Consider the following 209366-nt stretch of genomic DNA (forward strand, 5'->3'; position numbering starts at 1 on the left):
TTTGCCATTCTACCGCGGCTGATTCTTAATCAATAGCAGGGCTGGCAGCAGCTCTTGTGCAATACCACTTTCTGCAGAGCCCTGCTCTTCCCCTGCAATGCTCCCAACCCCTGCTGGTCTCAGAAGAATTGAGCCCAAAGCTCCACATAGCAATTCAAATGCATCACCAGACATTGGGCCACCGGGTTAACCGCTGTTTAATTTCGTCACATTTGTTTGTGAGTTATGTACGTGCCTTTCTTTTGTCAACATCTCCTTTTAAAAAGGATATTGATTTTGTTTTCAAAGGCCCTCGAAAATAAAATGAATGGCTACATTCTAAGGAAGAGTCATTTTCTCAACAGCTGTAAATAATTTATTGTTCGCAACCCACCCAGATCAAAAGATACTTCATCAACTGATGTGGCAAAATCTGGTGCAAGCTGCATTTCTATTATCTCAGATCCAATTAACCATTTGGAGCAGACTAAAACATAACTAGATCAATCCAGAATCAGATTAATAACCAATCCATAATCACATTAATCACAATCTGTCCATAATTAGCCATCAGATAATCCCACCGGACAGGAGGTGACACGCAGTATCCCATTATCTCATTAATTACCTATTTTCAGTATCAGACATTGTCCCCGAATCTGAGGAAATGTTTTGAAAGGAAGAACACGCGGGGAATGTTTTGGCACGTCCTCCCCACCAAAGACCCATAGAGTTCAATGAGTTTGACCACCTTTGCTTCTGCATATCCTGCCAGAGCCAAGGCTGGGGCTGAGAGACGTCGTGTTGTTCAATAAAATATGATCATTATCTGAGGGAGGCGGATAAATAAAACATTGGTTTCGTGCGGACAAGTTTCCAAAAGAAAAGAAAACCCTTCTTCAAAGGTTTGAATGGTAACACGATAACAATAGCCCTGCAACGCTAAATCTTATTGCAGATGGTTCCTGTCCTTTTTTGTAATGTAAGTGAAATTGCGTTCCATCTGTTTTAATTTTATAATGGACTTAATCCACGGCTGGCTCGCAAAGAATCGGCATTCACTGCCACTGCAATCTGCTGCAAACAAAACAGAACTGTCACCGTTTCCCCTTTCTAGAGGCAACTCGTGGTTATATGCAGGAGCACAACCCGGAGAGCCGCCCCGCAGAGGACAGATGTGATGCCAACCCCCAGCACCACGGCCGGCCCCAGCTGCCCCCGGAGCAGCAAAGGGGCACCGGGGAGCGTCAGCCCGAGGGAGGGCATCGGGTTTCCACTCGCAGCTCCCCAGCAATTCCAGCCAACCTGAAGGCGGTTTTCCAGGCAATCAGCCCCGTTTGGGGCCGTGAGGTGTTAGTTTTGTGCCTCTAGGCGTTACCTGGCGGAACTTCAAACTTGACACACACCTCTGCGGGAGGTTCGAGGCTTTCGGGGTTTTGGTGTTTCCACGGCAATTGAATTCTTGGGGTTTTCCAGCCTGCTGCCCCCACCTGCCCAAATCCCATCTGCCCTCCTGGGCTCTGCGTGCTGCACGCTGGCACGGGTGAGCCTGCAGCGCTGCTGGGCTGGCCCTGCTGTAACCCTTCCTGCCCTCCAGACAGAGGGAGGTTTGGGTGAACACGGAGAACCTTGCCATCGAGTGGGAAAGCAGTGATGCAACACGCAACGTGCCTGCCGAGCCGCCGGATCCTTAGGAGTGCCTCGTTCTGCTATTACCCTGACATTCCATTTCTGCACTTTGCTAATAACACTCAGGCTCCCGACACCTGCCCCTCGGGTAATGCCGCCGTGAAAAGCCGGCAGCGCGCTGACAGAGCCCTCCGCACCATCCGGCTCCGCGGGGGACGCGCGGACACCGGCGCAGCGCTCCGGGTGTCGGGCAGGGATGCCCAAATGCCCCGGCTGGACGGTCAGCCCGAACGCCGCTGCACCGCCCTCCGCTGCCCCCGCACAAACGCACGCGGGTGTTTGCAGCATCTCAAAGCGGCAGCGGGGGCTCAAACAGACGGTCTGGGTTAGCCAAGTCCTCCTCTCCCCCGTCCTCTGCGGTGTCACACCCGCGGGTTGCCGGACGGAGCACCGACTGCCCGCTGCTCTCAGAGCGCAGCCCGTCCTCTCTAAGCGCAGCCGCAGCCACCGCATCCTTCCGCACCGCGCAGGTGGACCCGCGCCCGTCACACGGCCCGCAATGCGCGGAGCGGCGGGGAGCAGACCGCACGGCGGGGCTGGCGGGCGCGGAGCCGCAGGGAGGCAGCGATTCCGCCCCGCCGGGGCTACCATGGAGCCGCTGAGCCGCTCCTGCTGCCGTGCCGTCAAGTCTGGGGGCATTTAAAACCGCCGGAGCGCAATGCCTGCCGCTCCGGTAATGCACGGGATGGCGTGGGGATGGGGGAGGGGGGTGAGGAGAGCGGAGAAAGGAAAGAAGCGAGGTGGGATCAGGTGCACGGAGCCGCCGCAACGCGCGGCCGTTCCCGCCGATCCCGGCCGGCCGCTGTCGGGAACGGCCGCCCCGACGGGTCCGACGGTCCCGAACGCCCCGAACGTCGGGTGTCCGCCGGTGTCCGCCTCCCCTCCGCGCTCCGTGCCGGGCTGGCGCTGCCGGAACCCGTCGGAGCTCCGGGGGCACCGGGGGGATCCGCGCCGCTCCGCGCCCCGCCGCGCGCCCATTGTTCGGCGCGGCCAATCCGGGCCCTCCCTCCCCGCGGCCGCCAATCGCCTCCGGGGGCCGCGCGGTGAGGTCAGCGCCGCCCCCCCCTCCTCCTCCTCCACCGCCGCCCCCCCCCGCCCGGTGCGCGCTGACATCACGGCGCTGCCCGGCGGGGCGGGCCCGGGGGGGCGGGCGCGGCCCCCGCCCCGCGCGGCGCGGGTAGTGGTGGAGCGGCGGTGCCGCGTCCCGCATCGCGCATCGCCGCCGGTGCGCACGGGGCCGCCCGCATGGTGGACATCCTCCTGCCGCGGCCGCTCCCGAGCGCCATGGGGGAGCCCGCCAAGAGTAAGTGCCGGGCCGGGAGGGCCGCGGGGCGCCGCGCTGCCGTCGGGCGGGCGCGGAGCTGACGGAGCCGGGAAGGGCCCCGCGGGCGGCTGCGGGCTCGGCGCGGGGTAACGGCTCTGCGGCGTCTCCCCGCCGCCCCTCCGGCCGCGTCGCCGCCGCGACTCCCCGCTGTCCCCGCGCCCGCTCCGTCCTTCCCTCCCTCCCGCATCGCTCTTTCGTTCCCTCCTTCTCTTTCCGCCTTTCGGTTTTCGTTTTTTGTTTCTCTTTCCGTTTTCCGTCCTTTCTTTCTCTTTCTGTTCCTCCGTTTTGGTTTGCGGTTCTTCTCTCTCTTTTTCTGCCCGATGTTTCTTTCCGTTTTCGTTTGTCCGCTTTCCTGCCTTCATTCTCGCTTTCCGTCTTTTTTCCCCCTTTGCGCTTCTTTCTCTTCCCTCGTTCCGCCGTCCTTTCCCGTTCCTTCTTTCATTCCTTCCCGTCTTTCCGTGTCGATCTTTCTGCGTTTCTGCTTTGATTTCCACTTCCGAGATGCCAATTTTCTGCCTCTTTCTGGGTTGATTACCTCTATTTTCCCCCCATCAACTTTCTCTTCGGAATCGCTGCCGCTCCTTCCTCTCCCGTCGTGGCTCTTTTCTTTCCTTCTTCCTTTCTCCGTCCCTGCCCGTATTTCCCTCTTTCAATTTTGCTTGAAAAAATCAAACCCAACAAAAAAACCCCAACCGAAAACCCCAACCCCCAAAGAACACAAAGAACCCAAAGCCCCGCAGCCCGCAGCCTCCCCCCGCCGCCCGCTGACGCCGCTGGTCCCGCAGGACGGCCGGGGCTGGCGCTGTGCGCGGGCTGCGGGGGCCGCATCCAGGACCCGTTCCTGCTGCGGGTGTCTCCGGACCTGGAGTGGCACGTCGCCTGCCTCAAGTGCGCCGAGTGCGGGCAGCCGCTGGACGAGACCTGCACGTGTTTCCTCCGCGACGGCAAGGCCTACTGCAAGCGGGACTACGGCAGGTGACCCGCTCGTTCTAAAACGAAACGAAACGAACCCGAACCGGGCTCGGAGCCCTTCGCGGCCCCGCGCTCTCCGGGCGCTGACGGCGCGCCGCCGCCCCGCAGGCTCTTCGGCATCAAGTGCGCGCAGTGCCGGGCGGCCTTCAGCAGCAGCGACCTGGTGATGCGCGCCCGCGACCACGTCTACCACCTGGAGTGCTTCCGCTGCGCCGCCTGCGGCCGCCAGCTGCTGCCCGGGGATCAGTTCTGCCTGCGAGAACGCGACCTGCTCTGCCGCGCCGACCACGGGCCGCCCCCCGACGGCACCGCCGCCCGCGGGCCCCGCAGCCCCGCGCCGCCGCCCGCGCACCTCGCAGGTACCGGCGCACACACCCCGGGCCCCGCCGCTGCCGCTCCTCGGGGCGGCCGGGCCGGCTGAGGGCCGCGGGCGGCCGGCGGCGGCGCTGACGGCGAGCGCCTTCCTTCCCTCCCTCCTTCCCTCTCTCCGCCGCGCAGAGCCGGTGCCCGGACGGCCGCCCGGCCCGCGGCCGCAGTCGCACAAAGCGGCCGAGAAAACCACCCGCGTGCGGACGGTGCTGAACGAGAAGCAGCTGCACACGCTGCGGACCTGCTACGCCGCCAACCCGAGACCCGACGCCCTGATGAAGGAGCAGCTGGTGGAGATGACGGGGCTCAGCCCGCGCGTCATCCGCGTCTGGTTCCAGAACAAGCGCTGCAAGGACAAGAAGAAGTCCATCCTCATGAAGCAGCTCCAGCAGCAGCAGCACAGCGACAAGACGGTGAGCGGCCGGGCGGGGGGTCGGGATGGGACCGGCGGGGGGGGCGGGATGGTCGGGGCGCCGCGCTGAAGCGCCGCGTGCCCGCAGAGCCTGCAGGGCCTCACCGGGACGCCGCTGGTGGCCGGCAGCCCCGTCCGACACGAGAGCGCCGTGCAGGGCAGCGCGGTGGAGGTGCAGACCTACCAGCCGCCCTGGAAGGCGCTCAGCGACTTCGCGCTGCAGAGCGACCTGGAGCCGCCCGCCGCCTTCCAGCAGCTGGTGAGCCCCGGGAGCGGCGGGGATGGGGGGAGGACGGGACGGGACGGGCCGACGCGGGGCTCATCGCCGCTGCTCCCCCAGGTTTCCTTCTCCGAGTCCGGCTCTTTGGGCACGTCCTCCGGCAGCGACGTGACCTCGCTGTCCTCCCAGCTCCCCGACACCCCCAACAGCATGGTGCCCAGCCCGGCCGACACGTGAGGCCGCCCGGCCCCCGCCGCCGCGGGACCTCCGCATGCCGCGCTCCCTGCATGAGACACCCGGCCCCGCGCCGCGCCCAGCGCGCCGGACGAGCGCCTTTGTCTTTTAATTATTCCTATTTAAAACCAAACCGAACGTACCTTGCCGACGGCCGAAAAGCGCCGGGATTCTCGCTGCCTTCACCGGACCGGAGAGAGAAAGAAAGAGACGTTCCCCGCCCCGCTTATTTCGTTGCGCGGAGGTTCGGCGCTGCGGGTTTCGATGTTTCTTTTCCCCGATGAAGGCGCACTGCCCGGCGCCGCGCCGGATCTTCTTCCTCGCCTGGAACAGAAACGAAAACTCGAATCGGACCGAACTGGGGACGGAGCCCCGCGGCCGTCGGGGCCGCCTCACGCCGGTGCGTTCCGCAGCACCGGGGCGCGGAGACGGGGCGGTGCGACGGGACAATGAGACGGGCGGCGTTACGACGGCCGGAGGACGGATTGTTTGAGCCTTTAAACGAACAAAAGTAAGTTATTGCTATTTATTGTCAGATCAGCGGTCGGACGGTGGGATGGAGGATGTGGGACTTAATAAAAACGAACGAACGAAAAAAAAGGAAAAGGAAAGAAAACGCGGCCACGGAACGGAGCGCCGGGCGGGGCGGGCTCAGCCCGCAGCGCGGCTCTGCGGCACCGCCACCCGCACCGCTAATCGGCTCCCACCGCCGCCCTTTATTTATAGCCGGGAGGCGGAGCGCCGCTTTCCCTTTCGGGCCGCTCCTTTGGCCGTCCCGCACCTGCCGCGATGCGGGGTTTTACCGCGGCTTTTCCCCTCGCACGCGGCCGTTCCGCGCTCCCCGTCCGGCCGCGGATGGCGGCTCCTCGCCTTCCTCCTCCCGCGCGCTCCAGCTCCCGCCGCTCCCTCCCCTCTCTGGGCTGCCGGCCGCGGCCCCGAGCCTCCGTGTTCCCGGAGCCGATGCGGTGCGGAGATGCGGTGCGGTCGCTCCGGCCGTGCGGGGACAGCCGCGGGTCGGGCGCTGCGGGGCCGTCGGGCTCACGGGGCGGCCCGGACTGCGGGGGGAAGCGAGGAGCCGCAATAAGGCCGCCGCCGGCCCGGTGCGGGTTGGAGGGATCCCCGGTGAACCGCGGGGGGGCTCGGAGTTACCTGCGGGGCGGTTCGGCTGCCCGCAGCCCAGAAGGAAAAGCCGGGCGGCCTGAACGCCGTCGTTCCCCGGTTGTGCCGCCGGGCAGCGCCGCTGAGGGCACCGAGCGGGCACGAGGGCGGCTCGCGCCGGGCAGCGCGCGGAAGAAGAAAGCTCGAGGAGACGGCGGCAATGAACGGGCTTTAATTGCGGTTCGTGGAGACTTCGCCCCGTTAAGAGAACAGCACGAGCTCGAGAGGAGCGGTATTAAAGTCTTACCCAAACGCTGGCGATGTGCGTGGTTTACAAAGTCTGCCTCGCGCCGTGACTTGTCTCAGCTGCAGCCGGAGGTTCCCCACAGCCCGTTCTGACGCTGTGCTCAGCCTGCAGCTCTCCCCCTTTTCCCTCCCCCCTCCCCGAAGCCTTTTGCAATTCAGAGCCCAGCACACCGCAGACAGAATAAGTTACTTTATTACAGATGTACAGAAGGCAGTTCTGCTCGCAGTCTCCCCTCAGCAGCTCCGCAGCACCAACACCAGACACCGCAGGGCAGGAAGGCCCCGGGATGTTGGGACGCACGACTGAAATTAAGTCCCGTTATCAAAATTACAAAACACAACTTGAAAGTATCTACAGAACATGGGGATAGAAATAGTGCAAATTACACCCATCTACAGCCGCAGTGCTGCCGTGTCGGCGCGGCCCTCAGCGCCGCAGGAAGAACTGCCGGGCCTCCTCCCAGCACTGGCGGGGGAAGCGGTTGCACAGCTCCAGGTAGTCCTGAGCGCCGACACGCTTCTCTGTGGGAGACAGAAGGTAAAATTACACACTCGTTCCCTCTTGGGCAAGATGGCAATAAAACAACCATCAACAGGCGGCACAACTCTGGACACGTCATGTCCTCGCAGGGAGGTGAGCACGGGGCTCTGAGCCCACAGTGTCAGTGCCTCCTGCTCAGCAGCTGCTCCCCAGCCCCCAGACCCACAGCTTTCTGAGGACAGCAGGCCGCACACACACCCCCACCCATGGAACGGAGAACTCCCAAGTTCCCTTTTAATCACAGAATGGCCTGGGTTGAAAAGGACTCATCCAGCTCCAACCCCCTGCTGTGTGCAACCAACCAGCAGCCCGGGCTGCCCAGAGCCACATCCAGCCTGGCCTTGAACGCCTGCAGGGATGGGGCACCCACAGCCTCCTTGGGCAACCTGTTCAGTGCATCACCACCCTCTGTGAGAAAAACCTCTTAAGATCCAACCTAAACCTCCCCTGTCTCAGTTTAAAACCATTCCCCTTGTCCTATCACTGCCCACCCTTACACAGAGCCGTTCCCCCTCCTGTTTATAAGCAGCATTGTTGCTTCCATTTGCATTTTGGGGGTAAGCTGCCCTTCACGCTGTCATGACAAAATAGATAAAAATAATCCTGGCTGTGCTGCTATAATTATCTCTGCTTTTTGCATCTGGGGAACGTTCGGAAATCACACTCTCATGTCACCACGTAGTCATCTTAGTTTAGAAGCTCATTCCGTTTGAATAATGAAAATAAAAAGCAGTTCCCGCCTGGGCTGTAGCTGTTTCTCCAGCAGATTCTCATGCAAATGCAGTCATTCTGCAAAGTTCGTTTCGCAGCCGTTGCAGGAGGAGCAGAAGGGAGAATGCTGACAGTAGAATCATCCCATACCTACCCGTGATCTGCGTTTTGCAATGTATTTTTACAAAGTTTATGACTTAGAGCTAGAACTGCTCAGGCCTCCGTTTGGCCTGAGCTCCCCCTCTGTTCAACAAGCAAGAGCTGCCTTAGCTGAGCGCCTTCCAACCGGCCAGCGTAGGTGGGGTTTGCTGTGTTTTATGCAGTAATTACAACTGAGAAAATAATGCAACTCTCGCGCAGACCGAGGAACTTTGTGCAACAATTACAGGACGGTATTTTACTCACTTCTGGCTCCTCGGGTGCATTGGGATGGCTGCACGGCTGCTGTAACCTAAGACTTTTGAAAGCAGCCTTTGTGACAGCTAATTAAATACGCGCACGTACAGTATCACGTTTTAGGACAGAACACCACAAAGTGTTTAATAAAGATTAACAGCCCGGATTCCTGATACTGGGAGCAAAGACTGGAAGTCTGTAACTTTCAGGTCCCGAGACTGGGAAAATCATTTTGCCATTTACTGCGTTGCTTTTTATGGTGATGCAGATGGAGAAAATACCTAAATCACAGCAAAACATAACGCGCGGATACTTGGTTACCCAGTTGTCCTCTGTTACATTCAATGCAGACATACCCCTCTGCTGAGATAACAGACTATCCGTTTGGCCTGAGCTCTGGGCAAAGTCCTGTGGGAAAGAAAAAGAGCATCAGATTTTCAGATCTCGCATCTGAGGAATTAAAACCATTTTGCCAAGTCTGAGAATACCCCTGCCTTATGAATCTGCACACTAACAGCGCGCTTGGTGTGCTGTGCCTTGTAACACAACACTGCCGGCACTCACATTCTGTGACACGGGGCGGATTTTACCCCATTTTAAATATATATTTTAATTTACAACAGAGAAAAAGCAGCTTTATTACCTTCCTCAGAAATCATTATTTCTCACTGTTTCCCATTTGAGACAACGACTACGGCCGTATTTCTTTACGACAGCGCCTTCTGGATGTATTCTGTGGATTCCAAACACGCTCTCCCTCCATTGCTGACCGACCCAGTTCCACCCCGCAGCCCGACATCCCCATCCCTCCCTTAGAGCAGGCAAAGTTCTCCCCTGGCTGTGATCGGCTCTGGGGAGCACGGTCAGCTTTGCTCCCACGGGCTGCTCCAGGACGGAGCGCTCCGAGCAGCGCCTTTTGTTCGTGCTCTCCCTAAGCAGGGCTGGGGCTGTTTGACACGAGACACAACTGAACAGATCTTGGCTATTTCTGACTATTTTTTTCCAGCGTATCCAGAGGCAGAAGCAAGAGAAAGGATGATGCAACCTTCAGGGGATGCAAACAGATCTGCCGGCAGGGAGGTGCAACGCCGATAGCTGTAAAATCCAGCAATCATTTTCCTTTGATGGATGCTGCACACATTTAACACACTATATTTAAGTGTTATATTTGTACACACCACCAAACTCTTACATAAACAGGGCTGCTTTTTGCATTCCCTGGCACAGGAAGAATCTCATTTTCTGGTCCCAGGGAAATATTTTGCAGACTTTACCAAAACTTCCACGGAAGGGAGTGAGGGATTTGCCTGACAACGCAGCAGCGGGCTGAGACCAAAGCAGATGGGCAGGGCTCTGCTGCGTGCGCGGCTATCAGCGCTCCGTGCACATCAAAACTGCTCTCTGTGCACGTTCAACATCTGGGGTTTGATTTTCAAAGGGGTGTAACAGTGAAGTAGCAGGGAGGTCAGCAATAACACGGCACTAAGATGGCACACACACAGACAGATCTTTTATATATTAATGCAACTCCTCTTCTGAAAGCCTGAGGACTTGGCATCCGAGGTAGAAGTACAGTCCTAATTAGAAATGACCTTGGAAGTATGCTTTGCTGCAGCTAGTATAGATTTAAATGCCACAGTTTCTATTAGAGAAAAGAAATCAAGGTAAATAAACTTAATTCTTCAATTGGGGGGGGACTCTTCCCTCACTCTTCTTTATGTTTTTAAGTTGGAGCACAAATCCAGCTTGCTGCCTTTACTCATACTGCTGAAGCTACTTTTTTGCCACCGCAGCTTCTACCGTGCAATCTGTAGCTCCCATATTAAAATGTGTCCATATAAAAAGTCAAGGTGCGGCATGAATTATGGCTTCGTATTTCAACAGAAGCTCCATAAGCTCTGAAGTTTCTTTCTTCCTTAAGCTGCTGCTATTTGAGTGTTCAAAGAATGGAAAGCAGCCGCGCTCAGAAGCTCCGTAACTCAGGAGTTACGCTGAGACTTGCAGTAAATATTTAGTTCTCATGTCCTTTCACCTCAATTGGTGCAGCCTGCCTCAGGACTGGCTGTAAGGCATTAGGAGAGAGCTGCAGGACCGTTTCTGTACCAACAACAGGAACTTCCAGGTGACCAAAGCGCGTCATTTTGTGGTAGCGTTGATGAAAACAGCATTTACTTGTTTAAAGACAGACAGTAAAATATATAGAAAGCATGAAATAAACTTGTTAAGTACGGCACAGCACATAGGCTGACACAAAGGGAAGAAAGCTGCTGTAAAGCCTTATTCAAAGCAGTATTTGTAACAACCTCAGTGGCTTACTGTCAGAAATAAAGACTGCACGATTAGACCGGTAACATATGTTGTGTGCCTTCTGCATCGAATATATACATGGCAGTTCTGCTCTCTGTAAATCTGCTGTGTGCAGCGTACAGCCGTACATTTAGACGTAAACAGATTAATATACAGATTTCAAATACACTGCACATGCAGTAGTTTAAAAAGAAGTGAAGTATCTTAAGGATTGCCTTGTAATGGCATGATCCACATCGCACCTTTCAGGCACACCAATAACTTCAGTGAAAGCAGGATTCTGCACGCGACAGCGAGAACCTGAACTGCTCGGGTAACCTTTCAGTGTTATAAGATATCTCAAGTACAGGCATAATCTGTGGTTTGAAAAGAGCTGCACAGAATGTTAAAGTACTTCAGTGCTGTTTACTTGCTTTATGTAAGGCAAATAATTTCCATGCACACAGCAAAGGTGAGAAAAAGGGCCGCAGTCATCCTGCGAGCGCTGCTGCACAGCACTGCTACCTGAATGAACGTGGCGAGGAGCACACAGCTCATCTCCTGCTCCAGAATGAGCTTGTTCTGAGGGTTATTGTAACAAGCAGCTATTAGCGAAGGGAAGAGCACTTTGATTAACCGAGGATCGCTGAAATACTGGAAAGGCAGCTGGCACAGCTTCTGCAGCACGGTGGGGTGACGGCCAGACTGTACGATGATCTGAAAGACAAACGTAACAGAGTGAGGACGTGTGCTCGAGCTGGTCTTCATGTGGATCAACCAGAGTGCTCAAGTCATGCTGGAAATATGAGCACGGATGAGAAGAAAACATTTTAGTAAATACTAATAATAAATCTTAGAACATTTAGCCCAAATAGCTCCTGTTTTAGTGTGCGAGTATTGTATCTACTGCAGAGGGACACTGAGAATTAAGGCTGTAAACTGCTTTTGCCTCTATTACCAGAAAAAGATGATAAAAAAAACTCTAGAAACAGATTAATCTGAGGATTACGATGCTTTCACTTAAGACAAAGAATGAAAGCAAAGGGACTGCTATAAGTTAGAAGTGCAAAACAACTCTCCCAACTGCAGCCATTTAAACACAGTAAGCGTGTCTTTATTTCAATTAAAAAGGAAAAAAAAAGGCAAGAGCAAGATCCGAGATCACCGGGACTGTAAAAACCCACATGCAGCTCGCTCATCCTTTACCCAAGTGCTCTCTGGCAGCCAGAGAGGACTCTGTTTCATCGCGGATGTCTGCTATGCATTCTCAGGCACTGAAAAGAAAAGGTGATTGTAAGCTGCACAGCAACCGAGTTTCAGTGGAGACTCTGAAAGACCCTCCCATCTGTATTTCTTATCTCAGTTTCTATCAGTGCCATTGACTCTAAAAGGAGAATTGTTTAGATAAATGGGACTGTTGTCATGAAGCAGGCTAAGTTTACAACTGTGTACATCTGAAGAAATCAGGCTATGCTATACTGCTCTCTCGCAAAGGAGCCTTTCCCATTTACTTGATATTCTCATACAGCCTTTGTGATACGCTACAAAATGTCAGAATCGGATCTGTTCCAAGGAACCTCGATTAGACAATTATAATATGAAAGAGCTGCCTGACCCAAAGTTGGCTTTTCAGCATAGGAGGAAGCTCCTATAGGGCTGAACACTGTAAAACTTAGGGTCACGACTGTAAATTGTACTTGGAAAAACACAATTTTACAGGTACACACCCAGACAAGACTGCGTTCAAATTAAAACCAGAAGGACAGAAAGCAGCAGTCGAGACCACAGGGACATAAATTACAGGGATTTACAAGTTTTCAAAGCACTTTTAACAATACCTTAAGAACACACTGAGTCGATAATGCAGTTCAGTTTAAAAACAAGATCAACAAAGTCATCGTTTGCGTTCTTGCAGTTCACCAGCCTAAAATACACTGAGAACCTTTCAAAATACTGGTAGAAATGTCTTAATGACCTTAAAGCCGGGAGGAATTTTTAAGAGGCAGACAAATATGTGACGATTAAGCATTGCTCTTTTGAGGAAAGCATCTAGCAGCCCACCACCGAAGCATTTGGATGATGCTACACTTAACTGCTGGCTACCATTCCTGGTGATTACTGCTGGGATCCTATATTTACTGCTATAATACATTTATTATTATTATTAATTATTCACTCTAGGTTTCTCTACAGCAAATCCTCCAATCAGAAAAGCCCTTTTAATCACTCACAGTTTTACTCCAATAGCTACAAGTTGTGAAGGAGGACAGAGTAAGGGAAACCCGTTTCTTTGTTGCTGCCCGCTGGACTTGCTGAACAGGACAAGCAGTTCTGAGCTCTTTTCCTTTCTCACTTCACCCCCCTCACCCACTCTAAAAACGCCACAGGTAATTTGTGTATATGGACACAACATCACCACTTCTGTGTTGTTTTCCCCAGCTTCTTAACTACAACGTTGTTGATACTGAAGATAGGAAAGTTCTATTTGGGAACTGCTCCTTGTTTTAATCACATCTGGAATCAATTTAATGAGTTCAGCTCATTGTATTAATGCAGTTACTAAACCTGATACACTACAGTACGGACAGTCATGAAACAACTCCTGTCTGGAAACAAACCTGCAGACACACAAGCCTCCAACAGAGCAGAAATTGCAGCCCAGAACTCCACTTAGCAGATGACCAATAAAGAAAACAAGTCAACTCCTCATCTATGACTTCTTTACAGTTGAAAAAGACTCCTCTCTATTTTTAAACAGTGACTTCTGTCTCCTTGCTGAATGATCGCAGGGAGTTTTGCAGGCCTGGAATACTCATAAAGTGCTCCAATACGAGATACAAACTGCTTACTGAAAGGCGGCACAGGAACACACGCCACGTGCTGGAATCCTAGAATTAGCTTTTCTTGGTGCTCCCTCTCCAGCCTGAAAGTCAGATATGCCTGTCAGGCGTAACAAGATCCTAATTAAATCTCTGCGTTTCTGTACAGCCAAGCATTTCAGCACCTGCCCAACTTCAGATAGGTGCCCGGATCCCATTAATATTTGCTTGCCATTTTGCTTTTCTGAATCGAGACCTCTCTATCAAATTGCTAATAGCTATGTGCTTTTTATTGTTCCTCAGAGCAGGCAACTCCGTGATGCTGTGTTCTGTATTTAAAATGTTGCCTCTTGTTAAAATTAAGATGTGCATACCACAGTATTGCTTTTGCCTGAGCTTTGCTTAAGTAGCACACCCTACTTTCAACGTAGAAGCCTGATGAAAATGAGGAGCTCTCCTGGGCAGAACTCAAACAGCTTCTCCACTGCATAAGCTGCTAGGAAGGCTGCACAATGTATACCACTCTAACATCCAACTTTGTTAGCAGGTGCTCACCCTTTCCCTAGCAGGCAGCCCCCCTGCTCCCATTTGCCCCTCAAGTGCAATGACTTCCCTGATCCATGGAAGCTAATATCTCTGGAAAGAATGATTCCTGATGCCTACACAAAATCCACCTTTCTTTCCCTCAAGTTTATTTAGACCAATATTGACTATGCAGTACATTGCTTACCCATTAGCTGCGATTCTTCTAGCTGTGAAAGTTTGAGGCAGTATAAAAGTCAGTCTTTCAAAACAGGCTACAGTGACAAAAGCCAGCAATATGCCACACAGCACTCGAGCAATAAAAAAGGACAATCCATCAAAAAATTAAAAGCTCCTTGTAGCACTGGGGACGCAATAAAGTTGTGAAGGGAACTCATCATTCTGCTGGGAAATCAGGCTTACCCTGCCACTGCAATAAGGCTTCTGGCTACACACCCAAGGTGACTGCTACAAGGCTGACCCATCCTGGATCCTACTGTCCTTCTTTGTATGCACACCAGAACAGGTCCAGCCGCCTCCCCTTGCTTCCTGGCACCTTGCAAAGCAGACCTTCACAGCACTGACAAGTTTGCTACAGAACTAATAAACCACAAGGGCCTAAATAACTTCGATTTGACTTTCCCCAGGTAGTGGAAGGAATGTGCAGCTCTCTCTTTTTCTGGGAAGCTCCAGAGACCCAAAATGAACTTCCCACAGATCCCAGAGAATGAGAGTCTGAATTCTGCTGCTCCCTTCCTTGCTCACAAGGACAGGAGATAACTGTTTGCACGCACTGCAACAACGCTTGCACAACTGCTACCAAGAGAAAGGCATTTTAGTGGACACCTCACAACCCTGTGTACCACACACAGCACATAAAACACGCATCTGAATCAACCTTTCCCTTCATTCCTTTTGCTCTGAGCAAAAGACACAGCTACTTACACGCATACGTATGAACACTGTTCAAAGCTGTGCTGTAAACCTTCCTAACTACCAGGATTCTGCTTTACTGATTGTTAGGCGCCAGCAGCTACACGTCAAATTAGTCAAACCTTACCACATCAATGGCTAATTGTACAACAACGTTAAAATAAGAGCCCTCTGCTCTTTGGAACCATACTTTGGTAATTAAGTTCATAAACACCTGGTAGGTAACAATCAACGTTTTCTCAGAGGAATCTCAAACGTCACTTAGAAAGTTGCAAGAATGACTGCATGTAAAAAATACTGAGCAAACGTCACCCAAATCAAGGCAAACCGCTGATTCACGTGCTCCTTCAGACCTCTAACAGCCTGATTGGACATGTAAGTTTAGACACACGTGACTCATTTTTCAAGAGCCAGTCATTCAATCAACTTGCCCTGTGAAGTTTGGGTTTTTGGGGTTTTTTCTTTGCTCCCCAAGGTCAGCCCAGGATTACCGCAGAGCAGAGGTGTGAAGTTTGGAGCAGTATTTTGTTGAGTTCTACTGATGGTTTCAGGTTTGATTTACTGAGAACTGCCCATACCTTTGAAAAGCCATGAGGCATCATCAGCTGATCTGCAGAGCACGTCTAAAATCTGCAGGAGCATTTCCCATCTATCCAATTTCCTCTGAGGTTGCTGACGTTGTTTAGTAATTGGACCAAGCGCTAAAGGTTGCAGTTCTTACTTCAAATGGAAAGTGAGACAAAATTGTCACACCAACACATGAACTGGAAACAGGAAAACGTGCTTGGATCTCAGCTTTGTCAAGCTTCAAACTTCCTGAAGTGAAACCTTTCTCAGCTCTCAGAAAGAAAAACTGCTCGTGAAAAGGTGTATTCCGTAGCTGCTGAGTAACAAATACAGCCATTGTAACTGAAAGCTGAATTACACTTCTAGAAATAGATCCTTCTCAATAAAACGTCGGGGTTTTATGAAGCAAAGCACTAACACGTGTGCTTCCGCTTGACTGCTGTACTCTGCTGCAACCTATTTCATCTTCAGATGCAATTTTCTGAGAGCAATGTGGACGTCAGAGCTAACAGCTCTCTGAGGGGCACTCCTGGTGTTTCCCCAGTCCTTTACCATCCACCTCTCCAAACTTGGACACGGCCATTGTAAACATTTGACTCTTCAAACTCTACTGTTGGTATGGGAACTACTAATGTTTCTTCCCTATTTATCATTTATATCAAAGTCAATTCTAATTCGTACAAACAACTAAATGTTATTGAACTGGAACTGAAACGCCGTGCGTCTATTCTTTGTAACTACACAGAATACATCAAACGGTTAAAGGCTTTTGTTTGATGTAAGGTTATTTATAACTTGGTAAAAGAAATAAATCCTTATATTAGTAGTCCGGAGTTTCTCTTCAAAGTTAGATCTGCATTATTTCTTTGCTCCTATATAAACAGATCCCATACTGCCAGCATTCAATCAGTGGAATATGTCACCACTTAGACTCTTCTTCTGTTTTAAGGTCAAGCTCTTTTCTTTCCATTTTGCAAACTCCACTATTGGCCGGGCTCTGCGCAACGAATGTTCTAAATTCCTTCTGACATCTTTTATCAGGAGACTGAGCACCATTTCTACGCAAAAATAACGTGCCGAAATGTTACGCTCAGATTTTAAAATAAGAATTTGGTCTATCTGAAAAATGTCAATGTTTATTTTCTTAGCATCACACAAAAGCTTTCAGAGAGAAGTTCAGCAGATAACGGAGGTCAGAATTAATGCTTTTCTCCCTACAAACCATACTAGGAGCAGTGTCCTTCCATTGGTTTTCACGTAATCACCCAAAACCACGTAAGCATTTCAGCTCGGACAATGGCAAATATAGGCACAATTATGCATTTAAAAATGCAATAAAATTTATCAGCAGCATTGCTTGGGGGAAAAAGTGAAAAGGTGTAAAATTCCTGAAAAAATGCCACTCAAAATAACAATAGGGCACCTTAGATAAAAGATAGCAAAGTACACAGCTATTAAATTCAGCAAGAAGCAAATGATATTAAACTGATCTTGTAAAAGATCAGCTCCATTACAATGTGCTGAGAGGAGAATGGAAACAATTCTAATGTGCATTGAGGCTGCTTGGTCATTTAGCACATGCTCAGGCTGCAGGATGAACAAGTAACCAAACACCTGAACCAGAAAGAGGAGTAAGGAAAAGCTTAACTCTAAAAACAACAGCATTTTAGCATTTAACATACTGACATAAAAACATTTACCCATGAGGGTGCAATCATGCTTAGTGTTAAACATGTATTAAGTACCTTGCTAAATTCCAGGGTATCATTACTTTCCAGAAAATGGATCATGGTTTCTAAATTACCCTAACAGTAGATTTACATGTTTAAGTGTTGGACTAATCTTTTTATTTTATTTTATTAGACGAGCTTATTATTATGCATCAAATCTACTAAGCAAGACATTTATTATGTAAGCTTAAAGTTACCATGACGTGTTTAGCTTAGATAGATATAAGGGGGAAGTTTTTCACCCAGAGGGTGGTGATGCACTATAGAATAGGTTGCCCAAGGAGGCTGTGGATGCCCCATCCCTGCAGGCATTCAAGGCCAGGCTGGATGTGGCTCTGGGCAGCCTGGGCTGCTGGTTGGTGACCCTGCACACAGCAGGGGGTTGGAACTGGATGAGCACTGTGGGTCTTTTCAACTCAGGCCATTCTGTGACTCTGTGTCTCAGATCCTGAAACATGATTCTGAACATTGAAATGGTCAGAACTGGCCCTTGCAATCCTGCTTAATTTACTCATTTAGAATCATACAACTGTTTCAGTTGGAAGGGACCTTTAAAGGCCATTTGGTCCAACTCACCTGCAATGAACAGGGACACCCACAGCTCCATCAGGTGCTCAGAGCCTGGTCCACCCTTACAGCTGGAACTCCACTGATGTGAATGAAGAATTCTTGATTTAAAGCCTAGAGAGAACTGGACTTCCGCTGAAAGAAGTTCAACATGAATACTCAAAGAGCTTTCTGCCATCATCCTTGAAAGCAGAACTAGCTGGGTAAGAATCGCCAGGAGGAGTAAATAAAATATTACAGCTTAAAACACTCTCTCTGAGCATTCTCTCTGTTCAAAAGCAACAAGCCTCTTCTGTCACGCTCCAAAAGCCTACTTGCAAATGCAGTCTTTAGATTTTTATTACCAGTACATCTTGCTTTTTGGCTTTCACGATAAATGCAGAGGCTTTGTATAAATACCCAATCGACATTAAGGACTGTGAAACGCATCGTGCCATTCGACATGCTGAGCTGGCTGAGAAAAAGCTTCAAAGAGCAAGAAAACGTTCTCATCTGTCACAAAAAATGTGCTACAATTTACCCATAACTAAGAGCAGAGGAAGACAGGCCAGATTTTCCATAGCATACACTTACGCAAGACTTAATGCATTTTTTTTCTTTAAATTTCAGCATCACTTCAATCAAGTGATACTCAATTGAACTAAATACGATGACATAGGTTTCTGAAACTTCTCTGGGTCTCTTGCAGGCTCCCCCCTCCCTTAAAGCAGCAATTGTCAGCTGCTGGAGCCCAAAGCTGTGAATAGAGAGCAGGCCTATGTCCTCTGCGTGGGGCACAGTCACTGGGGGTCTGCAGAGACTTAGAAAGCTTACAGTCAATGGGAGAAGAACAGGGAGTTCCTTCACACATGGAGCAAAAAAGACAATAGTTTGCAAGGCCTGATTAAAGATCTGCAGACTTCAGACTTTGTGTTAAGTTTTGGTGTGAAATTTAATTTCCATGGAAAGGAGAGACAGGCACGCTTGGTTAGAAAGAGGCAGAGCAAAGGGCAAGCATTGTGCAAGCCCGTGCAGCCATCGCTGCCAGTGTATCTCCACCGGCCAAAGCCAAAATATACCAGGCCTAGGTCTCTGCTGAGAAGAAACTGCTTATTACACAGAGCTGTGCCAAACTCTGCGGTGTGTTTCTGACGTGGACAAAAGTCCACTGGGGAGTAAGCTGAGATCACCAAGCTCTTTCTCTTCCTGACCCAAGATTGGCACGTAGGTCGTCAGAGGCTGTGACATGGGACAGTCGCTCGCTCCAGGCCTCTCCATCTTGAAGCTTTAGTTATGGGCTGTGCTTTAAGGCTGTGGGAGTACTCCTGTTAATGATGCTGTTTATTCTTTGCTTTTTTGCAGTTTAAAATGAGAGAGTAAGATGGGTCCAACTGCTTTCGTTTCTCCCACCAACTCCCGTACGCGCTCTCCCGCTCCTACTGGAATCAGCCATTACAAACTGAAACTAAATACGACCGATTTCATTTTAAGCATTTGCTCATATTTCATTTCCTTCCCTACGGCCTCTCAAAACACAAAACCAAAAAAGAAGTACGAGATGCACTTTGGAGCAATAGAAATACAGTTAAAACACCAAGTGTGAAATATTCAGCCCCCTGTGCTCGTCTCGTGTTTTATTTGCGTTGCCATCGATTGCTCTGAAAAAGATTGTTGTTTATCAGGAAGCTCAAATAACAGCGGAGGTGTCTGACAAATCACCCAAGAGGCATTTCCACTTCTCTCTGCCTCGTGAGGAATGCCAGCTTTTCTGAAAACATCACTTAAGTGAATTGATGTGGGCTGACTGCGTAAGATTGATAGGAAAAAAAGCACATGTTACTGAGTTGTTTAATTTACTGCATTTTAAGATGCTGAGTTTAATCCTCAGGGTTTTTATTGCTCACAAGCTGCAGTGCTCCTACCTAAATGACAGTCCAGGCTACAACTTCACATGAATTTCTCACTGAAATCAGCTATTCCACAAAGTATCATTATTATTATTATTATTATTTTTAATCCAAACTCAAAGTTTTCAAGAGCTTATTTTTTCTTTTTGGAAAGACTCGTCTTCAACATGAGTTCCATACCTCTAAAAATACTTCCTTACAATTCACTTTCAAGTACGGCCATTTACTACACAGTAACTACCAATTCCTGCACCTTCTCTCCTGCTCTACTTTTAGAAACCCCATGTACCAGATTAAAATCATTCCAGTCCCAGCACAGCCCCCAAAGAACACAAATAATGGAAGTTAAATGATGGCAGCCAGTAAACAGCTCCCGTGGAATCTCTGAACAGTATTTTTATAAACTGTTCTAAGTTTCCCAGTTTTTTGCCAGTTCCCAAGTTTGTGATCTCTGCGTTTTAAAACTACTCCTTCATGCTAACACTCGAGCAAACCGGCCACACACTGAAACTCAGTGAAAGCAAACACTGTCAGTTGCACAGAGTAATTTCCCTAAAGATGGCAGTTTGTAAACTGAAGGCATTCTGTAAGCGTCCCTTACAACCTGGCAGCACTTGTAGCCACACTTACAGCATATCTCATATATATATGTGATGTGTTAATTAGCTTTGAGTCCATACACACCCTCCTTAACAAGGAATAAAACGCTGCTGTTTTAGGACGGAAATAATATTTGTAACAGAAAAGAAATGCTAAAAAGTTAGAAAATGTAACGATAAATCAGTCATTTAAAATAAAAAAGAATTAAGACTCCCTGTAAGAAGCACTTTTGGGGACCTCTTATTGGGTTTTCTTTGTGATGCAAATGAGCAATAAACTCCATGAATGTTTCCAAACTGCGCCTTCCATACAACTCTGTTCCTTTGAACATTATATATATACCTGTGACATTACTTTGTGGCATTACATGTATTTAAGACAGGAGAAATTCCTTTCCCCAGATACCCCATAACCTCATTGTTCCTTATGCCTCTAAGTGAAGCAAGATGGCATGGCTGAAATAGGCTCTACACCACACTCTCCGTGGCTGTACAATACGGATAAATTCCCCTTGAGTGAACAACTACTGAATTCAATCTGTGTGTACCTTCTGCTTTCCAAGCTTATTCAATATTAACATTTCAATTATTCCCAAATTCACAATAAGAGTCATGTACTGTTCCTATGGGCACAGCTGTCTAGAGATAAAAGGTTTGGAAGGACAGACAAATAAATTAGTTAAACTAATGCAATTGCAAGACAAACTTTCCGGGATGAAATCCCTTCCTCAAAGACATATGGTTTGCATATCTTCTCTTTTTTTTGCCCTCTCCAATTGCATTGGTTATCAGTAGAAGCTCTTAACCGTATCTACGAATAACATAAAAACAGTAAAGCTGCAGACACCTCGGCTGAGCTCTCTGACACAAGAGTTGCATTCGGCAATGTACTAAAAACACCTATTTTCAGTTCAGCAGTTCCTAAGCATGAAGTCCTGTTCCACACGGGTGCCAGAAGCCAGTGAGATTCTGCCGGAGCACTCTACAAATGCATCGTCTGCCAAACAGGAAAAGAAAAATAAAGAAGAAAAAATGCTCTTCTTATTTAAATATTTAAATCAGTTGCACCATCGAGCGTTGCAAACAATGCAACTTCCTTCAGAGCCTGCCAGACGAGGTCCCGAGTCAGAGGATCTGATTTGCGATGACTTTTCAAATGAAAAATATTTGCTAAGTGCAACGCATATGGAAAGATTTCTATTCCCAGTACAGCGATGTAAAAGCAGCCAAATCATCTGTCATTCATGTTAATTTAATTACGGGACCACATTCAATTATCCAATATAATATGTAAATGAAATGAGCTGACAGCGCATGCTAATTATAGTCATTGCAATAATTAAACCGAAGAAAGGGAATAAAAGTGTAATGGGATAGGATATTTTTAATTAACAAGAACATTTTAATTAGCAGCTGTAGTCCTGCAGCGCGGTGCGATGGGTTTATCCTGAGATTGGACATTACTCTTATGACAGTTGGGTTGTCCAGCCCTACCCTCAGCACCAGGGGACCCGTTTCGGATGCTAATAGATGAAGGGGTGGCCACCAAAGTGAACCCAAGTCGTGGCTCGCTCTGCAGGCGCCTACCAGAGCCGAGCTCCCCGTCCTGCAAAACAAGGGCTGTCTATTGCTATCGTAAACAGAAGTTCACGTGCCGAGACAAAACAGACAGCGCCGTTTAGGCATGACTAATGATGCAGAAGCATTTAAAATATTAAAGGAACACTTTGCTTTCTGAAATTTTCAGTTTCATAACTGATTTATTTCCCCAGTGATGGCAGCTGTCTCAAAAAGGCTCTTTGGACATTAAAACAAAATACAAAACAAAACAGGGAAGGAGTATCGCCGATATATTATATGTGGGCAGTCAGCAAAATCAAAGTCTTGCTAAAATAAACAGAGCGAGCACTACCAAAACACTTCGGAATGCATTCCTTAGCAACACACTGTCCTCGTCGCTCCTCAACAGAACCATTTGGACCCAGGCTGATGGTACAACATGGAAGCCCAGACACAGACCAGCACACATGCACAGGACCCACTGCGGGGCTCCTGCCAGCTGCATGGAGTGCTGAGGAAAGAATCCTCTCCACTAACTGTAAAGAGCTGCACAGCCCCTATACTGCTCACTGAACGCACAACACTCTCAGAGGATTTCACATGAAATATTTAGGAAATTGTCCTTTAGTTTGACTCCACAGTAGCAATTAATTAACTTAAAACCACAGCACTACTTCAGAAAGTCCAAGTTCAGGTTGGCAGACTGGAAAACCTCTTAATTTATTATTATTTTTTAAAGAAATCTATTCTCTCAATTGCACACTTCTGAATCATGAGTGTCCTTTTTTCCCTGCATCTCAGTGTGCCTTTTGGAGTACTTTATCTCTTCGTGTGGTTGGACAGAGGCACAGCAGAAGCTGTAAGTAAGTTTTCTTGTGAGTTCACAAGAATGAAAACTTCGGCAGCTTTGTAATAGGGGATATAGGAATTTAGAGAGGAACAGACCTATTTAAACGGCAAACGATTCAAACAAAAAAGCATTTGACTTCCAGAATAACGCAGGTTTGCTGTGAAATGCATTAGTTATCGACTTTTTACAAAGCCTGTTCCAGTAGTAAATAAAAAGAGCTACCAGGCGCTATGAAGGTTTGGCTTCATCGCTCAAGTCCCACGGATCTATTTTTACGAGGCAGTTCTTTCCAGGATTTCAAGTCTGCTACGTGAACAGCTTTCACTGCGAGGCCTATTTTTTATTTTTAGTAGCACTCTGCGAATGGTTCACAATGAAAGGGGAAAAAAAAATGGGAAGCTCAAAATGTAGTAAAAAAAATTAAACCATGAGGGAATTAATAGGAAGCACTTCCCATTTCAGTCAGGGCATCCTATCTCTATTGGAAGTCACAACACTAGCAGCACCTGAATGATGGCCTGCTCAGCAGTGAAAGTAAAAAATACTGTTGTATAAGCTTCCCTGCATTTTATGAGTATCTGACTAAGATTCTGCCTTTGGAATGTTAGCCATGCTGTCAGGAACAGCACAATCCAATAGGAATAATAAGGAATCACTCCAATAGGGAAATATGGAGAGTCTATGGTGGGCAGGACAGTCCTCCAGCACTGTTCAGCCTGTTAATTTGCATCAAGTACTGTCATGGGCAGCATTCTGATGAACAAAAATGCTGCTTTCTCATTGACAAGCTAGGAAACAGGAATATCACATCGCAGAATCTCTGCAGATAGCACTGCCAAAGCAAACCACCATCAGCATTCAACATACGAGCAGTACCACCCTACCGCGCTCGTTTAACCAGAGACCTAAAGCTGCCTCACAGAGCTGCCAAAGCTGCCTTTTAGTCTTGAAAACTAACTCCGTTCAGGGGCAGATTACTGACAGCACATGACCCCAACCACAGGCACACACACGGAAGGCTCCAAGACACTGAGATTACCAGCGGGAAGGAGGCCCACAGAACGGCACACGATGCACACACTTTGTCTCTTGACTGCAGCCACACGGGCAGCTGCTGCCATGGCACTGTGCCGGGCTCCTGCTGCTGGACCTCTGCCCCAGGTCAGCATGCAGAGCAGCGACAGGCACTGCAGTGTGCTCCACAAGCACTGCTGGTAGGAAATCCCGCTGCTGCGCTACTCCTGGCACATTTATAGCTGCATGTCCTCTTGGCAATAAATCACAGCTGTTTATACTTGTGTGCCAGAAATTTTGAAGCTGCGGAGGAAAACCAAGACTGTGTGCTGGCACCCCTGGATGGCAGCGCGACTGCTGGTACAGCAGCGAGGATGAGAAATCTGCAGTGCTGTCACGTGGATTTTCAGAATGACCGTACTGAGGAGTACTGCCCACAGGCGGCCCCTGCTCCTGAGAGGCTCCAGGCTGTACTTTGAGCTTTGGGGCCCTGATGGTCTGTGTGCTGGTAGCAGTGCCTCTGTACCCTGAGTGGGGATTTGGCTCCACCAGGAAGGAAGGCTGCAGGATCCTCCCTCAGGTTCTGTGGCCAAAACCACAGAAACGTTACTATATATTATGTGATTACAGAATATTTTTGACAGTGTTTTCAACTTTAGGATATTAGAATGCTCCAATTACAGTCAAAAACTGTGGACAGCTTTTCTCTAACCTTTGCTGACAAGCTGAGCCACTTCTTTCTTCTGCTGTTCCATTTAACTGGTGGAACTAAGCTGCTTGTCCTGCACACCCACCCAAAGGCTGAACAAAAATGGGAACCAACTATTACAAGTACGGTGAGAGAAATAAAAAAAACAACAAATAACTTCACAAAATTGAATCATACCAAAGACGGAGGTACCACACCACAACTTCCATATATCCCGAGTCATGGACATAGAAGTCAAGAAGTACCCCTGAGCTGAGACTAGCTTTGCTGTCTTTACAGGGTTGTACGTGGGCACCACAGCTGCCCAGTCAAGCCAGCAAGAAGTTAACTTGGAATTAAAAATATCATTTGCTGAGTATGTCTTGGCAGAGAGCGAGTTTAATTATGATCAACACGAGGTCACCATTGTTGTCTGTGTAAGGACACAGAATTTGCTCATGGCCACAGAAAACTGCAGTATTTTTCCTAAGATGTAACTTCAGCTATTATTTTGTAAGTGCACACATTTGTGTTCGTAGTAATCCCAAGCTCTTCCAAATAGTGTTGAGGGGGTTTGCTTTTTTGAGGGATCCGTGAGTAAACGTACACTTGATAACTTCTGATCCCATTTTCCATTTGCCTTACCTGGTTATCTGTGTTGTTTACAGTAAAATACCCCACACAAATAATGACTTCGTGTAGCAATCCTTCACAGGTATGCTGGGAACAGTACCACAGCAACGAGCTGATGATATGGCGAAAGGCAAGGGACAGTCCTTCAGCACCAACAATAGACTGAAAAAGAGGTAAAGAAACAGAAGTTAGAGCCTTACAGAAATTCCATGCATCACAATGCATCAGTGACACACATCTGGGGGGAAGCACTGACTACATTCTTGGCTGCAATGAGATCTTTTCGGAGGAGGATAGAATGAGGTCTCTCATTTCATTCAGTAGCTTGCACTTACAACTGGGCTGTAACATTAAAAGCCAGACAAATGAGAGTAAATTCAAACTCTGAAGGGACACAGGAAAACTGGATTCTGCTTAGCTGACATGCAGCGTAGCATTAAGTTGACTGTTCCATTTGACTTACGTTATACGTTCCAGGAAAACTGAATGCTAATGATATTTCCTAGTAAGCAGCAAAAGAAAGCACATCATTTTTGCAGAAGAGCAAAATGCATTTTGCATTAATAACTCCTGCTCTGAATGGAATACAAAGATTAATAAGTAATCGCTTTGCAAACATGGGAAAAAAAAAAAGTCAGAAACCTCCATAAGGAGAGAACACTCAGCTGGATGGCTTCTTGGGATACTTTGAAAAAGTAGTCAAATGGCTGAAACGTGGAGATTCTGAATTAGATTTTATCTGCACAGCCTACAGCCTCTATTTAATAAACATGTCAAACAGACAGAACGACACAAGGTCAAAGGGGAAAACTAAAGCACAAAGAATGAACATGACAGTCTACTAACTCTAATGAAATAGCAGCGCAGGCCTGTGAGAAAATTTCTTTCATTTGGGTGTTTTCTTCTTTCCGTATCTTGCAGTCTGCATTAACTACATCTCCATAAATCCCAGCCTGCAGAACAGTTTAGTTTCAGTGCACCGGAAATCTCTACCCAGGAAAGGCAGAATCCTTGAGAATTAAACCAGACTCCATCTTGAATCTCAAGCATCTCACTAAACCAGCGTATTTCCAAACCCTACCACACAAGTGTGACCGTTTACCACCACCATGTAAATGCCATGTTCATACGCCACCCTTCTTTAATTAGGGCAGTCCGTGCATGCTGTGACCTGGCACTCTGTGCTAAACCCTCCCCGATAACAACAGGTCAAAGGGCACCTGAGTTTGTGTATAGAAGTTAAACTAATTTTTCAAGGAAACTATGCTTCCTTTTTAGCTAGAATTAATATCAGCTCAGGATCCTGTGTTGTTTCTCACTACCATCTTTCAATTGTTTAGACTGTCAAATTAAATTAAATATATACCCGTGAGCCATCTGTGCTAATACAAACTCCAGAATACCAGAGCTCTTCTGTTCATCAGAAAACCCCACTCTACTATTACACGATAAAACTATTCCTTCAAGATAACAATCTGACTGCATAAACTGCGCTCCTTCCCTCCGCTGTCTGCTCCTGCCCACAGGGTCAGGACGGGCACTAATTGGCCTCAGGTGTACACTGAGATTTAATGCTACAGGAACAAACCCCATTACTGCAGAGGAATGGATGGCAGCTGGGATTACACGTGTGCCCACCGTGCCATAAGACAGCTAAGCATGTGCTTCTCTGGGTGCACCTCTGTATCAATGCACTGAAGGAAATCACTCGCACCGGTTTGTTTCCTATGACATGCTATGCACCAGCAAACAAACCTTCCATCCCAAACCAAGAGCTACCGGGCCTGATGTAAAAAAAAGCTGCTTTGATTTACAGAAAGAAATGGGAGTTAATGGTGCATGTAAGAGTTGTTTCACGTGGAACTCCAATAAACAGTTTGTGTCCCATAAAAGAAAAACTACTGACTGCACAGATCCCCCAGCTGCATCTATACGGATGTATGCAGTTAGATGCAAGCTTGCTGCTCAATGGACAAAAAACTAGAAATACAAACTGAAGGAGACATGAAATCCCATTTTTTGTCAATAAAACTTTGAGAAGGAGTTTAGATACTAAGTGATTTTCAGCCTGAGCTGTGCAGTGCAAGCAGCTGCTGAAAGCACTCAGAAATGAGAATTACAGTTATAATACAAGCCCCTTCTCATCAGAAGGATTTACTTTTTGCTTTCTAACAAAAAATTAGTAAGTATATATAGTCATATATTTAATGAAGCTCCCCAAAGCAAAATATTATGCTTTAAAATCAGGTTTCTTTTTTATGAATACAAGAAGTAATGGATTGGATTCAGCATTTCACGTACTGCAAACTTTCATGCTTTGGTTACACCCGTCAGCCATAGGGTAGAAACAGCAACTAGTAATTTTATGCACAACAAAACAGACAATTCACAAAGTAACTAAGACCCTGGAGATGGAAGTCAGCCCAAAAACACACGTAATCATTAATACGTTCACACAAAGCAAAAGCTGTGAAACATCTGTTACCTGGAAAGCAGGCAGATCAAGAACCGCAAAGCTGTTGAAGAAACGTAAACTCTGAATGGCAACCTGGATTGTGTTCTCTGCATAGCTGTCTTTAGGACTGGCTGTGTTTGGATCTGAAATTGTGCCGTGGAAAAGAACACAATACAGCATATGCAGGACTCCAACCAGATCCGTAGCCTGAAGAACCGCTGTTAGTCCTGTGGGATCCTGACGTGTACTGTCAAATATGTTCCAAGATCTGTCAAAGAAACATTAAACTGTCTGAAAAGAGGAGCAGCACACACTTGCCCAGGGTGAAACAGTTACAAGGGAAACGTTAGAGCACAAGCAAACTGCTAAATAGGAAAACAGCCCGATGTCTAATATGTCAAGAATCCACAATATTTCCACAAAATTATTTCAATAATCTGGGCACTGTCTCTTGCTCTCCTTAATTACAGCGCTGCTATGCTCTTTAAATATCTCTTTCTCCACATCCTGGTGCCTTTGTTTCCAAACTGGGTTGATGATGCCAACACAAGACCATGCAGAATTCGGCCAGCTCTCAGGTCAGAGAGCTGGGGGCACTTCTGGGGGATCCACGCAGGCCACCGCTGTGGCCAGCAGCCCACTGCCATCCTTGCACTCCCCACAGAGAGGTGGGAGCACAGCCTGTGCCTCTCCTGCCTCGGGGATGGGCGGTGGGCACAGCAGCTGACATGCTGCTGATGAAGCAAAAGTAGTTATCCAAACCAGACAATCTTAATCAAATCGTTCTGCAGGAATCTGAGAATGAAGTGGTTGAGCAGTTAGCAAAACACTACTGCTTATTTCCATCAGATGCTATTAGGGAAGACTGTACGGGAGCAAGACAGAAGTCTGAACTGCTTGATGCAAGGAAGTCACAAGTAGTGAAACCTAAGACTATTGCTACTTTGGAGGTTAAATGCAAATACAAAAAGCACACAAAATAATCCAACAAGGTTTCAACAGAACTGCAGGGGTCAGAAGGGACCTCTACACATCATCAAGTGCAGCCCCTACTAATGCAGGTTCCCTACAGCAGGTCACACAGGTAGGCCATCCAGACGGGTCTTGAATCTCTTAGAGAAGGAGATACGTATTTCAAGTCTTAATCTGAACTATCACGTAAACCTGCTGAACTTTACTGTGGAAGCACAGTAGGTCTGTGTAAGTAATCACAGGAAACACTGGGATACAAGTGATGATGCTGAATATATGGTGCATCGACCTTCTATTTCTACCTCATATACTGTATTTGCATCTTAAAAAAAAGAAAAAAAGGGAAGGGGAAAAGAAAGAAATGTCAATATCAGAAGCAACTATTTTCTTTCTTTTCTGTTGTTAAAGGAAAATACCATAGGCAATATGATACATCTAAAAGATTAAGAAGCAAACTAGATCAGGGTATCTTGCCCCTTTATGTAAACCAAAAGGAAAGTAAATGGGAAAACAGAATAAGAGACCAGCTGGAAACAAGATCTGCCTAACACCATCTGTACCTCTGAAGACCTTGGGTTACTACAGGAAGGACTGGACACTCAGAGGCCTGAGAGCACTCCTGCTGACCAGGATCAGCAGCAAGCTTTCCTTGTCCAGAAGAGCATAATGCAGCCTTTCCAGTACTCGTCTCAGAAGCAGCTCATATCTGTCTTTGCACCAGCCTGAGTGAACAGTCTGGCCGTGCACAGCTCACTCTGTTGACACACATCTGCTTTCATCACTGCTGTCTCACATGTCCACATTTAGAAAGCAGTTACCTCAGATGAATGCTATCACTTTGTATCAGTTGGGTCACCTGCACAGGGAATGATTTTATCAGAAATAAGCATGTAGGGGTACCATTTCATCTAAACCACTTTCTATTTACGGTCTGTGTGCATAACTGATGTTACTAAAAAGCTTCACATGCAGCATCCTCTGCTGGTGTGCCAAGATTTCCATGTCCCAGTCCTACTTCAGTGCTGTACAAGCATCCCAAACCACCTCCTCACAATGTCTGAAAGAAGCAACCAGATCTTCAGGTAAGACAGAGGAAGAACACAAGGAGGTACCACATCTACTCTCCCATCAACACCTGGGTGCTGCATGGGTGCCCCACCTGTCAGCAGCAGCCAACCACTGTGAGCACTGCAGGGCAGCTCCATGCAGCTGAGTTCATGCCAGTTTCCAGAACTCGTATGACTAATGCTGGATGCCTTTAACAACCAAGTTAGACTCTCACAAGGATCCCTAAAAAGGCTCTGCCACAAACCCAGCCGCAGCGGTGCTTCAGAAGGCCCCAGTGCAGGATTTGCTCACAATACACACGGTAACATTTGAAACACAGCATAAAGTACAATCAAATGATGATTAAAATAATGATATAATGTCACTTACCTCCTGCAAAAGAAGCAGCACAAACAGCTTGTGGTTTGTAACGCTCAACAGTCCTAGCACCTATGTCGCAAAGAATTTAAAAAGAAAAAAAGGAAGAAGTCCTGGAGCTCTAAGTTTGCTTTGGTGGAGCCACGCAGCACAGCAGTTTACAAGGTGAAGCTCCTTTTCCCATGCATGGAAGCTGCAGGGTCCTCAGGTGAGAGCATTGGACTGCAGCAAGCAGCTGGGAGCAGGCAGCAGGCCCATTGCATGAGGAAGGCAGTCAGCAGCTCAGGGCCACCTCCACGCACTCCCAGGATGTGTGCTGTGTCTGAGCTGCTCAGCACTGCCCACCAAGAGGCACTGCTGGCTGCCCAACTATGCGCTCGGCAGCCAGAGCGTGCCAACCGCCCCACACTGCAACAGGCAGGCTGTTTGTTTCCACAGCATCACATGAGCACGGCTCCCTTTGCAACCAGTATTTTATTTCCATCTTAGCTTCGACCACGGTCGCAAACAGAAAAACTACCAGCTGAAAAACAGTCGCGTTCAAACAACAGCCCCAAATTCACTGCTGTACGTGACACCTCCTGCAGCTTCTTGTGACACTGTGCAACGAGAAGGTTGTCTGATTTTACCCAAGGTTAAAGTTAGCTTGCTTTCAGCTCTCACTCCATCAGAAGGTTTAAACAACTCCATATGAGAAAGCTTATAGAGCTGGATGAAATCCTTTTGCCATTTTGAGCAGTGAATGAATCAAAATATACATAAAAAAGTCAATTGTAAAAATGACTCAAAATGAACGCTCTCTTTTCTTCTCCTAACCCCCAACCTCCCCCCAAAAGAGACCAAGAATTTTACAGTCCCACCACAAGACAAAGCTGTTGAAAAAAGCCGTTTTCACGGCGAGGTTTGGTGGGCTGAAGGAACTGTTGGAAATGTTTATTTTCGATTTTGCCTGTATTACAGTTAATTTGTGTATGAACTGGCTACCGGCTCCTGTTGGTTTTAACTGTCAGTTATAATCACTTTAAGCCCAAATGTTTACAATATAAAGGTAAAAGACGTTATTCATACTGGTTTGCGGGCTTTAAAGCAGAAAAAAGCACATGTGAGATGTGGGAAAATGGAAGGCGAAGCTTTTTGTGTGCGCTGCTTTGAGCCGTTCTGGTCAAGCCCATAAAACAGCGGATTCCACACGTTTAACAGATTTTAAAAACCCTTTTAGTCCACCTCAAACGTAAGCCCATGGAAAGCTCTGATAACTGGCAGCTTACAGGCTGAAAGGAAGGGAAACAAACAAAACCCACAGCAGTGAGAGGGGACTCTGTCACACGCGAAACTTAGTCCGTAGGTAACTAAAGCTAAGAGACCTACAGAGGCATCTCCTTTTAATTATCCCGTTTAAAGAAGCCTGCATGTTAACCGTGCTGCTAAGAGCTGCCAAAGTAAAGCAGAATGGACAAACCCTCCCAGTTGCTCACCAAAGGGAAGACTTGCAGGACTTTTTTTTGTTACACTGGCTATTCTAGGCTGGGGAAAGGGAAAGGAAAGGCTTCTGAACTTCACCAAGTCTCTATATTTAGCACAGAAAAACAGGCAAATATTTATATTAGGGTCAAACAACCTGCGGGAATAAAATAAAGTAAAAAAAAACACAACAAAAAATAAGTGCAGGGCATTTTAGGATGGGCTGCCATTAACGATGATCAGATTCTGCCATAAAGGACTGTTCCTCCACTGGCAGAGCATTTATGATTTACAAAAAGGGTTTAAGAATTAAAAAGCAGGGATAGACGCATCCCAGCAAAGAAAGATATTAAGCAGTGGTACTCTATTGCTTAAAGTACACCACTATTTATTAAAAACAGGAATTTAATGCAGCTTGATGAGAAACAGCCGACTCTGCAGAACGAGCATAAAACTACAACTTCTCCAAACTTCAATATGAGCAAACTGTTTATATCTGAAAATATATTGTTTTAAAAACAGACTGAGCTAACAAGCAGACAAGATCCTCTACGGGTATACATTATAATGTTTGTATATTTGAAATATATACTCCTGATTAAAAACAGGGAGCCAAATGGAAACATGAGTTTTCAAGAGGCTTAGAATATGTTTGTTTTCTTTAATATTAGGATTTAAAAACCATCATCTGTACTTTTTCTTTCTACATTCTATTACCGAGAAAGAAATGTCAAAAAAAAATAGAGGCAAAACAACAATAAAATAGGTATAAGGAGTACTTAGCAGCTGCCAAGCCCTATTTTAAATCCCATTATCAAGCTACAAATCACTGTGTTGTGCAATAGGTGGTCTGAAAGTCTGTAGTAATTTCGAGAACAAATTTCAATTAGTTTGCAGTCCTTGCTGCATTTGCTGTCTGCTGCAAGCAGTGGGAAGCACACCCAGCATTCAGACTTGCATATGATTTGCTATCCAGCAGCCAAAACAAGCATTATCTTAATTGCTGTAATAAAACAAAAAAAAACAGCCTACTTCCTTGTATGTCTGTGATGTGACAGTCGCTACGTTCCTGGACCAAACCTGATAGATCTGCAGCTTCCTGCTACTGCACCTCATAGACCAGTTCCATCAGCTGCTGCTGTGGATTTAGATGCACCTTACAACAGTAACAACTTTGCTACTGTATTGCTAAGACATGCCATTTTCCTGCACCATTTAGGGAGCTTGTGAGTCATGAAAATGGCAAAACTTTGTCCAAGCTGATGTCCCAGGAAGCTTTATGATTTGAGGATCTCTCCATGCACAACTCAATGCCCTTGTGGTACCAGTTACTGTTAGTCTGCTGTGCTGCTCTTAGGGAGAACATTCCCTCTCAGTGGTTATTATTGTTAACCCTTACACTGAGCCACTGCTGCTATGTTTTGTGATCTCTGTCCTTACCAGTGTGAAGCATTGCATACCACAGCAATATAATGCCCCTGGGTGGAAGTGTCAGCACATATTACTAATGGTCACAGGTGAAAGGAGACATTGGCAATAGTCCTCCTTAGAGTAAAAACTGAACAGCTGGGACACAACTCTTGCTTCCAGTCATTTGCAGGAGAAGGAGGGGGTAAAAATCAGATGAAGATTGGGAGCACAGGAAGAGACGGGAACATAAGATCCTGACTATGAGGGGAACGACCTACAACATACTCTGTTGCTCAGTTTTCACGCCAGGCCACTGTTCTCTGTCTAATGCTGACAAGCCAAGCATGCTACCACATGTGTGTATGCAGGACTCAGAGCCCACATATAAACCTAGTAGTGCAAAGTGATGAACTCCTTTAGCAAACCAGGCCATCATCCTGACCACTGCTACTGTTCATCTGGAATTGAACACAAACCGCAAGGCAGATCTGTAAGTCAACACATACCACTCCTACTGTGCATACAGTCAACTTAATGTTTTGCTCAGCTTCATCTTCATAAAAACATCTCTCTTTATTCTTAAAGGTAAGCAGAAAAGAGCTAAGCATTATCACGACCTCAACTTATAAATCTTAGTGTCAAATGTAACCATCATCTTTTGCTCAGCAAACAGATACTGCTAACCAGACATGCTGCATTTTCACTATACTAAGAGATGATGCCTTACTTTCATCTCTCATACATCTACAATAGTTACCAACGCGAGGTTCACATGGGGTTACAAGTTACTAACATTTTCAACAAACTATACTACATACTTCTATATACTTCTATACTACATAATTCTATATACTTCTATACTACAGTGTTTAGAAAACACTTTCAAACTCACTGCAGAACTGCAGTTGAAAGAATCAATGTAACATTTATTATTCTGTACCAAAAATTCCTATTTGAGAAGGTCAACATAAAGGTTACATCTTTTTAAAGACCTTGACCACAAATGAAAAGAAAATCCTCCCCTTATTATGAGTTTATAACTTATGTTCAGAATGGACTCCCCTCATTTCAATAACTTTTTATGATGCTTAAATTGAGAATCCTTCACTTTATGTTTCTGTATTACCAAGATTTTCCTTTACTGTATCTCACAGCATGATTTTGAATTTATTTTTCTTTTAAGTCTACCAGGGGAATAAAAATGTATTGTAGTTTATGTCTCGGAATTCTATCTTTTACTTTATATAACATTTCATGCTGACATACGTATCTGACGTGATTTGAAGATATTCTCTAATCATCATTATTAATGTGATGTTGCCTAAAACCAATCCAACCTGGAACTAATGGAAACAGAACAGTGAAGGTCCTAATTCCTTTGAAACAAGGAGGACCACCTGTTACAAGGGTCCTGATCAAGACCTGCAGGTGGGTACTGATGAAAAACTCCCATGAAGCCAGTATCCAAGCAAACACTGGCTCTCAATTTAGAGTTTGGTTTAGAAACATATATATTTTAATCTTTTGAGGTAAGTCCTGTAAAGAAGACAGGAAAGTCTGCACTGACAGTACTTCCTACATCTGAGCTCCAGCAATGTGCACTCTGTATCCTGAGTACAGACTCTCTTAACTGTTTAGAATGTGTGTTACAGCGTTCAACTTCTGGCCCTCTGGAAATAAACCTGATGAGAGCAGCCAGTGAGGACCCTTCCAGCAGCCTGGTGCTTTCTGAACCCAGCAAGGAGGGCTACCCAGCATTCGGCCAGTTCCAGTTCATGAAGGATTTAATTGCTGCAGGCACTATGGAAGACCTGACAGCCTGGTGATCCTGGTTCAAGCACCTTCCTTGTGACCAAGCCCTGTCAGCTTCCCAGTCTAATGCATTTAGCGTGGAATCACGACATTTTATATAAGCAGCAACAGCCTGAGTTGGTTCTATCAGAGAAACAAAACAAATGATGTGCCTCCATCATCACAGGGTACCATCAAGTTCCCTACCTCAAGACATCACAAGAGCATCAAATTGCTCTTGAAACAATGGGGAAAGCCACTGTGATATTACCTACTGGATTTTTGCTCCCCTCTGGATAAGAACTCCAAATGCATTAACAGCAGAGTGGTTAGTTTGGTGCTCAGGCATGGAGAATCAGAAATACTGGGCTCTGACAGAACAGGATACCCTGCTTCCTACTGCTAGTTAACACAAATGAAAGAGCCATCTGTATTTCTCACAAGGAGAGGCAGCCTTTACAAAACGTATTACAGCATTGTGACACATTTAAGAATTCAATAAATTTGAACTCTGTTTCTGCCATCTCGATGTGTGTTTGGCAGCAGCCTTTTCCACTTCAATCACCTTGAATACTAAGGAACTCCTTGTGTGCGTTATGTAACGTGGCAGAATCACACTGTATTCAGTTCTTCAGTATGAGCATGCCGAGGTGATTAAAGGCATTTAAACTGCCAGTCAAACCAGTTACAGCATAGCTTCTATCTAAAAGTGAAAGACAACAGTAGTTTCAGTATCCGCAAGTTCATTTCTCTCATTTCTTTTCATGCTCCACAATCTAACATGGAAACCGAGAACAATCAGCACCTTTGGACAAACTCACCAGCACTGCTACTTCGCACAAGTTATAAGACCAGATACTTCTTGGTGTGACTGAAGGAAAACACTCAACTCTCCCAAATTCATATTTTGCTACAGAACAGATATTCTCAAAAGAAGTACCTGCATAGCACAGTGCTGTATTATTTCGGAGAGCAAAAATCTTTAATATCTTAGGTGAGACATGCGCCCACTTCAGAAATGGCAAATATTATATTACTCAAACCTGTAGCTAGAATTATTATTCCACTAAGAGAAAGGTGAATTTTTTCAGTACACGTTTGACTTTTGGCAGCGCTGTCCTGGAATGTAAAATGCCAAGTTGGCAGCTTCCATACAGGGAAATTTCAGTAAGTTGGGATGGTCTCTTTGGGCTCATATTTCTTACAGTTCTTTTTCCATGTGCCCGTGTCCCGGAGTTACCAGCGACAGCTCTAACCTGCAGCCTTGTTTAATTTATGTTTTCTTAACTCTTGCTCCTCAACACTAGCATCCCTTCAGGCATTCACTGTCAAGTTCCGTCAGCATTTCCTCACCCTGAAACGCACAGTATTCTAATGGCAGCTGTTTTTAGCACGTGGCCCCCAAAGCTCTGAAATTTTGACACTTAGGCCATCCGAGGCTGCAGACAGAGCAGTCCAGATTTGCCAGCAGAAATATGCCACATGCTCATCCTCCACAGCCCCCGTTCGGTTACAGAAATGAGCATTTTGCATAGAAAAATTCCCTGACAAACCCAGTAATACTTTACATAAATATAATTCCCTTACTGATAACAGTATCTTAAAGAACTGAATCTGACTATTTATAAGACAAAAATCAACTAAGAGTTGATTTCAGTAAAATGCTTCTCTGTGTCCTTAGTACTGGACACTTACATCTAGCAGTGATAAAACCCTCTCTGTAATGATGAGTGAAGGAGATGCACAGCTTGCAGTTCTGATAAATGACTTAAAAGAACTGAAACTCAGTGCAGGCAACTAATTATGGTTCAGTGGTGAAAGGGTGAGCAGAGCTTCTCTACTAGTTTTCACTGTGTCACTAAAGGACTGGTGCTACTTAACTTCACCTCAGTGCTCACTTACTACCACCGATGCAGTGTTGGTGACAAGTTCTGCTGGCTGCTGCTGGTGAACACAATAGAGAAGACAGACCAATTGCACCTACCTTCCACTGACCGCAAAGCAGAGCTGACATATTCCATGCAACAGTGCTGTGGCATTTTGAAGAAAAGTTGCTATTTTTGGATTCTCATCAACAGGGCCTTGAACGGAGAGGAAACAGCAACACAACTTGTCTATCAATCCTATGTTCACCACGTAACTGGAAACAGATGAAAAACTGTATTAAAAAATAGACCCGTGACAGTTTTGATGACTTTACAAAGAACGGAATTTCTGCTTCTCTGCTATCAAACCATATAAAATACAGTCTGTGGTTTCTTAAAGGGTTCAATAAAGCAGTTCAAATTACAACAACTTCAGGTCTGGAGCTCTGTAACCATCAGTAGTTCTTGTTAAGATAACTGTCTATTGCATGATAATTTGTATTATACTGTACAAAGAAAGATGAATTAACTGTTTATTTTACCATACTGCTAGAGGACAATGGAATTTTGCCATAGTTAAATGATTTATAACAGTCTTGATAGCTCTGCAGCAGCACAATTTCTCTTCAGCATGAAGAGACAAACTTGGTAGAACACACAAGTTCAAGAAGACAATGATGTTACCCAGATAACCTTTTATTGCAATATATATATCATACCAACCACTGCACAGCGGTTTGCTTTTTTTTTGTAGTCTCAATTAAGAGACTACAAGAACATGCAGGTCACAACTGTCTGCTATCAGGAAGCCTCATCAGGAACTCAACCAGGCTTCAGTGCAGAGAGAACCATGCTAATGACTTTATTTTCAAGCCAAAAGGCTATTTTCTTTTTATCAAACATGAATAGATCACATCACCATCCTCCCTATTGCTGAGGTTTCTTAGAACTTCTAAGAGCTTGGAAACTCCTGCCAAAACACCTTACTGTTTGGCCCAGCACATTAACACCAACCTCTCTCAGTCTGCACCAGTTTCTCTCACACTTCAGTCATTATCAATTCCACTCCAACTGTGCAGACAGGTCTTCTTTTCCCATGTCATTTTACTGATATCACCTAACCACAAACGCACAGTTTCTCAGGAGAAACACAGAGATCAAGTCTATGTCAGATCAGCTTTGATTGTGGAGACAAACTTTGAGAGCTTCAATCATACCCCTGTTCTTTTCCCTCAGTTTTCTTTGCATGTTCCCCCACTCTGCCCACACCGACTGGAAGAAACCTCTTGTCAAAATCAGAAGAATTGTTATTGCATTCTGTGACGCAACCTGACTTAGGAAATGAAACTGCTTTCAGACACCATCACCTCATTCACTGTTTTTACACTGATAGCCATACAGTTTTTACTAGTCTGCCTACCTGCTTGTCAAGCTCCCATCTTAAAGATCATGCTTTAGAGTGAGGCTCATGATGGGAACAGCACTACGTATGTTTCTACAACACCAAGAGCATCCTGACTTGAAGTGTAGAACATTATTAAATAACGATGACTGTAGTAAAAAAAAAAAACAACCCTGTTTCTAGTAAATAATTAATATTTATTAGACAATGACTAGGTCAGGAGCTGTACAAATATCTATTAAAAGTAATTTCCTCCCATACCTCACAGTCTGATTTTGAAAAATTAGGGACTATTAAGACTGAGGAGGAAAGTCTCTGTGTTTCAGACAGCCTTCCTGCCCAAAGACTAACTTCTCCTCTGGGTCAGAAGCTAGACTTTCTGCCAAAGCTTAACCTGCTGACACAAACCTTTTGGAAACAATGAAAGTAATTAAGAATAAAAATACGTTGTGTATAGAGCAAGATGTCAGGCTGCAATATGAAAGACTGCAATCTGCTGAAATATAGCAGCAAAAAACACCTAGGGATGCATAAAGGTTATTAGTTGCTAACTAATTGCTCAGCTAAGTTTGATTTGTCTTCTCTGTTTAGCAACATGAGAGGCTACCAGCATGTTTTCCTGCAGATTTTGATCTAAGCAACCCACTCGATCACACAAGTGATAAACAAGCTCTCCAGTATTAGCACAGTCATTCCAGGAACAGAGCTGGGTGTTAGATACATCACAGTCGCAGAGAAATGCTGAGTGCTGAAAATCTCACCATGATATAGGAAGGAAGAGGAAGAAGGAGAAAATAAAGCACAGCTAATACTTATAGATGATTACTCACTAAAAGACAGAAGTATTCTGGGCAATGCTCATTTTGTCTTTTTCCCATAGGAGGAATGTCTGACTGACATCTACAAGACGTGTTGCCACCTTCCTTTACACCCACACATGGATACCAAAGGGTATCAGAGGCTGCTTGTTTCAGCAGAGAAGAAATGAGTTTTCAGTCTATTGGAACTATTTTTATGGTCATCTGGAGACAATGAAAGGACTCAAGAAACATTCCCTTCCTTGAAGCTGAGCGTACAGACAAGCGAATATAAAAGCTGTAATCTAATGTCTCCATCTCTCTCTCTTCTCACCCATGGGAATACAGCTCCAATAACCTGGTTACCCTTCTGGCAGTGTGCAAACACCTGTTGCTTATGCATCAGGTCTGCTGTTCCCAAACAGGAAAAAAAAAAGTAAAAATAAGTTATTCCCTCTTTCTTTCCAAATCTTCCTGAAACTCTCATTTAAGTCAACGCCATGAAGACACATGATAGAATGACCTGAAGGTGAAAGGTTCTCATTAATAATATAATTTGTCTGGTTTTGACTAGTTTGAAAATGCCCACTCTCTTTTTTCCTAATTGCACCATTACCTTGTCATCGTGCCTTTCTTTCACCATTTATAACCAGATCCCTTAAAGTGCCTCAGGTGAGGGACCTAGCTGGATTCTCATGTATCTTCTTAGCTTAAGGGTATATCTGCACTCGACCCAGCCAGTGTCAGATGTCTGCTCAGCACAAATATCAATAAGCAGACCTCCCACCCTCCCATTCCTAAACGAGAAGAATACAACATCCTGAAATTTCACACTCTTTCAAAACCTGTTTGGGGAGAAGGTGGGTTACATGAGAACAATTAACTTTTAGAGGTCACTGGAACCTATGGCAACTATTTGTTTTGCTTTCCTCCTCCAGCTACCTGGCTTTGTGTCCATCAGCATCGTATCTGACTTGGAGAAGTGGGAAGATGTGCAGATGCTCACTGTGCCAGTTTCAGTAGCATACCATCAGCATTTCATTTCTCACCGGATGTACTGATGACAATTTACTAGTGAAACTACACACCATTAGCAAGCAATATAGTTTTGGATAATTTGTTTCTTATTTGATTTAAAAGACATTGATGGCAAGTAGAAGGATTCTTCTCTAGCTTTACAGTGCCTATACTGCTTAATAAGATAAAAACAAAGCCTGAAACACACAACCACAAACTTGATCGAAACAGAAAAAGAATGACTTGTTGGGTTAACTGTGACACACACACACACGCTGCATGTGCAGTGAATGGGAACTTGGGAACTTCAGATGAAGTTGCTGTGAGCGCTTGAGCCTTCATGAGGCTGGATATAACCACAGGACTTTAAAGCTTTACACCGATTATCAGGAGAGAGAATAGAGGCAGCCTCAGAAATGCATTCTGAGTATCTGCTAGCAAGTACAGGCTATTTTAAGAGTTATCAGAACAACTATTAGCACTGAGAATTTAAGGGAATTTAAGATACATTAAATGCCACAACAACAACAAAAATCCAAGTCTGTAAAAAAGTATTTCATCAAAATATACATACTTTTTTTTTTTTTTTTCCCAAAAAATGGTATGAAGGAATCTACAAAAGGTTACAGGAGGGTACAGTCTGTTGGTGGAATACCTTGGGGTATCTAAGTCATGCTTGCCAATCAACACGTTAAGGCAGCATATCAGACTGCAGAAATGAAATGTAACTCATTGGTGTAAGATCAAGTGTAACTATCAGAACCGCTGCACCTGAAACCTTCCCAGACACGAAGGAGCTCATTGTTATAACATCCCTGTATCCCAAGGAGCTGGTATGAACTGCATTTTCCTTGACAGAAACAGAAGCATGGACACATAAATCCACGTACGTCTTATTTTGTGTATTCAATCTGAGAGATCTACGATTCTGTTTTAACAGTATTTGGCGTTACACAGCACATTATATACTCTAAAGTAAAGCTCCCACTGACTTGCTGTTCAATGCGCTCAGCGCTGTTGTAAATCAAACCCAGCTTTCAAGCTAGGACTTCAATTAATGACCACCTATAAGAAGTTCAAGTGATGCTGTGTAGCACTGCCTAGGAATGCTACGTCACAGCAAAGACCACAATCCTGTTCTTAAGCTCAGGTAGTCAAGATGGTCAAACAGAAGTCTATGCTCTTCCTTTCTACCACTGTTTTCCTGTCTGCTAGGTACCTTCCTATCATTGCAACAAAAAAATGCAGCGATTCTAAAATCTATCTCCTTAATTACGTGCAAGTCCTCTCCTCCTCAGGAGCACAGAACAAAAACAGAAGGAAAAGCCCTGTTCAAAGAACTACTTGAGAAGTAGCACCTAAAATCTAGTCTCAGATGCACTGTTGATCTAATAAGCAATACTTCCCTCCTCTACCTGCAAAGCCTGGGGGAAATTCCTTTTCAAATCAGGCAGACCATGATTGAAACACTTTGGAATCCTCTGGAAAGTAATCTGTTACTAATCTGTTACATTCTATAAGAAACTTAAAAAAAGATGCAGAAACTCAGAATTATGAGGATGCTATATAAGGCATACAGCAATTAAAAATGTTAGGATTAAAAAGGTCTGTGGGGATCAATGAGGAGTGCAGACAGTGTGGAAGACTAACATTAGGACTCATTACAACTGTCTAATGGTTTAGATGGAAGTATGTGATTAAGGCAGTATTTGCTAAAAGGATTAACTGACACCATCGTAGGGACAAACCATACAGATGGATGCACAAAGCCACCATAAATAAGAATCAATCTATAAAAGAACCTTTCTGATTGAAAATATATCACTAGAGTAGTCTTTTGACTAGACATACCCACTACTTTTACTATGTTAAAACAGTTGGAGATGTTTCTCTCATTCTCAAGTCAAAGTAATTTTCTTCTTTCTCTGTAACAAAGGCAGATTAGAGACATTTCAAGATTCTATTTTTTTTTAACCTGATCAAGTCTTGGATTCTGCTGTTGAAGGCTTCCACTTGTGAGGATTTGCTTTTCACTTCCTGTATTATCTTCAGTGCTGTAGAGTGGTTGTTTCCATCTGGGAAGCTGGAGATTAGGCACCTGAAAATCACGGCTGTTATCCTCAGAAGCCCTGTTGTTAGGCCTTCAAACACCTGCTTATTTGCACTTCTTCCTGAAGTAGCATTATGGTCATCTGGAACATTAACCTAAGTAAAGGGGGGAAAAAAACCCAACATCTATAATTCAGTAAGAACTGTAGAGAAACACTTAGAAAGCCACATGAGTACAGCAAAATACAACAGTGGAGTCCAGCAGTACTGAGAGACATTTAAATATTTCAGGTATAAGAAAGGGTCTATGTTCTCCCATACAGACATCATCACCTAAAACTGAATAAATCAAGTCAAAACTGAATTTAGTGCTTAAGAACTAAAGGAAGCTTACAGCAGCAGAGCATGTCATCAATAGGGCTCTTGTGTAATGCATACACTGCATTTTTGATGAGTCACAAGCAAAAAAAGAACTTTTCCTTAAAAACAACAACAACAACACAACCCACTTAACTGAATAAATTAATGTGGACTTTGATTTCGACCCTGTGTCATTACAAAGACGTAGTACACATTTAGGATGCACCAAGCACTGAGTAACAAAGAACAACAACAGCTCATTCCTGTGAAAGGAATAGCCTTTACTGTTGTACAGTAATCTTCTACTTGAGTTTGGACAAATGCAATGTATGTGCATCTAAAACAGGATGAGGCTGTTCTCAGAAAACAGTATACTGAAATACCTGACAGTAGGTACAGATACCCATGGGAAGGCCACAGGAGGTATCAGTGGGTAGCAGTAACAAGGTACAGGGAGGAATGCAGGTTTTTTTTAACCCAGTCTGCAAGGAGGTGGCTTTTACATGGCTGAATTCAAGGACAAACTACAGTAACTGTGGAGGCAAACTAAGAGAGTAATGCACAGCTGCTTGCAGGTAGTAAAGATGGCGACCTCAACTGCATCCAAGCAGATGAATTACAGTGGATCCACATCACAACTGAACAGAAGTCCTGCCAAATTTCTTCTAGCAAGCATCAAAACTTCTAGCAGTTTGCTACTACAGTTAATACCTAAGTATTAGGTAAGTATCTCAAAGAATACTTAAGTCTTCAAAGGCAAGACAACCCCCCAGAAAAAACTGAAAGAGAAAAAAGAAAGAAAACTAAGGAAGTATCCTGGGGAGACAGAAAGCTGCACAAACTCCAGGCACAACCAAGACATAACAGGAACATCAGAATGGACAACGCGGAGTAATGCAGTTCTAAAAGATGCAACAGGCCACAGGAAGTTTTATTCTCATTCCAGGTTAAAATCGTTTACAGCTGGTATAAGCAAGTGAGGTCACAGTAAATTGCTTCTCCCTGTATAGGTATCAGGAGGGATCTGGTAACACTTGGTGACAAAGAACAACATGCACATTTTTTCATTATTCATGAGCTCCGAGCCTTGTGCCGGTACTTAAAACTCACTGCAATAGCCGGCTTCTGGTGGTGAGCCAAGAGAGCAAGTGAGAAGCCTTTAGCAGCTTACTCAAGTTCAATAGGAAAAATAATATTATGTAGCTTCAGTAACTTCTGCTGACTAAAACAATTCAGGCCTAATGATTCTAATTGCCTGCTGAATAGATGGATTAAGCTTTGTAATGTATAAATTAATTCAAATGTGTCAACTTCGTACTAGGAACATCAGGCTTTAAAACATGGCTAACAAATGCAACTCAGTGCTTTTTTCACCTAAGATGAGAAAAAAGATATATAATCTCTCTTGAAAGATTTAACAATACATTGGAGCAAAGCCTTCCAGCTGCTGTGATGAAAGGTATTATAAACAGATGTCTACTTTTTTCTTCTAGTTAAATATATTTACATAGAACGTACAGTTCTCGTATATACAACTATGGAGTCCTTAGTTACACAATTCATTCCTCGATATAAAACCATTCTTATTAATTTGAAGAATAAATACACCCAACACTCTTAATATAATCTAACATTTCTCACAGAGCCAATTTTTTAACTTTTCAGTTTTTGGAGGAAAACATACAGGTAGATTACCACAAAGTGAGAACATGTGGCTCTTACCCGGTCTGTGACAGAAAGGAGATAAAGGGAAATACTGTTTTAAAGAAAATGGGTAACTCTAAACTTTGTTCCTACCTTATTTTCCTTCGGTATGAACTCACTGAGAGACAAATGATCAACTCTTATCGTAGAAGTAATTAACAGAACAGTGTGAAAGGGTGTTAAGATTTACGTACAGCATTAACTGGGATGCTTGCAAAAGTGATGTACTGCTGCGTGTTGATCATTACATTAAATAAGAGGGTAGGAAATCTTAAGATTTAATAGTATAATTGTGAAACCTTTCAAGCTCTGCCTTCTGTGTTTGATTACAACAGAAATTAATGATGTTCATAAAAGCCATTGTTCCTTGAGCATAGGCTTTGGATAAGCAAGTATTACAGAACTTCCTACTTTTATCTGTGAGGTCTAAGAGGCCTAATAGTTTAACTGCCAAAAATCTACAAGTAACGTTACCTACCTGAAGCGACCTGTCAAGTGCTTGGAATCACACGTTTCAAAAGGAAAAACAGGAAAAACGCACTCAGTTATCTGACAGATCCAATGCCTCATCACCATTTTAACGTTCATGTTGACTGTCGATGCCAGACAAAATCAAAAGTCTTACTTGCTTTAAAGCAGTTCTTGAACCAAGATGGTCTAATGACCAGATTTTCAGCTCTGGCAGTCTCCATAAAAGCAATCCAGTAGAGAATTCCCCTTGTATAAGGGAATCCCTTGCTTGTGTAGAGCTGCTGTAAGCTCTTCAGATGTGCCCAGCATCTAGGATTGAATCCTGCAAGATGCTGAACAACATGGCCCCAATCCAGTAAAGCACTTAGGCACACATTCAATATAGCTGAAAGTGCTACTTGGTTCTGACTCATGCCACTGCAAGTACCCCTGTATATCAATGCGCATTTCTTTGTGCTAACAAAAATATACAGTTTCCAGTTAGCAGAGTAGAGCTACCATTGAGAACTCATTTGTGTTTTTATTTTTCTCATAAAAAGTATAATCCTTCACAGCCATGAGTCGCTTCAGATATCGAGCTGTTAAACCTAAATGGAAAGATCTCCCAGCCTTTGAAAATGCACCATTTCCAGTCATCACTAGGCTTGCTTCTGGAAAGCACGTACTTTCAAAACAGTGTAGAATGTTGGATTTTCAATGGAACAACCAGTGAACTGAAGAAATGGAATCTGCCCAGGAAGAATTAGTATTTTTTAAATGTATGTAATTACTTCTTCTACCCTAGCCCCATTTCCAACATGTGCTATGGGACTCATGTACTTGCTTCCCAACTGAAGCAGATGAATAGAAACCAATTTTTGGTCTTTCCAAAGTTACATTATTAAAAGGACAGGCAGTTTTTGTTCTGTTTTACACTGCCAGCATTGTCTGGATTGCTTTAGAAACACCCCAACACATAGAGCTGACATCCAGCTGAGGCACTTTTCTAATGACCTCGATACTGCCAGGTGCCGGTCCTTGGATCTCCAACAGAGGGACAAGAGGGTTTCTCAAGCTCCTTGTGATCTGGCAGCTAAAACCCCTCCACACAGACAAAGAGAACTGTCAGTTCCAAGTGCTATGGAAACAGAATGCAATTTCAGGATGGACCAGAAGGGTGGAGCAGCACATCACAGTGCCTGGGAGTTCACAATTCTGGTCACAGCACAAACGAGCATGAAGCCAACTTATTCACTGCAAGAGGGAAACGTGCAAATGAAGACATATAATAGAACAATAAAACATATATATGTAACAGCACAATGATAACAATTAAAAACATCTCAGTTTCCTCATTAGTATAGATTTGTATTACAGCTTAACTGACAACAATATGATGATAAGATGGGAAAGATCTGAATGAGCCAACAAAAACTTCTAAGCACTTTTACTGGTCAAAACACTCTCAAAAGCTCCAGCACATTTCCCTTTGATCTGAGAGCACAGCTAACAAACAAACCATCACGCCTTTCATGGATCATCAGGAAACCACGAAAGTGCAGGTATCTGGAACAGACAAAGCCCCAAACTGTTTACTAAACCATTATTTGCATATGTATGTACATAAATGGATGGCTTATACGCATGGCTTTTCCAGATAGCTGTGTGGAAAAGAACCCGACTAGTAAAAAACCCAACCAAAATAAGAAGCCAACCATACACGTCTACAGTTCTGTGTGACTATTTGTCTCTGACGCAGTACAATCTCCCAAAATACACAATTAGAAAAGGTTTTCATTATCTGGCAGCTATCATCTACGTTCAGGAGACAAGGAAGAGCAAAGATAGCAAGTCTGTAGAGAAATGAACTTACTTCCTGACCATCAGCCTCCCTCAAAATGCAGACAGGAGGGTTTGATGCAGTGGCCTTTCAAAGCTGGAGTCTGGCTGCTACTGGCCTCAGCAGGCACTGACTTACACATTATCTGAGCTGATAAGAAGGCTCGGAAAGGCAAAATGATAAGTCATGTCTATAGAAGGTTTAGGAATGAGGTAAATTGCAGGAAGAAAGGTCTAAAAGCTTTTAATAACTAGCTTGAACAGGCTGGAGGTCACAGAAAAAAAAACCATAAAAACCCACCTCAAACCCACTAATCTCTACAGCTGATTTCCTATCTGTTTCCTTTTGGTTGCCCAGCTCACGATGGGAGGAAAAACAAAAACGAAACAAAAGCAAAAACCCCAACTTCTCCAGTGGATAAATATTATAAATACCACCTTTGTAAAGGAAAGGCACATTTTTGTGATCATCTTAAATTTGATTCTTTGAAACGGATAGCTTTGAGTTTTAGGCAAAACCAAGCTGACACTGCATTAGATTTTGAGGTTGAAAAACAAAACTAAAATCTAACTGTATTACATCAAAGCGAGGTCGATATCTGCTGCATTTACGAATATTTTTAAAGCTTTTCCAAAACTCAAACCTTTCTGTACCCAGCAAATATTAACACGTGTTCAATAGTTTGTTAAAATCTTGCAATAATATGTTCTCTGATTTTCTACAGAGTATTTCTTGGGGTTTGTTATGGGAATATTCACAACACAGGCACCATCACACTGCTCACTAAAGTAGGAATACTGCTGGCAGTTAAACCCTTTGGAGGGCTGGCCTTTAATATCCTGGCATTCAGAACCTGATCCAATTAAAAGAAGTGCTTTTCATGCAGCCTTTTTCTTAAGAAAGGAAAACTGAAATTTGATCTGACTTGGTGCATGTTTGAGAGAAGAATCAGGGTTAGGGAGGTAGAGCTGTACTTATTTTTACTTAAATACGTATTTCATGGGATGATGAAGATTTCTCAGTTCAAGGGCCAATTTTGCCTGAAGAGAACATAATGAGACTTTATGCACAGGAAAGAAAAGTCCACTGTGGGTCAAGGGGAATTTTCTGCTTTAGTTCCAGTTTTGCTGTAATCCAATGGCAGTATTTGGCAGCAGGCTGAGAGCACCTCTACGCATTGTAAATTTCTTTTATGCACTACTTCTGATCTCTAGGTGGCCCACATAGTCTAAGAAATTCCCTCTGTATTTATTCAGAAGAGGTTGAGGCCATTCGCACAGAGCTGTGCTGATAAAAGGGAAGGTGTCTGGCATCAGAATGAATCTTGTCACTTGCAAAGTGCTGAAGGATTTCATCTCTCTGTAATTAAGCAGGGAGCCTGTGTTCTGGCTCGATCTGCAGACAGCAAGCAGTGTTGTGACTGGCCCAGCACAATACATGCACCTTTCACTAAGTATATGTGAAATCTAATACCTGGAATCCTCTTGGAAAGATTTGGTGGAGAACAATGAGCTGGCAGCTACTTAGAGGACAACACACAGGTTGCATTCCTGTTTTCTTTGTTTGTGCCAAAGACCTTTGGACCATCTTTTTTTAAGTGTTCATCAACAGTCCTATGGCTTGTTGAGTCTAACAGCGTCATTTAAATTATTTAAAGTACGTACATAACTTTTCAATTAACAAACTGCTTGGCTCATGAAAATACATACGCACCATTTATAAGTAGAAAACCGGGACTAAATATCTTATGATGAGCAGGTCACTATGAATTAAAAATGAGTTTTCAAATAAAATATTTAATGACATTTCAAATTAAATGAAACATTGGGAAATTAAAACCTCCACTGTCAGGGAGTCTTGCTATTTAAACGCCTCCGCAAACACAGTTAACAAGATATCGAACTGCGCTGTGTTTTCCATATTGAAACACATAAGAACACAGCACACATGAACAACTCATAGCATTCTATACTTTAACTATTGCCACAGGCTGCATTAAAGAAGGGCCCAGAATGGGTTAAGATTGACACACTGTCCACTCACCAGAGTTCCTAACATATATGCTTCTGCAGAATCGATTAGCAGCAGAGAGAATATCCATTTGTATAGAAGTATCGTACATGTATTTTACCAAATGCACACAACAGGAGAACCTTACTCTTCTAATTGGAGCTTTATGATCATTACGGTCCTTTTCAACCCATGCCATTCTATGACCTCTTGGTGGTTTTACACTGCAAATACTCTAATATGCTTGTGAAAGAGGAGAAATTAAATGTATTTTACATACCGTAAACTGGTGCATCAACAAGTCCATCAAAAAGGTAATCTTGTTACTAAAAAGAATATAGGTGCAGTTTTCTGGGCAGTTATTGCAGGTGAGTCCATAAGCATTTACTGTGCTGCACAGAGACCTGAAAGACCAGGAGGAAAGAAAGAAGAATGAACAGAAGAACACAACAAAACAGTATTTCAGTAATTCACAATCGTTCTTCTAAAGTCAGATTAAGAACAGAACTGAAAATTTAAATGAAATAAGGGAAAAAATAACACCTTAAAACGTTACGAAGCTGTATTTAGCAGAACTCCCCCAGTGTGTGGCTACTGGACTCGTCTGTATTCATGGTTTACATCTTAATAATGCACCCTGGAACAGTTTGAAAAGCTTGAACTTTCTCATGCTGTTAACTTTTTAGTAAGCATACTTACACACGTGCATTCATAGTACAAATTTAACACAAATTATGGCCATACTGCAAAGGCATGGCAAAGCTAAAGAAATTAGCCGATATGCTGTGTAATTGGGATAAGCAATATTCTTTTCTTCTGGCTTGTTGGGAATTGGGGAACAAGGGCCCTCTCCTAGCACAACCTTGAGGAGAAAAGGCCCATCTGGAGCAATTCATGGTATCCTGGGACCAGCTTTACAGAGAAGCTTTTCTGCAGTGCCTATCAACAATGCAAGGAACAAGTAGCTCAAACCAAGCAAGCAAAACTGAGCTAGTGTCTGTCCAAAAACTTCTACTGACATACCGTGGACTGCACAAGCCTTAAGCATCAGTGTGCAACCACAGCAGCACCATCTGATCTACACCTGTGGCTGCAGGAGGAGGTAACAGGTTTGGCATGGAAAAAACAAAGTGTGAAACACAACAAGCCATTGCAAGCTCCAGGTGCACCAGATGTGTCCTGTTGTTCTCCCCATATGCAGGGAGAATAACGTGTGCTATTTACATCAGCACAGGCCCAGCATTCCCAGAATAGGATGTGTAGGGAAGCTGAGACCGGTCCTACAAAATACACTTAGAGAGAAGAGGAATGTGACCAAAGATAACATTGTTCCAGAATAAACACAGAATCAATCTGTAGAACTCTGCTTACCACAGAAGCAATCACTGTTCTTATACAAATACGCACATGGACACACCACACGAAGCATCGTAAATATATACAATAATAAATAAAGATGGTTAGCAACTCAAGATGTTTGTCTAAAGGAAACTGAAAAGTATCATCAGTATTTTGGCATCTTTTCTTCAGCTTCAGAAACAATTCTGGACTTGCATACGCATTAGCCCACTTGGTTTGATCTGCATAAGTGCAAGGAACACCAACACCTTTCCAGTCTCAATGTGCCAATTATCACCACGTTACCAACTCTGTATGTTTTACTATACTGGTAATTAATTTTCCTGTTCTGTCTAATTAAATCAGTTACAACCTGCAGTTCACACGATAGCAGCGCAACATCAAACCATTATTTATTGATAAGAGTGGTTAATTTTTGCCTATCTCACCTGATTTTTACCCTACAACGATAACACATAAAAATTCAATTAGCATGCTTCGTACGTATTCTTTTTAAACCCATCTTATCCTAAGTACATAAAGATATTTATTTCACCTTTCTCAACAATACCGAAGAAGCATTAATCAACTCATAGACTTCTTATTTATGGATGATTATTCCCTGGGTGGGTGTTTGCATGGAGAGATGGAACTGAATCAGCAGTTGGGGTTTTTTCCAGTTTAAATGAAAGGTGTTGATTTTCTTTTCATCAGCTGTTCTGATTGAAAGTAATGATTAATTCAATTTAAATACAAACACTGAAGAATCAGGTAGGGCCAGGGTAGGTTAATGCATCTTTCTGGCAGTGCTGCAGGGTTCGTGACGCGATGCAGTTAATTCACAACAACATTTCTTTGTTATATGGGATTCTCAGAACTGCACAGACGAGCACTTATTTTCCATTTGAGCACAGAATCTTCCCAGTTGCAGAACAAAATCAACAGCGATAATGCATCATGCTTTTGTATTTCCCAAATGAATCCTGTGTCAGGAAAAGCATTTGAATTTTCAGAGGCTTAAATAATGGTTCTGAAAAGGTGCTTTAAGCAAATGGATGTCAAATTAATTTTTCACAACAATAAAGAAGGTCCTTTTAATTGGAAACATAAGCTTGCTAACTGCGTTTCGTTTAAATGCATTCTGCTCGTGGCACGTTCTGAACTATGACTCAGTTCCACCATTTTCTCCAAATTGAAAATGGGAAGTGTCAGCACAGAAGCCGTCCCCAGGTGGTTTGCAGTGTTAAATGGCAGATTACAGACAGCACAACTAATTTCTTTACTTTAATCTTATTAAGGGCACAACAGCTGTCAACTGTCACCATTTCTGCACAAGGCCTCCGAGACGAGAGCTGAGTGCTGCGAATGTCAAGCAAGAACTTTATTTAACCACCAGCTCAGCTCTCTGGGACGGACAACTAAAAGCAGCTCGGCTGGTTTTGCTTTCTTTCCTTCTCCTGTCTGAAGCTCTGATTGCTCCTCATATCTCAAGTGATGGAAGAGTGTGAGCCTCACGCACAATGCCTCTGTCTATTGATCACTGATGTTGCACTAAACTTTGTACCTCACCCGCAAATCAGCTTTACAGCCGTGTCAGACAGCATGCATGCTCCAACCGCATAATAAGTCTCCCTCCCTCCCATGCAGGGCTTTCCTCCTGAGCAAATCCAATTATAGAAACACTCCTCCTTCTGGTACACTAACTTTGATCCAATAGAGAAATCTGTCTTAAAACTGGACAAAAAAAAAACATGCATCCGCGTACTATATTCACTTCACATGAATACAAAGAGGACTCATTTTACCCAGTATCCTCAAGCTAGATCCCAACAGTTTACCTACGTGGACCTTCACTTTCCCAAACGCACCCCATTATAAACAAGCCAACAAAGGGCACCTGTCATTCCAAAACCTGAGGCAGCAGCAGTACCCAGCCACACAGAACTGAGCCACCCTCCTCCCCCACTAGATAGGGGCGAGGAGTCACAACTTCTGCTTTAGAGAAATATCAGCACTCTGACTCTTTCCTTAACAAAGTAATCTGTTGAAAACCAGTGAGCAGAATGGCCGCATGGTGCCCAGGGTAAGAGTTTGGGTTGAAACACAAATATAAGTAAAAACTGAAGACAAAAATCCCCACTTCAGGTTTGTATTTAACTCTTGGGGCCTATGATATCAACAGGAACCCTCAAAGGAATTGGAGGTTCATAATCAATAACTATTTTGTCTATGTTTTACATTATTCAGGGCTTCAGCTGCAATGTCTCATCACAATTAACAGAGAAGTCACAGCTCAGCACCAATTCTCCTTCAAAACACTTCCAAAAACTCATTAGATTTGTTCTGAAATGGTACTGTATGAAAACCAAAACCAACACCCCAAACAACTACAACTACCACAGAACAAGCAATAGTCAAGCCATTCCTTTCCCCACATATTTTACAAGCGTAACAATCTGAAAGGCCTCCACAGAAATTATCCTGTCCTGGTTTATCAGTTACTTCATTGCAAGATTTGGATCTTGAGCCAAAAATCCACCTGATGGTTCCCTACTTTTGGCAACAAAGCTTGTTCCTGTATTGTGTGGTAGGGCAATAATATCTTGATTTTGAGTGCTGTGAGAGTGAGACATCCAGCCCTGAGGCAGACAGCAACGATACACCACAAAGAGCCAGATGCTGCAGGTTTCAGATGCTGATCTTGCAGAGAGGTCCCTCTTCTGACTGTATGTCCCTACACTATCAGTCTTCAGTGACTGCTTAGAGGGAATAACTGCAGAAGATGAAGAAGTATGTTTTCCAGTTTGTGTTGAAAGATTTGCAAACAATGCAAAAGAAAAGCAGGAACAGTAAAACCAGCACAGGTTGGCTCCTGTAGTGAGTGTTCATAAAAGCATTACAAAGAACAAACCAGAAACAGTTCTCAGCTCAGGGTCATTTTTTTTCTTGAAAAAACCCAACAAAACAACAACTGCTTGAGTCAATGCCATCTATAGCATTATGCAGGTACTGTTTCAAACCTTCTACACATAATTACACCTTCTACTGCAACAGCATACCCTTTAAACAAATATGTTATCTATACATACAGCTTCTCTTAAAGACAATTTCCACCATGCCTTAAATAGTAAATAGTCCCTCCCCCTGTGTTTATTACAACAGCAACTAATTTGTATGTAAAGTTCTGGCTACCCAAGGAACTCAAAACTCCTTGCAAGTGTGAATGAAACAAATCCAACAGACCTTGTTTGTTGGCAGATTTGTTACAATTACCAAGGGCAGCAAGGAGGCACAGCACAAAGGGGATAAGTGAGTTGCCCACAGTAAACAGGAAAGGCAACTTAGGGATGTGAATCGTGTTCTGGTTTTGATCGTAAGTCATGAAATTGCTTTATGGAGTTCCTTCTTGCTTTCCCATACAAGCATAAGAAAAATACCATAAAACTCTGAAACCACTTGAAATTCTGCTGAGTGTGCTGAACGTGAGCAAATTCAGGAAGATTATGAAATGCTTCTTTAAGAAATAAGGCAGCCGAGCACTAATTTGTACGTTAACATCAGTAATAAAATCAACTGTAATCCATTGCTTTCCCTTTTCTTTCTTCAGTGCTTTATTTGAAGGGAAGAATACTGTTGGGACGCTGCATGTATTATCTGTCTCATAAATGTCACATCTTTTCACAGCATTTGCTGCCCTGCTAAGTCTAACTACCAATCTGGCCAACGGTACAAAACAACAGGCGTATTGTTAAATCGTTGATAATAAAGCTTTATCCTGTAGACATGGGATTAAAGTTCTGAGCTGCACCATACTGCCAGGATTTTGGAGAAAGAGAGATGTAGATAATAGCCCATGTAATCTCCTCACCTACTTGTAAATAGCTTAACCTCGGCACAAAAAAACCCAGAGACATTCCCAATTTGAGTACCAATAGTTAAATGTGCGCGAGCACACAATCGTAAGGCCAGCAGAGCATAGGTGGCCAAGGGAAGACAGGAAGGCAATTAATGAAAGGTCTTAATTTAACTCGCCTCCACAGGGCTTTGTTTCACCTCTACGCAGAGAAAACTGCTGCTGCTTCAGTAGATTCAAGATCTACTACATGAGAAAGAACATCACTAAGTCAACCACAGAAGGTCTGCACTATATGCAGCAAACCCAAATTCACTGTGATGCCTCCAGCACACATCATGCTTTCCATCTAAGTTTTTAATGTACGTAAAAGAAGTTTTTGCTAAAATAGTTTATCCTTAGAAACTACGTGGGGTATTTTACTGCTATTTTGCAGCACGTCATCTTGAGAAGTGGCAACAATAAAATGCAGCAGAATTCTAGCAAATATGATCAGCAATTGCATAGAATATATATGAGAGTGGGAAACTTCACTAGCAGCAATCAGATCCGCAAAAAGCATGAATCATAGATTGCATGATAACTGAGAAAAGGTTTTATGGAGGAATTAAGATGACCTGAAATCCTACTACTAAGTTTGTAAACTTTGATTTCCTTATCATTTAAACATTTTCACCCTCCGGTTAAAGCAGCACAAGGAGATGAATAGCAACATACCTTTGCATTTAATAGTAAGTCCTACAATACACGTTAGGTACAACATTAAAATCCTTCACATGGGGAATTGTATGGACTGACTTCAGCAACTGTTTCTTAGAAGAAAGGTGACCCATGGAAACTTCATAATCGTACCTGAAGGTGTGCTGCACTGCACATGGGTTAGCTGTCTTAAAGCTACATACATACCTCCATATATTTGTTAGTATAGAAACAGCTGAAGTTTGTCACTTTAGCTTAGTTTTCTGTTGTGAAAACTGTATTCAGAAAGTCTGCTCCTGTCAAAGACCCAAGCAGCAAGTTCCAGGTGCCATTTATCTAATGGCCTGAATAAAACCTGCCACATGTCTAGCTATTTCATCTACAGCCCTGCCAACAGAGAACACAAACTTCTGAGCTATAGAAACAAAAAGTAATAATAACTAGCAATACTCATTCACAGCCAACCCTGTGGGCTTAATGACCCTGCTGGTGAGCAGGCTATATGCTTATGGCCTCAGCAGCACTGACTTAGCAGAACATGGATGGAGAAGGGCACGAGGCTGCTAACGGGTTTTGCAGCTACAACTCCGAGAGCTGGAAGCTCTCTTTGAGCACCAGCATAACATGTGAAGATGACCTAGAAATGGAAGCTGGCTCCTTGTATCATAAGAGATAGTTCAAGTTTTAAGAGGCCACCAGAGAGGTCTCTGCAATTTCTGCAGTTTTTGTTTTTTAAAGAAAAATTTGTTATGTGTTCTTGGAACCTTGAAAAACAGCAGACGTTGTGCTTAAGGAAAAAATAAAATCGTTCTTAATTTTTCCCAATTGCAATAGTCATTCACACTAACCAACAGGGCATTAAACTGGAAGGATGCTGTCTGAACATTTAACTTACTCCCAGCAGCACCTGGAACTTTGAAAGAGTTTTCCAATAGTTTATAAAAAGGCAGGCTTTGTGTCTGAGTTATGAATGGAGCAAAGCAAAGGTGCTCCACAGCCCTAAGAAAGCAGGAAATGGAATATAACAGCATTAGCTCTACTGCTTTCCTTCTTTGGGAAACGGATGTCAATTTAACCTCACGTTGTACTTGTTCCCATATAATATCTGTCAGGAACTTACAGCTATTTTTTTTGCATGCTCTTGTAGCAGGAACGAATGAAACCACATCAACTGCATCCCCTGAATGCAAGCAGATCTGCTTAAAGCAGTTTTATTTCTGTTTGAATTAAACATCACACAGTGCTTAACAGAATACGTTGTTAATTGAAAATACGGTATGTCCCGCTATAAGTAAACCGTGATCTTAATTTGAGGTCTAAGCTCTGGCACAAAATCATCATTTGGTAGTCTTCCAAGTCACAAACACTTTGGTCAACAGGTCAGTATAATTACATATTTAAAATGCTTCCTTACAGACTGAGTAGTATTTTTCATTCTCCCAGCTGCTGCTGAGCACTGTAACGCCAACTCAGCATCAGGGGAACTGGGTGGACTTGCAGGAAGTATATTCTGCACGAACTACAGGGAATGTAGGGATTTTATTCTTTTTGAAGAGCAAAGTAAGGATATTAAAAGCACATTTATTTCCTAGGTGCTCTTTCCTAGCACTTCGTATCTGGCCCATAATACATCAAGGGTCATTGAAGATCCAAAAGCACACAATGCAGTGCTTACATTCAAATTATTCAAATATCAGCATAAAACTACTGAGAAATTACAATAATGGTACACAACAGAACATACCGGGCTTGGCCGCTCTTGTGCAAAAAGCATCCTTAACTCTCTTATAGCACAAATGGAATTTTTAGGGATTAGACATTTCAACCCTTCTACTTGTATGTGCTACAAAGAGTAATTCCTCTAATCCACAAGAATTTGGATTTACTTGTTTGCAGAAGCCCTTTCAGCTAGCGCTATCTTAGAACAACTGCTTCACTTTAAAAGTCTCAGAGTACAGTGAATGAGAAGCCCTAGTCTGAAAACCAGAGGTTGAGTGGAAATGCCTTCCACCTTGCATGGCAGCACAAAATAGGGTGTAACTTTTTTCTTTGAGCACTGTAAGGAGGAAGCAGAAGCAGTGAAGCAGATGTTAAATGAATATTCCAGCAATACAAAGTGACAATGGAAGGACCAATCGCACTTACTTAAAAGGAATCCGTGAAGCTGCGTTCAGGTTGGCGGGAGCAGTCATTGCTTGAAGAACGTGCTCAAGGGCAGTCAGTCCTCCTGCAGCCCGAAATGCTATCTGGTCTGCTGTGTTCTACAAGATCACAATCAGAGAAGAGAACCAACAGAAGCTTTTAGAAAATTCATGCATAAGCCAGGTGCCTAGAAGACAACTGCCCTGAGTTTGTGTGTCAACACAGGAAATCCTGAATACAAGCATTTATCATGATGAACAGCTCTGAAAAGGAGCAGTGAAATGCCAGTACACAGGAAAGAACATTCTTCAGAAGGCACAGGAGCAGAAATACTTATGTTATGGTCTCAAAGGCAATGCGTATATACCACACACTATATTTAGCTAACACCTATAGATTAATACCATAAATCTTTTCCATAAGAACAGACTTATCTCAGCAGCTATACTGCAATGTTTTTAATATGATTAAGCAAATACAAACCAACTCTGTTTCCTCTTTCTTACATACTTTCCCAAAAGGAAACTACCTCCAGGCTTGTTTCCTGACGTGATCTGTGTATGCACAAAAACGCTTATGCAGATCACTTTAAAACACGAGTGCCATCGTTATGTTGATGAAATCCAGTGACGTATTTCAAAGCACGGGAACCCCGCAAATTCAGTTCCTTGTCTGGAAGAAAGCCTGGCAGCATCAGCAGGCAGAGTGCCAGTTACTAGAAACGCTCTCTGGCAGATGCTGTTGAGGATACAAGCTGGTTAGTTCTTCTGCCTTCTCAAATTAATTGCTTGGAGTTTGGGAAACAGGTTTTTAAAAAAGGGACATCGTTTTGGTAATGCTTCAGTTATGGGAAACTACCTAAGATTGAAAATGTCACTTGGAAGATTGGTGCAGTTTCTCTCTTTGTTTCCAGTCAGGTGCTTAGCAAGGGACAGCAGCTCAAAATTATTACCCTCCCAGATCTTTTGTCTAATCCACTGCTTGCACCTTATCAAAAAGGCACCTGAATTAATCAGTGCTCTTGGATTTGAAGTATCACATTTGCTTTTGGTTTGTTCTGCATTCATCATGCTATGGTGTTGCTTTTAAACAGATCCTTGTAGACCAATTCTGTACTGCTAGCATTATAGATTAGCTTCTTATTCTAGGTGTTTCCTTTGCTCTTCCACTTAACAGAATTTTACACCAAAATGCCATTCTGCCATCGTTCTTACAGTCTGCAAATGTTACTAATTGATACTTATCTATTATCTGCATTACTACATCCAGGCCTGGGGCCCCAGCACAGGAAGGATGTGGAGCTCTTGGAACAAGTGCAGAGGAGGCACTAAGATGGTCAGAGGGCTGGAACACCTCTCCTGTGAGGAAAGGTTGAGGGAACTGGGATTGTTAAGTCTGGAGAAGAGAAGGCTCTGGGGAGACCTCGCTGTGGCCTTTCAATACTTGAAGGGATCGTACAAACAGGAGGGAGAGCGGCTGTTTACGAGGATGGACAGTGATATAGGGTAAGGGGGAATGGTCTTAAACTCTGAGACAGGGGAGGTTTAGGTTGGATCTTAGGAAGAAGCTTTTCTCACAGAGGGTGGTGATGCACTGGAACAGGTTGCCCAAGGAGGCTGTGGATGCCCCATCCCTGCAGGCATTCAAGGCCAGGCTGGATGTGGCTCTGGGCAGCCTGGACTGCTGGTTGGTGACCCTGCACATAGCAGGGGGTTGGAATCAGATGAGCACTGCAGTCCTTTGCAACCCAGGCCATTCTGTGATTCTATTGTTCTGTGTCACCTTGTATTACCACTGACCTGTATGACAAAGCAATACTGTGTCTGTGTTTGAAAGACCTATTGGGATAATTACAGCTTTCACTTTTGTAGCACCAAAGGCACAGAGCAGATCAAGCACCTTCTCAGTATGAAAAGTGACAGAGATAACTAAGTCCCTATTTGGGAAGGGCAGAAACCAGTATGGCACAACTCTGCTGCCTGAAAGAATGCTCCAGACTTCCAACTTCATCTCTGGAATTATTAAGCTAGATGCTCAGGAAAACAGTCTCAACTTCACTAAAGAAACAGCTCTGAGTGCCTGCATGCTTAAGTGGGAGGCTTATTTAGCAAAGCAAGCAATGCAATGGGGTTCATATTTGTTGAACAGAAGAAAACCCCATACATTTGTTGACTTTTAACAGTGGAACTCTTTGGCTTTGCATATTTTCAGAAATATAACTATTTATAAAAACCATTTTGAGACATCTCAATCATAGGTCCAGAAGGACGCCGGAGCTCTCATGTTAACCAGTCATAAGCAGGAGAATGCGGCAGGAAAACCACGCAGGGAAAAATGATCATTGCTGTCATTCAGGTGTTTCTCAATAGAGAGGGGAAGAGGCACAAAGGATGCCACCTAAATTTGATTTAAGCATTACAGAACTAACAATGGAGATGAGGCCTTCAGAACCAACGATGTAGCACTCAAAGCTAACGTAAGAAAAAGAAATCTTGTTTTCAGAAGTCTCTGTCAGTGTGAAATACAGCAGCCTGGTTTGTACAGGAAGAAAGCTCACACAGCTGAAGTGATGCTAAGTATGAATTTGTCATTTTTTGGATCATTATGCACTTGTCAAAGTTGGCTGCCATGTACTTTAAATGATACAACAGCATATTCACCATGTATCTCTTCAGAACACATGCACAGTAATGCACAGGTGGCAAACTGAACAGAAATAGCCATAAACGTAGTGAAACAATCTTTAGGGTTAACTAATAACTAAGCAATTCAGCTAACTTCTAAAATTCATCTTTGTTTTTTAATGTTGTCAAGCAATCAGGAAAGCTCCCTGCACACCGTGTGGCTGACTTATTTTCCTACCTGTTACAACACCTTCATGGATTTGAATTCCTCTTCTCCTCTCCTATGGCTTGAGTGACAACTGACTAATAGGATTACAGGCTCCGTTCCAATAATACAGCTCAGCAACTTGCCAGCAAAAAATGACAGCCTAAACCTGAATTACATGGCCTGGGAATCCATCCAATTATTAACTAAAGTAACTGTTATTACCTAACCTAATCAAAGGAGAAGCAGCTGTTAATCTTTGGTGGCCTGCAGTGTAGCAGCGGTCAGGCTGGATGAACCGTCTCTGTACTTGACTCCTCTACAGACAATAATTATGTCCTTTGTGATCACGAAGGAAAGGCTTCCTAACCTTTCAGACAGAGGCAGCAGATGGGAACAACTAACTGTGTGTTCATTAGCAAGACAGGGCAGATTTTATCATGGTTTGGCATCTGTGGCACCTTTGGAAGCGCCATTTACCCAACGATACCGGCAGGTTTGGCAAATTCAAAAACAAGCAGGCTAAATACAGAGTTCAAAACAATAACTTTGTCTCATCGTCTGACATTTGGTAAAGAAAAATAAACACAGCTAAACCAAGTTGTTGATGTTATCTTTCCCATCACACCCAACCACCCTGCTCAGATACACACACAACATAGAAATACACAACAGGGCCAAGCGACCCGTGCTGGTACTTTGCTGGGTTTAGCCCCTTACATCAAAGAAGCTAAATAAAATAAACTACATGGCTCGGAAATAAAATCAAAATGAAAGAAATCTCTGAGTTACTTACGAAAGTCATCAGGCTACTGACTGACATACAGGGAGCAACAGTCACCAACACTATTTGATGCCTACATACAGAAGCAAGGCCAGAACGCTCCCCCACTCCAGCTTTCCATTGGATGCTGGGCAAACTGGAAAGTTAGTCAAGAAAGCCTGGAGGTCAGAGCAACCTGCCTCAGTGTGAGGCACTGCAGAAGCACAAGTCAGTGCATGGCAGGGAAAGCAAAGACACAACTGGATCTCAGGAGGGAAGCACCTGAAGGGGAAGATGGTTTCTCATAACACACAGAAGCTGAGAAGGCATGAATTCAGGTAAGAAGGTGATTTTTTTAATGCCAAGAGTAATTAATGACTACCATAATATACTAAGGATATAGTCGACACTCAATCATTTGAAGTTTTTAAATCAAACCTGATTATCTCCTAGAAAAATATGATCCTAGTTAGATCGTAATTTATTAATTTGGTGCAAGAGTTATTGGGTGAAATCCAACGTCCTGCACCAAAGTACTCACTTCCACACATTTCTCCTGTTAAAGCACTCCTACCATTTAGTACATAGAGGAAAATCAGAAGTGGTGAAGAGCTTTAATGATTTCATGTCAGCTTTAACATCTCTGCTCTATGTAACTGCAGTACTTCACAGTTTGAATAGCAACACTTGCATGTGAAACCGTCCTGAGCTATAAAAACACTGCTGTGTAAACCAACCCCTCTTAAACAAACCTCCACAATCAATATTCCAACATGGATTAATATTTTCCTTCCCCAGCTATGGGAATGGGTTCTGCCAGTCCCACCAACTAGGTTTGAATGCAAAGCTGAATGGAGCAAATGGAAAAGCCTTTTTAAAGAGACAGCACGAGCTAAAATGGTTAGTTAGGAAGTATTTCTGAATCAAACCCAAACCCTTTGATACTTTCTCACTTCTATTTCTGTAAGAACACACTGAACTCGCACGATTATTCTGCACTTGTTGAGCTGTTCACTCAAGGGAGAAGTAATAACTAATTAGTAAAATATAACTGAAATCCATCTTCAGAATGCTCTTTCCTTTTATCCCGTGTTTGAAGATTCTATCTAAAACGCCAGAGGCCAAGAAAAGCAGTTCAAAGCTGCCTTCGAAAAATAAACTTGACAACTGAAGCTTGGGCTGGATATCCTCTCTTTTTCCCCCCTTCCCTTTATATAAACACTTAATGTCTGCATGCACATACAAAATCACCGATGTGATGATATGAGTGTAGAAAGTATATGCTCTCATACTGGTCCTCCAGACACAAAAAGTCATGCACCATCACTGGAGAGAGATAAAGAGTTCTGTTCCCTGTAATACTCCTCTCTTGTGAAATTAATACTATAACAATACCTCATTTCTCCTTAAAATGTGGTTTTCAAACAAGCGAGTCAACCTACGGAGTATCAAACACTGTGCACCAATGGGAAAATGCTGTAAAACAAACTAGGTGCAGGATTCAAGTATGAGTGGCTTTGTACCATTGCATACTGTTGGGGAGCAGTATTCAGTCACATTTAGGATGCATCCATTGGGTATTTGTACCAACGCCTCCCTCATGAGTTGCCTACACATCAAGCTCTTCAGGTAACAAGCAAAGCCACAGTAAGGATAGCTTGAGTAATGCTCCTTCACACCTTATCCCACAAAGCTAAGCCGAATCAGAAGCCTCACAGATAAGGCAGCTCCTCTGGTTTCCGTGTTTACATTCCATACAAAACAATCCTGGTGGTTTCATCCAGGTAAGGAGGCTCGCCTACCTCAGCGCAGCACCTGAGATGAGAGGTAGGTAAATGGGTGGTAACTTGCAGAAGGGGTTTCACTCCCTGCATGATGCTCAGTACTGGCATGCTTCCCCTTTTTAAATTAATAATTATATTAGCTGCAACAACTTTGCATATATTTATAATAATACACTAACTTCGGTCAGAGGGGACCATTAAGATCATGTAGTTTCAACGCCGCTGCCAGCTACTAGATCAGAATGCCCAGGATCCCATCCAACCTGGCCTTCAATGCCTCCATGGATGGAGCATTCACAAGCTCTGTGGGCAGCCTGTGCCAGAGCCTCATCAACCTCTGAATAAAACATTTCTTCTTAACCTAAATCTCTCTTTAAAGGAGAGGAGATCTTTTTGTCCTATCACTGTCAATGTAAAAAGTCAGTCTCCCTCCTGCTTATATGCTCCTTTTGAGTACTTGAAGGCCTCAGTGAGGTTTCCCTGGAGCCTTCTCTTCACCAAGCTGAAGAAGTAAAGCTCCTTCAGCCTTTCTTCACAGGAGAGGTGCTCCAGCCCTCTAAGTATCTTTGTGGTCCTCTTCTAGACCTGCTTCAACAGCTCCACATCCCTCCTGTGCTGGGGGTCCCAGGCCTGGATGCAGAACTCCAGATGGGGCTTTAGAAGGGCAGGGCAGAGGGGACAATCCCCTCCTTCTTCTTGCTGCCATCCCCGTGTTGATGCAGCCCAGGATATCATTGGCTTTCTGGTCTGCAGGAGCACACTGCTGGCTCATTTCCATCTGGACCCCCAAGTCCTCCTCCACAGGACATATATGCACATGACATGCCATTTAACTTGTGCCTATGAACATTCTTTAATTCATACTTTCCCAAACACCTGCCTACACTGTAAGGTAAACCATACTGAGCAGGGCTCCTTATTGAATTACTGCATTACCCTATCAAATAGCATGAATCTTATCAAACAATCCTCCACGTTCTGCAGTGTCTTTTCAGCTCAATGTCTCAGTGAGGCACTCTACTAGAAATTGTTGATGTTCAGGGCAGAACCCTCACAATCCCAATTGGGAACTTTCAAAGCTCATTGAAAGCCTTAAAGCAGACAGGTAAATGCAAGCCAGTGAGCTCCGCATCATCTGCTTAGCTGCTCTTGCTCATTTCAAGTAGTCTTAACAGGAAGACAATGTTGTTTGTGAAAATAAGACATGTCCTTGTAAATATTAAGACAGTACTAAGCATTACACCACTTGTGCTTACTAAAAAAAAAGGTTTATAAATAACCAGACACCTCCTATGTGTATCTATTTAAAAAAACACAAGGCTAAGGGTTTAATTCCCCACAGCCAGGAACAGTCCCAGATCTCCTTCATCTGCTGAGACCCTTTGGACTTCTTCAGTGTAACTTCACAAACTGAAGTTCCCAAACAAATTCACTACAAGTACCAGTACATGATTTTGTCCTGTTCTCTTCCCAGCAAGTTTTTGGAATAGAAGCAATCCAGGGAACAGAAAAGCCGTAGATTTCTTGCATCACTGATTCATTGTTAAGTCCTGGCTGATGTTTCACTATTGAAAGCTTTTAGCCACAAGATAGCAGCACTGATTTCAGCCGAATTTAAGACTGTGAAAACTGGCACAATCCAGTAGAACTAAAGATATTAAAATTACAGGGGAGATGATATATAGAGAGGGAGCTATGGCAGTTCGTTGGAAGACCTGCAGGGCAGTCAGGAACACTTGAATTCTAAACACAGCTTTCACAATGATTGCCTTGGGTACCCTCTCGTAACCTCTTGGACTATTTGCTCATTACCCCATCCACAAGACAGTAATAAAAGGCTGCTGTGTAGATGTGGCTTTGAGAAGTATTTCAAGTGAGAGCATACAACAAAGGACACCTCTAGGTGATATGGCTTCATGGCAGAAAAATACTGGCAAACGTGAACATACACCAGCCAATTAAACAAAACCAAACCTTCAAAGCCTACAATAACATTATTTTACTATGATCTTCACCTGAATTGGCACCTGCTCATTAGCAGAAATGTGCCTGCACAGGGCATTTTCTTACTGCCACATGCTCACTGCAATGCCTAACTTTGCACTGGTGCAACTGGACCGAGTGCCACCACCACTGACAGACAGGTCCAACACACAGAAAAATATAACATTAAGAAAATACCAACTGTGATCACTTACTCTGCTTTTGTAATATCAAAAATATCTCTTGTCCTGTAAACGCTTAATGAAGGACTGACTGCACACACCTTGGAACGTACATAGAAATCAATGCAGCAGTTCTAAAGGCACGCTGTGCACACTAAATTACCCTCCCAATAATCTTGGAATAAGAACACTGCAGAGCTTATCTGTGAACTGAACTTGCCTTGTAATACCATTTCCAGCCAACATGTTAAAAAATAGTCTGTGGCTGACCTCTAGTAACAACTTCCTATTTATATGTTCATCTTGAGAAAAAGGTTAATCCACAGATTACAGAAACTCTGGGCAAACAAATTATTGATGATATAAAGCTGCCTGGTCCAAGTTGCACAAGGCAGCACACATCTGACCTATTGACTTCCTCCTGGCAGTGACAGGGAATGCCTGTCTGGGTAGCAACAGTCTGGGAGTCTGAAGAGCACCTCCTGTGTTTGCACACAGCTTGCTCTTGAACCAACAGCCACCATGGCATTACTCCGCTGCCCACCCCCAGCTGGAGCAGGGCACCTTCCTAACTGCAGCACTGGTTTGTGCCAGGTGGAATGAAGACAGTGAGGGACAGCATGCCATGCATCAGGATCTGAACACCCTCCACCCTTTCTATGCCATGTTTCACAGCAGCGTGCATCACTGGCACTCAGGACCAACAGATGCATACATTAAAAAACCCTGATTTCCCGATTAAAGGGTCTGCAGCACTTGATTAGTTTTTGAGCAGGGTTGCTACACCTCAGGTTTTCCATCAGTTATATCTGTTTGATCAGTTCCTGACTTGGTGCTTTCAGCTCAGGTTCTGTATTTTATAAGGACAGTTATAATCTTGGTTAACACTCCTAGCAAAGGAAGCATACATGCAGAATTCCTTACATTACGTTCTGTATTCACACAATTATGAGATTTTTTTGGTGGCACAATATGGAGAGCCAAGGACCTGAATCCAAGTTTGAGCCACTGAAAAAGACCTGTGTTTAAGCCTTAAAATTTTATAAACTTCATAAACTTCGCATTTTGACTTCAAATAATTTTTAAACTCTTGCAGTTCAGCTTTAAATATGATTAATGGCTTCCCTTCCCCTGACATCCCAGCAGGCTGGAACTTGCTACTGCAGTAGTGTCCAAAGTTAATATGAAGGCTTTACAACCCACGGCCACAGACATGCACGCCCTGCAAAGCACAGGGGCACAATGCTGCTCAGTGCTCCCGGCCCTGGCCCTGCATTAGGAACCTATTTTGAGTCTTAAAGAAGAGACAAATCAGAGTAAATACCCTCTCTGTTAAATACCTGCAGTCAAGCAGACACTCGCAGGTTTCAAGAACTGACATTTCAGGATCAGCAAAAAGAGCCACGTCTGCTTGAGCATTTTGTAACAAAATTAATGGTAATTCTCAGTACTTCCTCTTCACCAGTGTAAATCCAAAACCTAATGGAACTTCCCCTTGCACTAAGCAACTGCTTTTGCTGTGGCTTTGGTGAATGCCTGTAGGACAGAAAGGAGGATCCTACTGATAAAGAGTGACATAAAAAAGCACTGTTAAGTCAAATCAGAATCAAGAAACATCTCTTTCAGAGCCATTAAGAGTAACATTAATTCAGTGTGATCTCCTCAATCACAGCACCGATAACTTTGGCGTCCATCATAAGAACACAGAAAGAGGTAGGAGGAGAAGAGCCAACTGCTTTTCTATCTGATGACACCACAAAGTAATCTGCTGTTCTGGGTTTCTAAGCCCTTCCTCGCTTCACTTACTGCAGTTTGCTACTTCTCACAAACATAACGTTCCAGTGAGTTCAGCTTCCAGAAACACTACCTAAAGAAAATACCTGGATGCTACAAGTAACACAGTTATGAACTGTACAAAAAGCCCCAAACAAACAACCTGGTGCAGATACTTTATCTGTGCTGTTTTTATTTAAAGACAGAAAAAAGCTCAACCCATTCTCAGTACAGAACACACCATACATTTAGCCAAAATAAAGCTTAATGTTTTAACTCCTGATTATCTATAAAAGGATAGCTATAGCTATTACTTCCATTAAGAACAAAACTCCATAACCCAGAAGAAAGCCAAGAAAAAAAATTAAGGTAGCATTTATTTTTTAAACATGGTGGCCACTAAACAGTCACTTCTTGGTATAAAAGGAGGCTTTTGGTGAAAAACATGAGCCAAATATTAAAATCTTCATATGGCTCAGAGCCAGCAGACACCCATTATGCCTGTGAGGTTAGGACACAACAGCCATGCTGCAGCGCTGTGCAGATGGAGAAGAGGCCCAGGAGTGGGGCTGGGGGGCAGCAGTGGCTCCCAGCCTGGGCACAAGCCTGGCCAGCCAGAGGTCAGCCTGCTGCAGCACTGTGCTGCACGAGATCAGCTTACCACATTGCTAACTCAGCCAACAGCAGCTTCTAAATCTACCTGTTTAACTGTGGGTATGTCCATGTTTGTGTGTTACATGTGCACAGTGTATATATATTACACATCAGTAATCCTTTTTTGCATGATAAATTTGATTGCACGTTTCCATCTTCACAGGCTGTATAACCTACATAAACACCCTGTGCATCAAACCAAGGAGAAACCTGGAGCTACAAACAGCAGGAGGGGAGCTGTGGAACTTCTCAGCCCACCTGTGCACAACATGCAGAAGCAGCAGTGGGGGCTGCTGCAGTGCAGGGGGACTCAGCTGTCTGACACCGATGGCACAGCGCTGGATTTCCTGTTTTAAGACAGCCATAGGGAAAGACAAAGAGCTCCCAAAATTAACAGGCAATTCAGCCCAGCAGGTTACACCTTTGGCCCCAGAGGTCTCGCCAGTATTAACCAAATTTAAATCTCAGGTATGTATTTTTAGTTCCAAACCTGAATGTGACTTCCAAACAGCACTGCACTGCTAGCAGGGATTGAAAGGACATGCTGTTTTTTCTGCCAGTAGTGTCCTCTAGTGGAGAAACGGGAGATACGACATAAACTGGAAAAGAAAGTGCTCTGCATCAAAGAAATTGTCCCCTGAAGGAAAACGCAAATACCTCAATCACAAAACCACCTGTAAAAGTTCAACCCTTTGACCAAGCTTTACGCTACTGCAGTAATGTTCAAACATGGAAGTCTGAGTAACTTTTGCAGCCTTCAGTCAGACAGAGACAAAGCAGTTACAAGGCAGAAAGGCAGCTGGCTGAGCAAGTGTTTGTGCAAGGGTGGCACTGGGCCCCTGTCTGTGGCATAGGTGGGTTTGAGACCACCAAATAGCAACAGGGATTTGGGGCTACAAGCTGAGGGGAACCTTGACATAAGGGAGAGCAGTCTTCACCCTTTTCACATGCAATGTCTTACAGTGCTTTTTCTGATGTACTAAGAAGGTGACCGACCAGCTGAGAGCTCCTGTGACTTCAAATAACCCTCAGTGAAACCAGGGACCGTACACTGGGTTTCTCCCAGAGGTGTAGGTGCTCTTACCTTAACCTGATATGATGGGTGACTGTAGCCTGTCTACAGAAATGTCCTGCATCAAAACGAGCAATCTATAATCCTATTCTATTTAGCAAACTCCAAAACTCATCTGTTATCAACCTTCTTTCTTCATCTCTTTCTTTTTCACTAACCAAAACATTCTCATGTAGAAAAAAAAACAAAACACGAGTTATTTTAGGACCATTGATTTTTTGCTACCGCCATTTTATTCCCACCTGACCCTCTGATGCTCCAACAGCAAGAATTATTAATTCTGTAGAGACGAATGAATCACTGCTTCCTCTTCCAACACTGCTTTTTTTCCAAGATATTATTCATTCTTGCCTCTATGCAGCCTAACAGAACTAAGCTAAACCCCAATCATTTCACTTTAAGTAAAGAAGTTAGGTTTCTGATTGGCTACTTCCAATTCATATTTGACAGTTTCCTTCAGTGCTGGCACAGAAGTGACAAACACCACATTACAGCTCATGTGCTCCAAAGCTAGGCTGATTTTCCAGTCACATCATCTTGCACCAAATACATGACCTTCTAATGTTACCCATGCTCAGACCAGGAGCTCCACTGTTCTTCATGAGTCTGCCACCAAATTACAGTACCTTGTCTAGTGCTTATTCAGTGACTACGAGGGGCAATCATCGTACCATATTCAGTTGGAATATAAGCAGTAGTTAAGAAAAGCTTCAACATGTATCATCTTTCCAGCCAGTCCAGACTTCTATACTTCCAAAAAATTAATTTCAGTGTCTTTTAATCCTCTCTTTGATGGCTACGCTGCTCTACTGGACTAGAAATAGGCAGCAGCCTCAGTGCTGGAGCAGTTTACTGTAGCAACACCAGAATCAAACGTGCAAGAGGCTGGGAATCACAATTCTGTATTGTCATACTCTACCCTCACATATGAAACATTTTGGAGTATTTTCTTCTAAAATCTGTTTATCTATATATGCACATAGGTATACACACACACAGATGGGTAGGTTTTAATTTGCATGGAGAAATTTCAAGTAACTTATCAGAAATCGTACAAAAGCTTGCATGCATTCCACCTCACATTGCTTTTGCTCCTCTCATCTACTTTCCAGCAGCTTTTCATTTTACTGTTTCAGTTTCTGGTGATTCAGAGTTTAAATTATTGGGGGGGGGGGGGGGGGGGAGCCCACAAGAGGATTAGCTAGATGGGCAGTTCAATGTACCTTCCAGAAACTGGCCTGTGCATCTTCACACTGGCAATGGTCACCATCCCCAGTGCTCCTGACAGCTTAGAGAACCAAACATAAACAGGCAGCCTTGTGTTGCTAAAGCCAGCCATTTCTGACAGCCTTTCCAAGGGCATAAACACCGTCTGCCTACAGCCCCCTTGTATTTGAAACTTATGACAAACATTTTGCTGAAATGTAAATAACTGACATCATGACCGCTGAAGGAGGAGGCTGAAAAATCTATCTGAAAATTGCAAGAAGTAAATGTTGCCTAAGCAAACCATGAGCAGTCACCAACAGAGCACTTCTTTCAGATGTCCTAAGTACGAGCGCTTTTTTACCATTATTATTAGCCTGGATTCACACATCTTTCACTGAAAAAACAACAGCTTTCCTAAGGAAAATACATTTTCTTCCCTGAAATCTTTTCTGAGTACTATTTCCAATTAGTAAGACTAAATATCTTGTAACACAGCCTACTGAAAAGCAGCTACGTTCAGATACACATCAAGACAGCTGATAAATACAAGCACTGTGACTGTGGTCCCATTTGTTATAAACCACCTCTTCTAGTCATTCCAGTTCTATAGCTCAGTTTTAGTTCTAATGCTTTGATGACCTAATCTGTTATTATTATGTTATAATAATAACAACCACCAGTAAAGCCAATTTCTTCACACTGAAATAAAAAAATGGCAGAAGCATTAGTAACATAATACTGTCAGTGTGCTCACAGTAATAGGACACACAGATTTCAACCTACTGGTTCCTGAAGTCTATTACAGGATGCTTTGGTATGAGCACCCAATTTGAGAGGTTGATGTTGGTTTCCCAGCACACCTGCAACACAGGTGACTATCTAGAGGATATGTCAATGCAGAAACCCTTCAGCTGACTCTAAGCACCAGCTCCTCCTGCTGAGATCATTTGACCCCAAGTGCACCATCTGCTCCTGTCCAGGAAGGGACATGGAACAAAAGTCTCACCATGGTAATCATGCTGAATGCTCTCGTGTTATGGGAGACGCTCCAAAATGAGAAAAAGCAGGATTCATTCCTATGGAATACAACAGATGAAGACTAACTCCAAGAAGGAACTGCTAGTCTCAAAAGCACCCAAAGGCAGTACTGCCTGGGCCAGGGCCAGCAATCTTTCACATGTGGCTTTGAAATCAGAGTTTGCATAAAGAATAAACAAACTCTTCCTTACCATTCCCAGTGCATGCTTTAGCACAGTCAAGCAATTCCTAATGCAGTGAATATTTTTTCTTCTCTTAGTAAATTTCATGGCACTTCATTTTTTTATTTACTGTTATCAACAGCAGCTCAGCATTTTATTTCGCTAATTGTAAAACAAATCTTTACTTCCCTGGTGAGACTGTAGGAAGACGTTTTTCTCAGTCAACGTACACTAATGACAAAAGAAAACTTCCATGTTTCAGAGTATGACTGAAAAGTGTTGGTTTTTTTTTTAAACCAATTTTACTACATAGTACTTCTACATAAGTTCATCCGAGTCTGAAGAATTTCTAGTAAGAGGCAAGGATCTATTGTAGTGAACTCTGTCCTCCCTTAGGGCAATTCTTTATTCAACCCAGGCCATTAGCAAGGGTAAATCAATGTTATCAGCTCACACACACTGACAGCTTGTGTGGTTCCTACTCCCTCATTCCTCCCCCTACATTATGGTATATTTTTGTGCTCTCCAGGGAAATTCAATTAACAGTGTCAGTCTCCTCCTCTCCGTCAATGACTGACACCATCAAGGCTCCGTTCACCACCCACTGACATGTAAGATGCGTCTGCTGATTTCTCGACTCACAAGTTAACAGGAGAATTACTATCCACTTCCATAAATGACTACGTACAATCTCCGCCGTAAACACAGCGACGGCTATTGCAATCAATCTTTCTTGACCTTATTGATTAGGACACTCAGATATAATAAGAATTCTCCAGTGATAGAGTAACGATTTGGGGGGTAAAAATCCAAATCAACAACAAAATAATGCGTGCCTGTCATCAAATTTATCTCCTGTTTCCTGACCGCAGGCTCAACAAGCTGTAATGTTATGAACAACTGACGATTAACATTGAGCTGCAATTCATGCCTCATTTAAGTCTTGGGAAACTACCGATGAAAGGCTGCGTACACCACTCTCCAGCAATATATACCACCATAAATAGATAAATCTTTCTATATTCCTCACACAACACCATTTCAGTCTGTTGGAATAAATAATAATAGAGTTTTTCCATAAGTAACATGAATGCTGCAAAACTCAATGAATTTAATGATAACCTTATTAAAAATGGTGTAAGGTCAGATCTGTTCTTTGGATTAAATCAAGCTGACAATGAACGGCAACTTCTGTGTCCCTGTTAGCCTGCCAATAAGCACAGAGATGTCCCATATACTGCCATTCCTCCCATAGATGAAGCACAAACCATTTAAGCTGCAGGAAGTGAGATGAGCACAGAAGAGGCAACAAACCAGCCTGGGTTGCAGCAAGATTCAAAATACCTGTAATAAACTACAGCAAAAGCTGCTCTAATCAGCGCAAGAAGAACAGGGATGGCCTAGGAATGAGAATGCTGAAAGTTTTCTGCTGTCTCCTTTTGTTGCACCAAGGGGACAAACAGCATAGGGTAAACAAGTGCTTATCCTCAGTTTATCAGCTTTCCTTTATTCACAAGTGCAACACAGCTATTAACATAGGTCAGCATGTGTTACAGCCAAACTGTGAAATAAACACCACATACTTCATTTTGAAGACATAACTTTTGCACCATGTGCATGTTTCCATTGTGGTTTCTATTTTCCAGTGCATGTAAAATAAAGGATTATTTCTCAACCTAATACAACAAGGTTATACTTCACTATATCCATCACAGAAATCATCAAGTTTTGATCAACTTTTGTGCTTTCACAACTACGAAGTCACTTACCTGGTCTCAGCAAATCAGAAGCTGAAAGTCTACTTACTTATGAAAGTCTTCTAAAGCATTAGAGAATACAAGTGGAAAACAATCCATGTCAAACCCGTTTGTTTAAATGTTATTTACTTGTGGCAAAAGCATGGACCAATCTAAAGTTACCAACAGATCCCAAATAACCAGACCATGGATTTCATATAACCAGACTAGAAATCTCAAACAACCCTATTGCTATTTGGAGTTCAAAGTCAATATTCACCTTCTAGTACTGAGGGGACCACATTTATCTAACTGAAAAACAGCATGACCTTGATGGGAAAAAAAAACAGAAACAAAAAATGCACCGTTTTTCACTCCAGAATCTCCTTATTTTAAATGTTTAAACAATATTCAATTGTGAACCATTAGCTGCTATTAACACAGGAAGCATCAACATATAAGAGAGCACTCTATTTGTAGCATTGTATCATAGCGTGTTCATTTAGGCTGTTCAATTCTCTTCAGAAGAACTCCTTTCAGATTCGCTCTGAAACCTGAAAGCTTCTACTATAGTATTCAGTACGTGTCTGAATGGGTATCTGTTCATAGATTAATTGTAAGTTACACAGTAATAGTCACAATACCTCTTTCTCCAGAATGCGAGAGATCTCTCCTAAAGTCCTGTCCAGAGCAGAAACCTTGTTGTTGCCCAGCGAACAGCTGTCGTGCATTTGGAGGTGCTTTGAAAGGTCTTTCGCTAATCTCTGTAACCTTCAATATGAAACAGAAAACAGGGCAGTTAAAACAGAATGTCTCCAAACTGTGTAAACTTTCATCTTTGTAATTAAATTCCTCTAACTGAATTTCAACAGAACAATGAAAACTGGTGTCAAAACGTTATTATCTATACTGAAATGCAACTAAAAAGCACAGCACAGAGGCACTGCCAGCTTTGAGTTCCTAAGACCTTCCACTACCTACTTATTCAAAAGACCAGCACTGAAGCAGTGTGTCCAGCATAGCCCTACTATCCTTCCACAGTTTGTCCTGCTAGCTTTGTTATGTTCATTTTCATGCTGTTTTTGTCCTCCTCAGTCCATCTCTCAGTTCTTTCCGCTCATTCAGCTGAGCAGTTCACTCTTGAGATGAGTAAGGGAAACAGAATAGCAGACTACTTGACTAAATTCTTATAGGCATCATAAAAGAAATTGCTCTTCAGGGTTATTTGAATAAGGGAAAAGTAGTGACTTTGCAGGCTACCTCAGAAAGGGCATTCCATTAACGAGGGTCAGTAATGAAGCCAAAATGCAGAGGAGGGAGAGATGTAGATACACACAGGTTAGGACTCATTTCAGTTTTACACATCTACCTCTGGGCTATTCACCTATGCTCTCTTGCTAGGTGGAGAGAGGAGAAAAGGCAGTTTCAAGGCACCACATGTCTGATCCTAAGGTCTGAAATAAAGCAGCCAAAGCTCACTCGCAGTGTCCTGAATGCAAACATCAGTAACAAGCCCCCATGTAGATTTCCACATCTGTAGATGCATTAGAGGCTGGTGATAAAAGAAATGCTAAGCAGGGTCCCCTTCCGCAGGGCTGCAAGAAGCACTGGGGAAGCATCATTCAGTACTTCCATGTATTCGGGAATCTGAAGTCTCTTCTGATGATTCAAAATTTATTTCACCAAATAACGAACAGTTTGTTCATTTCTCAAGCATTTTGCTTTCAGTTCAGTAACCTCTGAGTTACCTCTTACATCTTCATATCATACTGTATGTTGGTCTTCTAATAAGAAAGGTCAAGTATTCTATGTGACCACATGAGGAAGAGCAATTAAAGAACAACCTCCTCCTGTGTGAGCCTTGGAGAACTTTATCTAATATTCCTAATGTACCATCTTCTTGGTAGCATCACAGAGAAATAATAATTTCACTTAGAACTGTGCTTGAGAAGTAGAAATCTATGCAAGATGACTTCTGCTTAGATACAGAATTCATCATTCCTATGAACAAACCGAATACAGAGAACCCTTCGTACATACAGTAGATGAATGTGGCGTGGCATTGATACGGCGACTATGTGAAAATATTGCTGAGTCGAAACCCAAACATTTCAAAACAGTGATTTAATCTTCATTCCGTCCCAGCATTTGCATTCCTCCAAGGCTTACTACGCCACACAGGGGACAATAAATAACTGAAAATTTACTGGGTTAAATAAAAGACATAAATGTCTTTTTATCTAAAGTTATTTACATCTCGCTAATTGAAATTTTTAGTATTGCTTACAAAGAGATAACTCAGAACGTAGAAGAAATACCAAAAGGGACATAAGGCACTGATTGGTATTGGAATGATACCATAATGCAAACTTCAGTAAATGGTGTATTCAGCAAATGCAAACATGTTATCTGGTCTTTTTGCATCCCAAATCAGGAAGTGAGAGATAGACAAATTAAAGGTTTATACAGCAAATGTATAAATAAAACTGAAAACAATGCATTGCACAAATTGAAAGTTGGGCTGGTTTTAGTGTGGTCTAAATATTTCTATTAGATTTAAGATATTTTGTAGACTAAAGGATAAAGAGCTGCCCCTGTTTATAGGCTGTATTTCATCTGCATACAAAAATCCCTGAAATAGTAACATCAATATATTTCAGCACTTCCAGATTTGAATGCGCGATTTCTTGGCTGCGTTCTCAATGTATGTACAGAAGGATTACATGTGAGGCAGAGAAGCAGATTCTGTGCAGCTACCACACAAGGAAGGGCAGTTATTCCTCCTGGGCAGTCCTGCTGAGGGCAGTCAGATGCCAGCTGGACACACAGCATCAATTCTTGCCCATGCAGCCCATGTCTGGAGAGAACTGAGAAAGTCTGTGGGAGTTCCATCCCCAGACGGAGAGTTATGCTGTATCCTCTTAGAGCAGCATACAGCCCTGCACTATTCTGTGCTACCGCTGCAGTAAAATTAATATACTCCATGTCACACCTGGCACATTCCAATGGCTTGAGGATGTAGTGGAAAACACCACGCTACAAATCAACACAGCTACATACCGAATACCTGAAGAAGCAGCTTCACACATCTTTGGTTTTGGAAATAGAAGCAATCTGAAAACTGCTGACAAACTGCTATGAGGATTATATCCTAAATTAATTGCAGTCAGACTGATGGAGCAATTCTCTGAAAAGAAAACCTACTGAACATCCAATCACAAAGCTGGTATTTACCCCTGCTTACAATTTAACTGAATTTCGTGTTATTTACGCTTCAGTTCTCCTACAGTCTACACAGCTGTCTGAATTTTGCACCAATACATCCAGTTTCAGAGGTTTCCAGATATCTTTTCCCTACCAATCACTATCCTGGTATAGTATTTTATAATTGGCCCAATTGGAAACTAGCCTGCTACTCCAAGAAAACCTACATGGTCTGTCCTATGAACATACTGATATACCACACAACTGACTAAGAACTGGATCATTAAAGACTTTTAGCTCTGAGCCTCTCCAAGAGTGAACTCACATTACATTCCCATCCTTCCACTGCTGACACACAAAGGAAATAACTTTGCACTTCCTGACTCTCATCTTTTTGTGTTGCAGCCCTTTCTCAGAACAGCCACTCTCATTTCCGTGCTATCTGAAGTTGTAACTTCACACAGTTTGAGAAAGAAGTGAAAAACAAGTGGAAAAAAAAAATCAATTTTATGCATGAGAGGATGGAGAGGCGAAACTATTAAACCAGGTGTGTTTCATTTTCATTTATTTATTGTAAAGTTCTCCTGTAATTCTGATAACTCCCTTGAGACACACAACAATCTTTCACTGCCTTACTTTACTGCATGTATTAGAGGACAACAATGACACCTCCCCACCCTCAGACTGATTTAACACTGAACCACACAGCCTTTGGATTACTAAATAAGCACAAGCAGCACACTCTTACTTTGCAAAAGCTTTTCCCTTCCCTTTACAAAAACCTGCTGTGATGGGCACCAAACAGAAAGAGCCACCACCAACTCACATTTCGAGAGGTGACTTCAGAGGCTGGACACTACATAATTGCATTCAGATCAGCTCCCAGAGAGCCCAAATTAGTACTACAGATACAGAAGTACTGCAGTTCTTATAGAATGACTCAAGTGCCACTGATGGCCAACCGGTTAATAACAGATGAGAAAGGCCAGGAAGCAGCAGACTGGCTATTCCCAATTGGGAATGAACAAAGTGCTTTCCCTTGAAAGAACTTTCTTCAAGGAATTGCTCATAGAGCAAAACAGCCAGCATGAAATACACTGTTTGGATTTGTTTCCTGCCCCCTCCTATCCCCCCCCTTGTTTTAGACAGATTCTAAACCCAAAATAATAAACAACCAAATAAGCATCTGTTTCAACCATCTTCTAAAACTGCTTCTAGAACAGGACACCACTGAGACACCCTGATAATCCCACTCAAACTGGAAAAAGTACACATCCTATGCCTACCAAAGCCAGATAAACATCACCCTCTTTTTGTTATTTGTATTACTTTGTATTATTAAGGTTTACAAAGCACATGAATCAGTGCTTCCTGAGTGAACGTTAATAAACCTGCAAATCATAAGCTAAAAAGAATTACTGAAACATCTGTGAGTTGCAGTGGGAAATCAGTGTTCTCATAATATTGAGGTGGCTTAATCTGAAAGGTGATCTAAAAAGGCTTTTTACCTGCCAAAGCCTAATTCTGGGTTCTGTCTTTCTTCTTCAACAACTGCCAACATGACTAACAACTGAAATCAGATAAGAAATTGCATTCCATAAATGGTTTTAGTGTTTATGAAGACACAACTGGAGGCAGGGGGGGATAATGAAATGTGACATAAGCAAGGAAGCATATAAGTTGACTTATTATTTCAATCCAAAATCTGCTTCTGTTAAGTGAATAAATGAATCTACCAGTTGTGTCGTGTTTTAAAATGATTTGTTGGGTTCTTTTTACATTTTTTTTTTCTTTTTCAAATTCCACAGCCCACTGTTCTTAAGTATTGCTCTGCTCATTTGGATGTTTCCACCTACATTTCAATACCTCAAACCTTCCTTCTAAATAAGCAAGATGCACCAGCTTTTGTTTTGACACAACACATCTGGCATCCTCAGCTTTTATGCCCTTCATTCTGTGGCGTGACTTCTATCGACTTTGCAGTTCTAAGAGCATGTGCTGGATATCTGTTACAAACCCTGGCATTGGCAGGGACTTGCACTCTCTCAGCCAGGTACAGCAGCAGTTAATATTAGCTAGAATACAGTGTACTCCTGTGAGCCAAAAAGACAACAGTCTAACTATCTCATAGCTTCTCAATGCAATCATGTTTTAGTGGAGATCTACTACTGTTTGTTTCAGCTAATTCTTTTCGCTACTGGTCTGTTAAAAAGAAAAATCCCATTATTTTTTCCTGTTTGAATTTGTTTCTCCGTGTAAACAGTCTGGGCTGAAAGTCAAGCCTCATAAAATTTCTTGTCCTTTCATCCTAACCTTTATAGAAAGAGATAAAGCTATCCTATCAATTCTACTTTAAATTACTTATCATGCAAAGTAAATAGATTTCAATGGTGATAAGCTGGGCTTCTGGTCAATTTCTAGACTGCCCTGTTTCTTTTTACAAAGTTATTTCAGACCCAAGTTCCCACTGCTACCCCCTTTGACTTGAAGATTGCAAATATCTGAGCCCTGATGGTCAGCAAAAGAGAGTAATTCTAAAAGCAACAAAGAAATTTAGATGGAAATAGCTGCTACATAATTAGATTTTCACACAGCCTACAAAAGATCTAGCTTTGTGATGAAAGAGGGCTACATAGTTGAGTTTACTTCAAACAGGGCGCTACCCTTACAGATGCTGGTGCAACACCAGGCACACAGCACAACAAACACCCAATGTTTTGATCATCTGGATCTACTGGTGGTTCCACTGTACCTTCCCTGGGTAGCAAAAGCAAGGATCCATCAATGTACTCAAAGCCTTCCCATATTATACCACCTACTCCATCCATACTGAGATCACACAGGAGAGCAGATGAGGGTGCTGGTTTATGTTCCAAGAGCAGAGGCAACAGAGGAAGGAAATAAGAAATTCGATGAAATTCTGCCTGAGAATACACTAGTATGTCATTAAGAGAAATTAAAACTGAAAAAATTAGGGTCAGAAAATAGAGATAACAAAAACATTAAGAAAAACACATCACATCTGCTCGAGTTTCTGTTGCTCTGCAATTGAGACAACCAGCCAATGCTGACCATCACTGACAACAATCAGAAAGAAACTAACACAGAAAACCTCATCGCTACTTTTAGTTGCTTAACCAATCCATATTTCTGCTGACCACTAGACCCTCATTCTTTATTTTCTGGTAGCAGAGAAAAGCAAAACACAGAAGCTACAAATCTACAAATGCTAATCTGCCGTGACATTCATCTTGAAAATTGAAGTGCTGATAATTGAAAAATGAAGCCAACAGAACCTGCTTCCCCTGTGTGTTTATGCAGGTGTGCCATCTGGTGGAGATGTTTCATTTTCCTACGTCAAACCTCAGTGATGGATTTTTATTATTTTAAAACACATACTGAGATTCTGTGGCAGGTTTTCAAACTGTTGAAAAGACTATGTGAAAGATACTGCTTACAGATTAGTTATACAAACAACCGAGGAAGCCCAACAGCAAGGATCTGAACATCTCTAACAATAGTAAGTTCTAAAAAAAACCCCACTACCTTCAAGTGTATCAGCAATTTATGAACGATGGAAGCAACCACAAAATGTATGGTATCTGGTACAAGTTATAGCTGAAAACAAATATCCCCAACTGGGAAACTCAGATGTAATTTTAGGATTGAGGAACTTGAATCCAGCTGTTGAGATGTTAACAGTCTCTTGACTGACCTTCAGCAGACTTCTAGAGAACACCTGTAGGAGTGCTATACCACCCTCCCTCTACACTAGCAAAGAATTGTTCATGTATGCCTGAAGGAAACTAAGAATGGGGCAAGCATATATAATCACCTCTACTAAGCCCCCTCTTGCCTGATTTCATCTTAGGAAACTTGTGAGTTAGATTTCATTTATTTGTACTACTGTGCACACGAGATAACCTTCTAGCACAACTGTCAGTGAGTTCCATCCAACTCATAACATACAGCACTAAGAACTACCGGTCTCCCTCATTCTGGCCCTAGGGAGGACAGCACGTGATCAATCACCATCCACCTTTTCCACACTATTTATGACCTTGTACACCTCCGACAAAGCTCCTGTGGAACCTCCTCCCACCATCACATTTTTCTCCAGAATGAGAAGTATCAACTTACTTAAGTCCTTAATAAGAAGCTACATCAGAAGTTATTATGCAGTTTCCTTGATTGCCCTCTGTAAACCTTTAACAATTCTAGAATCATTTTTTGGATGAAGAACAAGAAACGCACATAGCATTCAAAGGACACAGATGACCCAGACAGCAATACATAATGCTATTCTTTGTCCTGCTTTTGTTTCTAAACAGTTTTAACAAAGGATTTGCTTTAGCTGCTCTTAGTGCTCTTTACACCTGAGCTGATATTTTCTCGGAACTATCACTTTATGTAAGTTCAAAGCCCATTAGCTCATATGTGAAGATAACATTGCATTCCAGCTCCTCTTGAAATCTGTGGAGCAATTAGTATACACTGAATCTCACCTGCCACTTTACTGCTTTGTCACTGTCTCTCAAAAATTATCATTCAATATATCAGCTCTTATCCCTACTGTTCTGAATATCTTTGTATGGCGGTCAAAACTTTGCCACTTCACTGCTTGTCCTCTGCTGTAAATCACAAGTGATTATAGTGAACATCATAGAACTGTGGTACTCTACTGATACCTTAACATTTGGCAAGGACTGGCCACTACTCCACTTTTCAGTTTTTAATCTGGTTGCCACTTATGCTACAGCTATATGGATTCCTTTCAAACCTCTGGTGAGAGATCTCGTCAAAAACATTTTAGAACTGAAACATCCTATGTCACACAACAAGCAGTTTCAATGGGAGCAGACAGAAAAAGCTGATCAATTTTCACTTTCAAACAAAGAAGGAAAAATTTATCTATGATAACTGCTTCTTTTAATCTTACCATCCACGCCTTTTAGCTGTGCCTTGACCCAGACAATAAAAGGGTGCTCTTTACAAAGCTCAACGCCAGATTAAGACATCTGTGCATTATAATATATGCGGCATCCCTCTATGAACCTTTCTTTCTGATCAAAGGGAAGCAACACGTACGCTTTTCGGTCCTTTAATACCAGAATTCTCACAACCAATCTTGAAGTACAAAGCTGGAACCTTCTTGCTCCCAGGTAAGAAACAGATAAGCTTACATTCTCTTTTTATTGCATCTTATGTGGTTTAAGAGATACAATGGTTTCAGAAAGAAAAAAAAAAAAAGGCATTTGTAAGGTCTGACCTTTTGTATAAGGAACTGATCTGTAATTCAAGATGACAGCACACCCTGCACCGAGCAGGAACCTTACCACACCTGCTCCACTGGAAATTTCAGAAGCATTTCTGCTATAGAAAGAAAAAATTCTGAAATAAAGTTAAATACTTACTTGGCTTTAAATGGGGAATCAGAGATGGTATTTTTTGCTTCCATCAAACTCTCATATTCCTTTGCCCTGCAGGAAAAGATATTAATCATTTAATCAATTGTTGTCTTAAGCGCACAGTATGCAATACCAGCAGGATAATTCTAATCTTTGTATTTTTTTCTGGTTCACAGCAGGTTATGTCATTTTCGACAACTCAGCTTTGTCACAATCCATTCAGATGTTTAACTACTGGCCACTAATACTTCATTATTACTATTATTATTTTAGTATAACATCAGTACACAAATGGTGGATTTAACTGACTTTCAAAACAGTGACAAATGTGACAAAAGTGCATATGATAACAAGAAAAAAACTATAGAGGCATATCTCACTGTAAAATTACCTTATTTAATGAAAACATTAGAAATTTAGACAGGTGGTGCAAACCACAAGAGTACAACGCAGACATAATATAAGTATTTTACTTATTTACCAATATAGGAGTACTTTTAATGAAACTAAGATCCATTTTGTGACATTGTGAATCCTGCTAAGCACACAGAACAGAATGCAAATACTTCTACCAATAGCTGTTGGAAGTCAAACTAGGACCTCTAAACACATACCTATTTAGATGCTTGTAAGTATAATTCATGCTGGCCATACACCAAGGAGCAGGAAGACAGAGACAAGGCTGCTTTTCCCTCACTTGTTTGGACTGCAACCAGCCTAAGTTAGCAGGTAAAAATTACCTTGAGCTCATCAACCAGTACTGGATTTGCAGCAGTAATCCTGTCAGATTTTCTAACGTTTGGCTCTCCCCAAAGGGAAGCCAAACCACACACTGCAGTGCTACAGAAAATGAAATCCTCAGAGACAGAGCTCTGTGAAGAAATACCCAGCGGGCAGTAAAAGCATCTTAAAAATACACAGTATGTTAAAAACACACAGTATGTTAAAGTTGCTTTCTCACTTCCGAATGAAGACCTCAAAGATGCAACATCAACTGATGGAACATCATGAAGATGTGCTGTTCCATTCTCTTGAGGTTCTGCTCTCTGATGAACAAGCACTACCCCACTCATGGATAGGAAAGCTATTCACAGGTTGAGGGCTTTAGGAAGCTGTACATACAGCTGAACTTCAGGCATGCTGGATGAAACCCCTGATTTGCCTCCATCAATAGCACCCATAGGAAGCCCCCCAGAAAGGTGTCAAAAGTCCCTCAAGGAGAAGTAGAAAACATTTGTCTCAGGGCAACTTTCACCCACAGTGTTTTGTATTAATTTCCAAGGTTTCTGAATACCAACTGCTGATACTTTGTATTCTATTTTTACAGATGTCCTACTGTTCCTCCCTCAAATATAAGATTTTGATCATGGATTCCAATGAGAAATGTGTTTTACTGCTGCACTGCAAAAAAACAGTCCAGTAAAGCTTCAATGCCTACCAACTGCAATTACTGTCTTACTACTTCATTTACTATCCTAACAGGTCTCTTTTCATATCTTCCTAAACAACCCCATTCTTCTAAACTTCATGATAGCTTTTTTTCCCTTAATTATTACTCTCACAGTCTTTTCCCATCTTCTACCCAAGGTGCTTTGAGCTAGATGAGACAACGCTCTAAGTCATTACAAATAAAATCAACGTACACAGCAATGTGAAATTCTGATTGTAAATACAACTGTTAAAGGTCTTTACTAACACTGCTTTCTAGAGTTTGGATATCCTGTTTAAAGTCTGAAAGTCTCAAACAGTTCATTATTTCTCTCAAATTTATCTACTCCACATTTCCCTACGCTTTCTCTTCACCCAACTGGATCACATTTTCCAAAGCTCTAAGATTAATCTAAACAACTTGTGCAACATACAAATACTGTTACATCAGTACTAGTTCTGATTTGTGGATCATTAATAAAGCTATTAATCACAACTGAATTTAGTATTAAACATGAAGGTGAGATTCCCTTATTAACCTTTTGCCTCCTTCCCTGTCTCTTAGCCAGAAACAACATATTTCAGCTTTGAGTTTTGTACAGATGAGTCAGTCAAACATGAATAATCACCTGAAATATCCATTACTAAATGAACATGACTGGAGCACCTTCAATCCATTGCAAAGCACATCCCAACTGTGTGTACTTCCTCCTTGGTGACTACAGCTCTGCTGCTGGAGGTTAGCTTTCATCAGGCCTGTTTGCCATGTGGGCATTGAAGTATTCTCACAGCAGCACACCCGAGTTGAACGGAGATAATTTATTTAGTCATATATCACGTGTTACTACAGCACCAGTTTAACAGCGAAGGGTTATAAATATTATTAATAAGACTAACAAAACTTCTCAACATATCTAATAACCCACTGATCACAATTTGTCCCCTCATTCACCTTTGCCCCTCGTAGCTTTCATATTGTTATATTGATTTAGGAGCAAGGAGCTCGGGAGAGCAGCAGGAACCTATTCTAATGCAGTTACTTCTTTCCCTTTAAAATATCACAGCTTCCTAGAAACTGAAATGAATGTATGAATGTGCAATTTCAAGTATTCAGATAGAGGAGAGTTTAGTACCATCATTTCTTATATTTCAGAGAAGATGAACAGTTGCAAATATGTGCTAAAATGCAGCTCATGGATTACTGCTCTCCATAAATTAATTACTGGAGACTTCCAGTTTTGAGCTGAATTTGTGCTGTAAATCCCAACTATGTGGTGGTATCACTGTCCAGATTGTTGGGAAGAAACATAGACAGAGCCTAAGTATTTGACTTCGCATTTTTTAGCATGTCATATTTCCAAGATCGTTACTTTAATTGCTTTAACAATCATAGAACATTCCAAGATAGCACAAACCCAAAGAGACTGAGTCCAACTCCTGTCTCCAACATAGGACCACACAAAATTCCAGCTGTATATCTAAACCCTGGCAGCCTGGGGCTGTGCCCACCACCCTGGGCAGCCCATTCCATGCCCACTGCCTTTCCCTAGCCCCCACCAGGCCCTCCCCTGACACAGCTCCATGCCATTCCCCCAGGCCTCTGCTCTGTGCTGAGCAAACTGCCGGGATCTCCACCACTCCTCATGTCTTCCCCAATATCCTTCACCATCTCCATAGCCCTCCTTTGGACACCCACTCTTAGTTTAATGCTCTTCTCATATCGTGGTGTCCAAAACTGCATGCTGTGCTTGAAGTGAGGCCACACCAGTGCAATGTAACGCACAATAATCCTCTATCATTCTGTTTACAGAAAACCTTCCCACTTCACCATTAATAAGCCTATGAATTGTGATGTCCAGGCAGTGGCTGCCATTACCTCACCTATCACTCAACCATAGAAGGCGGCCAAGTTTTGCATAGCTAAAGTTCACCTCCTAAATGGAATATTTTTCCCCTCATCAGTTTTTGTTTGAAACTTCACAGAACAACCTCTGTTTCTTTCTACCACTGCACATCTTCATCAGCAAACCTCTTGGGTTAATGTCAGAAGTTTCACGGTGAAATTATGAACTTCCATTCACGGACAGCAACCTCAACAAAACATTTAATCACCCCTTTTTCTTTATAATTTTTTAACTCAGCTGGAAATGCACACTTCAGACTGCTTTGTTTTTCCATTCTAACTCCTCCTAGATTTTGAAACTTCCACTATTACTCATTAGTACATCACTTCTGTAAAACGATGCTCCCATTATGCTGCAATATATTAATATACATAATATATATACACATATATATAATATATTCATATATATAATATTCATATATTACCCTTAAGACTAAATTCAGCAGCAGGAGCTCTTGAGACAGGATTAAAGACAGTTACCCAGCAACTGTATTAATTCAACAGGTAACATGAGTGAAAATCTATTCTGACCAATCAGAAGCCTAGGAGAACAGGTTACCCAGTTTCATCACTGTATTCCTATGTAATGATCAGACAGTGGACTTGTTCATCCATGGAACAAGAAGGAATGATTTAATATATAGATAGTCTTCTTGAAGACTAACGTGCCATTATTATTAACAGTTATAAGCTAATACAAAATCTCATTTTCACTGTGAATGTGAAAATGTAGCCAGCTGTTCTTCTAATCTGCAGTCCTTTAATTAAAAAGAAGGCAAAGAAAACAGTCTATTTCACCAGCTGAAAAGTATTTGTAAGAGATAAACATAAAAATATATTATAACATTAAGCATAAGCTTCAGCCAGGATCTATTCAGCTATCAAGACTGACGCTGCGGTTCATGACACAATGCCATCTTACATATCTCGCCAATTTGGAGATGTCACTTTTCCAGCTAATAACAAATGGCAAGTTTAACAACTCACTTTCCAGTTGGAGATATTTTAATCTTTCTTTTTGTTGTGACAGGCAACAACAAAAAAAAAAGATTAAATTTAGTCAGGAGATTTGACACCACAGAGGGCTGACTTCTATTTGTTGATTACTATTGATTTTCTTTGATACTTCATTTAAAAATCAATAGCCCGAAAGAAAAATAGGCAAGGTTTACACAAATTTAAACATGCTATTGTATGCTGGAAAAGGCTACAGTTTTGGCAGGGCACTGGCATCCAATTATGAGAAAAGCTCTTAACAGGTGAAACCAAGGGCTCCGGATCGATATTCAGTTTGCTTTCTCAATCAGAGAAAGTGGCCATAAATTAGGCTCATCAGTATTATTTTCAGGACACACTCAAAGCAAATAATTTAGATTTGGTTTCAGCCTTCCATGGCACTCATAGAGTAAAAGGACAAAAAGTAAAGTCCAGAACAAAGCTGAAAACAAGCAAACAAACTAAAAAACAACCCCAAAAAAACCCAGCCTGTCCTACCTGGAGTTCATCCGTGCTTTTAACTTTTTGGCTTTCTTCTTAGTTTTTTGCTTCTCCTCTCCATCTTTTAATGGCTCCACAGGAACAGAAGTCTCAACCACAATATCCACAATGTACTTTTTTAACGACAGGTGCTCCTGCAGAAAATATTGGAATAATATTTGATCTTACAGCGTACGCAGCTTAAAGGTTATCTTCCCAGAAAACCACAGTGGAAAATATTCTAAAAACGCAAAGAAAATGAATAAAAATTTTTAAAACAAATGTTAGTTTAAATATCAGCTGCATTCCCTCTATTTATATTATAGAAAAATAACACGAGTAAATACACTTGAGAAAATTACTAGCTAACCACAAAGAAAATGGTGGTGCTTATATTGGAAATAAGTATTTTGTAGCTGAGAATTGGCTTTACCAAATACTGCTATTGTGTTCTGTTGAAGTTCCCATCAAAATAAATGGGAGTCATTCCTATTGGAGCAACCTACGTATTTTACAGCACAATTGAAGTTGTATCTATCAGTTAACTGAAAGTGCCCCTCGCTTACTGAAAAGTGAGAGTAAAAGGCAAAGTAAATGTGAAGCCATCATTTAAAGGAAAAATCTCTATTGCTAGGAAAAGTCCCACATGCTTAAGAGGCCACTAAAGGTTTTAGACAGCTAAAACAACTTATCCTGCTAACGGTAAGAGACAAGATGCTGTGTGCTCATTGCGAATGTGCATTCTGACACAAAGTTAGACACCTCAGGACCAGATTAAGTTGTTAGATATTCTTTTTACATCCAAGTATCTCATTGCGTGGGTTAGAATAGAGTATACTTTTTCTATTATTATTTTTTCCTTCTGGCAGCTTGTGTGCCTCAGCCCTGGAACTCATTTTTTTCCTATTCTACTTCTTTTGTTCCTTTCCTGTAACACGCAGTTCAGAAAACACAAAGGATTCAACCACCAGGAAACAGATTATCTCACACCAGAGACAGCACACCACGGCTATTATGAAAAGAAATAGAAGAATTATTAGAAATAGTAAAGGAGAATAAGTAACTCTTCCTTGAGCATGAAGAACAGCACTTAATGTATGAACTCCCAGTCAACATGTCCTTCCTTCTCCTAGTCCCTTTTACAGATACTTGCACAGACACACAACCCAAGATGGAACATGGGAATGCCGCTGTGCACAGTACTTTGCTCAGTTCTCAAGCCACAAATTTCTATTACTTTATATAAATAACAATAAGCAAAGAGTTTAATGCCAGTTATTAGAACACATTCACTATGTTTTCAATAAAGGGAGGCTTACGTTTGTTTTCTAATAGGATACCGAACACATTATAAAGTGTAAGTCACCACTGCTTATTAGGACGGCTTATCCGTTGTAATGATGAGTGCCATAATGAGAAGCTGTTATTCCTCTTCATTTATTACACATTCTTTAAATTGTATGAAAAAGGTGAAATGTAACAAATCTAAAAACAATTTTTGGCAGAAAACCTTTATTTTCTCCTGCTCGTTCTTACAGAGATTTAGGAAGATATTATGCCTCTTGAAAACAAAATGAACCTTGGAGAAACCTCCTGCAAAAAGACCATTTGGTATTTGTCATTTATGATATAACCTAGCAACACATACTTGGTCAAAATAGTAATTGAAATTTCTATCTTAAATCATCCCAAAGTAAAGTGAATGCTGAGTTAATATCACACATAAGACATCAGACACAAAAATCTAAGCAATTTCTGAAAATCCCATATTTTAATAGGGATTATCTGTTTGGATTGATACACACACACCTGAAATAGTGCCCTTTGCACTGCTATTTCCCATTAGTTTACATACATCACATCCTATGAGTGATATGAAGACACGAGAAAAAGTATCAGGGACTACAAAAATTTACACAGTAGTCCTTGATAAACGTTCTACATCCTTACTCAACAGGGAAACTTTTTCTTCCAATAGACTTTCAAACTACTTGCTATATCCTTCAAAGCGACAGCAAGAGCAAAAGGAAGTAAGGTGACCTTTGAAATGGACACCATTTTAGAAATGGGGCACAGCATCTTCTTTCAGGTGCAGTCAACCCACTGTCCTCATGCTACAGAAGGGGACAGAACAGCAAAGCCTCCACCCAACTTTGGACAGGAAGCAATGAGGACAGGGATAAAGAATGGTGCCCCCTCTGCAGACATTCAGCTCTTTTCCCCAGTCTGCTCTGGGGCTTAACAGAAGACTTAACGGGAACTGCAGGGTTCAACAAGCACATTCATTTGTCAGCCTGTGGGGGTCAGAACAGGTCCGGCTGTCAGTGGCATGAAGGATGGCTACAGTTTTGTTCAGGTGAACTCAAGCACTTTTGCGAGGATATTTCTCAGAGTTCTCAGTTTTCAAGCGTGGCAGTTGGGATTAATATCAGACTTCATTCAAGTAAGACTAGAGTATTAACATCTTGTGTCACAAAACCCATCACTTTCTGAACGCACAGATCAAAGAGCAGGACCATCACTGCAGGCAGATCATTGCTCAGGTGTGAAACAATAACTAAAAGCTCGGTATCCAGTGACCAACCCAAAACCCAAAGGCTTTTAATCCACTGAGCCATGCTGAAGGACTCTGTCCGATCCTTCAAATAATTAAGTTCCTCAGTAATTTTACTCACACAACCACTGGTTAGAGAGGTTAACATACCAAAAAAGTAATTGCTCTAAGTGTATCAAAGTGAGTCAAGCCAACATGCTGCCTAAACAGCAAACTTATTTCATCTCCTGAATGCTTTAAGCAACAATTTCATCACTGAATTTCATTTTCCCCCCACCTCTCTCATTTCCAGTAAAGGCAATGCAGAGCGACTGGGTAATCCATTCACTTCTACCTGAAAGCCTTTTTAAATTTTTTACAACTATTGCTATACAAGTCAACACTAAACACATTAAGACTCATTTTCCCTCCCCATAGATGCAGTCTGGGGTTTGGTTTCACGACAGAGTGAAGACATTACTGACCTGATTCTGCACTGTACTGAGCATGTTCTGACAGGGAATTACTCCACACCCTCAGAGCTTTGATGGTTTGCTGGTATCTGGAGACTTAAGCCACTATAAATGCAAAGCATTAAGTAAAGGCAATACTCTAGTGAAAACCTGCCATTAAGACCTGTACACTTACCTACCAAAAAAGTTATTTTCATTGTGGTTTCTCAGTTTCTACACCAGGAATCTCAATTCTAGTTGTGCAGACTCTCAAAAGCTTAGTTTTTAACAGTGATGCAAAATATTGGGCTAAATTAGCAAAAATATTAACACTTTTTTTTTTTTTAATCCCAAGATTACAATGAAGCCAGCTGTGATGGTCACTAAGCATCAGATTCCTGCCATCATTTTTCATTCTTCATAACTCGTGCTCTAATTAGCACAATTAAGATCATCTATATGGAACAACAAGGTATTACCTCCCATGAAGTGGCAGAACCTATGCCACAAAGAGCAGTTCAGCTATACACTGTGATGTACAGCTGCAAAATAGGAAAACAGGAACTGAATGTAGATATACTTCTTCATGGCCATCTGTATTCATTCCTCTATGCATTCCTGTATGGCAGTGACTCAATAATGCAGCAGAGTAGAAATACTCCTGATATTTCCCTCCAGTGTTATTTACATGCATCCATCTCAATAAAAGCTTATTTAAAATAAAAATCCCTGGGTATACAGCACCTACTTCTCAGTGGGAGAATGTCTGTAGCTGAGAAAGCATATGAAACATAAGATAGTTAGTATAAACAATTTGATATTTAATGGCATCCTGTATATACACATGACATCATTTAAGAATGTCATCTTAAACTTGAGTTTTTCACAGACCTCTGGTATTTTTAATGTGACACAGAAGACCATTTAAAAACAACCAAAAGAATTTCCTGTACAAGCATCACTATTCATTTAGAAGGAAGGTGACATAAAGTGACATTAAATGTGCATGTACAACTGCAGCCTCAACACAGAAGATAATATAAGACTATTTACAAAAGGAGTCTTTGCTTTTCCTCTCTTTTTCCCTGTGTCTCAGCTATTTTGATTTCTGCTCCCTGAGAATCCTGAAACTTTCCAAATGCAACAGATGGACCTCAACTACCAATGAGCTGCCAAACCCCGTGTAGCTAAAACTCATAAGGTCACCCATGAAGTCAGATTCCTGCTGGTTATTGCTCTGCTCCATTCAACTGCCTGAAACAGAGAGAACTACCCAGTTCTCTTTCTATCTTGGAGCTAGTTTCAGTTCACAAAGCACTTCTTATAACCAAGTTTTCCTCTATACACCAAATTAAGTCCCTTTACCTTGTATGATATGTCTGTATCACAAGGATTACATCAATACTATCTGAAATCAACTACACTCAATCAACACTGCAGAAAAGCATCTGTATTTGCTCAAGCTGAGAAAAAAAAACCCAACAACCTGGCATTTGTAGCCGTGGGGCAGTCAAAAATTAAGATCCCGTGTTCTCAAGTGTGTATTGCTCCACACTGGCTTTCATGAAGCACTTTATTCCTCCTAATACATAGCAGGAACAGCCAGGAAAGAAGCCCCTGGAAATCCATCCCTCGGAAGTCAGTCAGTCACAGGCAGGAGCTGCCAGGATCATCAGGCAGTTTATCAACCTCTTCCTGCTGGTTTCTGTGAGCTCTGAAGGGACCTGAGCTGCCACAAACCAGCACCAAGTTGGATCCTGCCATACAGCAATGGGCACGTGAAGGCCTGACCCTCCCAATCTATCGTCCATAAATCACACCATACAGCACTTCACTAGCTGTGCTGCAACTCTGTGTAAGCTGCCCAATTTGTGGAAGTGGAAATATCTTCCAGCTATTGGAGTTTCACCCAGAACACTGAGCCAAAATGACCATCCTGGAACGTGAGCTTTTTTTCTCTATTATTCTTCATTCCCTTTCCCTTCTGCATTTCTGATGGAAACAGAAGTGACAGAACACCCCAAGGCTGGTTATTCTTATTATTGTTGTATCCTTTCCAACCTTGAATCTCCAAGTCTGGAAAGAAAAGGCATTCTTCTGAGTTTTCTAACCCATTTCTGCAGACCAAGGCAACTTGAAAAATATCTGACACTAGCTATTTATTGAAACTCAACCTCTGGAATCTCCCAGCACTTGGTTTTACTCCCCTATCAAGATTAAAATGATAGAAATGAGGAGGATCACAAAGAAGTACTTGCAGTGACTTAGATCACATCACAAAAGATGTTATTTGCCACTTGTTTTGTTTAAGAAGTCAATAGCAAACTAAGTATTTTGTATAAATATAAGGCATATAAAGTGTATATTCTAGCAAATCGATAGCCAACTTTGCTGCAGCCCAAATACTTGGCCTTTTGGATGTACACACAGTATCTTGCTTCAAAATAAGCAATATTCTGTAATGGCAGGATATAATTAAAAAAAGGCTTTTGATATTTATTACCAAGGTCAGGAATTACAGTTTCTCACTTGTATATCACCACTTAAAGGATGTATTTGCCAAACTGTGAAAAGATTTTTTTTTAAGGTTCAATTCTAAATCATGTTACCACAGGAATATTTGTTCATGATTTTATTACATGCTTTAACAAAACTCCTCAGTATTCTGATCTTTTCCTCACAGCTTAGGACAGCATTTAATACGGAAAACAGATGCCCAAGTAGACTGTATCAAATGTAGAACTCAGCCAACATTACAGCCAATGCCAGCCTGAAACATAAATGGTCATTAATTTTGAATCCCAAGTTAGAGATCCAATATTGTTACAAAACCATGAACCACGGCAAACCTCAAAATACAGGGAAGACTCCAGATAATGAAGTTATTTACCCATTATCATTAATAAGAATTATAACAAGTACTTTGTATGTGATGAAACACGTCATACAAAGTAACAGAGACTGAAATATTTTCTTAAATCACTATTTTAAATATCCAGACAATTTTTTACATTCAAATGTACTTCAGAAGGTGAGTACAGACCACTGAAAACCTTTCATTCGACATTCAGAACTGAAGGTTGACTTCTCATGCAAAGCATTTTTTCATTCACCCCTTGAGGTGTTTTTTTCCCTCTCTCAATGAAGGGCCGTTTCTTTTTAAGCATGTACAAACTAAATAGTATTCTCACTGCAAATATTGGCTGTGCTTGCAGCCACCTTGCTTGCCCATAAATTCAATGATACGACAGGCCTGCCATGAAGATATATGGCAAACAATATTCTGAATAGTAGGTTCAGATTTTCCTTGTGATTTTCAATATCGTTTCCTTTTCTACTCATCATTCCAAACTGCAGGAGCAGAAGGCAAAGGAAAGCTGTTTCTTGCACTGCAGGCTGGGGAGAAGAGCTGGAAGGCACTGACATTGTCACTGGGCTGCAAGGGCAAGCACAACAAAGGGGGAAACGCGAGTACAGCCGGCCCTGCCTGCGGTAGCTTTTCTTGCTGGCTGTGAATGCTTGAGATATCAAAGCCAAAAGGAGGAAGGGGGCAGATGTTGGCCATTATCTACGACAGTTGAAGATGCAGCCAATAAATAATTAATCACATTCTGGGGCCAAGAAAAGCACCGCTTTATAATATATTAAATGTAAGAAGCTGCTGCTGCACGAACTACAAAATAATAAGCAATTGCTGCACACAGTACTGATGTTCTGCAAGTTGCATCTTGGATTAAACTTCACAACTGCAGGGTGACTTCTGACCACTTCCTGCAGGCAGCACAATCACAGCAGAATGACAAAGCCAAGCAGGTCTTGTGCTGAAAGTATTCCAGACAGGCAACAGGTATGAAACATCCACAAAAGTGGATCACAGACACTTGGCTTAATTCCATTCTTGTGCTACTCAGAGCCCTCTAAAAAATCCTCCCTTCCTTGGGAGAGGAGACAAGATTGAGCAGCAGAGAAAAGTTGAGAAGCAGAGACGAAAGGCTACAACTGTCAGTGCAGTTTCTCAAATACCTTGTCTAGGCTAAATGCACCAGCACCCTGTGCATGGGGATGTTCAAAGCTCACACCTGCTGCTATTCTCTAGCATACATGATTACAAATGCATCTCACAGAGCACTGCTCCCCAACAGGTCAGTGTAAGTAGCCTTACATTTAACACAACACAAAGCACTGCAGCTACACATAACCTTACCCTTTCAAATAAAACAAGTTAAATAGTAAATGGTAATTGGATAACTAAAAATCAGATGCCAAGAAAGTGAATTTACAATGGAGTCTATATTCTGTGGGAGGTAAAAGAAACAGGAATACTGACCAAGCTATCTACCAGAAACGATGTGTTACAGAACATGAGGTCTGAGTTAAGACTGCTTTCTTGCACAGCAGCGGTCACAACTGATAAACAGTAAAACACAGGCATCACCAACTCTGAACAAGAGAAAACTTGTCAGCACAGAAGAAAAAGAGAAGATGTCAGGTATGAAGACATTGCCACACCTTTCCTTCATTGATTTCTTCAGTAAAAAATAATGGAAACAGCATGGAATTTTGAGAAAGCGGTTTGACTCAAAGGCAAGCATCCAGCACTCCTACAAAGCCTTTAGGAATTAGAACTCCTATGAACATCAGCTTCTCCTGCATGCTGCACAGGCTATAAACCTTATGAGGCTAGAACAGGATTTAAAGCAGAACAGCTCTGCTTTTCCAGGCAGTTTCTCACCACATCCTGGCAAAAGAGCAATCTTGCCAGGGTAATAGCGTCTGTACCAGGGGAACTTGCCAGCACAGTTATACACATTGTAAATCAGACCCCCCTACAATCTAGACTTGCTTGCACTGCAACCCCAGCCAACTTGACAACCCACAGGACTGAGCGAGCTATTGGTCACCCGCCTGATTTTTTTCTTACAAGGAATGTGGGTGGGCTCAATCAACCACGTCTTTCTATAAATCCTCACACTTTTAACACTGTCAATCTTCAGACAACAGGAACTGCTTCTCTCCATCACCAGACTGTTCTCTTTTTAACTAAATATATCCATGAGAAGTTATTTCATTTAGTTTATGACTGAGCAGTCTGTTTCCTTCTCCGATTAAAAAAACCCGTATCTTCACATTTGCAAACAAAGGGCTGTTAATATTCCTCCCCCTTTTTTTGGAATACATGAGAACTCATATGTATGTTAACCAGCTTCCTCTCCTGCCAAGGTACTCATTTCATATGTTTTTCAGGAGTGCCTTTCATGGACTAGAAGCATGCACAGATGGCATGGAATGACATGGCTCATACTCCACGCATCCCTTTGTTCCACACTCTTTGAAATGCCATATGAAACAACATGTTCAAAGAAGGAAGCTGGGATCACAACGTATGACACTCAACACAAATGAGGACAGACATGGCAAACAAGAAGTAGAAGTGGAGGAACAAAAACAACCCCAGAGCTACAGGTGGGGGGAAAAGCATAGAAAGCCTCTACAGAGACCTCAGCCTAACAAGATGCTGCCTTAGGGTATTTACATGGGCACTGTTTTGGTCATGTTAGCAGCCTCTATATGAAAAGTCCTTTGTAGCACATCCACTCTGATTCAGCAAAAAGAGTCATAACTTCAAGCTGACTAATCGGTTCCAGTGACATTGAAACCAAATGGCATGCTTCATTTACCCGTTTTGCTGAACTGAAAGTAATATGAATATTAAGGCGGGGGACAGGAAATCAATAGCACAGAAAATAGCAACATAGAAAGTAAAGCTGCAAGCTTGATGGAAGAAAAACTGCACTTCAGCAGGCACAGCCTCTACAGGGAGGGAACACAGGCAGGACATTGTTAATGCACTGAAGATCCCAGTGAAACAGCATGGGACAAAGATACCATTGCACACTGCAGAAACGTGACAAAGATGTTAAAGAACCTACAGATATAAGAGTAAAATCTACAGTAATCATTTCTTTTTTATCTGGTGAGATCAACCAATCAGCATGCACCCAGCCCAGAGGAATCAGTGTCAGTGCTTACGTGATACAGCTTCCAATTTCTTGCTTACAGTCAAGTCAACTAAAAGAAAATCCTCACTGTATGAAAACACATCATGCAACACACACTTAACTCCCAAAGCCTGAAGGACCTGTTTAAGTCTTACCTTCCACGATGCTGATAAAGAACAAAACAAATATATTTAAATTCCTTCTGTGATTTCTCAATTAATAACAAAGAAATTCTATGGCCAGATTGCAATTAAAAAAAATAATAAGATTTCTTTCTAGGCAGCTACCTATTACACTTAACAAGCTTAAAACAAAATGAGTCAAAGATCAAGAGTAACTTATCTGAGGTGTCAAGTGCACAAGGTTAAAGGTGGAATTTTATTAGGTCAGAGGTGATATAAATAAAATCTTTTATGTCAAAGAAGAAGGGTCACAGACAAGATGTATATAATATAAGGCATCACAGATGACAACTAATAACTTTAAGTAGTACAAGTGTGTTCTCACTGCAGATATCTTTGCTGATTAAGAAATTGAAAACAGTGATGAATAACTAAAGATACTGCAGTGCTTCACTGGACAACAGCTTTACTTCTACACGACGTTCTGCACATCTGTTCTCAAGTACTCCAGAACTTACCTGAAGTTACTGAATGCTTTTCTTGTTAGGTAAGGCAAGGTTTGGTATTAACTGCCTACACTGAATAGAAAGGTACACAAAGTAGACTGCTTTCATATATAAAGTGGTATTTCTACTCCACAGTAACCATGCATCTAGTACATGTATCTACTGCTGCTCTCTGAAAAGAGAAAACTGGAGTAGGGTCCCAGGCCAAGGAAACTTCAGTTTACAATAGCACAGCTTAGAATTTTATACTCAGACTATTTAAAATACGGATAAAAACATGGTAGTATAATGTGCTGTTAAATTGCCAATACATCAAATAATATGCATCACCTCAATTAAGAATACTTAAATCTGTTTTTGTAACTGCTGTATCATTCAGTTACAGTACATACTCCTTTTCCTTCTGGACTAAATCAAGAAATCCCACATATTTAAGTGGGATCTTAAGCTCACACTTCAACCCAATGTTTTGATGAAAAGCAGGGGATTTCAGCACACGATGCTGGACACAATAAAATCAAGATATCTGTGCCCTCTAGTGGAATTTCTTTTTCTCCAGCTGGGGCACGAAAACAGCCTACAATAAAGATCCCCCTTTTCTGGAGGACACAAGTGTTAAGCTACCAACCAAATGTTGCACACAGCGCATAACTACTCTCAGACCAAACAACATCTAATTCACTTTTCCCCTCCATATTGCTCTGAGGCAGTGGCACAGCAAGAACCAGTCGGCTGTGGCTAGCTAGAAGCAAATAAAGGCAAGCAAGATGAATGAAAATTCAGTGCTACAGACAGCCCGCTCTTTGGTGCATGCAGCAATGTGATGGAACTCTGGAAAGCCTCACAGCTCACGTGTATTCCTAAGTATCTGGATGCAGTACGAAAGCTTCTCCCTCACACGGAACTACGGAAACCTGCTATTTAAAATCAAATTCAAAACAAATAACTCCCATTAACCACTGTAAGAGAACAGAACAGAAAGAGACAAGAAACTTTTGTTGCAGGTTGGAAAGGGCAGACAGCAACTCAGCAGAAACGTTACATTTTCCAGTGACAGACACTTCTGGGGATTTGAGTACCTCGATGACTTAACTCACCAAAAGCTTTTAGGAAGGAAAAGACAGCACCTGCAGCAATGATGAGCTACAGAAATAATAGTTCAACCGATAATCACAGTAACAAGAACCACATGGGAAAGAAGGAGAGAAGACAGAAACATCAGGATTACTGAGCACTAACATCTGAATGGCTTTGGCTGGAAAGCTGCTGCAAAAAGATGCATGATTCTTCAGCTGTTCATCAAAAGCTACTTGGAAGAAGCAAGAGAAGCAAGGAATAACTAAGGGATTGCCAAAGCTGCTAATCAGCCCAAGTGAGATAATTAAAAATAGCATTTGAGTTTAAGAGGGAAATTTTAGTTGTCTATTCTAAATATCTTGAAGGATCATCCTTGTGGGGAAGCTGCTTTACAGATCTGCAGAAGCAGGCTTTTATTAAAGCAATGAAGAATGCTTATTATTTGGAAAGACATAAAAAGGAAAAGAATTAAAACACTCATAGAATATGAAATACAGCAATAGGAAGAACACCTTTGGATTAGGAGGAGAGCAATTAGTCACATTTTTGTATACAACCTATTTCAAACGGCAATCACCTTAAGTACCTGAAGCCTTGGTTTCTTTCATTGCTTTCCATAAGTACTCTGTAGTCAAAAAGGCACTGATATTCCCATGCTAACACAAATATCTTTGGTTCCTTTTATTTCCAGGAATCTTCAAGACTTTCTCAGGATAAGAAAAGCAAATTAAAACAGAAAAGGTTATTGAAAGAAAGCCATACCACTTCTTCATCTGAAAGCTCTCGTCCTTGTATGCTACTGTTCTCTCTCACAGCCTGTTGGTGTTTTTTCCCTTTAATGTGGCTAAAAAGGTACACTTCTGATGAAATCTGCAATGACAATGAGTTATCAGTTATTTTTACCTTTGATAACCAATACCAAACATATAAATAACACTATTTTTAATATAGCGTATGCCAGTTCCTCAGAAGTTCAGAATCTGTCACCTAATAAAGTAACATCAGTTCCTTTAAACAGTGTTAACATTGTGGTTATTTTTACTGAAAAGAGTATTTGTGTTTTTGCTACACAGTTTCACACAGACATGTTTAACACTACAAGGGTAACTACAGAGAAATGAGCTGTTAACTGCAAATGAATGTTAGCTGGAAATACATGGCTGACAAGAGAGCAATACTCCGACACCAACAGAAAGTTAAGGGATATTGATCATGAAAAACAATGGCTTTTTTTCCTCCATTTCTGAAGAACATTTCAGGTTGTTGTTTCAGCAGACTATTTCCACAGCTGTGTTACTGATAAAACCCCAAGCTGCCCAGTGTTCTTCATTTTAACTCATTCCTACACAAAGGCCATCACAGCTGCCTATGTGCCCACAAGTAAAGTATTTGTGACACAAATGCTGCAACTTGAATGCTGAAACCTGCAGAAAATGGGCATGAAGATGCAGCACACAGACCAGATTTCAATGAATATCTATGTGGAGGTTTCATGTTGTTGGGTCTCTTTTTTTTTAGCCCTCAAGATCAATCAAGAAATACACCAACAGAAAAAGCACCCATGAGAATCAACAAGGGTCTCTATCACATCCCATCCCCAATTATCTCTGTATCTCAACTTAAGAAAAATCAGTGTTTCTAGTAAACGTATAAAATTCTATTGTGAAGAACTTATCTATTCTGAGAGGTGGAGGTACTGAACATGCATATTTATATATACATACTTATCTTTGTGATCCCCGTGATGAATAAACCTGGGAATTACTGCCTCATTTCATTCATGACCTAATTACCAAACTGTTAACACTTCTGACTGTAAAATCTGGTTTAGGATAACTGCATCAGTAAATTGTATAACTGTTAAAAAACCAAAGAAAACCCTGAAGAAGTACGTTCTGCTTCATGTGGCCATGAGGAATTCCAGGTAATTGCCAACAGAATCAACTTTTTCATTTTCATATCTCACATACAGAACTTAATCCCTCAGTCTCGTTTACACAATGGTTTGCTAACCAGCAGTATAGGAAGAGAAATCAAAATATGTTGGCTTCTCAGCTCACTCTGACTTTAATTTCACCAATTCAACTTACATTTTGAAAGACAAATGAATGTGTAGGAGTCCAGCCTGCTGAACCCAGAGTTTCTGTTCCAGCATGACCTGAGGTACTCCTTTGCAGTCTTAAATTGATGAATGAAGAGTAATTATAGAATGAGAAAATCGTGAAATATCTTGGGTTGGAAGGGACCTCAAGGATCACCAAGCTCCAACCTCCCTGCCATAGGCAGGGCTGCCAATCTCCAATTAATACAAGATAGATATCTAAGCATTCTGTCCTTAAGTAGGACAGAAGGCTTTGCACAGTAACGCAAGTCAACGAAAGCAATTACCAACATGAACTGACCTCCCTGTTTCCTACTCAGTGACTGTATGGCTCCCTCTTCTCTACCATCCCTCTGGCACATACGATGGTACACAAAAGAAGAGAGATCCTTGTTGAGAGTGAAGGTGTGCCGAGAACTTCCTGAGCTCACTGTGTTTTCTCCAAAGGCAGTAAGCTTCAGGGAATTTCTCAGCAACCAGCTACATAAAGAACCACATTCTTTGCTTTATATCTAGATTTTATCTAGCTTCATTTGATGATGCCCTATTTTTATAAAAGGCAGAGCTAGCAACTGAGTAACATCCACACTATTGCACCTCCAATTCTACAGTTACTTCAAATCTGCCCTAAACCACCCTGTCTATAGGCAGAAAAAGCTAAAGGTGCACTTGACAAACGTACAAGGACACAGCACACACACACAGTGCCCTCATCTGTGAATGAAGCACCATTTGTAGCTGCAAGACTCACACTGGCCTTGCAACTCTGACAACACTCCCTCTGACTTACCATTACATTGCATAATGAGCACTGTTTTTTGCGTTCATATGGTGTAAGTTTCGGTGCATAATCAGTATTAGCATGTCTTCCACTACTTAGTTCAGCTGCTTTCTCTTTTCTTTGTTCAATCTGTTCCATGTGCCTTCTAATACTTTCATCGTGCTGAATGTAAAGTAACAAAAGCAAAGGAAAAAAAAAAAAAAGAAGGTTAAGAAATAAATGGTCCAGAAATACTGAGAATCACCGAAGTTTGTACTGCTAGGATGAATTTATGTTAAACTGAAACTCTTTTTTTCCTGCAAGGCATTAGGAGTCACCACACACCACAGAGACTTCAATGTCTGCTGTATCCGCAGGAGCAAGTACAGCTCACTGGACTCTTTCAAGGGGTTTCACACCATCTTGCACGGAAATGGAACAAACTCTTAACTATTATCTAAAATCAGAGCCTGAAGTACAAACCTCTATTTAATGACAAAGCATTTTACAACATAAGTAAATGTACATATGGTTACACAGAACAATATTAGAGGTAATAGAAACACTGAAGAGAAAGATTATTTGCACTTAAAGGCTACCTAATTTAACAAAAAGCAAAGCTCATAAATCCCTTTTCAGAACCTTACAAGTTTTATAATTTTGGAAGCCTTTGCTTTTCTCAGAAAATAGTGGAGCTCTTCAACATTTCTGACACCTTTGCTCTCCACTGTGCAGTCAGTTTAGCTGAATGCCTGAAATACAAGGCCTCAGGTTTACGAAATCACTGGAGCCCATCAAGGAGCCTGCTGCCCTCCTCATGGCATCCCTTTCACCCCACTAGACAGCACTGTGCATGACTGACGAGTCTTTACTGAACAGTGTGAGAGTTCGCACATATTAATCTTACTCTTGATTCAATACAAAATTACTTTGACTTCTTTTGGAAAGCCCAAGTTTATAAGCTCTCCTGTTCAAAGTGTTGAGACTCAGGTAACTCAAACTCAGTCCTTTCCAAATTCCTCAAGAGATCTTTCCAAGTCATGCAATGCTTGTTATACAGCGAGGTGCTGCTCTTAATGCAAAAGTCTAAAAAAGGACTGGCCACATTTTAACATACTGTAACATCTTTATAAAATAAAACAAATACAGAAATTATTCTAGAGAATTTCTGTATTGCTCATGTATTTTTCAACTAAAGTATCTTTTTTTTTTTTTTTTCCTCTTTTCTTACCTTCAGCTGAATCTTTTTCTGCAGTTCTTCCATGGCTTCTTGTTGAGCTGCAGTAAGAGCTGCCAATCTCTCTTCTCGATCTCTAACAAAAAGATGATAAATTTAGAAGGAAACTTTTAGTAATATAGCGAGGCTGAAAAATAATGATAATGTCATGCTTTGCCTCTGTTAGCATTCTGCAGTCAATGACAATCTTCATTGAACCAAAGGGAATGAGCACAAGAGTCATAGAGAAACAACTGCAAGCACTTACCACAGTATCAAAAACAAAGTAACTGAAAACTGAGTATTACAGTATCAAATAAGAGTAAATTCACCGAAATTGATAATAAAAAGCAAATGGAAACTGCAGCTCTTCACATCAAATTGAAATAAATAGGGGGTAATGAAGGCAAGAATATAAAACTGATTAATCAGGAGCACAGAATTGTATACCTTAAGCCACTAGACAAGTTCTAATTGTGGAAGGGAGAGAATGTTTTAAATATCTTTTGCCCCCAAGTTTGTTAACAACTATTTCAAATCCCAGAAATCATCCACGCTCTGGAAAGGGATGTAAAAATGTACTGAGCCTTGTAAGAACTGCCTGCTGTGATAAGAATAATCCCTAATCAACTGCCTCTTGTCCATCACATTAAATAAACTAAAACCACATCGCAGACTTTTGTCCAAGTGAAATATTAACGTTGTGTTCCTCAATTTTCCAGCTTTCAAGAAAACCACCCTGTTTTTTCAGATAAGCTCACACATATTCCATTACCTCAGCGGCTACACAGACAGATGTCTGACAGAAGGTAGAAGAGGGTATACAATTTCAGAAATATGTGGAAGTTTCACACATGCACACAGCTTGAAACAGCATAGCCAAAGTCTCCTCTCTGCCAGTCCTCATCTACCTCAAGAGACTCAGATGCTGACAGAGGCCTTCCCACTTGCTCTCACTCAAAACAGGTCAAAACATTCAGGAAAGGCCCATGAAGTCCTGAGCAAGGCCACAGATCCAATCCACAATTACATCTAAACGTCTCTCTGAAAATGAACTCTTCACAATGTCATGCTAGAACTGCTCATGATTTTGGAACATGGGAGAAGGTGATCAACACATTTCAGAATGTTTTATTTGGGGAAGAAAAACAATTCACAATGATTTCAAATAAAGCAAGCTCAGGTAATCAGAATCATAGAATCATAGAATTACCCAGGCTGGAAAAGACCTTGAAGATCATCAAGTCCAACCGCAGCCTAACCAGTACCCTAACTCTAAAAACCCTCCACTAAATCATGTCCCTGAGCACCACATCCAGATGGCTCTTAAAAACATCCAGGGATGGCAATTCAACCACCTCCCCGGGGAGCCCATTCCAGTCCCTAACCACCCTTTCTGTAAAGAAGTTCTTCCTAATATCCAACCTAAACTTGCCCTGGCGCAACTTGAGGCCATTTTCCCTCATCCTGTCACTTGTCACCAGTGAGAAGAGACCTGCCCCACTCTCACTGTAAGAACCTTTCAGGTACTGGCAGACGGCAATAAGGTCTCCCCTCAGCCTCCTCTTCCTCAGACTAAACAGCCCCAGCTTCCTTAGTCTCTCCTCATAGGGCTGATTCTTCAAGCCCTTCACGAGCCTCGTTGCCCTTCTCTGGACCTGCTCCAGTACCTCCATGTCTTTCTTGTGCTGAGGTGCCCAAAACTGAACACAGTGCTCAAGGTGAGGCCTCACCAATGCCGAGTACAGGGGCAGGATGACTTCCCTAGTCCTGCTCACCACACCATTCTTGATACAAGCCAGGATGCCATTGGCCCTCTTGGCCACCTGGGCACACTGCTGGCTCATATTCAGCCGACTGTCCATCAGCACACCAAGGTCCCTTTCAGTCTGGGAGCTTTTCTGTTTAGATTTTATGGAACACTTGTGGTAGTGGAACTATAAGGAGAAAGTGAACAAAAGGAGCTGAATCCAAGCAGAATCAGGCAAAGAAAACAAAGAGAAAAGTTTCCTCTGAATCAGACTCTTAAGCAAACCTTCCCTCACACACCACACAGTCACACCCTATACCTAAGGGACCATACTCTACTCTCTCTGCACTACACTTTGTTGCAAATGTGAGAGAGAGGAAAGCCCACCTGAAAGCCCCTTTATGAGCTTCCAATCATGGGCAAAAACATAAAACAAGTACTTCACAGGCAGTGGAATTAATTAAGCCCGATTTCCTGGCTTTGTGTTTCATAAATGAAGTCTCTGGTGTCTACAGAAAAGGTGAAGTCAAATTGATGCCAGTAAGTCCAAAAGTTACTGGAGAGCAAAGGAAATAGTGAACACAGGGACATTAATCTTGCTTCCTTGGAAAACTAAGCTAAAATATTAAAAAGGCAAATTCTTAAAAGGACTTATTAGCAATAAAAGATGAAGTAACGTTAACAATATATAATAAAATATACCACTGCACGTTGCAGCATGCACATACCTAAGGAATACAAAAATCCATTGCAGAACTTATGAATTTTCTTCTTTCAAACCATTTATCAGGAACATTTATTAATACTACTTGAAAAACACTAAACCCAAGGACACTTCACATACAGAAGATGCAGTCCACCCAAAAGGATAACGATGAAACAGAGGAAACAAAAGATAATGGCAAAGTTACCTGGCCCTTTCTCGTGCCGCATCTTCCCGTGCTTTCTCTTTCTCTTGCCTCTGCTGTTCAATCCGTGCTTCTTGTTCTTTCCTCTTCAACAGCAGCTCTTCCACCCGAGCCTGGCGTTCTGCTTCCAGAGCTCTTTTGCGCTCCTAGTTAAAGAAAAATAAATCTTAACTCCCCTTTTAGGAAAAAAACTCCTTCATAGAATTCTTCCTTATTTCCACAATGTTACCCCATCATGCACTTCTGTTAGATGAAGAACTGATGTGTGTATTCAAGAGGCTGAACATAAACTGGAAGCACAGTTCTGTGAACTCAGCCAGAATTTTGCTCATCCTGAAGAGGATGAATGACCCGGAGTTCAACAAAATGATCAATAAGAATAAAACATTTTGAATATACTCCCATGGAATATTGATACTTAAATAATCATATCAATAGAATGGACTTTGACAGTTCTTTTTGTGCTATCACTGAACATACAATTCTTCCATTTCTGTTCAGTTTTAACCTCTTTTCTGACAGTAAAGTTCTGAAGCTCTACGTGGTATTGTAATTCTGACAGATGGGCTGCACTTGAAACAGAAACAAACAAAAAACAAAGCACATTTGAAATCACACACTGCAAGACGTGAGTAGACACACTAGTTGGCCAAGTTTTATTATAAGGAAAGATGACTGCTTCATTTAGATGAAGAGTCTGGGGAGTGAATATTTCACATGCTCTTCTAATACTCACTGAACTAAAAATAATTGTCTGTTTTGTATGAGAGACTAAATAAAAAAGCCAACATATGATTATATCTTAGAAATGTACTCCTTGCACAACCTCCAGCACTATAAATGCACACTGCTGTACTTGCAAGAAATTCCCTTTCTTTCACAAGACAGTATGATGTTTCATTAGCATAAAGCAAGATCTCACATTTAAAAATGGATTGCTGTGGCTCTTGTGTGTTCAAGTAAGTACCAGAGCCACTAAACAGAACAACACAAAATGTGGGTGAAAGAAATCTGCAACAAATTCTGAAACCACAGAAGTTAAAACAAGGTTGATGGAAAGCTGGCTTTCAAGGGGAGCCTGCAGAATTCGGTACAAGTTATACTGGATATACTGGAGGGTAACATAGTTCAGGCAGATAAGCAGAAGCACATCAGTCTCCATCCATACTGAAACTATGCACAATATTTAGAATCCTTGTCATTTAAATTTTGTTGTTGCACGTATGGTAAAGATTTCAGGACCATGAACACATTTGTGTTATGGTTTTCAATGATCTTGTAAACTGTATGATAATTATAAGGTACACTTTTCTGTTTCTTCTTTAAGTTTCGGGCACTACTAAAAGACTGATACTCCATTAGAAGACGAACATATATTTTTTAAGAAGCTTAAGACAGGCAACAATCATCTTCCCATCTCCTACATTCTGGTCTAGAGGGAGGTGTCCCTGCCTATAGCAGGGGGGCTGGAACTAGATGATCTCAAAGGTCCCTTCCAACCCAAACCATTCCATGATACTACATGACCTCAGCCATACTTAGATTTCTCTCTTGGTGTTGAAACATGGTAGGGGAAACACAACAGACTATGCTCTCTTGAAGCTGAACTAAAGATTTAAGACAGAAAGTAACAAAAACTGTACAGTCAAAAACAGAAGTATTTCATTGCCATCCTGCAATTACAGATATCTTGTACCTGAACAGCTTCATCACGTGCTTGCTTTTCCTCTTGCCTTCGTTGACGCTCTTCTTGTAATTCATTTAAGCGCTGTTCATATTCTTTTAATTTATTCAGCACATCATGACGTTTGTTCTGAGCTTCTAAGGTGTTTATAAAAGCAATTTCATTTACCTGCAAGGATCACAAAGTGTAAGAAAAGATCAGCAAAGCTTAAGTTTTATTTCTAGTGAATTCCATCCACTTATTGATTATCCATTTGATAATTAATTTGGTGAGATATCTCTACAGAATCTGTTGGAAATCAATGCTTGACAGAATTGGTCTGTTTCCAATATTACTGAAGAAAATCATTAATATTTATCAGCACAAAGCCATACTAAAAATGTACGGTTGAAATAGAAATTCTTCTTCTATACCCAAAGTTTATGCTCTGTTTGAATCCACAAAAATAAATCAGTGGTGAAGATAATGAACAAACAGTAACACATCCATCACAGAGAAGTTGGTACTTGTCTTGTTTACTAATTAGTGCATATTTACAGGGTAGATTTCATAGAACAGTAAGCAAGCAATCATTAGGAACTCAGATAAGTAAATGGGCTGCAACAGCTATCACGTCCTTTCAGCTTTACTCATCAGCTACTGTTTCTCTAAAGTCTTCTGGGCCCAATTAACCTTGGTTTCCAGAACAGAAGATCTTACACATTTAAATACATATAAATACCTAAAACACCTGCTTAGCTTAGAAATTATGCCAATTATGATTTAATTAACATAACTGAAGTCACACTAAAGTAAATGCAATAATAAGCTATGTTAGACTGAATTATGTGAGCTAGAAACTGTTTTAATCTAACAGACAAAAAGGGCAAATTACTGAAAAAGCTAAATGAGTTTTGATGTGCTTATCATATAATAATAATGATGAACAGCTCAGCCTCAATCACAACTGGGTCACATGCTCATTATATAATTTGACCTTAAGGAGTTATATGTGTCTTGGGAAATATACATTTATCAAAGAATATGAATTAAGTAAACCAGCAAAACAAAAAGCCATTAGTGCTCATCTCCTGAATCTAGGTATTCAGGTCTGAAGCATACCAGCAAAGCACTTGGGTTTCAGTAATCGTTGTGTTACCTATAGTTTTATGTCCAACGTTTTAAAACTGTAAGTAGTACAAGCCACAGCAACAGAAATATATGTATAGAAGGCTATAATATATAATTACACTGAACCCAGCACAGCTGTTTAATGAAGTGCAACATGCTCCCCCCTCTTGGCATTCTGCTGGAGTACAGTGACTTTATGAGATCTCCTTCCCTTCCAGGAGCACTGTCCCCAAAAATGCTGCCACATTCACTGTGAAGAATGAGAGTTCTTTATTTGAATCTATCTTTCCTCCTAGTTCAGCCCACTGCAATGTCTAATAACAGACTAAGTTAAAATTCATTTTAGAGGGAAAAAATGCAGTATTAGAGATTGGCATTTATCTGCTTCACAGGTGATACGCATCCATTCCTATCTAACTTAATCTCCAGAATGCTTTGTGGTACAGAACATACACACAAACAGATGTTGAATATTCACCCTTTAAAACAAAACTACTTACCTTAGCTTCCTCCTCTTGTGCTTTTTTCACAATTGCTTGTAGCTGCACTTCACGTTTGAACTCTGCATGGAGCAATTTTTCCTCCATCATCCTGCGCCTCTGATCTAATAGTTCTTCTTTCCATTTCCGAACATCTTTCTCCTGGATAGAATTAGAGAATTCATTACTAACGCAGCAGGTGAAAGTAAGACCAGAATTTTCCTCTGAATTGACTTGGTTCTGAAGCTGTAATCATAGAAATAAAATATTTTGAAGCCTTGCACAAATCCTGCATCATGTTTAACTCGAAGTGCACTGATTTGCTAACTGTTTCACTATCCTTTGCAAAATCCAACTCAAACTCTCATCCTGCAGAAGTAAACTAGGTAAATAATCGTAAGTTAGGACCACAGGGTAACCAAGTCACCAAATCCAATGCCTTGCTCTGAGCAAGATCAGCTATGAGATCACACTGGTTGGTTGATGAGGACCAGTGAGGATGTCATCCAACTGGGTCTTGAAAACCTCAAAATATGGAGAAGCTACAACCTCTAAGTAGTCTGTTCAGGTACTTGGTTGTCCTCACATTGAGAAATTTTCTCAACATACCTTACTGGAACCTCTCATTTAAAAAACAAAAAATTATGTCCATCATCTCTCAGCCTACTGACATAAACCACTGTGAAGAGCCTACCTCTAGTCCATTAACAGTCACCCAATACGTACTGGGAGCCTGCCATTAAGTCCTAATCTATCAATACACACAACTGGATGGATAAGTGGAGAAAAACATAGAACACCAATACAGTATACACCTTTCATTATTCTACTTGGAACACATTTCTTTACTATTTTTATTCATTTTAGACCGCAACCTTTGGCAAATCATTCACATCTTCCAAGACATATATATAGCTCACATCACAACAGGAGAATTAACTGTCAGTGAAGTCTTCTCGTTTTGGTATTAGTAATATCCTTATCTTAGATCAGAATAAAGGGTAACTCTTTGTGATGCACGAGTCACATATGAAAACCACGTGAGTTCAGACTCAGGAAAACTTTGTTTTACTGCAAGTTTTAACCTCCAGCATTCTGAGACAACATGGGGGGGAGAGAGAAAAGGTTTCCCGGAAAGCAACAAACTGGCCACTTTGTACTACAGGAAGCTCACCCTCTCCATTAATTTCTGAAGCTTCAGTGCCTTTTCTTCACGTAACTTTTCTCTCAGCTGTTGAGCTTTCATCTGTTTTTCTTCATGCTTCTTCTTGGATTCTGCTATTGTTCTTTTAAGAACACAAAGCAGAGCAAAAGTCAGTGAAATATCATCACGTGACAGCACTGCAAACATCTATGACATTTTCAGCAAGAAAACACAAACAGGCCACTGCAATTATTTCCCTTAAATGTAAATATTATTCTTCTAGTCTTCAAATATTTATTTAATGGTCAACGTAGCATGAACCTTGCTCATCATGAAAATAATATGCCGATTTCTTTAAAACCTTCCACCCACAGACTTAGAGCAGTTTCATAGAGCCACAAGTTTGGTTGCTTGTTTCCACTGCCCAATCAAGACACAAAACAACTCTAACACCTTTTGCGTGAGGGCGACGACAGTTTCTCATGCATGTGTATCCCGTGACCAGGTGGGCGTGCAGGCTCTTCTTCCACTCTGTCTCCCCAAGAATTACTCTGGCGCCACGATTCGCGGGCTGTACGTTAAGAAAACAGACTTTTATAATTGAAACACAGTGTTCTAGGAGAAGGGCTATTAATAAGGCTTAGTCCCTCTTAAAGTTCTCCCTCAAATGGGTCCTCTGCAACCTCAGAGAGGTGCCAAATTTGATTGAAGCATTTCTAATCCCTGTGCTTTTTCAATGCTTAATTACTTAACAGGACTTGTAATTGCATGATAAAATAAAATGGGAAAACAAATATCAGAATTCTAATATAGATGTGGTGGTAGAGACACAGGTAGTTTGAACACACAAGTCCGTCTTCCCTAAGAAAATAACATCAAATTTAACAAAATTTGTAAGAATAGTTAGATGTTAGGAGGATCTCCCAAATTCTTATGCAGACATACATAAAACAGGCATTTTTCTAAACCTCTGCTACCACAGCAAGTTAAGCACAATAACATTCAAAAACTTTACCTTCATAATCTGCCAAGACATCATTCCAGTCCATAGATATACCGCAAAAAGATATGCTTCCATTGCCCATACATGCCTGAAATTTAATGTGATCCACAGTAAAAACAAAATTTAACATGGAGATAGACACACGCATTAAACAGTGGTAGCTCAGTGATTTCCAACTTCAACTAGCCATCTCAAAAACTGATGTTGTTTCTTCTGATTTTGAGAGGAGGCAATGAAGACCGCTGCCTCAGCTATAGTAGCTCCTGTCTAGTAGGAGCAAAATAAAAGAGCCCAGTTTTACCAGTTTCTCACACAGAAGCAAGCAGAATACAACGAGTGCAACATCAGACTCAGCAGCACAGCAATGTCGAATTAACTAAGACCAAATACTCCTTAAGATTGTACACTATCATTGCTTCATGACATTATTTACCTCATTTGCACGTAACAAAGGTTGCATTAATGTATAAAGGAACACTAGAACTCTGAATGTCAGCAAAGCATTAGTACAAGGCAGTTTAAAGTCAGCTACTTTAAAATAAATCCCACACTCACGGAGAAATCGCTATCATTGTCAGTTTCAATGTTAATGTCATTGTTTTCCTCTGCTTCTATCTCTCTAGTTAATTGCTCCTCTTCTGCAATAGCACTAGCAATTGCTTCTTCATTTGCCTTTTCCAGGCGATCTGCCAACTCTTCCTTCTTAGCAAGGACTTCAGCCATAGACTGTAGGAAATATGAAACCAAGAGTCAGGTCTGGACACAGAAAAAGTAGTTTCCATGTAGTTAATGTGAATTGTATGACATTTTGTTCAACTTCTAATTACTCACAGATTCTTCCTATGCTTTCTGAATGCAGAATGCAAATGAAATACAAACTAAAGCCAAAGCTGTTCAATTATCAACTATTTCAAGAACTAGATAAGTCACTCAAAAATTATCACTCACAGAATTCCTAACATTTTATACAAATGTTGTCATTAAAACAGCTAAGATAGTTCTTCTCTAATGACAGTCTTTTCATTACCTAACCTTAGAAACTCAGCAATGCATTGTCTGAAACATCAAAAACATGCCCTGCTCTATCTTCAGAAAAGGAATCGAGCTCCGAAGTGGTATTTAGAATACGACAAAGGATCTGCAGATGAACTGGATCTGGAAGCTTTACTACTGTTAGTACTACTTAATCTCTGGCTATACTTATTCTTTAACATGAATGGCAAGATAGTTGGGCAAGAACATAAGCCTGGACATACAGATTGCTGTCTTCTCAAATGACCACTATTAACTGGTTCATTTCCAGCCCAGCACCCAAGCCTTGTGCCAAAACACACAAATCAGAGCTCAATGCAGTCTAATCAGGAGCAGGGAAATGCTTTCAAGAGACACAGACCCCACTAAACTGTCAGCCTTCTGAACTGTTAATAATTGAGGTTGTGAAACAATGTCACAACATTGCATTGCACAGCATCGTGGCACAGAGATGTTACACAAATAAGCGGTTTCTAAGAACAACCATATATACATCTTGGAAATTATCCAGTCCAGTTTGACAATGATGCTAAAGGGAAGGTGATATACAGGCAAATTTCTGTAAGTTGGAACATTAATCTTAATTTCTGGGGGGAGGAAAAAAAAAGCAAACTGGATTTTATGCTGCACTACTGCAGTTCTCTGCTCTGAGAAACCTAACAGACACCTCAAAAACTGCAGAAATCAACAGTAGGGAAAGGATATTCTTCATAGAAAGCCATGTAAGAGGAGAATAGTGACTTGACATTTGTTATGTAAGAATGGCATCTGTAAACATTTGGAGCTGTATCAGAAGACTCAAGAGAACAGTTCAGATAGCTTTAAAATGTTAAGAAGTCTACATTTGTTTGCATGAGACTTATGGCATCCTGCCAGTTTCCAGTTTAGATAATTAACAAAACTGGAGTAAGAATTTAATAAGAATCTTAATTTAAATGAACAGTAATAGAAGAAAATGATAACAGTCATTTAAATTAAAAAACAGAAACCAACACATTCAGAGCACACTTTATTCCAAATAACACATTTATATACTTCTAGCTTCAACTTTGAATTTCAGCAAAATTTCTATCTTTTCCTGGTAAGTACCAGTTCAGCACTAATTTTGCTCTGGATTTTTTCCTACAAGAAGTCTTTTATAGACTTCTGTCCAGTTTATACAGCAAGCTAACACTAAACACTTGGCAACACAGAATGAAAACACTGAGGCACACACTTATTATTTACTCCAAAATCTTTCAGTATTTCTTACCAATCTGGCAGCACTCACATTTGAAATATCTGAGGGATCCATTTCCATTTCAGCTTTAGCTTTTTCTGTTGGATGCTGGTCTTCACTATCAGCGAGCGCAGAGGAAGCTTCATTCACCTGCACAGCTGCTGAAGGGCAGTCAGTATTTGTGGCAACCGGAGGTACCTCAGAAACTGCTTGTAAGGAATCTTCTTGCAGTGGTACTGCAGTGCTCACACTGCCTTCTGATGTGCGTGTTGTGAACTAATAAGAGATGTTTGCAAAATTAACTTCAGGTAACATGCTGATTTTTAAAGTCTCCAAAGTATTTTAAGAAAATACCAGGCATCCTTACAGCAAGTGATATAAATAACTTCAATTTACACATATTTCCAGCTGGTTGTAACTTTGCAAAAGCAGGATCTTTACCTGAACTTTCCTACATATATATATCCTGTATATATAAAAATATATAATAGATATATTTAGGTACAACTCATATGTATTCCTATATATATCCTGTACCTAAACATCAGTTTTTGGAAAACACTGCAAGCCTGTGAATAATATGGTTCATGTTATGATTCTTACCTTGCCAACACCTTCATGCATTCCCACACATATAAATTTAAACCTTCTCCCACAACCCGTTCAGTGAACAGAAGTTCCTGACAATACTCTCTCAAGAAAATTCTCCGAAGAAAAAGCTGCAAGACTTCTTAATGCTGGAAAATGGTCCAAAATTGTACCTACCTGAGTCCCCGCAATAAGAGGATGTTCAGACTGAAGCTCAGGATCTTTTTGTACAGTCTCTGTGTTTTTGGGTGCACCATCGTTCGTGAGTGAATTTTCAGGCTTATTCTCTGATGGTGGTGAAACGACGTTTTCTTTGTCACTGTCACCTCTGGACTTGAGTGATTCTGCAACTACAGGAGCTTTTGTTGCCAATGCAACAGTGGATCGAGATCGAACAGGCCTCCCACGCTGAACTGTTTCCCAGCCCTCTGCATCCTTTCGATCTGCATTTAGAAAAAAGAACGCCTCAATCCAAGACAAGGAATATAACATAAACAGAGGTATCATAAACAACTACTTTATTACAGCACTGCACAAAGTGTACAACAAACACATCCCCTTGAAAAATAAGGACCAAAACCTCAGTGGAATATTAGTTAGCAAAGCTTTTAACTTCAACAAGAGCTGCCAGTTTCATAAACATTAAACAGTTTTCTTCATGGAAGGGACCAATTCTGTCACCAACTGAATAAACCACACACAACCAGGCAAAAACGGCACCAGGTAACTAGAAATGTCATATCTCTGTTTCTACCCCACCAGACGGCACAAGCAGAAAAAGCAGCATTAGAGACCTTTGTGAAAGCACAGCTGTAGCTACAGGTCTAAAAGTGAGGTCCAGAAATGAGGCCCAGGGACCATCCAAAAATGTGGCCCACAATTCTTTCACAAGTGTCTATTTTTCCCATCTCTTTCTTTCATTCTGGTATCTACTCTTGACACGTACTTGAAAAACCTTCAAAACTGCATTTGTCTGTCTGAATTAACAGGTCTTACATGCGACTCTCGGGTTTCTAGCAAATCAAGGTAAATCTCTTCTCTACAGATAACATCCTCATGGCCTCCAAAAAACATCGCCACATCATTTCCCATACATCTTTACATAACTGATTCTTTGAAGACTTGATACAACTCAGGGGTGGGAAAGACAAGCTCCCAAGTAGCAACATGCAGAAGAAAAGCTTAAATGAGTAATACCACAAAATGAAGCCTCATTTAAAGCATTTAATTCAGGCTTAGACTCAAGAAATACAATTTTTGTCTCCATTAACCCCCCCAGTACTCTCCTCCATCAAGAGCATAAATTCATAACATACTTCAAAATTTAGCACCTGATGAAACAGTATGGCAAGGTAAATCATGAAGAGAAATGCTCTGCAAAGAATTCTCATTTTTAGAGCATGAAGCTCCATCTTCTATGTAAAGCATAATATGGAATCCAAATACCCAACAGTAAATGGTTTTCTTCTGAGGGAAAGAAAACGCTACCCCCTCATAGAGCTTTATATTAAAAAAATTGATTTTAGGGTATTTCTAAAGCTTTTAGAAACTAAGATGGACCTGCAGCTCAAGCATAACGATCAGAGCCCTGACATTAAAATTTAACATAAATATAAATATGAATGAGTCCATTTGGTTGTCAAAAACTGTAACTTGAAACACCTGAGGGTGGCTGGAAAACAGAATGATTGATAGATTATGATGAATTTCACATTACTAACCTAAAGAATGTCTTGCTGCATTTCTCTTGAAAACACTGCCTAAAGTGATTTAAAACATAAAACACAAGTGTGATGCTCTTTAAGATTACCACACTCTTTTAGAAGTCTATGTAAGTACCATAAATAAGTGCCAACTTTGCAGACTGCCACTAACAACTTCACGCAGGTCAGCACACCTACAGGGAGATCAGAGGCCAAAACACTTCTTTTCCTCTTGCTTTCATAGCATGCCTCTTTATTTTAATGCAATTTACAAAACATAAAGACCAGTCTCAGCATTTATTTTCATAATCACAAATTCCAAAACTGTGCATGAACCACAGAATGGTTTAGGTTGGAAGGGACCTTCAAGGTCATCCAGTCCCAACCCCCCCAGACCAGGTAGCTCACTGTCACTGCAGTGATCTCTTCAGATTCATGGTAACCAGACATGTCATAGCTATACCCAAATCTTCCTTTCATTATTCCTATGTGCACTTCAATGTGCTTCCATGTGTAACATTCAAACAGCAAACTAGAGTCATAGGATAGCCAGGGTTGAAAAGGACCACAGTGATCATCTAGTTTCAATCCCCCTGCTCCATGCAGGGACCACAAGCAGATTTACCATGGAAAGCTCCAGGCACACAGAGTGCACAAAGCGCAGTCTAGTACTACATGGGACAGCAGGGACTTCTCAGACCCCCACATCTGCACCTCCTTCACTGATCTCTACACTTGGTATGACCATAAAGATTTTGCTTATGATAGATACAGGTATAAGAACCTTTCCTGCATGGCAAGTGTAACAAACAAAGAGACTGCTCAGAAGATCACTCAAATCCACTCAACCCCTGCTGTTTTACTGCAGCAGACTTCTGGATTGGAGTACCTTCAGCACATCCTTGGCAAAATGAGAATGTTGCAAGATTCCACTCCTACTTGTTCTATTAACTGAAGACATATCTTAGATGTGGCATCTTCTCTACACTAAACAAGATAAGGAGATAGCTCCAGGAAATTCTAGTATCCATTCATAATTTTACTAATATGGATAAGAATACTCTATATATCTTAATAATAATTGCACCAAAGTCTTTCAGTGTCTTTCCCTAAAATCTATTGACATTAATTCTACCAAAAAGTAAATTCATGCCTGCCTTACTTAGTTGATTCTTTGCTTCACAATGTATTTTTTAGTACCCTCAAACAGCAAAGTACAAAATTACTAAGAGCAGGGCAATGGGAGACGTTCACTCTGAGGGCAGTGAGGTGCTGGCAGTGCTGCCCAGAGCTGTGGGTGCCCCATCCCTGGAGGTACCCAAAGTCATGGATGGGCTCTGGGCAGCCTGAGCTGGGGGCAGCCAGCCAGCCCATGGCAGGGGTGGGGCTGGGTGGGCTTTAAGGTCCCTTCCAACTCATCAGTACATGATTCTTTAGCAACATCATACTCGTTAATTAACACATGGATCAATCTTTTACTAAAAGCCATACACACACAATTTTTAATTCACACTTCTTTGCTGCCAGATCTGTATCTTTTACTCAGGACTTTCAGCTAAATATTTAAACAGTGCATACATACATCTCTTCCATTTTAAATAGTACTACTTGGTAAATTCTTCAAATACTTTTTTTGCACTTTTTAATGCAAATATACATTCAAAGTGCAAGAACACTCAGTATCAGCTTCAGTTCTATGCCATCTGACAACCAGCCATGAAAGTTACTCTTCCATTTCAATTCTCTCAGCAGTTTTGCACTCAGTCACTTCCAGGACTGTTTTTAAACAACAAACTGAAAAGCTAATTCATTTATTGACATTAGATCACACAGCTCCTAATCTGAAGCAAGGGCAATACCCATCAGGGCATCATTGTACCATTTTTCATGTAAACCTGGAACTTTTCATATAGCCTGGCAGCCATCTCCACATGTTAAGTATCACATACTGGGTTTGATTACTTGATGAGTTTTGTTAATGAATAATTCATCTGACGACCTTGATCACTCTCCAGTTTCACTAGAACCTCTCTGTCCCCGCTTGCTCTTGTATTACATGGATGTGACAAGCCATCTGTTACCTTGAGGCCCTCACAGCCACCGGGGCCTTGTTCTTTCCAGCTCGCTCCATCTGGAAGAACTGGCCAAGCAGCCTTATTGGCACCATCCATAAAACAAATCTAGTCAATAAAGTGCAAAGCACACATGAGTTTTACTTCAGAAGATGCACATCCCTTCTTAAAAACTTACTGGCAAGTGACATACTACCAGAGCCTTTCTGACCCTCCTCGCTCATATTAAAACTCTGGGAGGGGATACACAGAGAGGGGGGTGGAGAGAGGATGTAAATTTTCGATAGAAATCATGCCTAAGAATATGAGCACCCAGTCAGGAGCAAACTGCCCCTTACTGTCTGTGATCACACCTCTGCAACTTGTTCTCAACATGCAGAAGTTGGTGTGGTTCCCTGAGCCCAGATCAGGGCTGTTACTTCAGAGGACTGCAAAGCCTACTGATCAGAAATCTGAGCTACGTTACAAAGAATATCACTTCGTAACTATGTACAAGAGCAATTAAAATAGGAAAAAAAAAACAAACAAAAAACAATTACACCTGGATTATCCATCTCCCCTCTTACAAATGAGGCCTAGGAATTACTTCCATGCTAGGCTATTGCCTCTGCACATTGCTGTGACCAAACAAAGCCATCACCTGATCCGAGAAGGAAGCTGCTCAGAAATAAGGGTAGATTAAGTTCTGTATTGCAGAAAACACTCAAGACTGAAATTATTCTTTTTAACTGTGAAAATGATGATGGTAGCAGTGAGCTTAGAGAGGGAAATCAGGTAAGAATTTAATGTAATTTAATTGTGCATCCAGAAACAATCAACATTTTACAGTAATACCTGGAAAAACCATGCATTTTCGCCAGGTACATTTCGAAACTCCACCAACCTTGGAACAGCATCACAGCACAGCGCAAGAACATGGTGAGGCTTAATGATAATGCTGTATGAAACCACTGGAGAAAAAGTGTTTTCAGGAGATCTTGCCACTGTAACCCCAGCTAGGTTTTAAAGCAGGTCAGATAACATTATAGGATGGTAGGAAGAATTCCCCCCCCAAGCCTGAGTGCACATAACAGTTGTGCAGAATGCATTAGCCAGTGGACAGGCAGAGCTGATGATACACAAGACTCAAATCTGCTTCAATAATGCATGTGAAGAGCCTTTGTAATTCCCTTTGCATAAACTTCACAAATCCTCTTGTGCTCCAATCAGCAAGATCAATTTGATTTTACAGAAGTGATACTACTTCTTATATGAGAGATAATGTGCTCCAAGGAAAGTATGTCACTGCTTTTATTTAAAACTGGAATTCAGTCATGAGAAAAACTAAAAATAAAAATCACTGAAGCTCCCCTGCGCTGGACGTTGAATAGAATAAACAAAGTCTCTGCAAGGAACAACTTAATTCTAAACATGAAATGTCTGAAGTCTGGATCTTATAGTATGTCTGATACTAAAAATTACTAAAAACGTGCAGGCCAGTACTACATGACCTCAATGGAATTGCTCGTTTTGGAGCTCATCAGCTGCAGGTAATAGAAAAAACCACACCATTTCTTGAGATCTTAAGTATCGTAAAGCTAACATAAGAGCAAGGCCTTTTGTTTTCCTTCTAGCATCCCAGAAAGATGTTACCCATAGAAAGTAAAACTGATCTACGCTTTCATATGTAGTTACTGAAGTTGCCCATACCAAGAATCCCTAATAAAAATCTTGAAGACTGCCATTAATGTAAGAGAGAATCAGCAGAAGAAAGTTTCTTTATGAATATTCATAAAATTAAAGGTGGAATTACTTCCACTTACAGCGCTGATAACTCAGCCAACTGCTACTAAGTGCAGTAGCTCAGTGTAACTTATAGACCGAGGATTTCCATTACACAAACAGCATCCATCAACCCCCATGTAAACAACTACTTTAGAAGTATTATGATCCTTCTTTTCTAAGCATAAAGATCTGCATGCTACTGAACTCAGTTATATTAATCTGCAGGACACTTGGACATGGTATTTTAGATCTGATACATCGTGTTTCTGAACCACTATAAAGGACTTCTACTACCACTAGCATAGAGGTACAACTACACTAAATACGATCTGTTGCAGTGATTTTTAAACAATTCTTTTAAATGATAACAGCATTGATCCAAGCCTGCTGTTTTTGCAGAAAGCCAATTGGGTCCACACATTTAAAAACAAACCAACCAGCATCTCTAATGATAATCTATTAATGCCAGCGCATGTAAAAAACTAGCTTTATAGACCAAGAGGTGAAGACACACAACTAAGCACATCTCTTCTAGAAGGCCCCAGCATCAAGCATTCTCCACAAAGCAACTTCTGAGAAAAACTCATTACCACATGCTGAAATCTGTGTATTAAAGTAAACAGCACTGTTTTCAACGTCAGTACAATTCTGATAATAGCAGCACTTCAGCTATTTTAGAGAGACTCTGGACATCAATGATGAAATACAGAAACCATACTTAGAGATTTCTCCTAGAAAGAAACTGTGTTAAACCTCACCGTCATCTCACTCTCAGTTTGATTATCAGCTTGCAACCAAAAGATCTTTCTTGGGATGCTGTGCAATGGCATTTTAACCGATCAATTGGAAATACAACGGAACATTACCTGCATGTGAAAACACAACCCTGTCTAAAACTTACCCATTACAGTGATAAAGTGAAGCTGAAGTAACCTTCCCCTCCATCTGTGATTTAGATTTTAACATCGTACAAGACAAAATGAGACATTTTCATTTGAAGACAGGTCACACTTTGAACCAATCATACAGTGCATTTTGTGAAAATAACTTAAGCCATTTAAAAAGACTTGCCATTTTTTCGGGACGACTTCTGTATTGGAGCTGGCAGACAGGTCTGTGTAGTTGCTAACTCAGGACCGGCCGCTTTTCCGTGGTTGGCTTTTACCTTATCAGCCCAACTTACACCAGAAGGAGCCAGGCGTGTTGCAGAAATTGCCACTGATGGGTTCCTAAATGAAAGTCACAGCTCTTATTAGTGTCTAATCAGAGAACAGAAGGGTTCATTAGAAAACTAAAATTCAACTCACTAACAAAGCATGTGCAAACACAAAAGCAGCAAGTTGAGTTCTCAGGTACTACCCTGACAGCCTTTTCCATACATCCAGGCACAGAGAGGACAGAAAGACACACCAAGCAGCACAACAGCTGGAGAAAAATCTTCATGTGAGATTCCTTGTACACAGAAGTCAGTTAATCCCAACAAACAGGAAGCTAAATTCTCAGGTTGAAATTTAAAAAATGCCTCATGTTGAAATAAAGATTCAACTCTGCAGCAACGCATAAACAGTTCCCACAAGAAACACTCTCTAATAGCAACTTTTTTTAAATGATAACAATATACACATGGTGAGTATTTGCAGCCAAGTACAACAGCCTTTCTCTTGCATCCTCCTGGCTCCTGCCCAACTGCACCACTGAACTGTAGAGATCCGGCTGCAACCACCATGTATACCAGGAGTCAAACTGTATGTGAAGGAAGTCCATTAAAGTGCAAGTTTAGCTGTAAATGTAGACTGCACAAATCCATAACAAGCTCTGTTTTGCTGGACAGCTGAGTAAACAAACCAATACACCCATTTCCCACTACCTGTTCCACAGAAAGAAATCCAAAAGGCCATCTTCCCAACTTCTGGAAAGATGCAAGTGACTCTGCATCAACGTGCCATTTCTGGGACTGCAGTGCTTTACCAAACATTTTGGTTTACCTGCTGTAAAAAGTGACCATTTTCAGCACAAACCACCAGGTTTTGTTTTTCTTTTTTAATATATTTGAAAATAGTAACATCCACCCAAGAAATGTCCTATTCTGTTCAGTAACATGAATCATTTTATCTGCAATCACACAAGTGATTTATCTTAACAACACTGAGTAAACTGGTCCAAGAAACCCAGCTGCCCCATTAGCTAATCCAAAGTAGGGACAAAGAAATACAGCTCTCACAAACTTCAAACAAATAGATAGGAAAGCTTGACATAACTAGACCGTTTGATATCTTAAGCCCAGTGGGACATCAAGAGGTTTATCAATGCAGCCACCACAAAAGAACATTGTCATAAAAACCTGGCTAGTGCTTAGAGTCCTCATCAACTCTAAGGGGATGCAATAGGATGTGAGAAACCAGAAAGAAAGGTTGACCAATGCCCTCGGGATGCGCTAGGATATGAACATAGCTACAAACCACAGCAGATATTTACAAAGCAAGGCGTATACAAAGGAACAATAAAAGTGGCAGAGATCGAACTCAATTCCACATGCACTCCAAGAGCAGATCACAGGTCTCTCCCAATCCCTAACTGATTTACTTCCATACAGCTCAGCAAAGACAATATCAGAACTGTGCAAGCACTGAGCGACACCTTCAACTTACTCCCATGTTACAGCAACTTACAGGGAAAAACTTACTAAGCACATTTTTGTGTTTAATAACCACAGATATAATTGAATCCTTGCAATATTATTTTCTGGATTTTTAAAATAAGAAGGAAGAACTTTTATTTCCTCTATACTCAGTTTCTTCACCTGATTGCTTGCGCATGTTTTCCTGCGATCATCATGTATTTAAGCAGACAACCTCTCTAATGCTGCAGGTCAGTATCAATACATACAGAGACACTAATACTGCTGGTGCAATTTTTCCACCAGAGATTATAATACTGTTTTAGAAATTTTTGATATTCAAGTGTTAAGAGATGAATTCTTAGAGGTACTGACCAAATAGACCAATATGCAATTTCAGCTGAGGTCATTCTTGCTATGTAAGAAAGCATGCTATGTGCACCACACCACAGCAAACCTGGATGAACTCACAACGCACCCTGAGAAAGATTTAGACAGGACACCCACATGCTCTCCAAAACTGAACCATCACCAACACCAGGTAATGCTGCACTATGGCAGTAATTATGCATGTTTTTGTTGAATCCCTTTCACAAAGTTACTAAGATTAATGGAAAGATGCATTATTCTACTGTATAACATTTAAACCTGCATCAATTTTGCTGCTCATCATCATCTCACTTTTTGATCAATATTTACTTCTGCACACTCACATGGACGCCTGCACTGTGCACACAGGCAATTTTAAAATGCCAGTTGCACACACTTTGACCTCAGTTTTGTAGCAGGGAAAGAGTATTACGCAGAAAACACAAAATGAATAATTGTATTTTAAGCTCAGGTCTTTAGATCAACCAAAAATTAGAAACATAATGAAACAGGTAAAAATGAATTACTTAGCAGGTTTTTCTTCTATGGAGCATTTGTGCAAGAAAAGCATATACAAATACATAGTGCTTACAATTTAATGAACAGCAAAGTCATATATTATTATGGCAGAACAGCGTATTAGTTTTTATCTGTTTCAAATGAATCCTTATTGTAGTTTTAATAGACTTATCTGTTCTCCTACCCAAAATTCAAACTTCTCCGAGCATTTGATGTCACACTGATTCTGTCTGATGAGGGACTTGGGATCACGTGGCGCCCTGGAGACATTTTCTTTACTTCCCAGGCTAGTGAAGTAGGCCTGCAAATTGAGGAAAGAAAAGGTTAAGAATGAGAAGCCTACAGTTGTTCTCTATCTGCATCTGTAAACGCTATGCAGCATAACGAAGCATTGCTGAATGTAATCAGACACATTTGCAACTGTTTCTATACCAAATCCAAACCATATTACCCAGAATCAGATCAAAAAATCATTCACTCTTTCAAACTACAATGCCTGTTCAAAACAGTTTTACTTCTCAAATACTCTACTTCCAAATTCTTTCAGTACATTTATTCCTTGATAAAACTGTGGGGGAAAGAACTCCCACATGGTCCTCCCACCAAAAGCTTTTCCTCCTGGTTCCCCACAATAATTAGAGTTTTCCCAATTAGTTAAACGTCTGCTACAGAAGGAATGTTATCCAGTGTCAGCATGTGGCTATAAATACAAAATAACAGACCCAGCAGCTGATTACCTGCTTTGAGCATCAGTCTTCTCTAGCTTCTCCTGAAGCTGAATCCAGTCAATCAGTGCTTTGAAGTCCCTCACATAGTTATCGAGCATCATCAGGACTTCCTGAAAAGCAACCATTACATCAACCTCTGCATTTAAAAAGCAATCCTCTCAGACCCAAGAATAGAAGTGACCAGAAAGAAGGAAATCTACTGGTCTGCATCTTTCCTGTCAAAAATAAAACCAAGAAAAACCCTGAAGGCAAATCTTCAGTTTTGATGTGAATGAACATTAAAAAATTGATTCTACCCAAAACTAGGCATATTTCCCTAAGATCTCTGCAAGACCCAATATTTAGGGACAACAGAGCAACATTTGTCAAGAAAATAATTCCTAGCAAACATAAGCATCGCTGCTCTTTTGGTTTTGTTTTTTGTTTTTGGTCAGTCATCACCCCCAGAAATACACTAGAGATACTTCATGAAACAGGCAGAAAACTAAAAACTCATTGCAAACGATTAATCTGATTGCAGAGTGAAAAACAGTTACAGCAAGGCAAACGTGTCTGACAGAGGGAACTCCTTTCAGACAACCCCAGATGGCTGCAGTATGGTACTTAACAGGGCAGTGCAGCAAGCTCTGTCTAGCTCCTGAGGGCTTCCAAACGATGCAGGATGAATGAATGCTTGTAGCCATCTAGGTTCGTGACAGATATCCCGTAGTCACATGAGAATATCAACACAATCACACTGATTGGGCAGTTTTTAAAGGAATCTTAGGGTGATACTTGGTGAAGCAACAAGAGAAAGCGTTATATTTATAAAACGACTGCCTTCGACATAAATGTACTGAGAAACAAACACGATGACCCACAAAATGCAAAGCTTCTATTCTCTCCTTTGATTAATACACCTTAACAAGTGAGGGAACAAGTCACCAATTGTGCATATTGCAGCATAGAGGGATTACCTGTCCAGACCTTTCAACTTCAACACCCAGATTATTCTTTTGAACCATTAGAAATTGTTTTACTTTCTACCCTTTTAAAAGTCACTTTCAAACTACATGGAGTTGCTGTAGAAATTATGTATTTTTATGTGACCTGACCACTGAAAGCTGCATTTGTGAACAAGTTTCATGGTGCGAAAGATTTACACATTGTCATAAGATAGCACAACTGGAAGAGATTTTAAGAGCAAACCAGTCCATCCCACTAGTCTACCCACTACCTGAGCAACCTGTGGCCCTCAGCTTCAATGTGGCCAAGGAAACCATTTTCACAAGGCACAGAGGCAGGAAATCATTTATATTCCATACATACATACCCTAAGTATCATTTCCTGACCATGACAAAAAGCACAAACACCATCAGCCCGCAGACCTGACGATCACTCACAAAGAGTATTAATGCATTTCCAAAGCAGCTGCTTCAATATCACATCCGTCAGAAATAGAAGCTTTCACAGACCAGAAGAACTGCACACAACACTGCTCTGACATCAGACTGGAAATAAAGACCCATAAATGAAGCTTGAATTCTGTATTTACAATAAGTGGAAAAAATATTAATGACGTTCTCTTGATTTGCAAATCGTTGTCAAAGTCTTCATTGCTCACATAAAGAGAAATTTCTCTCTAATAACTCTGAAGAGAACCTATTTGGGGAATGACCACAAATGAAAACATGTAAGCTCCTAAGGGCAAAACAACAAACATTTCAGTACTGACCAGTGTAGCTACAGTGCCCCAGTACAGCCAGCTAACACCTGCTTTTGTAACAACACTTCCCACCCAGCTTTACCTGTAACACCAAAAGCATCTTAACACACATTCTTCTGTGAAACACTTAATGATGATTATTCCTTCTGTTTAACAAATGCAAGTTTGAAAGTCAGCTTAAGCTTGCGCAGAAGCATTTGCTGGTAGGGATGACAGGCCCAGAGCATGTGCCGTCTGTTATGTTGGAAAAGTCACACAAAGTCAAACAATACCGCTGCTCATCTCAAAGTTGCTCTTTGTTTTGAAATCCTCCCCAAGAAAGCAAACAAAAAAATCTTTCTTACAAGGCAGTTAGTTTACAACACAAAAATAATTCATAAGTAAGGTCTGCTCCGAGGCATGAGCGAAGCAAGTATTTGAGGCAGCTCTTTTTTCCAGCTCTGCTAATAAAATTTCAGCTTTCTAATTCAATTCACATCCATTTCAGCCAGCCTACGCTAAGTTGTGCTGACTGTTATTAACAATAAGGGCATAGAAAGCAAAACTTAATTCTGAATCATTTACTTTTCCAGTCTGTCACTGAGAGATTCCTCAAAAAGAAATGTAAAAATCCATCTGAACATGAGTTACGTCTCTGAATTTAGTTGGCACATGAAAAAGACCCAATAAATGGCTTAACCTATTTTCAGGAATGTTTAGCTATGCATTATCAGAAATGATCAGAGCAGAGCCATGCAGCTGTAATCCGAGTCATGTTCGACGAACAAGGGAATACAAACAAGACAAGCAGCTGGAGCTGCCCCACATTCACTGATGCACATCTTTCTCCCTAAAGCTATGAGGGCCATTTTGTCAAGCAGGATGAAGCAGAACAAAAGCGGCTCTCAAAGCGCCGTTACAGGCATCCAGATAACTACATATAGATGTACAGCTAAAATTACCAATTAGTTTACCAATTGGCTGCAACGGCTTCGATTGGTTTGTAATTAATTCGAGTTAGCGGCGCACACGGCAGGCCGGTTGGCGCCATCCCTTTGTGCTGCTGACACACAATCCTGGCATGGGGCTGCAGGGTCCCGGACATCAATACAGCGCTGCGCCTCACCTACGGCACGGAGGGTAGCAGATATACCCTGCGGTGCTGAAGCAGGGGAAACTCGTAGCACTTGAGAAGGTGCTGACAAAAAGGAACCTTGATGGGGTAGACTACGGCTGCACTAGAGTCAAAACAATTTTAAATCCCATTATTTTTCAAGGTCGTAACCATCCCACATGATTTTTAAAGAGCCAGCTCAAACCGAAAAGGAAAGCAATGCTGTTAAAAAAATAGATTAGAGGAAAACCACTGGCATAAAACTAAAAACACTCACAATGCAGCTCCTGTTTCTCTCTCCTCCCCTCCATCATTCTGATGCACAGCCCTGCACATTACTAAGGATCTTCCTGGGCTTTTCCTTATTTTCTCTACCTCTCAGCCACCACCACCCTCTTTACATAGTATTTAAGTTGTGCTTCTGTCCTCTTCACCTGGGAGATCACATTAACTACTTCCCAAACAAGAAGGATCTCTATAAATAGAGCAGCTGTATCAGGATAACCCTATATTCCTGAATCAGAACTGTCCTGAGTTGGGCCCTAGACAGGTTGATTATCATCTCTGAAAACAGAGGTGCACTGTTTGGAAGTTGTGTCACTGTTTGAAACATCATCTGCTCCATTTATTCTCCAGTGCTCAAGTAAGGAGGAGAAAAAAGACAAAGATGGAAGCACAGGAGATCGCATGATCTTAAGGTCACTACAATTGTAAACTGCAGAATGTGGCAGAGAAACGAACTACATCACATCTGTACTGTCACCTATTCTTAAGGCTAGAAATGCATAACACTACAAGATTTTACAAATTCCTACTTCACCGGTGAGGCTGGATGCACATTCACTGCTCCATTCTCTCCACTGCTAGTTCTGGTGGTTTTGATTCAGCTGCAGAAGATGACAACACTGAAAACATACACAGCCCAGAAGAGGCAGGAGTGCTCACTGATGAGATGCTCTCTTGGCACTGACTGCTGCAATACAGTCACATGTGTTTATTTAGAAACAGACATACACATAACTCCTCCTAAATAACTTCACTCTCAAAAACAGAACACTTTCTTTCTACAAAGTGAGAAGCAGCAGCCTGTCATTCTCCTGACACATCCCAGCTGCAGAATTAGCCCTTTTCTAACAATTTGAGAATGCTTCAAGATGTACATTCCATTAAACTTCACTGATCTGGAAAACTCTGCCTTGTGAGGAAGACAGAAGAAGAATTACACGCATTCTATAACCCATACATTGTTGTCTTAGGTTTGCAGGGGGAGTTAGAATCACCTTGGTTTTAATAAGAAGACGTGCCATCACACAGAATACATTTCAGTTCTGAAATTCTAACTGGAAACGTTCCTCTACGGGTTCCAAGATTGAAGACATCCAGACAAGGAAGTACATCAGCGCCCCAAGCAGTTATTGCACTGACAGAAATATACTGAATAGATGACTCTGATAGACAAACAGCAATCAATGATAAGAACTCTGGTGTAGAAAGCAAGATATGCTAAAGGACCCTCAATTAAAAATCACTTAGATCTCACACAGCTTTAGCTGTTTTTTAATTCCTTCATAAAGCCAGAGGAAACCAGCACACTAGAACAAGAATAATGCATCCAAACAGAATACTCCAAGGTCTTTGCTGAGGAAATAAGTTATTTCAGAAGCCCTCCTGGGATGCTTTCAGAATTTGCATCACTACAAGGAAAGAACTGAAGCTGACATGTAACAAATCATTTCTCGATGAAAGTCAGAAGTATCTCACTCACATTCTGTACTTTTCCCCCCCCTCCCTGGAATCAGATACGTGCAGCTATAAAACTGAAGTGTATAAGTAACAATGTAAGAACTCCTATCTTCCAGGAAGTGAAATGAGCAGAGTTGAACAGGCTCTTACATCAGTGAAAATGCACTCAGGATCCTGTTTGGATCAACCTGACCGTTGTACTGAATCACTGGAGATTTCCTCTTCACCAAAGTCAGGAAAAACCTTCAGTTTTTCCTACCTTTGGCTTCAGCACATCTAGGAACAGTTTTATTTCCTTGGCTGCCTCATAAGCCAGTAATCAGCATGGATGTCTGCGGGTCTCAGCCCACATACAGAGATGGGAATTGTTAGAATTAGCATATCCTGAACTAAAAACAGCCCCCACAAGGCATTCCCAGCAAGAAACCCTAATGAAGCAAGTTCCTCTCCCCTTCAGGGAGGCCTTCAATCAACTGAAAGGATGGTAAATCACTCCCAGAGATCTCCCTGCTTGGAAGGCCTGGAATGAAGCCGTTTCAGTTGGTTCTTTCACAGAACACCACCACACAATACATCAAATCTCTTCAAAGAGATTTCCCTTACCCACCTCTACACAGTATCTCATATTTTCCCTTCTTTTGTTTTTAGAGGGAACAATCAAGGAGAATGAAGCTGTTTGCATTGAAATGTTCTCAAGGTATTTATCAGTAAGCATTACAAAGATGGAAACAGTCCTTGTCAAAACCTGGTGGGAACACACCAATTAATAAACATTAGGTAAAAAGATAAAAGCTTATACAAGTATTAAGTGAAGCCAAACAGAAACCTAAAAAGTAGTGAGCTGATTTTCTTTATTATTTTTTTTTAATCATAAAATCCAACCTTTTCAAAACAAAAGCAGCTGAAGTCATGAACTTATCCCAAGAAGGAGTAAAAATACACCTATTAAATTTCAGGTAGTTTGAGAATCTTCTGGGTCCAGCTGGTGGATCCAGTTACTCAAACTCCATCAATAAGTGGTTTGATTTGTTTTTTTTTCCTGTTCAATACTTTATCCCTTCTAATCCTGTTCCTAGGACACCAAAAACCATAAAACAACTGCAGCAGAAATCTCTCTCCTGCATTAACCATGACTCCTTTATACAATCTGCCTTCCTCCATCCACAAAAACTTTTAGGCTCAACTCCCTTTAGGATGCAGAAAGCAATGCAAAGGATCCTTGGCATGATAGCATTTTTGGGCCTAAGTCCAGCACTGAAACCCCAAAATACTGGGCAGTACAAAATTCACATAAATGTAAGACACACAACTAGCTAATAAATAAAACCAGCCGTATCTGTTCAAGGTTACAGAGTTGTTACATCTAATCTCTATGTAGCACCACTAAAGTGATTCACATACATTAAGATGATCCATACATTTCAGAATCCATTATTTCTTCTATATGTATTTCAATCATCATCATTGTATCCTTATGTGGAGCCACATTTATCTATATGGTTTGAGAGTCCTCTGTCAAATCAATAGCAAAATACCACCCACAGCAGTGCCCAAAGTTGAGAGAAAACACACACAACTGATCTTCTTACACACATCTCCACTGTTTGTATCCTCACCACAAACCTTCGTCTGCAGTTTCAACCACAAGCAGCCACAAGAGCCCTTTCCCATCTGGGAGCATCAAACATTATCTTCAGTGACAACATAATCAATAAAACGATACCAACTTGAAAGACTACAGGGGAGCAAAAGGTACAAAATCAAAAGTCAACACCTGAGTTAACAGGAAGGTTTGGGGTGCCTGAATTTACCACAGTCCTCTTTTAATGTAATCTTTGCACAGGTAAGATGTTGAAGTAGAACAGCATCACCAGGTCAATGCACAGGTCTGAGGTGCCATATAAAATGCTGACTTGTGAACTGAGTTATCCATAGGAGATTTATAAAGTAAAACACAGTGGAATTTTCTTAAAATACTCTGATACTGAATGCTTCAATGGAAATATCTCTGTGGAAAAAGTGTAACAATGAGTTTCTCCTATTGTCCAAGGAGGAAAAAGAATAATGACTCACATGTAATAGTAATCCTTACAAGAAAATTCCACAAACAGAAGACCAAAGCACAAATGTACATTTCACCTTCTAAAGTAAGGAACCTATTCTTTTTTTATGCTGAAAACATTTTAAAAGTAAAAGCAACGTGAATGTGCCTTAACTTTTAATGACACACAACGTTGAACATCCTTGTTTACTCAGTTTTTGCTTTTTCCACCCATGTTCTGCAAACAAGTAACCTGATGCCCGTGGATATATACATTGCTGTCAAGCATCTACGAAAATGAAGACTTTCCATTGGGCTATAGAGTATCTCCATCTGAGAGCAGATCAAGTAGCGTGATTAAAATGCTGAATGATATCTAAGCCCTAAAATATGTGATAATGATACAAATATGCTACTGTTCTTTCGGGCACAGAAGTTTAAAACGGTAATCTAATTACCATGCAAGGCTGACTGATTTTCTCAAACCAAGAAATTCTTTAGAGAAGTTTCCTGAGCAGGAAGACAGCTCAGTATCAACATGGCAAATTGTGTTAGAGCAACCCACCATTCAGAAGCCCGTAGCTACTGTTCAGTTTTCCAATCTGCTTTCAATGAAATGTATTTGTACACTAATCTTAAAGTCAATTTGGCAGTGTCTGATTACAGCAGAGAACGAGATACATAAGATAAGAAAACTGTTTACTTAAATTGATACGTATGATTTTTCATACAGTGATTAGATAATCAGTTCCAGAACGCATTGAGATTTCAGCTATACTTAACAGGAATGATGACAAAAAAAAAAATAAATTAAAAAAAAATGCATCTTTCACTTTTCTTTGAAAATGTATTCTTCTGGCTTCTCTTAGTGCTTTAAATTAACTCCATTTCTAAAGAGTAAAGTACTTTGTTAAATGCCAATGGTTTTTCTGAGGATCTACCAAAGAATCACCATAGCTTGGGCATCATAGTTTTACATCTTATTAGAAATACAGTTTATCTGAAGCTGGGAAAAACAATCCCAACCACACATTGTTTATCTTGACCACCCATCACTCTCAGCACCACAGAGAATCTGAAGAGTGATAACTAATGACCAAAAAAAGAGAGCAATGTCTAATTTCAGCATTTAACATTGAGCCAAAGAATGGGAAAAGGGCTGAATCACAACAGTGCCACCTACAGTAAGGAACGTGATAAGGAAAAGAAATAAATCAATGTTCCATTTGAAAATTAATTAAATTAGAACTTAATAGAAAAGATCTAACGACATTATAACGATCACACTCTTCAGAATTAGTCCCAACCTAAAATGCTTTCATCTTGTTAAATCTGAACAAACGTGCCACCAGGTCTCCTATTCACTAGCCTCCACTAAGCACAAAGGCACAAAAGCACAAACACACTTCCGAGGGCCTAACCCCTTATTCGCTGTCTGCGGTTTTTTTTGTACAGAGCAATAAGAATCACATGGCAGAAGGCAGAAAAAAATGCTGACATCTTACCTTGCACTCGACCACGCTCTGATCCGATTCACACGTAACGTAGATCTCATCAACTGCCCGTCTCAGGTTGTCAAAAAGGAACGCCCAGTACCGAGCTCGCAGATCAACTTTTCGAGGCTGCCGTGCTTTCGTTGGGCTTTTGTCAAAGGTTTTATCTCCTGCTGCTAACTTGCAGTCTAGGGAAGTGTTCTGAGAGAAAGGACAAAGGAAAACAAAGAAGCACGGTAAGGGGTTGTGCTCCTGTGCAATACATTTTTACCCCAATGCATCTAAACACTTGTAAGCAAGGAGTTTCTCACTGAAGACTACAGAGTTCCACTGATTGCAGTTTTTAAGATGTTCTTTCTTAACTTAAACAACTGCAACCAACACACAGAATCAACTTCTGACTCTTTGACAATTGTAACTCAACATTTACCTTGCACAGTGCACAATATTCTGCCTCTTACACACATTACAGTGCTCCATTTTCTGACTATGTATCCCATAGTACTCACTCTGACAAGTATGAGCACCCAAGGATGAAAATAAGATTTTACTAGTAATTATACCACTAGTGTTCCAACAGTCAGACTCTTATTATCAGGACATCACATACAATTTTGTTTCTCAACTCTCATACTGATCTATGAGCATTAAGGTCAGTGAAATGCTGCTGTGATGCTGATGGAGCTAGTTCCCAGATCCACGTATTACAGCTACACTTCAGAGAAGATGCAAGTGCTCAATGAGTTACAAAAGAATCTCTCCTACTTGAGCAGACCATTTGCAGTAAGATTTCCACTCACCCTCTGGTTAATGCTGCAAGCTCAGTTCAACCCAGCATAAGTTCTGAGCCACTGAATCAAGCTGATGCCAAGTCTGAAATCGCTCCCATGCTGCTCTAGCTTGTAATGAACAGCTTTCACTGCAACAAATCTGCTGTCTGATTCTCAGCACTAATATGCACACTAATTGCTTTAGTGCTACTTTGCTGCACAGATACAGAGGACTGCCAACATGCTAAATGTGATGAAAACAGAGGAAAACATCCAACTGCCTGCATGAATGCTGGCACACAGAGGAACCACAAATACCTGCTTGGAGGTATGTTACGTATTTGTCAACTCTGTGTGTGTTCAGGTCAGTCACTTAACAGATATAAACTGTCACCTACCTATAAATACACTCTCCTGTCTGAGAGTTGAGGAATCTCTACTCTCCTTGTAGTTAATCAGATTTCTGTGACTACCTTGAAAACCACCAGTGTTGTTCTGAGTATATGGGGAAAAGCAATTTGTTTACCAAAACAGATTCAGTAACATGCCCTGGAGTTGTACAAAGTATGAGGCATGTAGGTACGGTCAGGATGCTGAGAGGAAGATGAGGATAGGACCATACAAGTGAGTTTTCATCAGTCTATTTCCTTGAGATTAGCGTCCCACTTACGAGCAGAGAAAACTTAAACCTAAACTGCAGCAGAAAAAACCCCAGCAGTTGAATGTCCAAGTACGAAGATCCACAGGCATTCAGCAGTCCATCTCAAACCTTCACGAGTGTGCAGAAAGAACCTGATGTGACAATCATGGGGTCAGCTTTACTGCCCTGAATAACATGTTCAACTTGCCCAGAAAGATGATGAATGCCCCCTCCCTGAAGACATGCAAAGCCAAGCTGGATCAGCCTCTGAGCACTCGGATTTATCCCCGTTCATTGTAGGGGAGCTGGACTAGATGGCTTTTAAGTGTCCTTTCCAACTAGAATCACTGAATTGTTTGATGATTCACTAGGAATGCTCTTTTTCTGTAATGCAGTCTCAACACAGCACAGAGTCACCAAATAACAATAAAGCATTCTTCTGAAAACACAGTATTTACATCATTCCAAATGACAAGAACAAACAGAACTCCAACTATGGAGCACATTACCCCCATCCAAAAGGTTCTGTGAAGCTAAATCAGCTTACAGAACACCCCAACTACTTCAATAAAATCCTTCCCAGAACAAACAAACTAGAGCACGCTGTTTGTAACACTCTAGGGAGCAAGGAGAGAACACCAGGATAAGAGTGGAGAACACCAGGATAAGAGTGGCTGAGCTACACTCTGAAATTAACATCCTTCTGTTTTAAAGATGTAAGCACATTCCTATAGGAGCAGAGCATCTTTTTCAGAGGGAAAAAATCCAACATATTCCATGTGCTACACTGTCAAAATCTGACAGGCTGTCCATAAATGTTAGATGGCTGAAGACATGCTTGCAGCCAAGGCCATTAATCAATGCAAAGTAATGGTTGAAAACATTAAACATTAATAAATACTGCAGTAGTACTATATTAAAGTAAAATAATTCTATCACTCACATAGGATAAACGTGACTAAGTGCAGTATCTTCTAGATAGTTGTCAGGAAGACTTGCTCTCTGCTTGGAACTCTGCAATATTACTCATCTGGACTCATTTTTTTTTTCCCCAAAATAGGATGTATTGAAATTTTAACCCAAAATTTCTCAGCCCTTACCAATAAGGTCCTTAAAACAGAAATGTGGCAAAGGTAGCCTTTGCATAAGCAGCAAGCTTATAGGAAGAATCTCCTATATGACTTTATTGCTGAGCTGCACTGGCCTTAAGAACACCTTAATGCCAAAAAGTCATGAGTCCAGAGGTTAATAACAAAAAGAGAAGCTGAGGAATACAGTCTAAATTGTGGCATTCCTAAACTCCATTTTGAAGCCCATATCCTTTACAAATACAGCACAGGTACACTTTTACACAAATACTCTTCAGCAAATCATGCATCAATAGTATCACAAGACATTTTTATGTTGCAAATTCTAAGACAAAAAGGAGTAGATACCTGTTTTGCAGCTTTGTGTTTCCCTTGAGACACCGTCTTTGCTTTTCCACCAGCTTGCCATTTGGATTTCCCTGTGGGAGAAGCATTTTAATAGAACCATAATGCTTCTGATGAGATTCAGCATTTTCAATATCACACACCCAAGCTTGCAATGTACCAATATGAGCACAATTAATGAGTTAAAAGGCTCGTAAAATTTTACATTCCCATTTTTGACAGTTCAGTATAAGGACGACTCCAGAAGACACAGAAAGCGAAATTACAAAGAGTAAAAAACCGCAGGCTTCCTTCAGCATGGAAATAGTACCTGCAGATGGGCAGTGCCTCTGAAAATCAAACAGTTACAGCTGAGATGTCAAATATGACACTACTTTTCTATGTCAACTTTAAAACACCTTCAATAACTGTTCCACAATATCAAGTATCACTACAGAATTAACACAAGGAATATGTTTTTCCGAACACTCGGATGTGACCAATTCTGACTATGGCAAGAGTACTGCCTAGCACAGATCTATACCTAAGTAAAAGTTTCAGCATTTATCTTGATGAAGCCATGCAAATAAACGTATTAATTGCATACAGCTCCCTCACAGACCAGGGAGGTGGCTCTTGAATTTCAGAACTGCTCAGTTCAGTCTTTAGCAGCACTTAAGCCAAATTCCCTAACACAGCCCAGCTGTTCTACATTGTTCTGGTTATGTAAAGCAGCTGTAAGCCCACCTTAATCAAGCAGTTGTACAGCTGGTTTGCATCACTGCCTGTTGGAGGGAACAAGACCTTTAATTTTAAGGCAAATTTAAAAGTATTTGCTAGATAATTCATTTTTTAAATGTTACATTAGCCAAAACAACAGGTACAAATTAATATATTGGAATCAATTTAGCAGCATTCCAGAGAAAAGCTGATTCAGCCACCAGATGTATTAAAACTTCCTATCTACCAAAAAGCCTCAACTGTGCAACAGTTCTATGTCACAGTCATGGCAACAGCAATATTTCAGTCACCAAGACCTCTAACCTGAGATCTTTTACATTCTGAAGAAAGAATATTTCAGGTGCAGGAGTACATAGAACTTGCCCAGGGAAAACAGATACAAACCAGTATGGGCATGTTGGAATGGAAAAGGGGCAGGTGATGGGTGAAAGAAGGTTGCTATCTCTAGATTCTATGAAACACAAATACCAATTCACACCTCAGAACTGGGAACTTCCTGAGCAAGTCACCTGCAAGGATTAGAGCAGCTTCCAGGTGCTTCTACACAAGGCAGACGCCAAAGAGAAGAAAACTCACAAGCACTGTGCGTTGCAGAAAAGTAAATTCTGGATGATGGCCACTTTTTGTCAACATCTTCAGTATATGGGCCAGAACATTTTACCTTTCCTCAGCAGACATTTTCAAGCTTTTCCCATTTTCTTCCTGCTTTCCTCCTGCCATCCTGTTTCTGTCCTCCCATACTGAAGAGCCGTGACACATGAGCACTGCTCCATGGTGATGCACGTGTAGCATCATGACACTGGCACTAAGGAGGGGCACAGCAGTGGCACATGAAGGGCACTACCTGCTGGAACTCACTTGAGTTTTAGGGAAAGAACAACAGCGACAAAAGATGACCATCCTGTTAGCTATTAAATTGTCAATATGAAATACAGAAAGCAGCAAAGTTTTGAAGCATTCAGGGAGCCAGTCATATTTTATGCTTGAAGTCCATTTCCTCTGTGTCTGGTAATTAGATATGAAACATGCTGGGTTTGAGATTTGTGAAGACTTCCTGTCTCAAAATGCTGAAGCATTCATATCTCCAAGAAAAAAAAAAAGCTACTGATAAACTATTTTCAGAGGCCTTCCTTTATACTAACAGTCTGAGAAACTATCAACCAACATCCCCCAAAGCTGTCTGCTCAGGTAGTTCTACTAATGAGAGAAATGCCACTACTAATGCTATATCTGCTTCTGAAGCGCAGCAGTCACTTCTCTTCCCACTGAGGCAGGTACCAGCCCTTGGTTAAGAACCCTGGGCTCTGTTTATCACCAGATCTTCAGCTGAAACAATAACATTCAATTTCATTTGTTTTCACCTCTCTGAAGGAATCTTCCACCATTGTGGAAGAGTTCTTTGCCACCACCCCCAGCTCTTACAGACACCATGAGAAATGGGCTTTGTCCCCCCCCCCCCCTCCACCCTGTGTCCCTACAGAAGGCTGTCTCTGTTGCAGAACCATCACTACACAGCCTACTTTACTAGCTCCAGTGTTGCATTTGCCAGTCTTAAGCAACACTCCTGCACAAATGGGGTTACCTGTAGTAACCCTGAAGTTCATATCAAGAAAGGCAAAGGTATTCACTCAGAAGAAGTGCCAGACTGAACTGCCAAGCAGGTGAGTGAAATACAAGCTTTAATTTACAAGTCTTAAAGAATAGCTTTCCTTTTGTACCATATTGTGCCAGCTACACACAGGTCTGTGCTGCTCAAGCTTACCCACGGTGTTTTCAGTCATGACTGTTATACCTCCTCACTTGCCACAGAGAGCAAAGTTCCATCTCCTTCACACATACTACAAAACCCATTTATTCACCAAGCTCTTGCTAAAGGAACAGATTACTCTGCAAACTCACTCAAGTATGCCAGCGACCTTCCAACCAATAACTGTGTTTCCTGATACTGAAACTCTCAATCTATTGCGTTCATTTTATGTGGCAAGTACGCAAATGACGTTAAGCAAACAAGAAATACAAAGGGAATGGTAACAAGCAAGATTTTCCAATTTCTGACACACCTCAAAGTTATAAAGGAGCTTAATCCTGAAGACAGAATACCATTCTGCTGCATTACTCACAATCATAACGCCCTCTCTCCTCAGCACACAGTCAACTGTATTGTTAGCCTGTCCCAAAACACAGAACCTGCTGCACGTTAATGAATTCTGTGGAGGAATACCATAACTGTCAAAGGTTAAATGTGTCTCCAGTCAATGCCTCTTCTAAACTGTCGCCACTGTGTTTTGCTCCAGGAAGATTTTCTTATGTCGCTGTTCCGCACTCACAAAGAGCATTTCAGATCTGACATAACAAGGGCACATTCCACACCAAAACCTGTATCAGAACTGCTACCTATCATTCCAGAAGCTTCTCTCCTTTTTATGGTAGTATTTCTTATTGATGGGAAACATGTATTCCCTTAAGGAATTAGAAGGTTTGGACCGCAATTCACATCATGAATCTTTCTTACTGCTTCTGCATAAAATGCATGAGTCTTCCAAGAGAAAAGCTAAACGTTAAGGAAAAAATAAGAAAATAGGAAAAGCAAAGTCACACAAGCCAAAAAAAAAAAAAATGAAGCCAACATTTTCAATGTAACAACTCCATACCACTAGTACTTGTGAATAAGCACACACTCACTGTTTCTGCAGCAAGACATTCTCACAATGAGTAACAGCTCCCAATATAAAGCATTAAATCACACACTACTGCTGCCAGAGCAAAACCTCTCAATGTTATGAGCAGGAAAAAAGAGCCCAAAGACAGAACACTGCTTCGTACAAATGGGATGCAGGATTGGCTCGGGCAACCTGAACCTCTGGCCTGATTTACACAGCCCCTGAACAAGTACAAACTGTCCTAATTCATAATACTCCTGTATTGTTCCTTAGGGATGAAATACATATTGAAAGATCAGCAAAGAATGAATCAAAGCTCACTGACATACAAACCCTCTATGCCAAGAGGAGGGTCAAGTGATAAAGGATCTGGATCAGCCAGACCCCCACCAGTCAGATGTTCCTTTCCACAGGGCAGTTTTCCACTGGGCAAATAGAAAGAACAACTCTTCACTGGCAAAGAGTTACAATTGCAGTGGTGCTACTAGGCCCCAAAGAAGGAAATGACTACAGCCACCTGGGTTCCAGCATCACATGTAACTACTTAAAGGCAACAATCTAACAAAAGACAGTGATTCATTCTACATCATTTTCCATGCTTTGGAAGAAAACTCAATAGCAACTCTAATTCACTCATTCTCCAAGCAAATATCACTCTCAAAGCTTTGTAAAATAACATTACAAGCAAGGCAGCACTAAGAAGGAACAGGCTTGAAATAAAACTTGAACCAACTCGCCAGCAGCTCAAATACAATCCATATTCCTTTCCTATTCACCCTTTAATTCCCAAAGACAATTCTCGGTCTTCTCTACTTAGACATCATGTATTATCAATGCAATAATACCAGTTGATCTACCAACACTCAAGAACATTGTACAGTTATAATTATACAAAGGTAAAGTAGATGGATAGTCAGAGGTTATATAGGAACGACTCACCGATGTTAAGGCTCACTGTAGAAACTCCACACAGGAACAATCTCCAGAAAGAGAATCTGCCTTAGTGGTGGTCAGCCCTTAAATGGGATCTAGGGGAGGTGGAGTCAAGCTCCACCCCTTCCAGGAGCACAGCTGAATTAGCTTCACCTGTGCTCCCCCAGCTGACCCATCACTTGCCTCAGATGGTTAATCAGAGGTTCAGGCTGTAATTAACAGTTTCCCATACAAACTTATAGGCAACTGCAAGACTAGTGAATAGATAAATGCACCCTCTGGAGAGAGATATAAATGAAGCTGCCAGAAATATGCAAAACTAGCCCTCTTAAAAATGCACATAGTCATGATAATAAGCAGACTAGCTGCTATATGTTATCCCAATCTGTACTACTGTGTGTGTTCTACTTGAGCAGACTATGGTTGTATCTTAAACTATTACCTTTTTCTTCTCACATGCTTTCTATTTTGGCTAAAACAAAAACACAGTACCTGGCTGCTGTTTCATTTTTCCTTCTGACATGTACCTATCAAAGATTCACAGCCTATCTTTTACTGCTGACCACTTAGAGCTTAAAAATGTCACTACACCAAACTCCTGCTTTGGAAAGGCAATCTAACAAATTAAGACAGCTGGGACAATGCTGGTGTTTACCTTGGAGTCAGAACCTGAATCCAAAGCTTGTGAATGTTTAGTTATTCAGTATAAGCTTTCTATCGTTCCACTTGGCATTGTTAACAGAAGAACAGGTACACGTTCTGAACAGAATGAGTTTTCCTTGATGAAACCTACACACGCACCAACAGCTACATAGGTTTTCATGCACCTCATTCTCTCCTGTGACCTCAGACATTTTGGTTTTTAAATGAAAGAAAATTCACAGATACATCTCAGTGCATAATGCAACGCAAGAAGACAGTTCAAGCTTTGCTTCAGCTTACTTTAGAAAGAGGTGATCTTCTATCATAGCCATAACCAGTCCTAGAAACACCATCTCCACTGGCAAAATCACAGGACAGCTGGGGTTGGAATGAGCCTCTGGAGATGCAGCCCAACCTTCCAGCTCAAAGCTGTCAGTGACAGAAGGCTGCCCAGGACTACACCCAGTGAGATTCTGAGCATCTCCACAGCTTCACTGGGGAACCCATCCCGGTGTTCAACCAACCTCACATTCAAATAAACCAGAACAAACCAATAACTTTTAAACACTCCTGCCCAAATCTTAAAAGCAGCTGCACCCCCACAAGGACAAAGAGCTACAAAAGCACATGAGATGAGGTCCTCACAAAGATAGCAGTCTGACATCTGGAACAGCTTGAGCAGTATGAAAACTGAAAGTCAATTCCTGGCTTCTGAAGTCCACAAGAGGGTATTGCAACAGCAACAAAACAGGTCCAAGGATTCACATTAAGAAAGAGGATACATAGGGTCAGCTTTATGATTCTTTGCAGATGTTTAAAACAGACTGAAGTGATACCACAAGAAACTGCCAAACGTGCTTGTTTTAGAGTACATAGAAGTACTTTGTGGGGTAGCACTAAGACATCCCTTCCAATCCTAAGCCCCAAGATACATAAGACTAGTTTTTAACAACCTTCTCAAAGCTCAGTACTTTAAGGTTATTGTATTACTCTGCTATCCCAGTGATATCAGCAAGACATGATGAACTTACATGCCCCTTTTCAGAAAAAATAACGCATTTCTTTTTATCTGTCACTGCAAATGTTTTATACAGATTTATAAATGATACTATGGACACTAAACATTATCTTTTCTACAGACAGAGAAACCCCATGGAAGAAACATGATTCCATGTGAGCAGCTCCAGTGAACAAAGGGCCAGGTGCAAAACATGTTGGGGGAAGGCAGCGAAATACATACCATCATCATCCTTGTTTTCCAGCGGGACGCTCCATGCAATCAGGTTCCTTGCTGTACGTCCCTCTTCTGCAACTATCTTCCTCACTTTGTCATGGCTATTGGAGCGCTGGAAAGAAGCCTGAAAACAAGAAATGCAGGAATGGAAAATACATATATACACGTGTACATATATATATACATATAGTTTTGACATGTTAATTTTATCCAACATGTGGTTAAACCCAAGTGGGTTCACAGACAATGTGTTTTTACCAGCTATTCAGAACACATATGTATTTTCACTACCACTTATCTACGTGGCAGGCAAAGCGATTGGCTGGTATGGTACAGGAGTTTCTACCCAGTCCTCAGAACAGGTATGCCTACACCACACTTATTTTAACCTTAATTTAATTGATGGCCTGTCCAGCTAGAGCATCACATTAGACTTTAAAATGTTTTATATTCTTTGAGTTAATTAGAACTCAGGACAAAAGCTGTGTGAGACCAAAATACACATGCTGGGTAGCTGAGAAGAACTTGAAGAACGGTCACCTCCACTGGTACAGATGTTTTTCATGAGAGTAGTACAGGGTGGTGACTATGCTGAAGAACAATGAGAATTTCCTTTATTAAAATAGCATTATTGTGTTCTTTGTATATGTTGTAGCTTCCATGGAAACAAACAGGAGGCATTACTTTCAGCTGCATACATTTAAAAAGCAAACATTTCTGTTTCACTGAGAAGATAAGAAGCTAGAAAGCACATCCTGGCAACTACAGCCAGCTGTTCTAACTAGAAAGCTGCAGCTGTTCACAAACAACATGAGAAGCACCGAGGATGAACTTTTTTCACCCAGAAAATACATTTCTTTGCAGTGACAAAAGATAGCATCACCGGATCTTAGAAACCAAATGCATTAAGAAATAGATGTATCAGCTGACAGACATCAACTGGATGAAGCTGTTCCTCTTCTAAACAGCGTGAACTTATTCCACAGAAAGTGATGTGAAATAAAGCCAAGTTACAGTAATGCAAAGTTTATATACAGTGGTGGTGCAAAACCACTTTAACACTGACAAACATAACCTCAAGTAAGTTACATAGACGTAAACATTCCTTTACGCACCGATAAGCTGATTTTCTGTAGCATCAGTCAGAAGACACATTTTTCCTCTTTTCACCCTCACCATCAAACCTGCAACCTTTGTGCTGTGCTACCAGCACATCTTCAGAATGAAATACAGGGCACATGAGCACAGCAGAGGAGTGGCTAGAATTCCTCAGGAAATACGATCGAAACAAAATGCTGTGATTACTTGAGTGCTTGTATCATAACAACGAACTAAAGTTCCTCTCATTTGGGTGCCCTCAAGTGCTTCTTTCAAAGCCACAGTGTGCCACCTAGTGCTCCACTGACCACCTGAGACCATACCATGCAATATACTTAGAGCAAACAACCAAAACCATAGCAGAACTATGGAAGAGAGCTGACTAAAAACATGATTATTTAAAAACAAAAACAAAACACTCAAGTAATATAGTTTGATACAGAGATACCAGCAGGGTCCATACTAAACTGGTTTTAGTCTACTCTCATTCAATATAATTGCTGATTCTCTTTGGAAACTTCTAGTAATTGTCCACTGCTGTTGAATAAAGATTATTTGGGATTTTTCTTCCCTTGCTGCTTAACAATAAAACTTCCATCCTGGACCTAAGAGTTAAAGACTCACAAATCTCACATAATTGTTCTAAAATCAACTTAAACTACTGCATAAACCAGTGATGCAAATACTTATGGAACCTTCACAACTGAGTTAAGTGGCTTTGATTTATCTGAACTGCCTCTGAAATGTGGCTGCATTTTGCATTCATGTACCCTCAAACTGTAGCAACCTCATCTAGAAGCAGATCTCATCTATCGCAACTTGCTGCCAAAAAGGAACAAGTAGACAAATCTTTGTTTTTTTAATGGATTCTCAATCCAGACAGCATTCACTCTGCACACACCACGAAACACTGAACCTCAGCTTTCCCACAACATAATCCTGCTCATTCCTGCCATACAGAGAACTTTGAAAACCATTTGAATTCTTTTTCCCCCCTTTTTTTTATGCTGGCATTCCACTTGGTTTCATCCCCCATCAGCCATCTCATTTTCCAAGCTGACCACCTGTACCCCTTCAGTCTTCTTTCCCTGATTTTCCACATCACAGATCACATGCTCACTGAATCTGAGAGTTGAGGTTTTCTCTTCAAGATTGTCTCCAACTGATTTGTATCCTTCTTTGAGATACAGCGCCCAAGAGCAGATACAAACACTTCATCAAAGTCATTTTCCATGCCAATAAGATTATTTGTACCTACAGATGATGCAAATCTCATTTAAACATATCAAAATGATGAATGCGTTTTATTTATTTGCAACGTTATCTTTTCACTACTATCTAATCACATATCTTATCACACAGAAATTAGCACTCTTCACACACAGCACAGAACAGCAGGCTTCCACAGGCCTAATCCAACCCACAAAGCACCCAAAAGCACAGCCAGCTCCTCCTAACACACACCCCAAACTTCTCATGTTGCACCCAGGACCCTCTGTAATACACGGCTGTTCTTACCCTTATTTCTGCAGTCCAAAACACTCCAGCACTAAGATACACTGGGACAATTTCCAAACAAAAGTTGGGAACTTTGGAACTTGTAATTTTGTTTTAATTGAAACAGAATTTGGTCTGAACAGCATTTTTTCCCTTAAAAGCTCTACTGACAATAAAACATTGATGACTGCAATACACCTTTTCATTGCAGAGCAGTCCTTTAAGGCAGGTATCAAAACCCACCATTTCACAGCACAAAGGTTTCTGCATCTCTTCTGTTTCACAGTTTTCTGCCCCACTGCTCACATCACAGTCCATGACTAATAAGCTCACATGGATGGGGCATGTGTGAGAGGTAGGTCAGTATGCCATGTAAATCAGCAGGGAGTCCTAATTTTGGAACACTGCAGGGTCTCCAGAGGACTTGAGTGTATGTTTTAACAGGATTCACTCCTTTATTCCATTTACAGTACAGAATTCCCTTGGGATGTGTAAAGAAGTAGCAAAGGGAAAGCAGAAGCTATTTCAGCATTTTCAAGAATTCACATGATGGTGTTGATAAGTTAAACTGACTCAGTTTCTAGAATCAGTAACTTCAGAGAAGGTACAAATGAAGTACAGCAAGAAAAACCTCCATACAGAATTACAGTTACCTACCATCACATTATAGCCTTCTTCTGCATCAGCAGGCTCATTGACTGCATTTTTGGATGACCCCATTGAGCTTTCATACCTGCGTCAAAACAAACACAGTTAGTTCTAGCTTCACAGCAACATTTCTGTCAAGGGCATCTGATGAATGTGGTAATGTTTTCACAGGACAGTCATACTTGTAAAGTGCTTACGTGGCTCCATGTTAAAAGCAGCCCAAGAGGAAAATCAAAAGAAGCTGACCCAATAGAATAAAAACAACCTCAAAGTGGAAGAGACCCTTAAAGGCCATCGGTGCAACCCCAGCAATGCACAGGGACACTCACAGCACATCAGAGACCCCCAGCCTGACCTCGGTGTCTGCAGGGATGGGGCATCACCGCCTCTCTGGGCAGCCTGTACCATTGCTTCACTGCCCTTAGTGTACCAAACCTCCTTACACCCAATCTAAATCTCCCCTCTTCATGTCTGAATCCATTTCCCCTTGTGCTGTCACAACAGACCCTGCTGAAGTGCCCGCACCCTTCCTTCTTACAGCCCCTTTAGACACCAAAGGCCGCTCTCAGCTCTCCCCGCAGCCTTCTCCCCCCGGTGCTGCACAGCCCAGCTCTCAGCCTGTCCTCACAGGGAGCTGCTCCAGCCGTGAGTGTACGGTGAGCAGATTTCACCCAAAGGAGCACATTTTGTCATGTATTAAAGCAACAACAGCACAAAGCACACTGCTCTACTACAGGGGAGGCACCGAGAGCAGCGTTTCTTGTGACAGGACCGGGCAGATCCATCACAGGCTAAAACGAACCAGAGGTGCTGAAAACCACTGTGGGATAATTAGTTAGGACATAAAAAAATCACTGTCAGCTCCTGCAGAAGAAAGCTACGACAAAATGCTTGTTTTTCATCAAGTACCGGACTGGGGACCCGCAGCCAACAGTGGGAAAGGCCGCGGGGTTGAACATGTACAGGTTCACCCCAATCTGTCAGCGTTATTACCGCGCTCAGAGCCGCCTCACACACAGCGCTGAGGAGGGGGCGGCGGCGCGGAGCCCCACGGCGCGGGCAGAGCGCGGCGCAGCTGACTGACACCCGGCACGGGCTTCGCGGTTGCTACTGGCAACCGAGCTCCCGGCCCGGCCCCGGGGAAGGCCGCGGTCCCCGCTGGGCGGTTAAGGAGCGACGCCCGGGGCCCGGCGCCGCGGGGCGCGAGGGGAGGGCCGGCCCGCCGCCATCTTGCCCCGCCGCCTCTCCCCGCGCAGCTCCCCTCCCCCGCGCCGCGGTCTCACTCACGCTCTCCGTCGCGCCGCTCCGTCCCGCCCGCGCGCGTCCCGCCGCGGTGACGTCATCGCATCCCGCCGCCGGCGCCCGCCCGTCCGCCCGCCGCCGCGCCCGCCCCCCCCCCCCACCGGCAGCCGGCAGGCGCGCATGCGCCGCCCGCACCGGTGAAGGCATTGCCCTCACCTGGCCCGCCCGCGGCGCGCGGCACCCTCCAGCCGCCGCCCGAGCAACTGCCGGGCCGACCGCCGGGGGGCGCTGCTGAGCAACGAGCCGCCGCGCCGAGCGGAGCTGCCGAACTTCGGGAGCACCGAGCGGGCCGGTGCGTAACGGTACGGCCGGTGCGTAACGGTACGGCCGGTGCGTAACGGTACAGTAACGACACGGCCGCCTGCAGCCAGCTGTGCGAACATGGCCGTGTCTGCACAGCCCGAGACGCCGCAGGACGGTCCGTGCCGGGAGCTGTGACACAAACACGTTCTCCTCCCAGGGAGCAGCACAAACCCAACGACAGCCCCGTGCGGACCTCGGTTACCCGCTGCAGCGATGGAGCTCCGCGGGCCGCCCCGCACGTTTATCAGCTCTCCGCAGGGCAGCCCATTTCGCACTCGCCGCACACCCGCACCCCGCTCTCTCACACCGCCCCTCTCTGCTCTCCCCGCTCCTCCCCCCGCGCGGCACAACGGGATCTCCGGGCACGAGGGGGAGCACGCGGCCCTGCCGGCCCTTACCGCGCGCAGGCGGCGTTGCGGACCCCCCGCCGCTCCCGTTTCCCCGCCCCTCGGCGCGCTCCCCTCCTCGGCGGCGCGATGCGGCGGCGGCCGCTGTTGGCGCTGGGCCTGGTCCTGGCGGCGCTGGGCGCGGCGTACGGGCAGCACCGCGCCGATTACGACCGGGAGGCGCTGCTCGGAGGGCAGGTGGGCGGCGGGGCCGGGGGTCGGGTCGGGTCGGGTCGGGCCGAGCTTGGCGGCGGTTTGATGCGCGGTTCCTCCCGCAGGAGGAGGCGGAGGAGTACGCGCGGCTCAGCCCGGAAGAGCAGCAGCGGCGGCTCAAGGCCATCGTGCGGAGGATCGACGCGGACGACGACGGCCTGCTCAGCAAGGGTAACCGCGAGGCTCCGCGCGGGCGGGGTCCGGGCTTTGTGTGCATCCCGGGGAGCAGCTGTGGCTGAGATGAGGGCAGCGTCTCGGAGATGCACCCGAGGGACAGCCCGGGGCTGGGGGCCGCTGGACTCCGGCACGCACTGCAGGGAGGGCTCCGGTACCGTGAAGTTCCATCGGCACGCCGTGCTGGTGAAATGCACGGCATCCGGTGCTGGTGAAATGCACGGCATCTGGTGCTGAGTCCGATGAAAACTTGCTTTCCCCTCCCTTCCCAAAGGAAAGTCCCGGCAGGATGCCTTTGAACACCAAGAAGCATTGAGGGATGGAGCTTCCCCAGCTGTTCTTTCTTAGTGTACCGCAGGACAGGCCTTGAGAACTTCCTGCTTATCCACACACCTCGTTTGGAGGCAGACAGAGATGATGTGAGGCCAGGAGCTGGACCTGATGATCCTGATGGGTCCCTTCCAATGCGGGCTATTCTATGATTCTGTGATCAGCAGCATTTCCGATGAGTGGCACTGGATGCAGTGCTCAGTGCTTCAATGCTGGGAAATAACTGCCTACCCTATAAGTAATGCCACCATCTGTGATAAACTGCACTGTAGTTTGTCCATGAGGTCTAGCAGGCAGTGGTGAATTTGTGCACTTGGCATCCATGCCTTCCTGTGTTTAATCAACTCAGACAGTCTTTTACAAACTTGTTTCCTTTGGTACCACACATTTGTAGTTGAAAAATGTCTTGTTGCTGTTCAGAGATGCTTAAATAAACCCAATAAAGATGTACTGACACTCTGCCCGGGGATATGGTAACATTTCCAGCCGTCCCTTCCTGGGCACTTGAACATGAGCTGCTTGAGACCAAGAAAATACCTTCTCCCAATCTTCATACAGTCAAGAACTTGAACATACTTGTGTGAAACTATCTGTATGCTGAGCTTAACTTGTTTTAGCCACGATTCTATAAGATCAAGTAGCTTCAAAGCATTCCCAAGGTACGTAAGGTTTGATTGCAGCTCCTAGTAAAAGAAGAAACCTTGTTAATATTTTGGGGTCAAGCTGACCTGACTCCAACAGCCACCAAAAGGGGCAGGATTGTGTTGTTCGGGCCCAGTGAGCCTGAAATCAGGGCACTTGCTCAGTTGAAAACAAAGGACCTTCCTGATGGGATAAGTTTTAGCGATGTAGTTGGCTGTGCGCTCACAATCATTTCTTGCTGCCACTTCCCACGTGTGTCAGATGGGTGCATCAAACTTTCTCTGGCAGCACCAGCATAACCCAATGTGATATAACTGCATAACTCTCCTCTATGGGTATCAGCAGGGAAATGGTCCAAGAAAAGAAGCTGGAAGCAGTAGCTGTGGTCTGATCGCTCACTCAGTTAACTCACAAGAAGGCATAGCCCAGAGGAAGCAGGTTGGTTGGCTTTCGCCAGCCTCTTGCCTTGCATCTGAACTGTAAAGTGTATTCCAGACCAGACAGACTCGTGTCATCTTTGCAGGTTTTCTAATACAGGTTATTCTGATTTTTTTCTCCATTCTAATGCTTTTTCACAGACGAGCTGAGCTCCTGGATACAGCAGTCATTCAAACACTATGTTACACAAGAAGCCAAGCAACACTTCAATGACTATGACAAAAACGGTGATGGATTGGTGTCTTGGAAGGAGTACAACTTACAAATGTACGATCGTGTAATTGATTTTGATGAGAACACTGTCCTGGAGGATCAAGAAGAAGAATCATTTCGACAGGTAAAATGTTTCAGCATCAGTTTCTGAAAGCTGCTGGCAAAAAGAAACAATATTTGTTTATTGTGATGGAACAAGATGGGTAGAGAAACTGCGGCAGCTGGCACATGTTTTAACGCTTCCATTTATCTGAGATAGGGGAGTAATTACAGGAAAGTAGTGGAGTATTAAACCTGCTACCAACAGAACACAGACCAAAATCATGCCTCATGAATGTATTTTGCCAGCTGAGTGGAGTATCAGCCTGCCTGCAGCGTATCACAGAGCGGAGTCACCAGCAAATGGCTTAAAACAAGGTGGTAACCTTGAAATTAGGTGTGTAGCCTAACCAGTGTCCTGCCCATAGCTTGGGACAGGAGCAGGTGTTGGAAACGAAGGAAGCCTTGTACTCCCTCACCCCTCACTGCACTCTTTGATCCACTGGTTGTTCATTTCTGAAGTGCATACTGTGGGCTGTCAGTACTGTATGCTCTTTAACTTTTCTGCCTGCTGGAGAACCAGAGAGAGAGCAAGAGCAATTTGGGCATTGTGATGGGTTAAAATGCAAGCCTGGTAGATAAAACTGGATGAATGAACAATAGAAGTTACTGATTAATCTCATATATGCAAATAAATACTTAAGAATGACCAGGACAGTGGGGAGAAAGACAGGAAGATTCACCAAGAGTCTTCTGTAGCAAAACTTGTTTGCTTTTAAGTTATGCTGTTGTAAGTACATGTATATGTTTCCCCAGAGAGAATAAGTGAGTGTAGGCTAGGCTGGCCTGAGTTTTTGGTGGCTCCTTTAGTAGTTGTGAATATACTGTTGACAGAAATGAAGATGAAATAAACAGTAAACAACAGATTTTATACAGTGAAAACAAACTGCAATGCTTGGGAAGTCACTTAATCACATAGCTTTAAAATGAAACAAGATTTTGAATGAAACTTCCCATCAAAACATTGACCCCATGTTTGAAATGTTGCCATCATACTACGCTGAGATAGAAGTCCCGGTTACTTGCTTATGGTGTATTTTGTGGTGATTGCTGGCTTGGTTTTCCCGCTTGTGGCAAAAGCAAAATCACCTGCATTGCATCTGCATTGTCCAGCAGCTTCTTCGGCTGTACCTTTGAAAATCAGTGATTCTGCTCCAGTTACAACGGAAAACTGGACTTACTGCTTTAGGAAGGACAAGACGTAAACATAAGAATCCACCAGAAGGTGGCAGGCTTGTTTGTCGCTTTTCAAAACAACCTTGGAAACACTTTTTCCACCAATAGTTCAAGCTGATTGTGCAGCTCTTAAAGGTGCGAGCTGAACAGCACCTCCCAGGGAGACTCTTGAAGCTGGCTGTAGCTCAATGTACCATACCAGGAAGCCTCACGCTCTTTCTTAGCCCAGAGCCTGGCTCAAAACAACAACCTCTTGACTTAACTCCATGCCCTCAGTACCCTGCAAAGGGTTTAAACGTTTAGGAAACCAGGTAGTCAAGGTACATTCACTAAAACAAGCTTATTAAGTGGTCATCTGGGGAGACTTAAAGTTCCCAAGTTGAAATGATGCCTTTCTACTGCCATTGTTAGTGATGGAGTGGAACGACTGGCCATTATATTCCTTTGAAATTCATGTTTGCAAGTCATTTTGTCTCTGTTTTTTGTCGGTATGCCCTTGTTTATATTTGTCCCTTCATCACATGATTTCTTTGATCATTAGTCAGGTCAAGGTCTTCTCATTATCTCCCTGTAATGTTTTGGAAGCCTTGGCTGAGTGTATTTCAAATGTCTCAAATTGGAAAGAAAAAGATTAGTATAAGTTCTTCAAACAGAACGCCCTCAATTAGAAGTGCAGTTCTCACTGCTTTGGATACGCTCTTTTTAGTGAAATATAACATTGTAATACAAGTAGGTAATGGGAAGCAATTAATATTCTAATGAGTTTATAGACAGCTACTGTAATGTTTTTCCTTTTCATTAAGCACTCTAACTAAATCTCTTTTCTAAGCTTCATTTAAAGGAGAAAAAGCGTTTTGAAAAAGCGAACAGGGATGATGATCCTGATCTAAATGTGGATGAATTTATTGCTTTTGAACATCCTGAAGAAGTGGAGTATATGATGGTAAGATGTAGAAGGAAATCTTTATTGCACTGCGTGTTTAGAGGCAACGCCTTTTTGATGCCCTGGTACTGCAGGAAGCTGCTTTTGAGCAGCTGTGCATGTTGCTTTGCCAGACCAAGTGAAAAACCAGATGGATTCGGTGCTGGAGTTCAGCAGAGGTAGTTCAACATTCCTCTTGTGCTACTGCACAGCTGTCCCAAACGTTTGGAGTTAGTCTGATGTGGCTCCATCTAAAACTGCCACATTAGAAATAGATTAGTAGGATTTCAGCTTGAAGAAGATTCAGGCCCAGTTCAGAATTAAAAAGTAAAGTTAGAGGAGCTTAAATGAACCTTTCTTGGCACAGCAAAGTGCACATTCACACCTCACTTAAAGGGAAACAGGGGTCACTTTTCTGGCCAAAAAAATAAGAAAAAAGGATTCCAACTCAATGTACACATTGCATGTTTGATTCTCATAGAACATAAAAGCCTATAGTAAGAATGGACCCGTTTTGTTGCACAGAACCATTTATTTGCACTAGTCTGTATAGAACAGAGAAGCAGATTCAAACTGACTGTCCCTGTAGTTTAAAAGCTTTATTATAGCTCTAAAATGATGGATTGCTTTTTCTCTTGGTTGCAAGACTGATCAGTTGGTGTTTTGCTTTTTGTTTGTATGGACGCAAAAGGACTTTGTCACTGAGGAGGCTTTAGAAGAACATGATAAAGATGGTGATGGATTTGTGAGCCTGGAAGAATTCCTTGGTGATTACAGAAGAGACCCAAGTAAGGAAACGGGGTGGGCTTGAACAAAAGCTTTTGGAATGGGATGAACTGTATGCATCTTTGTTTCCAGCTGTTAGTGCCTCCACCTACAGGCTCTGAGTAACATTACCCTGTCTTTCACAATAACTCAGTTCACTGTACCGTACACAGGTGGGTGTTATTTTAGTCTGTTTGGGGAGTATTTGACAGAAGTTTGTTTGCAGCCCTCCATTTCCTCATAGGTTACTCCTTTTCCCAAAGACTTAAGCATAAAATCCTTATCACTAGGAAAGTAGCTAAAATAAACTGCAGTTCTGCTAACCAAATGCATCTGGGAAGCCGGCTTGCATGAGTGTAAGGTGAGCTGTTTGTGATCTAGAGTTTATCATTGCTTTTCTCTAGGTGTGCTGTTAGTAGATAAATATTTATGTTCTGTATTTGACTTGCGATATGTCAGAGAACTCCTCTGCTTCCAAAAAAGATGAGCAACTCGATGGGGACCTAAAGAGCCCTAATTGTGAAGTGGTGGTTTTCCTGTGGGTTGTTTTTCATTTGGGTTGGTTGGTTGGGTTTTTAATCTTTTTCATGCTCTGACTTGAAAAAAAGCTTTTCCAAGCTCATCTGTCTGAAGTTGTTAGAAAGGAGTGAAAGCAGTGCTTGGGGCCCTCGCAGTAATGGAAGAGTTTGAGACGAGTTTAAAACAGTGGTTTAAGGTTGCAGTGTAAGCTCATGTATCATTAATACAAATAAATAAATACAAATAAAGACAAGCAGTTGATCGAACTGTTTTGAATACATTGCAAGTACTTTAGGAAAAAAACCCAAAGTGAACTATTTTGAAAGCCTGCAGTATTGTCCCAGGTCTATTGAGCCTGCACTAATGAAGAGCTTTGCCTCTTTTCTGGCTGTCACAGGTAGACCTCTCTGGATGTTAAAGCAGAATGTTACTAAACACTTGGCATAGCCTTACAAGCTTTGTTATCACATACACTGCACAGCGCCAGTTCTCTACCCATTTTTGGGACACTTGTTGATTTAAAGCTTTTCCCTACTTTCTCCATCTGTTAAGTGCTGCGATGACCAATGTCTGAGTACTGTTGTAGTGCCTATAGTGCTGTCATGTGATACTGTTCACATGGCGTTTGCAATGCGATTGCTCTACAGTAATGAGAGTAACCTTAACCCAGTCAAATCAAATAATGTCAGATTTATCTGTCCACTTTCCCTGTTTCCTACTGACTTGTTAGATTTCCCAGTAAGTAGGAACCCACCATTTAGCAGCAGATTCTCTATGTAGTTTGCTTTCTCTGCTTGCAATTTGGCTAACTGTGGCAATGCTAGACAGCTCAGCTGATGTAATGCGTGACTTTGATGTCCCTGATACAGACTGGTTCAGCTGTGGTTTTACTGTCTTAATAGTATCTTAGCTTTAAATTATGAATCTGTACACATATGCAGATGCGTTTATTAAATATAGTGGGGCTGGTCTGTAAGGCTTGGCTTTGTGTAGTGAAATCACTTTCATGTTATGTTTCATGAAACTAAATTCACTTGATTTGCCTAGTAGGAGATTGTAAGGAGAATAGTGGATTTAAACTGAACAAATGCTTCTTATTAGCTGCCAAAGAAGATCCAGAATGGATCCTTGTTGAGAAGGATCGATTTGTGAATGACTACGACAAGGATAACGATGGGAAACTCAACCCACAAGAGCTGTTGTCCTGGATAGTGCCCAATAACCAGGGTATTGCACAGGAGGAGGTATGCGTTTTGACTGGTTTAATAACTACTGTTTGGAATTTATTTAGTGCTTTCTGAAGGTTTCACAAGATGATGGTACATTAAAGTGATGGATGAATTCAAATTTACACTACCTTAGTAGTTGAGAAAGAATGCTCAGTTCATCTTTGCATAGATTCCTTTAACCTGTTTTTGCAGCTTGGCAAAGAGCGGAGGTCCCTGAGCTGGGTAAGGGAAATAGGGTTTAATCAGCAGTAGAATACCATGGTAGATTTGAGTGGATTCTCATTTTAATCACCTGTTTTGCTTGTAGCAGGCAGTAGAAGCACAGAGTGTTCCCAGACAGCCTGTTTTAGTGAATAGGCTTTGTAGTTACTGGCTGCAGTAGCTGCTCTTCTGTTAGAAATGTGTCTTAATTTGTGCCGGTCCATTTCATTTGCACAGAAAGATTTTGGTGTCTGAATGACAGAAACAACAACCAGGTTGTCCTATACCTCCAAAATTACACTTACAGCCAGGAGACACTTCGTATTGAACTCATCTTTCGGGTTGGGACGTGCTTATTTGCTGATGTCCCACCTCCTTCTATTTTAGCTCTGCTGATAACAGAAAGACCAACTTAGCACGCAGCACTGGCTGCTCACGTACCTCACTTTGCAGGAAGCTACGCTATGAAATTGCACGAGTGCTATTTTTGTTAACGTGGATCTACAAGCTTTTGTGCTGACTTGTTTCAGCATCTGACTCTTGAGGGGGACTGCAAGGAAGGCTGCGGTGTGTGAGGATCTCAGCTCTGCAAGAAGCCTTGTTTGTTTGTTTCTCTGATGAGCTGGGTTTCAATTCAGTTAATGTAAGAGCTAACAAAGTCACCTACCCCAAACAGAAGGTAGCATTGTCTTAAGCCATAAACTGCTGGTTATGAGTATTACCGTTTAGCTTTGGCGATTCAAACTGGCTTAAGAAATCAGGTAGCTAAATAACAGCAGAAAATTGCTATATACTCAATTTCATGGAATCACGGAATGCTTAGGAGGGAAGGGACCTTAATGGCCCCCCAGGACCTTCTGCTGCAGGCTGGCTGACCCCCAGCTCAGACTGCAAGGGACCATCCACATCCTTGGGCACCTCCAGGGATAGGGAGCCCACAACTTGGTGATTCTATATGGAGTCAAACTAATTGGTAAAAGTAGACATGGAAGTGTTCTCTAAATGACTGTATTTGTAGATATCTAGCAAATAAAACCAAACCCCATTTCAGACTAGGAATTCCTCCACCACTCAGAACTAACAGGTGTGTTAGAGCTGCTGTACCAGCTTGTTAGCTTTGAGCTATGAAATTCACGTGAATATGATAGAACTAAAATACTCTGCAAAAAAAACTGAGAACTATTTTAATTTGCAGTTTCATTTGACATTATTGTGATTTAAAGTTCTGTTGGGCTTTTTTTCCCTCCCCAAAAGCAAGCTTTTGCTTTCAGCAAGTGAGGGAAAACTTATTGCTATCCAAAGTTGATGCTTATACACATGGATGGCATATCTCATCCATTGTTGAAGGTATTAAACCTCTCATAGTAGACACCAAGGACTTTCCAGCTAAATATTCACCATAGATTACAGTTACGGAGCTGTTCTTGCAAGTCATAGGTACAGCAGATCTAGATGAAAATCTCTGCCCTACTCTTTATTTTAAATATGTATGTATAGATGATGGAGAAATGAGTCCCCATGGGATCAGGACATAAAAAAGAGCAAGCATAGCAGACAGCCCCAGAGCTGAAAGCAGCAGAGCCCAGAGCTGAAGCTGAGAGCTGAAAAAGGTGCATCTTGTCAGACATGGGGCAGAAATGTGACTAGGAGTGAACCGGCACACACCTGTGAAAGAGGATGCTCAGCAGATCCTAGCTACGGTCCTGCACACCCAGCACTTCCTCCTGCAGCTGCCTCCCTGTGGTTGGACACCCAGGAGCAGTGTGACAGCTGCTCTGAGCTGCTGGGCTCATGCTTACTGCAGACGTTGTGCTAATGGGGGTGCATCATCAGCTGCTGCTGCGCTGCAAAGGGAAGAGAAAGCAAGGTGGTGAATCTTTGCTCTTTTCATACTGCCTTCGGTGGGTTCAACATCAATAGTTTGATTGAGAATTAATTGATGGTAAGGTTAGAGATTTCAGACTTTGCCACTGAATAAAAAGAGCAAAAGGAGACGCACTGAGGAAAGACGGGTTCTTTTCTGAATGTTACATCGTGTCCAGCTTGTAAGAAACGAGAGGGCAGCAGCAAGGCTTTGACAAAGCCATTCCTAAATTGTACTTACGAATGCTCATATCCATTAACATGGCACACGGCGTTCCGTTTCTCTTTAGGCTCTACACCTGATTGAAGAGATGGATCTGAATGATGATAAAAAGCTTTCTGAGGCAGAGATTCTTAAGAACCAGGATTTGTTTCTTAACAGCGAAGCCACGGATTACGGCAGGCAGCTTCACGATGAACGTTTCTACCACGAAGAACTTTAGGTTATTTATTTTGCAATCTGTTGTTCTTCCTTTCATTGGGAGCCTTTGTTAAACGCACTCACTTTTCAGCTTTGTCGCAAGTTTTACGCTGTAATTACAACAACAGAATAACGTTTGTGTAAATACTTTGCATTCAAAATCAACTTGCCCTCCTGCAGCCTTCCTTTGGCCTCTTCTCGCCTTCAAAATTCATCTTAAATACTCCACAATTATATGGCCATAGGGAAGAAATGAGCTCAGGTGTAATACTGTATTGTGCAGGGCTCAAATAAATGGGTAATCTAAGAGGTTGTGGAGGAATTCAAAACAGAAAATGAGGCTGCTATTTTTTCTAATCAGTTTAATTAGGGAGGAGAGCAGAGAAGACAGAGGGAAGATGTTTAGAGTGAGCATTAACTGTGTTTTATTTAATACATTTGGAAAAACGCTTAGGTTAAATGCCTCAATTGTTTAAGAGGTTTCTACTTAACGTTAAACGGTTCCTATTATGTGTTTTACTGTATTACAAAAAGAGAAGCCTGCTATTTTTACGTCTACAGACAATAATTGTTTTTACGTACAATTCTACAACACTGGCACTAGGATGGTATTTTACATTGTCAAGACCTTCTTCATTTGTTGGATTAAAACCAGAGGAAAAAACTACCACCTTTCTGTGTTTTGAGCATTTATTACATACTGTGGGTCACCTGCAGCAACTCCTTGAAGCGAGGAATGAGCAACGTGCAGGAGTGTATTAGTTTGGGAATGATGCTTGGAACAGTGAGGGCCACTGCACTGCACCACGTGAAGGTAGCACTGTGCATTCAGACTGCATAGGTTCTGTATGCTAAAGGAATACCATCAGATCCAGATGCCATAAAAAGAGCTAAGTTTGTGGTTAGATTCTGAACACGTTGGAAAAGTAGCATGGTGGTGCCTTGTGGGTTTGTTTTTTCCTTTAAACTTGGGATAGAGGGAAATCTAAACACAATAAGTACAATAGTAATAACCTCAGAAAACCAACTTCAGCTGAAATCTCCACCCTTGCCATTCTTAAAAGCAAGCACCGTTCTGTTGTGTGATCACTTGAAATAACCCAGAAGTTTGACAGCATGACAGATTCAGTTTAGGAAAGTACATTTGTTGACTTCTCATCCCTTAGGAAGTCACTGGAATTAGCTGAGTGCTCTGAACAGAGCTTAGCAGAACAGAGGATGGAGTTTGGAGACAAGTCTTAACAACCAATTCAACCTCACATTCAGCAACCAGCTGGAAAACTCAGCTCCCAACAGGAGGAAATAAAGGGTGCCACAATGTTTTGCTCTTGGTCACAGCCTGGAATCATTTGTTGGGTTGCAATCGTTTGCAAAATTGGGAATAGGAAGAAGTTGCAGCAAGACCAGTAAAATGCCAAAGAGCACCCAATGCATAGAGCTCACATCTCAGGGTCTGCGCCAAGCACCCAACTTCGTGCTCATTTCAGTCCTTCTGTAAGCGAGTACTGTTAGGTGTTAGTAGAGCTTTGCTCACTGTGTGCTGGGGAGAGAACTGCAGCCTTCCCAAATTTCTGGCTCTTAATCTAATTTTATGGACCTAGAAAAGCAGTACTTCAAAAAGAGACAATGCAATTGTTAATAAACTGCCAAGTGGATTTGGAGAAGTGCTAAGCTCAGCCCCTTAATAATGCTGTGTTCTGCTGAATGTTTCAGTAATTCCTACAGTAAATTAATAGAGACTTCCTTTTATTTCTGTCAATGGCTTTGAAATCAGACTTCATTATGAAGAAAAGCCTAATAGAGCTTCATAACCTGAAAGAGATCTGTGGCTTTTGATAATTTAATCTAGCACCCAGGTTGCCCAAAGCAGCCGTGCACCACTTCTGTCCACCAGCGCCCATCCAGACAATGCAGAAGCAATGAGGGGTCCAGTTCAGGCTGTGGTCAGATGGGACAACTCTAAACAATGGACCAGAAGAAATACACACACAACAACACAAGAATCCAGTCCACAAAGCAGAATCCTTTATGGTGGATAACAGCTGGTGGATGTCGACTACATCCCCTCTGAATGCTGCTGGTGTGCAGGCATAAGGAAAGGCTTTGCTCACAAACAAGATGGAGCAGCATTAAGCATTAGGTATAACCACTGACAGAGCTGAGCCGTGATCCAGCTGATCAGCTCTGTCAGTGGTTATACCTAATGCTTAATGCTGCTCCATCTTGTTTGTGAGCAAAGCCTTTCCTTATGCCTGCACACCAGCAGCATTCAGAGGGGATGCTGGTACTGCAGGACTGCAAGCAGAACAAATGTTGTTATCAGTCCCTCTGCTCCCCTTCCTAGCTATCATGGGAGGTATATGTGAGAAAGAGGTGAAAGACAGCTGTCATTCCTGAGCACCTGATGGAGCCCTGGGCTCTGCATTTCTACTCAACAAAGAAATGACATTAAAATGACTGGGGATGTTTCTAAGTGAGAATATATACAGAAGATTTGCTAAATATGCCGAAGGAACCTCACCCAGTACTTCTCATGATACTAAATGATTCAATACATTACGTGTTATTTAGAGCCCCTAACACTTTCTGTTTGCAGGGCACTTGGCATCAAGCATCCCCAGCAGATGCTGTGGTTACAGAACACGACAAGTATTCAACACAACGAAAAAGGAGCATCAGGTGTGAAATTCCCACCCGTAAGCATACTGGAGGCTTTCTTCTCCATGCACAGTGCCCCCCCAGTCACCTTGTCCCTAAAAAAGACGATAAAATCACTCCGGTTTCCTAAACTTTAGGGGTTCCCCCATTAAAACATACTGACAAGGAGCAAAGCACAAGGAGTCACAGCACTTCTCAGAGGCAGCACTTCAGCAGCTCCCTGGGAGCGAGCCACACACACCCATGTTGTGCTACTGTAAATGCTCTGTGTGATGAAGGGCTTTTCAGCCATCACTGAGCTCAGGCCCTGCTGCCCTGCCAGCACTTCCAGGCAGCTCAGCGCCTTTGGGCCGAGCTGAACTAAACACAACCAGCAAGCAGCTAAACAGCTTGGACAGCCAAAATGTTGTGGGCTTTTTTTGCCTTCACTGGATGCATATTTCATGAACTCCAACAGCAGCAAAGCTATCAACTTCAAAAGCTGTAATTTGGAAATAAGAAAGACGGGATTCCAGCTTCGATAGACTGAGATAAAACATTCTTCAAAAGGCTTTTTTCTAACACATCAAGTATCAGGATTTGATCTGTGCTCTGTGCTCATGCCCTCAAAACATGTTTTTTTTTCAGGCAATTATCACTTGTGAAAGAAACCTCCACTCATTCCTCTGCAGCAGCCCTGCAGGGAATCCTTGCATTTCTCCATCTCCTTCCCTTGAGTTATGAAGATATTTTCCTGCCACTCACAACAATCAAAGAGGTTCCCAGCTCTGGCCCTGCAGACTTTGTTCTGCCCTCCCCTACCTGCATGTATTTCAGTTTCCCTTTCTGTGTGCACTCCCTGCATTGCTCACCTTTGGGCCATCAGGAAGGAGATGTGCCACTTCTGTCTTCCAGCAGCCTGCAGGACAAGTTGCCAGCCAGGTGACCACAGGAAATTCCAGCCACATGCTGCTGCAGGCCTCTGAGCACAGCTCTGCATCCCCCTGGAGCTCAACAGAGCCGAGACTTCCTCCCTGCCCCTGGGGAGGAGTAGAAGAGCTGGGCATCACCTGCAGTGCTAATTACTTACAGCTGTTAGCCCAGGCACGCTCTTGGTGTGGATGGACACTTTCTGTGCATAGGCAATTAGAGTAGGAGCTTTTTCCTTTTACCTACTCCTTAAAAATATCAGCGAGTATTTTAAGACACAGAATCCCTGACACATCCCAGGGAGGTGGACAGGGACAACTGGACTTGTAGGAAAGGTATTTTGACCAGGGTTTCATGTAAGCATCAGACACGACTGTTAATGACCTGCAGCTGCACTGCAATTGAGACTTTCCCTGATGTGGCTGCTTGCAGGTCTTTGTGTCAGTGCAGTGCTGGCTGTGGGCACGCTGATGGTTCACAGATGCACTTGTTCAGCTTCACTTCAGGTCCTCCTGTTAATAAACTCTTACATCCTTTACCTCAAATGTTGCTAGAGTTTGGATTTTACTTGCTAAATTTCACACATCCTGCTTATTCATAGCAGCATTTACGTAAGGGAGGCGATCAGAGCCCTTCTCCATACGCACACGTAGGTATCCCTGCGCACATGCTCTAACACCTGCACAACTGCAACGTCCTCACTTTAACCAGTCTTGAAATGCATTTCCATTTGCAAAGCAGAGTTTTGCAGCTGCAGTTCCCATGCACAAATACACGGGTCTGTGCCAGCCCCAGGAGGTGCAGGAGAAACGTGGCACATACGCACATTTCTGTCATTGCTTTTGCTTTGTTATTCTGTGCGAGACCATATTGTTACGTGAAGGTTTGAGTCTGATTTCCCCGCCAGCCTCTCTCTCTGTATTGTGCTGGCTTCCTTTGCATTTTAATTGCTCTCTCCTCCCGCAGCTGATCCAAATCACATCGCTGAATTTCTGCTTTCTTCTTTCTTTCTGCATGCACACACATGGCGCGGCGCAGACTGACATCACTTGACATCTCCGCGCTTCCTCATTTCAATAATAACTGTTTACCAGAAGAGAAACTGGTTTGGCGCGGGGGTGCTGCGTACACGCGTGCCTCTGTGTGTGAGCAAGAGCTTTTTTTCCCCTCTCTGTCCCTTCACAGCTATAGGTCATTACACCGAGCTGCTTGAAGCTGCCTGATGCTATTTTTCACCTGTGTGGCTCTAGAAGAGACAGCTGTGTGGATGTGCTCCCCTTTGTGCCTTGGCTGGGGCATAGGAACAACTGCAAAGCCCGCTGCCATCTGAGAGCCACCCTGCTGAAGGACCTTTGCCCTCCCCAGGCTGATAATAATGACACAGATGCAGTTTAAAGATGCATTTTGGGTAAGTGAGCATTTCTGCCATGTTTCCTTTACTAAATACGTACTTATTTATAACACTTTGTAAATACAGCTTGGCTCTAAATACGATTTCAAGCTGATTTTATCCTAATTCTGTGTCTTAAATTCAGTTTACTAAAAAAAAGAAAGGAAAAAGGAACTCTGTCTCCAAGGCAAAGCACGCTGTTGGGGTAGTAGGCCAGTGAAATCCTTTGCTAAGCATCAGCTAAGGCAGCCAGGTGCAAAGTGCTGCTGCTCACCCTCCTAGGGAGCCCAGGGCTGCTGCTATGTGCCACAGGGCAGGCACCGAACGTCCAGCAGCAGGGGGTGAAGGACCAGCAGTGGTGCTCAAGAACTGAGCCTCAGTGCTCACAGCTGCTTCTGATGCAGAGTGAAGGGGAAAACCAGAAAAAGAACCCCAAAAACACAAACCCAGAACATTGCCAGGATGGGTGAAGAGCATCTTCAGTAGTTCCTCCTGTCTAGGCAAACATTTTTCCAGCATCCGGTATTGACTTAAGACATGAAGGCAGATGAAATCCTCCTGCCATTCTCCTATCAAGCAAAGTAGAACTGGCCCTGCACCGCGTGTTTGCTTTCTCTGCTTTCTTTCCATCCCCCCTTCCTGCAGGGTAAGCCCTCTCCTGCTCTGAAGGCGCAGGGCAGGTGGCTGTGGATCAGTGCTTTCCTGCAGGCACCCCCAGCCCCGACCCTCCTATCAAATTTAACCAGCTAAAAAAAAATTGCAATGAGGAAATGCAAACGTTCGTTTGGATGTTAACCCGAACTGTGCCGAGCACTCCCACACAAGGCTCTCTCTTTCTCTTCTTTATGCACTTATAACTGTGTGCTCAATTGCAAGGGGGATGGCACAACCACAGCCCAGTGCAACTGCAGGAAATTCAGCTTTTGCATTTCTCGATGTCCTTCCTTCTACAAGGTGCAGTCTGACCTTTAGTACGATCTATTTTGTAGCTTTACTTTCCAGGATCTTGGTCTTTAGCTGTAATAAATCAGCCGTGCCCCCTGGGCTCAGCAGGGTGATTAACACCACTGGGCAGTCTGGCCAGGCCAGTTCTTTGTGGCTCTTCTTCCCCAAGCTTCTCTCCCAGCCTTAGTCACACTAGCTTGAACATCATTCTGGCTTGGCTTTGAAGCTACCATACGCTTTAAAGGAAAGCATCTTTGTTTTTAACGTTGTTTGGCTTGAACATAATACTGCCAAGCTTGTTTAATCGGACTGAATTATATCCAGACGTGCTATGGTAGTTTTAGCTGTGCGATGATAAGTCTTTTGAAAAGAAAACTGACAGGATATTGTGCGATGATAAGTCTTTTGAAAAGAAAACTGACAGGATATTGCACAATGTGGCAAAAGAGAACATCCTGCCCCCGGGATCACACCATCAGCAATTATTTTTGCATTCATAACGTTCTGCTGTGCCCGTTAAAGAAACGGAAATGTGTTTTCTCAGTTTGCCTCAGCGAGCAAATACCTGCTTTGTTCACTTTCGCCATGAACTGAGACAGCCCTCATGATTAACACCCATCAAGCACCGTTCTGTCGCAGCCCATCAGCCGATACCAGTCCTTGATCTCCAAGGCCTGTCTAAAGGCATGGCTGCACTCTCCCCCTGGAATTCAACACCTCTGCTCATGTGGCCAGGCAGAAGTTCCTTAATAGCTGCTGCACTGTGAGATACTTAGGCAATCCCCCACAACAACGCATCTTCCTCAACCACAACAGAAAGGACACCATTCATTCCGCTGCAAAGTCCCTCCACCTTCCTCAGCTGTGCTGTGTTTCAGGAAAATGCAATCTCCTCCTCATAGCTCACCTAAGTTTTGTCCTTGCCTTCTGCCTATTCAATGTGGCAGTGCCAAGGCTGTGCTAAAAGCTGTTTTTATTATCTGTGTATCGCAGCCTGGGCTAAAACCACTCTGCTTTTAGTTACTCTTCTTGGTTTGCCATCTTCCACACACGCTGGTTTAATGGTTTAAAAGAAAGTTGCTTAAAGCCCCCACTAAGATGCTCTCCTTTCCAATAGTTTCCTATCCTCAGACAGTGTTTTTTGGAAAATATTAATAAGAAGAAAAGATGAATCAGTTTTGATCGTAGGCAATTGCTGAAGGCATTAATATTCTTACTGTCCTGTTGTATGAATGCAAGAGATGTTACCCGTCTAATCACGTTAGGTGGGCAGGTAAATTCCCTGCTAATGGGGAGCACGGCTCTGCTTCCACCTGAACTTCACATTGCCAGGATTATAGGAGATATACAGGAGGATTATATATTGGATATATAGGAGATATATAGGAGGGACTTTCTCTGCCATGCTGCTCCACAGCAGCCTGGTGAGATGTGGCCATTCCTGGCCAGGAGGAACAGGCACTCACCAGCATCGTTCTGGCTGCAGAATTCTCTGCCCGCAAAATACTCAGGGCTATGATCAGACGCTGCAGCACTGGGAGCCATGTAGGTGCTCAAGACCAGCCTGATATAGACAAAGATCTTTTCATATCTTTCTTGTTTTGGCCTTAGACTATAGTCAGTGTTGGGTTTAAAGCAAAAATCTATCTCATACATGAGGCTCTCACCTGCTGCCACAGGTTTCTCACATAGCACTATATGCCCAAACAGAGGTAATAATATCTTACTTCTTGTGAGCATTTACCCTATGAACTGACTATAAATGGTTCATTATGCATCACAGCAGGACTGCTTTCTGGACTTACTCACAACATACCCAAGAAACACAATATCACTGTTTCCTCCAAAGGATGCCTTTTGTAGACCAGGTGCGGCCCTTCCTGCAGAGGCTGCTATACCCTCTATAGAGCTGCTTCCTGAAATAGGTTTGGAGGAGGGACAGAGCCCCCAAACCTCCTGTGCTGGCATCTCAGCTTCACAAGTGGGACCCCCAACTTCCATTGGGATGGGACAGGATTGTACTGGTTGTAGCTGTCTTTACAGACATGAGGCAAAGCAAAATAATTCATCTCACTGCATGCTAGAGAACAGGCTCCACTGCGCAGCACGTCCTGCAACTCTCTGCACCACATACAGTGTGACTAAAGGCAGACTTGTGGTCACATCCCTGTGCTGACAAGCAGCCCTGATACAGCCAGCGCATGTCCATACTGGTGGATATGAGCAGAAATGGGGAACAAAACGAGAACCAGCTCAGAGAAGTCAGTCTGACTGGCCAGCTGAATGCCTGCATTTGGCATGAGGTCCACTTCATCTCCATGGAAGATGCTGCTCTATTCCTCTTCTACGTGTTATTTCTCCCTGTATTCTTCCATAGTTTCCACTGTGGTCAAAATGCTTTACTGACTAAGGCAACAAGAAGCATCCTGGGGAGGGCGGTTGCAGTCTCAGAACAGTCACTGAAACCACAAGAAATCACAAGAAAAACACTTGCTTACTCGCGGCTGTGGAAATACTGATGTTCCAGGAAACACTTTTAAGCAGAGCACGACATTTAAAATGAAACTCAAATGAATTGATACTGATCGTGAGGCAAACACATTAACAGCTTGTTCCAGCTCCCCTGTTCCTGGTACCCTACCTAGGGGGGGGTGCAAGGAACCAATGACAGCACATTCAGGGTGGTTCGTTTCCTTGTCGATGAGCTGGAAATGAAGGAGTGTGGTTTTACTTCTGCAGCTTTTGGTTGTGTATCCCATCAGTTACGGCCTAAATGTGGTGTACCAGGCTGAGCATCTTCCTGTAAGGAGAAAGGGTACCTGGGCAAGAGCTGAGTGCAGCACTAAGGCCTTGGAAGACTTTCTAGAGTAGGTAGATGAATGGGTTGGTGGAAAGCTCATTTTAGATCAAGTAAGTAATTTCTAATTAAAAACAATTAGACCTGCAATGATTATTATTTTTTTTTCTGATGGTCGTGCTGCAACTGAATGCAGCATCCAGAGGGTTGGATGGTTTAAAATGGCTGATGGATGAAGTCATGGTGATAGTGTCCACTTTGATGTGATCCCTCTTGCTCTGCAAAAGTGGTTTGGTCTGGTGTGGACTCAGGGAAATGGGGGATTCTTATTTATGCAGGCACAATGGAAGCCTGAATTTCAATCCACTTCTAATTATTGCACACTTGTATAGAAGGCAAATTAGGCTGTTTCGTAAAGAGACTGGGGTTTGTTATTTGTCAGCTACTCTGAGCTCAAAAAGAGCTCCATATTTTGCTTTCATGCCATAGTGCAGCAAGGTAGAATCTGGCTGGCAGATGGCACATTAAGCACTTGTTTAATCTCCTGTTTAATCTAGGTTTGGCAATAAAACATTTCTCAGCAGCCACAGTTCAGTAACTTACAAAGTTCCCTGTGTTGTTCAGTAAGAACATGAGAATTTGAGGCCAGGATGAGGTGACAGCTCAGGCCATGGCTCTGTGCTGGGATCATTGTGCCTTGCTGAGGGCATCAAGGACAAGAAAAGAGAGAAAAAAAAGATTAAAAATGTGCATCCAGATCCCAACAGCATCAGTTCCCTAAAGAATTGCTCCTTTACTATAAATGGAGTTCAGCACTTCTTCAACAGGGTGAGGAAATGTCCCTGTACGAGGCTGAGGAATTGAAAACTTCCCTGGCTCTTTTGGTGCAACTTCATTTTTGCATGAAATGGAAACCAGCAGTTACTTGCTGTAAGTCTTCAGCATGAAGTGGAAGCCAAGCAGCAAGGGGATCTGATCAGGCAGCTTAGAGCTTCTGTTTCATAGAATCACGGGATCACAGAATGGCCTGGGTTGAAAAGGACTCATCCAGTTCCAACCCCCTGCTGTGTGCAGGGTCACCAACCAGCAGCCCAGGCTGCCCACATCCAGCCTGGCCTTGAATGCCTGCAGGGATGGGGCATCCACAGCCTCCTTGGGCAACCTGTTCCAGTGTGTCACCACCCTCTGTGAGAAAAACTTCCTCCTAAGATCCAACCTAAACCTCCCCTGTCTCAGTTAAAACCATTCCCCCTTGTCCTATCACTGCCCACCCTCACAAACAGCCATTCTCCCTCCTATTTACATGCTCCCTTCAAGTACTGTAAGCCCACAGTTGATTTGCTTCTGTCCTATCATGCAGCTCCCCAGGTGTTTGTGATACACTGCCCTGGGTGTGAGAATATGCAACATCGTATTGAGTAAGAGGATATGTTGAAAATGACTATTGAAGAGGTAAAGATGCCTCATAAATGGAAATGACGATGTGTGGATATTGCAGTAGTGCTCACTAGGACATGGATTTGTACAGCAACACTCTGGGAAGACTTCCTGAAGCTTTACCCTGCTTTGTGCTGTGAAACCCCCCAGTAAAATGCCCGGCTCCTCTTATAAGGGCTGCTGAGAGCTCTGGTGCAACAGCATTGCTGTCCTTAATGCCTTTCCCAGCACTACCAGGAAACAAATCTAAGTTTTCTAAGGCAAGGAAGAAAAATGGATTTTAAATCAAGTTCCAAAGTAAGCAGGCCTGGTGCCAGGGGCTGTGTGAGCTCCTGAGCAGCTGCTGCTGTGCCTGAGCAAGGCAGGACTGTTCCACATCGCCCTGTCCTTCCACACAGTGTTTGCAGAAGGAAAGGAGCTCCCTTCATAAAAGAGACCCGGAAGCAGAACTAAAGCAGAATAAAACAGAAATAAACTCTGATCGCTATTTTGTATAAAACAGAAGTGCCCTCTACTTTAATATGCTATTTCTCCTTACTTTAATTCCAGTTTCTCTTGTGTACCTGCAGTTATTCTTTAAGATACTGAACCAAGGTCTGATTTCAGTGCAGGAGGCACCACGGCCAGCAGTGCTGTGCCTCCAAACCTGGCTGTGACAGCAACGTGCAATGCTTGCTGCAGGCCTCCCTGTTGGCTCCCATGTCAGCCAATGTCTAAAGTCACCACGTGAATAGAGAAGGAAGGTCACTATGTCTAGCCTGTGTCACACAGAATGGAAACATAGAAAAGCCTGGGTTGAAAAGGACCTCAAAGATCCATCTAGTTTCAACTCCCCTGCTGCAGGCAGGGTTGCCAGCCACCAGACCAGGTCACATCCAGCTCTGGTTTCAAACCAGGGAGGGATTTTGTTTTCTCCTGTCCCATTTCTCACTTCAGCTACACGCTTTCTTCCCCCAGGAAACTCTGTGCACTCTCAGAATATTATTAACGAATTAAGGAGGAAAGCTAAAATGGAGGTAATAGCACAAGCAGAATCCTGTGATTGGACTGGAAACCATTAGTCCGCCAGCCAGACCACCTGCAAAAGCTAGGAAGGCTTTTGGTGCAGCAATCACTGTGTGGGTATGCAAATAATGTCACAGCACGACTGCAAGAACACCTTATCCAGGACAGGGGTGAGGAGGGCGAGGGCTCAGGAAGCTGAGGAGCGAATTCCATTTGTCAGCAGAACAGCCATTTCCTTCTCTGCATAAATCTATGGTGTCATAGAGAGCAAAACAGCACAGAGAAGCAAAGAGTTGCTCAATGCCACCGCTTGTGCAACGCTGCTGCCAACTTTGTGAAATATCCATTTCAATGTATTGTTTTACACCGTAGCTCCTGCAGAACTGAAATTTGATGAGAATCTCTGCTTTCATTTTAAGTTCTCCAGCCTACCTTGCTAGACAGAGAAGCGTGAGATAGCAATCGGGCAACTCAGTATATTGGAGTGCTACAAAAGCAATGCTTTTTTTTTCCCCTCTGATTTTTGAAGACATCATTCAAGATACGCATCTCTGCTGTCTGGCAATAAATAGTGTTTGCTCCCCAGGAAAACACTGTTTTGCAGCCTTAGGTAACAAAGACAGTAGTGTAATTGCAAAGTAAACCTCATTTAAAAGATGCCCATGTCAACTCCTGAAATGATAACAAAAGGTCCCAAAGCAGCGCTCAGGAACCCTCAGCAAGTGCTCATGTATCTACAGCACAAAGGGTGGGTTTACAAGAACCAAAAGAAAAGTCAGCCTGCCAACCTCAGCCTGCATACCCTCCCTTGTTTTGCAAAACCACAATGACACAATCCACATCACCTTCTGAATAACAGCAGGTGGACAAATAAGGTTGCACAGTGTAGTTTAGTGCTTTGCATGCAGGCGTGGACAATTTTGCTTCAATCCAGTAACCTCTAACAGCTATTTACCAAGCTCACATTTTAGTTACCAGTGAAGCATTTAGTCTTTCCTACTTGGTATGATTGCAATAGCACCCTCATGGCTTTCATCAGAAAGCCTTGCAGACACCTTCTGAGCACCAGGATCAGAAGAAAGGCACTGCAAAGCCGATGCTCAGCTAATTAGAGCCCTAAGACATGGCACAAGGCGATTCACCTTTAGCAAGCAGGAGGGAAGGGCAAGCCATGGTGCTGCTCAGCCATCTTTGCCCTGGGCAGGGGTCCACCACCATCAGGCTTCCCGCTCACAGCCTTCACTCCCAAAGTCCCCAGAGCCCTATTGGCTGCAGAAATAGCTCAGGGACAGCTGCTCCCTGCCGCAATTAAAGCTGCATGATTGCCTGTGAGAAAACTGCTGCAGAAACCTGCAGTCCCAGTGCATGTGGTTGTTTTGGTAACACCATTAACATGAGGGAGCAGCATCTTTAAGCCACGGGAAAAAATATAAAGAAGAAAATATATCCCAGTGCACTTAGTGGCAGCATATCTATTTGCAGCCTTCCCTGCCTCCTCTCAAGTATGCTAGGAAAGGCTGTTCTGGTTAAACAGCAGTATAAAGTTGGTGCTTTCAACCCCGTTGCTCTGTCTCTGAGGGAGGAGCATCACTTCTTCCACAGGCAGGAAGGAAACAACTGGTGTGAACAGGCACAGCAGTGCAAGGCTGCCTCTGCATTAGCTGTGATTCTCCTGATGAGAAGCAAAGCCCCGGGCTCCAGTGCACAGACCCAAGTAGATGTGAAGTGTTAATGGAAAAATCTCAGAGCGGTACAAATCTGCCTGCAACACCGATAGCCCTTTGTCAAATGCTCTCCTTACTTGTCATTACAGGTCTGTTGGACAACACGGATTAACTAATCCTTTGTATTAAAGTGACAATGAGTAAATCCTCTTTCACAGTTGCACGTGCTTTGATTGAGTGGAATTATCTTCTTGGCAACGTAACAAATGACTGGTGGTGGTGATTTGAATTGCTATCTTCTAAGCAACAAAACGATTTATGTTTTACAGGTTTAACGAACGTATTCCTTATCCAACCGTACCCTTATCTAATAAGGAATATCTAATTTATATTGAAACCCACTTGAATGTCCTCTGACTATTCATCATTTCTTACAACCATCGCACAGGCCCAGCTGAGAGGTGCCCAAGCACCAGCTGAGCAGTGCAGCCTCAGCTGCCTCTGCACAAATCAACTGGCACAAATGCAAATTATAACACAAAATGGTAAAAGGAAAATAGAATAAAGGCCAACCAGCTCATCAAGGCTCAGCAGTTGTTTTAACAGGACACAATCTCAACAAAGCAAACGTGAGGTCAGTTGCATTGCTAGGAGATCCTACAGAAACCAGAGAAGAGACATGGAAGGAGAACAGGGAGGTTGAAGAGGGTAAAGAAGATGCTGGCAGCTGTGCTGAAATAGGAACACCAGCACTGGAGGAGGGGTTCTGAGAGCTGGTCTCAGGATTGATTCACTCAATCTATTCACTGCAGGTACCATCCTGTTAAGGATGGTCTGGGAGCAGCTGTTGTTGTAGAATGAAATGCTGTGCTGGAGGTATCTGATAGCATTTGAGCCCGGGGTAAGAGAAAGCGGATACGTTTTCAACATATTCAAATCGTACTTTGCAGGCAGCAAACAGGAAGCAGAGCTGTTGGTTAAGGTAGCAGCTGCTTTGTGCTTCATGCAAACCCAGCAGCTTATGTCTGGGAGGCAGGCCCATGTGCAGAGCTCCAACAAGAAGGCATGGCTGTACCATGCAGCACAGCTTTGAAAGGATTAATGCAGAAGTGAGGTTCTCTGCTTAGACACGTTGCAAAATTCATTCACTCGGTCACCAAGGCAGACCAGACCCTGGTGCAGTTTTTCAAATGGCACGACTTCTTCCCCTTGCATTTTCATGGTTGGAACAAGATGTCCAAATGGCTGGATCAAGTCCATTAGTAGTTTTCTCAGGCCCTTAGAATGACTGCTGGCCAGCAGGCAGACCCCATGGTGCATCTGTGGGTGGCTGGGGGAGGAAGAGAGAGCGAGCTTGGGCAGATGATATAGGGGGCTCACTGATGTACAGAATTTGCTACTCTTTCATTACACCATTACACCAAGAAGTAAAACAGTGAATTTTAGCATTTGTTGTGTAGAGATAGGTTGGACAGAAACAGCAAAGTAACATGATAGTGCCCTGTTCACTTTCTGTTGGTTGCTTGTAGCAGTATGCCTGGCTGCCAGGCTGATACAGACCCATGTAATAACCACCGGGCAGCATTTCTGTGCCAAGGAAGCTGTGTACACAGCCATGGGATGCAGCTTATTGCACCTGGAAACATGCAATCAGAATGTTTGTGCTGCAAGCTTGTGGCACACCTGAGTGGTTTCTGCCAGGCAGAGTGAGTGATTAATGAGAGGTTTTACAGCAGCAATGCCATCTGCCCTTGAGAAGTTCTCAAATAATAAAAATAAAATTGCCTGGGTATTAGCAAGAACCTTTCTGCTCTCCTCCTTTCATGTATTTCATAGCAAGATTGCTTCTTAGAGCCCGTGGCTGTAACTAGCCCTTTGAAACATGAGGAAAAGGGATATTTTGGTTTTGAGATCCTGTTTCATGAAGGGTGATTATACGTGACAGATGAGCACGTGTAATCCCATCATCAGTTGAGTACTGTTACAGCAGTGACAAGAGTGGGTGCACTGCACTCTCTCCATCACCTTTTATCTACATTATTGTTCTGCCTGGCTTTGTAGAGCAGGCCCTTTGCTGGTACAGCCACGTGAACCATCATCCTTTCTTTCTTTTCTCCCCACTGCACATGCCAAGGGTGTCACCTTGCCACCTGCGTCTAGACAGCACATCACTCTTACTGAGAGCCCCATGGTGGTGGTGGTGGTGTTCCCTGCAAGCAGCTCAGCACTGCACGGTCACTCACTCACCCTCCACCCCCAGAGGGATAGGGAAGAGAATGGGAAAAGCCTGAAGTAGAACCCATGGGTTGAGATAATAAGACAGAAAAGGAAAAAAAGGGTAACAGTGATGATAATAGCACACACAGAATGATAATAATACACACAGAACAAGTGGCGCACAGGCGATTGCTCACCGCTCACTGTCTGATGTCCAGCCAGTCCATTGCCTGCCAGAACTGCTCAGCAACAACTAAAACATTGGCTTGTCATCAGGTGCTGTTTTACTCTCAAAGTCATAACATAGCAACACATCAGACACTGTGAAGGGGAAAAAAACCCTCTGTACCAGCTGAAAGCAGGACAGGTGGTGAGGTGACTGATGCATAGGAAGAGGGGCCACTGCGCAAATATCCCACACCCAGTGCTAAGCATGAGGTCCTCAAAATGACAGCTTTTTGGCACAGCAAAATCTGGGACTCACTTCACTTCTTCATTATTATCAAACAACCTGGGTCTAAACAAAGATTTTACAGCACCCTTAGCTCTGCTCTGGCTGCTGCTGCCCAGGGCAAACCTAAAGATATATTTGAATTTTCCAGGAATATGGCTCGTTTCAGATGACTGACAGTAACTGTCTCCTAAACCTGTAAGCTTTCTGCACCAGCTATCTAATCTCTTTATCTTTCTGCCTTCAGTGCAAGGAGTTCACCTTACACACCGGCTTTGAGGTGCTTGTACAGCGACTGCTGGATGGGAGGAAGATGTGCAAAGATGTGGAGGATTTGCTCAAGCAAAGGTGAGAAAGAGTAAAAAAAAAGTTTGAACAGATACAATTTTGTCTCTGACTTTGCATCCGGAAAGACACAGGAAGGCTGTTGCTGAATTCATTAACGGTACTGGTTTGCCTAGAAAAGCCCAACTGAGGTGAATCCTAAAGTGGTCACGGCTGCTGAGTGATCAAATGTGGTCAAATGAACCAATGAGATGGCGTGTGGTTTATCTCCATCCTTACCCACTTCTCAGAGCCCCTCAGCAACAGCTGTGCACAGCTAACACTTCTCTGGGTGAGAAAATAAATACTACGCAGCTGCTCCAACTTTGCCATTCATTTCTGTAATTATGGCTCACAACAAAGGTTTAGATTTGGCTCTGTTTTAAAGTGGCTGAGTTTCAACAGCAGCGACGTGCAGTGTGAGGCACGTCACTCATGTATGACCTGTTCGAAAGCCCCCGCACTATGAATTACATATTCAGCAGGTGATCCTGGCTCTGTATGGATATCACTCTGCTTTCCCCAGCCACAGCCTCCTTTTTCCTCCCACGCTGCCTCCATCCACTTTTCTGGTTTTAGGTTGCTTTTCTAAAGGCTACTTTTCAAGCACTGGAACTTTCACGGGGATGTGAGCTGTCAAACTGAAAATTCATTATTTCGGAGTGTGGAGAGTCTCCCATCAAAATCCAAAGCTATTTGAATTGCTTTTCTTGATCACCAGTGGAAGCAGATTTTATTGCCACATGTCACAGAGTCCTGAAGTCACATCAGCCTGCCGGTAGCTTCACTTTATCTGCTTAAAATAGCTCCTTTGTGACTCATAACTTACAGGAATCAGAATTGCATTGCAGGCTTCAGGCAGGCTCTGCACTGCAGCACACATCTGAGGCTACGCTTGCCTGTGGTTCAAAACGTATTAGAGGCTTTTCTGTGAGTTGCAGGATGAGTTTCTTCCTCCTTTGTGGTAGAGGCAAGAAAGGGCTTTCCACAAAGGAGAAAAAAAATACATTTGGAGTCCTTCTGCAGATCTGAAAGCTACAAGAACAAGTGTTTCCATGAGTGTTTGTACAACCCCAAACCACTGCAGTGAGCGTACATAGGCCCGCTGTCTGTGTCATGGGTTCAGTGCCAGAATTTCAACAAGGGCCACTGCAGCAGCTGCCCTGAGTGCTGGCACCTTTGCCCTGGCTGCACCAACACTTCAGCTTCCCACCTTGCACAATTACCTTTGTTCACAAATACCTTTGGCTGTGCTCGTTTGCCTCAATATGCTGCATGCAAAGCTGCAAACCTGCATGTGAGATTTCACCAGAGCCACCAGCCCACAAGCCCAGCTGGCTGCAAGCAAGATGTCACACGCAGAGGGACATCCAAAGATGCAGTCATGTTCTCAAACAGAGATGCACACAAACAGCTTCCCTGCGGCACTAACAGAAATCCTACAAGCAAACTGCTTGAGCTCAGTCTATAGCTTTTATCAAGCTCAGAGGCTGAGCAGGAAGGCAGGTATGAGAACAAAGCAGCGGGACTGCATGGCTTGCACTTGTGATGCCTGCATCACAATTCCTTTTCTGCACAAATGACGTGCTTCTCCAAGCTGCCTAGGCTAAGGCTCAAAAGCCTATGGGATGCTTTGAAATCCCTACTGAGAACTGGACTTACCTTAAGCAAAACTTAATAATCACCCTAACCACGCTGTAATCTGTTGTTGACCATTTGACAGTATTCAGCAGCTATAAAAAGGCCAAAAGGCTGAAAACTCAGCTTTGCCCTGGATTTACACAGGTTTTAAAACATTGTATGAAAAAAAATATGTATTTTTTTCAGACAGAGATGAAAAACTTCTTCTAGAGCTGGGGGAGGGGAAAGCAGCCAAGATATCACTGTATTTCTTTATTAACCATAGAAACAGAACCGCTTTCCTGAGTCATGAGTTACAGTTCCCCATTAGGTGAGGCATTGCACCACACTGTTGTCCCACCCCCATCCCAAACCGATGGGCTTCACCTTATAACCAGCATGGCTACTTCCCCCTCTGCCTCCACTGCAGCTACTCAAGAAGGCATCTCACGTTCCCAAGTGCTTTTCTACTACTCCCACTCCCACTTACTCACAACCTCTCTTTAAAGAGATCCTTTGGCACTCACTCTTCCATCCATCCCAGCTTTCACTTTCAGCCACCAAGTCAGCCATCACATTTTAGCTTTCTTCTGCAAAAGAGGTCCCTCAGCATCTTCATTACATTTCTCCTTATGCATCATCTTCTAGCTGAATCCACAGGCTGATCAAAGCCATGAAGATGAGCATTTCTTTGCCCTCATTCCTTCCAGAAATAGCTCACCAGAAATATTTTAGGGGTAACTGCTAGCACTGGAATCGAAGAGATAGAGAAAATGAAGATAGAGGAAATAAAGAAATGCTGTTTCTCGTATTTCCTACCTCAGATGCAATTACAAGAAGAGCTTTGTAAACACGATGCTGCTACCACTAGGAGAAACTGAGTAAGTTTTTCTTTTAACAGAGCTCAAGCAGAAGAGAGGTATGGGAAGGAGCTGGTTCAAATTGCCCGAAAAGCAGGAGGACAAACAGAAATCAAGTAAGGAATTCTGCTGTTACTGGTACTAATGCATTCGTGTTGGAAGCAATATCAAACAGCTGCATTCAGACAGGGTCATGAGCTGCTCACATGAATGAGCTGCCCAGTGCTTCATAGGAAAAATGGGGAACCACCGCGGTTCTTCAGAGCAGGACTTGGAATGTCTCCTTTGGGAATTGCCAATAGGTCTTCGCTGGATATAAACAAATTCATTTCAGCTTTGCTAACAGCTTCCGAAAGCAAGCAGAGTTAGCAGGGAAAAAGGGAAAGGGAGCTGTTAGTGAAAGCTTAGGATGGTGGTGGGTTGGCAGGTCTGGAATGCTTAGTAAACCCTGATGGGCTGCAGCAGACCTAACTGTCTCCAGCACTACTAGTTTAGATGACATTTAAATCATGTTGGGAGGGGAAGATTTATGTTGGTACAGAATTTGACTTAATAAACACTGCTGATAAACTGCTGCTATTACTGATGGTAGCAGCAATAATGAGATGTATTTGTCATTAATGTAACAAGTAATAATACAGTAATAAGGTGGAAAAGGATGAATATTTGGGGTCACAGAAGACAGGCCTGAAAGAGACCTCAATCCAAGCAAAACAGCTTTATTGATCCCTCATCTGCCCTATATCTCATTTCTTAATTGCCATCTCCTTTTTACACCTATTTATCACTCTCTGTCAGTGTAAGCACAGTTTCCTGCTCATATCTTATTGGAAAACTTGACCTCAAACCTTTTCACCATCAGGACTTACAAGCTGTAGGCAATCCCCTTAGCACTTGCTATCCATTTGGTGGCACATCCATAGTGGCAGGGAAGCTATCGCATTAATCCAAAGGCCTGGTAATGAGGGGCACCGAGGCTCAAGTCCAGAGCACAGGCAAGTCTCTCACTGCTCCCATCTCTGCCTTGCTTTGAACTGTGCTCTGGGTGCTGCTGGGGAAAACGTGCACCTCCCTGATGTCTCATTTCATCAGAGGCTTAATCAGAGGAAAGGAAATTAAAAGAGCAGGTTCAGATTGGGTGGTTTCTCTCCAAAGCAAATGCTCAGATTAGCAATCTAGAATTACCAAAAAGGCTCCACCTGGATTTATTTACTGGCTGTTCAGGGCAGGTAAAGGAAACGCATTCAGACATGGAGCTTTGGCTGCTCTTCTGTGACTTAGTGCATAACTCACAGGCCTGATTTTTTGTAAGGCATCACAGTAGATTCATTCATAGGCAGAGCCAAGCCCCAGGGCTGGGTATTAATCCATGCTCCCCTGAAGTTGGAGGAAGTTTGGAACCAAGCCCAGATCTGGTCTGAACCAAGCTTTGTAGCTTGGCATAGGTAAAGGGCTGAACATACCAACAGGGCACATGGCAGAGCTGACTTGCTATGTCTGCATAACGCCATGCCTGCTCTGGGTAGTGGCCACCATTGGGCAGATTATTGTGCTCTCACAGCAAGTGTTTTGCCGTGCCTGTTTCTAAAGCAAAGGGAGCACACTTGGCTTTCTGTCATTCAGCATCCCTCTGGAGTTGCACAGTGAATGACATGTTTCCAGAGTCAATTCTCTACAACTGGAGGAAAAAAAAAGAGGATCTGTTTGGGGCTGGAACGACTCATGGAAGGGAACTATTTGGTTTGATGCCTTGACATTTTGGACCCGGTGTCAAAAATTATTTGGATGACATGTCACTGAAACCAGCACTGCTCCCACGGCTGGTCCTTCAGAGAGACCAGAGGGAGGGAACAGATGTACTACCTTTAAAAACAAAAAGAAAAGCTTGGAAGGTCTACCCTACAGCTGGCCCCACATATTACCCTTTATATGGCCCCCACTACTGACTAGCACACTGAATGCCAGTAGTTTTATAAGTACCTGGCAGGCTGAACAAGGACTTCCACATCTCTGTATGTATCCTTGGGTAGCAATATTTCTCCAATGAAGTCTAACTGAGGTGCTGTGCAGGTATTAGTCCCTAAAACTTGCGTTTGCCAATCACCAGGAACAAAGCAGCTTCCATTTCTTTTTTGCTGCAGAACACTCTGTGCCATGCAATGTATCGCAGAGGAGCAAGAATTACTCATTTTAGATCACTTACTCATTTCCTTGCTAATGCGAAATTATCCTCTGGTCTGAAATTCAGTCATCTTTTAAATATCTCTGTTGCTAAGGCATTCTGTCACTTCTCCTGGGAAATCATTTCACACTCCAGCGGCTCTTAATATCAGGAAGGTGCCAGTACCCTTCTGAAAGGCTGATAAAGAAAAGGAAGATCATCCATCCCCAGCAACCGCCCATAAACTTCCAGTGTCAGAAAACACACAGAAGACCTAAGAGAAACAACTGCAAGGCCAATTAATTCTGTTGAGCACATTATAAACAACCCAATGAATCGGCTTCAGAACCCTCCCATCATTCCAGCATGGTTAGGGAATGCAGGGCAGGAGAAAAGTGGCACAAAGCCGAGGTGAGCAGCTCTCCCTGTGTGGGGCAAAGCCTCTGCAGCAAACCCAGGCTATGGCCATGTAATGGAAACATAATGGCAGCACTGAGAAGAACACAGTTGACAGTGCATGTTGGCTTTCCACCTCATATACTGCCTGCTGTTTGCTCTCCCAGCATCAGTACATGCATTGGGTTCTGGGTGGTACAGAAGGTACCGTTATGACTGCCCTGTGTGTGCCCAATAGGGAAGGTGCCCTGTGAGAAGGACATGGGGCCTCAGCAGCAAGCTCCTATGGTGGGGATCAACCCCTCAGGGCCTCACACTGCTGGTGCTCATCACAGGCCAGCAATGCAGTGGGACGGTGTTACTGCCCATTCAGCAGTGAAACATCTTAACCCAGTGAAAGAGCCCTGCACAGCCCTCAGCACTAGTAATATGGGGACATGGCTCTGAGCTGGGAGCTACCAGGGAACAGGCTTACAGAGCAGCAGTTCTCTTCTGTCAGGTCCTCACTGCTCTTTTAGAATAGGAAATGGCTACGATTAGCCTACAGCTAGAGAGAGGCTGCTATGGAAGCAAAGTCAGAGAGGGAGATGTGCCACCACAACCTTTTGTTTTTCTTCTTTCTTTTAAAGAAAGCAAAGGCGGTGCTTCTAAAATGAGTTGATGCTGGTTACCATGGGCATGGCAAACGAACACTGCAGCTTCCAGCACAAGAAATGAAAGTTGCCTGAAAGGGCTGCCTAACAGCCAAGGCACACCATCACTCGGTAGCACAGCCTAATTCAAGCAGCTGTAGGCATTCTGCCTGCTTGCTGTTGCCTCGAGCACTGCAGCTGGTAGAAGCTACTTCCTATAGAAAAGGGAGAAATCCCCTTTTGACGCACAGCACGGATCTAACTCAGCATTTGCTGAAAGTCCTGGCAAGTTCACTTTGCTATGCAAAAGGATGCACGCATTTAAATCTCCCTGTAATACTGCGAGAAGGGTCTCACAGGCTTAGATCAAAATCTGTTCAGCCAAGTATCTTGTCCTCGACACTAGATCCACAAAATATTGCTCCTAAATAATCTTAACGCCTGGTGGGTCAGAGGCTGCCAAACCAGCAGCAGCAGCTTTTATTAAATAGCCCCCAGCGGAGCTTTCTTGTATCTTGTTCTTAAAACCCTAAAACATGTTAGCAGCCACTGAGTCTTACAGCAAAGCGATTGCGCTTGCCCATTAAGGACCTCTTTTCGTGTTCATTTCTAACTTGCCCCACCACACTTGTCATCCTAGATGAGACGTTCCTGACAGGCAGTTTAGCTTCTAGTCAGTGGGGTTTCTTGAGGCATATCTGTACTGGTATGCTGCAGTCCCAATCCTTTGGGGCCTTACAAACACACTGAGCAGCATAATATCATCAAAGGAAGGAAAAGGCTGGCTGCTTCTTTCAGCTAATCACTGGGTGTCCCAGCACAGCTGTGGATGCACACATATAGCAGAGATAGGGGTAACCTGGGAGTGAAAGGGCTGGAGGAGAGCAAGTACCTGGAGGCATCGCCATGGAATCTCTGTGCAGATGTAACACTGGAGTGGGTCAGACCTGGGAGGGGACAGGGCAGTCCCTGAGGAGTGGGCAAGGTGTGGGGACCACAGCAGAGTGATGGATGCTGCCCTGAAATAGACCTCATCTATTGGAGCTCAGGGCTAAAGGAGAGAACCACGGAATCACACAACTGTAGGGGCTGGAAGGGACATCTAGAGATCATTGAGTCCAACCCCGCTGTAAAGCAGGGCCCCTACAGCAGGCATTCAAACGTCTTCATTTCTACCTGATGTTAAGCTTAAAGCCCTGTTAACCCACTTTTTTAGCCTGTATATAGACACACACACACATAGATGAATCAATGTTTCATAGTCTCTAATTATTAAACAAATTATGAAAAAGATGATTACAAAGCTGCAGCCCTATTTCCTCAGCAAAGGCCAGGTTACACCCATAGCCAATGAGGGAGAGGGACCTACACATTACAATGCTTAAACCACCATATATTTCCGTAGTGTCCATATTCTGTGCTGCACATATGGGACCGGGTGCACAGAAAGTGGGATTTTCAGCTGAGCTATAAACAGAGACCAAATCTGCGATGCCTTGACACACAATAGAGAACTCTGGGCAGAGCTCACGCCTGTGAGAGGAAACATCCTGCAAGGTGACTGGGAATTGCTGTGCAACAGCTTTGGGCGACTCTTCAGCAGAAAAATATGAGCAAAAATATACTACAGAGCCCAGTTTTCAGGCACGTCCTCTGCTTCAGCTGAAACAGAGCCTCTGGGAACTCGTCTCCCCTGTAAAACAACTGATGTAAACACGTAGGAGCTGCTTAAATTCTGCCTAGTCTGACAACAGCTATATTTGTCATTTGCCCTGCTTGTCTCTTCTCATGTATATGATTTTCCTCTGTTTTTCCTTCCTTCTTTTCCCCTTACATCTCCTTCAGACCTCAGGAAAGGGCAGTTCCTTCAAGCTTGTTCCTGCTCTGCCCTTCTCTGCAATTTCAGAGAACATGAGGTGAGGGCATCTGTAACAAAATGCCAGGCTGCTGCTTCCTGTGTATAAATATAGGCTGTCTGTCATGTAATACATGGAAACATTTGTTCTATTCTCACAAAGCAAGCATTTCTGAACAGAGGCTAAAAATCATTTTGGAAGGTCACATTCTTCTATCGCGAGATACTTTGCAATGGAAGGTTTTGAAGCTGTACAGGGTTTATACACTCACATGCGTGTTCTGAACTTTCAGGATGCTATGAAAACAAATCCAGGCATGTGCATGAAAGCCTCTGCTCAGATCTTATTAAACCCAGGCTAGATAAGCTCACCAGTGATGAGGACAAGTGGTTTTGAGTTGTGCTGCTCTCTTTCCAGGACATGAGGAAATTTTGTCCTGTGCTAAAGTACCTAACTTGTTTTGATGTTTTTAATCCATTGGTTTGAATGCCATAGATAATCATAAGTCCTAAGGGCTCTGGTTTGCTCCTTTGTCCCAGCAAAGTCTGGTGTGATTAGCACAGAGACCAGCCCAGAGAACGATGCAGCCCCATTTCCAGTCAGTTTGGGGCTGCTTCTATTTCTGCCACTCATGTGAAAGAACTCAAGCAAGTAGTAAATGCAAAACATGCACAGAGACACACCGCAGCACTAGAGGAACCCTGCATGTTTGGTGCTGTTTTCACAAAAGATAAGCTCCATCCAAGCCAACACAGAGCTCAGCCTGCTGCACGGTGGCAGGCATGACTCACAGTAGTGCCTTGCTGTAACTAACTCATAGACAGACTGGCTCCTGGACTGCAGGGGACAGAGCAAAGAGCTGCCCATACCCTTCCTCCTCTTAGGAGTTGGCTTAGCCATCACACCCAGTGCACACAAGCCTTTCCAGCTGCACTGGGTGGCTTTGCATTTCTGCTCATAAATCCTCAGAGAACAAGAAAACATCTAGGCAAAAATGAGTTCCTTGCTTGCACCACATCTCCACTAAACAATGTCAGACAGGGTTCTTGTGTGCCATACTCTGCTATGTGCCTGCCTAGGACTTGGGAGTGAGTTGTTATCTTCCTGCTTAAAAGCAAACCATCACCCTCCACATCTACACCCAGTGCAGAGAGTCTGAGTACAAAGCAATGGAGAGCAGATGCTTCTGCATTTGTTTCTCCACACATTGCTACAACCACTGGGCTTTACAGAAAGGAGTGTCAGTAACATCACATTGGGTCTGCCCTATACGGCAGGAGGAGATAGAGATGTTAACTGTGGCCTCGGCGGGGACTAGCAGCACACATTGGCCTCAGAGCCACTTAGCCAGAAGCTAAGCTACCAAAGGCAGAGCTGGAACAGGACTGCTGGAAACTGCTCTGTGAGCTCCAACTGGCAAAGACTTCTCCCAGCTTCAGGAAGAATGTTAAAAATGTTACCCTAAGAACAGAACAGCATAGATCGTATTGGTGTCAAAGTGAAACCTTGCAGAAAAGTAGACGATTTTGTTTTAAAGGAAGGTGGAGTTATTTTCCACTTCTATTCACCAAGCAGAGATTTTAAAAAAACACAAAGGAAATGTAAAAAGAGCTGTGGTTTTCCGCTTAGAAGAGCCTGAGCTTCACCTTCCTGTGTCAAAACCTAAAGGGACTCTATGAGTTACTCAGACCAGACTCCAGGTGAGGGAAGAGGCAAAATACAGAAAAAAAACCCACTCAAACCATCGAGCCTCTGATGGCACAAAAATAGTGGTGCAACAGCGCACGCAATGAGCGCGTCTGTGTGCAGAGCGCTGCCGCTGAGAGCTCTGCTAACTGCACCTCTGCTGCCATCCAGCCCTTCGGCCCTTCATGGCTGTGAAGGCAGCAGAGCCAAATCGGCAGCACACTCCCTGGCAGCCCCAGCATCCTATTCCACAGGGACATAAGCTACAACAGCATCTCCATTCCTCTGTACGGAATACGGAGATCCTGCAGCAAACGAAGAACGTTTCAGCCGCTAGATGGCAAAAAGCACCAGGAGTTGCTGCAGACCGGCTGCCGCTCTGGCTGGCTGTCCCCCATCATTCCAGACTCAGGGGCAATCCTGTCCATATCTGAAACTCGTTTTAACAAATGCAATCTTTAAACGTCCGAGGGGAAGCCTTAACAAACATGCACGGTGAATTCATGTAAATTCTCTGTGACACCTGCAGGAGCCCGCATGCAGATGCCCACAGGGTGCTGTGTGCTGTGCTGCCTGTAGCTGAAGTGCTTGGAATTATCACAGGAACAGAAGAAGTGAGGAATTTAAGGAAGAGGAGAAGAGACAAACTGCAGCTTTTCTCCAGTTATTTTCAACCCCTGGGCTTTTCGGTTTGGCCAGAGAGACGCTACAACAGACTGCCATAGTGCTAAGCAGCATCACACACTGCAAGGAGGAGACACTGTGTACAAATATCCCTGAGCGTGACACACCTTCATTTCCAATGCTTTGGAATAAAGCCATTCTCAATCTTATACAAAAGTCACACCAGCGCAGACGGGATGGGTAATAAGTACTGCGTATACACTGTGCGTATTTACCATATAGACAGGAGGGCCATCTAAATTAAAATCCCCAAGTATATCTGCTGTATGAAGTGCTGCCACTAAAACCCTTCGAAGCACTGAACCAATGTATTTCACTGATACAATCAGGGCACCTTGCAGCAAAAGCTCACCTACAGAACTGCTGCTGCAGCCAGCACGCCCCTGCAGCCCACGAATCATAAAGGAGTACCTGCTGGTTCTGTGGGTCGAGATGTGATTTACTTACCCTCCTGTACACATAACTAAGCACAATGACATATCTGCTACCCCTCCAGGCCCCATAAGGATAAGGGGTCTGATTGATTTCAGAAAATTCTTTTAAAAATAAGGAAGGAAATGGGTTAAGTCTATTTCAGTTTACCTGCAGACTGTGGTCTTACCCTAAGCAGCAACTGGGGAACTGACTGGCTGGGTCTCAGACCAGGAGCAAGAGACCAGAGCTTTCTGAATTAGCAATTAAAGACCGTGTGTGAGGCAGGTATCTCTCCAGCTCATAGCCAGATGCATTGCTGTCCCACAAGACAGATTAATGCTTACAGAGAGACAGCAAAAATAAGAAAAGCTTCACGTATAGCTGAAGATCACTGACTACTCTGGTAGCTCTTATGCCTGGAAACAACGACAGAAAAACAACAAACTGCTTTTGTCCTTGATGTGCACTGAGGATGAGCTGTTTTTCAGAATGCATTACAGCAGCTCTTTCAGTCTTGGAATAACCTGAATCACCAACACTGATGAATAGATCTCTGGGAAAAAGAAATGAGCACAGCACGTACATTAGTACGTGTGGCTTGCAAGTGCCCTCTGTTCTGAAAACATCAGTATTTACTTATTTCTGGGCTGATGCTGCTAGCACATTCTCCACCTCCCACTGGAAAGTCCACACTTAAAGCTCATTTTATTTCACGTGTATATTTAATTTTTCAACCTTATCCATTGGAGGTTTTAAGTAGGGAAAGAAGGCTAATTCAGCTGCTGATATCCAGCTTGGTACTTGATCTAGACCTTTTAATTCAAGAATATGGAATAAATCCTTTTTTTCCCCCTTTTATATTGAGAAAATTGGTTCCATTCAAGTTTCACACTCAGCTCATTTTATGCAAACCAGGAAAGGTGAACAAAGCTTCAAAACGATTAAATGTTATTAGGATAACTAGTCACACAAACAAATTGATTTTACCATGTATGTGTCCTTGAGAAGATGCTGCAGGATCCAACAGGTAGATGAATACTCATGTTTACTTGTTGAAAGCAAAGATTAGGAAGTGGACTGCAGGGCAGTTATTGCTGAGGACAGACCCACTCCCATCACCTGAGCACTTATGCCTGACCATGGGGTATTGCAGGCTATCTTAAATAAACCCATTCATATCCTTCATGCATCTCTTAAGTCTCCTGGAGCAGGCCAGGAGATGCAGGATTTCCCTATGTCTGCACGTGGCTGAGAAGACACATGCATCCTCCTCTGAGCTCCCCTAATAGCTGTGGTTCAGCCACAGAGATCCCAGAGGGTTGTTGCCCAGGCTCCCACCTGGGGAAGTCAGGGACACTGCAGAACTTTTTCCCTCAGGGAACCATACAGCCTGGGGCCGGACAAGGTGGTTTGTGAGTCTGAAAAACCTCCAGATCACAGTGTAATATTGGCTTCTGTGCATGCAGACACCACTCCAGCCCACCAGTCAGGAGCTAGAGCTGATCATTATGTTGAAAGCGACTCTCACAAACTGTGCTCTTTCCTTTCCCATCTCTACTGTTATCCATGCTGCCTTCTTAAAAAGGACTTTGGACTGCAAAAGGCCAGGACATCAAGTGAACTATAGTTACTCCTTCATGTCCTCCTGCAACACTACGCTGCCTTAGCAGTGCGCCTCCATCCAGGTGAGCAGCACCGCATCAGTGTTTGCTCCTCCCCGGGCTGTACATCACAGCCCAGTGCCGAGAGCTGATTTTACAGCACGGCACATTCACGCTGGGAACGTCAGCTCCCCCAGCTCTCCTCTCTGCATCTCCTAAAGGCGAGCGAGCCGCACCACGCGGGGGTGCTAGGAAAGCGCAGCAGGGAGGCTGCTGCTTTAGCTGTAAGGGTGAGCAAGGAGGAAGCGATCACCGGTGCTGCACTTACCTCTAGATTCCTTACCATCCTAAGCCATCCTTAGAAGCCTGTGCTAATGAAGTGCTCTTTTTTTTTTTTTATCTCCCAGCACACTGAGGGCAGCATTTGAGAAGCTCAAGCAACGTAAGTATTCATACCTTGCTTTGTGACCCAGGTTCAGGCAGACACACTGTGCTGGCACCCTCTGGGCTCTTTCATCCTCTCACTCTTATACTGTTAACCTTTCCATCCCAGTCTGTTCCTGTACCTAGCATGGAGGTTGGGGGAAAAGCTCACTCATTCACTCACGTCCTCCTCCAAGTCTGGGCACCGAATCCAGCCTCTGTAGGCACAGAAAATGGCTTTCTCCTCAAGTTATTTTTGTCCAGATCAAGCTGCAAAATACCAGCTCTGTTCCCTCCTCCACAAGACACTAACATCCACATAGGATGCTTTCTAAAGGCGCCCAGGGCAGAGTTAAAACCTTTCACACAGTCATAAGCCAATAGGACAGCGCTATCTGGGTATTGGTGCCTGCTGTTTAGATAACAAAAGCACTCTTTCAGAAGCAGCTGGTGAATTAAAGTACTTTTAGAGCCTGGAAGGGGGAAGCTCAGTGGTTTTGGAAAGTGCAGGGCTTCATTTCAGAGCCACCAAAGCTGACAAATGCAGAGAAGCTGCCAGCCACTTCAAACAGCATCAGTCAGATGCTCTGAAATGCAATCCAGCTTAGCTGACCCTTGGAAATTCTCAACGTGCAAACTCCCTTGCTGACATTTGTGCAAGGCTGGAGGCAAGTGGCAAACAGCTCCCATGAGCAGAGAGAACACAGTGGAGGAAAGGCAGACACCAGAGGGAAAATGGAGGTCCTCCCCCAGCACCACAATACCTGTGGCTGGAGTAAATGGAGCTAGGAAGAAATGCAGGGAGATCCTACGCTTGCTAAAGCTGCTCTGAGCTGGTGCTCCAATTCTGCAGCAAGGGGTCTTGCCCACATCACTTGTGAGCACTGGAAGGACCTTCAGTAGGCCCCATTCAGGTTCTGAGCACCCTCAGCAATGTTAAACCCCTTGTGTTTCCACATGTACTTCTTTGCTGAAGGCTGCTCTGTTTGGAGCAATTTGTGCACAGCAGCCAGATCTTAGAAATATCTCCTGAAAAATATGACTTCACCTCTAAAATCCTTTCCACTGACCGCACATGAATTCTGATCTGCTTTAGAAATCGAAAGTGTTGGAAACTCTCATATCCAGCTGGCAGGAATGCTGAAGGATGAACTGAAAGGAATAGAGGAGTTCCGAGAAAGGCAGAAGGAGCAAAGGAAAAAGGTGAGGAACTCGCCAATCTTTGATACAGACTGGGTCAGCAGGCCATTCTGATGGCCTCTATTCAGCCATAGGCTGTGAATACTGCAAAAGATGATGAAATGTGCCCACTGTACACTTCTCTCTCTCCATACACTGGCCTGTGGAAGAAAGCCTCTTTCTAATCCCAGCTGGAAATTAAGTAATGCTCTGAACTCCACAGACAGAGGCTTTAGTCACTTTTACTGCCTCTGCTGTAACTGCTGATGCTATTCTTATTCATGTAAGAACTTAATCCACCCTTTACTCTTTTTTATATCCTTGCTAATTGCATTGCTTTGGCATGATCCTGCATGATCTCTAACACGCACTAAAAGAAAGAGATAACATAAGCATCTAAAAATCATAGAAGAATAATGATTGTTAGGCAGAATGCAGCACACATGCCAAATACTTGGAATAGCATCAACTTGATGCTGTGCAGTAAAGCTCAGAGTACATTCAAAGTTATCTCATGCCCCGTGGTCTCATTTGGCTCCAAATCCCTGGAAAATAAAAAGCTCTCAATGGAGACAAGTGACTCTCACACCTCTGGTTCCACGGGCTTGAAGACAAAGAGCTGACATCACTGAAAACAGTGACTGAGGGGACGGCACAATCAAATACCCCGACCTTAGATCATTTTAAACAAAGGTAAACACGTATGAGCAATGTCCAATGCAGCAACATCCTCACGTCTACAACCCAGATGCAGCACAGGAGCAGCACAGAACTCTGAATACGAGGGGGTAAAAGCAGTGCTGCTGATGAGATTTGAAGTGCACAGCAAATCACACATGCAAAGCATGCACCCAGTCATCAGCATTTGTCCCCCTCATCACTAGGATCCTCAAAGAGGCTTTTTCCTGCTTGAAAACAGTCTAGAACTCAAACAGAAACTGTTAAAGGGGCCTGGAAAAAATGGTTAAAACTCCGTTGGAGTCTTGGGACCCATTGCAAGCTGTTTTCTCCTTCAGCACATGGCTGTGAGGAAGCCAACATCAGACATACTGGAAGGTGTCAGCATCTTTGGAGATCTCACATAACGCTGTTCTGTGCTTGTGCTGGCTCTGCTGCAGCTGCCACCAGGACCGTGCTATGAGCCTGATGTCAAGCACGTCTCTGGGTGACCCCGGAGGGAGTTTTGCTTGAGCAGAATGTAAAGATCAAAGGACCAGAAGTCCATCTGAAGAAACCCATGCCCTGCCAAATAGGAGCATATCTCACGGTCACACAAGGCTGGGCATAACGGAATTAAAGCTATAAAAGAAAATCCAGCACTGCTGACCAGATTACCTTGTGGAAATCAAACTGCACTGAGCATAAATTGGTCAGAAGCAATGAAATATAAATTACACAGGAACCGTTTGGGTTCAAAATGGACAATTACTGCTGGCCACATGGGTGAGAATGTGGTTTGGTCTGCAAAGATGTGAGATGGAGCTCTTGGGCCAGCAGTGAGCTCTGCTAGCTGAGCTGATGGGCACTGATGGGTGTTACACTATTTAATCTCCTTAAGGTTAAAAAAAAAAAGAGGGGTGAGGGAGGGAGAAAATGAAGGCCTACATCCTTCTCTGCTATTAATGGAAGGCACTGAAGCAGAATTATCTTGGATTATTTTTTTTTACCTGACTCACTGATGCTCTCTGTGCCACTGAGAAGCCCGTCAGTTACAAAAGCAGAGAGAAGTAGAGAGACTCTGCCAATGCCTTTCTTGATCCTGCCAGCAGGCAAGGGGGAAAGGTGCAAAGAAAGAAATGCTCACGCTCCTGTGTGTTTCTTACAGTACGAGTCTGCAATGGAGCGCATGCAAAAGAGCAAGTTGTCCCATTATAAGAAAACAATGGAGGTAAGCAAGGAGGTTTTCTGCAGATTCCTCAGTGCAAACTCACTCCAGTTTGAGACAGGGTGAAATCTGTACCACGTGAACAAAGGTCAGGAGTGTGTGTGTGTGTGTGTGTGTGTGTGCTCTAATGGCACAAGAATGTGTTTGTATGAGAGGATGGGATTCCTTGCAGGAGGGAGCTAACCTTCCCAGCGTCACCCATTGAAGTCTCCCAGAGCACTCAGAAAGCTAAAGGTGGAATTAGCATCGATCCAAACACAGTTCAGATGGGATTTGATTCTTTTTAGACAAGGATACTTATAGGAGAAAACATTATTTTCCTGTCCATGAAAATAACTGTAAAAATTGAGCCTTGTAAGCAGAAAGAAACCACTCCTGCAGGGAGGCTTGCAGATATAGGAACTGCAACAGCTGGGTTTGGTTTCCAATGGGCAATTGCCTCTAAAGAAGAGCAGCTGCAGACCTGTCAGTGCTACAGCTGGAATTGTACTATTTGTGTTTACATGCAGTGTCATTCTAAGTAAAGCTCTAAGACAGGGAGCACTTCTGGTGCAAATAAAGATATCTCTTGCTTTTGAGAACTCTACTGAGATTGCTGCCTATGTGGGGTTGGCTCTGTCTCACAGCTTGGAGTGCTGGGTCAGCCACCTGGCAATCCAAGCCACACCATGGAAATGGCAACTTGTCCTCACTGGCACATTGGGAAGCTTTGGCTCTAACCTGGTCTCCCTGCACTGGATGCACCCACAGTAACACCCATGGCAGTGACCACCTGGGCAGGGAGCTGGCAGCACTTGTACAGAACAAAGAAATTCAGGGCTGTAAGAAAGGGGGCTGATTCCTGCTGCCAGCCTCCCTGCTACAACTTCTCAGTGCTATTTTTAACAGCCATCTCTCCCTGGTGTCATGGGGAATTCTCTCCTTGGCCAAAACTTGGGTGCTGATTTGTTCCCCCAGGCTGCAGATGAGCAACTCCAGCTTCTAGAGGCCTTGAGACAGCCCAGCCTTGTTCCCTAACCCAAAGCCTCACATGTGATTTCATTTCAATTGGATACAGTCAAAGAAGAGCTACGAACAGAAGTGCAAGGAGGCGGATGAGGCCGAGCAGTCCTTTGAGCGGATGAGCGCTTCAGGCAACCAGAAGCAAACAGAAAAGGTACCTTAGACACAACAGACCTATCCAGCAGATGCTTACAAGGGAAAAAGCTGTTTTTCCTTTTCCCATGTTCAACAGAACACAATTAATTGAACAGCCCATTCCACAGGATGCCGGGGGTTGCTTTCCCTTCTAATTAACCCCTTAGAATCAAAATGGGAATGAAGCACCTTCCCAAGGGGGCCTTCCTTCACAGACCACTCAGTTGAGCTTGTCATCCCTGATCTTGTCCTGTGGTGGGCCAAGGGAGGGACCGAGTGACCCAAATAGTGTTCTTAATCCCAGACTATGACCTAACTGCTTTATAAATCCTGAAAGCAATCTGAATGAGATTTTCCCCCAGAATCATTCATAAGAAAGAAGCAAGTCAGATGGATGTCACGCAGCTAGCTTCGCCTTTTGCTTGCTTACATTTAGTAGGCATAGTATCTTACATTAAAATGCATCTTTTTCTCTACATTTTTCTCCTTATGCTTAGTTTAATTTCATCTAAATTTACCAACTCAAAAATAAATCATTGGAAATTAAGGCACTGCTGTCCTTCATTGCATCTTCTGATACTTGTAGCTGACAATTCACTAACTTTTAATGGGAACATTTTACAGCAGAACAGATGGAGAAAACAAAATAAATGAACTCCCTTTGGCTCGATAAAATCAGTGCAGTGTAAGCAAAAAGGATCAAAAATCATCTCAAGGAGCTGGGGGGGAGGGAAGGAGACACTAAAAACAGCATCCGAAGTTTCCATTTTATTTCCCACCCTCCCTAATCTTTGATGAATTAAACCTCCCAGCTTTGCCATTTAAGGGGGGGGCGGATGAAATCCTGGCCCTACTGAAATAATGCCAGAACAACTCTTAGTAACTTCAGTGGCATCAAAATCTGACCCAGCTCCTTTCACTCTGAAGGATCCCAGGGCGCTTCCTTGCCGTTATTTCCACACACACTCCAGCACAATTGAAATGCACAGAGGCATCTCACAAGAAACGCCAGCTGTTTAATGCTGCTCAGCACTTGCAAACAATTTGGGCCAGGAAGAAAATAAGAAGGAAGCTGATGTTTCTAGTTTACTACACATTTTCCAGCCAGCTGTGAGGAGGAGTATGGTCACGAGAACCCCTACCTGAGCATTGCTTTGAAGGGCAGAAGGGAAGAATGTGTGATACCGCTTTCTAGAGCTGCGCATTAATGTACTGTCATCACCATCTGTGCAGAAAGACCTGGGAGCACAGAGCTGTCAATAACGTGCTTATTTTCATTTGTTAGAAGCTGCAGATTAAAAAAAAGAACCCAAACCAAAAAACCCTGCTTAGAGTGAATTTAGCTTTCAGTCTTCTGAGTTGTTATGGGAAATAGTCTGGCATTTGCAAAGCATTTTTGAAGGCTGTATTCCTGTCATATATGCATTGCATGAGGAGCTTGGGAGGCGAATATTTTTAACTGACATTTATTTCTGCTTATAAATATCTACTGGAAAAGCACTTTGGACACTCTAGAAAGTAACCTGGACAGCAGACACAAGCTTTGGGCTGGAGCATGCTAGCACTGTGCTCCTGCAGCAGGGATCCCTGGGTAGAATGATCTAAGCTGCCACATTTCCCCTGCAGTCAGTGGACTTACGTCTACACCTGTGAAATTCTGCTCCCTCCTTCTCCACAGCACATACATGACAGAGCAGATGGTTGGACTTGATGATGTTAAAAGGTCTTTCCCAACACAAACGATTCTATGATTCTAAAGATGGAACAGCCAAGAACTGGAGCTTGGAACCTTAACTCTATAAGGGGAAAGGGAGGAAGGCAGCAGAACACTGTGCCAGGAGCAAAAAATATGGGTAGAAATTAATTTGAAGTGTTTCTTTCTTTTCCTGTTTCAGAGTCAGAACAAAGCCAAGCAATGCAGAGATGCAGCACATGAAGCAGGTGATACTCTATTTGCAACAGAACCGACTTTTTTCTCAGCAAAGATCTACCAGCATGCTAATTTTGAAAGCATCAATCAAATCAAGTGGGCTAGACCCGTTTGAAGTCAGGTTTCATCTACCCAAAGACACCAGAGTGAAGACAAAAGCAAGCCTGTCCATCAGCTGCACTTATTTTCACGCCTGTGGACGTGCAAGTCTCATGCTGTCATTAAAGATTTTACAGCAGACCATCTTTAAGGACTTCACTCAGCAAAAAAAACAAGCTCTTCTCAAAGCAAGTTTGAAAACACAATGACACTTATTGTCCCAGGCCAACTTCCAACCTAAAGCAGACACACAGTCCCTGGGTTCTCTGTGCGTGAGCATGGCAGCATGGCTACATGCTTCAGCCAGAAACACACTATATGTATTTTGTCCAAAAGGACAATGCTGGCAAACCTCTGAGCTGGTTCATGAGCTCAGGCTTGGCACTCACTGCTCATATTTAAGTTTACTACACCGCGTGATTTATCTGAGTGGCTGAGTCAGAGGATAGGCATTGGCCTGCGCTCCTGATCTCTTATTTACCTAATCCCCCCATATATATATTTTTATATATATGTACACATATATACACGGGCACTTACTGACCATCAGTTTCAAGCTCACACATTCTCATGACTTATTTCAGGCCTGGGGTTTGACAGAATAAGAACCACAGCAAAATCCTAACAGGAGGAAAAAGAGGAAGACTGTATCATTTTTCTTGCCTAACTGTTGGGTTTCTATTGTGTGTGTCTGTATTTACAGAGAACGTGTACAAACAGAACATTGAACAGCTGGATAAGGCCAGGATGGAGTGGGAACAGGAACATATTAAAACCTGTGAGGTAAACATTGACTTCTACAGCAATGTATTTATGTGCTCCTTGTTTCACCCTACTTACAGATACCCATCTAGGTCCTCAAATATTATCTCAAGGGTTTTGCTGTTTGCTTTACACCGAGCCTTTGCAAGAACACTACAAAATCTAGAGCAGATTCAGACCTAGTTATAGCTGCCTCACTTCCACGTTTCTTGTTTGTTCAGCATGTGTAAGTAAATACAGAGGAAGGGAATAAGTGCAGAGGCGTGAAAAATAGAGCAATATATGAACTCGTACAATCTAGTTGCATTTCTTGCCAGTTTTCACTCACAATGCAACTTAAGATGCTACTTCTAACAATGATCCCCTATCATAGGCAAGGTTGTTTCTCAGCTGCTTTTTTTCAGTAGAAGATTAACAGGAACATACAAAAGATCACTTTTAAAAGATGAATTTCAGAATGGAAGAAACAAAAAGCACTACAACAGTCCATTAAAAACAAACATTCCCTCCAAATTATGTCTTGCAAGAAGTTTCCAGAATGGCTTCTTGCTCCAGTACAGGACAGCATCTGCTTGTTCAATTTGTGTTTGTAAAATGTCACAAAAGTTCAAAGGAGGTTAAAAGTAAAATATTCACACTAAGCAAAAAACAAGTATCTATTGTAGCATCATTGTAGAGCAAACAAAGGTTCTGGGTAGCCTGTACATTTCACACAGCATGTTACATTCACCTTTGAGAGCGTTTGCTCCCTGCCAAGAACTAATCTCTTCCACTGAAGGATGGTGGCTGGGGGAGGTTTGTTTCTGTTGTGGACAAGATTAGCACTTGGTTTCTAAGGTCTGCACGCCAGCTCACAGGGACTGGTTGACATCCAGATCGGACACACACACTTGGTTATAATGATCCTGCAGATCCATTGGCCATCTGCTGAAGTATGGTTTTGCTATGTTTACTTCTTTCGGGTTTTACTCCTACATAAAATAGCTTTCTGGTTCTCTGTTTCCTCTTAAATATTCCCAACCTGGGAGCGCTGGGAATGTCCCATGGCTGCCACAGCAAACTTACTACAGAAACTTTGCCAAGCCTTAATTTTCCCAAGATACACAATTTCCCCTTCTTAAAAAGCCAGTAAACAAGCAAAACATTCCATAACCTGGAAGACTGTTTCTCCCACATGGCTACATTCATTACAGCCCATAGAGCTTGCGGCCTGCCCACTGCCCAGCTCCAACAGCCACTCAGGAAGGAATGGCACTTCTAACTCCTCCTTTAAGAAGCGCTTGTAGGTAAATGAGCAGATTTCATGAGACCTTTTAAACTGCTAACTGATGGAAAAAAATCAGCTTAAGATCCTAAACTTGTGGCTGCACAGTACAAAAGCTGGAAGTGCTAAGGTCTGTAGCTAAGCATGGGATACCCATAGCCTGATGGCATGAGAGATGTGCCTAACACAGCATGCAGCTGCAATATGCAAAGATTTAAAACACCAAGTCACTCCGTTTCTCTCTTTGATGAGCTGCATCTCCTGCAAGGGCATCATTTACCTGGAAAATTCCCCATTGAACAGCCCTTGGGGGGTAGGCTCTGTCCATAGGCTTTTTATTCTACATGGACAGCAAACTATGAATTTCCCTACCCCCTTCAGGTTCTCTTAATAAGCTATTTCTCTCAGAAACCGGTCCCAACACCAGCTGGCTCTCCCTTGATTGACTCTTTTTATCTTTAAGTAAGATATCCGATGGCAGGCAGCACACCCAAGTATTCTGCTGAATACTGCATACATTTGTGGTGTTCTGGACATAATTACTAGCAAATGGAGATGGAAACAGATGGCTGGAAGCATCTGAGCTTTTCACACCTCATAGAAAACCAAAAACTGACTACCAAAAACTTCTTCTAACACTGGAACTTAAATAAAACAAAAAACAACTTCTAAAGTTTTCCAAGACAGTTTATCTGCCTCTTCCCCCATCTCAGTGCATATTTATCCTGCGGTTTCTTTTCCTTTCACTCTCTGTACATCTAGCCAGATGTACAACATTAATAAATTAGACAGATGAGGGAGAGAGTAGAGAGATGAAAAAACACCTTACCTTTACCCTGAAAATAACCTTAGAAATGAGCAAACGCAACCTCAGAGAGCCTGAAATAGTTCCAAAGGGGAAGTCTGGTAAGACATTTTGGATGGCAGAGATGGATATTTCTGGCTTTACCTTTAGCATGAATACAGCTCCTCATTATAGTAATCTGCTACACTTGAAGATTCCAGTGCAATGGGCAAGCAGGACCCTCACTCTGAACTCCTTGGCAGCAGGCAGCATTCAAACACAGATACTGATTCCTTTTCTCTGCCTTTTTTGGGTTTTTTTTTTGCCCCCCTTGTCTGCAAAACAATTCATTCTTAGCAATAACTTTAAAAAACCCTTGGGCACAAGCAAGTAGGTAGTGTTTCTCCAGTAGCTGAAGGGCTGTCCTCTATAAAGGCTCTCTTAAACCTTTGTAGGTTTAAGAACTGTGACTGCCTGCAATAGAACTGATGTGACACTACTTCACATCTCTTTGGCTTCAGGTTTTCCAGCTCCAGGAGTGTGACCGCATCACCATCCTCCGGAACTCACTGTGGGTTCACTGCAACCAGCTCTCCATGCAGTGCGTGAAGGACGATGAGGTAGGGGCCGAAATCAGGGAGCTTCACATGCAAAAGACAAACTGCAGGAGTCCTTTGGAAGCACAGCACTAGCCTGGCCTTCTCTGCACTTGCTATCAAACTGGCTGCTGTGCAGCTCTGGCATGTTCCACTAAGGGAAAGTCTTCTCAATCGTTCTAATCCCTTCTTACCCAGATGTAAAACAGACACATGGGTTTAGATAATCTGTGACAATGCTATATTTCTGCCCCTTCTTTTGTTGGGTAGTGCCTCCAAATACCAGGTTGCTCAGCTGAGTATGAGTGCTTAGGCATGTCCTAAAAGGCAGGTGGTTACGGTCTCAGAGCAAGAAGACATAAAACATACACCATTGCATGATGACATTTTGCTTTTTCCTTCATATTTTCCACCTAGTTGAAGGTTTGTGTATCACACCTAAAAAAAACATGGGTCACATTCCTCATTCAAGTATGTCTGAGTTTTCGTTGCTTGCATTGAAAAGCCCTGGACTGTCTCCTTCCTCCTCTCATGAAAAGATATCCAGAACACAAATAACAGATGTGTTTACAAGAATGGCTGCGTGGGGGACAGACCAAAGAACTAGGTCAGACATGCACCAATTGCAGTGTTTTTAATGAGGAAAAAAAGCATTACAAGAACACTGAAAGCTAATTCAACATGAAATGCTAAACTTTAAATCCTTGATTTCTGTCTTGTAGCTGTATGAAGAGGTTCGGGTAAGCTTGGAGAACTGCGTCGTAGAGTCAGACATAGACTACTTCATTAAGAGTAAAATGACAGGAACACAACCTCCAGGTAATTATTCCCTTTGGTCTTACCACGAGTCAGCCATTAGCGTGTGGTTGGGCAGCCCACTCCACTGGGGAAAGCCAAAGGAAGGACTGTCTGCTCCCACTACGCATTCCCACCCACTGTGGGAATAATACTTTCTCCTCTTAAGACGTTGTTTGTATAGTGGCATGAACTCAACTGGGGAAAATTTGGAATGAAATTGGCTTTGTCCTCGTAGGCAGTAGTGATGGAAAGTTCACAGGCTGTCCACTCAACCCAAAAGAAGCCTCTTTTATTGATCAAAATCTCTAAGCTGAAATGGAGAGTAGGACAGGAAGAACTAACAGCAGTACTATGTGGAAAACCTGCTGCTCCAGGATAGGAGTTCTCCAAACACATCAACAAAAATGAGGTCATTTGACATTCCACATGACAAAACACAAACCACACCTTCTTACTTCAACAAGCAGTATCAGATATTTACAGAGTGAATGCCTGCACTGCCTGCAGCAAACAAAGCTTCACAGCCTTTGTAAAAGGACAGGAAACTCCCTATTTCATCTCATCAGCAGCTGACCTGATGATAGATCTCTATTCTGAAATGATCTCTTCCTCCATTTCTTTATTGTTTTAAATCTGTGTACACAGACTGTATACTTACACAATCTGCTGTAATACCATGCTGAGATGCCAAAGAGGAACCCCCTCTGTGTTGACTCAGGAGTCACAAGAGAGCTTACTTCCATTCAGAACACAGAACAAGCTACACTGGTATAAGAAAGCTGTATATTGACAAAAGCCTTCCGTGCTATGGATCTTGTACTGCTGATGTTTGCACCTACAAGTGCCCTGAACCACGGGATAATCTTGTTATGAGCAGCTTAGAGCCCAGATCTGGCAGCAGTAACAACCTGGTAACTTCTTCAGCAGGGCTGGATGCTGTTAGTAATCCAGCACTGAGTTACCTAAGGCTTGTTTACCGCTTAACCTTTTCTCATTACACCCATGACAATTAAGAATCAGGACTTGGAGATTTATTTATTTTTTTTAATTACACTAATACATTGATGCACGTGCTTGGATGTCATGTTGCTGCTACAGTTTATTCCTCTTCTCATAGGGGATTTAAATTTGACTGCTACAAGAGCATTTACCTAGGAAAAGCTACAGTTTTCCTTTCTGACAGTGAAAACGCATCTTGCAATGGTGTGAAACTTCTGCAGACAAAGAATTGTAATCCTCAGCTAGGCTCACTCCCTCTCTCCCTTCTTTATGGGACATCTCTCATTCTCTGGTCACCCAGGTCATTTTCTGCACACAGTTCTTGGCTATGTCAGGACTCATTTCTAATAAGAAAGAGGTGGGAAAAACACTTGAGAGCTTTATCAAATGCAAAGAAACAACTGACTCTTGGTTTGGTTTCTTTTCATTGTTGCTTTTTGGTGTTTCTTCCTGCCACCTTCTAGAAGGTGACATGTTCTGGAAGTAACACCCCAGTACCTCTACAGCTCTTGCTAATGAGTTTGCACAGCAAAACCCATGTGTGGTTTTGTGTTGTGTAGAGGTAGATCCTGACCAACCTTTTGGTTTCTTGATGCTGTCGTTCTCTCTTCTCTTCTACCTAGTCATGACATGAATTACAGGCTAGAAACTACAGCAGGGGAAAATCTGGAAGGGTAAGAAATGCAGACTCTTAAAATGGTAAAAAAATAGGAATGATCCTTTAATACTGTGAGTCTCTGTTGTAGGAATTCTAGGAATTCTTTGCACTCACTATTGTACGTGCCTGCTCTGTTTATGGTCTTGGCTAATCCAGCATGAAAACATCAACATAATCTTTAGTCTAAGTTCAAAATCTTCCATAATTACCTGGTATTAGAACTGAGATAATAGGTTATCAGGGCATCCAAATTGGATTTGACTCATATTTGCTTGACTTTCACACTGAGAAGGCAGAAAGGGTGTTTGACTACCAGCTCTAAGCTACTGCACTGGCAACTATAAGATGAAAAATAAATCCATCTGTAACTATTTCATCTGTAAAGCTAGATTTGTAAATAAGCTCAAATTCACCCTCAACCACACCATAGGGGAGAATGAAGGGACTGTAACATAACTGTGTTCAAGAGAAGAAAAACAATCTATTGCTGAGCAAAAAGCAAATCAGCTCTCAGGAGGTGGAGGTGAAGATACGAAAGGTATGAAGCCACACACAGGCACAGATCAGGACATTTCTCACTACTGCTGCTCCCAAAGGCTTTCAGAAATTTCCCTCAGCTCCAATAGAAATTCTCAGCTCAATGTGTTATGGAAAAAAAACACAACAACAAAACATTGCCACCAACTGTATCAGGCTCACAGTCACAGGCTCACAGTGACCACGCTCTGCTGCCCTTAAAGTAGGAGCTTCAAGAAAACAGTGGAAACAACCATGGGCTAAACTACATTTTGAATTAGGATTACTCACGGTTGTTGCAATGGCTCCTCAGGACCTTGACTGTGCTTGTGCCAGGTCAAGAATGCCCTTCTACCAACAATGCATCTGCACACAAGCACTTGAATGGCTTTTGTCAAGCACCTACATCCCCCTGAGATGCCCCAAACATGTTACTGGCGAGTGCAAATGGATGTTGTGCTGCTGCTGCTCCTGAACTGCTATTCTGTTGGCTGCACTCTGATTGAGAGAAATAGGGTTTGCCTGATTGAACATCTCTTTTTTCTTTTGTCGCCTTACTGCAGGTGCAATAGGATATGAGAACTACTATGACAGAGAACCAAGCAGAAGCAACAGCCCAACCCAGACTTGTGGGATGATGAAGAGGTGAGTGCTGAATTTTCAGCCCCAGACATAGCACTGCTCAGTGTACGATGGTGGCACGGGGGTTGGAACTAGATGATCTTTAAGATCCCTTTCAACCTAAGGCATTCTGTGATTCTGTTTCTGTGACAGTAAACGGGACCTGGATAGTTACTGCTTCTTTCACTGTAGCAAGAAACAGCTGCATACAAATAAAAATAACTCGAGAGAAGAAGTAAACCCATTAAAGCTGGAGTCAGAGCTATTTTGCCTTGGCCTAGTGGGAAGAGAGACAAGAGGACAAGTTCATAAAACAATTAGTCGGCTGGCAATGGAGAGCATTCACACTCATTTCCTCTTTCCTAGTGAGTCATGGCACACAGCATCAAAAGCACTCTGTGCAAGGGAGGGCAAAGGTGAGCCTTGCTGGGAGCCAGGGCTGGGGAGAGCTGTCCTTTTCAGCAGTACCTCCTGGCTTAGTGCATTGCGATGCCCAGCTGAGAACAACAAAGAGCTGCTGTTTCTATCTAGACCAAAGGAAAAAAATACTTAGTGGAATAACTGTGATGATAAGAGAGGTGCTTTTCTTTTTCTAATCCATTTAAGCTGGTAAATATAGTAACATGAATGCAGTTATATCAGTGGAATAGCACAGTAGAGCTATTGGTCTAAATATTTTATACTAAAATGGCTAATTCATGGCAGGAATGGCATCAAATTCAAAAGCAGGAAAGCTTTGTAGTTTGGCAAGTCTTATTTTATGGCAAAGACAAAGAGGGGGCTGAGATCTCTCATTTAAAACGTGGGCCAGGCTTGTTAGGGAACTGATAAGGTTTATACACAATACTTGGTTCCCTGTTGGAAACAAGATTTTACATAATAATGAATCGTAACATTGCAGCCTCTGCAATTACAGAAGACAATTGCATGGCCATTTAGAATACAACTGTGCTCGGCAGGAGCAAACAGCCTTCAGAGGCTCAGCTTCAGTTTTTCAGAACTCACTGAGCTTAGATATCCATGTTCCTGAACCACTGACCATTCACCAGCTGAAAAAATCAAACCCTCGAGGTACGTCTTAAGCACCCCATGCTGTTGCTACCTACACCTATGTCCTAAATAATCTTCTTGCTTGGCCTGGTCACCAGTTCCCAGCCAGAATCCAGCTGCAATATTGAAAACAACTAGGTGAGATTAAAAAATAAATAAAGGAAACAAAAGTATTTCACTTGAATTCACAATTCCTAGAAAGGTATGTTATAAAGGCTTTGTATTTTGAATTGCATTGGTTTTCCTTAAAGGAATGGTATTCTCTTGTAAACAACTGACAGTTCTCATCATATCAATAGAATGAGATGATTGGAATTCTGTTTCGTGAGTCTTTGGATCCACAACACAATAGTGTGTGATGCATTTAGTGCACAATTTAGTGATGGCCGGCAGTTCATCTGGTTCAGTGATTTTCTAAGGGCTTTTTTTAGATTTCACTTTAACTGAAGGTAAGAATATCTATAGATAAAGGAAAGTGGATGGCCATGGGAAAAGATGACATCCATGTAAGGTTAAGGGGGAAGGTTAAGTCTGACAGCTGAGACTTGTAAGAAATGCCCTGCTCACTCATTTTGTCATTGACTTCTCTTGGTTCTGCAGATTCTCTGGACTGTTGCACGGAAGCAGCAAAAACAACACTGAAAGTGTCATTCCTTCAGCCCCTCCTTTAGGTATGCCTCACCAGGAAGTAAATTTCCCAGATGCGTTTAACATTGCTTGCTAAATCCCGCTTTAACACAGAGCAGAACTACAGCACACGTTCACATGATGTCAGGCAAGAGTACGAGCAGATTGAAAACAAATTCAGCTCAAATTTCCTAGTTTGAAGTACTAAATAATCTATATAACCTTAGGGTCATAAGAACTTCAAGACCTCTGTCTGGGCAAGGGCGTACTGTGCTTTCAGACCAATGCAGTTTTACTAAAGATAATAGTATTCTCATAACATTGGATATGCTACCTCTAAAAAGCACAAGGGAATCCCTGAAGTCTTTAACACATCTGCCTCATGCCTTATGAATACAAATATTCATCTCATTTCACACTTGGACTGCCTTATCACAACCTGTGCACTCAGGCATTTATCAGTAGGACATTTAAAACAGTATTTTGATCATGCAGAAAGCAGCAGCTTACAGCATTTTTATTGATTTAAACCAGAAACATTTGAACTGAGATTGCTGCCTACAGGAAATCAAAAAGTTCCTTTAAAACAGCTTTTAAACATACTCGGGTCAATTTCCTTTGCAAGGCCTGCCTTGCCTGCTTGGATGCCCAGTAACGAGGCTGCAACTACCCCACTTGCTGTATTTGGTGCTCAGGAAGCACAGTCTCTCTGGAGCTATCAGGCACCAGCTGGACCTGCCAGGCCCCAGCTGCCTAACTCAGCATGCAGCAGCATCCACATACACACAGCCTGAAGGCATTTGGGCTCTTGCAGAGCTGTATAACGACTACATACAGGAAAAACTTACCAGAAATAGACAACAATATTACATCAAATGCTGGATTTAACAGCAGATCTCAACTTTATCCAAGTAAACAGCATCTGTGGTGGTACCTTATGCTCAAGCCTGGTATAATAATCTCCCTTTAACTGCAGAAAAAGCCCTGCTGGCTGTCCATCTCTCATTCAGACATAGTGTGGAGCCCAAGTAGACCTTGCTGCTCATTTAGCACACCACAGTCATCACATTTTGGAAACCTCTTAAGGCAGTGTTTTCACCTGGGCTGACATACCAGGTTACAAGCATGCAATTAGAGCCTGCTCTCCCCTTCATCTTTAGCCAGCCCTGAAAGGTTGGTCTGCTCACACCACAGCTGCCCTTCTCTTCCCCACACAGCCCTACTGAAAGCAAAGATGTGCTTGGGAAGTACACGAGAGCAGCTCTAGCCTGGACTAATGTGTCAGCACAACAGCATCCACAGCAGCAAGGCTTTGGTTCTTCCATCTTACCACCGTGGTCACACCATGAGCACTAGAACAGCAGAAGAGACCCAGCTGGCTCTTTTCAATAGGGCTAGCTCTGTCTCTTCCTGAACCACAGTTTTCCTGAATAATGACAAGCTAGTTTAAAATCTAATCTACCAGCAAAGTCCCATCTGTGACAAACAGCTAAATGGAAACTATGTGAACTAATGGAAAATGTCTGATGACCCACCACATCAGCACGGTATTTTCCACTTTTCTCAAAGGAAAAACCTCTGCATGAATCACTGAACTGCCAGAATCTCACCTCTCCAGTAGCAAACAGTTGACACCAATTTACTCACAGTACTTCCTTCTCTGCACTTCTGTGATCATGCAGGGTAAACTTTTTTCCCAACCTGGATGAAGCTAATGCTTCTGACTTCCCAGAGAGCTCAATGGCTGCACTGTCACCCAATCAATGGCACATAGTTTTTGTGCAAGAATTTACCTACAGTTCACAGCAGCTTTTCTATACACATACACCTCCAGACAGAGAGAGAACAGAGACCCTTGTATTTGTGAACTCTTGCGTATGATCCCATGCATTTATAAGCAACTGAACTCTTTGTTTCTGTTTTTCCTTCCCCCCCCTCTCCACAATCAGAGAAAACAGATGGGGTCTACGCATCCATTTTTGTAAATGAACACGAAAGAACTACATCGTCACAAGACTACAGAGTGCTTTACGACTACACGGCCCAGGTAAACAAAGGCTTCAAACTAAATATTGCTTACAGTGTCAGATTTAAAACTGAATGTTGATCTAAACATCTTGAAAGCATCAATTGTGTGAAGGAGTTGTTAGCTTCCCTTCCTTTTCCAAAGGAGGACACTTAGAGAGTTACTGGCCAGTTGTTGGCACAGATCACTGGACTATGCTCTCCCCAAGATGAAACAATTACATTCTTTGCAAGTAATTATGCTTGCCTAAATTGGTGCTGAGTTATTGCAACCTCCTAAAGAGGCATGGAAAACTAGTTTGGTGATGATGGCCAAATATGCAATACTGAGCATTCTGAACTTAAGTTTCCTGTGAAATGTCCGCCCTGGGAAAGAAAGTAGGTAGAGATTTCTCTTATAAACTCTACCAAAGCTTTATAGCAGATCTCAGACTACATGACAAATGCTTGTCTAAGAACCCTTCTCCACATGATCTCACTTATCGCCTGGAGAGTCCTGCTCCAGTTTAACACACCAGCTTTAACTGAGGTCTCCTCCATGCTGGGGAGGACTGAATCCCCAAATGATAGTGTATCCCTGTACTTCAGTGTTGCAAGTTGCAGAATCACAGTTGACTTGGCCTATGTACCAAAAGAGTGTTATAAACCACAACCTTCATCCTTAACCTGGATATTAAACCTCACTCACTTCAGACCTCTCTCAGCATAATACCATTAGTAACATCACATTACTAGAGGGCAAACCACTGCATTAAGCATTATGAATACAGACTCCTCACATGCAGATTTCAAGATGTCTGAAAGAGAGATGACATCATTATTCCTATTATACAGATTACCTTCTAAAACACCAAAAAGGGAAAGAAAAAGATCAAGACAGTTGCTCAGGCCCTTGATGCTTCTAGTGAATAGCTTATTTCACAGCAGCCACAGGTTTCAAAGAATGGCATAAATAAAACATACAGAACACAGGACACCTGCCCCCGCTTTCCACCTCATGATTGTTATAACTTCTTCCAAATCCAGCAATAGCTCTTCAACCATAACATGAACCTTTAGGTCCTTTCCACTATATTTCTCTTCAGGACTGGTTAAAAACTATTTTCTTCTTCACATTGACTCCTGCTACACTATCAGCCTACCCTCAAAGGACTGCCATAGTTTAATTTGTAGGCTTAAAAGTTCCTCCACTAGCCACCGTTGTTTGTTATTAAAAGAACCAAGGGTCCTATTTATGGCCTGGATTTGTAGAGATACCGTTTTTATCTCTGCCAGGAATGAAGCCCTGCAGTGTTCAGTTGAGTAAGAGCTGTAGACATAGGAAGGTTTGTGGCTGGCTGGTTTGGAACAGTCACATTTAGCCCTTTCCAGCCTTCCCTTATGATAAAACAGGTTGCTCAGGAGGAGACAACAGGGAGGCTGGGGAACATTCTGAGGATCTTAAGGAAATAGGCAGCTCAGGAAGCACTTAATCCTCCACTGTTAGGTATTTGCTAGGCTTGTTACCAATCTGGAGGACACTGACAGACTCTTGATGAAAGACAGGGTAAAAAAAAACAAAACACAAGATACATGTATCCCTCCTGTATGTTCAGATTAACCACATTTCCTTTCCCTGTCCCCTTTCAGAACATGGACGAACTGGACATCAATGAAGGAGATATTGTAGCTGTCATTGAAGAAAATGACGATGGCTGGTGGACAGTAGAAAGGAATGGGCAGCGAGGCTTTGTGCCAGGGTCCTACCTTCAAAAGATCTGTTGAAGCGTAGCCTCAGTCCTTAGACTTTGAAATGATTCTACTACTGAAAACAAACATCATACAAAGTCTGCTCCAGCTGACCAAGAAGACCCATTATACTGCCCTCTACATTTACTAGTCAGGAAATAACTGCTTTCATCGTCCTTCCCACCGATCCTCTCTCCCCCTCAACAACTTCTGGCCCACACTGTCTGAAAAAAGCTGTCTTCATCTCTGCAAGACAAGGACTTGTGTTTCTCACAAAGGTGTTTTCCACTCTCAGCACTGCTGCCATGAGAATCTCAAATCTTGGTGAATCTGGGAGAAAACCCTGCCTAGAACGTAACTGTACTAAAGGAAAAAGAAGCCAATGCTTGTCCAGCATGGAGGATCACCTCCAATCAGCCTGGGAGCAACCCCTACTACCATTGCAGCCATGACCTCCACCATGGATCCCCTCTCCTCACTGCAACTTGCAAGTGCTGAGCTAAAAGCAGGAAGCATGCATACTCAGAAAGCAGATAGCTTTTACATCACAAGGACATCCATGGCTCTGCTGTGCACTGGATTCTGGGACGGCCAAATGAGGGCAGATGAAGAGCCCAAGGCCTGCTTTTACCTCAGTTGGATGGGTTCTCTGACACCTTGCTGGGATTTTTCATGTTTAAAAAAAGTCTTCTAGCAGTGCTGCCCTGCCCTGATCCTGGGCAAAAAAGTGCTAGTTGCCTCATGCAGCCTGCACAGACGTGCCTTCAGCACATTCTCCTTTTAACTTCTCTGTTCACCCAGCTGATCCTTTTCTGCCCACAGACTTCTCAGTCTGACTTCTCTGCAGCTCTGGGATAGCTGGCACAGATTTGGCTGGGTTCCTTTCCAGTTACTTGTAATGTGCTTGTTCTACAACAAAGCCTCTTCAGAGAAGCAGTGCTGAGCAGTTTCATTGCACCTCACAGGTTACAGCACCAGCAGTCTTGCCAGTCCAGCATTTAAGGAATGTTTCCAACCACCGCTGTACTTTGCAAGAGATCATGGAGTACTTTGTGCTAATTCTCACTCTGTAGCATTCAGTGACAGTCAAAAACCTACACCAGTGATTTGATCTGAAGCAGAAAGTGCTATTTCTGGGTCTAGAATGACCCTATTTCAGATCCTAAAACTGAACTAAATCAATGCAAATGAGTCTAATTGCACCTCAGAAGGCACAGAGTAGGGAAGAACTCTTAGCTAAGGTAACGGTGAGAAAAAAGTCTAGGCAGAAGAAAAAGCTGTAACATTCAATGTGATTGTTTCTGAAAGTAAGCACAGTGAGAGACAAAGGCACTCATGTCATCTTATTCTCATTTCTTGATTCCAGAGTGGAATAAAAGTTGCTGCAGGCCCTCTCTGTCCTCCTGCACGCACAGCACACTTGCCCAAGTTACCACGTTGCACATCTGCATTAGTGCTGAAGGGCTCTTGGCAGCTCCTATCAGCAGAGGCTCAGAGGAAGTGCAGGAACTTGAATGTCATTTCAGGCCCTAGATTGTACTGTGTGCACTCACACAGGCTGGGGATGTCAACATTTCAGGCCCTAGATTGTACTGTATGCACTCACACAGGCTGGGGATGTCAACAACAGCTTCCTGTGGCCATGTCTGAACCAACAGTGCTAAGAGTCCACAACATTAGTTAACTGCACCGTAAATGCAGCTGCCAGACAACTACAACAGTTCCTTGTGTACAGCATAAGAGGAATCCTAAAGTACAAAAGATTTAATGTATTTGCTTCTAGAATTCTGGGTAATTAACCAACAGACACTGAAATATCTGCAAGCGATCTTAATTTTAAGAAGTCTCTAAGATGCAACTCTTGTAACAATATTTGACACAGGGATTCTGCTAAGACTCACAGACAGCCCCACACAAGACAATGCAATACCCAGTCCTGCTTACCTTGAAATCCTTGTATGGATTGTCTTTGCCTACAGGAACCATATGGTCCACATCAGCTGACAGATGGCGACTTCTGTATCTCCCCCATCAAAGCATTTCATATTTTTGCTGTTAAATTCAGGAAACTGGTTCCTCTCCTATCTTTTTCTTTTTTTCCTGTCAAGTTTTCTTCTGTTTGTTGCATCTGCTATAGATATTTCTGAACCTACCCATTCTTGTAGCATTTGGGTCCCACAAGCTAACTCCAGGCTGATAAGGAAATGAAAAAGCAACAGCAACGTTTTCTCATAATTCAGTTTCTCTGCTTTATGCTGAAGAATCTTGCCGATAAGTAGTTCATAATCCATATCTATGCAGCTTGCTCTATCAGTGTGTCAGCACTTGTCAGAAATAAAACAAAGATATCAAGAAATACACACACATCCCCTTAAAACACCCTTTTCAGTGTCATCTATTCCAGGCAGTACAAGAAACAGGAAGGTCAAACATAGGACATTGCCTTAATAATAACGCTGCCTCTCCAGCTTGGAACTGTTTGGTAACAAAACTGATGTGTTCGTGAAATCATTTAATTTTCAGGTGAAACTAAAACAGATCCTTTGCAGTGACAGGCATCCTTAAACTAAACTCCACTCTATTTGGCTCAGATCTTTTTCTAATAGACACTTCTGATATGGCTCTACCTCCACTGTGACTACCATTTCTTGGCAAGGATGTGTCAAGCAACAAGTAGGGCCATAGCAGCAGTGACGTGCTTAGCTTCATCAAGTAAACTAATTTCACAGCACATCCACAATCAGCAGATTGCCTCTTATAGCACTACCTATGCTGTTAGTGCTCTGGATGGGTTCACACACAAGCAGCTGTTAGCAGACAGAGAGAGGAACACGCTTTTGCCAGCTGCTCTGCAAAGGGGGAGGGGGAAAACATAATTAACCACTTACAGCCTATGGCTAATATGTAAATAGAGTCAAACTAATTAAAGCAAATTTGCAATAATGTTACTGAGCTGCTTTTGAATAGGCACTGTGGGGTAGACTTCACTTTGCACAACTGACAACAAATATTTCATGCTGAACAATTTCAGACTTCTAACTGCTACCCCTAGAAATTCTCACTAGATCATAAGAAGCCAACGGGCATTTTCTACCCATTAAACAAGACGGGTAAGAAGGACTGGAGTCATTTCCCACATAGACCACAACAGAATACAAACAGACTGAGGTTCATACCTGCTACTCTCCTTGATGGGTTCTGGATTTGAGCAATGCGATCATAAGGCTGTTATTAAGAAGTGCAGAGGTTCTATTATTCCTTTAGCAGAAGCAAATTTTCAAAAGCTGGAATCTTGCAACTCAGACCAACAGTACTCTTAAACCACGCTCAGTTACGCACATTATTGTCCTTTTACCATGCTATCAATTAAGGAGAATTGGAAAACCTGGTTGAAAATGCAATTATAAAACACCTGTTAGTGCAGTGAGGCCCATGATTGCACAAAACAGATTTCAGCTGTTGCATATACCACTGATAGCACACAAGTCTGCTGAAAACCCTTGGTCAGACAAAGCAGTATTAGGCTGGTAACAAGGATCCCAGAGACTCAGCCAACAAACACAGTCAGGACTTAATCACAAAGAAAAATCCTGTCACGTTTTATAGGTCCACTGCTACAGACAGGTAGCTTCTGGCTTTGTTTGCAAGCACTCAATTGAAAGAAAGAAATCAGTCAATCCCTTCTACAATAAATAGAGCAGTCACCAATGTTAGGAACACCACAGGTACTGGAGGCTTTGAGCATCACCACCTTGAAGACTCTTGCTTGAACTTCCCATCAAGAAGAATCCCAGCATACTTGAGCCATAGCATTGACAGACCACATATATATGATGTTAACAGCATCGACTCTTACCTTGTATTCCTTCTTGTCTTGCTCCTTCATGGGGTGCCTTTGAAGTCCAGGGCTCCTTTCCAGAGGTAATTTTACAGATAAGGTTACCTGATTGCAGCTTACTCACTCACTATTATATGCAGTTTAAGTGGAAGCACACAGATGCCAAGAGTAGATTCGTTACAAGCCAGTCATCAGGTGGTGCCTGATGGGAACCTGGCTGGGTGTTAAGAAACACCTAATATAAGCACTGGTGGGTAACTAATATGCTGGCTTCTACGCACAGTGTAACCTCTTGGCTGTATTGGTGAAGGCTGGCTTACTTTTGCAGGCTTGGAGAACCCAGGAGACTCTCTATCAGTAGTACACATACTGAATCTGCTGTACTGAAATGTTGTTAACCTTCAGTGTAGACTGGCAATAATTCTGAACAGTACAGAACAAATAGCCAATCCTCAAATATCAGTTTCTGCTGCCCGAAGCCACCTTCTCTTCCCTTGCTTTATTGCTCTCCAACCCACACAGCTACTAATAACTCATACGCCCTAAAGCACAGATATTTCACTCGGCACTAATGAGCAAGGAAAACAAGAAGGTGCTCTTAGCTTGGCCTTCATCCCTCAGGTCCACCTCTCCTCGTTACTGTGGGTTTGCAGGCAGGAGCGAGCTGCCAAGCCTCAGAAGTAAAATCAGAGTTAGCTGTTACAAAACAAAACTAAAAACACCATTAGGATCAGTCGCTACCATTCACCAGTTTCCTAAATTAATTAGAATACCCATCACAGGTGTTTTTAATAGCACAGCTGTTGAGTTCGGGCATGCTCACTGAAGAAGGGCTAAAGAGAACAGCTGAGACTTGCACCATTTCCCTTCAGATAAAGTGTTTGTTGTTTTGTTGGGTTTTTTTGTAAGGAAGGAGATAAAATTGGTACTCTAGGCCATGTCAGGCTTCTGGAAAGTAAATGATTGCTAGGAGCTTGCAGGGGTTGATTATATTTCTTTTTAGGGGAAAGATGACTCTCATAGAAGAGGTTTTGGATGGGGAGTGAGAATTACCGTCCTGTGAGTTAGTGTGATTTTAACAAAATGACAATAGCCCACTAAGGGAAAACTGACAATGGGAAGGGAAAGGTACTTTTCCTCAAAGCGTTTGTTAGCAGTTACCTACTTTCAGGGGCCAATTCATGTTTTAGCAGAGAGAAGCTCAAGGTCACAATTACCCTCAGATCTGTGTAGTGCTGGATGACTCACAGTGCCAATTGGACCTGTTTCTAGGACAGACAGGTAATCATATTTCTGTCAAATTAGCCAGCACACATGGTAGTGCTCTTCTGTCCTTCCACTAGCTGTTGGAGGACAGGATGACACCCGACCTGGCACAGAGCTGCTCAGTGCAAAGTTAAGAGCAAATTCACAGCCTGTCACTGCTGTGTGTCATGTAGCTGCAGCAATTCTGTCTGGCACACGGTTCAAAAGCCAGATTTACTGTATTCTGACCCAAGGCATAAAGACTGGAGTATATCTTTGCTTTAGAGATAAAACTCTCATGGAAACCACTCAGGATTTCCAGCTATCCTTAAGCAAAATCAGGAGAAATTTGACTTGTTAGAACTGAAACTTACAAGGGAAAAGACTAAATCCTCCAAAATCAATAGGCACACAAAACTGGGTTTAGAATGTAACAATCAGCAGAGAATTAGAAGCTTCCACATAGCTTCTTGATGACGAAGAGAACACAAAGACAGCTGGGGTGAGGGAACAGATATCCTAGGGGTTTGTTTTTTGAAATCCGAAGAAATTTTATATATCAGATCTGGAAGAGCCTGGACTGTTCAGATTTGAAAAGATAAAACAGCTTTGCTGTCTGCAGACATGAGATAATAATCACAATCTAAAGAGCGTGGGGGAGTTGGGGAAGCTTAGTACATCCCCTTCCACTTTGCAAGGGCAGAAATGCTCAACAGATGCATCTGAGAAAGAACTGTTTGAAATTGTAAGCCGTAAACAGTCTGTGTAGGAACTCCTTGGGAAAGTGATGAACTTTAACCTTCCTGGGATAAAAAACGTTAAGCAAAGTGTGAAAGGGAAAGCTTTCAATGCACTGATAGACATGAGAAAGGCTTTGTCTTTAGAGAAGGGCTGCAGAGCCCTCCCCGCCTCTGAACCATTGTGAGGAAGGGAGACATGAGTGACAGTGACTTTGTTCCACTAAGTGGCATCTAAGGGTTTTCCTACGGTCACTGCTCAATTCAGGGATTCAAAACCAAAGAGATGCCATATTCTAGAGATAGAGGGGAACTTGAGAAATGCATCCTGCCTGCTCTGCAGGATCATGTACCAACTTTCTGTTAAAAACAAAAAACCCAACAGAAAACAAAATACAGAGCATTTATCAGCAGAGGACCTAAATTCATCTTTGCTCTGCATCCTGTATCCTCGGTGCTCTATCACATGATGCCAATGCTTTTGTTCACCACCCGTGTGTACCAACATCGCCAGGTGAAAACAGTGGCTTTTAAAATGGATGTTTTATTCCAAGTGCAAGAGTATAGTGCTGAACTCTTAGCAACAAGCATTACTCCCAGGAACAGAGCATTTTCCAAACCCTGGAAGTGCCTGCTGGGAACAACACTGCCCACTTCCTCTGTAGAACCTCCTAGGAAACAGTCATGCCTATAGCCTGTTTGTGGAGGCCTGGTACAGATGTACATGGAGCAATGCTTACCTAAAGATGGCTTACCTTCCTCTTGCAACTGACAGCATTTGATAACTATCACCCTTCACTCAATTCACTATCAGCCCCGTTCAGCACGGACCATTATCTTACTGAAGTTTTGTTCAGGTGTGAGAAACATTTCAGAGTTTTGCTTGAAAGCAGTTTTTCAGCTGATTCCTGGTTTTGCATACAAGGAATCACAGAAGCTCTTAAGCACCTCAACCATCAATGGTTTGCTTAAGCACTTTATTTATACCAAAGAAATTAATCGTGGTTCTTCAGTCACAGCATGATGCTGGCAAAGGTCTGACAGCAGCTCATCCTGGAAAAAGAAATTCATCTCTGGAATGAGGCAAAGGCCCATTTGTGCTGCTGCCCAAAGCACTACACCAACCAAGATGAAAGCAAAGCTGTTTCCAAAGTATTGAGGGGAACAAGTCTGTGGTCTCACACTGTTATGACCCACTCTAGTGACAAGTAGCCCAGGATTAAGCCTTACTTTTGAGCAGTCAGTGACACAGTGCATAAAAGGACATGGTGCTGGATTACTTTGGCTTCCCCCCCCCCCGTCCCTCCATATAAACCTTTCACCAGGAAGTAGGAGGGAAGGGCGAAGTTTGTGATGCTGATTCAATCCAGCTCCAGGGAGAACTGGATCAGCAAGATGAATTTTTGAAAGGTGATTTGGAGCCATAATTTATTATACATAGAAGGGGCACTTGCTCCACTCAGAGTGGCAGCAAAGAGCAAATGTGAAAAAGATAATTTGGAGGTTCAAGTAGCAGACTGCTTAACACAGCATTCATACAAGTATGCACATAAGCTACAGGATGCAGAGCATGGGAAAACCCAAGACCCACTGCACTTAGAGACAGCTATTGCATTTCAGTGGGATTTATCTCAGCCCTAAGATTCAGTCCGTTACAAGGCCCACTATTTCTGTACTGCAGAGGCTATCACTACAACTGTTATCACATGTAGTGTCTCAAGTATTATCTAAAATACCAAGTACAAAAAAATCCAAAATCAAAAGCTGTCATCTTCCTGCTACCAAGTCAGGCATTTTACCAGCTTTATTGAACTGCACTCAGACTATTTCCCTGCTTAATAAAGTAAATCCATACCTGGCCCACACCATACCAGACTACAGTCTGAATGCAGCTCATTCTCATGAGCCTTATGTTAGACTTTTATTAGTAAAGCAGGGGACATGCATTGCAGTTCATGTCACAGCAGTAAGAGAAAATATCTGATTCAAAGAAAATATCCTTTTTTAACCACGTGTTAAAAAGCCGTGGGGATCAGGTGAGGTTCACCACTGTAGGCAATCTACATGCTTGTGTGCTCCACATAGCATATTCTTGTTCAGTCATTCCTCAAATAATTCCTTGTGCAGTCTGCACAGAGACCTCATTGCCTCTCCAGCACAAAGCACCTGATCCAGTTGGATTGGATGAGTGACCATTTCAGCTGTGCAGCTAGGGTAAAGAAAACATATTGCTATTTGGAATCAAAAATTGAAGTTCCATCAAGCAACACAGATATATCCACCCCCCTTAACAACAAGACAAATCTTTCTCTGAATCAATATGACCAGTATTAGTAGCTTCACTGGCTGAAGTAGCACTAAGAATAGTAGATGCTGAAAAGTGGCTAGACTTCATAAATAATACTACCAGTATTTGACAGTGCAATGAAACATGAAAATGTAATCCATGCACTAAAGTGTAATCAGTCTTACAGAGCTTCCATCAAGTCTATCAACAGGGTACCAAAAGTCATTTGTAGGTCCTGTATTTCCTGCACTGTAATATCTCACTGTTACAGATTTGATTTCTGTTAGACACTGTGCTACAGATAAGTCATGGCAGATAAAGGGAAAGGAACATCCTACACATTCTGTATTCAAAAACACGAGGCCTGCTCCAAAGGTAACAGTGAATGTTAGTGGTATGGAAGGAGGGGCTGAACCTTCCCCCCAGAATTCCCTTACGTTTGGTTGCTGTGGGACAGACAGCAGCAGAGGGACACAGACAAAATGGCAACTGACATAGAAGAGTGGATAGAGCAAAGGGATGAAGTGAATCCCTCCGTGGGGAGAAAATGGTACCCACTGACATTCATTGGTGCTTACTGAACATTTACAAAGACCAGACAGTGGACACGAGGTGCAGTGAGGTGGCGGGTGTTGCATTTCAGCAGTGCTGATAGCAGGTCACCTCTGCTGATGGCAGATTTTTACTAGCACAGCATGCAGCTACTGTTCATCACAGGCAAAAATGTACAACCAAGGGTAGCAATGATATTGAAAATAGCATTTTGTAACTGAGAATTTGTTATTGTGCTCTGCATAGCTGTTGTCATCTCCGTGGAAATAAATAGAAGGCATTACACCTTGAAGCAACCTATATAATTAAATACACAGAAGAAACAAGTCAAGAGCAGTCAATACAACAACAATGTGACACATACAGCTACCAGAGGGATCGCTAGAATGCTGAGCTTCAGAAATACTAAAACATGTTGATGCTGTGTCTGGGAGATGAAAAGAAAAAGAAAGTTGGTCAGTGATAGTAGAATTGAAGGAGAAACTAAAAATTCACATTTAAACTATTAATGAGAATGGTGCCCATAGCTCAGTTTCAAATATGTAAGCTAAGGTATGCAGGAAAAGATAAGTGAAAACAAAGAATCGTAGTGCAGACCAGAGATACTGAGCCAGTCAAATGGAGATGGGCAGAGTCTACACCACAAACTACAACACTATTGAGAAAACCAAACTACCTGCAATTGGAAGCAGTGGTTCACCCCGGTGTTAATTAAGTATAGAATTGTTAATTAAGTATAGTATGTTAATTATGTATAGAATTATAGACTTTATATAGAGTTCTAACTAGTGCAGTTAATGCTGCGGACTGCAGTCCTAAACTAACCAGGATTCAACAGAAACAAGTAGAAAAATTATGAACTGAATCTTCTAGAAGGAAAAACTACTATTCCACACTGCTCACACAAGTTTCTACTTTTTGCTTGGACAGGCAAGGAGCTGTTTTGTCTTTTGTGCTGTTCATTAGAACAATAAAAACAAGACTGAAAAAACACTGCCTTGAACACTGACAGTACCCTGAGCTTCATTATGTTGTAACTTCATTTGAAGAGTCACAATACAAGAAAAGCCTGTATTGTGGGGAAAACTATGTATCAGAGTATTACTTGTCAGACTGGCTTATGTTACTGAGACCTTCCTACTGGTCTCCATCAGTAATGTAGCTTTTCTCAACAGTGGAAAAAAACGGCTTAAAAATATCTCGTTGCAGCGTGGCTCTTCAGTGTCAGGTGAAGAAAACACTGGGATGCAAACCTTGCATAGGCTGTTGAGCAACAAGTGAAGCAGAAAAGGCATACTGCTTCACCAGCTTATGAAAGAGAAACTCTGTAATGGCACTCCTTTTCCCACAGGACAGAAACGTAGCTTGTCACTTTTTGCAGCACATGAATAGTCTGCTAAGAGCAGAGTTTTAAGAAGAGTAGCAGACACCATGGATTCAACATATATAAGAACTTGCCAGAAGACAAGCAATTCAAGAAACTTTTCTCAGATACATACCTGACACTGGCAGCAATGAGCCCAGTGTATCAAGAGACGTTTTATCAGTTTAACATATTCACAAAAAAGTAGTTTCTCTGTATATATGCACACCTAAACACAATGCTTTTCTGCCACAAAGTTAAGTGCCAAAGAAGCTGCAATTACTATTGCAATAGGTACAGAGGGCAGTACTTCCATGAATAACTGCAACCCACACCTGAGCTTTTTGTCTACACTGTAACAGCAACTCCTTGACAAGCAGAACAGGTACTTCTACTGTTTGCAGCTTTTAATGGGGCATCTATGAAGGAACCAAAGCTGGATACACCTCACCTTTGCCTTCTGTCTTGAATATTGATGTGACTCCTTTTCTACAGGGCTCAGGATTAAGCAGCTTTTCTTCAGGGTTATACACAGACCAAAGACTGAGTTTTCAGAAGCCTGCCAGATCACTTTGCAGTCCTGGAGTTGTAAGCAAAATGGATTTATTGCCAAATCAAGACTTTTAACTATATAGTTAAATATAACATTAATTAAGCTAAAATATACCAGTTACAAATTTTTAACCCCTCTGGCCTCTAATCACCTTCAGAATTCAGGAACTCTACACACAAATCATGCAAGAAGTTCACAGCAGTTATGAATTGTATTGGGTTAGTTTAGACTTCTATGCAAGTAAGGTGTATTTATTAATTAGATAAAAAGTTTCCACATTTCAGCTACGCGTTTTCTTTATTCTGTGAAACACGCAGAGGCCTTCCTGATCTACAAGCAGGTATTTGGTGCTATGCAGTCACCTGTAGTAAAATCCATGTCTTCCAGCAAGATTAACGAGTACGTGCTCTGTAGCAGAAATCTCTCCATAATTATACTGACTTCAAAGAA

General features: G+C 42.7%; 4 protein-coding genes across 6 annotated transcripts; 3 read left to right on the forward strand and 1 right to left on the reverse strand.

Moving 5' to 3' along the window:
• Nucleotides 1–2849: 2849 nt before the first annotated feature.
• On the forward strand, nucleotides 2850–5202 carry ISL2 (ISL LIM homeobox 2). Of its 2 annotated transcripts, none has more exons than XM_072345198.1 (6): nucleotides 2850–2971; nucleotides 3778–3967; nucleotides 4073–4344; nucleotides 4463–4746; nucleotides 4834–5004; nucleotides 5086–5202. In XM_072345198.1, the coding sequence occupies exons 1-6, from the start codon at nucleotides 2914–2916 to the stop codon at nucleotides 5200–5202; spliced, it is 1092 nt and encodes a 363-aa protein (XP_072201299.1). In that variant the 5' UTR covers nucleotides 2850–2913. The 2 variants fall into 2 exon arrangements, with proteins under 2 accessions (XP_072201299.1, XP_072201300.1); XM_072345199.1 differs by having other exon boundaries at nucleotides 4073–4323.
• A 1576-nt stretch (nucleotides 5203–6778) lies between these two features.
• SCAPER (S-phase cyclin A associated protein in the ER) lies at nucleotides 6779–141741 on the reverse strand. Its single transcript, XM_072345196.1, has 32 exons — nucleotides 141645–141741; nucleotides 140367–140442; nucleotides 137121–137238; nucleotides 130929–130999; nucleotides 128095–128283; nucleotides 120016–120116; nucleotides 119463–119579; nucleotides 116845–117002; nucleotides 110412–110677; nucleotides 109698–109922; nucleotides 107951–108121; nucleotides 107408–107483; nucleotides 106846–106963; nucleotides 106423–106534; nucleotides 105270–105410; nucleotides 103672–103827; nucleotides 101979–102121; nucleotides 99333–99414; nucleotides 98132–98284; nucleotides 96003–96110; nucleotides 84570–84706; nucleotides 79748–79813; nucleotides 71774–71900; nucleotides 55949–56064; nucleotides 48194–48317; nucleotides 41476–41705; nucleotides 36404–36559; nucleotides 27391–27628; nucleotides 24918–25067; nucleotides 11063–11254; nucleotides 8608–8659; nucleotides 6779–7125 (listed from the first exon to the last, which is right to left on the reverse strand). The coding sequence occupies exons 1-32, from the start codon at nucleotides 141698–141700 to the stop codon at nucleotides 7031–7033; spliced, it is 4320 nt and encodes a 1439-aa protein (XP_072201297.1). The 5' UTR covers nucleotides 141701–141741; the 3' UTR covers nucleotides 6779–7030.
• Nucleotides 141742–142412: 671 nt separating this feature from the next.
• RCN2 (reticulocalbin 2) lies at nucleotides 142413–152220 on the forward strand. 2 transcript variants are annotated; one of them, XM_072345200.1, is made up of 7 exons: nucleotides 142413–142546; nucleotides 142627–142732; nucleotides 144286–144482; nucleotides 146463–146576; nucleotides 147247–147343; nucleotides 148941–149083; nucleotides 151423–152220. In XM_072345200.1, the coding sequence occupies exons 1-7, from the start codon at nucleotides 142439–142441 to the stop codon at nucleotides 151573–151575; spliced, it is 918 nt and encodes a 305-aa protein (XP_072201301.1). In that variant the 5' UTR covers nucleotides 142413–142438; the 3' UTR covers nucleotides 151576–152220. The 2 variants fall into 2 exon arrangements, with proteins under 2 accessions (XP_072201301.1, XP_072201302.1); XM_072345201.1 differs by having other exon boundaries at nucleotides 146475–146576.
• A 3992-nt stretch (nucleotides 152221–156212) lies between these two features.
• On the forward strand, nucleotides 156213–201279 carry PSTPIP1 (proline-serine-threonine phosphatase interacting protein 1). The gene is made up of 15 exons (XM_072345561.1): nucleotides 156213–156528; nucleotides 167274–167374; nucleotides 169872–169946; nucleotides 179668–179702; nucleotides 180780–180886; nucleotides 182688–182750; nucleotides 183805–183903; nucleotides 185780–185825; nucleotides 186617–186696; nucleotides 189245–189343; nucleotides 190042–190138; nucleotides 192854–192935; nucleotides 194562–194632; nucleotides 196538–196635; nucleotides 198243–201279. The coding sequence occupies exons 1-15, from the start codon at nucleotides 156496–156498 to the stop codon at nucleotides 198375–198377; spliced, it is 1221 nt and encodes a 406-aa protein (XP_072201662.1). The 5' UTR covers nucleotides 156213–156495; the 3' UTR covers nucleotides 198378–201279.
• Nucleotides 201280–209366: the final 8087 nt, after the last annotated feature.

This window comes from Excalfactoria chinensis, chromosome 10 (genome assembly GCF_039878825.1).
Source record: "Excalfactoria chinensis isolate bCotChi1 chromosome 10, bCotChi1.hap2, whole genome shotgun sequence".
Classification (NCBI taxonomy): Eukaryota; Metazoa; Chordata; class Aves; order Galliformes; family Phasianidae; genus Excalfactoria; species Excalfactoria chinensis.

Excerpts from the sequence above, each read along its gene's own strand:
- ISL2 (XM_072345198.1), top strand. The coding sequence starts at position 2,914 with ATGGTGGACATCCTCCTGCCGCGGCCGCTCCCGAGCGCCATGGGGGAG. Across the intron at positions 2,972-3,777 it reads CATGGGGGAGCCCGCCAAGA|GACGGCCGGGGCTGGCGCTG; the intron begins GTAAGTGCCGGG and ends CTGGTCCCGCAG. Across the intron at positions 4,747-4,833 it reads AGCAGCACAGCGACAAGACG|AGCCTGCAGGGCCTCACCGG; the intron begins GTGAGCGGCCGG and ends GCGTGCCCGCAG.
- SCAPER (XM_072345196.1), bottom strand. The coding sequence starts at position 141,700 with ATGACGTCACCGCGGCGGGACGCGCGCGGGCGGGACGGAGCGGCGCGA. Across the intron at positions 137,239-140,366 it reads AAGAAGGCTATAATGTGATG|GCTTCTTTCCAGCGCTCCAA; the intron begins GTAGGTAACTGT and ends TCTTGTTTTCAG. Across the intron at positions 7,126-8,607 it reads TCTGTTATCTCAGCAGAGGG|AGAAGCGTGTCGGCGCTCAG; the intron begins GTATGTCTGCAT and ends TGTCTCCCACAG.
- RCN2 (XM_072345200.1), top strand. The coding sequence starts at position 142,439 with ATGCGGCGGCGGCCGCTGTTGGCGCTGGGCCTGGTCCTGGCGGCGCTG. Across the intron at positions 144,483-146,462 it reads AAGAAGAATCATTTCGACAG|CTTCATTTAAAGGAGAAAAA; the intron begins GTAAAATGTTTC and ends CTCTTTTCTAAG. Across the intron at positions 147,344-148,940 it reads TGATTACAGAAGAGACCCAA|CTGCCAAAGAAGATCCAGAA; the intron begins GTAAGGAAACGG and ends GCTTCTTATTAG.
- PSTPIP1 (XM_072345561.1), top strand. The coding sequence starts at position 156,496 with ATGACACAGATGCAGTTTAAAGATGCATTTTGG. Across the intron at positions 180,887-182,687 it reads AGAAGGAGCAAAGGAAAAAG|TACGAGTCTGCAATGGAGCG; the intron begins GTGAGGAACTCG and ends TGTTTCTTACAG. Across the intron at positions 182,751-183,804 it reads ATTATAAGAAAACAATGGAG|TCAAAGAAGAGCTACGAACA; the intron begins GTAAGCAAGGAG and ends AATTGGATACAG.